This window comes from Micrasema longulum, unplaced genomic scaffold (genome assembly GCF_059751315.1).
Source record: "Micrasema longulum isolate JH-2025_06_02 unplaced genomic scaffold, ASM5975131v1 h1tg001064l, whole genome shotgun sequence".
NCBI lineage: Eukaryota > Metazoa > Arthropoda > Insecta > Trichoptera > Brachycentridae > Micrasema > Micrasema longulum.
In genome coordinates this window covers 1-228357 of record NW_028278252.1, presented here as the reverse complement: position 1 = coordinate 228357, position 228357 = coordinate 1, and the positions used below count along the sequence as shown (strand labels likewise).

General features: G+C 31.9%; 7 protein-coding genes and 1 long non-coding RNA gene across 12 annotated transcripts; 4 read left to right on the top strand and 4 right to left on the bottom strand.

Annotated features, from left to right (window-relative positions):
• Positions 1–92516: 92516 nt before the first annotated feature.
• On the bottom strand, positions 92517–106497 carry Sou (required for meiotic nuclear division 5 protein souji). 2 transcript variants are annotated; one of them, XM_088233143.1, is made up of 9 exons: positions 106220–106497; positions 102258–102350; positions 101844–102037; positions 101221–101381; positions 99371–99468; positions 98985–99132; positions 97841–97958; positions 96213–96370; positions 92517–94132 (listed from the first exon to the last, which is right to left on the bottom strand). In XM_088233143.1, exons 1-9 carry the CDS (start codon positions 106353–106355, stop codon positions 94069–94071), a joined length of 1170 nt encoding a protein of 389 aa, XP_088089269.1. In that variant the 5' UTR covers positions 106356–106497; the 3' UTR covers positions 92517–94068. The 2 variants fall into 2 exon arrangements, with proteins under 2 accessions (XP_088089269.1, XP_088089270.1); XM_088233144.1 differs by having other exon boundaries at positions 96213–96358.
• On the top strand, positions 106486–114048 carry LOC148277249 (uncharacterized). Of its 4 annotated transcripts, XM_088233145.1 has the most exons (6): positions 106486–106950; positions 107424–107486; positions 107929–108018; positions 108570–108644; positions 109776–109942; positions 112204–113483. In XM_088233145.1, the coding sequence occupies exons 1-6, from the start codon at positions 106707–106709 to the stop codon at positions 112216–112218; spliced, it is 654 nt and encodes a 217-aa protein (XP_088089271.1). In that variant the 5' UTR covers positions 106486–106706; the 3' UTR covers positions 112219–113483. The 4 variants fall into 4 exon arrangements, 1 of the variants encoding a protein (XP_088089271.1); XR_015823547.1 differs by lacking the exon at positions 107424–107486 and having other exon boundaries at positions 112204–114048; XR_015823546.1 differs by lacking the exons at positions 107424–107486; positions 112204–113483 and having other exon boundaries at positions 109776–111747.
• A 1700-nt stretch (positions 114049–115748) lies between these two features.
• LOC148277248 (uncharacterized) lies at positions 115749–126721 on the top strand. Its single transcript, XR_015823545.1, has 2 exons — positions 115749–115864; positions 126108–126721. It is a non-coding gene; the product is annotated as an uncharacterized LOC148277248 (long non-coding RNA).
• LOC148277246 (uncharacterized) lies at positions 122451–161498 on the bottom strand. The gene is made up of 24 exons (XM_088233141.1): positions 160716–161498; positions 157781–157957; positions 156389–156514; positions 154507–154629; positions 153179–153554; positions 151427–151603; positions 149985–150097; positions 143219–143385; positions 142054–142189; positions 140710–140876; positions 139546–139692; positions 137596–137777; positions 136338–136741; positions 135146–135217; positions 133808–133925; positions 133212–133274; positions 130356–130471; positions 128715–129440; positions 128068–128226; positions 126354–126456; positions 126112–126212; positions 124974–125051; positions 123979–124087; positions 122451–122833 (listed from the first exon to the last, which is right to left on the bottom strand). Exons 1-24 carry the CDS (start codon positions 161136–161138, stop codon positions 122682–122684), a joined length of 4515 nt encoding a protein of 1504 aa, XP_088089267.1. The 5' UTR covers positions 161139–161498; the 3' UTR covers positions 122451–122681.
• Positions 144701–147636, top strand: LOC148277247 (uncharacterized). The gene is made up of 4 exons (XM_088233142.1): positions 144701–144922; positions 145049–145093; positions 145511–145564; positions 145668–147636. The coding sequence occupies exons 1-4, from the start codon at positions 144848–144850 to the stop codon at positions 146418–146420; spliced, it is 927 nt and encodes a 308-aa protein (XP_088089268.1). The 5' UTR covers positions 144701–144847; the 3' UTR covers positions 146421–147636.
• A 1970-nt stretch (positions 161499–163468) lies between the features above and the next one.
• LOC148277245 (uncharacterized) lies at positions 163469–174525 on the top strand. The gene is made up of 8 exons (XM_088233147.1): positions 163469–163675; positions 166857–166931; positions 167850–167927; positions 168488–168598; positions 168676–172165; positions 172506–172652; positions 172797–172946; positions 173211–174525. The coding sequence occupies exons 1-8, from the start codon at positions 163604–163606 to the stop codon at positions 173438–173440; spliced, it is 4353 nt and encodes a 1450-aa protein (XP_088089273.1). The 5' UTR covers positions 163469–163603; the 3' UTR covers positions 173441–174525.
• A 6355-nt stretch (positions 174526–180880) lies between these two features.
• Gmd (GDP-mannose 4,6 dehydratase) lies at positions 180881–193359 on the bottom strand. The gene is made up of 6 exons (XM_088233148.1): positions 193256–193359; positions 191148–191342; positions 189108–189339; positions 187460–187692; positions 183397–183612; positions 180881–181200 (listed from the first exon to the last, which is right to left on the bottom strand). Exons 1-6 carry the CDS (start codon positions 193316–193318, stop codon positions 181069–181071), a joined length of 1071 nt encoding a protein of 356 aa, XP_088089274.1. The 5' UTR covers positions 193319–193359; the 3' UTR covers positions 180881–181068.
• Positions 193360–194721: 1362 nt separating this feature from the next.
• Positions 194722–211576, bottom strand: LOC148277243 (uncharacterized). Its single transcript, XM_088233146.1, has 2 exons — positions 211536–211576; positions 194722–196726 (listed from the first exon to the last, which is right to left on the bottom strand). The coding sequence occupies exon 2, from the start codon at positions 196724–196726 to the stop codon at positions 194984–194986; it is 1743 nt and encodes a 580-aa protein (XP_088089272.1). The 5' UTR covers positions 211536–211576; the 3' UTR covers positions 194722–194983.
• Between the last annotated feature and the right edge of the window lie 16781 nt (positions 211577–228357).

Here is a 228357-nt window from a genome sequence, read left to right as displayed (position 1 = left end):
TGGTCAAACATTTTACTTAATGTAAATAATATGGAAATATTTCACATTAGGAAAGCTTTAGAAAATAATTTTCCTTTGATCAATAATCAAACCAGCTTCCAATATAGTCCACTGTAATGGTCACCCTAAACCTATTAAACTTATCCCCTTCCTCCAACCCCTCTTCTTTTTTTCATTAATTCTCAAACAAGATAATATTTTCATAATTTAATCAGTGCATCTTTGTCCTAATCAGTGCATGTGCTTATTAAAATGCATATCGTGTTGGTTTTATATTTTTGTGCAACAACTATGGTGAAGGTGTAAAGTGGGTTTTGCATGTTGGTTTGCATGTTGGTTTAATTGGTTTTCTGACAAAGAGACGGGTACGTCTTGAAACCGGTAGACGTAGAAAAGTCGGTAAGTGGTTATGTACAAATATTTAATAACATTTAGTAAATAAAATAAGTTTTATCTGTTTTTTTTCCAAATGAAGAGAAAAAAGGACATTACAAATTAGTAAATAATGTATTCTCCTTAATTATTTTGCTATAAATTAGTCAGCAATGTTTTTTCTTTAATTGTTTTGCTATAAATTAGTCAGCAACGTATTCTCTGTAATTATTTTGCTATAAATTAGTCAGCAACGTATTTTCTTTAACTTTTTTGTTTTAAATTAGTCAGCAGCGTATTCCCTTAATTATTTTATAAAAAAAAAAACAATAACAATTTATGGCATCTTTTTAGACCTTTTATGAGCAGATTTCTAGAGATATTTTAATTTTGTATTTGGCCTACTCGAGTATTCTGATTTGGTCTTTCTCATAAACTTGGCATAAATTGAACGTAGTTATGCAGAAAGCAGCCAGTCCACAATTTCGTAAACATGATATATTTATGTTATCGGATACTGTAAGGTCAATTCTATGTTCTGCTGAAAAAAGACAGTCCGCTTTCATACAAAAAACTGTATTAATCACATTCTGAAAATGGTATCGATCCCAAAACTGGCATTTTTTAATTTGCAGAAAACACCCACAGTACTTAAAAATCTTATGGTACTTTTAAAAATCATTTAAACTGGTCAAATACATAATTAGATTCTTGTTTGTAATATTAAAAAAAACTAATGTATTCAATGTTTATCATTTGTAAAAGTCGAAAACAATCGAACTGTTGTGTAAATTTGATAATTTACTATTTTCACAAAAGTGCGATTATCTCAGTTTCACTTTTCTATGGCTGGCTGCTTTCTGCAAAGCTACGTTCAATTTACGCCTAGGCATAGTGGTAAAATACGTCTGGGAATACCATCCTTATTATAGTAGTAGAATGACGATGGTATTTCAGTCCTTATTATTCTACTACGTTTCAATCCGGGATGAAAATAAGTATCCTATTTTACTTCTCCCCTCTTCGGCTATCCTTATCCCTGACATTATGTCAATCGGTCGCTCCGTTGAGACGTGAAGGAAACACGAACAAACAAACAAACAAACACACTTTCGCATTTACAATATTAGTCTAGATATACTCGTATATAAGAGACATAATTATGATGATACATAAAACGAGTAAACGCGAAAATCCCACCAAACCACTTTTTGTGTGTCGGTGTAGATTTACCTACTCGTATATAAAATTAACGCTACATAAAAATAAATATATATATATCCACACAATAGCAATCAAAGTAGAAATCTGAATAATTTTCCCTAAAATTTGTCATCATCATCAAGCATACTCAATATGTAACAAAAAAAAATCAAAAAAAATTTCATTTAGGGGAAGATTTCGAAATGTAATAGATTTTAAAAGTAGTATAAGAATACGAATTATAAGAATACGAAAAAAATAAGAATTTATAAAACAATAATATGTCCACACATAAATTACTGTTCTTCCATTTTTTTTATGTAATGAAGGAGAAATTCAAAAAATACAAATTCTTCAAAATAAGGCAATGAGGATTATACTCAAAAGAAATGTCTATTCTAATGTGGAAATAATGCACAAAGAAATTGGCTTGCTCATAGTAAAGCAAGAAATTAAATATAATGTAGCAATTTTTATGAATAAAATAATTAAGGGGATGAATAAAATAAAAACAATAATAAAATTTAACCAACAATGGCATACATATGAAACAAGGGGTAAAAAAAAGATAAGATTACCAATGATGAAAAAAACAGAATCTCAAAACTCATTGTACAAGGGATTGAAGCTGTACAATGAGTTACCTGAAGAAATAAAGGAAAAAAAAATATATATTTAAAATTAATTTTTTTAAATATTTTATTGAGAAATTTTGGTAAAAAAATTGTAATATTATTAAAAGTTTATATTAGATCTTAAGATGTTATAAACTAACTTAATAAAGCATAAATAAATATGGTGTTCACAAAGAGCCTCCATGCATATCTGTCGGCTGCCAGCTCCTGTGTGTCCTCGGAAGTCAGGTTTGCGTCGACGAACAGCCGGTAACGAACTTCCAGGACGTCAAGGACCTGATGCCTTGTAAAAGAGGGCAAGCGTGGTTGAGACTCTCGGGAGGCATCCGCAGTATATGGTCCAGCCAACAGTATCGCCTCCGCTTGAATACTGAGTTTAGTGAGAAAAATACTAAGTTTTGAGAATATGTGTCTCAGAAGAATCTTGGGAGTGCGGTGGCTTGACTTTGTAAGGAATTAAGTAATAAAAAAATGCAGCATACTCCGGTGACAACTGTCATCAAGCGGAGGCGATACGGTTGGCTTGGCCATGTTCTGCGGATGCCTCCTGAGAGCTTTAACCACGCTTGCCTACTTTACACGGCATCAGGTTCTCGACGCCCGGGACGTCTACTGCTGACTCTTTGTCGGCAGTTCATGTCAGAACTACGGAACGCGAACCTGACTTGGGAGGTTGCACAGGAGCTGGCAGCTAACAGAGATGCCTGGAGACATCTTCGTGGACACCATATGCTCCAACTAGCGAGCGGACATGGAATGATTATGTTTCTATTAGATTGAGTTTTTCTACTGACATTTCTTAGTGGAACTGCATTTTTTTTATTTTTTTATTTATTTCACTTTTTACATACATAATACTCTCTTAATACCCACAATCCACAATTTCCTTCTCCATTTTTCCTTTTTCCTATTGAGTACTAGTATTGATTTAAGGTTATTTATAAACAAATACGTTTATTACGATTTTTATATATTTATCTTTAGCTTTTTAATCTTTATTTTCCATTAACTATGTTCTGTAACTTGAATTATAAAAATAAAACTATTATTTTATCGGTTGGTTGGTTGGAAGAAATTTGGCAGTTAGCCGGTAATGTACAAATAACATTATGTACAAAAAGTAAAATAAATATTTAAAAAAATAATGACATTGCTTTAGTTAGCTCAAGAAGACTTTGATTTCTTTTTTATCCTTATTTAGTAAATATTTCATATATATTAACAATCTACCTAATAAAACTGTAATTAAACGATCTAGAAACGTAATTAGCAACTCGCTAGGCAGACACATTGTTAAATAAACATTTGATTAAGTTTTTCTAGTTCATTTAAATATTCACGCTGCTACAAATTATTTGGTTATATTTATTTTACTGACAAAACAATCATCCTCTGAACAGGATATCCTAGTGAAGATAGCTCATCCCATAATATAAACTTTACACGGCATCAGGGCAATAATTAATATAGTTGGAACTCAGTACTTTAAATTTGTATTAATGTAGTTGATCTTTACAGTTGACCTTGATCTGATCGGTCAGCACGTTCGCCTACCATGCAAGAGGTCTCGAGTTCGATTCCCGATATGGTCGACATGAAATGTTTATCAAAATGAGTGTTTCCAACTATATAAACCATTTTTTACGGCAATGCATATGAGTTCATACAAATGTATATTCCGTGCAAAAAAATCACTGTTGTCAAACAAAAAACAAACAAACCATCACGCCGTTTCCCCGTAAGGGTGGGCAGAGAGAATAAAACACCACATCACTCTATTTTTGTATACAGATCTCGCTTCCTCTACATTCATACATCGTAGCATGCACGCGCGCCGATTATTCCTACTTTTGACATGTCCATCTTCAAGTATTTGTTGGATTTGGTCATGCCATGTCTTTCTCGGTCTTCTTCTATTTCTGCATCCATCAACATTTGCATTGTAAATAATTTTAGCCGTTCTTTCGCTGTCCATTTGCTCTACATGTCCAAACCAGCGCTGAGTTCCTTTCTTGAATTTGTCGATAATGCCTATCTCAGCCTTAAAAAATGTACGGATTTGCACATTTGTGCATCTATCGTACATAGTTTTACCACACATTAGCCTGAGAGATTGCATTCTGACATCATTCAGCCTACTTTCATCCCTGTTTTTCCAAGTCCATACTTCGCTCCCATACATCAGAGTCGGAACCAGGACTCTATTGTGAACTGCAAATTTTTCCTCCGGCGACAAAAATTTATTTTTCAAGGTTGATTTCAGTGCACCGTTCACTCTATTCCTGGCACTCACCCTCCTTTCAATATCTCACTGTTGTGCAAAAACCACTGTTGTAGTGCCGTGCTATAAATTAAGCTTTCCGTGTGAAAAATAGAATGTGCAAACAATTTCTTTATTCTGAACATATTCAATTACAGGTTACCGACGAAAATATTTTACGAATATACACATTTTCGTACATATATTTCGATTTACTTGATCGGTGATTTTGCCACAGTAAAGAAGAACCTAACCTAACCTAAACCCAAGTTGCCTTTCCTTTAAACCTGCGGGCTCACGCCGTCTTGAAAGGCCGTCGATAACGATCTTTAGACTTTATTCGGCGGAATTAAGGGGCGCTGGATTGACGTGGGAAGAGGCAAAAATGCTGGCTGGCGATAGGGTCTCCTGGAGACAACTAGTGATGTCCACATGCTCCACTTAGGAGCGGATGTGGAAAAGAAGGAGAAGAAAGGGAGAACGCTTGAAAATGCTACAGTAGTTCGTCACCTCGGATGGCGACAAACCGATGTGGCTTTTCGATATACAAGTACGCTACCAGAGCCTTGATTACAATGGTAATTTTGCAAAGCTATCTTCGACTGTCTATAAAGAAAAACCGATATTTTGGTACAAAAATGAGCATATTTGCATGAACATTTAAAATGTCTTAGTCAGTAACAAATAACTAAACATGTTTAGAAGAAAAAAAAATATTTATATTCTGATTTTCATGCGGAAAACGTAATTTTACTTTGGAGATAAAATTGAAGATAAATGTTAACTACCCATCGGGGCCCTGGGTACGTATTCTGATGGGAAGCTAAAATTTACCTTCAATTTTATCTACAGATTAAAATTAAGTTTTCTGTATGAAAAATAGAATATGTTTACAATTTTTTTTTTCTAAACATGTTCAATTACCGGTTACCGACGAAGGTACTTTGAATTTTTATACAAATTACACACTTTCGTACATAAATATCGATATTAGTTTATACCGTCTTAGTATATAACGACGAATATAGCCGTTCATAATCGTGGCCCAGGGCCCCGATTACAATGGGAAGTAACAGAGTTAACTTTGACTGTATATAAAGAAAAACCGATATTTGTTTACGAAAATAAGTATGTTTGCATCAACATTTATAGTATCTTCGTTGATAACCTATAAATGAACATGCTATCAGATAAAAATGTATTCATATTCTGCTTTTCATCCAGAAAACTTAATTTTACTTTGTAGGGAAATTGAAGATAAATGTTTGCTTCCCATTGTAATCGGGGCCCAGGGGTGCAAATATGTATTTTCTCTATCCCCTAGAGAGTGGTTAATTTGGGGATATTTATTTTTTCCATGCGACTAATTTTTGCTTCATATATGGTCACACTGATGATTAAACGTTAAAAAATATGAACACCTGAAATCAAACATGATGATTTTCATTTAGAACATTATTGCGTTCTTAAACATTACCCTAAACACTTAATTAGGTTGAATTTACCTAACCGTATTAGTTTTATTTTCGTTTTGGAAGCAGTTTTATTCACGATTTGACGTTTAATCACCAGTGTGGACATTATATAAAGCATAATGTCATCGCATTAAAAAAATAAAAATCTTCAGAAAAATCACTTTCTAGGGGGTATAGAAGATTTAGAATACTACTACTGGGCCATTGCAGGTCATTACGGGGCAATTTTAGGTTACCGACGAAAATACTATGAATTATCATCCAAATGTACACATTTTCGTACATAAATATTGATATTACTTTATACCGTTTCGATTACCAATGAAGATAGCGTTTGTAATCGTGACCCGGGAAAGATCTATGCCCTATGCGCCCATGCCCGTGAACAGCGAACATATATTAAGCACAAATCCTCGTTTATTACAAGCAAATTAATCAATCTTGCATAAACTTATCTTCAACTAAAAGTTCGAGGTAAAAATGGTTAGATGTGTCAATTACACTTTTTAAAAACACTAAATAAAATAACAAAATAACAATGTTCAAGGATTTTGAGCTTTAAAGTTCACAAAATTACTGAATTCGTGACCTCATTTCCAAAATCAATAAACCATAAAAATAATAACATTTCTATTCGACTGTGTAATATAAATTACTTATTTTCATGACTGGTGCCTAATATCGTGCTTTGTTAATAAAAACAGGTTAACTAAATGTTATTAAATATTTGTATACAACTACTTACCGACTTTTCTATGTCTCAGTTTTGATACGTGGCCGTCTCTTCGTCAGAACACTAAGTTACTGCTTTAGATATTAATAATTAAAATAGGTTTATTCAATAACATTTAGAATTTGTCTAATTATTTTTAGATGCGAATTGGATTTCACCCCCTAGGGAGATATTATGAGTAAAATATCACAACAGAGTTGAAGAAAATCTTAAAGAAGGAAATTTTGGCCATTTATACTGTTTCAGCTCTTTACCTTCACAAGTAGCATACGGCACTGTATTGGTATATCAATGGTAACGTATTTTAGTTTTTTTTTTTGTTATACTGAATTTCAATGGTCCGTCTTCCGCTTCAGGGCTGGTATTCCAAACGCTATCGTGGCCGTAGTTTTGTATGTAAACACACGAGAAAAACTGTTTTCTCGTGCCACGAGAGTGGTTCAGGATACCACTCCAGGTCTCCGTTCAGGGACTATGCAATATTGCAGTTAAAAAACACATTTACAAATACATCATCGTCATACCCCTTACAAGAACCCACATCATACTTAAATAATTATTCCTCATATTTATGCTCTCGAGTGCTATTTTTAGCCAATAAAGTAAATTTAAATAAATTAAAAGTACTTCAAAATAGAGAAAGGTAGATCACATAAGGTAGAACTCAATTGGATACTAATAAAGAAAAACTGATAGTTTATAACATGCTGGTTTTTATGTATAATTTTTTTAACAATCGAATGCCCAAATGCTTTAAAAGGACAGTGTTAAATAAAACATTTGATTAGAATTTGACTAGAAATAAAAATAGGGTAAGGCTGCCTCCTGAATTCGAAAATCGCATTATGTACAATGTTTCAAGGTTTAAAAATGTATGATGAGATGCCTGATTGTATGAAAAATGAAAAGAGTTTGAATTTATCTTTAAAAAAATATTATATTATAAGTAAAATCATATAAATCTGTAATAAAAGTAAGTGTAAATATATGTTTGTAAATTGGCATATAAGCTAATGTCGAATTTATAGGTCGTTGTTATGGACTTTACCTTTAATAAAAATGACAAATATTCTGTGTCTACATATCAATTAATGTATCAATTGTATGCCTACCTTTACATAAATAAGGCACGCATGCGCAATAACTTACAATTACACTGATTAAAGGTGTTTGATTTAAGTTCGGGTAATGTTTGCTCACCAGTAAAACAATTACTTGTAATTACAGTTATTTGGCATTCCTAGAGCTTGAGTAAAGGGTAGAGCCGACCGCGGCATTACAATGTTTCGGATCGCACACGCGAAACAATAGTGACTAAAGTTTAAATATTAATTTAGTTATTTAGTTAGTGAAAATGTGTATCTGGGTATTACTATTAATCATTTTTTTAAATGGGGTAAACATGTTATTATTAGTATTATTATTATTTTAAATTTTAAGGGAGCAGCCTTAAGCTGATATGCTTAAATCTATTTAAACTAAAGTTAGTTGTTGGCGCACTTTAACTTTTCCGAAAACAAATCTAGTCCATTTTTGAAACTATTGCGACTACACATTAAGATCAGCTCTTGTGGCAGCTTATTCCAACCATCAACAACCCTATTGCTCAGGAAATACTTCCGTGGATTTAGATTGAATCTCGTTTTCCCCAGCCTGAGACTGTGGCCTTGAAGACGAGCATCTTGTTCTTAAACATGGGATCCAAATTTGGGTAGCTATAGTGACTGTTGAGTATCTTGTATGTCTCTATCTGGTCACCCCTTTCTTGCCGTTTCTGCAGCATTGTGAGACCGAGAGTTTCCAGTCTCTCCACATATGGAAGCCGCTTTAGAGTCGGCGACAACTTTGTAGCTCGTCTTTAGACTCTTTCCAAGTTGATATCCTTAACAAAATAGGGATCCCATATCTGAAACCCGTATTCGAGAGTAGGTCTGATATATGTTTTGTATATTTTAAGTAGCATATTCGGTGTTATATATAAGAAGGTTTTTTTTATCAAGTAGATAATTGAATTGGATTTTTTGCTATGTTTAACATGTGACATTCCCATTTTAAATCATCTGTTATTGTTATTCCCAGGTCTTTTTGTAGTTTCACACATTTTAAATCTACACCACTTAGACTATATTTAAGTTTGAGGTTTTTCGAGTCGATGTGAAGAACTGTAGATTAATTAACATTGAGTGTTAGAAGCCATTTTTTGGTCCATTCATGAATAGTGTCTAGGTCTTGCTGTAGTTGAGTTGAGTGAGTGAGAGGGTTTGCATACAGCATTGTATCATTTGCAAAAATTTTGGACTTTGATTGTATGATTGCTGGTAAATCTATAATAAAGAGTACGAAAAGAACCGGACCAAGTACGGATCCCTGAGGAACGCCGCTTAATACTGGTTCTTCACGCGTCCTTAGCTTCGCTTCACACGTCCACACGCTTCATAGTTCATCACCAACACTTGATGGGTTCGTCCTGTAAGGGAGTATTCAATCCAGTCGTAAAACTTTCCGCGGATTCCTATGACGTACAGTTTGACTAACAATCTTTGTTTATTTATTTATTATTATGTAAAAAAAATAAGAACAGTTATACACAGCATGTTTAGAATAAAATATTTTGTTCTAATAAAATTATTAAGACTTATTTACCAATCATTAACGGAATCAATTATTAGGTATGGTATTACTAGTTGGGGTTTTTCTTGTAAAACCAACATTAAAAAAATTCAATCTTTTCATAACTCTGCTCTAAAATTAATCAACAGATCAGCTAGAATTGATGAGGAAGAGGTACCCGAACTTTTTAAAAAGCAAGGGAGCCTGTCCGTAAATGCTATTCTATGGGTCAAATTTGTTACTAGATATCGATTTGATAGTAACTACCAGAAAAGGTATATACATACACCTAATACAAGGCTAGCACAACGTGAAGGCTCGTCAGTACCGAGGTTTGTAAACAAGTATGGCCAAACACACAAACACTTCATTATACAATTACTAAAATTTTCAATAAGATTCCTAAGCACATCTTAAAAGAAAATGTTGACATAATTTTTAAGAAAAATATAATTAAATGGCTAATATTATTTTTTATTAGTTAGTTATCTATTAAAATTTTTGTCAAAAAAAAATCTGTAAAAAATACGTATGTTTTTAGTTCTTAATAATGTTTATATTACTTTTAAATTTATATAATCTCTCTAACGCTTTTCTTTGTAAAGGAAAAAAAATGAAACCCACTAAACCGCGAAACCGGCTTGTCAGCTGCTTTTTTATTTTTCCATTTATATTTTCTGTTTATGTTTACCTTCTTAAATAAAAATAAATACAAAAAAACATTTAGTATTGAAATTTAATGCAACAGAGAGGGAATTTTTTTTTAGTATGGAATATGCTTGTCTAGACATTTACAGGGCTTTACAGGGCGTGTCATTTATTTTTATTCATTTTGTTCGTTTTTTTTCAAAAACATATTTTAAAGTAATGCCTAGTAGGAGAAGACCCGTGCTAAGGACTAACATATATATTTATTTATATGTCTCCATATACATACATACACACGTATGCACCTTTATAAACATTCGTACACATACATACACACGATGACATATACAATGACGACTACATGCATATATCCATAAATATATATATGTATATCCACACACACATATACATAGATAGTGGAAGTAGGTTATAGATTTTAATTGAATAATACTCAAAATCCCTTCGTCCGAAAGTGGTATTAGTTTGTATTTGTTAAGGTTGTCTTTGTGTTGAGGATCTAGTGATTATTTTATTTGTATGTGATATATTGAAGGGGTTATTTCTTTCATTTGAGTAAGAAAATAACACGTTTAATGTTATTGGTTGGTAGGAAAAAAAAGCCATATGGTAATAAGTCCGCCAATGTACAATTAAATATTTACAAAAATTTGAATAAATAAAACGCTTTAACTTTAATTTTATATTCCGATAAATTAATCAACAAAAAGTGTCCATCAGGTGCTGAGACTTTTTACCACAACAAAATTTACAAATTTACTTCGTAATACAAAATTAGTATAGAGTATAGGCTAATATGCATTTTAATATTATTAACAAATAGCAAATGATAAATAGATAATTAATAATTTTAGATTTTTTTTTCGAAAACATATACAAGAAATAAATTAAAAGGGGAATAACAAAAAAAGAAAATGAAGATATGTATAACAGAGAAATTTTTGAAGTAAAAAATGCATTTATTTATTTTTTATTTTATAAATTTATTGCATAAAATAAGCATCCATATTTAGTAACAGGGAATCCATATAAAACTAGTGAATAGAAAATTAAAACGGAGTGTTCTCTGTTTAGGATAGTCTCCATCTAACATGGCTCAGCCTGTTCTTAGATGGAGATTTTTTATCTTTTAAAGCATAGATAGTTCTATACTAATATAACAATTCCAAAAAAAACTAAACCTACTTAATCATAAATGCCTAGCTTATCAAATGTAAGAAAATAAAAATCGTTATTATACGAATATAAATTATATATGTGTCCCAAGAATACATATTACTTAAACATAAATAATAAAGTATATAATAAAAAACAAATATAAAATAATGAAATACATAAAAATATAAATAATATGTGTAGCAATTATATAAAGTACCTACTACATTTATTGATCTACATATATTTTTCAAAAAAAATTCTCGCCGCATTAAAAATTATGTATTAAAAATTACGATTGTAATTTGTAATTCAGTATAAAAAGGTTTGAGTTTTTTTGACATGTTTATTCAATTGTCTTTAAGTTATGTCTCTATCGTTGTGGGAGAAGCACATTAATATTTCAGTACTCCAAGATAATATAAGGTGTTTGTATATTAACAGCGGTAAAGTTGTTTGAAGTGATCTTTGCAGTTGACAATTTCACATCTGTAAAATGTGGCAACAATTTTATTAAAATTAATATGCATTAACAGGGAGTTAATAAAAAATATTACGTTTCTTTTAAACATTATTTAGTCAATCGAAGCTAAACTGGCAGTGCCCAACGGAGTTTTAGTCCCAACACATAAACATGGAAGCGAAACATGGAACCGGCAGAGGAAGAATGAAAGCCGAGTAAACGCGGTTGAAATTCGATCTCTTTGACGAATGTGTGGGAAATCAATGTACGACAGGGTTACGAATGATGAAACAGGCAAAAGTGTAAATCTGAAACAGGTTTAATTGATAAGATTAAGAAAGGGTCTTCGAGGTGGTTTGGTCATGTAGAACGAATGGATGATGAAATAATGGTAGAACAGGTATATATGGCGAGAATAAACGGTAACGTGGGACGAGGATGACCAAGGAAGACGTGGCATGATCAGATAAACCAAAATCTTAAGTCTGGTCATGTCAAAAGCAGGCAGAACCGAGAGGCATGTATGACAAGACGTATGAATGTGTGAGAAGCTAGAAATGTATGCCAGTATAGACATGTATAGCGGTCCATTCTCTCTGCCTACCTTTACGGGAAAATGGCGTGAGTGTAGTAGTTTATTTTAATTAATTAAGCACCCTGCTAAAAAAGACTGTGCTAAAAAAGCTCTTTGGAACGGCGCTGTAACGTCGGGTTATATTGTTCTTTGGTTCCCCGAACATTTAGTAGACTTTTTGAACATTTTCTTTTATAATAAAAATTTTATATTTGAAGCACTAACTTTGGGGTTAGTCATTATTATAAAATAAATAAAACAACTTTGTTTTTAACAAATGTTTATTTCTTTCCACTGACCGGTTTCAAAGCAAACCAAATAAACAATATTTCTTTTAGTCCTCCTGTCCTGCTTCGAAAATATTGATATCAAATTACCACCTTTGTATGGAAAAAAGACTTGATTTATTGAGTCCACGTGTAGTATTTAGTTGACATGATAAAAATAAAATATGAATTAATTCTTTAGTTACGTAAACCTTGACGAAGAAGCTGGTTTTCTTTTTTAATTATATTATTTATAGCTTTAAAACGACTATGTATTTTTCTCGTCTTTTTAAAATTCTTTATATATTAAAAAAAAACAGTGGTACAAATTTGTACCGTCAGGGAATTGCAACATAAAAGGTTGTTATTTTTCCAATACAACATATTTACGAAATAATTTTATTTATTTATGCTTTATTAAGTTATTTCATAACATCTTATGAACTCATATAAACTTTTAATAATATTGCAGTTTTTTTATCAAAATTTCTCTATAACTAATTTTTTTAATTAAAATATTTCGATTTTTTCTATTTCCTTTTTTCTTCAGGTAACTTATTGTACAGCATCAATCCCTTGTACAATGGGTTTTGAGATTCTGTTTTTTTCCTCATTGGTAATCTTATCTTTTTTTACCCCTTGTTTCATATGTATGACATTGTTGGTTAAATTTTATTATTGTTTTTATTTTATTCATCCCCTTAATTATTTTACGTATAAAAATTGCTACATTATATTCAATTTGTTGCTTTACTGTAAGCAAGCCAATTTCTCTGTGTATTATTTCCACATTAGAATATATGTTTCTTTTGAGTATAATTCTATTCGCCTTATGTTGAAGAATTTGTATTTTTTTTTATTTCTTTTTTATTGCATAAAAAAAGAATGAAAGAACAGTAATTTATGCGTGGAAATATTATTTTTTTATTTATAAGAATACTTCTTTTTATATTTATTGCATTTCGTAATCTTCCCATAAATGAATTTTTTTGTTACATATTGAGAATGTGTTTTGAAATTCAAATATCTATCCAAGTAGACCCCTAGATACTTTATTTCGTCCACAGAATTTTTATTCAAATCATTAATATTAATATTAACCCTGGGGTATTATTTTTTTCCCATTATTCATATATTTTGTTTTTGATATATTTAATTTTAATTTTGATATATTTCCTAAATCGGAACTAATCTTATTTATCACTGTATCGTAATTATATCCTGATATGTAAACTAGTGCATCATCTGCAAAAAGTTAGATTTTACAATATTTAAGAGATTTACCGATGTCATTTATGTATATGATAAAAAATATGGGTCCTAGCACTGAGCCTTGGGGTACTCCTAAATTATTTTCTATCGGATCCGAAATAATATTTTTAACTTTCGTTAGTTGATATCTGTTATTTAAGTAGCTTTGAAACCAATTAAAAGCATTTCCTCTCATTCCAATTAATTTTTATTTTTTAATGAAAAACCCGCTTAACGAGGAGACCACAAAAATATTTTAAATAAGAATAACTTACTTGCTATCATAATTATAATATTGAGGTTTGTAAATGAGTAATAATTTTACAACCAAACGGGTGAGAGTTCTACGCAAGTCCAAGAGTCAGTTTTTGGAACTAATTACTTCGAAATGGCCAAAACTACTCAAAAATGTCCGAATATGTACCGTACCGACAGTAATCAGTATAACGTTATAAATGTTTTGTGCATACAAATATAGTTTGTGATATACTCATGTGTCTGTGTCAACTAATCGCTCGTCCCATCTCCACACATGACTTTTAGTCACATGGAGTCGGGACTTATGTCTTAAATAATGTGCAATAAACTGTTGTAAGTTAATAAATAAATAAACAGTTTATTATTACGGTTTTTACCTCTCTAATAAAGTGAAAACTCGTGATTAGAAAGGAAGTTCGTTTTATTATTAATATTTAAAGAATTAACTTTGTGGTCAAACATTTTTAAAAATGTTATTAAATATTTGTATATAACCACTTACCGACATTTCTATGTCTACCGGTTTTGAGACGTACCCCTCTCCTTGTCAGGACACCAATCAAACCAACATGCAAAACCCACTATACACCTTCATCAAAGTTGTTGCACAAAAATATAAAACCAACACGACATGCTTTTTAATAAGCACATGCGCTGATTTAGACAAACATGCATTGATGAAATTATGAAAATATTTATTTTTTTGAGAATTAATGAAAAAAGTAGAGGGGATGGAGGGACGGGGTAAGCTAAATACGTTTAATAGGGCGACTATTACAGTAGAACATCGTATAAATGACTATATTGGAAGTTTGTTTGATTGTTGATCAAAGGAACATTATTTTTTAAAGCTTTTAGCAAGAGTTCGTTTTACATTAATTTTTATTTTTATACATATTATGGATACATAAATATACATGTATTATATTTAATTCACATTTTATTTTTACTATATGGAACAGATTCCTTAAAAATAGTTATTACATTCTAAAATATACATAATTTTCCACCGTACGGAGTCTCATGAGTTTTTTTTATTATTGACTTAATATTACTTTTACGTACTTTTCTCATTTGTATCAGTTTTTTACAGCTTTTTTAATTAAATTTTGTACTAATGTTTGAGTTCTCAATGACAAACTGCTTGAAAAACGGTTTGTCGAAAATTACTTGTATATTTTTATGTTTAAAAAAAAAAACGCTGTAAACATATATTTTTTTGTTGAATAAAGACTAGTATGAAAAAAATAATATTTATTTATTATAACAATAATTGTTATTATGAACAACTTTAAAAATCCACTAATAACCATAGTTAGAAGAATTTTTACTATAAGGATAACGTTTTGGTGAAATTTGATTAAAAATAAACGCCACTATGTAGCAGTAGGTATATATTTATGGAATTGACTGGAAGTGTATGTTGAAGAATTTCATTAATAGTATGTATTACGATTTCAATTGAGTCATTATTGATTTTAATTCAAGGACCACGTTGGAATAATAATTAGCATTAGATATATGCCAGGCATTGAGCACAAATTGTATTATTTAACCCGGCCTTTCTCCAACTGAGGGTCGCGCCCCCAGGGACAACTTAACCGGGTTAAGTAAGGGTAGGTAAAAGTGTTTAGGTATTATTTAAATTATTAAATTAACTTTAAAAACATAAATGAAAATGTATTTTTGCCAGTGTTCGGGTGGGTGGTGTATTCTGCTCTGCTAAACGGCTTATTTCTGGTAAAAAAAAACTTGAAAAAATGTATCTGTATACTGGCTCAGAAAATAGTTGGTCTGTAATCGATCACACATTGTTTTGAAAATAATGAACATATTGTATACCATATATTAACCGCTGTATTTTTTTTTTGCTTCCTCTTTCACAGCGATTATGGAATAATAATCTATTCACGAATGTCAGAGACGGCCCCACCCTTTCTTTATTTAAAATGAAATGTCACTTCCTGAATATTTCAGTTTTTCCTTTCCCCTCCCTCTTTCCTTCCCTCTTTACCACCTCCTCTCTTCATAGTATAGTGTAGATATTTAGTCAATTTTTATTTCTTCAAAAATATTTAAATGTTTTTTTCCCTTTTGTCCATTTCTGTCTAGTTTTAAGCGTACTCATCTCAAATTACGCTTCCCATCCTCAAAATACAAAAATACTTGATTTATTAGTTCTATGTGTGTAGCATAATACTGATATAATAAAATAGGATAGAATCCATTAGTTAAGTAAACCTTAATAAAAAAAGCTCGTATAGCTTTGAAACCGGTCGGTATGAAAAATAAAAAATAAATGATTAATATGTTTATTTTTTGGGTGATACCGTGTGTGTTGGAATTGTTCCGACGTTTCAGCTACCGGAATCACCCAAAAATAAACATATTGATAACAGGGAAAAACCTTCGCACCTAAAAAATAAGTGGTTAAAAACAAAGTTGTTTAATTTACATTTAATTTAACCTACAATATATTCATTTACCACTGAAATTTTCACATTGAGCGGATTGGGTAGATAGGAAGAAATTGCCTTAGAGCAATACGCCCGCTTTTTTGCGTTTGTATGTAAACTGTATATATATATAAATAAATGCTTAAATAAATAAATAAATATATCAAGACACATCAAAACGACTCTTCCATCTGTTGACGTTTGTGAAGTTAAAAAGCTGAAACCTTTATTACTGCGGGTGATGTTTATCTGGTTGAATTATTTCACCTGCATACTGGGCAACGCCCAAAAATTTTTTTACTTCTTCTTAGACCAGGTAGATTCATCGACAATGTTGTGAGTTTGTCCAAATTTTTGTAGACAAGAAAGAATCTGTTCTTCATGTCTGTTGGAATATATTAGAATTAACAGCTCCCTAGAAGGTTGCATCCAGTCGTTGTATTTTTTACTTGTTGTTTTATTTCTTAATTCATGTTTTTTTTATCATTACTTCAAATCAAAACCAATAGTAGAGTTATTTCAATACTTTGTAATATTATTTTCAGTATTCTATTACGTTATTTTTTTTACTACGTTATTATTTTAATTTGTTTTTAAAATTTTTACTTTTTTTCCATTATTTATAATTATTTTGCATTGTTATTATTTTTTATTTATTTATATGTAATTTTTTAAAGTCTCTTAATTAACACAATGCAACTTTTATTAATATTTATTTTATTTTATTAATTTGTGTAAAAAAAGACACTGTTTTCAATTTATGTTTCTATTTTTTTTTATTATGTATGCATTTTATGACAAATTGGTCGTTATTTTCCCAAAATAAATTTATTTACTCAATGAAAGGATTGAGAAACGGCGATTTAAGCTTAGATTAATAAAGGTGCAGCTTATTACACCCACAAACCATTTAATTAAATATAAATATCAAAGTTGACAAATGCCATAATGTCAATGTTACTAATTTATTTGTGGCGGAACACACAAATGATATTTACTTAAGATAGATAACTAAATAATAAAAATAATAATAATCACGGTTTATAAACAAAAAATATAATTTCTTTATCTACAATATGTTTTAGGTAATCGATTTCTCTGATTTCTCTGTAGTCTGCCTAACTACGTACAACCTGTTTTCTGGCAAAAAAATATATGCGAAATATATAAAAATATTACTTCCTACTAGTTAATTTATTATACCGTTATACAATATTTAACCATACTATTTATTATTTACCTTAATAAAGCCAGTAACATTTTTTTTACAAATTTATTTAATTGAATCCGGTTCATGATTTTGCAATGTTCGGTTAACAAATTGAATATTTTGGGGGCCAAAAACCTGAAATTTATTTGCCCGAATGCAGTGTTTGTGGTAGAACCCATGATCCATTCTCTAGTTTGACTCCTGGTGGTGTGCTAGTTTTAGCAGTTTGTGATTTAGCAGAATACGTTGCCTCTACAAACATTATTATTTTTAGAAAATATAATTGCCTTATATCTATAATCTCGAATTTTTCAACTAAATTCCTCAAGGAAATAGAAACAGAGAACCCTTTATGAGATGAACGTATTTATGCAATTAGGCATTATAAGGCTTTTATGATTATTGCCCATTTTACACGTATCGTTCAAATTCACAAGACACTGTAAAATAATAGTCCTCAGAAACGAAGTGCGGTATGTAATGGGAAAGCTGTAAACTAATGGTGGGTTGATATTTGCTGTTATATTCTGATTTCATTTATTCAGTGCCTACTATCAGCTAAAAATATTATTCATATTTTTCGAGATATGGATATTTTTGGTTTCTGGTAACTAACTTCATTTGAGGGCTATCAACATCATCAATATCTTCAACACATCATCACACCATAATTTTTATCACACCATCTTCATCACATCATCTTCATCACATCATTTTCATCTTCATCACAGCATTATAATTATCATCATCTTCACCACATCAACATCATATTCGTCACACCATCGTCATCATCTTCATTACAGCATCATCTTTATCACATCAGAATCATCTTCATCACATCATAATCATCTTCATCATATCATAATTTTCATCAAATCATCTTCAAAAAATTATCTTCATATCATTATCATCATCATCATCATCATCACATAATCATCATCATCATCATCATAACACCGGGTTGTGATCAAAATTTTTACATAAGCATTTTTTTGAACAATTATTTCATTCTCGTCAAACTGCAAAAACTGTTTTTTGCAGGAATTTTTCTCTAAAGAAATAGAATGGATTTCCCAAGAAAGTGATTGGTGCTAGTTCAGTTAATGTGTTTGAAAACCGCCTGGATGCACACATCAATTGATAATGTACACTTGATATACACGCATCAGCTTAATAGCTGCTGGTGTTTTTTTAATAATAATAATAATAATTAAACCCTCTTGGGGCCTCAAAAAAGAAATTTCTCTGCGCAAAAGTTCTGATCTTTTTATAGTTAAAGAAAGGGGTTGAATCCAGTTCGCATCTACAGGAATTTGGACAAACTCAAAATATTGTTAGCTAATATCTTACCTTTACCACGCGGTCAAAGCCGCGGGTAAAAGCTGGTACATAAATAAATAATAAATATACAGAGTATTTAGTAAATTTTCCGCTTTCTCGCAAGATGACTAGGAGCGTTGAGTGTGCGGTATGCGGACTGCGGACTGCAGACCTGCATACAAAATTATTGCAGTTACCGCATTAGTGATGCAGAAATCTAGAGGGCGTGTGAAACTAATCTAGAATCCACCATGGAGTCATGTTTTAACAATGATAAATTTTTACGAGGACTCGTCTTCTTTTTTACTTCAAAAAATATCTAAATAAAACAATAGACATGTTTTATAAACTGGATTTCTGATGCGTTTCGTCTTATATACGCGCCACAAACTATGCTTTCATAAAATAAAAACTGAAATTATTATTTATTTAAATTTATTGCAACAGAGAGAGAAAACATTTTTGAGAAGAGAATATGAAAGTCTAGGCATTTACAGGGCTTATGACCTGTCATTGGCTGGTTTAAGTGGCCACTTTACACACTGTGTAACATTCCCCATTATGTCTATATTCGAACATCCCTATTTCCTTACATGGAAGTACTTCACTGAAGTCAACAAATGGAAGAGTTGATGAAATAAAGATGTTCAAACACAGACAGAATTACAAATGTTACACAGTGCGTAAAATGGCCACTTAAACCAGCCAATGACCGGTCATAAACCCTGTAAATGCTTTCCGCATACCCTTTTCTAAAATGTTTTCCCTCTCTGTTGCAACAAAAAGTCTAGACATTTACAGGGCTTATGACCTGTCATTGGCTGGTTTAAGTGGCTACTTTGCACACTGTGTAACATTCCCCATTCTGCCTGTTTAAACTTCCACATTTCCTCAACTTTTCCATCTGTTGACTTTTGTGAAGTAAAAAAGCTAAAACTTTCATCATGTGGGTGAGATTCATCCAACTGAACCAATTCACCTACTAGGCAACGCCTGAAAATAACTTTCAAATTTTTATTCTTCTTCTTATACAAGTTAGTTGTTAATGATTACATGAATAAGAACTGCATCACATTTTATTGTTTCTTGAAATTGAAAACCTTATTGAAATTATGGTTGAATCATTTATTAATTTCAATATTCAAGAATAAATACTTTGGTGGACTTATTACTAAAAGCAATATCTTCCAGCCAATTAAACGGGCTGGTCAAAAGAAGAGTTGGTCAAAAATTAGTACTAAATAACAAAATAAATATGTACATTAGAAATGATACATACACAAAAAAAAAGTTTTTGAAAATAACAAAGATAAGGAAATAAGAGACATATTTACTTAAATAAAATAACATTATTTTATACATATTAAAGGATTTGAAATCTATTCACCTGATTCATCTAACGGAATTATTTCAGCATTTTTTAATATTTATACTTCTTCTTGAACCAGTTGGTCAATATATTAAGTTAATCCAGATCCTGTCTACAAACGTTTGGACAAACGCAAAATAGTTTTGTTAACTTTTTGTAGCATAAATGGTTCTGAGTCAGCACAAGTCCTCTATTTTCTCAGTTTACAAGTCATCTTTTACGCTCCAAGACAAACTGTCATGCTGAATGCACTCCTAGAACTTAATTACTGAGGAATAAATGAACGAGACGAAACATTTACGTAAAGTGTTTTATTAATTTTATGAGACGAGATTGAGTTAAAGCCAAAATCTCATCAGATATTTTCTTCGGACTGTAGGGGGTATTCATTCATACAAATATAATTACATTAGCAGGAATAAGTGTGACTCAATTAATTATGCAATTTTATAACATTATTCATTATCATCATTTCTATAGAGATGCGGATAGCCGGGCTTAGTGGTGCATAGGGCACTTCTTTAGTACTTTATTTGCTGCGTAATTTGATATTATATTAATTATTTTTTTAAAATAGATTTATAAATACAAGCTCTATCTACGCCCTCAAATTTGGAAATAAATATACATTTGTGTATTACTTAGATGAAAAAATTTTGAAGTAGGTACACATATTGACCAATTTTTTTTTGGACCTGTCAGTTTTTTGGTTGGCTGAAAGATATTGCTTTTAGCAATAAGCCCAAGCAAAAAGCCATATTTTTTTGTACTTGGCGTTTTAATTAATAAATATAATAGATAAACATTTTGTTTCGATCAGTCTTACGCTTCGGGTGCCTTTCCCTTTAAAATTAAAAAAAAAACTCTTTGTACTTTTAAAACTCTTTAAAATCAATGTTTCACGCCCACCCTATCAAGAATCGAACCTAAGACCACAAGCATTGAAGGTGAATATTCCAACCACTAAAGTACGAGGCGAACTCATCTTTACTCGATTTTCTTTTTCAGATCTGTATTCGTCATCCGCACGGACATGGAGAAGACGTAGACAAATATAGGTATGTAAAAGATTATTATATTTACATTGCTTATCCAATAAATTAGTTTAACTTTAGCGGTAAACATTTCAAACTTGCCTAAAATATCATTTAAGGACGACAAGAATTTACTCCAATTCAAGCAAATTAACCTTGCCAACTATCAATCTTAAAACATTTTTTTCTGTGTAATGCCTTTATCTACTTAGGCCGAAAAAATATAGACGTATTTAGGGATGCAGTAGAATTCCGTTCATCTAAACTTCAGTCATCCGGATCGACAAATATCTGAATCGTTATCAGGAAATAAAGGTGCATATAATATGCGAGACCTCGCTGCTGGTAAACGAGTTTCTTCGTCACTGCAATTAACTTTGCTGCGTGATTCCAATTCGCTGTATTATTTTAAAAGCAACAATGATTTTGCATTTTCTTTCAAAACATTACCTTATTTTAATAGTTAATACAACTATCCGGATTTCTGAAAATCCGGATAACATCTGGCTCTTATTAACCCAGATAATTGAAGTTTTACTGTAACAGAAAATAAAAGATAAACTCTCCGCTTTTTATTTCGGAAAGTTCGGAAGTAAAAAAAGAAAAAAAAAAGTGAATATTTGAACGAACACCCGGGCTGAAAAAAATAATGGAAACCACTAGTGATGGCCATATGCTCCATATCTTATTCTTCTTCTTTTTTTTTTTTTTTAAAGGTCCATCTCATTTATACGTTTTTACAATGAAGAGAGATTGATTGGGTCTTATATATAGGTGTTTTGATTTTATTTTATTTATTTATTTATTCACACTCTTTATCAAAATACAATTCCATATTCACTTTGCCCAGCTAACAAGGGTACATACCCCGTTCCAAGCTAGGCAATTACATTTTAATATATTATAATACTTAACAAATTAATATAGAGCACAGACAAACAAAATATAAACTTATTCGGATACACATTTTGATTCATATACATACAGACATACACATATATACACACATGTATATATAAATATACACATATATACACATGTACATACACACACACGTACATACACCCATGCGCATACACATACATACATTCATAAAAACATAGACAATTTATTTATGCGAAACTTCATGGTTGTCATCTATAAATATATATTTTTTAAATTATTCTTTATTTTTTATATTTTATTTTTGACATCCAGTAAGGTTCTCCAATCCGTGGCATGCATCAACTTTTCTGACTCCCTACGACCAATGTCATGAAAGAGCGAGGTCAACACCTTCCGTAACTTGACAACATTCCCGTCTTTCCACGATTCTGGCAAAAGGTTATGGACCTTTTTGCCTACGTTATAGTGTTGTCTCGATGCCAGAACAGTGTTGACCCCTTCACTTAGTATCAGATCCCTATTAGAGTATTCTTCCTCTCCCTCATTCCATTTTATTTTGGGTGGGCTCTTCTTGTCCTAGCTTCCCACAACCCCTTACCCTAGGCTGTTGTTTCGTCCAACTAAGCCCTCTTTATCTCCCTTTTAGCACTCCACCTTGTGGCACGGGTCAACCTCTACCTCTTCAGCATTCGTGAAGTTAAAGCGCCGTATACACCGCGTTTTCCTCGTGCCTCACAAAAAGGCCCTACCATCTCACTCGGCATTCCCTCGTCTTCTCTGCTACCGGAGCCACCCCGAAATTGCCACTAATATGCGAATTACTTTCCTATCCAGCCTGAACACACCCCGACCACATGAGCACCTTCATTTTATTCGTGTAGAGTTCTTATACATGCTTTCGGAGCATTCGGAACTTTAAATCATCGCTGCGTTTTAGTATATGTTTGTCTTTTTTTCCTTTTTGGCTAAATGCCATTAATTCACCTATTCCAAGATTGCATAGTCTAGGGATCACCAGATCAGCTGTATTGACATCTTTCACACTAGCCAAATCAAGTTCAAACATGCTATTAAAGAAATGGTATAGGAATATTAATGTAAATTTGTAAAATGTGGAAAAGAAATGTATAAATAAATACATGTTATATATACTCGTATATACGTGTGACTAGATTTTCGCAAATTGATTAAAAGTAATAAACCTTGAAATAGGTGTAATATTTTAAAGTATACACATTTTTATAATTGTTTTAACTCTTGTGCTTTTAGCCCAAGATAATTTGCATTATACCTAAGGCATTAAATATCAAGACATTGCAACAATACCAACTAATAATAAAATATCACATACTATTCATACCGATAAAAATCTATGATATGGATTTAGAATAATTAATTGTATTTTCAAAATCAATATACATATTATGGAGAAATGTTTTCATATATACATGTAAAAAAATAATTAATAAAAAAACGTTGCAAGAAAAACGCTATGTTTTTGCCTTGGTTGTTGTAACGTCAAGATTCGTGATAATGTTCCAAACATATTTTAATGGCCAGGAACAAATAAACATGAATCCTGTCGTCCTCATAGAACTCTCTCGCTTTCTCTTTCGTCCACTTCAAGACCTCTTGTTTCACCTCCTCATCGGTTAGATTTTTTTCCACGCACGTGAGTCTTCAAGGAGGTAAAAATACGAAAAACTGAAGGCGCTAAGTCTGATTCGAAATGTCCCAACCAAACGAGTTCAAACGCGCCCTAGTGGCGTTAGCCATGTGCGGGCGGGCGTTGTCGTGCAACAAACACACTCCCTTCGTCAACATTCTCATCCGTTTGTTTTGAATTGCTCTTTTGAGCTTTTGTAGGGTGTTACAGTATCGTGCTGCAGTAATCGTCTCCCTTTGAGGCAATAAATCAATAAAAGTAAACAGTTTAAATCCGTGCAAAAATTTCAGTCGGAGTTTTTCCTTCCACGAGAAGGAACCTTATGACAGTGCGCACCTCGCACGTGACGGGATTTCTTATTTACATTTTTCATAGAAACGAACACTACGAGGCAAGTTTTGATATAAATCAGGGTCACCGGGGCTCGTTGTGTTCAGGAAACTCCCCACTACCAATCTGTGTTACCCATTTTTGGAAAAAAAAACTCACAGCACGAGAGTTAACCATTACTCTTACTTTCCGGATATAGTTCTTATATTATATGTTTATAATAGGTAGTTGTGCCGTGTACACTAATTAAAAATATAATAAAATAATAATTATCCGATAAAATATGCTTCACATAGGGGGAAAAAAATACGAATTCTTACTTCTATCCTATTGGTCATAATTATTCCATTACTGCTACAAAGATATACCAAAATATTGTTATCATGTTTGCCTTATGATCTCATTTGAACTTTCACGGCCTTTATAAAGAAGTTACTATTAAACCACAGTTTCATGACCATAAACGCAATTTCTTAAAAATGCCCACAGTGGACTATATTTAATATAATTAAACCTTTAACTTTTTATTCATTCCTAATAGCATATTTCTGCACTCAACCTGTACTTAATTTACTGATAAAAGTTTTCATTTTTTGTTTTTAAGTTATGCAAACTGTCGAGTTAATGATCTCAAAAATATGGCATTATATGTCCATAATATATCAGTTTAGTAACCATTGCGTCGCATTGACTCCAAGTTATAATGACGTATCTTATGATTTTGAAATTGTGAAGTTACGGCTATTATCCCTATTTATTTCTAGTCATTGTTTAGACATTATTTTAAGGGTGCAAAACATACATTTATGTATATGCGAGAGGTAAACTACAGTAACTTCAAAAACTTAACTTTTCAGGAGGGAAAAATTAGTGATTTTTTATACTTTAAACATCTTGTATGTTTCAATGAATGGCTTTATAGTAAATTTATAATAATTTCTAAAAATATTAATACACATTACAAAAACCCACTTTTCATTTTTTTACGATAACTGTACGTTTTCTTACTGTCCTTAACCACAAACGTGGTGTGGAGTTAAAATATTCAAAAAAATATATTTTTTAATAATTATTGAACACTTTATATACATATGAAATTGCTATTAAGATATGGATGGGTGGGTTGCACACGGATCGATGAGTGGATCAAGCGAAATAGGTAAAATGTGTGTACTGTTTATGAAATTTGTTCTATTGGTCTATATAAATTGGTTATGTTTTTATGATTGTTTTAGTTTTTTATTGTTTATTATTCTAATGATAATTAGGTTGATTGGATTAATTACGTTTTTTTATTGTTATTATTGTGTTAACTTTGTTAAAAAGCTCATATTAGGCATGTTTCACATTTTGTAAAATGTTTCCCTCGGCACGGGACACCCCAGTGAGGGAACATTATTCTGTATAAAAAAAAAGAATTCAAACAATGTGAAAGTATAAATAAATAAATATAAGAGTGGGCATATTGCCTCAAGGCAATTTCTTCCTACCTACCCAAACCGTTTAGTATGAGAAAATTACTAGCACATAGACATATTGAATTTTATGATTTTATGCAAAATTAAAAACAAAGATTAACTAAACAAATAAAAAATATTTTAAAATTAACACTATACTATGAAAAGAGGATAGGGATGAGGAGAAAAGAAGAAGGACAAAGGAACAACTTAAATATTTAGATAGTGACATTTCAATCTTGACTTAAATGTAAATAAAGAAAGGGCGTCTTACATTAGTGGGTCGATTATTCCACAATCGAGCAGCTACTACTGTGAAAGAGGAGGCAAGAAAATACTCATGTGTTTTTTTCAATTGAGATAAAAATGTTTTTATTTTAGGTATCGATTTTAAGATTTCTGGAAGATTATTACAGTTTTATTTACCAACATATGAATAATGATTTTAAACTGCAGTTGTATTGCATCTGTGTAAAGTTAAATTTTTTGAATATCTAGAGTTTCGAGAGTGTTGTAACTTAGTAATTTTTTTTTCTTTTAAAGTTTGTATAATAGGTGTTTTTTTAAGAAGTCACTAATTGAGTGTATATCTAGTTCTTTATAAAATAAATTAGAAAGTTTATCGGTTTTTTAATAAAATTTTTGCGATGGTTTGAATGATGTAAATATATATAATTCAACCCTAAAGGACTTTCATAGAACAGGAAATTATAAATACAGACCCCTTTTTTAATTATCTTAAAGCAGATAATGGATAAGTTATTTTAATTTAAACAAAGTTTTGTTTTAAAATATCAAATTCCAGTTTTTTTCAATTTAATTCAATTATAAAAACTTTGCATACTTGCCAATGATAATGTTATAAAGTGGACGAGGTGTTAAGAATACCTCGTCTTAGGAGAAGGAAAATTTAGTAAGTGGACTGTGAACTGTAGACTGTTAGGGAAGGAAGGTTGCGCAACTCCACTAACCTGCTGATGGATGAGGCGTGACGAGTGCTGGAACCCTGGTGAAGCTGGCGGTCGGAAGACGCTGGCACAGCTTGTCTGGATGGATCTGGCGGTCTAAAATGACGCAGGCACAGCTCGCTTGTGGACATATTAGTAAAGCACTTCACTCAATAATGTTAGATTTTGTACTGATTATTTATTTATTTATTTATGAAATCATACCGTCTTTATATAAAACAAGGTACAAAAGAACAATTACAGATTTAACACTAATTTATTATAAATGCAGGAGGAGAAGGGAAAAATAATTGAATTCTAAAAAAGTAAAAATAAAAATATTAAATAAAAAGTACATAAAAAGGAGAAGACATCGTAAAGCTACTCTACTTTCCTCCCTCTCTCTCTGCTTCCATGAACATTTAAATTTATTTGTAAAAATTCACAATCAACAATAAATTATTAGATGCAGGTAGTAGATGTAAGTAAGTATAAATTAAGAGTTGAAATCAAAAGTTAAAATTAAAATCAAAAGTAAAAGTTAAAATTAAAATGAAAAGTTTAAATTAAAATTAAGTTAAAAGTTTAATTTGAAAGATAACATTTAAAATCAAATTAAAAGTTAAAAGTCAAGCAGGAGATAAATTTAAAATTTAAATTTGTAATATAATGTTTATTCCGGCATTCACACGTAGAATTATTGTTACATGGAGTGCGCTAGGAAATGAGAAGGACGGGTAGGTATGCACAGATTAGGTTAATAATTGGTCTAACAGATAAAATTCTTGATTACTTTGATAGCGAAATGGCATTTCCAAGGATTTTTAAAATGAAGATGCCCCATTATGCTTTGTAACCACATTAAAAGGAACATAAGAACATGTGAGTCATGTCCTAAAAATGGAGTTAAAAGATATGTTCAAATCAAATTTGTAAAAATCAATAATGTAAGCGGTGATACTGGGAGGCTGGTGAGGGGTTATTCTTAAATCTTGCAACTTTTTCTGGTAAAAAGTACAGAATTAGAGAAAAAAAGTTTAGTGTATTCATTTAGCAGGGATTAAAAGAAACTCTCAATGATTAACCTATTTTGAAATCGTCTAGATAGTAAAGTCTACATGAACAAAAAAAAAATTATTAGAAATACTATTTTTTGAGAAACATTGATTTTTTATTTGTTCTTTAAAGTTTATTTTATTAAAATATTTATAATGAATTGTGAATGTGAATTTTTACTGTGTAAGGTAAAACTCATAAAATAATATATACCCACGCTCAGGCGCCTATGTGGGATTTTTTTCTTATTATTTTATTACGTTATGTTTGTATGCCATATGTAATTAAAGAAAAGAAACACATTTTTTAATTTATTTTTTTTAAAAGATAAAATATCAAACTACACTACTTAATCTCTATTCAGATATCTACCACCATAATTTCCCTATCCGACCCTATCAGTGTACAGAGCACTGCATTAGTCCTCCAATCGCAGCTTTTCTAAATCATGTTAATAACATGGAAGGCAAGGTGAGCAGTCTTACGCTTCAGGTAACCAGTCCAGGAACAATGAAATATTGCAGTAAAAAATATTTTTAAAACCAATATTTTATGTCAACCCTACCAGGAATCGAACCCGGGACCTAAAGAATGGTAGGCGTATGTGCCAAACGCTAACCACGAGGCGGACTTATCTAAAATCGTTTTTTTTTTAGTTATTTATTTTTACCAGAGAGTGCCCACTAAATTTAAAACACCCGTTCAAAGACCTTGTTCTATTTCACACATAGAGCTGAACTCTTCATACGCCTGGACATATAAAATACATACACGGTGTTTCAGGGCTAGACCTCGAAACTTCAGAAAATCATTCCTCGTGGTATTTTTTTTAAAAATACTAATATTTTTTTCTTAAAAACTCTGTTTTTTATAAAAAAAATATATACTTATAATTTAAAAAAAGAGAAAATTCTCCGGACCAACGTCCCTTTCATAAACCCCCTACCCTTCCCCACATCCCTAGTCCGCGTCCGGTGCGTCATTTTGTTAGTCAATACTTTTTAATTAAAATGTTTTCACATTTTAAAATTAAAAAATGTTTTTATCCAAATAAAATCATCGGAATATTATTAAAAGTACATCATAAAAAACATTTTGCTCTGATGTTTCACGGTATGGCCCTGAGAAACAGATTATATAAATTATTCTTGAAAATATCTATTCCTTCTCTAAAACGTTCTCCATCTCTGTTTTAATACGTAAATAATTATATCGTTTTTTTTTAAGTTTAAATTAATAACAACAAATATTTTGAGTTGAAAATTGTTTTCAGATGTTGCCTAGTAGATGAATTGGTTCAGCTGGATTAATCTAACCACACGATAAAGGTTTCAACTCTTTTTTTTATTTATTTTTTTTATTTGAATGTTTTGGTTTTTTACTTTAAAAAAATAAAGCATAATTATATAGCAATGAAATACATATTAATAGTAAACAAAAAATCCCACAAAAGCATGGCCATACCGTGAGTATACAAGAAAATGTTAATGAATTTTTGCTCCTATAATAAATGATGGACAGTTATAATATTTCTGTGGAACATAAGAAAGAAAAAATAAAGTATTCTGTAAAAAAAATATTTTAAAAAAACACAAAAATATTCCTTACTATTAAAGGGCAACAAAATAAATCATAGAAAAAAAGAGTTCATATATTTAGTTTTACTTCACAAAAGTCAATAGATGGAAAAGTTGAGGAAATGTGGATGTTTAAACATTGGTAGAATGACAAATGTTACACAGTGGGTAAAGTGACCACTTAAACCAGCCAATGACTGGTCATAAGCCCTGTTAATGCCTAGACATCCATTTTCCGTTCTCAAAATATTTTACCTCTCTGTCGTAACATATTTAGTTGAAAATTTATAATGTTAGATAGTTGTGGCATAGGCCTCCGGATCATTCTACTCCTAGTTCCGGAATGTCGGGTGTGTGAAAAAGTGCAAATTTTAGTCATAGTATGACTTCACCTACGAGAACATGTTATGACGTAGCACAGCGTCACAAATTATTGTTGACTACTCGAAAATATGTTTATCTATTGACTTTCGTGTATTCTGGAACGTTGATATGTTGATAGTATGTATCTTTGAACATTTTTCACCGACGTGTTATCGAATTAATGTTTGTTTGAATGCCTTTTGATGATATAATTCTTAGGAAAATAAAACAAATGTTAAATAGTTTAAGCTTTTAAATATATTTTTTTCATTTATTGATCAGAATCGATTTACAAGATAAACAATAAAATTATATCTGGTATGTAGTTACATAAATTATAACGTTTAGAGCGGGAGTTTGTTTTACATTCATTTTTATTTTCTGAACGAGTTCCTAAATATTAGATATTATACGAGTATTTTAAAAGAAACATAATTTTCTGCTGTATCTCCATACATTCAGGACAGTATGAATCTCATATGTTTTTTAAAGTTAGATTTAAAAGTCATGATATTTGGTATTTATTTTTAAATTTCTGGAAGATTATCAAAGCTTTTTTCCCCACATATGTAAGCGATTTCAATCTGCAATCGCATCTATACAAAATTAAATTATTTGGAAATCTGGTTTTCCGAGAACTTTCATACGTGTTTTTTTTTCCTTTCAAAGTTTGTATAAAATATGAAAATCACCTACTAGGCAAAGCTTGAAAACGATTTCCCAATTTGTATGCTTCTTCTTAGACCAGTCAGTAACTTCATCAATATTTTAAGTATGTCATAGGCACTTAGAAGTTGATGTATACTTCATTGGTGAGAAATCAGTTGAATTATAACTCTACAATATGGACTCCTTGCTACAGTTGTCACCAAAATTCTCTGGAAAGAGTAAAAAAAAAATTCCAAAAGTACATTAATTTTAAACTTATAATTAGTCATGAATTTTTAAATTACGATTATTTATTAAACAAATTAATTTAGTTAAATCTTAGCGATGGAAGAAAAACTATAGACTTATTCAAAATTATAAATTCAATATGGGATTGCCCATAACTGTTATCTCTCATCAACTTCAGGGTGCCTGGACGAATTACTAGACAGGTGCCACCATTTTATAGCACAATTAACGGACAGTGTATACTTGTAATGTCGTTTTAAATAGATTCCAGGAACTCGGCAATAGTTATTGTCGCCTACCTATCGGATATATTTAGTGTAGGATATTGTTCTTATTAATCAAACCTATTTAACTGTTTAAAGATGGTGAATGGTAATAAAATCTCTAGTATAATTATTATATTTATGAAACAGTGCTTTATGATTTTCTTGTTATTTTATTTTATTTTATTTGGGAAATCGACAGTTCTACATACATATTTTTAGTAAACAAACAGATATAGTGTATAAACTCAGAACTAATAACAGATTTCCACATAGTATACAAAGTTAGTAAAGAAAATATATTACATATCAAATAAATACATACAATTTATACATACAAAAATGTTATTTTCATGTACTCTATAATCAAAGATTTTTTAAATATTTATTTTAAGAACATTAAGTTACTGTAAATTGGGCGGGATAAGGACAAAAATGCTTGAAGAGAGGATAAGGAGGGGAGGGGAGATGTACATATTTATTATTATAATGTCTACTAAGTTACATAATACATTTTTAGTGTAAATTTTAAATCTGACAGAGTGATGTTTGTGTAATCTATATTTTTAAATCTTGTATTGTACATTGAAAAAGTCCTACGAAAAAAAGCATTTTTAACATACGATGTTTTACTTATTGGTACATAAAACAGGTGGTACCGTCTACAAATCCTGGCTGGCACATGTATTGTTATTAAACCAAGCAGCTTTGTACAGTCAACCATTCCTGTCATAATTTTGTAAAGCAGTAGTTGGTCCGCACACACTCTGCGGTATTGTAGAGAAATGATTCCATGGAAGGTGGAGGCAGTGAGAGTAGATACATAAGAAATACCGGTTTTGTATTTAAGGTACTTTATAAATTTGTTTTGAATATTTTCTATTCAACTTATATATATGGCATACTGGGGATTCCATATCTGAGAGGCGTATTCCAAATGGCTTCTGACAAATGTATAATATAATGAAATAAGGGCCTTTGGATTATCAAAGTGTTTACTCATTCGAATTATGAAACCTAACATGCTCAATGCTTTGGAGGTAATTTTATTGATATGTGATTCAAAAAGTAGTTTTGAGTCTAAAACAATCCCAAGATCTTTAATTTTATGTTAATCTTTTAAAAAAATTCAATTATACATTTATTATTTTATTGTTTTAAACTATGTATAACCTGTATGTTTTAAACTTCTTTTTAATGTGTTGTATAATTTTTAGGTTTTCTGTGTGTTTCTAAATCTTGGGTAAAAAGTATTGTATGCGTTAATCAAACCAAATATGTTTATACTATAATTTTTGTAAAAGGCATTTTTGCCGTATGTGTTAATAAAATAAAATAAAAAAAAATGTTTAAATATTTACAGACAGGCTGGATTTCCTCCCTATGGAGTTATTTTGATCTTAATTTGTCAGCTTCTTTACTTCACAAAAGTCAATAGATGGAAGAGTTGAGGAAACATGGAAAGAATTGTGAATGTTACACAGTGAGTAAAGTGACCACTAAAACCAGCCAATGACAGGTCATAAGTCCTGTAAATGCCTAGACTTCCATTCTCTTCTCAAAGTTTTTTTTCCTCTCTGTTGCAATAAATTAAAATCTAAATAAAATAATATTTAGTAGACGCTGTTAAAATTATAAAATAGGATTTTATCGAATTACACCTTGATTAGGAAGCTTGTCTCGTTTTGAATCCAACAGGTAATAAAATGAAGAATTATTGGTTAAAACAAAGTTGTTTTATTTTTATTTAATTTTTTATCGTAATATTTTAATAAAATAAAATGGATAAGACTGTAAAAATAATCATAGAAGTGACAATCCTTGGAAATCATTGTAGAAACCGCCGAAGGGAGGCGTACCCGTCCTGATGACGATCGTTACCTAACGTCACCACATTATGTCACCAGTCATCATCACTCGAGTCCTGATGACGGACTTACTATTTATAGTAAAATGTGCCGTATGCATTATGCATGCTTTAATGATGTGAACTACACTTTTACTGTAATAAATTTACTATTATTTACTCTCTGGAGTCGACGTGTGAGCACAATTATTACAGACCTACTGATAAACATAAATAAATCACAAGTAATGCTTCTGTGGTCCAGTGGTAGTGTTAAGGATGGCGAATCCCAAATCCGAGGCTCAAACTCTCTCAAGGAAAATTGTTGGAATCGAGATTTTCTTACAAACTCTTATAAATACGGCGCCTCATAAATTACGATGACTGCTCTCCGGTAAAACCGAATGAAGAAATCGAGTGCAGATGAATCCACTTTATTGTGAATTAGTTGGTGCGTTCGCCTACCATTTTTAAGGTTCTGTAGCTCAATCACAAATAACTATCGACGTGCTAATAAGCGACGTGATAACAATTTCTCACCATGGTTGTTTATCGTATACGCGATCACAATGCAATATTCGTGAACGCCTAGTATTAAATGTCAAAATATTTACGTTTCGCGACGTATAATCCTGCTACGCAATCACATATTTGAATTTCACCTGTGTAAATATGGAAAATAATCAAAAACTGCTATTTTTTAATTTATTTATTATTTATCATCCTATTTATTGCATTTAGCCAGCGGTTGGTAAGCCAAATATCAAGAAAAGCAGTCGCCATAGTAATTGTAGTTTAATTTTCCCTTTTTTGTATTAGATACTATTTTGCAAATGCAATATATTGTATTATGTTTTAAAGTAAACGCCGATTTTTTGCAAAACACTTTACACATTATGTAACATTCACCATTTTGCCTATGTTTAAATTTCCACATTTCCTCAACTCTTCCATCTGTTGACTTTTGTGAAGTAAAAGAGTTGAAACCTTTATCATGTGGGTGAGATTCATCCGGCTGAACCAATTCACCTACTAGACAACACCTTTTTCCAATATTTATAATTCTTCTTAAACCGGTTAATTTAATCAACAATGTATTGAGTATGTCCAAACGTTTGTGTCAGTCTGCCTAGACTTCTTCGTTCTCTTTTCTAAAATGTTGTAATTAGTTCATCTTAATAACTCTCTGAGGGGTGAAATCCAGTCTTTTGTCTACGAACATTGGGACAAACCTTAGAGTAATAACCTAAAAGAGTCGCCATTTGCCATATAGTCGAGAAAAACTTTTCTATGATAATTGACCACAAAATTAGCTACAGATTACAGCAACACAACTAGGTACTTGCGTTGAGAATTACAAGCGCTAACCGAAACCGTCCATTACACGTTTGTTGTTAATCTAAAAACCAAACTAAAACTAAACGCTTTTGTTATATGCAATAGAGCTTGAGAGTTTCTCTAGAGAATTATTACTCCGAGCGGCAAACTCAAAATATTGTAAATATAATTATGTACAAAAGCTAAGGTTTTTGCGGACAAACGCATGGGATATTCCATTCCATCACTTCCGTCTCCTGCGGAGAAATACGTAATGGTATTGAACTGTAAGAGTATTCTTCTATAAGCTTCCCTTTTAAGAAATGAATAACAGTGGTTGCCGAGTACGCAGGAAATGCTGACCACAGTCATCACTATGAGTGAAACAATTAGAGAAACGAGGAGTCAGTGGTCGTTAAGGAAAATTTAATATAACCACAGGATATCTTTACTTATCTAAAACAACGCGTCATATTGACCGTTTGTCTCGGTGTTAGATTCATGGAAAATATTTATATTTTCTTGAAGAAAGAAATAAACAAACTCAAGAAGGTTAACTTTTTTTTAAAAACTGCACATTCCAAATAAGATATCTTACGCTTCAATCAGCTACACCTACGTAAATATGTTGTCATTATACCTGTTTAAGAATTGTCATTCTCTGCAGCGGGGAAAGGTTGTTTTGACGAAACTGGCCGCACCGTTTAGTATTTTGTCAGGATTTAGATATTAGAAACATCACTTTGCCTTATTCCAACAGAAGCAATAAAACTGATGATTGAACTGTTAATTATATACCCATATTTCCTTCCCGTCCCCTCTCCTCTCTTCATAATAGTGTTTATTTTTGTCATATTTTTATTTTGTTAATCTTTGTTTTTAATTTTGTAAAAAATTGTAAGATTCAATCTGTTCATGTACTTGTAATTTTCTGACACTAAACGGTTTGGGTAGGTAGGAAGAAATTGCCTTAAGGCAATATGCCCATTTTTATATGTATATAAATTGTATATGTATAGAAAGTGTTAAATAAATAAAATAAATACGAATAGTATGGTAAATAAATATCTTAGATTAATTATTTTTTTTCAATATTACTATATTTTACTATTATACTATTGTTTTGTTTATTTGATTATGTATGAATATAAATTTGTATAATTTATATTTTAATATTTATATCTGATTATCTTTTTTACAAACATACTTTCGCATTTATAATATTAGTATGGATATGTCAGTTCAGGGAAATACTTTGAGTTGGACGCACGTCGGTTTATATAGTTTTTTTTTTTCAAAAATATTGTGAGATGTGAGACTAAGTAAGTACACAAAATACCTAGCGCCGACGACTGACTAGTTTGTGCATTCAGCGTTGACATATTAATACACAAAGACATGCTCTGAGCCCTCAAAAATGATGACACTTAACTTATGCCTAACGCGTATTAAGTCGTTCTTCGACCGCCAGCCAGGCGTGACGTTTAGAATCGAAACCAAAATGCCTGTTTGTGTCATAAAAGCATGTAAAAACCTCACGGATGAACATTGTTAAAAGGATTGAGTAACTTTTCATTGGTAAATATTTGTTCATGAGTGATATACAAAGCTCAAAACAATTCATATTAAAATATAAATGTATTTTTTGTAAACGTCAAACTGCGCCTGGCGGCGCAATTACAGGAGTGCACTGATACAAATACGTTTTTAAATATAATAAAGTAAATTAATATTCTTTTTGCATTTCCCAAAATCCAGTGAAAAAAAATGGATCAAATTTATAAGCGATTTAAGGAAAGAATCTGATCGGGATCCACCAAAATCGAATGTTAATTGATAACGTTAAAATATAAACTTTTTTACATGATTTTTACCAAAAATGAGCGTGATCCTTAAATGCAGCCCCGGTACTAAATAAACAAATTTAAAAACTATGGTTACGTTTTCGTGTCATTACTTTTTTTAAATATTTAACTCCACGGGGCGCGTCTAAGTATTAATATTTCAATGGTGTTGGACGTTAAATACGTTATTTTATATGTTTCTAAACCGAAGAGGCGTTTTAGGTGCAGGTTTTATGGCATGGAACGATTTCCATGCTATAGAACGTAAATTTGATTTTTTTAAATAAAAATCAAATTCATAAATTTCACATTTTAACCATTAAAATAAAATAATAATAAGAATGTTAGAAATGTACTTTTTAAAATTCTATACTTCAAAAAAAATATTAAAACTAAATGATTACTTTTCCAATTAACGTAGTATCTGTAAACGTGATGATCAATCTTCTCCGTAAGGCCATATTTGTATTTTGCGGTTTTACATAGAAATTGCTCTTATCGTCCTCCGATAATTCTACTCATGTCAGAACTTGCACAAAATAACATGTATTTTTATACACTTGCGTTTTAAACATGTATATTTCGTTCTTATTGTTATTCTACGTGTTTTTATTTTGAATAATGTTCCCTGGGGTGTAATTACAAACGTTATCTTCATCGGAACATTAAATCGATATTTATTTACGAAAATGTGCATCTTCTTAATATATATAATTCTTTTGTACGTGCGATGTGACTGAACTTCTCCTAAACAGCTTAACCGATTTACGTGCCTTTTTTAGCGAAATGTAGATCTTTGCGCTGGACGTGTTCGTAGATATTAAATTTTTTAATCGAATCTATAAAAAAAGTTAGAAGCACAAATCTTTTTTTCATCGACCTACCAGGGTTGCATTCGACGAGAATGCATTTACAAAAAAAATGGAAGAATGTTGTTTTTATGTGTTTAAAAAGGTTTGTTTTTGAATGTTTTTTTTTATTTTATTTAAATCTTAAAGTAGGGCACACATATCATACATATTGTTATGTGTGTTCTAATAATAACATTGCAAATATATTTAATTTATAAATTGTTTATCACATATGTCTTGACCATTATTTTAAATTTTGATATGTTTTTTTCTTCATAAATATTTTTTTCCATTTCGTAATACTTTTTAATTGCTTTAAATAAAATTGGATTTTGTGACTTTGCCTTTTTCCTAAATGGAAGTCTAATTTTGCTATTTTCTCTAGTATTGTGATCGTGTTCATGCTGGTTCCAAACATTTTTTTTCCAAAATTCTGTTTTTTTTATTAGAGTTTATAATTTTATGAACAAATATCATTGTATTGTGAAATATTATTTGTTTATATGTTAATAATTTCATTTCATTTACCATCGACTTTACCCTCGTGTATCTGTTTTTTTTTCAAAATGATTCTTAAGGCTTTATTTTGTAATACAGTTAGTTTATCTATGTTTTCTTTGTTTGATAAAAATAAAATGCTACTACAGTAGTTAACGTGTGGTTCAATAATTGCTTTGTAAATAGTTTTGCAAGAGTCCTTATCAATAAATCTTCTGATCTTTCCCAAAATTGATATTTTTTTTGCAATCTTATTTATTACCATCTTAGCGTTTTGGTGAAATGTAAGTTTTGAATCCAACATTACACTTAAATATTTAATTTCAGTGACTTCATTAAGTTTTTCATTTTCTATTACAATTGATGGTGTAATTTCTATTCTTTTGTTTCCTATATTCATATATTTAGTTTTGTTAACATTTAATTTTAATTTATTAATTTTTAGCCACAGTGATACATTATTGAGATAATGATTTAGTCTGTCCATAATTGTTTTATAATTTTCTCCCGATATATATATTAAGGCATCGTCTGCAAAGAGTCTTATTTTTGAATATTTTAATGTTTCGACAATGTCATTTATGTATATAATAAACAAAACCGGTCCGAGAACCGATCCTTGTGGTACTCCCAATGAAATTTTGAGGGGCTCGGAAATTTCATCATTCACCTTCGTTATTTGGTATCTATCGCCAAAGTACTCTTCAAACCATTTTATAGTTTTTCCTTTTATTCCTATTTTTTTCAATTTTTTAATAATTATTTCTCGGTCTATTGTTTCGAAGGCTCTTTTAAAATCCAAAAAAACTGCAATTACGAACATGTTCTTATCGGTTTCCTCTTTCCAATCTTCCAAAACCAAGTTAATAGCCATTTCACAAGATTGATTGGTTCGAAATCCACATTGTTCTTTGCATAATACTTCCCATTGTTCCAAAAAATTAACTAACTCATTCTTTACAATATATTCCAATAATTGTTCATATTTTGGAAGGGTGTTTATGGGCCTGTATTCTTCACACTTCATTGAATTTTTTATTTTTGCTATTGGAATGACACATGATGTTGTTTAGAAACAAAACTCGCTTTTTATGGATCCCAATCAGATTTTTCCATACATTCCTTTTAATTTCTTCCCAATTATTTATTTTTACTGGATTTTTGGTAATGTTAAAATAACTGACATTAAATACATTTTTGAAAATGGCATTCATTAACAAAGTGCACCCCTGGTGGTGAGAAAAGCCGAGTTTAACATTTGTAAAAAGAATTCTATATTTGAAAATGAACTATTTTATGTTTTGGAATTCAACCATAAATAAGTACCCGGGTACCTACTTATCAATGAAAAGTCTTTTTCCAAGGTAATAGCAGGCAAGGCAACGTTTGGGCAGGACAACGTCTGTCGGGTCCACTAGTACTTTTATGAAAATTAAAAATATTTTCGCTTCGTCGGTAACCTGTAATTAAACATGTCTAGAAAATATACACATTCCATTTTTCATAGAAAACTTAATTTTACTTTGTAGAGAAAACTGAAAATAAACGTTAACATTGTAATAAAGGCTCTAGGATGCCTTAAATTGGTGGCCAGATGCTTTATAAAACAGAATAGATATTTATTTATTTTAAATTATTGATTTAAAAATCTGCACTTCATTAACACTCCAATCGCAAGGTATCTAGATTATTTTAGTTACATGGAAGATAAGGCAATCAGCCTTACGCTTTAGGAACGAGTCCAGGGAATGTAAAATATTACTAAAGCGTTAAAACATCATTAAAATAAATATTTTCTGTCGATCCTATACTTTTTAAGAAATAATAATTTACTAAATATCTACACTATACCATGAAGAGAGGAGGGGGTTAAAAGAAAGGAAAGAGAGAGGAGAAGGAAAACCGTAAATATTCAAGAAGTGACATTTTATACGTGATTTGAAAGTAAATAAAGAAGGGGCGGGGGGCGTATCTGACATTAGTGGGTAGATTATTCTAAAATCGAGGAGCTACTACTGTAAAAGAGGAGGAAAAGAAATTAGAGCGGTTAGTGGGTATTGAAAGGGTACTCTCGCTACTAAAAAAATAAGAAAAACATAGGATGTTTAAAAAAAAACGGAAATCATTATACATTCGTACTAATTAAAATTTAATGCAGTTTCTACACTTGTTCAAAAAAATTATTTTGATTTACTTTGAATTTATTTATAGATATATTCGTTTTAATAGTTTTTAGTTCATTGGGGAGATTATTGTAATTTTTGACACCTTTGAAGACAACGCTATTTTGACCATGACTTGTGTGGAATTTAGGGATTTTAATATTATTTTGGTATCTGAGTGACTTATTCATCTCAAATTCTTTAATTTTTTCTTCTTTATAAATTTGTATAATGGAATTTGTTTTATAAATTGTGTCTTCTCTATGAACTTTTAATAATTAATATAGACTTCAAATATTCATTAATACTTTTGGAAACTAAAAAACGGAAACAATTGACAAGATGGTCCCTTTTGCCATGAGACTACCGATGTAACAAAAAAAGATCAAGATATGCTACGATTAGTGTACGAATGCAGTGCCCCATGCGCCATTAGGTGTAGAAAGGGAATGATGATGATGATGATGTAGTTGCGTGCGATATTCGGTTATGTAATTGAATTTGCGAAGATTAAAGATATACAATAATTATAACGCATACAACATTCTGCTATCGTTCCAATTTCTATCCACCCAACCTCCCCCATAGAACGTTCTCATGAAGAACGACGTCATGGTTTATTTGTTTGTTTTTCCTGATACTATAAAATACTAAGTTATACCCAAACTACCTAATAGGCAAGGTGTCAAATTGTACAAAACTCAGCATCGATAATAAAATTTTATCAAAGTTATTAATTATGTTACTCATTCCCCATTATGTCATCATTCATATTTGATACATTGTTGTATATCTTGTAGCAATCACTCAACAAATTTTATTTCGTCATGTATCGTGTTATTGTTTATCGAAAACTCAAATATAATATTTCTACGCATCAGCAAGAAAAATATGGTTAATTTGTAATTCGAGGGTTGTCCAAGAATTAAGGACATTTATTATTTTAAAATCTGAAAAAAAATATTTTTACATGAAAGCGTATTGGTCGGCCTCGTGGTGTAGCGGTTAGCGCGTTTGCCAGTGATGCAAGTTGACATGAAATATTTACAAAAAAATTGTAGACAAGGACTGGATTAAACTAGGGAGCTGTTAACGCCAACATATTACAACAGACATAAAGGACATTTTTCAGAAGGGAATATAGAAGTCTAGGCTTCTACAATCTCTTCTTCTTCTTTTCCTTGTCCGCTTCTAAGTGGAGCATGTGGACATCACCAGTTGCCTCCAGAACCCTTTCGCCAGCCAGCATTTTCGCCTCTTCCCACGTCAATCCAGCGCCCCTTAATTCCGCCGAATAAAGTCTAAAGATCGTCATCGACGGCCTTCCAGGACGGTGAGAGCCCGCGGGTTAAAAGAAGGAGCAACTTAGGTTTAGGTTCTCTTGAGGCATGCGCAGTTCGTGTCCAAGTCAGGTCCACCACCGCATCTTCAAGACGCTCGTTTAGAGAAAGATGGAAATCAATCGGCGTCAGATCAGGATCCGATATGAGCGTTGGTTTGTATGTTCCTGATAATTAGCTAAGACAGCGTCAGCATAAATTGTTTCATATTCCAATATACAGGACCAGCTTGTTGGAAAGGCTACCGCTATGCTGAACAACTTCGCTCTAGATGTTTATCTGTTCCATGTATCCGAAGGTATTTTCCGGAGCAGGATTCTCCTACTATTTTGACAAAAGTCTCGTTATGTATTTTTTGGCTTTTTATAATACGTTAGTATTTAATTTTAGTTTGTGATGTATGTATTATTTCAAATAAATAAATTGAATTGAATTGAATTGTTTAGTATTTTTAGTAATATGTTATAATTAATTACCTACAAAGTCTGAAGACTTTTCGGTGAGACACAATATTTTAGGAGAGGGTTATTTTAGACACCTTTATATTATTTATTTATTTTGTTTATTTACGGACTTATTTAGTCCATTTAACAATGGTAAATACATTTTATTTTAAAATATACAGGTACAATTGAATTGAAATAAAATATAACTAAAGAAAATTAAAACTATGACAAAAAATTAAAAAATAATTAATACCTTAAGACAAGATCTGGTCTATCATAGTGATTGTTTAAATCTAGAAAGACTTACACCAAAAAAGTCCAGATCATGTCTCGAGTTTACAATGCTACAGAATCTGGACTTTGGTGCATTTACATTTATTCATTACTTTTTAACCGTCACTATAAAGCACGTATTTTTTTTTTATTATTGAAGATCATCCATGTTAATGATGGTTTGCGAAAGAGCATTGAACAACCTTGGAATAACGTAATTTAATGTTTGTTCTTCTAAGTAATTGTAATTCGGGAATTCAGTTTTACACTGCAATATTTCATCGTCCCTGAACTGAAACTGGAAACGTAAGACTGATCACGTAAGTCTCATGTAACAGATGACCGAGATACGCTGCATGCAGTAACTTATGCACCATCAGGTCCAAATTAGGGTTTGATGATGATGGTTATGATAACTTTCTAGGGGAGAAATCAACTCCTTGTCTACAGACATTAAGACAGACTTAAAATATTGTTAAAGTTTTTTGTTATAGAATTTTTTATAGATCATTGAATTGAGTATTATTAACACGAGCCGATCAGACTTTCATTTCTTTTAAAATAAGAAAAGAAACTTCAGACTAGTCAATACGGCATTTTTATAGAAAGTAAAAGCTTTGATTGGTCAAATAAACAAGTGAAAGTGGTTCTAGAAGTTTTTTGAAAATTTTTGAATACCTCATTACGATGAAGTTCCATCAAAAGTTGTTGTCAGATTGCTATTGATATACCAATGCATATTTTTAATTTACACACAATGACGTAGTGTTTGTAGTGCTTACACATCTATTTATGTTTTTTAAATTATTATTTCAGTTTAGTTCAGTGCCTCGTAGTTTTATTTATTTACTAAACAAATTTGACGAAATCATATTTAATTCTTTTCGTGTTAATGTATCCTATGGGATACACACATACGATCACATTTTTTTTTATGCTTTACCACATTTTTTATTATTTACTGCAATATCGCAATTCATAAGAAGCTTTGATTAAAACAAACAGAAATATGATTCTTTGGGATTTAGAAGCCTTTTCAAACATCTAATGTGTAAAACAAATGTTTCATTCTGCCAAGATAGGGGTTAAAACAGCTTTAACCGCTGTCTGACAACAGCTGTCTGATAAAAGTATGGAAATCATACGATTTTACGAATAAACATTATATTAAATCAATTATTTCTTTTGTATTTCTGTTAAAAAATTAATGGTAAAAAATTATCACTTTTCTTGAAAATCTGACTATTCTTAGGTTCATTGGTAGTCATATAACGACAAAGTATAAAAGTTAAATTTGTTCATATAATTAGAAAATAATGAATTGAACAGGAATATAATTAAAGTAAAATCCAATTCATGCTTTTAAAGAGAAAAAAAATCATTTTAAATTTATTAACTAGCAATTATTTGAACAAAAATCAACAGTTAAAATCCTTTATATTATAGATTTATTTTTTTTTGTTTAAAATCGATTAAGTACCTACTAATAAATATACCAGTGTCCCATTTCAGACGGAGCGTACAAATCCGCACAGTATTGTAAAAAAATACATTAGGTAAATTAATATTTTATTGTTTTTTTTATTTTTATCATTTTTTATTTATTATAGAAATAAAAGACGAGTGTTACTTTAATCCATAAATTTAGTAAAACCGGTGACCGGTTTTATCGCATTCGCTTGTACTTTATATATTTCTATAGTTCATTGTAATTTATATATTTCTATAATAAATTACAATGAACTTCCGTCAAGAATCTTCACTTATAATCTTGAGTGTTTTAGATAATGCAAACATAGCAACACTGAAACGACTGTATGAAAAAATACTTATATCGGTCTCGAAGATGTCGCAAAAGTGACGAAACCAGTTACTAGTTTTTCAAAATTTGATGTTGTGAGTATCACTCGTCTTTTATTTGTAAAGGGCTTTTCAATTGGTGCGGGTAGATTTTGACGGCCCGTGGCGGCCATTTTGTTTTGTTGACGTCTGTCAAATATATTTTTTATTATTTAGTTACTTTTGCCAAATTCTTATGGCAAGTTACACAATTGAACAGCACGTTCAAATTATACAAATTTATTATCAAAATGAGTGTTCGTCAGTGCAAACGTTGCGCGCATTGCGCCCATTTTACGGTAGACGTGGTGGCCCTTCACAGTCAACTCTTCAACGTTTGGTGGCCAAATTTAAGACGACCGGTTTAGTAATCAATAAACTAACACCCGTATTTTCAAGGAACGCCAGATCGTCAGAGAACATCGCCGCTGTCCGTGAAAGTGTACAGCAGAACCCGAGGCAGTCGATTCCTCGCCGTTTACAAGAACTCGGTCTTTCGCAGACTTCAACTTGGCGAATATTGCGTCAGAACTTAAACCTACACCCGTACAAGATCTAACTGACCCAGGAGCTTAAAGTTCATGAACCATAGACAACGCCGTTTGTTCGCTGACTGGGCTTCGAATCGTTTGGAAGACGACCCCAATTTTTGCCGAAAAATCATTTTTAGCGACCAGGCGCATTTTTGGATGAATGGCTATGTTAACAAGCAAAATAGCCGTATATGGAACAACACTAACCCACGTGAGGTTATCCAGGTGATAATGCATCCTCAAAATCCACACCGTTTGGTGTGGATTTTGGGCCGGCGGCGTCATTGGTCCGTACTTTTTCGGAAACGACGTTGGTGAGGCGGTCACCGTCAACGGCGAGCGCAACTGATCAATGATAACCATTTTTTTATGACCCAAATTGAACCACATGGACCTAGACAACATGTAGTTTCAGCAAGACGGCGCTACGCGCCACACAGCAAACGCCACGACTGACATTCTGCATGAACGATTTGAGGGTCAAGTTATTTTTCGCAGGGGTGATCTGAATTGGCCACCAAGGTCATGCAATTTGACCCCACTAGACTTTTTCTTGTAGAGTTTCTTGAAATCATAGGTCTATGTAAATAAACCACAATCGATTAATGCCCTAAAGGTGAACATAACACTGGCCATCGCTCAAATTCAGCCAGATCTACGCGGAAGTCATTGAAAATTGGACCACTCGAATCCGTGCCACCGTAAGAAGCCGAGGCGGGCATTTAAACGATATCGTATTTAACACTTAACGTCACATATCGGCCTTTCAAATAAAAAAGAATTTTTTTTACACCTCACACCCAACTTGTTTTATTTCATTTCAACATCTACCCGCCCTTATTAAAAAACCCTTTATAATAAACTACAGCGTATTTCCATCGAGAATTTTCACTTGCAAACATGAATTGCTCCATTTAATATTTTTGCTCGATTGTAACCTGAGAATACTGCCACTAAAGAAATAAATTTTTAAAAAAACTACCCTCATTTTAAGGAGTCGGTCGTGTGGATTTGTGCGCCCGCAATTAGTGTGAAATCGCATAATGCGGTGCGCTCCGAAAAACGAGTGCACCAAAAACACTTTTCGTGACTTTGTTGTTGCAGTGGGTGATATTATTAATTGTGTACTTAGAACTTAGAAATAGTCGATTGTGCAATTGCAGAGTAAATCGTAAGTACGGGCCGATGATCCATTATCAGAAGAAGTCGGTCAAAACTAAAACCGCACCGCGACCCGCTTTATAATCGCGCAATACCATCATCAGAAATGTAATTCCGCGAAAAGTACTCCATCGACCGCCTCCGCCAGGACCGGCACGTAATCTACGAGTATTTATTTGGGACATTAAATTATCTGTTATTTGTTTCGGCGTTTACTTGGAAAAAACATAATAGTCAATGAAATCACATTGTTTTTAAAGACTCACATTTATTTACTTTAGTAATCTAAGTAGTAAAAAATGATGTACTTACATCAAAACTTAATGGTGAGGGTATCGATACTATATATTTGAAGTCGGTCGGGAGACTTTTATCTTCAACCACGAAGCTATGTCATTTTAAGCGTACCGTGACGTACGCTTCCCCTTGATTCATATCGATGTACCTACCCAAAACTTAAAGGTGGGGGGTTGGTAGTATATCTTTATAATCGCTAGAGGGAATTTATCTTCAACTATGCCGTCAAGGTGAAGGTATGACGTCTTTATCTTCCCATCATAACCGAGGCCTTGAAGAGGGCAACGTGTAGTTGCCTAAACTAGTCTGTTGTGACAATAAAAAAAGTGGTTCAAAAACAAAGTATTGTTTTTATACAGTAGAGTCTGTATTATCCGACCTAAACCGGCCGCGGCAAAGTCGGATAAGCGAAAAGGTCGGATAACACGGAAAATTATAAAAACTATATCGAAAATGTGTCTTGGGCAATCCACTCATTCGCGTCCTCTTCTGTTGCGTCTGCGCAACCCAGCACTTGTTGTAACAATGGAAGTAGGCTGGTGTAGTCCGGTTCGGTCTTCTTCTGTACATTTTCACCACCCGGAGGTTCTTCATTTTTTTGGAGCAAAGCTTTCCAAGATTTAGAAATGGTGTTCGCTCCAACACTCTCTCATGATTGGGCCACGCAGTAAGCCACGTCTTTCAAGTTAAGATGACGCAATTTGTTCACCATGTCTTCTCCCTGGTCTATAGTGTCAATTAAAGAAGAAAGCAGGTTTCTTCAATAATTCCTCTTCATTATCTCTAAGGTCCTCTGATCCAGAGGTTGACATAAGGAAGTCACATTTGGAGGCAAAAACATGGCCTTTATTTCCTTATCTTTAACTAAGTCCTTATCAGGATGGCACGTAGCATTATCAAGAAACAATATTGCTTTCCGTGGCAAGTTTTTGGATTTTAAAAACTATTCCGGTAGGTCGGATAACTCGGAAGGTCGGATAACCGAAGGTCGGATAACCGAGACTTTAAAATATAACTTATATGATTTCATTCGCCAATATTCAATATGTATTATGTATCATGCTATTGTTTGTACCAATCGGGCGGTACAAGCCGCATCAAGACACGACAGCGACCAAAAAATTGAAAAAAAAATAGCTTTATATTTGTAATGATATTTCTGAATGCTGGCCTGGTACGCCAGAAGCCAAATACTCGTGATATTGGCTCCACTACACAAAAGTTCTAGGAAGCGCTTCTCAATTCCTTAACATAATGGATAGGTGCCAATGGTCACACAGACTGAACGAATACAGGTTACCTTAATTTGAAAAGGTTCTATACCTGAATTTTGACAAAAATCCGAAGAATCCTAAAAAATATATTTAAAATAATACATATAGGTACGTGTAAGGGTTATGATATTGGGTTAAGATATTGCCTTCAGGCAACCTCTCTCTACTTACCTAAAGTGTTCAGCTTTAGAAAATATATATAAGTTATATTGACATATTCAAAGTACATTAATAAAGAATCTTATAATTATTTTATAAAATAGAATTGCAATTTTTTTTCAGAAACAAAAATTGACTTAAAATCTACGCTATACTATGAAAAGAGAAGGGGGAATGGGAAGGAAAGAAAGAGGAGAAAGGAAAAACTAAAATATTCAGATGTGACATTTTAATCTTAATTTGAAAGTAAACAAAAACGGAGCTTATCTGAAGTTAGGGGATAGATTATTCCAACTACTATTGTGAAAAAGGAGGCAAATAAATTAGAGCGGTGAATTGGTATTAAAAGGATTCTTTCGTTACTAGAAATAAGAGATAGCCCATGTTCTGATAAAGGTTGAAAGAGCTCTCTCAGATAAACATGCGAAGTAAGATTATTTTTAATATTGTGAAGAGGTGATAGAATGTAAATGTTTCTTTTATGCCTGAAACTGAGCCAGTGTAGTTGCACGCGGTATTCAGTTATGTGTTAGTTGCTGAGGTTGAAATCGGTTTTTTGTTAGTTTGTATACTTTTTTAAATGTTTTATATGTAAAAATAGCTGTTCTGCAGGTGTCCTGTATAGGAAATATAGCTAGCCATTAAAAGGTTAAGTTTTTTTTTTAAAGGTTAGCTTCTACGTTAAGCACCATTATTTGGTTATTTTTCGAGGAATTTTAAGTACATCGTAAAATGTAAATATAACCTTTTCGTAGTAAGGTATCGATGTCTCTTGTTTCATACTTCATTTCTACAATCTACAACATTCAACAAATTGCAAACTACATTCATAACACATACCTATCTAATTTCCAGGGGTCTATAACCCGAATCAATCAAAGCTTTTAATCCCAAAATATATTTTTCCGCACGCTATGATGCAAATGGGAGTTTGATGTTGTTTGTAATATTTTTATTTTTTTAAATAAAAACCTTTATTAGCATAAATAAACAATACATTCAGTAAAAAAATGGAACACTTAAGGTTGAACTTGCCAAAAAAGAGTCTAGCTCTTGTGCTTGGCAAGTTTACAAAACAACATAAAAACGAAACAAAAAATGCAAAACAAAATAATAAAATAAATAAAAAATTAAACAATTTTAAAAATTGAGAAAATATAACACTAAAAAATATTAAATACAAACACAAAATTTATAAACACAGGCACATATTAATCAAACATCTCTTTTTTCAAAATACAGTTAATGTTAATTATGTCAAGAAACTTTTCTTTATTTATCCTTAAATTTTCCGTAATTTATTTCTTGGCATAGATTTTGTGGTAAATTATTGAAAAGCTTCCGTCCTATGTAAGTACTCGTATAATGATGTGATATAATATGTGATATAATAATGAATATAAATAAGGGAAGATAATTAGGCTTACACTTTTGCATGTATGTATTTCGGTGAATATTGCAGTGAAAAACCTCCAAATCAAATCAACAATTGTCTTTTTATATAAAACCCTAATTAAGGTTTCAAGGATCGACTCAAATTATTATTAATGAAGTGATTAAATGTAAATTCTTATTTTTCCACATCCGCTCCTAAGTGGAGCGTGTGGACATCACCAGATACTTTCATAGTCCCGATTACAGTGAGAAGTTAACATTTATCTTCAAAAAATCGCATTGATAAAAATGTACACAGTAAAATTAAGTTTTCTGTATGAAAAGCAAAATATGCATACAATCTTCTCTTCTAAACATGTTCAATTATAGGTTACCGATGAAGGTACTTTAAATGTTCATGCAAATATACTCATTTTCGTAAACATATTTTGGATTTTCTTTATAGACAGTCGAAGATAACTCTGTTAACTTCCCATTGTAATCGGGGCCCAGGAGATCTTATCGCTAGCCAGCAATCTCGCTTTCTCCCACATCATTCCCGCGTTCCTTAGTTTCGTTAAATAAAGCCGAAGGATAGTCATCGATTATATTTCAAATTAAAAATAATAGTGTTAGTAAATAATTGTGAATCCTACTATAAAATGCCGATGTGCACTTCGTGTTATCTTCTTTTATCATGCGCCCTATCAGCCCTTCCTTTTCATATTTATGTGCAAATACTTTAAGGTGCATAGTGGGATTAGCGTGTTAGTGTAATTAGTGTCCTAACGAAGAGACAGTTTGGTACATCTAAAAACCCGTAGACATATAAAAGTCGGTAAGTGGTTTTGTACAAATATTTACCAAAAATTTCATTGAAATGTTTTTAAAATTAAATAACCCCCTTAAGCCTCTAATTTAGCGGCTTCTTCTTGAATTGATGCAATGTCTCACAAGTCTCCCAAAATTGTTTCATTCCGTAAACCAAATACAATCATAAATATTCCTCCTGGCTTTAATTTTAGAGAACTAAATATCCCCACCGAGGATATCAAACAATCTTGGAGCCATAATTACTAATCCTAAAAAAAATATTTTATAAAAGATTCACGATCCCTGTAATACGTCTAGATGGCAATCACAGAATCATCCGCGGCGGATCTTTCAGTACGCAAGTAATAATTTATATACAAAGCTTTATTTAGATCATGAAGTCACCTTTAACAATTTTATTAATGAATTAGACCTAAATGAAATTTAATAGGAAAGTATCCGGCGAATATGTCTCACCCGAAATTTATATTGCTGAAGATAGAACCTAACAGTTTTAGCTTTGTTTTCATCTGTAGTTCAAAGGCGGACTCCTTGGTGTAGTGGGTAAGACGCTTGACTCGAATGGAAGGTTTCGAATCCCGATGAGAACACAAAAATTAAATGTGATTTTTCTCATGCTTGAGTGTTCTATGCTGATTTCACCATTGTAATTGGGCTTTCGGGCCTGTTTTTTTTATAGTGGTAAAAATAAAGATCCGTACTAGTAAAATATTTAAATATTAAATTATAATTAAATTAATTCTGTATAATAGAACCAAAACCCCGGAACTGCAATAACAATAGGAAGTAAACAGAGTTATCATTAAGTGTGTAAAGTCTATATAGAAAAAAAACTGCACGAAAATTTGTGTGTTTGTACTAAAATTTGAAGTATCTTCGTCGACAACCTGTATTTTGATATGTTTCAAAAATTATTTTATTTGAATCTTAAATTTTTTATGCAGAAAATTGAAGATAACTTTGTTTTTCTCCCATTGTATTTTCCAGGATTTTTTTTACGCAAAACGCTGAATTTTTTTTATGTATCATATTTTGCCATCTAAAACAGACGCCAAAATAAAATATATTTGACAAACCATATTTTGCCATTCAACAGACATGACATACCATCTTTAGAAATAGAGTAGTACTTGGCAAAACAAGAAATGTTTGACATGTCATATTTTGCCATCTAAGACGGCTAACCAAGACATATCATAAATTGTACACCATTACTCCATTTCTAAAGTGTCATGTGTGTTGCCAAGTCATTTTTGTTGTTAAGTGACATGTATATCTCAATTTGCCGTCTTTGAAAATAGAAAAATAGACCAATTTTAAAGCGACCTAACTAATATTCTCTAACCCTATTAAATGAAGACATACCATATTTTGACAGATTGTATATAACATAATATGCCTAAAAAGTTACATATCACACAAAGCCATATTTTCATTAGAGTAATATGTGTGCTTCACTTTCCATTATGCTGTACCCAAACTCAACACATGACTTTCGGTCTCATGGATTTTGCGATATGCTATTATTTTAAAATGAATAAATATTTATAAATATGTACTTTTGTAATGAATTAATAATTGGCTTAGCAGAAAATCGAATGGAAATTAGTCCGTCGTTTGCACGGGCTTTTTAACTGAAAGTTACCATAAGGTCTAAAACCAAAAACACTCATCCAGGTGTCTGGTTCTATTTAACACACATAACAAACTGTTTTCTTATTTCCAACGAACACAGAAAAGATAACTTACTTAGATTTGATTAGACTTAGTGCATTAGAGTTAAGTCTAACTGTGTAAAATATAAAACTATGTAACTGTACTGTATGTTTCCTAAATAAAAAAAAATAAAAATATATATTTTTGAAAAATGGCTCTAATACTGTAAACCGCAAGAATGTCGCAGTATAGAAAATAGTAACAAGTCGTTATTTTATATTCAGGTAGATTATAGTAATAAATTCGTAAGATCGCTTTTCTTCCTGACATGCAATTAATTTTGAACTTTACAAAATTAAAGCAAACCATAATCTAATTAACATAAAGCCTTCAAGTTCGGCGTGAGTAGTCCATAATTAGAAAAAAAAACAAATATTTCATTATGTTATTGGGTAATGTAACGTGAACGTAATTTTATATTCAACATCACGATGTTCCAAGTCCACGTGTACATAATTTCATCTATGGGTTGTTCACACGTGTTGACGTGTGAAATGATTACTAACACCCACGTAGTATCGCACACACAATCAAAAGGTTAAGGCGAGCTTTTTTGTGAGTTTCTTGTAATATTTGTTGAAATGTGTTTTTTATTATTTACGAGCTGAACCCGGCAATAATTTTATATTGCTAAATTTGAGCACATGTTGATGTGTAGATTAAATGAACACAATCGAAAGTTTGATATCAATCAAGTATTTACTCCAATTTAGATATGAACGAATACATTATTATTTTTGTATTTCGGTTTACGTAAATAATGAGAACAGAGAATTTTGATAAATAGAAATGAACACATTGTTTTCCTGTCACCGTCTTGCAGATGCCTCCCCGATACTGTGAGAAAAAGACAACTGAATTTCAGACCTTTTGTTAGAATAGACAAAATCGACGTTTCGCTGTCCCGTTTTCCGCATCTCAAAACTGAACCGATTTTGTTATTTTTTTAGATAGCGTATCAAAATTAAATTTTCTGTGTTGGTACGTTTTAATTTTTCAAAAATTGGTATTATATTTGTAGACCGTGCACCTGAAGACAGCAGATAAAACTGTGTTTTTTTTTCGGGTTTGGATGATTCTAGTTCCCATAATGAAAAATATTTATAAAAACGAAGCACAATAGTAGTAAATATCAATAGTGTGTAAAAAAAATCACTGATCTACAAAATAGGGGAATACGTTTGTGTGAAGAAAAGTCGGACCGCGTTTTCTCTTTAAGTATGCTTACAAAACTTTACGAATTTTTTTTAGGAAAAAACGGTTCAGAAAAACGTAAAAAACATGTTGTAACTCTTCATTGGTAAGTAGGTACCTAAGTGCCTGTTTATGATTAAATTCCAGAACTTTGTTTTAAAATATTGAATTTCAGTAGGAACTCCGCCTAGGTACTTGTTCATGGTTGAATTCAAAAACTTTAAATAAATCATTTTCAAATAAAGAATTCTTTTTGTAAATGTCAAACTCTGCTCTTCTCACCAACAGGGGAGCACATTATTTAGGAAAGCGATTTTGAAAAATGCATTGAATGTCAGTTAATATTATTTTAGTATTATCAACAATTCAGTAAAAATAAATAAATGGGAAGAGATTATACGGAATTCAAGGAAATAGTATGATTGGAATCTATAAAAAACGAAAGTTGTTGGTACACATTCAGAAAAAAACTTTTTTATACACCCAAAATTAACATCCTTCCAGTTTTTGTATTTGCATTCTCATCAAATGCAACCCTGGTGGACGACGAAAAAAATATTTACGGTCTTAATTTTTTTCTACTATATTTAGTAACTTATTAGTTTAGAATATTATGAGCTATAAATATGATCATGGCAAAGATCTTCATTTTCCTGAAAACCGCACGTAAATCGGTCCAGTAGTTATTCGGTCCATCGAGGACACACAAACGAATATTGCCTTATATACTCGTATATATATATATATATAGATAGAAGATAGATTATGAATTTATTTATTCATTATAAACCATAATGCAAATTTGAAACTTAAAATAAATGCGTCATCACTGGAATGTCCTGCGCCGAGGACACCGTTTACATTTTTTATAGAGCACAAAAACAATCGTATTTAACATGAATTGATATTCACGATTTCATTTAATGAAAACGGTTTAGCAAATGGATGGGTCATGTAAAAATGTGTCAAGACACAAAATCGAAAAAATGCGTCAATGTCAAAATAATCCAGAGTGATATTCTTAATCTAAAAAAATTGTTTGAAGAGTTGAAACTTACAAATTTTCTGTAATACCTCGATAATGTAACCAAAAACCAAACTAACAAAAATAATGTAACACTGTCTTAAGATGCTCAACGTATTGTTGCAAATTAAGATCAATATGTGGCTAACATGATAACAATTTTCCTAAAATGTGTTCACCCGCAAAAGACACATTCTTTAACAAAATTGCCGACACGTTTTGTTTATTACAAACGGCAACCAACTTTTTGTAATTCGGGGATTCGTAATGGAAGTAAATCCCAAGGTATTTTTACCGTCTGGTTTATTTATTTTTTTTACACGAAATTTTATTTCAATTTAATTTATTTTGTACTTAAATTTTTTTATCACAATAAAATGTATACTGTTGATGATTTTACTTTTAAAAAAGGTAAAAATAACAGATTCATGTTTTTCTTATTTTTTTACGAAGAAACATTGTTTAAATCAATTTTTGCGGTATTGTTATTGTTAAGTAAATAACAGCATTTATCGATACTATTCCTGGCCGATTACCTTTCGTTCCCATCCTTCCTTTGACCCATCCTTATGGTACCTACCTAACATCAAGATAGAAGATATTCAAAATTAGAAGATTCGGATTTAGAACAAAAACAAAACAACATTTTTGACACCACATAAAATCGGATAAAAAGTGGTTGGAATCGTCGCGCGTCGTGGAAAACATTTCTTAATTTTTTAGTTCATTTTGTCATCTAGTGCCAGAAATTGAAGAACATTCAGATTATATTAAAGGTAGGTATTCATTCCATATTCCTATCATTTCTCAACTACTTCCCAATTCTCAAAACTGGATGAAATTCGATTTTCATTTACAGTCCGCCTTTTCGTTAACAGTTATTACAAAGGTAAAAGTTTTTAAAGTGTTCTGTAAAAATGTGTTATCCCACATTTTCGATTGATTTTTATACGAAAAAATAATGAATATAATACTTCATTTATTAAGTATCATCATTATTATCTATTAAGTACATTTTATCAAACTTAATACCCAAGCTAAATAAATAATCATATTTGTGAAAAATGCACCTAATTTTAAACATCAATTATCTCAGTTTGAGGTTGGTGTGGCTTAATACATTTTGCACAACACCATTCAAATATTCAATTCCAAATAGAGCCAAAGGCTAGGAAATATGAAACGTCCCACCTCTTCCATCTTAAATATCATTTTTCTTCTTAGATACGAAGCAGAATTACAGTATTGATTTTGTTCTAATATTATTTTCTTACTTACAATTTATGAGTTTGTTTTTTTTTAATTTAAAATTTTGTAATTTTTGATATAATCTCAAATTTATCGAAAAATTGTTCCAAATACAGTACCTACTGAATCGTCGCTAGGCATTGAGGTTAACCTAACGCATTATCCCCGAAGCAAATAAATTTTAATAACCGTTTTTTAAATTTAAAATATTGATAAAAACTTCGCATAAATATTAAATTACACCGTAAAAATAATTAGCACAAACAAAATAAAACAGTTGTTAAAGTATTTTGGTCGTTTGAAACTGGTTTTAAATAATAAATATTCAGACTTTATTACAATAATAAAAATGTATAAATTATATTTGACCAATTTAGAAGAAAAATGCTTACTTACCGAATTTTAATTGCTACTTAAGTTAATCGGTCATTACATAATTTGTTTTTATCTTTTAACTTAAATATATCTGTAATATTTATTTATAATACTACTGCATAGAAGTAAGAAGTGTCTGCTTTCCAAAACGGTTGCTTTTGTCTTTGGAAAAATCTCCCAAAAATAGCTCTAGAAAAAGACAAATATATTGTTTTCAATGTTTAAAATATATATTTAAGTACCAAAATTTATTTACAAGTAATTCAAATAGATCAAGTCAAAGAAGGAATCGTGTGTTAGAAATACCTCATTGCAAAACGAGGCTCGCACAGAGACATGCATATTTTATAGGCCCAAAAATTTTTAATTATTTTTTTACTGATAATATTTCATTGATTCCAGACTTTCAAAATTTTCCTTCTTTTAAAAAACATGCACTATTCTGGATTCAAACTAAAGATATGAACTCTTTTTTTCTATGATTTATTTTGTTGCTCTTTAATAATAAGGAATATTTTTGTGTTTATTTTTAAATATTTTTTATTTCCTTTTTTAATTATAATTTAAAAAAACATATTATCTTTTACAGAATATTTTATTTTTTCTTTCTTATGTCATACAAAATTATTATAACTATCCATTATTTACTTTAGGAGCAAAAATTCTTTAAGATTTTCTTGTATACCCACGAACAGGCCATGCCTTAGTGGGATTTTCTTGTTTACTATTTTTCCATTAATATGTACTTCGTTGATATGTAATTATGCTTTATTTTTTTAATATTCTGTTTTATTATCATGTTTATTGTAAAAAAACAAAAAAAAAAAATATTTTTTTAAAAAAAAAAAACGCGGTCTCGCTTGTCTTCATACAAACGTATCCGTATTTTCTCCCTAGATAATGGCACTAGAGCAATGATGTTTTTACACACTATAAATATTTACCGTTAGCGTTTCCCCGTAGTTTTGTTTTTTTTTACAATGGGAACGAGAAGCATCCAAAAACTCTTAATAGCGTCCAATAATTTTTCTCCTTCTTTTATATTTTTAGAATTTTTGCAAACTTAAATGTTTGTCGGAGGGTCCTGGTTCTGTTTCAAAAATAGAACTGTATTCTTCATTCCGATAAATAATACCAATTAAAAATTAATTATGTTACGCAATGTGTAAAGTGATCAATTAAACCAGCTATTGACCGGTTACAGGCCTTATAAATCAACAATATTTTGAGTTTGTCCAAATTTTTGTAGACAACGACTGAAGTCAACTCCCTGGGGAGCTGTTAATATTAACATATTACAACAGAGATGAATAATATTTTACAGATGGGAATATAGAAGTCTAGGCATCCACAGAGCTTATGACCTGTAATTGGTTGGTTTAAGTGGCCAATTTAAACACTGTGTAACATTCACCATTCTACCCATACTCGAACATATATATTCATTAAATTCTTTCATCTGTTGATGTTTTTGAAGTAAAAAGGCTGAAACCTTTATTTATGCGGGTGAGATTCACCTGATTGTAAAGTGGTCACTTAAACCAGACAATGACAGGTCATAAGCACTGTGGATGCCTAGACTTCTATATTCCCTTGTGTAAAATATTTTTCATCTCTGTTGTAATATGTTAGCTTTATAAATGCCTAGATATCAATTTTCCTTTTGAAAAATATCTTCAATCTTAATAAACGGCCTTGAGGGATAAATCCTGCATTATTTTTGTCTTCAAATATTTGGCCACACACAAAATACGTTTCAGAAACTCTGATCAATGAGCCTAGTGCAAAATTTCAAGAGCCTACAATGTTAGGCTATCAATCTTGTGTCCGTAAACAGGGCGACCATACGATAACTAATCTCGGCGTCAAGTGGGACTAGAAATATAATGTGTAAAAGACACGCGATCGGGTGACTTAAAGGTCAGTTTTTATGGCATAACTTGAAATTTTAACATGAAGAGCGTGATATCCAACAATGAGTTTACCTATTTTTTGTATAAATCACGTTGAAATCAATTAAAATGGCATTATTTTACACGTGGGAGGTTGCCTTGTTTTTACGACGCTCTTTACAATTCTTTCTTGGAATTTCACTGAATTTTCTTTGAAGTACATATTTTTATCAGATTACTGACATCCTGTTTCTCTGAATACATTTACTTTGTAAGCCTGCATGCATATCAATTGTATTATATTAATACTTCTCTTTCAATGGTTTCGTCAATAGAGGATTTAAGCATTACTTTCGATAGTAAACTCTCCTATCGTGAACACATTGATAATATTGTAAACAAATCTCACAAACTTCTTGGTTTTATCAATAGAGTGACGACGGACTTCAAAAAACTCTTTATTGCTCACTAGTTCGACCCCATCTAGAATACGCTTCTCCTATTTGGTCTCCATTCTACAGGACTCATATTGACCATATAAAGTCTGTCCGACACCGTTTTCTAAGAAAAGTGGCATGGTTGCTCGAATTACAAAGAGGTAATTATTCCTATTTTGAAATAGAGCAATCTCTTTATCTGTCTTCATTGGAGAGACGTAGAACTGAGATGGACCTTATATGCATTTTCAAAATACTTAATGTTATAAGTGATGTCCCATCTCTGTTGCAATCAATTTCTTTTCATGTTCCCAACCATGTCACCAGAAGTCAAAATCTGCTATATATAAAATCTTCTAAAAGCAACTTTTGTTTTTATGCCCCAATGTCCATAATGTGTAGATTAGTCAATTCATCACACGACTTGGAATTCTTTGGGATAGACCTTCCGGCTTTTCGTAGATCTCTTTGCGACTAAACAGTGTGGAATGAAGTTGGATTGGCATGGTTTAGTTCAAAGTCTTATGTCTTTCGTTTTTATGAATTTATTGTATACCATTATTGTTTTCCCCTTGTTTGTCTTTGCCACATAGTTTTATGTTCTTTTTGTTCAGTTTCTTGCATTCATATTTCTTCATGTAACTGTTGTAATTGGCTTAGGCCGTATATTTAATACATAAATAAATAATTTATTAAAAATAACGAACCATTATGACATACGGTATAGAAACTAGGGCTGACCTATTTAAGACCAAAAGCCTTCTTCGGACGTCTGAGATTAGATACCGTGCACTGTAGTAGGGATGACTCTCAGGGACAAGGTTAGAAATTCTGAAATAAGAGGGATCTTTCACACAGAAGACATCGTGGTGGGGCAGGATGAGATGGCGGTACAGGAGAAACCACTTGGATAGGATATAAAGTGCAAGAATCTACATGTGGTTGCCCCGTGTACGTCGTCTGCCAGAGGAAAGATGGAAAAATAGCTGATGCTCCACTTCCTCAGAGGACGGCTCCCGTTCAAGAACAGATTGATGATCTAGAACAAGTAAAAGAAGATGAAGAAGAAATAATAGAAATATTTTTACGAGTTAAATGTACACGCAAAATAACGTGTTTATTAATATTTTCTTTACATTATTTTTATATTAAATTTCAACTTTATCGGCGTTTTTGGTCCTGTGTCAAGTTTTCGCACTTCATCCACTTGTAATAATCATAATATATATTTCAACAATACTAAAGGAATAACCCGCTTAGCCTTTATCTAGAGGCTTGCCATCAGATGGCAAAAATATGATTTGGAAGGAAGTTATCGAAAATACACCGCAACCTGCAGACTAATAATTGAGAATCTTGAAATATTTCTTGCAACTGGCGGGAATCGAACCGGCACCCCAGTTTCACAGTTGGTCATCTGATCGACTACGTGACAGATTTATTATTATTTTTATCCGACTGAAATAGACTATATAAAATTGCTTGCCCAACACAAGAACCTGATTCTTTTACGATAAGTTACATCTGCATTGCATGTTTTTAATTATATTACTGTGTGTTATAAATTCAATACATGTTTCCTTTTTAAATAAATATTCAATTTTTTATTTACCCCAACGTTTCAATTTTTAAGTCGTAAATAAAGTGTCCTAGAAAAAAGAGAATCAAGTTAAAGTAAGTGGAATTCGAACCTCGAACCCGTGAGTCTACAACACTTCCACGAGACCTCAAACCGGTTATGTATTTTTTTAACATTGTTTTTATTTCTCTTTTATATTTATATTAAATAATCAATCTTACTTTTTTTTTACACCACAACAGGCCAGGAGGCCCAATTACAGTGGTGAATTACATCACAGAACACCTAGGCTTGAGAAAAATCACATTTTAATTTTTGTGTTCTCACCAGGAATCGAACCCGGAACCTTCCGTGTGAGTCAAGCGTCTTGACCGCTACACCACGATATTAGGAAGAGAAAGATGATTTTATCAGAAATCACTAACACAATAAAAAGTTTACCTGTGTGTTGCGTGTCGCGGCGTATGACAAAAAAGAGAACCAAATGTACATTTTTTTTTAGTAAAATAAATATTTGCGTTCTTATGATTTACCCAAATATTTCATTTTGGGGGCCATTTTCAAAGAGTTCTAAATAACTCACTATTCGAAAATGAGATCAAGTTGGTAGAGTGGGATCCGAACTACGGACCCTTGAGCCGTGAGTCCGAGACACTAGCCACGGGACCACAACCCGATCAACAATAGTTTTATATGATAATATAATAGAGAATAGTCTCACGCACTCTTTACGTCTCACTCTTGATACTGGAGATATATTATAAAGACAATTTCACGCGTCACACTCGAACAGCAAAGTTCGCAGTATTTTTGCCCGACACCAATTAGTAGCTCTCCGAATTTTATCAGGGATAGTTCTGTCGTTCGCGTTGCGAGCAGGAGCTAACGGTTTTTTCGTGTTTTTAACAATTAAAGTTAAAATATTATTACTTTTGACTTCAACTATAAATAATTAGAGTAATTGCCTCTGAATATTTCATTTTTTCCATTTAAATCACACCGTAACGCGCATATTTTTTGACTCATTAAGGGAAGGGTAATTCATTACGTGTTCATTTATTTTTGTGTATGTCATCAATTCGTATCTAAACCCCTTTATATATTTCCATTGGACGACCAACGAAATAAAATAGCCTAATTTATTTATTGGACAAATTATGAGGAAAAGAATAAAGAAAAGCACCTACTCGTAAAACGCATTTATCCTAATAACATCAGTGAGTTTTTATTTTTCTAATTGCATAGGTACCTGAACAACGAATACATAAAACTAATAAGTAATTATAACTAAAACCATTCAAAGAATTTTATTAAGATATTAGGTGTCGATAAAATATTTGTGGGCACACTGGTCATATCTATTATACAACAAATATACCGTCTAAATATTGTGAAAAGTACGTCCACTTAAGTCCTGAAGGTATGTAACTTATCGATCAATGACAAGGGTCTTTAATTATTAGACTTTAACCCAAATCAAAGATTTACCAATTTACGTTCCGATGATGCCTTATGGAGCAAATACAAAACTAATTAGTTATTCGCTTAAGTGTTTTCGACTCGATTGCTAAGGTAAAAGTCTTTAATAAGAAAATCAAGTGGATATCAGTCCGCCTCGTTGTGTAGTGGTCGACATGTTCACCTACCATTATTTAGGTCCTGGGTTCGATTCTTTGCCGGGTAGACGTGAAATATTTATTTTGAAGGTTTTTCAAACTATAATAGTTCATAATTCCTCGACTGACACCTGAAGCGAAAGACCGATCACCTCACCATCATATAAGAGTTCATCATTATGTAAGATTGGTTTGCCAATGCAGTGCCCTATGTGCCACTAGGTGCGGAATGGGATGATGATTCTCGTTACACCAAAAAAAATTTTAAAAAATTTAGAAAAAGGAAGAGACAACAAAGCGTTTTGCTCATTATGACGAAAGCGCTACATTATTTTAAACTTGGAAATATTATTAACGTTTTGCAGTGCAACGGGCGTTAAATAAAAATTACGGTCACCCTGTTAGTGTTGTTTTTTTCCGCAAATATTTTACGTTTAATTGCCGCATTACAAACTCAAATACCATTAATTACACTCTGGTCACGTTCATCTCCGTTCCTGTTTCTAGAACTACAATTAATATCTTCTATTATCAATTCACATCTGAACAGAGACGGAGAAATCTTACCTACCTGTATTTAAATATTACCAATTAACATCATTGCATAGCAGTGCAGTATCTGATTTTTTGCGCATTTTTTCTATATATTTTGCTTTTATAAGGAAACACCATAATTAACCATTTTTCTGCTGTAGAAGTGAAAGCCTTTAATTACTAGTATAATAACGGATTAAGTTTTTTTTATCCTTAATCGTGTCTTAAACCAAGGATATTTTTTACTTTAATTGCATTATATCAGTTATATTATAATATTATAAATTAAAAAATACGTGCTAATATGTTTATTACCACTTTGCTAATATTTTGCGGAATATCAGTTATAGTATAATATTATCGATTAAAAAATACGTGCTATTATATTGATTACCACCTTCACTAATATTTCTGATTTACTTTATTCGATTATTATTGTTAATGTTTAATAATAAACGAAAGCATATTTTAAAAGGGGAGGAATATTTGAGTCCGTATGGAGTACTTGAATATTTCAATGTTGGGGCCGATTGCAACCAGATTGTACTACAGTAATGTTTTAAGTAAATCCACTCTCTAATACTACAGGAATTTCTAGAACTTTTAACACGATCTTGCTATTTGAAACTCTAGTATATTCTTTAAAACTATTCTTATAAAACAACCATAAAACTATTCTTACTCAAACGAAAGACCCATCAATATAACACCATCAATATAACACATACAAATAATATAATCTTCTTTTCAAATAATATAATTTTTTATTCTCTAATGTAATTTTTTAAAAATATATTGTTAAGTGTCCTCGACACGGGGAACCCCAGTGAGGTCACATTATTTTTATTATTAATAATAGTTTGTAAGCGAAAAATATGAATAAATAAACAAAATAAAATAAAATCACTTGATCAAAGGCATCTTAAAGAAATACAAACTAATACCACTTTCGGAATAAAGAATTTTGAGTATTATGCCATTCAAATCTTTAACTTTTACTGTCTTAAAACAATCAGTAAGGAGAAAATGTTTAAAATGGCTATAAACAAACGGGTAATTGAGCTGGGTAGAAGTAAAATGGGTTGTCTCATTCTCCCAAACCAATATTGAATCACCTGCTCCACAAACATACAGTGTTTGTTATGTTTTTGTTCTTTTTTTGTGCGTTTTATAATATAAATAACATAGGTATACAGAAATTGAATATAAACATACGTAGTGTTTAAGCTGTCTTAAGATTTAGTTATTTTTCTCTGGATATTTAATCTTCTTTGTATATTCTCACATGAAAAAAAATAGAAAGTATATTATTATATGTCCTCGGAACGGGTAATCCCAGTAAGGTCACATTATTTTTATTAATGATTATTGTTTACAATGTGAAAAAAAAAATACTTCGTCAAGACGAAATCCCAGCTTAACTAAACTAAAAATTGTTCTTGTATTGTTCTTAATTGTAAATGTTCTTTATTTCTGTTGTAATATGTTCAAAATTGTTGTTTATTTTTATATAACATTGAATTTCATGTTATACAGCATACATTTCAATCGGTGATTGTTTATCCAATATAATAATGATTGTATTATAATTTTTCAGCTATGCGTTTTAACTTCTGTAGCTTTGCAATAGGTACGAGTATATTGCAATAAATAATAGAACAGATATTAAAAAATATTTTTACTACCAACTATACTTTTTTTTTACTCGTGATTATTTAACAGGGGGTTAAAGTACGAGTCTTCTTCGTTTTCATTGTTGTCAATTTCTTCATCTATGAAATCCGAATTTTCGTATTGTCCTAGCGTTCTGTCCTGCGCAGTCGAGGCTATCCACGGAGCTGGGACAAGATAATATTGTTATATCTATTGTATTGTCCACATGTAAACGATACTTTAACCTATTTTCGAAACTCAATAGTTTGCTGTTTTGGGCCCTAGTGAGGTGTCACGGGTAGGGCAAAGAGTCTTAGATGGACATCAAGGAGACAGAGAAAGGTCGGTAGACCGAGATTAAGATGGGAAGATGGCAAAAAAAGGATGCATCCCAACCACTGGAAGGTTGCAAGAATTGGAAGCAAAGGTTGATGGAGGTCACGGCTCGATATGAGCTGTAGTGTTGTTGAATAAAAAGAAGAAGAATAGTCACGATTTGCATCCGTAGAGAAGAATTAATAGTTGCTATGTAGGGATTATATAGCCGTCATCAAATTTTACCGATCTGATCTCCACACAGCTTTCATACTGTGGCGCGTGCTAATATTCGATTTCATGTTATCTTTATCCATTAACATTTATTTGTTAATTAAGGAAATCATTACACATTAATTTAATTAGCCATAAATTTGGAGGAAAAAAATAATCTGAACTGTTGTGTTTAATAACAATTATAATTAATGGGATATTCTCTTTGGCGCATCAATCAACATAAATCCACCCGTATCCTTGGCACAATAAATTATAAAAGGTTTTATTTATTGTGCACTTAACGATATTTATAATATAACTTTGTACATAATGTAGGCACAATAACGCTTTTTATTAGCTAATTAAATGCATTGATGTGAATCATTTCAATAGACCCATTTGCATCTTAAGCATTTTCAATGAGTATATTTACTATTTGAGGGATTTTTTCAAAATTAAAGATTTGTTGAAGGTTATTCCCTTCTTTATGAACACAGTCAAAATGCAAAAATATGCACTAAATAATAATTAGTATTGCACATACACGGTGGCCAGACACTAGGGGTGGACCGTCCATACAAGCGATTATGCCCAGCTTAACATGATTTCATGTCAATCATGTCGGGAATCGAACCCGAGACCTCTGTGTTACAATAATAATAAAAACGTTTTTTTTTTTTAATTTTTTAAATCCAGTCTTTTGTCTACAAACACTTGGGCTAACTCAAAATACTGTAAATAAACATCTGACTTTTAAAAACCACTACGGTAAATTTTATCATTATCATATTCTTTTCTCACATAATGGTGCATAGGGCCCTGCATTGGTACACCGGCCGCAGCGTATCTTGATCATTTTGTTACAGACTGATAAGATGATTTGTCTTACGGTATTTATCATTAGTATTACTATTTTAGTGTACATCATATTTTTTATTAAATAAATATTTCATGTCAACCGTATCGGGAATCAAATCAAAGACTTCTTATATGATAAACACAGCGCTCTTGAGATGATTTTCACAATAATGGTGCTATATAAATTTTCCAACTATAATAATAATAATAGACAAACGCACTGACCATTTTTATGTATATTTTTTTAATTTATTTTGTTTATTTATAAACTTATTACAAAAAATAATATATATACTTAAAAACAGGGAATCTATATAAAACCAATTAATGCAAAATGAAATCGGAGTGTTCTCTGTTTATGATAGTCTCCATCTAACATGGCACAGCCTGTTCTAAGATGGAGATTTTCTATCTTTAGAGCATAAGTAGTCCTATACTAATAAAACAATAACATAAAAAAGAAAAACTAAAACTACTGAATTATCAATGCCTAGCTAAATAAATGTAAGAAATTAAAAACCGTTATTATACAAATATAAAGTATATATATGTGCCAAGAATACATGTTACTTAAAGTATAGTATAATATAGTATAATATAGTATAATATAGTATAATATAGTATAATATAGTATAATATAGTATAATATATAATAAAACAAATATAAAGCAATGAAATACATAAAAATATAAATAATATGTGTACCAATTATATAAAGTAGTACGTTTTTTGATTTACATTTATTTTTCAAAAAAATCTCTCGCTACACTATTTATATGTGCAGTTATTTTTGTTTAAAAATTTGTTTTAAATTTTGAGTCTTTTATATTTGGCAATAATTCATTAAATATCCATTATCCACGAAGATGGTGTAATTTATATTGTTTAAATCAATAAACGAATAAAATATATTTTTCATGGTACGGAGACACTTTTTATGTCATTTTTTATTCATAGATTGTTGGCATTTCTATGTTTAATTTATGGACCTTTTCTTGTCTCTGAAGAATGTGTCGCACAGAGCATAGACAATAGACTAGGATTTAGCTGTTACATCATCGTCTTGCTATGCCTTCTTGTGTTGTCTTCTCACAACATATCCTTACATCATCGTTAATCTTAATCCTTAATTTCTAATTCTTTTGTCTTACAGCCGAGTATTCGTACTGCCACATAAATCTTGAACGAACCCGCTATGTCTGTCTAAAATGTCATTACTAAAGACAGCTTACTATTCTATTTAAAAGTGATAATATAAATCCCACCTTGGACTTTCGTTGCTATGCAACACTACAATTTTATTTCAAAACGCACAAATAATAAAATTTAAAACGTTGCAAATTGAGTTTGACTGTGATCTGATTAGATGGGGTGTTGCGTTAGTTTATACATGTATAGCGAATGTACGGAGAAAAATATTTACGAATGATAGATGTAGAAAACGAGGAAGACCGAAAAGACATGGCATGGCAATAAATACTTAAAGATGGTCATGTCAACATCTACTAATATGTTTGTAATGTATATGTTATATTTAAATAAATTAATTGAATTGAATTGAATTGAATACTTATACTACCATCAAGCAATTTCCCCATAGGGGTAGGCATAGAGGATGGATCGCCACGCATGTCCATCCTGACACATTCATAGCTTCTTAAACATTCACACATCTTGCTTTACATGCCCTTCGGCTATGACACATTTTCCTCGGCACATGATCTTCTATACGTACAGTGTGACAGAAAAAAAAATGTCGGATTTTGATAAGATCAGACTTATAATTTTGTCTTGTCCTACATTACCATTTATTCTCGCCGTATATATATGTTTTACCATTCTTTCATCATCTACTCGTTCTACACGACCAAACCATCACAGAGACCCTTTCTTAATCTAATGTGTCAAAAGTCGTAATAATTGGCGTGCGTGCATGAGAAGATGTATAAATGTACAGGAAACAAAGTTTGTATATATTTATTTTTTTAAATAATTTTTTTAGTTTTTTTTTTACAATATACATAAGAGGTAAAACAAAGTAATCAAAAAATAAAGTATAATTACATAACAATGAAATACGTATTAATAGTGAAAATAGTAAACAAAAAAATCTTCACAAAGGCACGGCCTGTTCGTAGGTATACAAGAAAATGTTAATGAATTTTTGCTCCTATAATATAGACAGTTATAATATTATCGTGTAACGTAAGAAAGAGAAAATATTCTGTAAAAGATTATATGATATATATGGGTAATAGGTAATAGGTGCCTTATGTGTAATTTCTATGAATTAATAATGGCTATTTTTACACTTCTATAAAAACAAAATAAATACCTTCTTGTCTAAGATTGCATACCTACAGTATCTAGTATCTACCTGTCTCAGGTAATGAGTTCCCCACTGACCTCTCAGCAGAAGCGTGACCGACTAAGGTACTAGACTCGCCATTATAATACGTGTATGTTAATATAGATACAGTATAAAATAATATTTATTTTTATCGAGTACTTCCCTCACCTGTCGATAAAAAAATATCACGATTTCTTCACGGACAATCCGCCGATGTCTAGTTTTTCAATTTATTCATTATTTTATTCATTTTGAAGTGAAACACTGATAATTTTGATAATATCTACGTCGCGGTCTAGTAATTAGCGCGTTAACGTACCATGTAAGAGATTACGGGTTCGGTCTTTTTTTTTTCGGAGTTTTTTTTTATTATTGACTATTCAAAAGGTAAACAAACCCTTAAAAATATTTAATAATCTCTGTAGCAGAATCACAAATAACTATCGCCGTGCTAATAAGCGACGTGATAACAAAGCTTTGTAGTTTGTTTTCGCTCGATGTTTTGATTCCGAAAGTTTAAAATGAGAACTCAATTCAAATGCGTTTAGTTTTTTTTTTAACCTCATCGTTTATACTCTGATTAATAAAATCGTTCCACATTTCCTAATACTTTGACATAACAATTATGACATAAGTTTAAAACAAAAAAATCTGATTCCCTTAATACATTTACGTAATCTTTGATATTTTTATCTCTTTACTTGTGAAATAATAGGTACTACGTTCTTATTAAATTTTATTTTACGCAAAAAACAAACAATGAAGAAAGCAAATTATTCACTGCATGTATAATTACAACTTTTCAGTAGCTCAATCACAATAAACTATCGACGTGCTAACAAGCGACGCGATAACAATTTCTCACCATGGTTGTTTATCGTATTCGCGATCATAATGGAACATCTGTGAATACATAATATTAAATGTCAAAATATTTACTTTTCGTGACGTACAATCCTGCTGCGCAATCACATACTTGATTTTCACGGGTGTAAATAAGGAAAATATTCCAAAACTGCTATTTTAATGGGCTACGGTTGGCAAGACAAATGTCAAAAAACGCAATCGCCATAGTAAATGTAATTTAATGTTCACGCTCTTGTATTACATACTCCTTACTATTTTGCAAACGCAATTCATATATTGTATTATTTTTTATAGTGAACGCTGATTTTTCGCCAATGAACTGTATTTATTTACGAGGAAAACAAAAAAAACAAACCTACACGAGCGTAGAGATTACACACGCGTTGACTTATGACTGCGATAACTTAAGCATGTTCATTATTGTTCATTGTGATCGCTCAAATGCTTCATGTTTTTAAGCGCGTCGATAGTTATTTGTGATTGAGCTACTGGACCGATGATCATGCCCGTAGTACGAGACCGATCCTCTTACCTACGACGCGACGATAATGTCAATAAAAATGACGACGACGATGTATATCACGATGGATGACAATGATCACGATAATAAGGAAGTCCAGTTATATTTTTATTTGCATTTTTTAGACTATCGAACCAAGCCAAATTACTTTTTTTTATGACGTATGATTTTAAAAGTGGTGTAATTTTGAAATTACACCCCCGCGATGTCATGCGTTTAAGTCGGTGAATTTTTCTGATATTGCTTGGCCATAGTAGTGAGCGTTTTGCGGCGCGGAACGGCAGGTGGCCGCGCGCTGGCGCCGCGCGCGTTTCAAGGTCTGACCACTTGGTTTGCGGGGAAATTAGAGTCAAAGTATTCCCTGCATTGAACTACCTCATAATGTTGATGATAAAAGTATGATAAATAATATTCCATTTTTTAAATGTACTAAATACAGTGAAGAAACGTTGACATCTTTAGCACGTTGACCAATTTTATTATTTTTTTGTTATAGCCTTAAGTAATTATTTTGATACCAACATTTTCGTGCGGTTTCAAATATTTTTTTCACCTTTTTTTTTAATTTTCATGATTCTGTGTTTATATTTTTGAACTTCCTCCTTTATACATTTGTAAAAAAATATTGACTCGGTAATATTTTATTTTATTTATTTATTATTTATCTATTTATTTGTTTATCAACGGACATTGTCCATTTATACCATTTATAAGGTTTAAATATTACAATAAATGAATAGTTAAAAACATTTTTTTTAAAAGAAAAGAAGCATTGACAAAAATAAAGCACATCAAGACAAGATCTGGACTATTTATTTAGTGCTCGTTTAAATCGCGGTATACTTAAACCAAAAAAGTCCAGATCTATGCTGATCGATGAACGGTACTTCATTGTTTCTCATTTTACTTGTATTGGTTTTTATTTAGCGTGTTTAAAGTGTGGTTGTTGATATTGTTTCTTTCTTTTAAATCACTTGGTAGGTTCATGCCCTGTCACGTAAAGCTATGTGTCATTGCAATAGGGGAAAACTCAGACTCAACAATTACAAACTACACTATAGTGACCGATATAAGTTTCGGACAAAAATTGGCCGAAACCTGCGGTCGGGATGTGTCGGATTACGTTAGGCTGTATTCGCGTGATAAATTAGCACTTTTGAAGATATTGGATTGTGGTCCTTTCAAGTAATTAGTTGTTGTATGGCCATTATCTAATATTTAAAAACACTAGATTGATTTTGTGATTAGTTGACTAAAGTAGTAGATTTGTTGACAATAATTAGTAGTTCTAAGATCTTTCATATTTGTATTTTTGTAATTCCTTTATAGTTAATAATTTAAAGCTCCTATAGCGTACATTGTAGAAATGTTACATTTATAAGTTAAATGTATGTAGTTTATTTCATTGTGTATTTTATTTAACATTTATTTCAATGAACTCGTAAGGTTTAACGATAAATCCACCTAATTTTGGGCGTTTAAAACCGACTGTTAACTTATATAAAATATTAACAAATTACAACAGAGATGCAGAACGTTTTAGAGAAATGAATATGGAAGTCTAGGCATTTACAGGGCTTTTGACCTGTCGTCTACAAACATTTTGACAATCTCAAAATATTATATAAAAGAGTTTCTGTTTCGGCTGAAAATCAGAAGTTGACAGATATTTCGGTTTACTTCTACAATAATTTCAATATATGTACTTAAATGTTAAACGTGCAGTGAAAAATGATCCCGAGAATTTTTTAAAAATATCAATTCTATAATGCAGTTTGACATTGCCAACATAACGGAGCGAATCAAATGTTTCACAGCAGGAGGCTGAAAAAACATTGCTTCGTATTTTTAATTGACTGAATTATACATTCATAACACGAAATTCGTGAAAAGTAACCAGACTTCAGCAATTTATGTGTTTTTACACACAAAGCACCTTCTCTTGAAATTGTGTTGACACTGGGGTCATGTACTAAGATAATGGACTCCACAAAGTTATCCGAAACGCCAGTTGAAGACTTCGCAATAAATTATAAAAACCAAGAAGAGAACTTTCATAGCGTCGGTGATACTGCAATCCCCCGTAACCATCGATAAACTTTTTTGGCAGGGAATCCTAAAAAGCGTTGTGTTAATATATATTATTACTTACTCTTTTAATCAACCAAAAGTACCACCGGAGTATCAGAAAAACTATCATTATTTAGTTTAAAAATAGCAATAATTAAAAACTAACGGCTCTTAGTCCTTAAACAAATTAATTAATGTAAAACATTTTCGTAAAAAAACAGGTTACGCGGCATTGCAGTATCACCGACGATAGTACTTATCTCTTCTTGGACTAATATTAAAGCTTGTGTGAATAAGAAAACAAAAGAAAAAAAATGAGGATAATTCGTTACATTATATTTAGGAAACTACTTTTTTTTATTTTTGTACGGTATCGAAAACTGGATTTTCGACCAAGTTTCCACTAAAGAGGTTGAAGTATGTGAAATGGGATGCTATAGAACAGTGTTTTGCAACCTGTGGGTCGTAAAACTTTGCCTGGGGGGTCGCGACTGCAAGCAAGATAAAAGAAGAAACCAAAGGTTTTCAGTCATGCGCTACAAAAAAAATACATAAATTTCCGTGAGAAGGCTATTTAAAATAACGAAGGTTTAAAATCGTTGGATGGATTTTTTATTCAGAATCATTAAGAACTTATTTTATTATTTTTTTTTTTTTGTGTAGGTAACATCAAACTCGCTACTATGTTCTAAATGAATTCAAATGTCATAAAAAGGAGCGCAAAGCGACTTTATAGTTCTACATTATTTCTGCGTTTACGTTTACGCTCTTTCGAATTAGCAAAAAATAAGATCATTTTTATCAGTCTAAAGTTCCTTGACTTTAAACTATTGGCTATGACAAAGTTAGCCACTATATTTAATTGTGTTAATTAAACTAGCAGTTTAAAGAAAATATATATACATGGGAATTGCATTATTATTTACCTTGCTTATAATATACAAGTTACTATTTCAGAAGTGGATTTTTCTGCAATTAAATTTCTTTAAATTTATCTAAACTGTTGGGATCAGGAAGAAAATACTAATGTGGGCCAATCAGGAACTTTTCAGCATTTGCTCATGTGGAGAGGAAACCACTTAAAACTCTTCGGGAGAAGCCGGCCTGTTGGCAGAAGTCAACAGGCCTTCCGTTCCACTAGAGGAGTGTTCGGCATTTTGTTCCCTACTTTGGTTTGTTTTACCGATAGGCTGCGCTATATTGACCATGTATGATACTACCTCTCGTGTGAGTTCTTTATGACCTATCGCCGATGGGGTGTCGCATAGATCTTCACCCAAGCTTCTGCATCGCGCCTCCAGCTGTTGTCTTTGAAAGCTGAAAAGGGGGCAATGCATCAACAGGTGAGGGACATCTTGAGGAGTTTTTTTTAAACTAGTAGTAAAAGTAAAGTAAATAAGCAAATCATTGTAATGTCAGTCATAAAATAAAACTTCAAGAATTCGAAATAAAGCGATCGGCGTATTTATTTCAGAAAAATCATACGGACCACTTTTCAATTTTTGAGACGCAAATAACCAATTTATTTTCTCGTTTTAGTCGTATATTTTTCTCTAAATTTTAATGCCTACCTTTAAAAGGGAAATTAGCTCACTCTGGTCAAATGACATTGATCATCTCAAATCTTCAGTTGCCAGTTCTGGGCCCCGATTACAATGGGAAGTTTACAGAGTTATCTTCGACTGTCTATAAAGAAAAATCGATACCTGTGTACGAAAATGAGTATATTTGCAAGAACATTTAAAGTATCTTCATCAAAAACGTATAATTGAACATGTTTAAAAGAAAAAAATGTATGCATATTCTGCTTTTCGTAGAGAAAACGTAAGTTTTCTTTGTAGATAAAATTGAAGGTAAATGTTAACTTCCCATTGAAATCGGGGCCCTGGATATTCTTATTTTATTGTCGTCTAGAAGATATCATGTCATGGGAATTAAATTTTATTTTAAGCATGCCATCAGCAGCAAGATCTATTAGATTTATTCACCTTGCCGATGGCCCGCTGCGCCCGCTCCTACTGTGTACTTAAAATACTTCGATTAATAATAATATAATATGGTCTCAATAAAAAGAAAATTAAAAACGCTATCATTAAAATCACTGACATAAGAGTAGTATGCTAAAATGAAGGGTGGCCAGATTTTTTTTTTTACTCGTAACGTCATCGCGTATTCAAAAAGGTTGAAAAACACTGCTTTTAAAGAATGGCTAAAATATCATAAGTAAATTAAGTTTTCTGTATCAGGGCGTATAAAGAATGCAATTACGAGTATGTATATAAAATGGAACCAGAACCCGGTTACTCAATTACAGATGTTTATCGACGTGGTAATAACCGACGCGATAAAACATTTCTCACCGCGATTGTTTATCGTTTTAGCGATTCTGATGAAACATTAATTAAAATTTATCGATCGGGATTTTTGTATTTTTTAATATTCCCACACTTTAGCCTGTTGCGTGGCAACACCTATATCAAATATCATTCAAAATATTTACGTTTTGCGACGTGTATATTCGCTGGTTTAGTGTATTTAAATATTATTTGGCGTTGTTGAATTATTATATTAATTAAATATGGAAAATACTCCAAAACTGTGAGAAGAGCAAAATAAAGTTGTAATATTTTATTTTTTTAATAAAAACCTTTATTTGGATAAATAAACGATACATTCAGTAAAAAAAATGGAACACTTAAGGTTGAACTTACCAAAAAAGAGTCTGGCTCTTGTGTTTGGCAAGTTTACAAAATAACATAAAAAAGAAACAAAAAATGCAAAACAAAATAATGAAATAAAAAAAATATCAAACAACTTTTAAAATTGTGAAAATTTAACACTAAAAAAAAATAAATAAAAAATTTATAAATTTGTAAACACAGGCACATATTAAACATACATCTTTATTTTCAAAATACAGTTTATCACACAATTTATCATGCGCGGTTCGGGATACCTCGATAAATCATGTTCATCGTGAACGGTCAAGTTGCTTAAGAACTTTTTAACTACGTCGTTAAACATCTGTCATTGGGCAACTGGATGAGTGCTTTCGACGCGATGGCGACTCTGAGGTAAAACTCAAGAAGGGGGAAATCAAGCAGAGATAGTCTGCCGATAGAGGTTGTGGTGGCGTGTTCACCTACCATCCTTGAGGTCCTAGGTTCGATTCCTGGCAGGGTAGAAGTGACATATTGGTTTTAAATATGGTTCTACATTTCAATGTGTAATTGTTCCTGGACTAACACCTAAACCATAAGACTGAGCATTCTACATTTCATGTAACAATAATCCAGATACGCTGCAATGTAAGTATGTTACGTATAATTTGGATTTTGTTTTGTTTAAAACACTTGAACTATATATTATTTAGAGTATCTTATTACAGGGTGTGGTATTGCTACCTCCCCGGGGTGCTATTCTGAACCACTCGCGGCACGAGAAAACAGTATTTTTCGTGTATGTTATTTGTAAATACACGAGATAATACGGCCGCGAGAGCGTTTGGAATACAAGCCCTGGTTTTGTAACTGGATAAATAAAAAGCTATTCGAGGTACAGCAAATTTATTTTTCAACAATGTTTTGAGTAGGTATGTCCAAATGTTTGCAGACTGGTTTTTGTGTACGAAAATGAGTATATTTGCACAAACATTTCAAGTATCTTCGTCGGTAACCTATAATTGAACATGTTTTGAAGAAAAAAATTGTATGCATATTCTGCTTTTCATACAGAAAACTTAATTTTATTTTGTAGATAAAATTGAAGATAAATGTTGACATGCCATTGTAATCGGGGCCCTGGTATCTTATGTAGGTGCATATAATATGTATTTGTATGTTAATTTTGAATTCACGTACGCGTATTGTCATACCTACCTTGTTTATTGTTGATATGACATCGTATTCACTGCATTTTGTGGTTACCTACCGTATTATATGAGACTCGTTGCACATTATTCAATCAATATGTATCAATATTGTTTTATTTTTTTTTATTTCAAAGGTTTTGAAATTTACCGGACTTTTTAAAAATATAATTATAACATTACTTAACTAAAATATTTTTAAAGGGGTGTCGAAAGTAGGTATAAACTTATTTTTTAAATCATCAAAGCTCTTCCCAAGCTCTCTCTTATACCCTTTTCAATATAAATACACGTTTTAATATTTTTTTTATACTTACGCACCCACACACATGCACATGAATATAAACGTCGCACACATACAAATATGTTAAAAAATCTTACATATTATGTATTATATGTATTATGTATTATATATTTCCAGTGAATTTTTAATTGGCTCTAGTATTGTTACTAAATTTCTAGTTATTTTTATGTAATAGCTTAAAAATCCCAAATAAAATAAAATAAATTATAAATACCATTGATAATATATATCAGCATCAATTGTCGTGGTATATATCGTGATATCATCATCAGCACTCTCTCGTCCAATGGTGAACATAGACCTCCCCCTTGAATTTCAACATCTCCTTATCTTGAGCCAACCGTTTCCAACCACTACCTGCAACTAGTCTTATGTCATCAGACCACCTTGCCTGAGACCTGCCGACACTTCTATCTGTTCTGGGTTGCCATTCAATGACTTTTTAAGCCCATCTAGAGACTGTGGTTCTGGCCCTATGACCAGCCCAGCTCCATTTCTGGTTGGCAACCCCGCGGACCATATCGGTGACCTTTGATCTCTCTCTAATCCACGTGATCATATCAAGATATAAATCAGTAATATATTATATTCTTCAAATCCCGATGGAAACATTAAGAATTTAAATACAGTGTTACTGAAGAATGTGAACATTTACCTACATTTAATAGACAGGTAATAGATATTTAATGGTGGTAATATTGTATTGCCTGGAGCTTAAAATCTCATCAGGTAGGTAACAGTCACCCACCTGCCATTAATATTCGTTATGCAGATCTAATCGAATATTTATGTTAATAAATTTTCATAATAATTGATATATTAATCGTAAAAATACGCGTTTTATCTGGACACCTTGAGCGTATTCATTTTTTCAATACCTGCATACTCTTTCTTAGATACATAGGTATTAGGAAAAAATATCGATGTTTCTACGAAAAAAAATATTTATGTTAAATCTAAAACTCTACAGGACTCATATTGACCGTATTGAGTCTGTCCAGCACCGTTTTCTAAGAAAAGTGGCATGGTTGTTCGGATTACAAAGGGGTAATTATTCCTATTTTGAAATAGAGCAATCTCTTAATCTGTCTTCATTGGAGAGACGTAGAACTGAGATGGACCTTATATGCATTTTCAAAATACTTAATGCTATACGTGATGTCCCATCTCTGTTGAAATCAATTTCTTTTCATGTTCCCAACCATGTTACCAGAAGTCAAAAACTGCTATTTATAAAATCTTCTAAGAGCAACTTTTGTTTTTATGCCCCAATGTCCAGAATGTGTAGATTAATCGTTTTTATGAATACATTGTATACCATTATTGTTTTGCCCTTGTTTGCCTTTGCTACATAGTTTTATGTTCTTTTTGTTTAGTTTCTTGCATTTATGTTTCTTCATGTAACTGTTGTAATTGGCTTAGGCCGTATATATAATAAATAAATAAAAATAAAATATCCATGTTACGTGATGCATTGCTCCCTTTTCAAATAATTTCGATATTATGTTTTTTTAGAGATTTTAAGCTACCTACACGAGGTATAATTAAATAGAGATGACGCTCCACTCCAAGAAGTTAGGAGCATAAAGGTTTTATTCATCGATCTACCAGGGTTGCATTCGCGGAGAATGCATTTACAAAAAATGGAAATATCTTGTTTTTTTGTGTATAAAAAAGTGTGTTTTTGAATGTTTACAAACAGCATTTGTTTTTTGTGGATCTCAATCAGATTCTTTCCTTAAATTCCCTATAATTTCTATCCATTTATTTCATTTTACTGGATTTTTGGTAATACTTAAATAATATAAAATTCAATACATTTTTAAAAATCGTATTCCCACATAAGTACACCCCTCTGTTGGTGAAAAGACCGGAGTTTGACGTTGGCAAAAAGAATGCCATATATGAAAAAATATTTATTTTATGTTTTGGAATTCAACCATAAACAAGTACCTACTTAAATTTAAAATTTGAATATAAACAATTTTTAGTTTTGGAATTCAATCACAAACAAGTATCTAGGTACCTACTTATCAATAAAATGTCTTTTCCCAAAGAAAGCCAACGTTAGGGCAGGACAACGTCTGTCGGGTCAGCTAGTAACATATAAAAACTCTTATTACTATGGCAAAAAAGAAAATACCTATGTATTCCATATGCATTGAAAATGTTTTACACGTGGAAAACTAAAAATTTGTCCAAATAACAAAGAAAAACACTTAAAAAAATCAATATAAAATACCACGTTCTAAAAGCCAGATTTTCAGTATACGTCTTTTTCTTGAGCCTGATGAGTTTTTTTGTTTTTTTTTTAAAAATATTTAATGGAAACATATTATACATTTTTGGTATATTGTATTTATTATTGATTTAGGGAGAGCTAGTCCATCTACACCAGTGAACCGAGATATGGCCAAAGAAAGGTAGACATAAAGTCGATAATCTTGTGTTTATTTGAAGTTCTTGGAGTATGGACAAATTAAATTCCTCTTTCCGTCCACTTAACTAACATTATGTAAAATCTATTTTTTTTATTGATATTAATTCAAACTCTTGATGACACTTTATTTGCCAAAATGGATATTTATTTAACGAAATCCGTCGCCATCCCGTCGTCAGCATCCCCATTCACCTGAGTGTTAAATATAAACAAAATCCAGGGCCGCGATAACAAACGCTATCTCTATCGGTACATATCGAAACGGTATAAAGTTAAATCAATATGTGTTTACGAAAATGTGTATATTTGTTTGAAAATCAAAAATATCGCCGGTAACCTGTAATTGAACATGTTTAGAAATTAAACAAACATATAAAAAAATTGCAAATTAAGGATTTTTGAGCTGAAAAATGGTAAATTCAAAAATTTCATTAATTCTTGTTCATCACATGAGGGAACATCTTTTTTTAAATTATGAACGCAGTGTTTTTTAAAGATATGATGATAAAAATATTCATTTTAATTAGTTAGAATTCTTATTATCTATTAGACGCCCTTTTAATTTATTTTTTGTTATATATTTAATGTACAAAATACACAAATTTACATGGACACAATTATATGTTTTTTATGTCCCGACTTGTTAGAAAATTCCGTGTTAAGTCGGGACTCTTCGATATATAAATCAAAAATATTTTTTTACATATTAAAACAATATACAGGTAATCAAAACAATATGCAAAATAATCCAAAAAATAAACAAAATAATAATAGAAAAATATAAATAATAAAAATTTATACACGTCGAAAAATGGAATGTAGAAACGTTATATAAATTATTACGTATTAACGTATGACAGTGATGATATACACATATACGTATATGGATAGTAATGAAAACATTAATTATAGTGTTAATGTTAATTTTACCTATATACACAATACATATAGGTACCTACCATGATTCACTTGTAGGTACCTAAGTTATAAATTATTATAATATTGTGTTGGAACATTTAGATTTTGAAGATCACTAGCTAAGTGTGTATGTTTCAACCTTGTCAATATTTATATCCTTCAATTCAATGCTTTTTATAGCTCACTAACTTTTTTATAAATTTTCTTTATCTACGATAAAAATACGGTAATGACACAGCCAATCAGCTATGTTAAAACCACTTATCTCCTAATTAATAGTGAATTATCAACTAGCAAATTGCGGCAGCACAGAACTGCAATTAATTAGAATAAACGCAAAAAGCACATAATTCAAACGCTGTTGACATTAACAATTGTACATTGATAATAATGTGACAGTCAAATTGTTTTGGGTGAGCGATCAAAAAACATTTTTTTAACACAATGTTTGCAATTACCAACTTGATGCCTTGGGAACTGGAATGGTCTGTGAAGACCTCTTTTTAAAGACTTAAGGAGCTCTAATTGATGATGTCTTAAAGCTAGAGATGGCTGCAAGTGACATAGATCTTAAAATAAATACATCCAAGACTAAATATATGAGAGCGAGAAAGCCACAAATAAACTATGCACAGCGGGCAATTGACGTTAGGTCATACCACATAGACAATGTCAACTTCTTTAAATATTTATAGTACCGAGATTAGAGCATGGCTATCGGCAGCAAACATATGTTATTAAGACTCGTTTAAACATCTGGGATCCAAATTGCTCTCGAGAAAAACAAAGACCATTATGAACAAAACTCTCCTCAGACCGGTCATTGCATATGGTGCCGAACGCTGGGTTATGGCCAAAAGAGATGAAAACATGGTATTAGTACTTGAAAAAAAAATATTAAGGAAGATATTTGGTGCTGTCAACCAAAACGGAGTGTGGAGGAGACGGTTTAATCACGAATTAGAGGCACTGTATGGCGAACCCAACATTGCACAATTCATCAAAATAAGAAGATTACAATGGTTGGGCCATGTGCACAGAATGAATGATAACCACACCCCAAAAAAGCATTGCTTAAGCACATCTTATGTACGTCTGGATTACCTTATTTCAGTACAAATATACCGAGACTGCCATAAAACAGAGAGCTTCTTCTGGTAGCTTTTCTCGTTTAACAAAGATGTTTTTTTCCTTGTATATGGGAACCGCCTAAGAGATTTAAGTCTCGGATGTTGTGTGCGGTATTTATTTATTTTCGTTTATTTGCATTGTACCTACATAAAAGAAGAAGTTTAGAGTTTTTTTATATTTTTTATTTGTTAATAAACTATTAAACTAAGACAAAAAAAAAATGTTTTATTTTTATTTACCGTATTATCAGCGCTATGATTTTTTAACGTTTTGTATTTCTGAAATAACTCCGCGTGTAACGTTCTGACGTTGAACCTCTGGGTTCTTCTCTGTCAGTTCTTCCGAGTGGTTCGATTACGATAAGAAAACTGGATATCCTCCACATCTCTCATATCATTGGTTGGTTCATATGAACCAGTGACGTCGTTCAAAGTAGGGCGTTTTTATTAAAATATATATTTTTTTTTTTTTCGTACTTACATTTTTAAGAAGCTTTTTTTGTATCAAATTTCCTGTATGGCTGAAGTTCCTCATTATAATATTAGGTAATTACAAAAACATGTATTAAAAAAAAGCATTATCGATTATTAAGTTCCAACATATAGTCCATGAAAATAGTAGTAAACAAAGACGAATAAGTCACTAATACACATAATGATGCATAGTTAAAAAGGAAGAGTCCAAAGCTGGTAATCCTAGCATGGAAAAGATCCATCTCTCTCGGTAGCCTATTCAACAGACCATCATTCTCGCCACAGGTATTATCAACGGAAAATTTGTCCTACATTCAGGAAGAACAAATGTTCTGTGTTGCCTAGCTCTTAAATAGTTGCACGGTACATGTAACTTTATGCGCTCCAAAATGTCGGGATTCTAAATTAACGCGTTCCGAAATTTAAAGGCCATCATAAGCAAGGCAATTCTCCTTCTGGCCGCAAACTTGTGATACCAAGCATACCTAAAGGGAACAATGCTGGGTATTGCAATAGGTAGTATCCATACTTTCTCATGTACAGGTAACGAAGAAACTTCTTCTGTTTTCTCTCAACCATTAGTGAGTAATTGGCTTTTTCAGGTATGTGGTGAGCATGCTTTTACCTTTACATAACAAAAATAATTTAGATACGAAGCAGTTAGAGTGCCAATGCCCTACGCACCACTGGGTGCGGATAGGAAATGATGATGGTAAGCAAACGCGGTAAGCAAACGCGCTAAGCAGTAGGCCTCGATCACTCGATTTAATTTTTTTAGAATATTTACTTAAGTGGCCAATGAAGTCGATAACACTTCATAATTATTTTTCTATTCCGCTCGGACACTGGGAGAAATTATTTAAAGCTATGTATTATGCTTACAAAAGTTAGTAAATGATGTCATTAACATTAATTAAAATATCAGATAATTCTATATTATGTACAAGGGCACAATCTATTTGCAAGTTTTTGTATCGGAATAATTCAAAGTTGAAATATTAGCTATTAGTTGCCAGCAAACCTCTATTGGAACCTTGAAAGTTGTTTAGTACCAACTTTCATGCTGAGCATAAGTTTGTGTCTAGTCCGCGGGTTAAAGGTCCCAGTAAGGTATTTTATCTAAACTTGTTATTGAAAATATTTTACAACCATGGATTTATATACAATACGTCCCAGGCTCAAGTAACCGGCAGTTGTCATATGAAAATACATTTAAAAGGAAGGTTCGGTCTCATAAAAGTAAAAAGTTATTAAAATAACATTTCTAAAAAACATTTTATTCATAGCTTCAACACTCTTTTGATAAATCTTTGTATTTTAGTCAATCGTGGTAATAAAAAAATCTCATTAGATTGATAGTGCATTTTTTTAACTATTAAAAACAAATACAACCAAAAATAACATAGATTTTGGAGATAAAAAAATAATAAAGTTTAAAAAAAATTTTTTTTTTTACTATTTTGTAAATCCCGATTTAATTGGAAAAATGCCCAGTATAGTCTCCCACCAGTCTGACAATGTCGATCGCATCGAAACTCGGTCACATGTGAAAATTATAATTAAACTATTTACGTATTTTATATGCATATAGTAATAAGTGAAAATGTAAATGAACTGGAAACTTTTATAAAATAATTATACGAAGCCTCTAGAAAGATCGGTCTCGAAATGAATATAGATAAAACCAAGATTTTGAGTCCAATACTTAGTAACATATGTACTGGAAGTAAAACTTATAGTACTGTTGACGAGTACAAAATGGGCACAAAATCTAAATGAGAAAATTTAATCAAACTGCGGAACTGCCTAGACGAATCGGGTTAAATTAGGCTGCGTTTGGAAAGCTGAAACACGTTTTCAGAAATAAGGAAATCTCAAATAATCTGAAGGCCAAAGTCTACAACTCTCGTGTTCTGCAGGTGGCAACATACAGTCTTAAAACCATGTCACTCACGGCTAGAAGTGTTCGCAAAATAAAGTGCACTCAGCGGTCTATGGAAAGACAAATGTTGGGCGTCTCCTTAAGAGACTGAATAAGGAATGAGGAGATAAGACGCCGTACAAAGGTGGCCGAAATCGCAGAAAGAGTGGGAAGACAAAAATGACAGTGGGCGGGTCATGTAGCGAGACAAGAAGTCGATAGGTGGACCCCCAGAATACTAAACTGGAAACCCTAAAAAAGTAAAAGGAAAGTAGATAGACCACAGAGGAGATGGACTGACGACGTCGTCGAACTAGTGGGCCATGTATGGAAACAGAGTGCCCAGGACAGAAAAACATGGAAAGTTTTGGAAGATGCCTATATCCAAATGTGGAGAGAAACAAGCTGAAAAGAAGAAGACGGACTTTTATTATTTTTATTTGTTTATTTTTCCATACACATATTATTTACAAAGAGATATAATTACAAAAATACATCTTAAAATTAAGTTGTAACATGAATTGGAAAAAAATGCCCACAAAGACTTCAGCATCTGAGCGTGGGCCATTCCTTTTTTAAAGTTAGTAGCATATATATGGTATGACATGAACATGAAAAAAAAGAAAAAAAAATAAGAAAAGAAAAACCAAATTAACATATGCTGATATTACGAATAAATTATTTATTTGCAGAATGCTTTTTTTATTTTAATTATTTTTTTTAAGAATGTGTCTATCTGTTCCTTCCATGCTCATCCAAGACCTCAAACCTACTTTAAAATGTACCAGTGATTTGATGTTTTGTAGTTCCTTGGTTAGAAAATTGAAGGATCTTGGACTAACACGTGAGGAGTGCTTCTGTGCGAGCTTAGTTCTGCATCCTGGAACTGACAGTACACTATCGGATCTATTACTAATACGATTTAAATTATTACTAAACAATTCTCTATTCAAGTAAACATATTTTATGCACTAAAATATATATAATTTTCTAAAACTACGGGATTATTATGATTCTAATGATTTTTGTAAATAATACTTTGGAAACGTTCCAATCTTTGAAAAATTTTGGATTTTTACCTGCCGGAATATCATTCAATTAACAATACTAAATATTTTCATTATTTTCAGTGATTTTTTCTTTCTTGTGGCCTTTTACCAAAATATGAAACGCAAAAAAATCAAGTGAAAAGGGTTTAAAGTTAAAAAATGGTTGCGTTGTCGTAAAATCGCCTTTTTAATAGATATTTCGACAAAAGGGCTGTTTTATTGAACTTTTTTAGCGCTATTGGCCCAAATATAGTTCTATGTTGGGATTTTAAGGAGTAAAATTATTACTATTCCATGCTGATTTCGTTCGTTTTTTCAACATTTTCCTGCAAAGATTCTTCATTTATTGTGGAGTTAGATTCTTTATTATAATAATTTCAATTTCATCATCGGCATGTGTAAGAACATAAGAGCACTTTTAGTTGAATACGAGTAAATACAAGTCAATAATATAATATTGGCCGAAATACAAGCGAATAGATTACATATATACAGATTCTTCACCTTTACTTACACTTTACCATTTCATAGTCTTATGACATAGCAATAAACAAAAACACGATATATGCAAATTAATGTTGCCAGGGGTGCAATCTTCTCTATCCCTTAGAGGTGGTTAATTTGGGGATATTTATTTTTCCTTGCAACTAATTTTTGCTTCATATATGGCAACACTAATGATTAAACGTCAAAAAATATGAGCACGTAAATTCAAACATAATGATTTTCATTTAGAACATTATTGCGACCTTAATCATTGACCAAACCGTATTAGTTTTATTTCCGTTTTTGAAGCAGTTTTATACACCATTTGACGTTTAATCATCAGTGTGGCCATTATATGAAACAAAAATTTGCCGCGTTTAAAAAATGAATATCTCTAAATTAACCACTCCCCTAGAGTGAGGAGATTCATAATTGAACGTAGTTATGCAGAAAGCAGCCAGTCCACAAATTAAAAAAATATATATATTTAGGGTGATGCTTAAAAATGAAAGTTAAAAAAATCAACGGTTCACCCTCCCATTTTGATCTCTCATATGTAAAATGGAGTTAACTAAAATTTTGTTGGATTTCATTAAGTTTTAGGGGTCGCTACCAGGCTTTAAATTTAGTAAAAAATGATAAAATTCAATTTAATTTTCTGTGGTAATTTTTTATATTACAAAAAATTATTATCCCACTAAACACTTTCACATTTCACAGGCCATGAAGTTGTTGACCGACTTCCAGTTTTAGTTTCTGGTAAAGGGGTGGATCAGCTTCTCTGCATTCCGAAACTTGAGTCTGCTGAAGGTGAAAAAATTGCATCAGCAGTTTATGAATCCCTCCTTTCATGGGGTTTACTCAATAAAGTAATGAGTATGAGTTTTGACACAACCGCATCTAATACCGGGTCTCGAAAAGGGGCTTGTATTCTACTTGAGCAGAAAATGGATAAGGAAATGCTCTGGCTAGCATGTAGGCATCACATTATGGAAATTATGCTGGAATCAGTTGTTCAAAACGAAATTGGGCCTTCGTCTGGACCAGATAATTCATTATTCAAAAGATTTCAGAAAAACTGGCAATTAATTAATAAAAAAGAATATGCGACGTTAGAAACTGATGAAGAATCTATTGAAAAGCTCCAAGATGTGAAAGATGAAATAATTAATTTTGCTAAGAAACAATTGACAGAATATCAGCCCAGAGATGATTACAAGGAACTCTTGCAACTAAGCATTGTATTTTTGGGAGGAGAACTAAAAAATGGCGTGTCATTCAAAAATCCTGCAGGTCTGCACCGAGCACGTTGGATGGCAAAGTCTATCTACTCTCTGAAAATGTTCTTGTTTCGAGAACAATTCAGACTAACAAAACAAGAGGAAAAAGGTTTGCGAGAAATCTGTATTTTTACAGTCTTAATCTATATAAAGTATTGGTTCCAAGCTCCATCCGCTTGTTCAGCCCCAAGAAATGACTTAGAACTCCTCAAAGATTTAAAGAAGTATGAGGATGTAAACCCTGTCATAGCTAGAAAAGCAATAAATAAAGTATGTGGCCATTTATGGTATGTCTCAGAGGAACTTATCGCCTTATCATTTTTTGACGACAAAGTGAGAAATGAAACTAAGAAGAAAATGGTGGAAGCTCTAAAGAAAGAAGGAGCTGATTTTTGCCCGAAAAAAATTAATGTAGACATTGATAACATTGGTAATAAAAATCTAGAAGATTTTGTCACTAGTAACACCAAACGATTCTTTTCTATTACCGGATTAAGCCCCGATTTCCTCAAGAAAAAAGTTGAAGACTGGATCAAAGACAAGGAATATATTCAAAGTAAGGAGATAGTATCCAAATTTAAGGTAGTCAATGATACAGCAGAGAGAGGGGTGTCCTTAATCCAAGAGTACAACAAAATACTGACCCTAGATGAAGACCAGAAGCAGTATATTTTGCTTCTTGTGAAGTCCTTCAGACAAAAGCTCCCGAACTACAAAAAAGCAACTTTGCTGTCTGCATAATGAGTTTTTTACGTGTTAATTGTGCATCAAAATCTTTTTAAGGACTCTAAACAACTAATATAAGCTTATATTAATTCTGTAATAAGTTTTTTTTTAAATTGTGACAGTTAAAGACATTTTATGAAAATCTGTGTTTTTTGTCTAATTTTCCTCTTGTTTGTTCACATCCCGAAAGTAAATTGTAACACATATATGATACAAAATTAGCTTTAAGTAACATATATGGACCTTATAACCTCATTTTAGCTTTTATTATGTAAAAAAAAATAAAAAATATAATAAATACAATTTTTTTTAAATAATCACTTTTTGGGAAAATTTTAGATTTTTTAATCTTCGGTAGCGACCTTTAAATTTTTCTCAAAAAATCTCAAAAAATTAATTTAAGTTTCTCTTATTAGGTAGAACAAAACGGGAGGATGAATCAAGAGAAAAGAAACAAAAAAAAATTTTGGGTCTTTTAAGCATCACCCTAATATATATTGATGTTATCGGATGCAGTAAGATCAATTCTATGTTCTGCTAAAAACAGCCAGACCGCTTTCATACAAAAAGTGGTTTTAATCACCTTCTGAAAATGGTATCAATCACAAAAGCGGTATTTCTCAATTTGCAGAAAACACCCACAGCACTAGAAAATCTTAACGAATCTATAAATCATTAAAACTGGTCAAATACATAATTAAATTCTTGCTTGTAATGTAAAAAAAAGCTCATATATTCCTTGTTTATCATTTGTTAAAGTCAAAAACATTCCGACTGTTGTGGAGATTTGTTTATTCACTCTTTTCACAAAGATGCTATTAGCTCAGTATCACTTTTCTATGGCTGGCTGCTTTCTGCATAATTACGTTCAATTGCCCCCCAGGAGCTAAACAATACTCATCCTACTTCAGTGGTACTTCAATGTTTTTTTTTTTTTTTTTTTTATTTTGTTCATTTAAGTTAAATCAAACTAAACAAAAACAATGTAAATGTATCGCATCATTAACGAAGTAATTTATCAAAGTATGATCATTTTTAAAATCCCCACCGAAACTTGGAAATTACATCTCCCGTGGCGTCACGAGTTCAAGTAGGTCAATTTTTCTATCATTTAACAGAAAAACCGCAAAAATTTTAAAATCAAATTATTTGTACTCGATTACATTTTTAGGTTTATGTAAAATATTTAAACTTCATTATTACTATTAACAAATTACAACAGGGATAGAGAATACCTTAAATAAGGGAATATGGAAGTCTAGGCATTTACAGGGCTTATGACTTGTCATTGGCTGGTTTAAGTGGTCACTTGGACATGTACAGGCGTAATTGCTCTAATGTTTATCACGTTTAAAAAAATATTTTTTATATCTAATTCCCCGTAGCACTGAAATTCCTCATTACAGCGTATATGGATAAATTTTGCTATGTGGAAGTTAAGGTGATCGGTCTTACACATCAGGGCTGGTATTCTGAACGGAATTCTGCGTTATGAATTCTGCAATTCATCCCCAAAGCTAAGGGAATGACCAGCGGAGGGAGCAAGTGTCGTCACGTCATATTACGTCGACTTTGGCAAGCAAAACACGTAATACAGTAAAAAGCACGGACTGTTTACATCGGTCTACTGTAAGTTCTATGCAGTATGTTGCTCCCTTCCGCATACGCGTCACCTTTGTTTGTCGTTTCACTATACGCCCGACTAACTGAGCAGGACAGAGACAGGAGATAACTCATGAATTGGTAACATATAAATCAGATGTTTTTAGACATTAAAATATCTATTTTAAACAAGTATTGATTAAGATAAGAATATTACTTACCGGTGAAAGGTTATACCATCGCTTTTCCAGATCGATTTGTGCAGTATCTTAGCGTACATATAGGAATTTTAGTAATTACGAGGAGAAAAGTAGCCGGTGAACGCTCGCAATAGACTAAAGCTCGTTCTATCAAACATGTGCCATTTGGCCGCAGGTTGAGGCAACATATTTCGAACGCTCGTGCTTACTCTAGTTATATACCTCAATGTTAAACATGCCTTTTCTACGCGCGCTTTTGCCTTCACAATACCACCCCAGGAGCAATAAAATATTGCAGTATATGCACCTTTAAATTCAATATTTCACGTTAACAGAAATCCAACTGCGAGTGCGCCAAGCACTAAATTACGAAGCGAATTTATCTTCAGTGAATTTCCATTTTCAGGATTTTTACCTGGGAGTAGCTGACAGGTTTCGTCAGCCGACATTTTACCATACCATAATTCTTACAAAAATACAACCTCTTTGTATCTAAAAATGTGTGTAATTATATTATACATTGATGTTTTATCGAAAAACATAAAATTTTATTACAAAAACCACATTTGTACTGATTTATTGGCTTGCGGGATCACCTATATAGGCAATAAATCAATTCTCAAATTATATTTTAAATTTCCTAATAGCTTTAATAATTGTTTTTAATTATCGGTCACAGAAATAAAAATATGCATTAGTGTGTTGTTCGTAATTGATTAAGTACGATAAGTACGTAAGTAAGTATTAACCGTGAATCTTTTAAAAACACACCCACCAAACAAAAACTTAATTTAACCAAAAAATGCATTTTTTAATCAATTAATTATATTTACTTTATAATAATATTTGGCTGATTTATATAGCGCCATTTTTGTAAAAAATCACCTCAAGGGCGCTTTACAATTGTATACCTAAACTTACATTCTAACTAAACTTAAGTGAAACATTATATTTCCAGATTTAAAATTGAGGGTATGATAGTCTAAAGAAGTGGGATTTTAGTTGGGATCTGAACTGACTGGGACTGTCGATGATTCGTAAGTTTGAAGGTAATTGGTTCCAGGCAGAGGGGCCGGCAGCGGCAAAAGCACGATCTCCAAATCTAGTGTTTGGGGAGCGCCGGATTTCGACAAGTTTTCCTCTTCCTGAAACAAATGCTGACCTAAGAGTAGATTTTCTTTGACATGTATTTTCCCTAATACAAAGGTCCGATAGGTATTTTGGAGTCATTTCATGAAGGGATTTAAATACTGTCCAGCAAAGCTTGTATTTTATTCTCTCTGGGCTTTTTAACCAGTGCAAATCTCGAAGATGTTATGAGATGTGAGAATATTTTTTTACTCCCGTAATAAGCCTTGCTGCTGCATTGAAAACAGATTGAAGTTTATTAGTTTGATATTTTGGGAGATTTGCGTATATTCCATTACAGTAATCTAGACGCGAAACGACATAAGCATTTACAAGATCTTTAGGAATATTTCTCCGCACGGATTTGATCTGTCGGAGATGGAAGAAACAATTAAATATCAATAATTTGCAAAGCGGGTTTATCAATGAAAAATATTTGTTTTAATTGAAACAAAAAAATATATATTTTGTCCTTAATACGATAATCAGTTCAAAAAATAAAATTACAATAATTTCAGTAATTATTTTTGATTTTATACACATTCGAGAATTGTCCGTTTATCGTGTAGGTACAATATTGTAAACATAGAAAAAGGTAAAAATAAAATTTTCTGTATGAAAAATGAAATACGCATACAATGAAATTTTTAAATTTTTATTATTTTTTTTTTCTATTACTATAAATAAATAAATAATACAAATAAATTTTTATTAATTTTATTTTTCTATCACTATTTGGTATATTTTGTAAATTGTTTTTATTATTTTGCATATTTTTTTTGATTACCTGTATATTGTTTTAATATTTAAATAAATATTTTTGATTTATATATCGAAGAGTCCCGACTTAACACGGAATTTTCTAACAAGTCGGGACATAAAAAAACATATAATTGTGTCTATGTAAAATTGTGTATTTTGTGCATTAAATAAAAAAATAAATAAAAAAAATATTTTTTTAAACACGTTCAATTACTGGTTACCGACGAAGATAATGTATACTTTCATATTTAAGGGCATTTGAAGCAAACGTATAAATCTCCATCGAAGGAGTTACTGGGATATTTGGGAAAAACTTTGAAAAAAGAATTGCGAGATTTCTAATTATGCTTCACTCTAACTCAGTGGAAAATGCTAAGTTTGCGATGTCAAATTGTATAATTTATTTATTTATTTATACATTTTATCATAAATACAATTTTATGTTCACTTTGCCCAGCTAACAAGGATACATACCCCATTCCAAACTAGGCAATGAGGAAGTTCAGTGGTTTAAAAAAAAAAAAATTGTTCATGGACTATTAAACTAAGTCAAAAAATATTTTTTCCAATTTTTATATATCGTATGATCAGCGCTACGATTTTTTAAAGTTTTGTATTTCTGAAATAACTCCGCGTGTAACGTCAGAGGTTCATTTCCGCTTATTCTCATTCAGTTCTTCCCATTGGTCCAGAAGCAACAAGCAGACCGGAAATCTTCCATAGCTCTCAGAGTATAGGTTGATTCACATGAACCAGTGACGCCATTTAAAGTAGTGCGTTTTTATCAAAATATTTTTTTATTATTTTTTCCGTACATTTTCAAGAAACGTTGATTTACAATTAAATGCTCTAATTTTTACCCCGCGCAAGAAAACATTGTTTGTATTCATTTCCCGTAGGGCTGAAGTTCATCATTACATTTTAAAACATGATAATAGTTTACAAGTTAATAGAAAAAAAATGGTTTTTACTGGACAGTATTTTATAGACATTTATTACTTAAAAAATGTTTTAAAAAAATATATATTTCCCTATTCAATGTCCCTCAATGCGGAAGTTCAATGTTTTTTATGTTTTTTTTATTTGTTAATAGACTATCAAACTAAGCCAAATTTAAGCATCGTATTACGAGCGCTATAATTTTTTTTAAGTTTTGTATTTCTGAAATTACACCGCGTGTGACGTCTCAAATTCTCTTTCGCTTCTTCTCGGTCAGTTCTGCCGATTAGTCCGTTGACGTACCGTAAAGCGGAAATCTTTCACAACTCTCTTATCATTGGTTGATTCGTATGAACTAGTGACGTCGTTTAAAGTAGTTATTTTTTATGAAAATATATTTATAAATATTTGTTCTTACATTTATTAAAAACTTTGCCGTAAAATTTAATGCCCTAATTTTTACCGCGTGTAAGAAAACATTTTTATATCTAATTTCCCGAAGGGCTGAACTTCCTCATTTGATTCAAAATAATACCGGACCCACGAAGTATTACGAAAGTATTCTAGCAATTAAGTCCACCGGGTCCAGCATCTTCCTTGAAGTAAATTAACATACGCGCTAAATTAATGTAAAATATCTTAAAAGGTTACGACGTCACCTATTGGCTGACACTATCGATATTAAAGTTTAAACGCAAGACATGCTAATTTTAATATACTAATTGTCAGTTTTTAAGGCTTTTGCATCACGATAATTAATTTATTAATTAGTAGCCATAAATTAGATATAGTTTGTCTTAGAAAATGATAAACATAAAGAACTTTTGCGAAGACACTCGACGCCGATACTAAATGAGGAAATTCTGTAGGTACCTACATAAGTAAGGTTATTAGGTACTACCCAAAATTGGATTTAAAAAATGATTTCTCATACATCATCACCAATGCATAAGGCACTGGATTGATACACTAACTGCAGCTAATCTTGATTATTTTTGTAACATATACCTAAAAGAAAACTCCAAAATTAATGTAGCTAAGTCCATCAGAGATTTAGGAGTTGTTTTGAACTATAAACTGACATACAACGAGCATGTAGATAATTTTCTTCTTCTTCTTTTGCCGCTCCTATTGGAGGTTGGCAACCATCTTCCTGAATTCATCACGATCCTGGGCCAGTCTAATAATCAGCGCTGCTGCGTCCGGCACACCGAACCACTGTCTGAGATTTCGGAGTTATGATGCTCTTTCCTGTCCCATACCCCGCCTGCCCTCTATCTTTCCTACCAGAATAAGTTGAAGAAGGGCACACTTCTCACTGCGGAATATGTGACCAAAGTATGAGGCTTTTCTTCTTTTAACTGTGGTCAGTAACTCCCTCTCTTTGTTCATAATGCTTAAAACCGCTTCATTGGAGACAATATGCTTTGAATCTCATGGCTCCAATATAGAAAATAAATCACTGAAATTAACAGAATATCCTCTAACTTTACTAATGTCCGTACTATCAAAACTCTTTATTGCTCAACTGTTCGCCCGCTTCTAGAATATGCCTTCGTGGTCTGGTCTCCATTCTATGTGAATCGCATAAATCACATTAAATTAGTCCAACATCGCTTGCTTCAAAAAGTAGCGTGGATGCTTGGACTACAGAGAGGTAATTATTCTTATACTGATATAGAGTTGATGTTAAATATTTCTAGTCTACAAAAACGTAGAACTAATATTGACTCCATATATACTCGTATGTTCGGCCATACTACATGGTATAATCAATGTGCCATCATTTCTGGGACAAGTAAAATTCCATATTCCAACTCATAGGTTGAGAAACAATGAAGAACTATTCATCGATCAGCATAGAACATACTATGCCCTTAATTCTCCAATGACCCGTCTTTGTAGTATTGTTAACTCAAGACAAGATCTGTAGTTTTTTGGTTTAAGTTTATAACGATTTAAACAAGCACTAAAGAAATAGTCCAGATCTTGTCTCGCTGCCCCTTATGTTTGTCAATGCTTCTTTTTTTTTTTTTTAATGTTTTTAACTATTCTTATATTGTAGTATTTAATACCCTATAAATTGTATAAATGGGCAATGTCGATTAATAAATAAATAAATGAAAGTAAGATGATCAGTCTTACGCTTCTAAGCCTCGATTAAAATGGGAAGCTAGCAGTTATCTTAAATTTTCTGTATATAAAATATTCATAATACAGTAAAACTAAAATTTTCAGGATCTACGAGTGCCAAACTCACGCCCCTCCCTTCATTCCCTCTCTTTTTCCAACTATTTCTCCCACAATATATAACATTTTCATAACCTAATCAATGCATGTAAGGGCTGCCTACTAAAAGCGTTTGGTTTAAAATCGAAATATTAGTTTTATATAGTGGAGGTGTATAGTGGGTTTTGCATGTTAGTTCGATTGGTGTCCTGACGATGAGACGGGTACGTCTCGAAACCGGTAGACACAAAAAAGTCGGTAAGTGGTTATATACAAATATTTAATAACATGGAGTAAAGTGTTTGACCACAAAGTAGATGCTTTAAATATTAATAATATTTACATCATATTTATTATATAAATAAAAGACGAGTGATACTTTAATCCACAAATTTGGAAAATCCAGTGACCGGTTTCATCGCTTTCGCGACACCTTCGGATCAGCGATGAAACCCGTCACTGGATTTTCCAAATCGCTTTCGCGACACCTTCAGATCAGCGATGAAACCCGTCACTGGATTTTCCAAATTTGTGGATTAAAGTATCACTCGTCTATTATTTATATAATAAATTAAAATGAATGTCCATCAAGAATTTTCACTTACAAACTTAAATGTTTTACATAATATTTTTAATAAAACTAACAGTGATATGCAGCTATATTTTATTCATCAAAATGTGCTACAAATAATTTTATAACAAGTCAATGAAGTGTAAAATTAACTAAACATCTAAAAAATATACATTTTATTAGTGCTAAAACATTTGAATAGTACATAAGTACACATATGTATTCAAATACAACTAAAAAGGATGATCGTTAAAGGAAACATATCAATACATGTGTATTATATACTCACGTTTTAATATCAAACATCAAAAATAAAGTTTGAATAACTACACAATATATATATATATTTATATATATTATATTTTAGTTTTCCATCGGAGATGAAAGAAAACCTGATAAAAAAATCACAACACATCAAATATGAAATTTAATTTTTAGTGTAAAAAATTACATAAATCTAGATTTTTTTCAACAAGCAATTCAAAGACTGCATGAATCATTTTTACAGTTTTTCGCATCTAGTTCTAGTTTTTTTTAACGAGGAAAAGATTTTTTAATCAATCATTTTTGTTCTTTGATTAAAAATGAGAAGTTCTAACAGTTAAAAAGTTGGAGAAATAGTAAAAGGGAAATATCACATACTACGAATACCGATAAAATTGATTTACAAAAAATAATTGTGTTTTCTAAATCAATATTGACATTGTGGAGAAATGTTTTCATACATAACTTTTAAGTTTTTTAAAACTAAATTATTAAAAAATATGTCCCTACAAAAACACAACATGTTCGCCTTGATAATTGTGACGTCAAGATTCGTGACAATGCTCTTTTTAAATTTAAACAGTCACAAGCAAGTTTCAAATTTACCCGAATCGTAATTTATTAGGGGGCGTGGCAATGGGCTGTTTTTGCAGTTTTTTTTTTTTTTTCAAAATTATAATTTTTTTTTTTTTTTATGCTACTAATAAACAGTAAAGAAATATTTTTTTACTAGACCGTATTTCATAGACCCTTATTAATTAAAAATTATTATAAAAGAAGTGATATTTCCCTATTGTGATTTTTTTAATGTCACTATGACTTAGTAAAAGGCCTATTGTCTTGTTATTTTTATTGAAATTCTGATGGAATCTTGCAATAGTATTTTAAAATTTCCAAAACCTTAAAAAAAAGTATTTAAAAAAAAATATATCAAATAAATACACAAAATATTTTTTAAATAATTTGTTTTTATTTTTTTGTGAACAAAATATTGTAATCCAGTTATTTACTGACCCGTCATTGAGTGGCTTGAATGATCTATTTTCACACTGTGTAACATTGAATAAACACCCATGAATCAATCAGATCTGATGATTATTGGCATATTCACATGCGAGTTTTTTCAAATATATGTCTCAATCTGTTAATTTTTAGAAAATACGTCCTATTTTTTTATCCATAAGTGAGATTCTTCTAAACACTTAAAGGTCTGAAAAACGTTTTATTTTTATTTTTCATACTTCATCTTGGACCAGTTTTTAAAATCATTAAATAAATATGTCGTAAATTCAATACCGAACTTGGTGTTATATGAATATGCAATGAAATATGATTTTCATGAATTTTTCTGTAGCCAGTTCTCAAAAGGCATATAAAGCAATTAATAATACAAAAATATTGTAACTGATTTGTTACGTCACAGAATAAAAATGTATGTATTTCATTTAAAACAAAAAAAAACATATCAATGATTTTATTATGATTATTCTTAAGTTTGTTTGCAACAACATTTTTTTACATATTTCGTATCAACATAAAATCAAACAAAATAAACTAAAGGAACCCATTTTACGATGATAATTTTTCCCGATATCTCATCAATATCGGTCATTCCAAAACAGTACCAAATAAAACTCTTCGACTAAATAAATTACAAGGCGGTATTCCATACGTTGTCAGTTTTTAAAAATCTCTATCGCTGTACTTGAAATTATGGAGCAGAAAGATGTTTGATTGAATGAACTAATTTTGGCTCTACACTATAAAATTTGTTAGCTAACCCAATTTCTTATGCACCTACCAGAATTATAACTTAACATCTAAATAATTTTGTTTTCAATGTAGTTATTGTTTTAAGATGTTTTTCTTTGTTATTGAAAGAGCAACTATATAAATGATTCTTGTGAATGCATTAATTCACCATATAGAAAAAAAAAATACTTGTGTATTAAAATAGAATTTACATTTTCATAAATATATCGAAAATCGGGGTAACAATATTAAACTGCAGAATATTTTGGTAGAATAAGTACTTTTTAAAATTACTTTTTCATACTTCTAAATGAGACCTCTTTATCTATATTAGGACGTTGTTTAAAATGGTCATCTACACAGATTAAATTTGAAAAACAATTTATTAGTAAAGAAAATTACTGAATATAGCTACCATTAAACATAGACCTAATTCTAAATGAATATTGAAAGATCAGTCAGATTGTCTGCAATATGCGTAATAAACTTTTCGCTAGTGTAGCGACTAGCGAACTGAGTGTAAAATGAATTGAAAACCCAAAGATTTTTTTTCCAGAAAAACAATGATTTTAATCTTTGGGACACTAATCATGTTCACACATGATGGTAAATCATCAGGGGGGAAATCGCACATCAAGACCACTAGTAACTATTTTTGAAAATATATCCGAACAATTGTAAGAGCTGTTAGTATATCTGCGATTTCTTGTTTAGAGAAATTTTCAAATATAATTTTCAATAAAGATATTTTTGGTGTTGTCTTCAGAAAAATATGAGTCTCGCCTCGTTTTGTCCTTGCTCCAATGGACAATAGGGGCATTTTAACCTGAGAACAGAAAATAGTATAAATCTCATTTATTGAACGAACATAATACAGTAAAACATCATTTTTACAATCCCCAATTTTACATTTTCCCGCTTTTTACGCCGAAATGTTCAGTTTTTCGTTGAAAATTTTTCGATGTGTCAAATAACGCCGAGCTGCACGCCTTCGCATTTTCCCAATATGGAGAATAAAAGCCAAGGTAAATAAAAAAAAAGGTAAATTATTCTTTCAAACTAAATTCAAAGTAGGTGCAGTGTAATTGTCATTTTCTTAAATGCTATTTTGATACAGTTTTCAAGCAAATACAATCTTCGTGACCCGGTGTTCTTTGGGGTTAGTTTTTTATTATATCCATGATGAACAAAAATGCCATATTATTATTATTATTAACGGCCGTGGCCAATTTGTACAAATTGTATAACATAGTTAAAAAGTAATAAAATATAAGGTACATATTACGTTTATAAATCTATAATATTTATTATGATGTACACATAGGCACATTATGTATGTTGTATACATTAGTATAAATTATGTAGAAAGTATTTGTAAACAGATTAATTTTTGGTTCCTTGGTTATTGTTGTAATGTCAGTAGTACCTATTTCCTATGTACAACTAAATGAGTATGTTGAACCAATATAGATAAGAAGTATGAATGTTCGTAAATAATGTTTCAGGAGTCTCAAACTAATTATATTCATGCTCTTTTTAAAAAAATAAAAATAATCATTTATATTTATCTAATAATATTAAATTTATTTATATTTAATAAATTATCTAATAAGTTTAAAACAAGGTTTTATGCATTAGCCAGAAATATTGCGATTATTATCTCTTTATACTTAGGAAGTGACTTATGTAATATTCCGGGTATCAATATGGTCTGCAAATTCATTGCCAAGGTTTCGCATGTGATGTATAGGAGTATAAAATCCAGACACTGTCCGGCTGTTATTGCAATAAAATAGTTGATGGTTTCTTGAGTTTCTGGTCGGAGCATAAAGATTTATCATTCGCAACTACAAGGGACAGTCTAAAATATTATTTAAGATTTTATACAAATTGATCGGATCAAACTGTTTTCTCCTATCACTCAGCTACAATAAATTTATTAAACAAAGCAATTGATAATAATGTAAATGATCCCTTGATGAATTTATTTAGAATTTAACATACTTCATAAATGTATTTTGTAACCTTTCTATTAATATTTTACTAAATTGTGACATGCAGTTGACGCACGTTTAGCAAGATAAACTCTTTACATCAATAAATTACGATGCAGAAAGTTTAAAAATTTGGCAACAGAAATATTATTTGAAGTTATAGACATAATGTGAAAAAAAGATGGTATAAACAGTTATCATAAATGTGTGAAACAGTTCTGCCGCGATGTAAACGACAGTTAAAATTCTGTGTTGCCATAGTAAAAAAAGTGATACCATATAAGAAAAATTTCTCAACATTTAGGAGAAAAATCATATTTATGCATATATTTACGCAAATTTAATTTTTTATTTTCGTTTTTTTTTTTATTTAAGTACCTTCATTAAATTGTTTAAAGATGTTTTTTATTTAATTCAATAAAAAAAAGATTATAATATTTATTGAAAAAATACAAAATATTTTTAATGAAATCATTGAAAATGGGTAAAAATATTCATAATCCCCAATATGTCGATTTTTCCATTTTTCTGGCAGTATATTTACACTATTATAGTCGAGTACTAGTACATAGTAATTCCATTTTTTTCCATACATTTTTCGATTTTCGCATTTTCCTCAGTTTTACACTTTTTTTGTTGCTCCCTTAAAAAATGTGAAAAGGGGGTCTTACTGTATTATATAATGTCAAACACATCATCACCATTTTCACTGCTTAACCTACAGTGGTTACCCCATACTGACTGCATCACCGCGTAACTCATTCTGCCAATGGATGGAGATTGATAAATACTACGACATTTTTATAGCAATAACAGTATCAACGCATATTTCAAACAGAATTTCCCATAGCACTGAACTTACTTATCGAACACTCAATCCTTCGATACTTCCAATGTATAAAATGTACATACCTGGTTCCTTGGGTGAGTTTTGTGAGAGCATCCTTAGAAATGACGTGCCCACAAAGAAGTTTCATGGGAGGATTCTGTTCAGAACCTTGCTGTCGCAGAATAGGGCAAGCAAACACTGAGTGGTGACCGCCACCTTCGACTTCCACCTGTAGTAAGTCCAACAATTACAGAAAAGATTAATATAACAAAAATACAATTAGATGATAATATATCAGCCCACAAATTAAAAATATATTGAATCTAAACCATCGAATGCATTAAATTTATTTACATCCAATTGGAACAAACAGCCACAAGAACTGCGCCCATATTACAATGGGGGGTTAACATTTATCTTCTATTTTATCTACAAAGTAAAATTAAGTTTTTTGTATGATAAATAGAATAAGTACACATTTTTTTTTCTTAACATATCCAATTACAGGTTACCGATGAAGATTTTCATACAAATATACACATTTTCGTACACAAATATCAATTTTACTTTATACCGTCTTATAGCTTTTGAAACCGCAACCCTGGTCTCAAAAAATATCTTTAAAAAATTAACTGGATGTTAGATAGAAAATTAATGTTTTAAGCTGCTTGCTTAAAATGTACTACAAGATAATACTGATAAGAACAGGGCGTATAGAGGATTTCGTTGTAATGTTGTTGTATTGTAATGTTTTCAAAGTTTTATAGGTTATGTAGACACAATATTCTATAACATTCAAGTTTGTAAGTGAAAATTCTTGATGGAATTTCATTGTAATTTATTATATAAATAAAAGACGAGTGATACTTTGATCCACAAATTTGGAATATCCAGTGACCGGTTTCATGGCTTTCGCGACATCTTCGAGACTGGTATCTTTATTAAGGAGTTCGATGTATTTATACAAAACATAGGTAAGGATAGAGAATTCAAAATTATATGAAAGTAAATTAAATATTTTTTTAGTTATTTTTATCTTAAGGATCATTATCAAAATTTTTTCAGGTTAACTAATGAGTTGATATGATGCTATTTTAATAAGTTTAAGTATTATATTATTAGTGTCCCATTCTTCGTGAGTGTAATCACACTGATGATTAAAGTATCACTTGTCTTTTATTTTTATAATAAATTACAATATTCTATATTTATTTTCTTTACTCTCTTAACACAGTTTATGTTATCTCCTTCTTCTTCTACAAAAAAACTTAAAATATCATATTTGAAGGGTACGTGGCTAAAACGGGCTCATTGCATTTTTTTGTTTTTTTGAGATATTAATGCTATTTTTTCCCCTGAATCAGTTCAAGTAAACGAAGTACCAAAAACTAACAAAATGAGGCTTCCTGTCTTATAAACGATTGGCAAAAGCTGCAACGATCTCGTTTATGTCCGTTCAAAAAATAAGTTTAAAAAATATATAAAGTAGACGTTTTTGTTTGTTCTTTTCTGTGATTGCATGTATAAATATATATTACATCAATTGAAAACCTATTTTATTAAATACATAGATAGAGTCACACGAATAAAGTTTTTTGCTCTCCCGCAAAATACTTTTAATGAGCCCATTCTTGCCGTGTACTCTTCATTTTTGGATGGAATTTTCTAGAAATTTAAGCAATATTTTTTTCAATAAATAATAGAGGCTCACAGGTAATTCATCTTTGGCTGCCCAGGCATGATGTTGGTGTGTATGAGCCATCTTCATACGAATATCTAGGAGAGCTGGCAACACTCGGCTGCCCACGCTGACTGCAGACTGAAGGGGACTGAAAATAAACAAAAAAATAATTTTAATTAATGTTAATTAAAATTTTAATTAAATGATAGACTGGTACTTTAACCCTTGAACAGTAACTCTGCGATTTTATTTTTCCATAATAATGTCAGGTTTTTGTTTTCTAATTGCTGGTAATCTTCTCTATGCCCCCTATTTTTGTCTGCTAGGTTGCGATCCGTAATCTTGCCTAAAATTCACATTTTGACAGTTCAACTCTCATTAAAGCACCTTCCGTTATTATTTGCATAATTTAACGTCAAATTTCAATTGGCCTGTGACTTAATATGTTTAAATTTATGTATGTTACATAAATCTTTTCATTATAATTATTATTTTTTATTTAATAAAATGAATTTTACTGCAAATGGTATTTATTTCCCATACTAATAAAAAACATCTTTATGAACTTAACGTATGTCCAAACTAACAAAGCAATAACTTCTTAACTATTAGGGAAAAAAAAACAATGAAAATTTTCAAATAATTAGCAATATCAAATATTTTGTAGCATAAATAACTGCCAGATTTACTTCAGGTTTCAGACGGAAAACCTTTAAAAATCAACAAATTTAATTTAATTCACTTAGTTTTGTAAACCAATAGCCAGTTACATTGCTTTCGCGACAGACTGATACTATGGTTTTATGGTTTTAATAGTTTGAGATTCTCCACTAACATTAATTTCTTGGTGGAACTACAATTTAATTGTAATAAGAAAAATGTTATTTTTATAAAAATGGTCAAAACTAGATGATTTTTGTTATTTTAATGGTATCGTTTTCTGCAAACGATATTATGAAAAATCTTGCATACCATTTTCGGACCAATGAAATACGCGATTAACACCTTGAGAAAATCTCACAGTAATTATAAACATTATAAAAATGAAAAAGTTTAAAAAAACCTACTAAATATGGTAGGTTGTTGGTAGGTTAGTTTTTGTATAATTTTGTATAATAATAATATTAGATTAAAAAACCAAAAATGCGTTAATTACTATCAAAAAAAAAATTACCTTAGAGGGGGAAGGCGTAGAAGAGCGCAAGCGTCACGCAAAAATACTTCTATGGCGTCAGGCCACAGGGCTTCATCCCTTAAGGAAGTATAGCTGGATGGAAGAGCACCACCTTCGTATGCCAGGAGACACATTGTCTTTTGTATTTCTACATCAAGTATAAAAATACATTTCATTAATTAATTATTTTGGATTATTTTTATTTCGTAAGAAGGCCAACATGGAGGTCAAAACTTTGGAATAATCTTAAGAGATGGCGTCAGTATGCACTAATGCTTTTAATGTATCAGGTTCATATATCAGAAGATTTTGTTAGTAAGAGTTCATAGAAACTTCTCTAATTTAAGTAGATAATATATAAGGTCACATGCTAAATGTTTACAAACCTTTTTCGTGTTTATTGATAAACTGAGGGAAATGTTGCTGAGCGTAAAGCACGGCTGACAATGGTCCATCTCTCCTGGCTGCTAGCAGAAACGCTAACCTGTTTATACAATATCATTATTACTATCAGTTTCAAGAGGCACACTCAAAAATAAAAAATACAGCATAGTTTTTATAAACTGAACAATTAAAAACCGAGCCAGTTCGGTTTAACAAACTTTCGGATTAATAAAACTAACTTTTTGAATTTTGTTCATCAATAAGATTGTTTTATTTAACAGTGATATTATACACATATTATAAGGCATAGTAGGTATATTATGTGTTAATTATGTATTTGATTTTTTTAAATCTGGATTTTTTTCTGATGAGCACCTTCTGCATGATTCTGTTATGCTTTATCACGCAATTAGGGCAAAACCCGGGTTTCCAAAGCAGAAATATTTAATAGCAGATTATGATCACGCTGCTGTGTTGCAGACTCGCGGATCGGAGGTTCGAAACCTGCTCTATTACAGCTTTATTTACATTTTCTAATAGTGAGTTATTTACAACTCGTTGAAAATGCTCCCAAAAATATGGGTGATTTTTATATTCGCGGAATGAGGCAGAAAGAGACAGACAATTTTTTTACCTGTCATCTCTCTTATATTTTTAAATGTAAGTCAAAAATTTCACTCAATTGTGTTCAGTCATTTGATAATGACAGCGGATACAAGTAACCAAATACACAGGATTTTTTTTTAATGTTGAGAATATTGAGTTCCGTACAATAATTAATCTCAAAAAATGTTAAAAACATTATAAGTAAAATAGGAGAGGTTTATGATGACACTTGTCTTGGTAAAACAATGGTGTATAAGTGGAACCGGTTATTTAAGCAAGGTAGCGAGTCACTCGAAGGCGATGAGCGACCAGGAAGGCCAAACGACGTTGCAGCACACAAAATGATCATGAATGTGGAAGATACTGTCAGGGAAAATGGTCAGATAAAACTAAGAGAAATTACAAAAATGTTTAAAATATGGGAAACAACAGCTTACGAGATTATGCACGATCATCTGGGTATGTCGAAGGTTGGTGCAAAATGGGTACCAAGAATGCTCTCACCTCATCGTAAACAACACCATATTGAGTGTTCCAGAGAGTTTTTGACACCGTGTGGTACTGATCCAACTGATATAATCAACGGAATTGTAACTGGAGATGAAACTTGGGTTCATTTTTATGATACTGAATCAAAGCAAGAGTCTATGCGGTGACGCGAAAAGGGTTGCCCAGCACCAAAGAAATACAGGGTCATTCCATCTGCTAGAAAGGTGATCTTTTGGGATTCAGAGGGAGTTCTTTTGATCGATTCAAATAGTAGACACCACGATAACAGGTGCATACTAAGCTGTTTTTTTACACTGTTTAAAGGAACAAATTAAATGTTAAAGAAGAGGTAAATTCAGGGACATTGCATGGGTTCACAAGGTCAAAATTGCGCGTTAATGTCATAATATCACGTCGTTTCGAGGAAATTATCCAAGCTCCATATAACTCAGATTGAGCACCTAGCAATTACTACATGTTCCCAAATTTGAAGAAAGAACTTCGTGGAAGGCATTTTGATACTGATGAGTCTCACCAGGCAGCGGTAAATGACCATTTTTCAAGTAAAGATAGAAAATATTTTTAAGGGTTAAAAAAATTCATGCAATAAAAGATTACTGTCTTTTAGTGGCTCATTTCGCGAGTATAAAAATCACCTCTCGTAAATCATAAGAATACCAAAATTTATTATTTTTAAGAAAAAATTGTATATTTGAAAAGAAAAAATTGTAAATTTGAAAAGAAAAAAAAAGTTGACCTGTGCAGTTTGAAAGGTAGTTGTGAGTGTTGGAGGCTCTCGGCGTGTTCCTCCACCCAAGATAAGGCTGGTCCTGGATCACGAGCAGATAGGGCTTCCACGATACGGTGCAGTCCGGCAAATGGCTCCCCGCGACCTGTTTCCTCCTGCAACCCTGCCTCCTGTAAAAAGTCAATTATTATCTCCATTATTTGTTTTATTTGAAACAAATATTCGAAACTATGATCCAACATTACGAGAATGTGTCCTGTGGTAAGTTGGGACATTCACAATTCACATGAACATGATGTCTATAATATCATAAATTTTGCAAGTACAAATTATGTGTTTCATAATACTTTAAGGAGTATCGAAAGGAACAGCAAGTTAGTTTGCAACGATGTATATTTATTTAAAACAAATGTTTGTCCGGCAAAACCTTTTAACCCTTTGAAGTATATTTAATTAAAAAAATTTATTGAAGCTTACTCAGAATTATTTTTTGCCAAAAGAATACAATAGGAAATAGATTTACAAAAAAAACACAAAATATTCATTTGCCAACATCATAGAATTAAGAATAGTCCAGAAACCGCATACATAGATTTTTTTATTATTTAATAGTATTACTGTCTTCAACCAACCTGACAAAGGGTGTCAGCTACGGTGTCCAACCCCTGCCGGTAAAGGTGCTGGGCTACAGCGCGGTCCAGGAGGGGTCGCTGCTCAGGAGCGGAAAACACGGCGTCGCGCGGCACGGCTCCGGCCAGTTCGGCCACAAAGCTACGGTCGATCGCTTTCCCAACGCGGGAAACGCAAGCATGGCTCTCGCGGTGCTCTGGTTGGTAAAATAAAAGATATTTATTAAGAGGAGTTGAAAGCAAAAATGCCACTGTTTATGATCACTGTTTGGGAAAACCAGCAAAGGAAAGACTATTTTTAAGTTTAAGTTAAGTTCAATGTGCAACTCATGCATGGTAACCAGTAAGGCCTTTGATGGCCGCCATGAGCTATAAAAATCATATTGGTAAACACTGTACATAAAATGGTTGCCATACCTGAAGCTAATTCGTGAAGTCTGTCCTTGCACCTCAGCACGGTGCTTTTTAGTTTCTCTATCTGCTTGGGTGATAGAGGAATATTCTCAGGAACTGGAAGATAAAATAAAATACATATTAACTTTGTTTCCAACTTATCTCTCAACACAAATTAGTTCCAATAACCAAAGGCAAATTACACAACGACTTATCACAAGAGGTAGTATCTTTCATGGTTAGGATAGTACAAGTAATAAAGACTATAAATGATAACAGGACACAAAATGCCGTGATCTCTTCAAGTGAAACGGAAGGCCTACTGATGTCTATAAATAGTCCGACTTCTCTTGAATGAGTTTTCTGTGAATTTCTCTTCATTAAGCAAATGCGGAGAAGTTCCTATAAAGGTCCACAGCCGAAATTCCCTCCCTTTCCTAACACTCCTTAGAAACTATAACTTCTTAGATTTTAAACAGCATAAACTTAGTAGTCAGATTTAGCAAATACTGTGTCAACAATCGAAAATAAAGAGATGGCTTTTGATTTTATTTTATTTATGTTTCTAAGTTTCCTATAAGGTACTAAGTAATTTCTTTATTAATGTTTTTTTTTTTCTTTTCTTTTCTTGATTTTATTTAAAAGTACAAAATATTTTCCTTGTCAATTTTTTTTGACAGTATGTAATTATGTGTATATTTATATTAGTTACCTAAGTAGTAGATTTAAATAATAATACATGCAATTTAAAAAAGAAAAATCTTCGTTTAGTGTTATTCAAAATTGTTTTAATTTTTTTTATTTTTTTATTATTAATATGTGTTGCTTTCTTAATTTTTTTTTTTTTTCTCTTTTTTTACAGGTTCAAAATATTTCTATCACCAAATATTTAATTTTTTAAGTATTTTTATAACTAGTAATATTATTTTTAAACCGTGTATCTTTTTTTTCTTTTTTGACTCCTTAATTTGCAAAGAACTGTTTAGTAATAATTTCTTTTAAATACTATATTTTACTTATTTCACTTACATGTATGTATTTTACTATATGCAACTTATTTGTAAAAGGCACTAAGTGCCGTTTATTTCAATAAAATAAAATAAAGTAGGTATTTTTTCATCTGAAGATCTTCCGTGTGAATGGTTTTTGGGAGATCATTGAACAAACTTGGAACAACGAAATTTGATGTTCGTTCTTCGAAGGAATTTATAATTCGGAGAACAATCATCTAATGTTTTGCTTTTTTTTCTTATGATTCTTGTAACTTGCATCGCATGCTGTGGACTGTTAAAAATTCTTCATATAATGTGTATAAGTATTTTTATTAATAAAGTTGTACAGGGTGTTCCTTAAACCCTGTCACATCCGAAACCACGATGATCAGTACGGGCAAGAAGACATATTAGCATATTAAAAAAAATTATTTAGAACAAAGAAAATTTTTAAAATATATTTTAAAAAAACATATGGTAGCTTACTTCTGCAGGGGAGAAGCGAGGGAGGCGCGGGCATGCGGTTGACAGTGTATCAGACTTTTCCCTCCCCCCTCCTCGTTTCTCCTCTGCAGAAGTAAGCAACCATTTGTTTTTTTTCTAGTTTATTTTTTAAGATTTTGATCGTTCTAAAAATTTATTTTAATGTGCCAACATGTCTTCTTGCTCATACTGATCATCGTGGTTTTGGATGTGACAGGGTTTAAAGAACACCCTGTATATGCAAGCTCTATCTACTCACTAAAAAACAGTTATACATTGAAAATAAATACGTGTATTATAAAAATAATTTAAAAAATTAAACCGCTCTCATGAAGAAAATCACATGTGTCGTTGTTCTACGATCATGACAATATGTGTCCGTGTGAGTGGACCCTATGAGAAACAAACTTTACTATTTATTATTAAAGGCAAGATCTGCATAAGGGAGAATAACCTATCAATATATCCAATATCAGTATAGGAAAACTATTGCGAGACGGTAAAATATCAATAATAATATTTCAACTATAGTAGGGCCAATTTAATAGGTCACATTTGACACTTCATCAAAATTCAACAACATAACCTTGTAAGGGCGGTAATAAAATATATATTTTTTTTTATTTATTGACAATTTTAAAAAACCCGTTAGGGTTACATTAGAAATTTAATATTGTCAAGTCATTTTATGTCTCGTCTAGTCTAGTTAGTTCAGTCATCATGTGCTTTTTCAGATTGATTTTAAATTTGTCTCCAGTAAAAGTTTTCAAGTAGTAAGGTAGTTCGTTGTAGTGTTTAAGTCCATTATGTAGTATTTTTGACTGTCCTGTGTTTGTCTTTGCTTTTTCAATATGATAGTGTTGTTGTTGTCTGGTGTTATATTTGTGTATGTCAGCATTTGAATTAAGAACTGCACAATTGCTTAACTTTTTTCAATTACGATTACATATTTATCGTAATAATGACAAAATAAGGTAATTTTACGATTTACTTTCACTAATAAACCATTCTAAACATAATAAACTTTTTCTGTTCTAAACGTCGTTACAATGTTGCATCAGTGAACCCTTTTTCTTTTTAACACTAGGGATATTACCCAGAAAAATCGAATGTTGATAATTTTGTTAAATTATGTACTTATCTTATTTTGTTCCTTAAATTTACGATAGAAAATAATAATGGGACAGGGATTCGACTTATGATTTTTTAAATAAAATTACAGTACATATAAGTACTTTTTCATAGTAACTGAATTCAATTCACATATATTATGTTTGAAGTCCGAATCGATTCATTCACTTTAATCAATGTTTTTAAGCAGATCCTCACTATGAAACTAAAACCGACAAATGTCAAATGTGACCTATTAAATTGCCCCTACTATAAGTATTCTACAAAGTATGTATCGGTTAATCTCCTGGTTTTTTTTTTTTTCAGCATACTTGAATATCAATATTTACATGTTGTGCCTTTCTTTTAATCGTTTAAGTATTGTATGAAAAAGGTGGTAAACAGTTTACAAGGAGTCAATGAACAGACGTTAAACTAAAGCGAGGAATTTGATTAAAAAATTGTATCCATTAAAATTACTTACTCACTGAGAAATACCTACATAAAACATTTATGTTAAATACATGATAGCTGGGCATTGGATCCAGGCATTGCGCATGACAGCCCCATGAACTAACTGCTACATTACAGGGCGAACAAAGAAAAATAACTAATCCTATTTTAATATGGCGGCCTCCATGGTGTGGTGGTCAAGACGCTTGACTCACGTACGGAAGGTTCCGGGTTCGATTCCCGGTGAGAACACAAAAATTAAAATGTCACTTTTCTCAAGCCTGGGTGTTCTGTGATGTAATTCACCACTGTAATTGGGCTTCCTTGCCTGTTGTGGTGCAAAAATTAAATTAAAATAATATTTGTAACCAAAACAGCAATATACGATCTTAATTGGGGCGGTCAAATGCCTGGCAATTGTCCTCATATAATTATTATCTGCTAATTAACTTAGATAAATGCTTTTTCAAGTTTTCTTTGTGTTAAATTCACTTACAAATCAGATATTACATAATTAAATATTTCATAAAATTACTGTATAATTAAGTGGATACCTATATTATTTCGTTTATATGGCAATGATCATCTATACAGTACATTAATAATACTATATTCGTCAAAATGTTAATATTAGAGATAGGTCATTCAATGTTGTAACAAATCTTCGATTGGAAAATCAGTCATTTAATAACAAAAAATACGTGTTTTATTGATGTACAACATTTTTCAAAATGGTTTTATTCAATAACGTAAACATGCAGTGTAAATAAAATTATAATACAGGCTATTTTGACAGATTGGTACTGATACTAAGATATTAGTAAGAATTAACAAAGAAAGTTCATTGCACCTTGTCATTCTTACAACTTTGTCTACGAGTATACACATTTAAAACGAATAACTTACTAGCGAAATTTCATTTGAATTACGTGTCGAAGTAAAAGTTACCTTCGGATATATCCTGTCCGAGATTTTGAATCTGATTAAGAGCTTCATTTAAAACTAAATCAGCATGCTCCCCGAGACTATTAAACTTGGTCAACGCATTGTCAATATCTTTTTCCACTGCCAGGCACGACTCCATGTTGTTTTTGGAATTAGCGTGTTCCTTGCAATCTGTTGAATTACGATTTTAACCTTTTCGAAATAACAATACGAAAAGCTTTAAAAACAGACGAATTCTGACATTACAAATATTTACTAATATGGTGGGTCCAGGCAGTTTTCAGCCAATACAAGACTTTCTAGTCATTCTTCCGATGTCGCACAAGCCACTTGCTAGTAAATCAATACAGTTTGTGGCGCAACTGTCGGCGGCGTGTGCCCAGCCACGCCGTGCCGGCCGGCGTCCTTCTAGACGAACCGCCAATTTATCCGTTTCCATTCGAAATCGCTGTCACACTGCTCTCTGTGTTTTTACACTTTTTTCTTCGAAATGCCGAGTTGTTGCGTACCGAATTGTAATTCTACGAAAAAACTACATCGTTTTCCGAAACGATATCCACATTTATTTAAAGAATGGATCAATCGTGTTCAAAGTCCCAAATTTATGAATTTATCAGATGACGAAATTAATCGACTTTGTTTTGTGTGCATTAAACACTTCAACGCATTCAACTTTAGCCAATACAATGACATCCAGCTTTTATTGTGCTCTGTGCCTACCATTGGATTGCCAGGTAAATTGCATGATATTTCATACATAATTATTTCAAGAATTTGTCTCATGTTGCACGTTTATTTGTCCTGTTTGTCTGCCCTGCAAATTTTTATTGACAATCTTTACAACTCATAGGGAAAGCATACTTTTATTAATCTGGACCCATTTTACAATGAAAGTTATTAGTATTTCTGCAAGAAAAATATATGTACGACTCAGGTTGGCTTTCCACTGTAATTGCACCTTGTTTATCTGTCTTGTGTCTATACAATTGCAAGTCTGCTTTTGGAATGTGGTGTTTGTGATTTGTCTTACAGTTGGTTAATCGGGTTATTATGTATCTACAAAGTTGGCGTAGTGCCTTTTCCTGCAACTTCCGACATTTTTATTTGGTCATTATTTACAAACAATTACCAGGGTGGCATGGTGTGTATACAATTTTAGGGATGTGCCTTTGCAATGTGGTGTTGGTAATTTGTATTATTTTTACAGGGTTTAACAAGTCACCATCCAAAGAAAATAGTTTTCATTATTTACTTGGTGAACAGAGTTCGGGTATGTATTTCTATAATTTTCACATTTCCTTACACCCCTTCTTTCAGACATGTACAATCTCATTTATTATATTGTCGTTATGGTCGTGGCATGGTGTGTTTTCAATTGTAAGGATGTGCTTTCGCAATGTGGTGTTGGTAATTTGTATTTATTTTATAGGATTTAACAAGTCACCATCCAACGAAAATAGTTCTCATTATTTACTCGGTGAACCGAGTTGGATAAGTATTTTCTATAATTTTCACATTTCCTTACACCCCTTCTTTCAGACTTATGTACTATCTCAGTTATTATATTGTCGTTAATGCTTTCTACACGTAACCATCTCAGCTTATTCTTTTCTATTCATTCAAGCCTTACTCGATCTTTCAAGGTTTTTCCTGAAGTTCTTGCATTATGTTATCTGGTATGATGTTCATTTTATTTTTATTGTGAATTACAGTAGGCATAGCTGTTACTGAAGAACACCCCTGTGCACTCCCGGAAGGCGTTGCCAGTTGCAGTGGTACGACTTTCATCCAACCTATTTCTGGTTTGTAGTAATATTTTTTTTATTTTTGTAATAAAAATTTACAAACACACATATTTATATATAAGAGAAAGAGAAACATCTTTGTTTCTTTGTTAAAAAGAAAAAAATAATAAACAATACATATAAATTCAGGAGAGTTCAGCGTGTGTAAGAGTTAATGGGAGATTTACATCTTGGTTTGCGATCTCAAAAGGCGTGAAACAGGGATGTGTAATGTCACTATGGTTGTTTAATCTATACATTTTTCTATTAATTTCATACATTTTCTGCAAATTGAGAAATGCCGTTTTTGTGATCGACCAAGACTACATCGTCTGAGCGTGGGCCGTTCCTTTTTTAATTATTAAAAAGTTTATAGCACATATATATCGTATGACATGACCATGAAAGTGACCCTCTCAGTTGAAACAAATTTCTGACCCATAATTTTCTCCAGCAAATCGGCATATTAAAGCTGTTTGTGTTTTCAAAGAACTTAAAATGTATACATACAGTTACTTGTCCGACTCATTGACACATTGTCACATATTACTAATTAATAATGTTTTTAGATATCAACGCTGATGACATATCAGGCCCACTGCATATTTCTGGTCCGAGTGCACCTCAGCAGAGTACACCAAAAAGTTAGTATCAAATGACATGTATTCAATAATGCATTTTCTCTTGGTTCTTGGACAGAGAGATTTCGTTCTACATAATATCCACAGATACTTTGTTTCTATCATGTTCATGCAGTTTATGAATAATGCTAACGGATGTTTCCATGAAAATGCGACATAAATTTTTCGTCATTAAAACTTCATGAGGTGTTAAAAAACATTAAGTGGTTAAGACGCTTGAATTACGCACGGAAGGTTCCGGGTTCGATTCCCGGAGAGAACACAAAATTATAATATGATTTTTCTGTAATTGATCACTGTAATGGGCCCTCTTGTCCTGCTGTGGTGCAATTTTTATATTATTTATTATCGGGAATCAAAAAAATTACCTAATTGAATTATTGTTTTTATGAAATTTTTCCTTAATCGTTGTTCAATGTACAGTGATATACAGAATACAGATGCATTAGTGTGCAATTTGTACAATCTTTGGGAGTCGTCGTCTTCACAATATATATAATGTTATCCTGAGTTCCTATCTGACCTCTCCAAAATCAGCGTCCCATTCCCTACTACTATTTAAACTCTTTTGTTCCCACCCAATAATAATATATTAAAAAATTTATGTAAATATGTAGCTATAAATGGTATTAAGTTGTAAATAAGTTTTATATTATGTAAAATGTATGTAATATTAAATACTAACATGCTAACTTGTATGTATAGTACTAACACATGTGTAAATATTTAAATAAGTTAATCTCAAACTTGACACTGGCTAGAACACCTCAGTTAGGAGTGAAAAAAGCCAATAAAAAACTAAAGAAGATATACAGAATAAATATTTTTTTACATTATATAGATAAAACACATTGAAAAAGACTCAATTATGACGTTAGTATCCGTTGAATTACCCTAATACTACTCAAATTTATTAAATATATAAAATACAATGAACTTCAACCAAGAACTTTCATTAACAAACTTGGAAGTGAAATTTTATATTGTAAATAGAACCAACTGCTAGTATTTCTTTTTGCTTATTTCCAAACAGCATCCCTTTACATTTTATCATTCTTTGCAATAATAGTTAGGCATTCATTATATTATGATGTTGGGACCCTTAATGCATCATTGTGAAATATTATATTACAGGACGAAAATATGACCACATCTTGAAGGATGTAAATGAAACCCAATCTCAAAATTTAACACCCAGGAAAAGGAAGCTTTACAAGAAATGTTTGCAGTTTAAAAAGGCTAGAAGAAACATGGAGATGAAGATTAGAAAGATGGAACTCAAATTAAACAAAGAGCGCCATGTATCCTTTAAAAATAAATTAAATAAAATCACATACCGTTTTTTTAAGTCTCAATTGAGGCTTCAGAAACGGACAAAACAGGGCCGTAGATATACAACTAACGATAAGGTTTTTGCATTGTCATTAATGAAGCAGGGCTATAAAAGTTATAAATATATTTCAAGCATATTTTCCTTACCATCCAGAAAAACATTGATGACAATGCTAAATAAAATCCCATTTAATCCTGGTACCAATTTGCATATATTTAAACATTTGGAAGAGGTCGCCCAAAATCTTTCTGCTAAAGCTCGAATATGCTCTTTGATGTTTGACGAGATGTCAATTAGTCAGAATTTAATGTACAAAAAACATAAAGATTTTATTGAGGGATTCCAAGACTTGGGTGAAGGAAAACGTACTCCAGCTTTTGCTGATCACGTTTGTGTTTTTATGCTACAGGGTTTATATAATAAATGGAAACAACCATTAGCATTTGTTTTTACAGGAGGACCCATTAAATCTTCAGATTTGGTTGTTATCTTAAAATCAATAATCTCAAATATCTTTCGTAGCAATTTGGAATTAGTTTCAATAATTTGTGACCAAGGTAGCTCAAATGTTGGTGCAATAAATATCCTGAAACAGGAAACCCGTGAATTGTACCTTCGGGGTGGTACTGAATGTAGAGTTCACGGGTTTGAAATTGAAGGCCATGAAATTGTACAAATGTTTGATGTGCCACATCTTTTGAAGGGATTTAGAAATAATATGCTAGTAAAAGATGTACATTTTGTTCAAAATTCTGTATCAAAAATAGCAAAGTGGTCCCATATTGTACAATCATACACATACGATCAAGCAAGAGGGGAAGACTTTTTCCAAATGCACAAATTAACCGATAGTCATATTTTCCCCGACAAACTAAGAAAAATGAAGGTCAAGGTTGCTGCTCAGGTATTCAGCAGGACAGTAGGAACTACCATGAAATCTTTGGCAGATACTGTGGATGATATTGACAATGGGGCATCACAGACTGCTGATCTTATATTATTTATAAATAAACTTTTCGACAGTTTAAATGGCAGTTCTCTCAATGCTAATAGTATTATTTGTAAATACCGTTGTGGAGTCAGATTAACATCTCCCCACTGGAAATTTTGGCAGGAAGCTATTTCCATCTTAAAATCAGTAAAATTTGTAGATTGCAAAAACCAAAAAATATCAGTACCACCTACAGTGCGTAACTGGATTACAACTTTGGAAGCAATATCATATTTGAGTAATAAATTACTTACATGTTATAAATTTACTTTTGTGCTTCCACGTAACCTTAACCAAGACCCCATTGAAAACTTTTTTGGCATGGTAAGAAGTCAGGGTGCACGTAACATAAACCCCTCTAGTTCAAATTTTATAGATGCTTTTAAGTCGCTTCTCATATCAAACTTATCTCATACTCACTCCATTGGAGCAAATTGTGAAAATGATGACGGTGAAATTTTAGATTCATTAAAACTTTTTTTAACATCGGACATCGAAGTACAGGAACAATTTCATGTTGATGATCACTCCTTACCAACAAGTTCTTCAAGACAGAAAAGTAGTCAATATGTTGCGGTTTGTAAATATATAGCTGGTTATGTGGCAAAACGGGCTTTATCTAAATTTGGATCTTGTTGTGAATGTAGACTGGATCTTAAATCTGAAACACAGTTACCGGGGCATAGTTTAATAACTTCTAGGGCATGTGGTCCAAATACTTTAATCCACCCAACAATCAAAATCTATAAAGTTTTTAATACCATTGTCAATCACTGCAAAAATAATTTACCGACTATTTGCCATAAGTTTCATGTTATGTCGAGTTTGAAGGAAATAGTACTATCTAAATTAAATTCAGCATGTTTATCTTGTCCAGCACATAGAGGCCACCTTTTTGATTTTATTGTTAACTTAGTATTGCAATTATATATTTTTTCTTGGTGTAAACAAATTAACTTTCTATTAACTGGGCGAAAAAAATTAGAGTCTTGCATTGTTGATCCTCTCAAATTACAAGCTAGAAAGTGTTATAATAAAAGACTTAAGAATAAGAAGCGCAGACAATAGAGTAGATACATGCATACCCTTTTCTTCTTACCTACCATATTAGCACTTCATTTCATTACTTAATAAGCTTATAAGTGCTTCCTTCCTGCTTTATTCCTAAGCAGCAGCCTAGAAATGTCAATGTGAAATAAAATAAATTATCCACCATTAATAATGTTCTTTTGTTTCAGAATGGTGATTGTTGATGCCATGGATCTTAATGTGCAGGAAGAAAATATTTTTCATCCAGGAATAGAAGGGATCCAATACTGATCACAATGCTGCACAATTTTTAAATAATACTCAATTGTTATTTTTGATAATCCAATATTAGCATATATATATAGTTGGATAATTTATAAAGCGCCATTTTTGTGAAAATCACCTCAAGGGCGCTGTACAATTAATAAATATCCCAGTACGTCTTGCAGCTACAGAGCGCATGGACGGTTGGGATTCTAGTTCCTCGTTTTCAATTAAGATCAATCAAAAATTATAATAGATAGGAGCTAGATTACAGGACGTCTTGCAGCTACAGAGCGCATAGACAGTTAGAAATTTAGCCCCCATTTACACATTTTAAAAATTGACAAATAAATTTAGTGTATTACAAAATAATAATAATATGAATAGTAAAAAGGAGTAAGATTACAACACGCCTTGCTGCTACTAAGCGCATAGACGATTGGAATTCTAGACCCCGTTTACAAAATTAAGGTATTTTAAAGTTGAAATATGAAAGCTAGATAACCAATCATCGTGCAGCTACAAAGCGCATGGATGAGAGGAATTCCAGCAAAGTTAAAACAATATCAATAAATCTATAAAAAATAGAGTATAGTAGTAAATTGGTCAAGTGTTCATACCAAGAAGTAAGCAATAAAAAACTAAATAAATAAAGCACTGTATCAACTCCATGGTTAACAAAGGGAGATAGATGTCCGAAGAGAATCTTTTGTAGACAGTAGGTAGATATCGTCACCATGTGGTCCACTAGGCTGCTGGAGAATTTCTGGAAACGCACGTGTGTAGACCCCAGGATTACGCCTATTGTTCCAACGACTTGGTGTCCATTTTGGTCCGTATTATTTCGTTTTATGAGACGCAACATTCCTGTTCAAATTCACTTCTTTACATGAATATTACACAAACGCGTGTATAAGCGGTTTGATTTATAATTTTGTATATTATTAGAAGGCAGATATTTGAAATATTATGTATTTATCAATAAATGTCAGTTCACTTTTAGTAGCACTGTTGTAATTTTTTAATTATGGGTGTAGTGTTCTAAATAGCAAAATTTAGGTACTTTCGCGTCAAAAACTGATGCATTCTTAAACGGTTTTAAAGGATTCATATAAAATTTTATGATTTTAAGGTTACAGACGCACTATTTTTGTAAGTTTCCATTGTTCACTATTTGTCACATATTTTGTTAAGAATAAAGTATAAAACAATGCTATTAAATAAATAGTCTTCTTTTTTCCACTGTTTGTTGAAACATGACTACACTACTACACACTAATGATTTATAAACATAAACTCATTGTTTTCTAACATATAACAACTTATTTTCAGATTTATTATAAGATTATAAGCTACGGTTGGGGAGGAACTATATTTCACGCCCAGCCCGTACGGTGGCTGAGCGTGAAATATTAGCACTTCATTTTATTCTTTAGTAACCTTATAAATGCTTCCTTCCTGTTTTATTCCTAAGCAGCAGCCTAGAAATGTCAATGTGAAATAAAATAAATTATCCACCATTAATAATATTCTTTTGTTTCAGAATGGTGATTGTTGATGCCATGTCTCTTAATCTTCACGAAGAAAATATTTTTCATCCAGGAATAGCAGGGATCCAATGCTGATCACAATGCTGCACAATTTTGTTATTTTTGATAATCCAATATACTAACCACACATGTATATAATATTATTTTACGAGTGTCAGTTTTCTTTCTCGATTCTTTCTGACGCATCTAATAGAATCGAGGGATTTATTTTAACAGTAAAATAAAACTATTAAAAATGTTTTTTTAAATTTTTATTTATGTATTCCTATTCCATAATAAATTTAATGTGCAATATCAATATAAAATTGTTTTTTTAAATACAGGACAGAAAAATTAAATTGCGTGCTAATACTTGTATTTAATTAAGCAATTTTGTATTGATATTGTACAATAAATATCAATATACGATGCAACGCAGTGATTTGAATTTTCGCGCCATCGTCAAAGCTTCTTGTATGCCACACTAGACAGCGCTGCGATCGACGCCCAAAGTGCTTAGATATAGTACTATAGTTTCCTATCTAAAGATATCTGTAATCTGTGGGTGGGTCAACATTTTTTTTTCATCGAATATGACAACACTAAATACTAAATGCTTGATTCAAATACTTACTACCAATAAAGAACGGGGATAGTTGTTTAATAAAAAACGTTTTTTTACCCAAAGGGATATACTATTTTTATTTTGTATTATTTTCCTTGTTTACTTACTTATTTAGACTTACGCAGCTTATATACTTATAATAATATGTGTGTAGCGGAACAGAAAAATAGACAATTGCAAAATATTGACAAATAAAAGTTGAAAAATTAACAATATGACAGAAGATAAAGTAGTCAGAAATAATGTACAACTATAACAAGTTATTGTAGTGAGTAACCTATAGATGCAGTAATTTAATGTTCCCATTAGTACAATTTAATAGATGCACATAAAATAAGTTATAACCTGCTGTAAAAATAAACAGCTTATTATTTTTTTAAATAATAATTGGAACTTGGACTTTAATGAATAGGTTGTTTTTTTATGTATTATTCATACCAAATATGTTATTATTGATAGTTTTGCGTGGTTATTTTTTTTACGTTTCAAATTATTTACAGATGAAAAATTTGAAAATTAAAAAAAAATCTCCTCTAAAACTCCTCACACATCTAATTCATCTTTTCCACAATATTAGAATTCAGTACTTAAAAAAAACATACATTGACACTCCAACCTACTGTTAAGCATTCAAAATTTAATTTATATGTTTCACGCATCTCTTAAATATGTTATTTGCTTCAGACAGGTTTATATATTTTGTGGGCGATTTCAAAATTTGGCAGAAAAATAATTCTTGCACCTTTGACCAAATGTGTTGAAGAATATTCACAATGATATTATTTCTTGCCCTTGTTATATATTCATTTATTATAAGCAGGGGAATGACAATATCCACCTCCAAATCTGTCTAGAATAATAATTGGAGAGTATGTTAGGCGAATCTTATGCACATTGATGGCTTTAAACATTTCTATCGATGGGGTTCTTATTGGTACCTTTAGAAAGTTTTTTTCCGTTTCTCAATTTTTTCAAAATAAGAAACTAAAAATTACTAATATTCTAAAACATTTTTAAAATTATTATTTCATGTACTTTATGGAAACCTTATTTTATGGAATAATTTTTACATTTTTTTGGCTTAAAACTTTTATTAAATGCAAACTGAGACCTTTAAATTCACAAAATGTCATTTATTTATACCTATAATTATGTTTTCATTCGGATTATTTGCGCATTATGGGTACATCAATATCAATTTAACATTTATAATAAATTACCCTGCTAAATTATCAATAATATATAAGAAATTGCCAGGGTAAACATGCAAATATTTTGTATGGAGTGGATGAACGCGTAAATTGGGCAGGCTTCTTTACTTACATTATTTATCGGAGCTTACACGAAAATTTAGCAACTTAGTAAGCTTGGCATTCCTTTTATATTACTTCGTCAACGTGTTATCATATAAAATATAAAACTCTTTTCAAAATATGATATTCATTATTCAAGGTATACATGTTTATGAGGTGCTAATTATGAATTATTATCAAAAAGGATCGAACGGCAGGGTCGGCATTTTAGAGAAATTGTCAGCTGATTAAGCGCCTCATTACAGTATGTAAATTCTGATAATATTGTATTGAGTCTGGATGGATAGGTCAAAAACTTAAAAAACAACACCCAGAAAAACTTAAACAGGGTTTCTTTGAAATGCGGTTGTTTTTAAACGGCGTAGGCTCACATTTTTTTTAAAACGGTGAAGTTTTCACTTTTTTTTAAATGTCTTAAAGGTTACAACTGGTTATGACACAGTTTCAGTTTAATTTGCTACTCCGTTGTGGAATTACTTTCAGTTTTTAGTGTTCTTTTATAACGGTAATGACTTTGTACAGTTAAAATCTTGTTCTAAAGATACGGATGGACAGGGGCACATGGCTGCGCGGGTGGAGTGGAGACAGGCCGGGGAGATTTCACGCATATATGTGTATGCACTTCTTCCTTAAGATATTATAATACGAGTGGGTATTATTATTATGGATAACTTATAAAGCGCCATTTTCGTAATATAATACCTCAAAGGCGCTTTGCAAAGTGATTATTTAATAAATAAATTTAATTATAACTTTTTGAATTTGTAATTTAAGCAAAACAATTTATTTTGTTATCACATGCTACTGATTTAGAGAACAAAATCTGTTAAATTACAAATGATTTAGAGAACAAGTGTTTTTAACTGTTAAAACAGCAGCTACATTTTTTTTACCACCTCTAGTAGCTACATTGCTACACCGGATCCCCAGCCTATTAGTCCATATTCCACATGATATACTTTTCTCGTGCATTTTTGCAGTGATGTTTCTAATGGTCTTGAAGGTTTATGAGGAGTTTATTAGCTGTGTTATTAATATGAGTGACCCATATTAAGTTCTCATCTATTTCAAGCTCAAGATATTTTATAGTTTTGAATGTGTTATGGTACATTTCTTCTTCTTTTGGCGCCCCTACCGGGGGTCGGCGACCATCATTCTGAATTCATCATGATCTTAGGCCATTCTAATCAGCGCTGCTGCATCCGGCACACCGAACCATTGTCTGAGATTTCCGAGCCATGATGCTCTTTTCCGTCCCATACCCCGCCTGCCCTTTATCTTTCCTTCCATAATAAGTTGGAGAAGAGCATACTTCGCATTGCGGAATATGTGATCAATGCATGAGGCTTTTCTTCTTTTGATATGGTACATTTAAAGGGTAAAAAGGGAAAGTTTCATAAAAAATATATTAATAAAATACTTTTATAGAATGGATTTTAATTTATTGGTAGGTATTTTACAAAAAAATTTATAATATACTAAAATCTTTACATTCAAGCGAAAAATTCACCAACAGATACAAAAAACATTTCATAATTTTCTTAATGTAGATACATACATTAAGTAATGTATATATATTTTTTTGCATATTACAAATCATGTTCATAAATAAATTCAGTCAAATTGTCTATAATGTTTGATAGTGTTTTTAATAAAGATAATAATTTTACAAAGTTCATTGATTGTACATTTTCTTTATTGCAATAATGTTGATATGCATATCGAATGGTAAATTTTACGTTTAATGGTCTTTCACAACGTTTAACAAAACAAAATATACACAAAAGTTGTATTCAATTCTGATAATCAGCTAGCATTGCTAAAATTCACAAAGAAATAAATTATAATCTGATTTTTTCATAAAAAACAGTTACCTATTTTCTAGTCACATATTTACACTACATTTTTTGGGGAGTACTTAAAAGTATCTTAATCACTATATTTATTTACATTATTTTTCTCACTATTTGCGACTGATTGAAATTTTATAGTAATTATTAGAATGTAAGAAGACATTTTGATTAACAGGATTAAATAAACACCATTTAATTAAGGGTATTTTTCCCTTCAGTGGAAAACAAATGAATTATAAACAAAATATCTCAAATTCTTAATCGAACTGAAACCACGGGGACACACCTTTGTAATTCAAATGGACAAACTAATATTTGACATGTTATTTTTCTGATTAATTTGGATGTAGGTACTTACATTTTATTTAAATAGCATACTGTTTACCTACATTCAAGCTTATAATTGTGATACAAAGTATCAATATTTTTTTGGTTTAACTACGCTTATTTAGTTCAATTAATTGTATCAAGATTATTAACTTTAAAGTTTTTCAAGAAATATCCAGAAAAAACATTAATACATTTGAGCTAATTCTGCAAATGCCCAAATGAATTAAATTATTGTTATATTAATGTATAACTTATAACACGTAATTTAACATTAAAAAAATGTATTGTGATTATCACAGCCATCAAAAATGACTTTTCGTGTATTGTGCCAGAGTTTAAGAAATACTTCACCTGGCTAATTATTTAATTTAAAAAATATTTTAATGCGTTTGAGGTTATTTCTCACATCCTACATTTAAAACGGCAATATTCGACACCAAAATATGAAACTGAAATTAGCCACATCCAAAAGAACATTTTTAGTTACGTTCTGTATACGGTCTGGTCTATTCACGGCGGCTTGTATAAGTAAAGTCTAGAAGACAAACCTGCTAAACACAATAAATGGTTTGGACATTTTAATGCCAAATGTATTAAATGAACATGTCGTGCCATTTGCACTCACTAGAATACTAATTTTTCATCTGTCCCCAAATCGTAGTTGCATATTCATAATAAGTGACCAAAACAAAGACAAAAAAGCAACTTGTCAAACTTTCAACTTCTCTCCTGAAAAATTACAAATGTTGTAATTAGCACTATTGTCTTCTAGACCATCGATATTAGGGTATACAAAATTACGTCTATGGCATATACAAAATTGTAAATATTTTTAAACAAAATAAAACAGACAAGACAAAACTTCATTAATGTTGCAACAAAAATATAAGGTATTGTAATTTTTTCTGAATTGGAATAACGCTAGGCATAGTTAATAATAAAGACTAACATTATATTTCTGATACTAAATTCTGTATTTAAGGGAAATTATTGAGCGTCGCTCGATTGTTTTTCTTTATTTTTTAACATGGCGAAAGCTGGTTTAAAATCACTCAACAAATATTACCAAAGCAACAAGAATAAGCTTACTTTATGGGATTGATCTGATTGATTTTTCCATGTCTGAGTAAAATAATGCATACAGTTCTGTGTGTGAAATAGACCCAGAGCCTTGGAAGAGTGTTTTTGACTCAATAGAAAACTCTCAAGTAAAAAAAGGAAATCGAGTGGAGATTAGTCCGCCTCATCGTTGGTAAGAGTTTCGCTACCATGCCTGAGGTTCCAGGTTAGATTCCTGACAAGGTCGGAATAAAATATGTATTTAAAAGGGCGATTTCCACTGCAATATTTCAGTCCCTAAACTGACACCTAAAGCGGAAGACTGGTGATTACCTTACCTTCATGTAACAGATGATTGAGCACTGCATTTACTAATGTAGTGCCCCATGCACCACTGGGTGTGGATAGAGAAATGATGATGATGAACAATAATTAAAAATGTTGTCGTTCAATATATCAGTGACATTTTTTTTCCTTTACAATATGATTTACGAACTCATTTATATGTATAGATATAAACTGATGAAACTCAGTGAAACATTAAACTGTTTGAAGTATGTATGTGCATTTACAGGGCTTATGAATTGTCAGTGGCTGGTTTAGGTGATCACTTTACTGTGTAGCAGTCACCATTTTTCCTATGTTTGATAACCTATATTTCTTCGACTACTCCATAGAGGAAACTCCATTTGTTGTTTTCAAACATTTGGACATACTCAAATTAAGTTCTTCACACTCAAATTACATAAAAGAGTAATTAAGAACTTTTAAAAAAATCTAATTAATTAGCTACAATTTTATAGTTAAGAACTTTTAATAAAGAGATCTACGTAGATAATTTGCCTCAGTGTGCATAGATCAATTTTAGCTACTTATCGATATTCTTATTATTTCAGATGACAACCCTGATTATGGTACTTGCATAAACCGTATGCTGCCCTGCCTAAGTCTAAAAGTCGTAAATTAAAAAATCATTTTGCATTCTTCTTTTAGTAAAAGATATTTGATAGCCTCACATATTTACCAAACCAACAAGTCATTTCTGCTTCTCAAATATGAGATATTCTCTTGTAAAACAATTTTGAACCTTGTTTGTGACAATTTAAATTTAAATAAAACATTGTCACCAATCTGACATCACAATTATCAAGGCCAAACATGTCGCGTTCTTCTAGGGACATATTTTTAAATGATTTATTTTTTAGTTATGTATGAAAACCTTTCTCCACAATATTCACAGTGATTTTGAAAATGCAATTACAGTAAAACCTCGTTTTTACGTTCCTCGATTTTACGTTTTCCCGCTTTTTACACCGAAATGTTCAGGACCCATGTTTCTTCATACAAATATTCCCCCCAATTAACGTTTTTTACATTTTTCATCACCCCGGTTTTACGCTTAAAATTTTTCGTTTAAAAAATTTTTTTTTTTTTTTTTTAAAGCCGAAATTATATCATAATAAAACAGGTAAACAACTTATAAAGGATAAATTATTGTCTTAACCTAAATTCAAAGTAGGTGCAGTGTAATTGACCTTTTTGTTCGAGTGTTCCTAGTTTCGATTAACCTTTAGGGTTAGTCTTAGTTTTTATTTGAACAAAAACGTCATATTGACTTGTACAAATCATGATACGCAGTTGACAAACGTTTAGTTAAACAATAAAGTTTTGATATCAATAAATTGCAATGTTTAAAACAACAATGGAAATATTTAAAGTTATAAAAAAGATGGTTTAAAAAGTTGTCATAAAAGTGGAAACAATTTTGACAGTTGTTTTTAGCGATGCCATAGAAAAAAAGGTGATACCGTATAAATAAAATTTCCCGACATTTAGGGGAAAAATATTATATGTTATTTTATGCAAATTCAAAATTCTATTTTTGTTTTTTTTTTATTTACACATAATAATTTAAACACTCTGCTTTTAAATCTAATAAAAAAACAGATTTCATAATATTGTTTGAAAAAATATAAAAATATTTTTATTGAAATCATTGAAAATATGTAAAAAAAAAAATTGACAATTTGCACTTATCACCGTTTTAACAATTTTTCTGGAAGTATATGTACACTATAGTGTAGCAAATCAATTTTATTTTGATGTAATTCCTATTTTTTCCATACATTTTTCATTTCCTCACTTTAGCGTTTTACTCAGTTTTACCCTTTTTTTTTCTTACTTCCTTGAAAAAGGTAAAAGGGGGTTTTACTGTAATTATTCTAAATCCATTTCATATATTTTTATCGGTATTTGTAGTATGTGATATTTTGCTATTCAGCAGATACGACTTTTAGCCTTAGCAGGGCGGGGGGAGTGAGTGATCCTATATGTATGTATATAATCAAACAGTTTCTAAAATTCATAACATCAAAAATACTATCAACGGTTAAATAATGTCGATTTTCCTCTAACGGGGTGATAAAAATTGTTTCGTCTATAACTGCATAGCAAACAGCCTTTACGGGTTTAGAATGTATAACATACAGCCTTTATGGGTTTAGAATAATTCGTAACAACTATTTATATGATTAATAATTTACAACACATTGTATGATGAGATTAAATTTGTACATCGGCATACTTAAAGTGAATATAAAAATCACATTCACAATATTTTAGTCTGCCTTCGACTAAAAGGAGTATTTATAATATTTTTTAAAAATGGTGTTGATAAATTACATCGGTATTTTTACATGTCGTTTATGTCACATTTCTCTATGTCTAGGCGGATAAAGAATACAGTTCTATATGTGAAACAGAACAATAGGACGAGTGTTTTGGACTCGACGGCTCCTCTGCCCCTGAAAAATCCTGAATAAGGAAATCGGATAAAGATAAATCCGCCCAGTTGTGTAGTGATTGACACCTTCGCCTACCGTTCTTAAGGTCCCGGATTTTAAAGGTGGTTCTACACTGCAATCTTTCATCGTCCTTGGACTGGCACCTGAAGCGTTAGATTGATCACCTTACCTTCTTATAGCAGATGATCCAGATACGCTGCATTTGTAGTATCAATGCGGTGCCCTATGCAAAACTGGGTGCGGAAAGGGAGAAGATAATGACTACATCACAATACCTTTTTTAAATTAAAATATCACAACAGAGATGAAGAACATTTTAGAGAAGGTAATATAGAAGTCTTGGCATTTACAGGGCTCAAGAACTGTCATTGGCTGTTTTGAGTGGTCACTTAACACACTGTGTAACATTCACCATTCTTCCCATTTTTGAACATCTATATTCCTTCAATTCTTTCATCTGTTGATGTTGTGTACCTTCTCTAAAATGTTCTTCATCTCTGTTGTGATATGTTAGTGTTAACAGCTCCCCGGGGAGTTGAATCCAGTCTTTGTGTACAAAAATTTGGACAAACTCAAAATATTGTTGACCTTTTTGAAAGTTCTTTAAAAGAAATTGGTCAAACAAATAGATTTGTTGCATTACGTTATCCATATTGAATATATTGTATTGCTTATATTATTTTTTTCTGCCCCGTGGTCTAATGGTCAGCACGTTTGTCTACCATGCAAGTCTCGGGTTCGATTCCAGACATGGTTGACATTTAAAAATGTATTTTCATACTGCAATATTTCGTAGTCTCTGGATTGGTCTCTGTCTCGCAGGAGTAAATCCGATCATCTTAGAACAAATGATCGAGACACTCAGCGACCAGAGTACCAATGCAGCGCCCTCACGGTGGTGATGTTAATGCTAGTGATTTCTTGTAGTAGGAGGGTTCGGGTTGGGTGTGGAGGGGGCGTTGGGAGTCCCGGCCCTAACTACCGCGGAGGTAGGACTGGCTGTAGATACCGATGGACTGACGATGCGTGCGTAAACTTGTCGCCCGCCAACCGCCCCACCTCCTGAAACAGGACAAAATTAAATTAGGCGAGTCATATTGTGGCGAAATGCGATCTAGGCCCTTACACACACACATATTACACATAATATGAATTTATCTTATTATATTTGTTATATACTGACACGTCCTAGTGAAAGAGTTCGCGCCCGTTACAAGTTGCGTAATTGGACAGCGGACCACCCGGTTAACAGGTTAACTTTCTGCATCGTAACTTATTGATGTAAAAACTGTATTCTTCCTAAACATGCGTCAACTGCATATTACAATTTAGTAAAATGTCAAAATTAGACACTTTAACAAAATCAATTACCTACTTTGAATTAAGTTTGAGACAACAATTTACACAATTTACACATTTTTTTATTTATTTTGATTTTATTCACCATTTTGGGCAAACGCGGCGGCGCGCGGCTCGGCGTCTTTTGACAGATCGAATGAGTTAATTGGGGGAATATTTGAATGAGAATGTATGGGAAAAAATGGGACCTAAACATTGGGCGAAAAAAGCGGGAAAATGTAAAAAGTTTTACTGTATATACAGTACATATTATATGTATGAAAAACAATGAAAACGATACTATTAGAAAACAAGTGGTTGCATAATAAAAATGAATAAGAACATTAAAAACCGATCAACAAAAAAATAACAATTTAAACAAGAACATGTGTTGGCCATCTATCGGCTATCAACTTCTCAATATCTCCGTGACCAATTTCACAAAAGAAAGCAGTCAACAACCACTTTAGCTGGAGTTTCATACTTTTTTTTTACAGTTAATAACATTTTTTTTTAAACTAGTGTGAAATGTTTTTCTTGGCACGGGGCATCCCAGTAAGGGAAGTAAATAAAAATACTGTCCTCGGAAGAAAAAAATTTGGATGGAAATTATTTTTTAGAACCAGTTAATCACGAGCCCAATAAGATATAATTTGGTAAATTTTATGCCTTATCATATTTTGACACTTTCAGTGTGTCGGTTGAGTATTTTGATTACCATTAGTTGAGTTATGTTGATGTTTATGAAAATCCAAAACTGTGTGCGCAGTATTAACATAAATTTAAAAAATATATTTTTAAAAAATAACGGGAAAATGTAAAATTGAGGAACATTAAACCGAGGTTTTTCTGTATGGAGGAAGAATTACCTCTAGATAATGTCTGATGAACAGGCAAGAGTTTGAGACCGTGTAATCTGGCACCGCTAGCCAATATGACCCTTCCTGATCCGGGATTATTGCCTCCAGCTACTCCTCCCTGAAACAAATTTAATAGATTAATATGTAAACTCAATTTATTTCAAGTGATCTGACTACTGATTACTAATTCTTCAAATCTAATAATGTATTCATATTTGAATAAAAATAAAAGGTCTTTATATTTCATTTATCTTAGTTAATACATCTAGTTTTTTAATTGAGCTTAATTAACATGTTTACAAATAACATTGAATATAACAATGATTATTACAATAAAATAAACCTATGAAAGCCGTTGCACCAAAAAAAGGTTTATAAATCTGTTTTATCGAGCATTTTTTTCTTTGTTTGTGAAAAAGGTTTATTTTTTTTCCAATAGATGGTAGTAATAATATCATTTTATGTCAAAAAACAAGAAAGTCTTCGGATTTTTTCACGTGGCAATTAAATTTTATTTAACGCAGTAAAAAAAATATTATGAAATAGGAAAAAAAAATTATGAAGAAAAAAAAAATTCAAACTTAAACAAACATGTGTTAAACAGTTTATAAATAATTTATATACACATATACAATGTAATTATTACATCAAACATAAGAATATGTTTATGCGTGCCCTACTTCAAGATTTAAAATAAAACTAAAAAAAAGTAAAAATTTACTAGGTAACCCGAAAGTGAAAGTTGAATAATTGTTACGTTTTTGTCAAAAAAAACAAAATAGGTTGATAATCCATTTTGACAAAAATGCAACGATATTTTTTTAACTTAACTTCTCTCGGTACAACTGGTCCAGTTACATATTTTTTCCATACTTTGTAATTTAAAATTATCACATTATTGTCACCTTGTTAAATTACCAGAATAAATTTACAGGATTGAAATATTTTTATTGTTGAAACATTTTGAGAACTTCTTTATTTGTGTTTAATAAAAAAAATATTACCTGATGCAACCTGATGGGAGACGCTTGTAACTTGAGGGCCTGCCCTCCCAACATGACACTAGTACTGGCCATACGCCCCTAAAACAATCACTAAATTTGTAACAAATGTTCGTAAATTTAAATTTTAAAAAAAATTTCCCTCACAGCAGCGACCTGTGCAAAGGGAACAAGATACATGTACAACCCATCTCTAATATCCATTTTTTGAAATTATGTAATTAAATTGAAGAAGAGGCGGAATTATATAATATGTCCACTCGATTTCCTTCTCAGTAGCTCAATCACAAATAACTATCAACAAGCTAATAAGCGACGAAATAACAATCTCTCACCATGGTTGTTTATCGTATTCGCGATCACAATGCAACATCCGTAAACACCTAATCTTCTTCCAAGTCGGTCCCTCAATGCTGAGGATCGTGACCACCATAAACACTTCTGATTAGTCTGTTCCACTTCATTCTGTCCTCAGCCCGACGAACCAACTCATCAAATTTTAGCCCCGTAGCCACCTTTTTCACCGGTGTAAATATGTAAAATATTCTAAAACTGCTATTTTGATTTATTTATATATTATTTATCATGCTATTTACTGCATTTAGCTGGCGGTTGGCTAGCCAAATGTCAAGAAAAGCAGTTGTCATAGTAATTGTAATTTAATTTTCACTTTTTTGTATTAGATACATCTTACTATTTTGCAAATGCAATACATATATTGTATTATTTTTTATAGTAAACAACGATTTTTCGCCAATGAATTGTATTGATTTACAAGGAAAACAAACCGACAAGAGCGTTGACTTAGAGATTACACACGCGTTGACTTATGACTGCGATAACTTAAGTATGTTCATTATTGTTCATTGTGATCGCTTAAATGCTTAGCATGTTTTTAAGCATGTCGATAGTTATTCGTGATTGAGCTACTGGATTTTTACACGAGTAGTAGCCATTGAGTCAAAAACACTCTTTGAGGATTCTGCTTCTATTTCATCGGCTTAGATATGGGCATTAACATTACACCAGGTTTATATTACATAAGTCAAATCGTAAGAGAAAGCATAATTGGATAAAAATAGTATGGGAAAACAATTACACAAATTTAAAACAAATAATTGATTTTTTTATTTGCAGTTACCTGGACAGGCGTAGAAGGAGAAGCCGCTTGAAGCCTCAGTGCCGGCCCTAAAAGATGTCCCCCCCCACTTGCTACACGTACCACTTGACCACTTGAAGATACTGAAATATTCACATTAAGTTATCACAATTTTTTCGCAAATAAACAAATCCTAATCTACATATACTATCTATGTGTTGGGTTGTTGAGGGGGCTGTAATAAAAGAGCAATTTGGCCAAGAAGAAAAAGTGAAGACACTGACCAATGTTACTAAGCAGCAGCGTGTGTTGGGTTGTTGTGGGGGTGGTACGCTGGTTTCCGGCCATCTCAGAATTAGACTGACTTGTTATGGTGTTACCGCTAGCCTGGAAAAAAAACAACCGATTTATGGACATACATACAGTAAAATTCCTGTTTTACGCTTTTCTAGGGAGCAACAAAAAAAAGGGTGTAAAACTGAGGAAAACGCTAAAGTGAGGAAATGAAAAATGCATGAAAAAAAATTAAATTACATAAAATTATAATTATTGTACTAGACTAAATATACTGCAGAAAAATAGTAGAAAGTGCCATAATTGGGGATTATTAATACTTACCTATGATTTCATTAAAAATATTTTTCAATCAATACTATTTTATTTTTATTTATTAAGGAAAAACAACAGTTGTTATATAAGAATACAAAATATAAAAAATAGTACATACATCCAGTTAAAGTTTTTCACAAATATAATGAGAGAACATGTTACAAAGTAAAGAGAAAAATAATATATTATAAAAGACATGAGAAAAAAAAGAGCTCTTAAGAAGGTTAAGGGGTGAGGAAATAGAGTGGAGGAGAGGGATTTTCATAATATAGTCGACCAATTCAAAATTTTGATATTTTAATAAAATAAACATAATTTAAGGAACATAAACTTATTACACACTGACAAATGTTTTATTTTAGTGTTTCAAATTTTTTTTTGCGGAAGTCACATAATTTTGTATTAAAAATATCTAAATGCGGACAAATGAAATTAAATTTGGAGCAGCTACGATAAATAAACGAGTTTTGAACATAATTTTTTTTTGGCAAAAAATTATTTAAAAAAATAACTTGTCGTGTTGACTTTACGGGACAATTGATTGAAATACACTCCAAGAGATATGGACTATCGATAAAATACTATGCATAATGAGTTTTTTTTTAATTGAATTAATTTAAAAAAAAAATATGTTTAAATAATTTTACGTAGTTACTTAACCTTAAAAATACAAAAATAACAATTTGAATTTGTATAAAATACATACAATGGTTTTTCCTCTAAATATTGGGAAATTTTATTTATATGGTATCACTTTTTTTAGTATGGTACCACAGAATTTCAACTGTCATTTACATTGCGGCAAAAATGTTTCACACTTTTATGATAACTGTTTAAATATCTTCATTTCACATTATTTCAAATAATATTTTGATTGCCAAATTTTTAAACTTTCTGCATATTAATTTATTGGTGTAAAGATTTTATTCTTCCCAAACATGTGTCAACTGCATGTCACAATTGAGTAAAATGTCAAAATTAGACTCTTAAACAAAATGGTCAATTACACTGCACCTACTTTGAATTTAGTTTGAGACTATAATTTATACATTTTTTTATTTGCCTTGATTTTATTCTCCATTCACGCGGCGGTGCGCGGCTTGGAGTCTTTCGACATATTGAATGAGTTTTGAAAAAATTTCAACGTAAAACCGGGGTTATGAAAAACACAACAACGTTGATTGAGGGGGATATTTGAATGAGAATGTATGGAAAAAAATGGGACCTTAACATTTCGGCGTAAAAAGCTAGAAAACGTAAAATTGAGTTGAAATTGATTTTTATTGCAATTATATACGAGTTATTCAACAAATATATAATGTACGTTGTACATGATCTTCTGGTAAACAATAAAAACGGGTAACATAACTTTTGTTTGCACTGACTAACCTGTATTAATATGTTGGAGTTGGTTGCGTTTGAGGAGGAGGTGTGTAGCAAAACTGGTTTCCCTTGTAGCTGGGCCAAACTCAGACCGGACACCCTTAACCCTCCGGAACTACTCGGTGTGGTCATCTTATTTCCAGTCACAATGTTTCCACTGCGGACCTAATAAATCATTTATTCCATAAGACCTTTTGATTGACTTCACATCTTTATTAAAATGCTTTTGGTAAAGAAGGCTCTTGTGTAACATTTCACGTGAAAGCTTAAGGCAGATATGCTTAACCTTTTTAACACATTTATACAAAACCGCCTGTTTTAAAAAATATTTTTAATAAAACAATTTATCTACTGTTTTAATCATATTTATACACAAACTAAGTTTGAGTAAAATGACATTTAATTATTGTGGTCTAAGCAAAATTCTGTGAGTCAGGCAAGTGTCACACCACCGGGCAGCTGTTAATTGTATGTGAAATACATACATTAAAACGAGCAGAAACACCTATTTATAAATGCTATTAAAATTAGAATATTACAAACTCTGATATGATTCAAACATGTAAATAGACTCTTTAACGGCTTGTAATTTATGATTTACGAAAAAAAAATTTGGAAAATGTACAAACTAAAATAATAATAAATTAATATACCTGCGCATTAGTTAATATCTTCGCTACCAACGGAGTGGTTTGTCTTTGGTTGATTCCTCTCATAGCCCCCTCTACCGATGGTCTTGTCACTGCCTGTCCAGAAGCAATCTGAACGGTCTGTCCGTTACCCAATTGAACAGTCTGTCCACTCCCCAATTGAACGGTCTGCCCACTTCCCAATTGAACGGTCTGTCCACTGCCCAATTGAACGGTCTGTCCACTACCCAATTGAACAGTCTGTCCACTACCTAATTGAACTGTCTGTCCACTACCTAACTGAACGGTCTGTCCACCGCCCAATTGTACAGTTTGTCCACTGCCCAATTGTACAGTCTGTCCACCGCCCAATTGTACGGTCTGTCCGCCCCCTAATTGGACAGTCTGTCCGCTTCCTAGTTGGACAGTCTGCCCGCCTCCTAACTGTACAGTCTGTCCGCTTCCCAGTTGCACGGTTTGGCCACTACCCAGTTGCACGGTCTGTCCTGTGAGCTGTACAGTCTGTCCGCTGCTCAGTTGGACAGTCTGCCCGGCCAGCTGGACCGTCTGCCCCCCGAGTTGGACCGTCTGACCGGTGAGTTGTACAGTTTGACCCCCTAGCTGGACGGTCTGACCGGATGCCAGTTGTACGGTTTGTCCGGCCAACTGGATTGTTTGCCCCATTGTGGTGGGTTGGGATTTCGGAGCTGGAGAAGTACCGGGAGTCACAGGCGGAGAGGAAGACAATTTCTGAAATGATTATTTTTATAATTTATAATATTATTATAAATAGATACAAATATTAGAATTATATTATTCATTTACACAAACTATTATTTCAGTTTTAGTGCTGCAGAACAGCTTTTATTTTCCATATCAAATGTAGTAACCTACTAAGTCTAGAGACTTTTCGGTGGGATATGACCTTTAAACTAGGTTTTTTATACACTAATACATATTATTTATGTTACATTCAATGCGCAACGAAATTAGATTAGTTTGCAATAAAATATGAAGGGAATAATTTTTAATTTCATATTTTTATAATAAGATCTTCTATGCGACTTATGATCCACGGTATAATATGCATAATGGTAAAATATTTTTATTTATTTTAAATGGATGTTAAATTATTTGTGGAATTTTATTGTATTTACAGGCGATTAACTTTTTTTCCATATTATGAAGAACATATATTTCCATACATACATATAAAAATAAAATTTAAAAAAAACTCTATGCACTTGTTTTTAATTTTAAGACACTTTTTTCTCGTAGGATTCACTCATATGGACACATAATAACTTTTTTTTTTTAGTACCGATTGTACCGTATTGTTGGTTCAAAGTAAATCTTATTTGACTAATATAATGGGACAATTTCGTTGCAAACTGTTTTTTTATAGGGATACAATATCTCCTCCAACCATATAAATTTTGTTTTAAAAAAATAAATATTTGTATTCTTATGATTGACCAAAATATTTCCATTTTGGGGCTATTTAAAACGAGTTGTAAATAACTCGCTATAAGAACATGGAAATCAAGTTGGGGTAGAGTGGGGTTCAAACCTCAGACCTCTGATCCGTGAGTCCGCAGCATTAATTCATAGAGGACTTTTAACTGTCACCAGACTGCATACCTCATTCTAAAGGCAGTTTCTTACTTGCGTGGAGTGAATGGTGTGGAGAAGTTGGTCATGGGACATGGGCTGGCCGTGTGTACGCTGATGCTGCATAAGAGACTCCAGTAGGATTCTCTGGTGAGCTGGGGACAGGGCACCTACACATCAATACCATTATAATCAATACCTCTCATTCTCGCATTTCTCATCGCAACTGGTAAACAGTTAGCTAGGAGATAAGGAAAAAAAATTGAGGGGTGTGCGCTCCATTTAGGTATACACACTGCCTACCTTCATAATTTTTTTCCTTATTGTACTGGTACACTGTGTTCTTACCCAAAGTTGAGCATATTTTGATAATTTGTAATGAGAAAGCAAAACAAAAAGTCTTACACTTCAGATCCATTCCAGGGACTATGAAATATTATAGTGAAAATCACTCTTAAACCCTTCCCTTACTGTGCTAAAAAAATCTGTGCGTTCCGGTGCTGTGAAGTCAATACACATACAAAAAAGAAGGATTTAACATTTGAAAAATGGAACATTCATAGGCAATACTTGCTTCAATCAACTATATTTGAAGTTGAAATCACTAAAAACATGAAAAAACTATTTGCTAATGCTCACAGCGCGAGCAAACGGTCAACCCTTAGCAGAGTACAGAGAACAACTGAGCATTTTGCGGTAGTGGTACAGGCTGGCCTACACCACGTATAAATTTTTCTCTCTTTCTCTCTCTCTTCCTGCGAGTATATATACATCATCGAGAGAGAGATGTAAAGAGTGTTTGAAATAATCGTATATTCCGTATTTTTTTATTTCATCCGCGCGACAATGTGACACATCGGTAGGCCTTTGATTGTATAGGTGATTTATCTCTTATTTCTGATAAAATGCTTTACTGGTACCCAATAGGTATTTATTAGTTAATAATAAATTATTCCAATCGATATGTAAATGTAACAAAGGAATACCGAAAATCTAAAACCAGTATTTATTATATTTACAGAGATATAAAAGTTATTAGATGCAATGTGTACTAGCTACACATCACCGGAAAGGAGAGTTAAACTTAATATTTCACGTCGAATTTCACCTTCCCAGGTCAAAACCAAGACCTCGAACATGATAGGTAAAGGCACCAACCTTTACACTATGAGACGGACTTAACTTTACTAGATTTCTTTTTACAAGATTCTTAGGGACCATATTCTTCATTACATTTGGACACAGGAAACTGCCTACCTTATTTGATATGAAAATATTTGAGGGCATTGGAAGCAAAGATAGCAACCGCCAAAAAAAATATTTTTTTTGGTTATGATGTCATTATGTAGTTAATCAACTTTATTTTTATAAAAATCATGAGTTGAGTTGCGAATGTAGTTTAAAATCATACTTCTGATGGTTTGAAAATAGTGTTTGGAAGCAAACATAGCAATATCCATCAGCCATTTTATTCGACCAATGACAGTCTTAAGATTTAAATTTTCAAAATGGCCGTGCCATACAAATATTAAGAAAGTTTATTGAATTTGTGTTTCTTTTAAAGCTAATTTATTAGTATCTTAAAGTTTAAGTTCAGTGCAAATAACATTTCTAACATGAATACTCTTTGGTATTAGTGTAGCAGTTTTTTGTTATTTTTATCGAAAACAATAAAACAGGAGTTTGCTATCTTTGCTTTTTACCAATGCCCTCACTTTATCTAATTTTTGAAAATTAAATAATTAATATTAAATACAAATACAATGGATTATTCCAGGATTGAGAATAAAAACATATTTATAATTTGAGAATAAATACACATTTACAGGATAGGAAAGAATAATATTGAGCCTCTCAAAATAATGAATTTTTATTTTACTAAAGATAATAAACTGTACATGTTAGGGTTTTAGTAGATTTAATAAATACAGTAAAACCCCTAAATTACGTTTTTTAAGGGACCGACAAAAAAAATGTACATGGGAGTAAAAAAAGTAAATTTGGCAAATTATTTTTTATGAAAAAATTTATGCAACAATGTTTGACCCATATTTTTATTGCAACTTTTTTAATATCATGTTCGAAAATAATAAATGTCTGTAAAACACAATAAACCATCTTTAAAATTACAACTAAAACACGAAAATGGCGGCAAAAATTTAGATTATCGACTTAACTTACGAACAAGTTGGTATAATGATAAAGACTAACTTCAGACTCTTGCGCTGTCAGTTTTCGGTGGGGACAGCAATTTATCCAACCAACAAGTTTGTATAACGATTAGAAACTAACTTAGACTCTTGAGTTGTCCAAAACACGAAAATAGCAGCGATAAATGTTTGCAAAACACATTAAATTGGCTTTAAAATTACAATTTTTTATAAAAAAGTTGGTCTAATGATAGAAACTAACTTCAGACTCTCGAGTTGTCAGTTCTTGGTGTGGATTGCAAATTTCTCTGATGTTAATTGCGGAAAAAAATGTAAAACTGGGATTTTAATGTACTAAAAAATTCAAAATTCAACTACAGAAATTAAGCTCTTTTTTTTTTCTCATGTCTTATATAATATATTATTTTTCTCTTCACCGTGTAACATGTTCTCTCATTATATTTGTAAAAAACTTTAACTGGATGTATGTACTATTTTTTATAAGTTGTATTCTTATATAACAACTGTTGTTTTTCCTTAATAAATAAAAATAAAATAAAAATATGTAAATAAGGGTAAAACGCAAATCGAGGGAACGTAATTTCAGGGTTTCACTGTAGTTTAATAATAACTTTATATGGCAAAATGGCTATCAAAAAAGTAGCACGAGTAAATTAAATTAAAAACAATGTGGTTTTCATTTATTAGGTTTTAGGAGGGAGACTATGAAGTTATAATATTAGTAAAAAAATAACCCGACCTGTAGATTGAACCTGCGGTCGCTGCACTACCACTTTAGCCTGAGACTGCATCGGTCGTGGAGCTGTAAAAAAACATAAAATATTATATTATTTCTGTAGACATTGTAGAACAAATTTTATGATTTGACTGGTGGTGTTTATAGGTTATTATTTTTAACACAGCGTAACATTCACAATTCTGCCCATCAGTGAACATTCAAAATGCACTTTAAATCATTTATGTTGAAATAAAAATCTTGACAAAAAAAACCCTTGTCTAGTATATATTTATTTGTAATTTTACAAATGAAAATGCAAGTTAATACATAATGTTAGTTGAATACTAATATCTTATAGATCTAAATATGTATTTTTTTATTTATTTGATGATAAAAATATAGAAGAAAAAAAACAGATTGAAGTAAATTGAGTACAGTTGTGGCTTCGTAGAAGTGATGCAAACTCTAGATCAGAGATCTGAGGTTCCCTCCGTATTCTACCAGAACTTTTCAATTTAACAATGCCATACTAAAAATTGCCGCCAAATAAAAATATTTGAGTAAATCCAAAAAATGTAAATATTTTGTTTATTTGAAAAAATCATAAAACTAGATACCTGAAGGTGGCGGCGTAGAAGGCCTCAAGGCTTGCGGACTAATAAGACTTTTTCCTGACGCAGATGAGTTAAGAACTCTCACAACACTCCGACCGCCTACAGCACCTTGTCGAACAACCTAAAAAACATTTTGATTGAAAACGAGAAAAAAAAATCAGCATCATCCCCCTTTTTGGATCCTCCGCATAGGACACTGCATTGGTAAACCAAACATCAGCATGAAGCATCTCCACTTTTCAAGCGTAGTGCTATTTGCATATTAGGGATAGAAATAATTAGTTAGTAGTTTTTAGATATATTTAATTTAGGTGTATTTAGTTTCATTATTGATTAATGATATTGTTATACTGGTAAGTAAATTTAAGTGAATCTTTTAGTTTACCATCTAAACAAATAAAATAAATAAACGCAGCATAGTTCAATCATCTGTTACATGAAGTTAAGATGATCAGTCTTTTGCTTCAGGTGCCTGTCTAGGAACAATGAAATATTGCAGTTCAAAAAACCTTTCAAATTAATATTTCTCATTCATCCCGCCAGGAATCGAACCCAGGACCTCAAGAATGGTAGGCAAACCACTAAACAACAAGGCAGACTTAACTCCACTCAATTCCCTTATTCAGGACGTTTATCCGAGAGCAGCTATAGAGTTGAAAACACTTGTCCGGGATCGCCTGAGCACAGGCAAAAAAAAAATAACAGCAAAAAAGTTCTTAAGATCAAACATCACATGAATTATTATTCACTAAATATTTTACGATAAAAATTAGGCTAAATGTATGATTCCGCTATTTCAATGATCACAGTAAAAAATTGGAAAGGAAATGAAAAATCCGGATAGTTGGATTAACCATTGAATAATTAAGACAATGTTTTGAAAGAAAATGCAAAATTTACTCTAAAATCACTTTTTTATGGCTTTTGAAATAATATAGCAAATTAGAATCACATTACAAACTGACTTAATCATGTCTAGCATAGTTAATTGTTTTTGCACCGCCTGCCAGCGTCTTATTTCTGATAACGATCCTGATGCATATTTGGATATCCCGATGACTGGAGTTCGGATAAACAGAATTCTACTGCTACATAATAATGTTGATATTTTTGTATCGAGTGTGTGATGTGTACATTTATGTATTTATATAATATTATACGTTTTGGTGTCTGCATGTACTTAAATGTACATGGAATAAAATAGTATTTTTTTCTAAACATCTATAATCAAACGCAAATGTTGAGTCTTGTTTTGTGATGTTTCTTTCGTTGTTTAAAATGGTTCTAGTTGGAAGCTAACATTATTAGGTGTGTACATAATATTATGTTATATGAACTTACCGACGAAGACATAACAGAGGAGCGAGGCTGTAAGAGTGATGTACCAGATATGCTGGAAACTGCTAAATTTATCTGAAAACAAAGTCATGCAACAAACGTTACAAAAAATATTTATATTATTCACATTCTTTTTTGTTCTAGTAAATGGGGGTCAGCGCCAAACAAGCTCCTGACGTCACTGCGACCTGTGTAGATCTATTGTGACGGGTTCTCGTAAATTTGGAGTCGAATGCTTTCATACCTATTGCTAAATCTCCTCCAAGCCTAAGTCCTTAAAGTAACGGGTTATTAGGTAGGAGGAAAGTATTCTCACATCCACAGGTTTGACCAATGGTCCACCGAAGATGCGGCTTCTTTTGTGATATAAAGCATCACATTCATATAGCATGTCTAAAGATATTTCATCATCTGCACGGCAGAACATACATCTAAAAATTTCAGAGAGGTTAATTCTAGCAGGGCGATATTATACACATATATGTAAAAAAATGAAAAATGAAGAATCTTTTTACTATAAAATTTAACATCTGTTAAAGAGGCTTGACCTATTTTCCTGAATTAAAATGTACAATCTACATCTAGTAGTAATAATGAAGGCAGGCATTTAGGAGTAGATCGAGATGAGTAGGCAAATGATATGTAATTTGAGAAATAGGAAAAGTATAAAAGAAAACTATCAATGTGAATAATGTAAAAAAACAAAAAAATGTATGTATTCTAGAGGTGGTAAAAAAATAAATTAAAAATGGTTATTCTCCCAAAACAGCTGAAACAGTTTGTTAGTTAGGATTAAGCTATTTCTAAAAATAACACTTTAATGCAGTTGCTTGTACCAGATTTTCTGCCTACGCTGCTCTCAACTACAAACTAGAAACTGTTCCACAAAACAGCTTAATTTGTGAAATGGTATATGTTACCCGCTAATCCTTTTAAATAACCGAAAGGCCCATACATTCTCACTTACTACGCATTTATTGATTTAAAATGTATTAATTTAAGGCACGTGTAGTTAGTAAAATGAACTTGGTTGTGGACGCTTGGACCAGAGGTCTGAGGTCCAAACCCCACTCTATCACAACGAGATTCCCATTTTCTTACAGCTAATTATTTACAACTTGTGAAAATGGCCCAAAAGCATGAAATGTTTTAGAAAAACATAAGAATGCAAATATTAATTAATAAATAAACATACCTTATCGGTCTGGAGAAGCGAAGTGGGGGCAGTTGGAGTGGGCGCAACTTGTTGAATTTGCTTCAATGGTTCTGCTTTAACTGGGTCGTGTTTGATTTCTAGCTTCACCGGCTCTTGCCTCACCGGCTCTTGCTTGACGGGCTCTTGCTTGGCAGGCTCCTGCCTGACAGGCTCTTGCCTGGTGAATTCCTGCTTGGCGAGCTCTTGCCTAGCCAACTCGTGCCGGGCTATCTCCTGCCTAGCGGGTTCCTGCCTCACCGCCTCCTGCTTCACCACAATGTCCTGGCGCGGTTCCGGGCGGAAAAGTTCGGGGATGCATGGCTCCGGTCCCTCCACGTCCACATTAGCATCTTCCCCGTCTCCGTCACTCTCCATACTGCTGTTGATAGTAGGAGGCGCGTTTACTGTTAAATAAATAATAAAAAGGTGTTGTGACAAAACAGTACTTTTAGCACCCTTGACAGGGGGGAGGGGGTGTTAATACAGTAAAACCCCCTGTTTTACGTTTTTCAAAATTAGACACTAACACAAAATGGTCACAATGAAAGCATCCACCCCTTTCCCGAAACAGTTCATAAAGACTTGAGTCTTTCTTCAGTTTCGCATATCAATATAATTTTTTTTTTTTAAAACTAATTAAGCGAAAATTAAATATTTCTTTACAATCAAACCGCGAAAATAACAAAACAAATAAACTTTAAAAACTTTCATTGTACCCCTCACTGCAGTTTTGTCAGTTTGTGATCAATCAAATACACATGGTCAGCACAATCACCTTTTTCTAATTTCCCAGTATTACAGTGGAGGAATACAGACAAAAGAACGTAGTAATACAAACAAATACAAAATGGTCAATTACACTGCACCTTCTTTGAATTTAGTTTGAGACAATAATTTACACATTTTTTATTTACCTCGATTTTATTCTCCATTCACGCGGCGGCGCGCGGCTCGTCTTTTGACAGATCGAATGAGTTATGAAAAAAATTCGACGTAAAACCAGGGTTATGAAAAACGTTCATTGGGGGGAAAATCGAATGAGAATGCATGGAAAAAAATGGGAACTAAATATTTTGGTGTAAAAAGCGGAAAACGTAAAAACGAGGTTTTACTGTAATATAATTTATATCTGTCACAGCCAGATTGCCATTTTAGTCGAAATACATATTGACTGGCAAAATTACAAAACGGCTCCGTATCGTAATAGGGCCAATCAAAGATTATCCATATCGTCAACACTCGGCAATTATCAAGTCACCTGGTGCGGGTATAGCAGTGCTGGCGGGGGCCTCCGCGGCGGTCTTCTTACTGGGGCGGGCGCGGGGACGAGAGCTGGAGGGGCGCTTACTGGAGCCCCCCGTTCCCCCTGCGCCCCCCGCCTTGCCACCCTTGGTCTGGCCCTGCACCTCAGCATGGAGACGCTCAAACTCTTCTTCACTCCTAAATAAAGGTAGGTATGTATATTGTTACAATCGCAAAAATAAGTCTATAATAAATAAATAAAAAACATTTTCATTCTTTTGAATCACCCAAATATTTCAATTAAAATTTTGGGAACTTTTTTAGACAGTTGCAAATTACTCAGTGATATAGATTGTGGTAGAGAAGTGTTTGAACATCGGACCTCTGATCCTATCATTTGATCTGATCTCTGATCATGTCAGTTTTCCAACAGCTTCTTCTTCCTAACTTCTTCTAATCTTAGCAGTCTAGTTTTCTCCACCTAGTCGGATATATGTCCTAGGTATATGTATTGCTGTCAGCTTTGTTTTCATACTAATAAGCATAATATCATCAACAAAACGTAGATGGTTTAGGAGTTTTCCCTTACTGGGGATTCCTTTATTTTCCCAATCAAGCTTTTTGAAAATATGTTCTAGTCCCAATGGAAAAAAGTTTTGGAGACATTGCATCTCGCTGTCTGATTCCTCTTTTGACCTATGTCTTTGTAGTTTTGTGAATATTGTATTTCAAATGCAGTAATTTTCAATAAACAAAAAAAATAGTCATAAATTTAGAGCTGCATGCAGAAAAACGATGGCATATTTAACTCATTCACTGCGGTGCTTACATACGTCTGTGAGAACCTATGACAGCACCAGTAAGCGGTGCTCACAGCATATATGAGTAATTTATTATCAAAAAGGTTCGTAGCTAATGTATTCATCGAGTATAGTCTATATAGCCATGGTCACTAACAAAATAAGTGTTTAAAATAATAAATAAAATAAGTATAGGGTGGGTCTTAAATGTATACCTATTTTCAATTACCAATAATTTAATAATTGTAGAACTTCTAAATGTTTTATTTATTTTTTCAGAAACTACAATAAATGGAAATTTTAATAATATCTAAGTTTTAAAAATTATATTGACCAAGTGAGTTCCACCAACTTGTTTACATTGTTTAAGGCGGATTCGCAAATTCATTGTCACATGTCATTGCCCGTGGGATGGCGTTAATTTCCCGTACAATGTTTTGTTTTAACTGATTTATTGTTATTGGATTGTCTTCATAGACTCTTGATTTTAAGTACCCCACAAAAAATAATCACACGGGCTGAGATCCGGGTTCCGTAGAGGCCACTCAATGTCTCCTCCTCGTGAAATGAGTTTCCCGGGGAACATCTCCTTAAAACGGTTGAAGATAGGAATCATTCGGCTTCAACTTCATCAGTTAAATTTTATAGGCTTTTAGATGTAAACCGTGGTGTAAAATTCTTCATAAAGCGGTCCTCCTGCTGTTTACGGTTTGACTTCTCTTGCGAGTTGATTGTTGCGGATTTTCCCTTACTGATTCACTAACACGCTGAATAACTTCTGGTATTCTCAGCGACTTCGGGTGGCCTTCATTCATTATTCTTACTGTTGAGCCGGTTGTCTTAAACATTTTGATCAATTCCCGAATAGACTTTGCTCCAGGTGCTTGACTAATGTCTTGTAAACCAAAGAGAGCCCGGTACATTCGTCTCGAAATCTTCACGGAATAATTGTTTACGTAATATGCGCGAACGCAAAACGCGTGATGCCTTTCCGTGAATGGCTCTATGGCGACTAAAAATTCCACGAAATAGCCAATCTAACACTACCCTTCGCACCGCGTCCGCCCTACGTATTAATAAAAAAATAACAAAACAAACCGCGAATATAGTTGAGGCCCAACCTGTATATATTAATGTTCATATATATGGATAGTAAATCGGTATACCTATCTCTGTGCAAGTAGTGCCACAGTTTCCTTGCGGGCAGGTATCGGACACACGGATCGGGGGCACAGTGCATTCTGTCGAGAGCCCCACTCACTGCTGCCTGTAGGGCTTGCTCGGGAGCCTCGGGCACCAGGTACTGAGACCGCCTGCAATATAACACATATTTATTTATTACTAACTTTAGTTAACCGTACTTGGTGGTTTATCGCAAGATGGGAATTTTTCCCAACCAACCAAAATAACCATAATGAGGAACTTCAGCACCAGAGGAAATTGGATACAAAACATGTTTTCTTACACGTGGTAAAAATTAGAGCATTCAATTATACGGCCAAGTTTCACGAAGATGTATGAATTTTTTTTTTAATGAAAACTAACTACTTTGAACGACGTCACTAGTTCATATGAATCAACCAATGATAAGAGAGTTGTGGAAGATTCCCAGTTTACTTACTGCCAACGGATTGATTGGCAGAGCTGACCGAGTAGAAGCGGAAGAGAACTTGGGACATCGCTCGCAGAATAATTTCAGAAATTCAAAACTTAAAAAAATTATAGCAGTGATACGATACATAAAAATAAAATAAAATAAAATAATATTTGGCTTAGTTTAATAGTCTATAAAACAAATATAAAAAACCACTGAACTTCTTCATTAATTAGCACCTAGCTAAATGCCATAGAATGTTTGAACATGTTTGATAACCTTCAAAATGGTGTCTCCTATTTAGGAAATGACAGCTATAGCTGCCAAAATAGTGTCTCTCATTTAGGAAATGACAGCTATAGCTGCCAAAATGGTGTCTCTCATTTAGGAAACGACAGCTATAGCCGTCAGTCCAAATGATATTGATAGTGCAAAAACGGCTTAGCCTACGTGAAACTGAAGTAATTATATGGTAGGAGGAGATATTGTGTCCAAATAAAAAACAGTCACTAACAAAAGTGTCCCAGTATATTAGTCAAATAAGATTTACTTCAAACCATCAACTATGGTCCGATTGAAAGTGAAATATTCCAAAAAATAAGAAAATTATGATTTGTGTCTATATAAGTAGATTCTGTGGGCAAAAAAGTGTCCATTAACGTAATAATTTATTTTGCAGCCATCTGTAATCACATCCCCTTTAGCTTTACAGGTATAAACACCCTAAATAAGTTACCTAAGCAGAGCGGTGATGTGTGCTCTGGTTCCTTCTCCACTGGGCAGACAAGCTACAGCGTCCCGCACCAGGGCCAGGAGAGTGACATGCCTAGGGCGACCTGGCGCTAACAAGCTATGCCCGCGTGCTCCCCTCTTGCCTTCACTCTCTTCACTGGCGTAAACACCCTGAAGAAAGAAAAAAATACAAACATTAAAATCACAAGAAAAAACTATATAAAAATAGTTTATAGACATCTCCAAATCGCAAATTTAAATATAACAAGAAAATAAATATTTAAATGGTCACCTAAGATCAATAATAGCACAAACCGACAGCTCACGAATAATAAATAAATTATATATTTTCTTACGTATAAAATTTTAAGTCGATGAAATTAAGCCCGTTTTATATTGGTCAATAAATGGTACAAGATCTTGTGCAGAATTTGGTCCAATAAATTTTGTGTTGTAAATACACAAATTGGATGAAATATGTGGTCAAATTCCAAAAACATAAAACACGTCCTATTTTTCAAACAATATTTGGGCCAATATCTGCGCGCGCATCCCACTATAATATTGTTAACTGTCATCTGTCAACTTCAATTTTCAAGGCGTATTAAATTATTTGTGGTTGCTTGTGTAATTTTATTTATTTAATTTGAATGGAAACTAAGAAAGATTATTATAAAATCAACAATTTATTTATCGAAAAAACAAAATAAGTATGTAAATCTATTTATTGGCATTGAGTTTTTTGTCATTTTTTAAAAAGAACTTTTTGGGTAGACTGCAGACTGTAGACACTGCAAGAGCTGCTAAGAGCAAATGTTCACAATCCATGTTGATTTAGAAGCCTTATGTTGGTTGTTGATCGCAAAAATAATAATATATTGTTAGTTGTCTCTAATGGCGTCGAACACTACGTACTACGCATTCTTACGCGCAAGAAACTGCCCAATGTAAAACAGCTAATAAAATGGCCCAAGATCTGGCCCAATAATTATTGTTCAAAAAACTGCGCAAGAAGTTGCACAAGATCTTGTACTATTTTATGCCTAATGTAAAACGGCCTTTAGAGAAGCCTAAAAAATATCAATAGCAGATCTGTAGATGCGTGGAATGGTCAGCCTCGAGAAATAGTTATGGCACCATCTGTTAATATATTTAAAAACAAATTGGACATATGTAGCAAGTGAAATAAACTTACCAGAGACAAGATAGGGACATATCAGCTGATAGCTGCCTGCCCTAAATTTAATAATAATAATAAAATAAAACAATTGCAAACATTGGGCAACATATTAAACATATTGGGACCTAGAAAATCGAATTAAATTAACTTTATGTTATTATTTATAACCTTCAAGGGTCCAACTACAGCATTCCCACGGGATAAGCGATAGGTGAAGGCACGATGTGGTCTCTGGAACCTGGATCTCTCTTGCACTCTGAATGATTCCAATTCCGTTGGAGAGACATGGCATCTATTGGTCCATCTATAAATCAACAATGACACAAACTTTAAAATGCAATTGATGGGCCAACACAGCGTTAAGTGACTTTTAAAATTAAATATTGAGGAAGAACATTTATGCATATTTTTCTATTTGATTATTTCACTAGACAAGCCTCTACATGGAGACAAATTTAAATATCAAATCATTTGTAAATTTTTAAATTATTATTATTCGTTATAGGCAGGCAGCCATTGCTGATGCGCCTATATCTCGTGTACTGCTTTTTGTCTGTGTTCTTCATTAAATTCGGAGGAATGTGAAAAACTAGAATAGCCTCTACGAAAAATACCCCAGTCTCACATCAAACAATCCAATTTTACAATAAAATATGTGTATTTTAGTCCATTAAAAGAAACCTTGTACCACAAAAATAAGGAAAGGCAGCGGGCTGGCGAACACGCGTGAGTTATACGATGCACAAAAACATGTTTTTCATAGGTCATCAACAATACCTCGAGCGACGCAATGTCCATCCGTCTCCAATTTTTATGGCAGACTAAATTTTTAAAGACAAGTTTGCGTTTGATAGAATATTAAATTAATTGAAAATACATATATTTTTATTTTTTTAATTTTTCATATTTTTAAAAAAAATATATATTTAAAGCACTAACTTTGTGGTTATTAATTATAATAAAATGAATATAAAACAACCTTGTTATAATTAACTTATTCCGTGATAAAGAAGCTTGTGTAGCTTTGAAACTGGTTGGTCGAAAAAAAAAAGTGGTTAAAAACAAAGTTGTTTTATATTTATTTTTTTATAAAATTATTCACCTGGTTTACTCTATACAATTTTATATGAAAATTGCAAACGGCAAAATCAATTAAAATTAAGTATGTTTAAGTAAATGACAGTTTGTTTATAGTAAACTTTACGTCTGTTTCTTAGCGCACATATTTTTTTAACATTTTAATAAGTTACCTCCACAGCAGACCTTAATTGCCTATTTCGCACCTACCACTTTTTTTTGCCTCTAATTTCACATAAATTGGGTTGTATCTTACTTTGCATTATTGAGAGGAGATTGAGCTCTCTCTGTTGAGATGGAGGGGGCTATGGTAGGTGGGGCAGGTGTCGGAGTCGGGGGAGCCTGACGGTGCAGCAGCCACTGGGAGCACAATTGGTTCAGGTGAGAGTCTGTATCGCGGCCGGCACCAATCCACTGATACACCTGAAAGAATATACATACATACATTACAGTTGTCAATGAAAATGTTTAAGGCTGTAGTCTGGTAAAACGAACGCAAAATTAGGAAATCATACGATTTTGCCATTTTAAAACGAATGTTTGTTAAAAATCGCGCAATAAAAAAAATTAAAAATTATGTATGAGATAAAAACAATACTTTTTATAGGTATTTCTATCAAAAAATGTACTTCGAAGTTTCATATAACTAAAATATAATTACTTTTAGACCGGCAGATTACGCCATTTCAAATTTAGACTAAGCTTATTAATCTGGGATCTCAATAAAGACTAAGTATTGAACTGATTTTTCTTAAAATGATTTAAAGATAATAAATTTAAAAAGGAGATGGCCGCGGCAGAATTTTATTTTTTTGTTTTTGAAAAGAAATATAAGCATTTTAAAGCACATAAATTTTTGTAAAATTTTCCTTTATTTCTACGTAAATTATGCAATCAGTAATACCATAAAAAATTTAAAAATATTGAAATAGTTTAGTTAAATCCTTTTTTTATAGAACTGTATTTTTTTTTAATTTATTTTTTTATTTATATATAATTACTTTCAGACCGGCAGATTACGCAATTTCAAAATTTAGACTAAGCTTATTAATCTGGGATCTCAATAAAGACTAAGTATTGAACTTAAATTTTTAATAATGATTTGAAGATAATAAATTTAAAAAGGAGATGGCCGCGGCAGAATCTTATTTTTTTGTTTTTGAAAAGAAATATAAGCATTTTAAATCACATAAATTTTTCCTTTATTTCTACGTAAAATTATGCAATCAGTAATACCATAAAAAATTTTAAAATATTGAAATAGTTTAGTTAAAACCTTTTTTTATAGAACTGTATTTTTTTTTTTTTTTCAATACGATAATTCTAGTTGTAATATTCAATTTTAAACAATGTCTTATTTGGGTTTTTATTACATTCAGATCGGCCCTCAGAGCGGCCGCAGACGGACGTGTTTTCTGTGCTCAAAATTTTAATGCCTTTTTCAAAACAAAATTTAGTTCGAAACATATATTTTTTGTGTTCCTTCTAACACAATTTAAACCAGGATCAAAACCAAGTTATTTTTTGAATGAATAGTTCGTTCGAATTTGATAAATCATTCAAAAATGTAATTTCACGTCATATTCAAATAACAATTGACGGCGTCATTTTACTCGTACACAAAAACAGTCAAATTGCACATTTATCTAGGACATACCAGCACTCGGTAGGTACTATGTACAAAGTGTACACTAAACAGCCATATAATTATTACAATGTCGCGAACGCAGCCAACTTCATTGTGATGGTTTGACGTTTTGCTTAGCCGGCCGCTCAGACTAATAATATTTTCTATCAATCAGAATTACTTTATTATAGAAATCAAAGACGAGTGATACTTTAATCCATAAATTTGGAATATTTAGTGACCGATTTTATCATAACAATGCCGAAAAAACCATATGCTTTAGTCCCAAAACGAAAACTAAATCAATCCCAATTTCCAAAGGAGAAATGCAATGTAAGTTGGATTTGATTAATTTATTAGTATTAAAATTTAGAATACAAAGGACAGACATTTGATTTACATAAATCATTGTATCACCACTACAAATAAATGTAACAGTTTATTATTTGCTTATTTTAGGATTCAAAAAAGCTCAAATTAACTAAGGCCTGTGGAGAATACACTGTAAGTTATTGTCTTATTTACTTAGATAAATAAAATTCCTACAACATTTTACAAAACAATACTAAATGTACAAATAAGTTTGAATTTGGTAATGTATCCCTAAATAAAACACGTTTATTGGATTTTTATTTTACTTTATTTGTTTAAAAAGACCAGAGTTTATATTGTGACGCATTCCGTCGTTTGAAAATGTCCTAACAAGACGAAACGCGTCACAGTATACGCTCTTATATATTTAAAAAAATAAAGTACAATAATTAATTAAGTAATAAAGTACAAAGAATTCTACCAATTGTCTGCATTCACAATAAAAAAGTACAAATAATAATTATTATAACCCTTATTTTCTAAATATTGACTATCAATAAGTAGGGTTATATTTGCCTTTTGGGTAATATGCAAATTGAAATGTTTTAGGGTGTTCCAGCGAAATGTCTTTCAACTGATATTCTAGAAGATGACGGTTGTCAGGTTAGTATTCATATCGAAGTAGGAATATTTTAAGTATTTACATTAAAATAGCTAATGAGATCTAAATTGGATTATGATTATTAATTAATCTGTATTATTTCAGGCGCAACAGCTAGTTCCAGAACTGCTAGCACAGCCATTACACCCCTTTAAGTTGGAAGGCAGGAGAGTTGTGGACATCCAGGAATTTTTCACTAAAATCCAGGAAATATTTTCTCATTCTTCCATGTTTGATTGCAAAGGAACGAATATGGTGATTGTGGATGAAAAGTTGCATGGCTTTAATTCTATATTAAATTTAAAATGTAATATGTGTGGATTATGTTTTTCTGTAAATTGTTGCAAGGACAGATCGAATGAAATGAGTTTAAATGAATCGTTTGTGTCTGGAATATCGAGTATCGGTTCTGGATATAGTGGTTTGCAAGAGTTGACTGCTGCTGTTGGAATTCCTTGCATGAGTAAATGGAAGTATTTGAAGATCAATAAGAAAGTGTGTGAATGGTGGGATACTGCGAAACTAAAAGTTATGGAGGAGGCAACGAAAGAAGAGGGACAACTGGCTACTGCGAATGGTGAAATTGATGAAAATGGTATACCAATGATAACTGTTGTGGCTGACGGGTGTTGGTCTAAGAGATCATACAAAACCAACTACTCGTCTAACTCGGGCGCAGCTTCTATAGTAGGGTTTCGTACGGGGAAAGTTCTATATATGGGTGTTTATAATAAATACTGTGTGATTTGTGCCAGAGCAACTAATAAGAATATTGAGGCACCAAAACATGAATGTTTTAAAAATTACTCAGGATCTTCAAGTGGTATGGAATCGGCGATCATTCTGAAAGAAATTTGATAGAAAGAAGAACGGTTTTACAATCAGATAGCGGGGAATGGTTAGAAAAGTGTAGAAATTTACTCACTGCGTCATGGTTTGGTAAAGTTTGTAAAAGAAGAATAGGAATTAGTTGTTCAGGGTTAGTTAAAAGTATGCCATATAGTAAATCGCTAAGTAATATTTTTTCTATTAAATATGGTCAGGATTATGAACTGACCGCATTAAACCAATTAAGCCTTCAAGAAAATATCAAATTTCAGAAGTGTGGGCTGTTTATTGATAGTGAATATTGTTTTCTAGGCGCCACACCAGATAACATTAGTACGGATCATGGCGGTATCATTATAGAAATAAAATGTCCATCGTCTGCTTCTAATATGACTATGACTGTTGAAACCGCCATCGACAGTGGTAAAATTAAGTTTTGGAAAAGAAATAGAAACCATACCGAGTATTATGTAAATCAGAATCACGATTGGTATTACCAAGTTCAAGGACAGTTGCATATTACTAAAAAAAATATATGTCTTTTTGGAGTGTGGACCGGAGCCCAACATAAAATTAAAATCTTTTTATTTAAACTGTTTGCTTCCAGAGCTTGTTGACCCCCGAGTTACACGATCCATGCCTATCAGAGATCCACCAAATGTTCTCGAGGCTATCGAAAACAAAAAAGTTGCCCCCAATAAAGTCATAAATTGTTAAAAAAAGCTGTTTAACGAAAACATCCCATCAACCAGTAAAAGTTAAATTATACTCACCAGTTTCAGAAAAATATTTACCTAAATCAGCTTAGAAATTCCGCCCTCTTTCAACTATGATGGTTTTTTTTTTTTAAATTTATGTAGAAGTTGCTTTTATTATTTTTTTAATTTCTGTTTCCAGATACACAACTTTGATTGAACCTGTCCCCCCTAAATCAAGACCATTGTAACATGAAATATATTCTTAGTTCTTTTTCACAATGTATTTTTCATAAAATAACTAGCGATCTATTGTTATCAAAAATATTGGGATTCTTTACTGGTTCTTCCCAATAATATATATTTTTGAACCATTTGCACTTTAGTATTTTTTCAATAAAAATGAAATTTTCCTCCACAATTTGTTTATTTTTACTTACAAGCGGTCCCACGATCAATTCCTGGCAGGGTTAAGTGAAATATTTTTTTTATGTGTTTTTACGTTGCAATATTTAATTCTCCTTGGACTGGCACGGGACTGCAGGATTGATCATCTTACCTTCATGTTATATATTATTAAATACGCTGTATTTTGTTTTCAAATGCAATGCCTTATGCACCAATAGGTGATAGGGATGATGATCTATCCAAAATTCTATTTACTTCGAAAAGGTTTAAAACACTTGTATATATTTTTAAAATATTTTACGTCACTCTCACATAGGTGTAAAAATAGAAATAAAACGATTATGTAAGTAATTTAGCATATTTATATTTTTTCAATGCATATTAAAATAATCGCTTACAGTATTTTGTCAATACAAGGTTTCCACTCTATGCACAAAACTCTTAAAATGCTTGAATTACCGTTTTAGTTTTTTTCATGTAAGATTATGTAGACATCCTTTTAGTATTTTCTGAGTGGAATACATGCTTTACTATATAGAACTTGATACACAACTCTTAGATAGGTGATTAAATGTGCTTTTATAGGTTTTTAGTGTAAAAGTTGGTAGGCACCCTTTTGACTTTATTCTTTTGCATTATTCTTTTGTCTGTTGCACCTGGAATGAAATGTATTTATAAATTTTACGTAGATTAAATGCAATGCTTACCTTAATTGATAGTTATCATGGTTTTGAACTTAAATAGTAACTAAGAAAATAAAATCAATTAAAATAATATACACAATACATTCTTAACCTATAAAAATATTTTTAGGTATTTGGCCGAGTCTTTTATCATTATATGTTGTTAATTTTTTAGAATTTATCTACCATATTTTTCCAATTTTATTACGAAATACATGATCAAGTGCAAATTCAAAAAAACTTATCAGTTTAAAGGAAAAATATTATAAAATGTCATACTGTCAAAAAATGTTTTTACTTACGTAATTTGATGAGATCAAATAATTTTTCTCTTGAAAACAATATTATGAAGTGCATTATTTTTTTGGCATTCACTTTAGTGACATGGTGCACTTTCATTAAAACATAACAGTGTTATCTGTCAACTTCGAAAATACAAATATCCATAATGACCCAGAAGCCAGAAATCAACATATGTCACAGATTATCTGATAGTTGTACAATTCTACATTATCTCTGCAGTACGCTAGTCAGGAGTGCTATTTATAGATTTTACCTATTAAATAATCACGCAAAAACTCTATCTATCTCTGTCTTTCTCATTTTGTCAAACAAAGTATGAAGAGTACGTAAAAATTGACGAACATACAATGTAACAGGATATTTTTTTTGATTGCTTTGTCTTGAAGCGGTATATTTTACGCATTCGGCGGCAAACCGTACGATTCAACTTACCGACTGCAGCCTTAATATTCATTAATTTATTTTTATTATCTTCTGTACTATTTAATTACAGCACATTATTCGGTGTTATCTTGAAGCCTTTTGGTTGCGTACGTTTTATGAATCGCTAATTTAATTTTTGCGTATGAAGCACATTGAACTCATCACATTGTCCACCCAAATTTCTACAAAATCGGAGGATTAAAAAAAAACATTTCTAAATTTTCTTTTTCTTTTTTTTCCCCAACCGTTCCTAGGTGAAGCGTGTGGACATCACCCGATGCCTCCGGGAGACTATTGCCAGCCAGCACTCTCACCTCCTCCCACATCAATCTCAGGTGCCTTAGTTCCACTGAATAAAGCCGAAAGCACATTTATGATGATGTGTGTAATAAAAAGTAAACTAAAAGTACATAACAACTATATTTTCTGTGTCCAGGCGGATGAAGAATACAGTTCTGTGTGTGAAATAGAACTAAAACCCTGGATGAGTGTTTTCGGCTCGATAGCTGCTCTCGGTTAAAAATCTTGAATAAGAAAATCGAGTGGTGATAAGTCCACCTCGTTATGTAGTGGTTGACGTGTTCGCCTACCATTCTTTAGATCTTGGGTTCGATTGAAATATTGATTTTAAAGGTTTTTTGAACTGCAATATTTTATTGTTCCTGGACTGGCCTGACTTTACATTCATGTAACAAATTATTGAATTACGCTGCATTGATTTAACAATGCATTGCCCTATGCACCACTGGGTGCGAAAAGGAGTAGGATGATGATGATGATGATCTTACAACCAAACATTTGTATCGTAATAATGTAGCAGAAAACATTTTTAAAATACAATTTCAATTAACACTAAACTTTCTCATTATGTAAACTGAGTACCTACATAGATAAATAGTAGGTGTGGTTTGATAGCTATCTCTTATTTTCAAAAGAAGAATAAGTAGTCTATGATAGATAATATTGAATAACCAAAATTTTCTTATTAATTATAATCAATATAATATGTAGCACTGAAAATTCAATGTTGTGCATAAAAAACGAAATATGGTACAATGAAGTAAAGAAAATAAATTACCTACCTGAGAAGCTGGCTTATATTGAAGATAAGGAACAAAATCATCGGGTAATGATGGACTTTCTCCTGCCAAGTACGCAACAGCTGAAGGCAATGACTTTACCCAGTCTTCAACAGCTAAAACAAATTATACATTCAATTAGAAATTATTATGTGGGTACATATAAATACCGAGTATTCTAAGAAACGTATTCTAAAAACTTGGTAGAAATTAATTTTCTAAAGGGCCCCGATTACGCCTATCATGTAATCGTACCTACCATGTAATCATACACATCGTAACAGTGACGAATTTTCTGTGTGAAAATGTGTATTTGTATGAAAATTTGCATCAGTAATATGTAATTACACATGATTATTTATTTTTTAATATGAATATTCTACACAGAAAATTCGTTTTTACTTTATAAAAAATATGGATATAATCACGTTTTTTTTTTAAATTTTAAATTAATAAGGGTCTATGAAATACTGTCGAGTAAGAAAAAATGTTTTTAATACTTATTAGTAGCATAAAAAATACTTTTAAATTTATAATTTTGAATTCCTGTGAAAACGGTCCATTCATTGGCCATGCCCCTAATAGGTCAGGATTCATGTTAATTTTGAACTTTATTTGTAACTGTATAAATTTTTATAGAACATTGTCACGAATATTGACATCACAATTATAAAGGCCAAACATGTTGCGTTTTTCTAGGGACATATTTAAAAAAAAAAACTTTTTTGTTTTGTATGAAAACATTTCTCCACAATATCCATATTTATTTTGAAAAAAATAATATTGGTGTTATTGGGTAAGGACGTTCAATTTTATGTTCTGCTAAAAACAGCCAGGTCACTTTCATACAAAAAACTGTAATAATCACCATCTGAAAATAGTGTCGATCATAAAAATGGCATTTCTCAATATGCAGAAAAACACCCACACCACTAGAAAAACCTTGCGGTACTTTAAAAATCCTAACTGGTCAATACGTAATTAGATTCTTGTTTGTAATATAAAAAAACCAATGTGTATTCATTGTCAAAAACATTCTAACTATTATGTAGATTTGATTATTCACTCTTTTCACAAAGGAGCTGCTTTCTGCATAACTACGTTAAACTGCAGGTTACTGACGAAGATATTTCAAATTTTTATATAAACATTCACATTTTCGTACGGAAAATTTGATTTTATTTTATAGACAGCTAAAGATAACTCTGGTTTCTTCCCATTGTAACCGAGGCCTAGATCTAATTATTAAACCAAATAAAAATTAGCCTAGTTGGTGAAAAGTTTCAGCCAGATGAATTTCACTCGCATCGAAATAAAGGTTTCGGCTCTTTTACTTCACAAAAGTCAACAGATGGAAGAATTTAAGAAACATGTATGTTCGAACAGGCAAAATGGTAAATGTCATCCTCTCTGTTGTAATAAATTCAAATAAATAAATAACTCACCGGAGTACCAGTGGTTGAGGGGTGCTATAGGGTTCTGTCTCCAGTGGCGCAAGCCTGCCGTTAGGGCAGCCAGGGGCAGGCAGTGCCGTGGAGTTCCACACACCAGGTCTCGTAGTACAGAGAAGAAACACGAGTGCGTCTCCTGCACCAGCTCTATACCTGCTTCCTCTGGAATCACTGGAGAAACAATAACATTTGTTTAATATTTTTATTATGAAGAGAGGTCGTTCATTGAAATTGAACACTACCCCGTTCATATACTACCTAAGGGTTTTTTGTGATGAAACAGATATTTTATTTATTTGACATTTTATATACATATACAATAAATATACATATAAGGGCGGGCATATTGCCTTAAGGCAATTTCTTCCTACCTACCCAAACCGTTCAGTTTGAGAAAATTATAAATACATGGACATATTGAATCTTACAATTTTATACAAAAATTAAAAGCAAAGATTAACAAAAATAAATATATATATAAAAAAAAACACTATACTATGAAGAGGGGAGAGGGGATGGGAAGGAAAGAAGAAGGATAAAGGAACAATTTAAATATTTAGATAGTGACATTTCAATCTTGACTTAAATGTAAATAAAGAAGGGGCGTCTCTAACATTAGTGGGAAGATTATTCCACAATCGAGCGGCTACTACTGTGAAAGAGGAGGCAAAAAAATTAAAGCGATGACAGGGTATTAAAAGGGTTCTCTCGTTACTAGAACGTAGAGATAGTTTGGCCGGATACCGGATATTCAGAGAGCCCCTAAACCGGAAATCGAATTTCTCTCATAGTTAAAAACAAAACTTTTAATGAGTATAAAATAAAAAGGGGTTAAAATATTTTCTTGATATTTTTAATGATCACTAATATTTTTAACAAGTTGATTACGGTGTGCACATTTTTATGCATTTATTAAACTTCTAATTTCTTCCGTCGTGTTTGCTTTGCTGTGGAACGGATAGGTGTCACTATAGTACAAAAATATTATCGATTCTTTTCTGTTTCAAAACATGACTAAAAGTTATCATAACAAAGATCGCCGCAAACAATGGGTTAGTATCAATATGATTTATAAGTTTATTAATTAATTAATATAATGGTTTTGGGTAGTTTCACCTCCTGCGCTTTTATTTTTTCATACGATTTTTTTTATTTGCGGATCGAATTCTTTTTCTAGAGTGTATACTGAACACTGACATGTTTTGATGCAAAAAAAGACAATTTTTCAAATAATGAGGGTCACTTCCTTTTTCTCGAACATGGTTGATATCAATAAAACGATATAGTGGTGTTGATTTCATGAAATTTTCGCAGTTTAATGAATAGTAGGTATCCGCCAGATATTGAACGGATAATAAAATTAGGCCAGATACCAGGTAGTTAAGTAATGCATTGATGAACATTGGCCATTATCATGGTGTTGTTAATTTCGTCTGCAGCAGCTCTAAATGAAGATGTGAGCATTTAAATTCATGCTTGAGATCCCAGATTTGATTCTAGGCAAGGTCAGCATGAAATATTAGTTGAAAATGTGGTTTTACACTGAAATATTTGTCCCTGAAATGACATCTGAAGTGAAAAACTGACCATCTTGCCTTCACATAACAACAGATGATGCCCTATACATCATCAGGCAGGTATGAGGGTGATGATTTAAATATATACTTTCTCGTCATCTCTAAACTTGTAATATGGCGATTTCTAACTGTTAAGTTGGGACGGTCGATATATTAACAATTGACTAACATGTCTCCTGAACTGGCACAGGCTCGGTCTTCACCGTGACGGGGCTGACCACCGCGGGAGCTGCTACCGGTAGAGGGGGATGCGCCAGCAGCGGCTGAACTGGGCTCGCGGGCCTCTCCAGCTTGATGCCACCGCTGGCTGGGATCTGGAGCGGAGGCAGGTCCGCATCAGAGTTGGAGTCTGAGAGCGGGGTCTTGGGCCGGCGCGGGGGCGCTGGAGGGCGGCGCGGAGGGCGCCGAGGGGCTCGGGAGAGGGGTGTGTTGCTCGCGCTGTGATTGGTAGCGTTCGATTCGTTGTGGTGAGAAGAGTTGATCGAACCGCAGCGTGCTCTAATCGATCCGAGGGTGATCCCTGATGTGACAAACTCGGGTAAATCCTACACAAAAAAAATAGTACATCAACAAAGCGGCAACTAAATGTTCACAGAGTGAATACAGATATTCAGTTTTTTTTGTTAGATGTTAAATTATTTTTCTGTCATAACACGGCACGAGCTTTTGCATTTCCTTCATAAAAGGTTGCTGCCATCGTAATAAAAGGGGACGTCCACTAGGTTCGTTGTCATGCACATTATCACGTCCATCGTTGAACTGTCTCACCCATCTCCTTGAAATTGAATCACTAATCTCACGTTCTCCAAACATCTTGCAGATCTTTTGATGAATGTGAACCGATTTAATGTTCTTTGCATTTAGGAAACGAATTACAGACCTTATTTCACAAGCACGGCGGGATTTTGAATTTTATTCAGCATTTCAAACAAGCACCACGAAGCATACACAACTATCAGCTAACTCATAATAGTATCAAATCTTTCTCTATTGGTCAGGGTAAATACTGCGCAAGAAATACAAACAGAACTTGCTTTCTAGATATACCTTGTATATTTACATATCATAAGAGAGATGGTAAGCATTTTAGAGAATGGAAGTCTAAACATATTATTTGAATGGCTACTTTACAGACTGGGTAACATTCACCATTCTGCCTATATTTGAACATTGGTATTTCTTAAATTTTTCCATTTGTTGATTTTAATGAAGTTAAGAAGCTAAAAATCGGGTTGTGGTCCCGTGGCTAGTGTTGCGGACTCACGGATCAGAGGTCCTGGGTTCGAACCCCACTCTATCCCAACTTGATTTCCATTTTCTAATAGTGAGTTATTTACAACTCCTTGAAAATGGCCACAAAAATTTTTAATATTTGGGTAAATAATAAGAATGCTAATATTTCTTTATTAAAAAAAAAAACTTTTTTAATAGTGGGTAAAGTCCAGTCCCTGCCTACAAACTCATATGGTTTATCATATATACACATTTATTTCTTACTGGTTGCTGTTGCTTTTTTCGTCGGTGAGATGCAAGGGCTCGTCTTCTCCATTCTTCCGATAAGTTGGGTCCCCCTACTCTGGAAGGTCCCAAAGTCGAGACAATGCCATTTGCTTCATTACCCTGGTTCAGAAATGTCAAAAATTCATAATTTTATTTTTTGCATAATCTGAAAGCAGTCAAGTGTTTGAAACACAAGAGTTAACAATAGTTAACATAACAAGAAAACAAAAACCTAATTAATCTAATTAACCTAATTATCATCGTAAATATAATAAAAGCGGGGAATGACATCTTAATTAAAGGAAATACCAACTACACACTTGATTATAGCTAGTTAAAAAGAACCACTGAGGCCTTAAATAAACGCACAAGAAAATGCAGATTTTTGCTCCACAATCTCGGGAAAGAAACGGAAGAAAAAGAGACATTTTTAAACCATTTATTTATTGTATGTTCACATATGCATATTTCCAGAGAATTTATATACAGTGGAGCATTTTCACATGAATATAACCGGCCTAAAACTTGCCCAACTTGCTAGAAAATCCGTGTTGAGTCGGGGCACTAGAGTAAGGATTGAGTTGATAAATTTTTATATAAACCGTTATAAAATCTAAATACCCGAGTAATTCGAAAAACAAATCTTCAAGTTCGGAATTGATCTTAAGAGTTGAGTCCCTTCCACTCAATTCAAATGATCCGTATATTATTGAAAAGTTTAAATAACTTCCTTATAAAGTGACTGCTTTAGTTTATGCAATTTAGAATATTATTTTGAGGTGTTTTTATAATTTGGTCTTTTTGTATTTTAGTTAACGCATATACAGGAACAAATTTACCTGATACATGATACTCGAAGAGAAACTGTTCGATTTATAACAGGAACGATCAAGCAGGCTTAGTTATTTAATGGTGGTATTTAGCTCCTTTTGTTTTTTTGTGTCCAACCTTTACGACTGTTTTTTATTATTTGTTAATGTAATATTTCTAGTCTTATTTTGTTTATTCTGATTCCGCTTTTATTTTTATTATTGTTTTCTAAGTCATCATCATTCCATGTCCGCTCCTTAGTTGGAGCATATGGTGTTTAAGAAGATCTCTGTCAGCTGCCAGCTCCTGTGCATCCTCCCAAGTCAGGTTTGCGTCCCGTAGTTCTGACATGAACTGCCGACGAACAGTCAGCAGTGGACGTCCAGGACGTCGAGAACCTGATGCCTTATAAAGTAGGCAAGCGTGGTTAAGGCTGTCAGGAGGCATCCGCAGTACATGGCTAAGCCAACAGTATTGCCTCCGCTTGATGACAGTTGTCACCGGAGTTTGCTGCGTCCGTTCTCTTATTACTTCATTCCGCACAAAGTCAAACCACTGCACACCCAAGATTCCTCTGAGACACCTATTCTCAGAACTCAGTAATTTGCTGTTTTGGGCCCTGGTGAGGTGCCACGATTCGCAACCTCTATGGATGCGAATCGTGGCACCTCACTAGGGCCCAAAAGTTAAAGTCAACTGAATATAACCTCAAGATAAATATATTAGATAAAACCTTGCATATAACAAAAGCAAGGTACAAAAAATTTGCTCTACTATAAAAAAATCATTAAAAAATAATAATAAAATACCCATATTAAAAAAAAATATATATCCATATGATGTTTATGTTCAAAACTGTTATTGCAAAACTGCATCATATAATTTTGATATGTACAAAAAATGGAGTTGTATTTAACTAAAAAATTTCAAATTAAAATGAATTGCACATTAAATTTTCAATGTAAATGAATTACTTTACTTTGAAGTTTTAATTTGATCTTTCTAGAAACACTTTCCAGCAATTCTACTATGTTTATTAACGCATATTTTCCTTAAAATGAATAATTACCTGTAAATGCATGATATGTCTTCTGTGGTGTTTTGGGGGAGGAGCGGGAGGACCTTCCGGAAAGTTCTCATCTTCCGATGCTCCTCCTCCTTCCCCACAAACTTCACTTCTTATAGCTGCGAGTTCCTGTTACATAAATTAATTATTTTTAAAAAGTACACTAGTTATGCATATAGTTAGTCATATATTGTAGTCAGCAAAAGAGTGGTTTTAATCGTATGATTTGGCATTAAATTTTAAATAAAAAAACTTTTCAAGGTCTTGGGCATCGATGTGATGTTCTTTCATAACATCACTATCATTTCTTTCATCACATCATTGGTAAACCAAATGCAGCATAATTTAGCAATATGCTACATGAAGGTAAGGTGATTAGTCCTACGCTTCAGGTGCCAGTACAGGAACAATGAAATATTAGCATAACTCCAATTGCTGGCACAAAAATGTATTAATCACTATAAAAATTACTAAATCTAAATTTCTAAACCTTTAAAATCAATATTTTACATCCACCCTGCCGGGAAATGAACCCAGGACCTCAAGAATGGTAGGCAAAGGCGCCAACCACTACACTACGGGGCGGACTTATCTCCACCTTTCCTTTTGCAGGATTTTAGAGTCAAAAACACTCATCCAGGGTTCTGGTTCTATTTCACACACGGAACTGTATTAAATACCTATATATCTGCATAAATACACATACATTTATTTTCTTTCTTATCCGTACCAAGCCGAGAACACTAAATTTAAATAAAAATTGCAGCATTTCTTGATCATTTATTGTGCAAAAGGATGATTGATCTTAAGCCTAGGAAGATAGTGATTTTTACCACTGATAAATATTTCATTTTTGAATAAGTCGGTAATCAAATTGGAGATCACATTTATAAACAGTACCATAAAGTGGATAGTATTAAATTAAATATACCTTATTAAAGGATTTTTTTAAACCTTATATCTGCTGTGAATACAAATGACCCCCAGCTATTCATTTTTTAAATTTTCACCTTACAAAATTTCCCGGGCATAAAAGTGTTGAAGATAACGGCATACTGTGCATGCCCACACACAATTTTCAATAAAAGAGATTGTACTAGAAATGATACAACTTAGGTACCTACTACTTTTTGGATCATCTAAAACAGACATTTTCCTACAGTGGAGCATGTGGGCATCACCAGACGCCTCCAGAATACTATATCTATCGCCAGCCAGCACTCTTGCCTCCTTCCACGTCAATCCCGCATCCCTTGGTTCGGACGAATAAACCGAAAGATCGACATCGACAGCCTTCCAGAATGACGGGAGCCCGGAGTACATAATATATCAATCTTATTTTATATACAACATAAAACATTGTATTCCCATGAGTCACACTAACTCATTACTTACCTGGAAATAGCGGCGCTTGGTTCTTATGTGTATAGTGGGCGGGGCGGGGGCAAGCAGGGATGGTGGGGGTGCCACCACCCGAGGGGGGGCCCCAGGGGGCAGTCCCCCAGCCAGAGTTAACAACCGTTCCCGGGAAACCAACACTTCTTGCATCGTCCTGTACCATTCCTGCCGCCACTATAACATATTTGAAATATTTTTATCTAAAAAAACATTCAAAAATTTATTAAAAAAAATATTTACAAAATGATCTTAAAATTAAAAGTCCTGCTGAATTGGTGTGCAATTTGTAAGCAATTTATTTTTCTTTTTTTAAAATAATACTTATAGGTGAGAACATTAGATACACCATATTATTTTATTTAAAATTATCATTCATACAAAAATAATTTTTCCACCAGTTATAATTTGAGCATACATCTCACTCCTGTATACGATTCATTAATTTATTTTATTTGGGAAATCAACAGTTCTACATACATATTTATAGTAAACAAACAGATATAGTGTATAAACTCTGAACTAATAACACATTTCCACAAAGTATACAAAGTTACTAAAGAAAATATATTACATATTAAATAAATACATATAAGTATATACATATAAAAATTTTATTTTCATGTACTCGTAAATATTTTTCAATTATTACAGAATTTTATTTTATTTTTAAGAACAGTAAGTTATTATAATTAATTTTGTTTGGTAACATGTTACATATTTTACATACAGTGTCCTTTTGCCATATTTATTACAATATTTAGGAACAGCTAGCCTTTTCGCACAAGTAAACCTGGTATTGTAATCATGTACTAATTTGTGTTTATACTCGGAGTGCGACGCATGCTGACAAATAAGTTGTACCAAAGTAGAGCCAAAACTGATAATTTATTTATAGATTTATACATTATTGATACTGAAATATTGCAGTCAATGATGGGTCATAAGCCCTATAATATTATAGGGCTTATGACCTATTATTGACTGATTTAAGTGATCACTTCGTACATTGTGAAACATTCGCGTCTTGTCCTATGTTTAAATTATCATATTTATTTAATTTCGGTACTTAATACCAATTACTTATAATGTATACAGCCCCGGATCTGACAGGATCTAGTGCCCTGTCACTTGCTAAAGGGACGGGAATATACAAATTTGTAAATTAATACTAGCATAGATGAAAGTATATTAAATTTGCTTAAATTATGTAGATATATAAAGGATTAAAGTATAGCGGTAGATTAAAAGCACTAGGACTTACATAATTGGAAGAACGACGGAAGAGGGGGGACTTGATAGAAACTTATAAGATACACAATAATTACTATGACTGCCCTCTGTACGAGATGTATGAATTAAATCCCAACACAAATTTACGGGGTCATTGGAAGCTCTTTCGTCCCCAATTCCACCTCAATCTCAAGAAAACCTTCCTTTCCAGCAGGGTACTTTCAGACTGGAATAAATTCCCAAGTCTAGTTGTCCATTTCATTTCGGTCAATCAGCTCAAAAACCATTTGGATGCTTTTTTGAAGGAAGAAGAACGTAGACAAAAAGCAGTACACGAGATATAGGCGCATCACCAAAGACTGCCCTGCCTATAACGAATAATAATAATATTATTCTCCCCTCCCTTGTAAGCAAGTGTCTGGTTTTTTGTACCAACTGAACCTACAGTTAGGGCTGCCACCTCTCCGGCTTTGACCCGGAGTCTGCGAGTTCAAATAGTGCATATCCGGGCTACGGGTTAGCATCATATATCTCCGGGTTAGACAGGGAGGTGAGAACGAGAGCGAGAGCCATCCACCGGTCCATCTGCCTATGGTTATGCCTGTTGGAAGGGCTACCGCTATGCTGAACAACATCGCTCTGGATATTGATCTGTTCCATGTATCCGAAGGGGTTTTCCGGAGCAGGATTCTTCTACTACTTTGACATGAGTCTCTTTCGTGTATTTTTATTTCTTTTTTATAATATGTACGTATTGAATATATTTTTGTAATGTATATGTTATATTTAAAATTAATTAATTGAATAATTGAATCTGGGCATACCTAACTTGCACTCTTAATTTGCCTTCATATTCCACATTGGCGCACTTGTCGCCGGAGTTTTCGGATCCGGACTGTCACAGCGTTAATATTATGATTTTGAGAATTCTGAATCAAAATATTATTAAAATTTGATCTGAAGAACGCTGTAGAGGCTGTAACTCACTTGGTTTAAAAAATGTAGACGTGGATCGGTTTTATGACAAGATCAATAAATTCACGCAAATGTTTTCTCAATAAGAACATGGTTGGTTGATTTACTATGAATACCGAAAGTCACAAATTTCAGACAACTACCGAAAATGATAAGAATTTTTTTCTCAATCCCATTAGCTAAGCTTTTAAGGAACGCGCTTTTCTTTAATATGGAATTTGTGGACAAACGTTCCTAAAAAAACCACATACAAATAAAGAATATGAATTTAATAGTCAAGTTGGTTCTAGCGGCACTGTTAAAGCCGTATTTTTATTTATAATACTTACTCAATTTAAGTCTACTAAAAAATTTATTACTCTCAAAATTAATGTTTTATTTGATAAAAATAGCAAATTTTCCAAAATGTCCGGGCCTGCCCTTTTTGGAAGACGGCAGCCCTACCTATGGTAGATTCGGTTCTAACGAATGGCATGAAAATGATATAAACTCCTATATTGAGAAATTATTTAAATATAATAATTTTGTAAATATAGTAGACAAATAGAAGCTTGCGTATTATTTATGGACAGTTCTAAATAAGACATACTTGTAATCCAACAGAAAAGTGATTCATATTCATAACAAACTCGCTATAAAATATGCATTTGTGCAAATGTGTAGCCTTTTAATTGTCACTGAATATTATGAATTTTAAATATACACAATAGAAAATTGTTTGACTCACTTGATGCTTTATGTGCTGCTTTTTAGCCAACTGCATGACCCTTTGCATCCTCGCAATGTCCGGACGGAAGGCGCCATCTCTGAGCTTCCGGTGAAACTCTACCAGCGGAGAAGTGAACTTGAATGTCTCCCTTCCGAACAATCTCTGCACAGTAATCTCTTTCTCTTCTTCATCGTTAGTAGGAAAAGCGGGAAGAAATTTCTTCAAATGTCGCACATTAGCTTCACTTAAGGATTTCCAAGTTTCCAGTGACAGAAACTCTTTAAAAATTTCTGGGTTTTCACAGAGATCTTGGGGTAGTTCGAAGGTTGTTCCTAATATTCTGGCGGACTCTAGGCGCTCTTCGTCTTGAGATGACGAGTCCCCGGAACTATCGGATGAAGAAATAGAATCATCACTTCCTGAATCATCTTCACTATCCATGTTGAGCGAATACGACAAACTATTCTGAAATATTATATAAGGCCCTTCGACCCCTCTTGGCAAATTCACATTTCGTATTCATTCTCAAATTTGGTACACAAACGAGATTCTATTTTCAACTGTTTATGTCAAGAATTCAAATTACGAGAGCGCAAAATATCACAGCGAAGATCCAAATTTATCCATAGCATTCGGATCAAAGACCGGGGCAAAATTTATATTAGGTCGCCTTAAAAAAATTGTACAATCTTATGTATTTTTTGCTTTGTAGATAATAAACCGGGACATTGGAAAGCGACGCGCCTGGCCGGGAAAAGACAGAGATGACGATCGCGCGGAGCGACATTTTTATTCAGGGTTGTCAGCAACAGTAAGATGTCAGAAATAAACAAAATAATTGATAACAATATTCGCATAGAGAAAAAAACTTCGACTTTTTTATGGCAAGAATTCTTTCAATAATTTTATTATTTTTGCCCGTTTTTTTACGTTAATATTATCAAAAAATCGGCTGTCTTTTAGTGAATATACAAATTACGCTTTATTTTTATTTTGTTAAAAAAGCATAAAATTCTAAATAAAAAGTGAAATTAAAACCGGAATAAAATATTCCTCTACCTATTTTACTAGTTCTTGTGATTTTAATTTCATTCTTGATTCAATAGCCTGTTAAAAAATGCCACAACATGGACGTAGATGTGTACGCATGTTTCATAGACTATTATAAAGCATTTGATAAAATACGGCGCCAAGAACTTTTAGAAATTTTAAAAAGAAACAACCTCTACTGGCATCAAAAAGCTGCAGTGAAAGTGAATGATGAATTGATATCAGATAGACATGTGTCGTGGAGTTTGGCAAGAATGCAGTCTGTCTCCTCTCCTCTTTAATATATGTTCTCGAAGGCTATTTTTAGAGATGCACTAAGTGAATTAACCAAAGGCATAAAGATAAATGAACAAATTATAAACAATATCCGATACGCGGATGATACTGTCCTTCTAGTAAATACTTTTGAAGGCCTGTAGCTATTATTGGACAAAGTAAACACGTCTTGTTTGAGTAAAAGGCTAGAAATCAATATTTCTAATACCTACTAAATGTGTGAATATTCGGAAAAAGCCACAAACTCTCTTTTTGACTTTAAATATTGAAGCGCAGGTTATTGAGTACGTCCGTCAATATTAGTATTTAAAATGCTAGCTGAATAATAAATGAAAACACTCACAAGAGATCAAAGTCAGAATAGAGATGGCTCAAGACAACTTTTTCGGGATGCATGACCTCCTTTGCAGTAGATACTTTAATTAAGACTTCTGAATGCGTATTGTACGATGTTACGTCTTCTCGGTGCTTTTTTACTGCGTCGAAACGTCGACACTCACTCAAAACACTTCAAAAAAGATTAGAGCCTTTAAATCTGGTGCAACAAGAGAATATTTCAAATCTCCTGGGTGGACAGAGTCCGAAACGATGACGTTCTCCGATGGATGAAAAAAGGTAAAGAAGTACTGAAGACCAAAAGGAAAAGAAAACTGAAGTACTTTGGCCATGTGATGAGAGGCAACAAAATATAACATTTTACAAATCATTCTACAGGGAAGGATTGAAGAAAGACGCAGGGCAGGTAGAAGACACATCTCTTGGCTAAAGAACTTGCGAAACTGGATCCAATGCAGCACTCAATCCTTGTTCAGGACAGCTGCCAACAAAGGGAAAATTGATTTGATGATTTTCAACCTCCACCAGAGAAAGAACATTTTATAAAAATCACACATGAAATTTAAAGAAAATTTATCCAAAAAAGTTAAGTCTCATTTAATTGGATGATAAAGATGACGATATATAACGATATATATAACACTTGAGTATTTGCATATTCGTGTAGTGAGTGTCATGACGAAGTAACGGATACATCTGAAACCAGTAGACAATATTATTAATGGTTTTATACAATGCAATGAAAAAACATGAAATGAAAAAAAAGTGTCATTTATAAGGAAAGAAAATTTTTGATATTCACTAAACGAGAAAGTTAGGGCATGATTGATTTAATTGTGTATAAATAGGTACCCCACGTTTTTATTAGAAGAAAATGCATTTTGCTTTTTTGTTAATGTACTTTTTAAATATTTTTAAATAATATTGATTGAAATGTTCTAAAGCCATAGAAAACCTATATTAGTCCGAATTATAATTTTAAAAAAATTAATAAATAAATAAATTTGTCCCTACCAGCCCCACTAGCCCCTGCTGTGTTTGTGTACTAAAAAAACGTCTTCATTGTCTGTGCTTTTTGTTTTAGTTTGTCTGTTGATGTGTTGATATCTGTAGTATTCTGTAGTCTGTGGTCTGTTGTCCATGTTTGCCCGGTTTTAGTGACACTTCGAAATCCACGAATTTAGAATTTTGGTTGAATTCGCAGTTCGCCGGTGTACTATATTATTATTTAATTTAATGATAAAATGGAGTTGAATGACATAATAAATTCTCTGCAAGTATATAATTCAAAAGAACCCAACGATACAAAGGAGCAGGTACGTATTATTTGTAGTTTCAACACGGTAACTTTTCATATTTTTTGTTTTACCCGTCAAAAACATATACAAAACTTAAGTCCCTCTCCATAAAGATTTATATAAATAACTTATATTTTATTTGTATATCTAGTTTTTATTTAATATCATAAGAAAAATAAGTTTAAATGGTTATTTTTGTTTTGAAAATAATTGTTCTCAAAACATTGAGGCTTGCAACGGGATACCTTTGACTGAAAATTCGACGTAATATTTTTACACTTATCTCACTCGTTATAACAGTAGTATATGAGTTACACCAACATGTTTATAAGTAAATATATTTTAAGTTTGTCCAAATCTTTATTGACAAATTCTAGATTGAACTAATATGTCCTTGAGTTTCGATCCGACCCTCTAGGGATAGAGTATTGTCAAAAATAAGTATGTAAGAACCATATACAGGCATTATGATATCTGTCTCAATTCTGCCTTTATCTACATTGCTTACATACAACCTACTATTGCCTGGTTTAAGTGACTTTACACTCTGTATAACATTAATATGTTGTAAATAAAGCGTCTTTATGTATTTATTCTGATTGTGTTATATTTAGTCATATAGGTGCTACACTTGCTTTGTTTCTTTGTTGTTCTCAATATGTGTTTTTATTTTAACTGCTTCAGTAATCATAAAAAAATCGAAAAGCGGAAAAAAAAAGTTTTTTTTATGAATGAATATATATCCTTCATGAAAACCATTTTAGGCTCAAAATGGGACTGAATATAGATTATATTTGATGCATAGTGTGAGTCAATAAATGAAAGAAATTTATAAAAAAATATTCATTTTTTTTTTTCATAATTAAACAATAATGCCTTATAAATGCAAAGAACTAGAAATAAGGCCTCGTGGCCGATAAATAATAAATCGTATGTCACGTATCGTCACGTATAATAATTCATACAGGCAATTATTCGGACTGCCTAGGTATTGCAGTGCCTCCGAAATGTTTACAGCTGGACGGGTAAACACCTTCGCTGCTCTACTTCGAAGAGCCTGGAGCCTATGGGAACGCCTAAGAAGCTTTAATAACGCGCTTCTCCAAGCCACTGCAGGGTGGATCCATTCACCGTTGTTCGAGCAATGGCGGGATATGCTAAGACCACCATTAGTGCTTCACATATAAAATTTTGTTTTATGTTTATGTTTATATGGTAGAATTGGCTCTGCACTATGTAGCCATTTTACTGGAATAAAAAAAAAAAAAATGTAAATTCTATAAACATTTCTGAGAACAGAATATAGAAGTCGTTTCCAGGGTTTATGCCATGTCATTAGCTGGTTTAAGTGGCCACTTTGCACCGTAACATTCACCATTCTGTCTCTTCTCAAAAATGTTTTCCCTGTCTTGCAATGAATTTAGATCTATCTGGAAACATTTGGACATACTAAAAACATTGTGTAAAAAAAAGTATAATATTTTCAAAGGGTTTTCAGGTCTTGTCTAGTAGGTAAAATAATTCAGATAAATCTCACCCACATCAGTAAAGGTTTCTGCTCTTTTACTTCACAAAAATCAACAGTTTGAAGAGTTGAGGAAGAGGAAATGTGGGTGTTTAAACATAAAATAAATTTAATGTAGTTATACATAGATTAATATGTAGCACTATTAAGCGTGTTGTCCAGACGTTTATTAAATTTTTGTTTGTATAATAAAAAAAAAATCTGCATGTATTGGTTTAAAAATCAATATTGCAAAAACCCATGTACTGTGTAATACTTCGTGCCTTGATGCTCAAAATCCCCTGACTCTGTCAAACCAAATCATCGAAAGGGTCGAGAGTATGTGTTACAGAAAATGGCTGCTTTCAAAAAGAACTGGGAGTGGGGTTAGGAGTAGCAAGCGCCACATTCAACAGCATGAAGGCTGTCTGAAGATCGGATATTTACTCAGTGAAAACTAAATGCCGCCTATATAACGCCTGCATGTCACCTATTCTCCTCTACGGATGCGAATCGTCGCACCCCGCTAGGGCCCAAAACAGCAAAATTCTGAGTTTTGAGAATGGGTGTCTCAGAAGAATCCTGGGTGAGCGGTGGTTTGACGAGGAATGAAGTAATAAGAGAACGGACGCAGCAAACTCCGGTGACAACTTTCGTCAAGCGGAGGCGATACGGTTGGCTATGCCATATACTGCGGATGCCTCCTGAAAGCCTTAACCACGCCTGCCTACTTTACAGGCATCCGGTTCTCGACGTCCTGGACGTCCACTGCTGACTATTCGTCAGCAGTTTATGTCAGAAGTTCAGGACGAGAACCTGACTTGGGAGGACCCAAAGAAAATGGCAGCCGATAGATGCATGGAGGCTCTTTGTGGATACCATAAGCTCCAACTAGAGAGCAGACATGGAATGATGATGATGATGTAATCATTTTATTTGTAGTATTCTGTAATAATACGCATGCTTCCACTTTCTATTTTGTTGTATCCCAACTCAACACAGGGCTCTTGGCCTCATAGATTTAGGGAATAATGTTATTATTATTTTTTTATAAGTATCTTTATATGAATAAATAAATAAATATTGGAAAGCGCCCCTGAGTTAGTAAAATGTCACTATAGTATTATATTTTTAAGATTTATGCCATTAACTCTTTATAGGACACTCATTTTGTGTTGATTTTGCCCTGTAAACCTAATAAAATATATTAATTTTTAAGATAATAAATCCATTGCATTTGAAAAATCTGAGTGGAAGACTGGAAGCTTATTTTGTTTTGTAAGTTCGTTCACAATGTATGTAGCGGGAACGAGAGCAAAATAGCATTTTGATTGCGTTAGAGTGAGAGGGATATATGGAAATGGAACGAACTTACGAAACGAAAAAGTGCCAGAATACGGGCTCTGATCTACCAGTGTACGCTTTTACGATACTCTTGCGACATAAGCCTTACATATTGTTTACGTTATAAGGCTTATGTCGCAAGAGTCTCGTAATGGCGTACACTAGTAGATCGGAGCCCGTATTCTGTCACTTCTTTATTTAGTAAGTTCGTTACCGTTGTATCTGAAACCAGTTGACGTATTAAATTTATTTAAATGATTTTATACAAAATAAATACCTAGTTTAATTATTTATAATAAAGTGTATTTGTATTTTCATTTTGTTATATTAAGAGCCAGTTTTCTTACACAGGTGGGCTGGGTCACATGGAACAGTAATCAACTGAAGACCCCCTTTTCTGAAGGAGTCACCTGCATAAAGAACTCGGTAACACTAATATAATTTATTGAATGTGAAAGTTTACTCTGGCCTAAATTTCATTGCGTAATGTTTTCTAAGACATAATAGCAAACACTTAATCACTTATAGCTTATAGTCTCCCAAATGCACAAAAATCGAAGTTGGATTATCAAAAGCTAGCTGCAGTTTGCAGGAAAACTATGTTGTGGGGTTTGTATTCACGAATCTATATGGGGGACCTAGCAAAATGTGATTAAAGCATGCCGCTTTGTACAGTTGTTCCTTGGGTCAAACTGAGTCAATTAACCCCGGTAGACAATGTCCTAACCCCTGCTGGTGGAAGTGTGTCAAAAACCCATTTGCTGCGCCTCAGTCTAAGTTTAAAACTTAGTCAGCTCAGCTACTAGGTAAAGTTTGGTATTGTTTTCGTATAAACCAAGAATGAGACATTCATTTCTAAAAGAATTTTTTCAATCTTTCATAGTAAAAAATAATATATATAAAAAAAAAATACTTATCCAATTATAACTTTTCAAATATTGCGATAAAATAAATAATAGCACTTGATAGTCCTATTATTTATGTTTATGAAAATATAAACTTTTATACCATGTTTTGAAATAAAACTAGGCTAAAAAACAAATAAAGCCGCGCGGCGGAGTGACATTCTTAGGATGACAGGGGGCTGCGGCTGTAGGTTATTGACATGGACCTTCAAAATCATTATATGTAAAAACATGCCCCTTGTTAGTTAGCCCCCACAGTAGTTCCTTGGATCAAACTGAGCTGATTTAGCCCGGTAAGCGGTAAGCTGACAAACATCGACATCGTGTGTAACAATGAAAGCGGGGATTTAAAAAAAAAAAAGATTTTCTCAGTATTTATAGCCATGTTTATGTTTCTTTTTTTAAGTTGTTGACTAATTGTTTTGTTTTATACTTCTAGCTAACTCACCGATACAAAGCCTTCATAATTTGTGTCCAGGACTCTGATAATGATGACGATGATGAAACGGACCTTGAAGTAAGTTACTCATATTTTTAATCACAATAAGAATTGTTGAAGTAAGAATATATTTTTATTGAATTGAAGTAGGTATCATACATAGTCCGTCATTACATAATGGCCTAAATAACCTATAAGGTGGTGCTGATTACAATTGGGACATAAATAAATCAATATATAATATTCGTAATATTATATTGGTTGGTTTGAAAAAACTGCTATTTGACAATAAACCAATCTACAAATATATTTTTTAAAATATGTAATTAACATTAGTTCATCAATTTAAAAGAGAGCTTTTAGTGTAGTTGACATAGATAATCTTGACATTTAAAAAAATTTCTATTTCATGATAATAATTTAGTATTAGAAGATAATAACACAGACAATAGTGGATAGAAATCTACTATTCTCTGTCTTTCCATTGAAAGGGATGTCATCAAATCATTTTCAGTCAAAATATTAAATATGTCAACCTAAAAGTTGAACACCAAATCAAAGTTTAATGTTGGTTTTACCGCAAAAAAATATTACACATTACAGCTGGTTATTATTATTGTAACTATTTTCTTTTTAAGAATAACTCGGAAGATGATATCCCGATGACTCCGATGTACGCTGGTAAAAATGACCATTTTAACCAACACAAATCTATTCCCGAATCGCCTGAAATCATAGGGGACAGTGATGTATGTTTAAATTTTTGTTTGTTTCTAGCTTTAAATATTTCTAATCCCGGTATAACTAAATTACTTTTAAATTTTAGGATGAATCTATCATTTTATCATCCCAGAATCCGTATGAAAACAAGAGTAAACTTATCAAGAAACCTGGATCCTCAACAGCTAATGCTGATGCTTTATTCTGGAATTCCAGTGTAAGATCTCCGTCACTTAAACTTTGTCTCGAAGATTCTGCTGCTACCGCAGAAGATATACACGAAGCCCTGACACAGCCTAGTATTGCCGGAGATTCTGACCATGTCGAAATAAAATGTTCCACTGGTGATAAAACCGATCAAACTAACAAAAATAAATCTCATGACCTTCCACATTCCAAATTTCATGCTAAGAAAACACCCAATACTAGTATTAATAGTCAAGATACCCAATACATTGATCCCTCTACGAGTATAAACAATATAGACACCCAAATTAATTTTAAAACCAAGGGGATTATAAATGATCAAGATACTGAACTAATAACAGCTCGTAATATTAATGATCAGAATACGCAATTTATTGAACCATCTATCAATGACCAAAATACTGAACCTTTTCACATAAAAGATCTTAGACAAATTTGTTCAAATATGACCAAAAAAATACACAAATCTATTAATGACATGGACACGCAGGTAGCAATTAAAACAGAAATTGGTTCAAATATGACAAAAAATGTACTCAATTCTATTCATGACATGGACACTCGGGGAGCAATTAATACAGATAAAGATATAATGATAACAGATTCTGAAATATGTGATTTCGGGATAAAAGATGACGTCGATGCCCCAAATTCACCAGATTCAACAAGTTTGCTGGCAGAATGTCCAGATGCTCCCGATAAGGCACTTCAAAATCAAGATCAAAATGAAGTTTCTTCCAATCTAGAAGATCCCTTCATCCAAGACACACAGGTTTTGAGTTCAGCTATTCAAAGTATTCCAGTGCACTGTGCCGAGGAAAATTTTTCTACAGAAGATGATGAACTTACTCAAATCATAGATGAGGAATCGATTGTTCCAAGTATCGGTAACACCTTAAGAAAAATTAGTTTTCCTAATCAGGAATGTAGTCCTTCCGATGAATTATCATTCACTAAGCAGGTTAGACTGAGTAAAAATTTGCCAAGCATTTTAGATCTACCAACTCAGCAAGGTGATTATTTTGATGATTTAACTCAAAAAGTTGAAAACAATTCTACTATCGAGAGAGTTAGTAATATCAAAACGGTTTCGGACGATGTTGTCAAAAAACTTTGTATTAATGTAACACAAAATGATTCGGAAGATATATTAGATCTTCCCACACAAAAAGTGTCGGATGATTTACCACAAAAAGTCCATGTATCTAGTAAAGGTAGTAATGTAAAGGTTATACCTGATGCCGCAGTGAAAGCATTGGGTATTTCTTTACCACAGGAAAAACAAACGAAAAGGATCAAAAGATTATCTTCTACAGATTTTAGAGAAGGTTCATTGCTAAATAAAAATTTACCGTCACTTACCAACACGCAAGATCTAATTAGCCATTTAGAAAATACTAAAAGCTTTGTCACACCAAACAGAAACGTATTGCGAGATTCAAACAAAACCAACAGTGAGTTTTCATTTAGCACTCCGGCTAAAATCGATAGAAAGAGAAAACATCACTTAAATCGAATTGATGAGTCTTTTAATGAGTCAACTATTGCTAGTGCTGTCAACCAACTTAATTTGTCTATTTGTTCACCTAAGATTGTAAGTGATAAAAACCACTACAATGATACCAGAGAATTGGAGGATGATTTACGTACGCCGAGTTCGGTTGTAAATGTACCAATTTCACCAAAGCTCGATGTTGCCGCTAAAAAGAATGACATGTATTATGCGTGTACGCAAGATATTTTATTGGATTTACAGTCACAAAATATAGATAATACTGATAAAGACATCACCAAGCAATCGCCGAAAGTAATATCGACAGCCATTACATTTCCCAGTCCTCTAAAAAATATCCCTAGTTCCCCTAATAAAGGAGTGTCAAACATTAAAAACCTCGGTAAATCAGTGGCTTCAACATTTGAAAATGTTAATGATAACTTCTATGCCTCGACGCAAGATGTAGAAAATGACCTATTGACACAACAACCCTGTATTAAAGAACCGAGCTTTGAGGAATGTTCCCGAGAGCTACTTTTAACTGAACTTCCCAGCATCAAAACCTCTTCTCAAACTTCGGACTCCAGTGAAATTTTTGAAATTTCTAAAACACCACTGAAAAGGGGTCGCAAACACATAATTTCTGATAGTGAGTTAGATTCACCCCAGATTCATAATTTTACTCGGCAACATGTGGAACAATCATTATCAAATTCTGATATAGAAGATGAGCTTACAAATAATACGGAAGAAGACAGTGAAAGACCTATCGTTTACAGAAAAAATGTCCCAAAAAAAAAAGGAGCCAATCAACCTTCTTTGCCCCAGCAACAACGAATAAGTACTAGAACAAGAAAACATGTTGATAGGCTTAGTACGACAATCGATTCTGATAGAGATAGTGAAGATCTTAAACACTTACATGTATGTAAACAGGCTCTAGTTATTGTATCTGATATTTGTTCTGACATAGTAATTGAACAAAAAAATCAAAGCAAGCCGGCAAAGTCATCCATAAAAAATCAACCTGTTTCCAGTTCTTCTAAAAAAACACGCTCACAAACAAATTCAGTAAATTCTGAGGAAAATATAAAGACAGTCACTGAAAAATGTAGAGGTAAATTATCAAAAAAAGAAGAAAAGCTGTGTTCAGTAACTGCCGTAAAGAGTATTAGAACAAGAAGACCTTCTATGTATGTTCCCACACAGAGTAGAGGTGAATCTGAATCAGAGAGAAAACTGGATACCAGGAACACTAAAACAGAGAATAACAAAGCTAACGTCAGTACTTCCAAGAGTGCATGTGATAATGAAGCTTCTACAAGTACAAGTTTTAACAAAGAAAGAAACCCTAATAGAATGTCTGCAAAAGAAGATAATATTGTTGAAAAAAAAGGAGAAAAATCTAAGAAAGCAAACTCAGATCATGCCAAGGCAGATAAACCATCTCCTGCTCACAAAGAAAAACCAGACAAAAGGAAAAACCAAGAAGATGTTGCTCAAACTAAAACTGCAAAAAGATTGCGATCGAATTCTATATATACAGAGAATACTCCCTCAACTTGCTCCTATTCTCCTAGCAATATTGTTGAAAGAAGGGGTCGACCACGGTCGAAATCAATATATGTAGAAAACATTAATAAATCTGTTAAATGTAATAATAAAGCCATCTCACCTCTACCAAATCACAACCCACAATTTAGCTCCGCTCATAAGCAAAAAGGTCACTCCAGGGCAGACGCTACAAATATAACAGAAATAAGGACAGAAACTGTAGCTGCTTCAACACTCACTTTAAAAAGTCAACCAAGCTCTCGCGTTAAAAAAGTACAAAAAGTTATGTGCACTCAAATTGAACAAGCCCCAGAGTTCAACAAATCCATCACTAAACTAGGTGAGTTTGTTTTTACAGCACTAACTGACAATTAGATATGTACGTAAGTTATTTATTGGTTTATGATTGATCAAACAATTTACAAAAAAAATTGTATCATAATTAATCAGTTAGCTGCTACATAATCTGGTATTTTTTTTAGTGTTTCTATTCAGATTTTACCTTATTTTCTCGCAATCAATAATATCAACTAGTTGGTAACAGTCAGCTGTTGCATGCTAAAACATTCAACCCTTTGTCAGACTCATCTGACGGTCCACTTATAATTGTTTTTGGTACAGATGCAACAATTTTAAGACATTAGACATTTTGTATATGATAATTATTTTGTAATTTACAGGGGGAACTGTTGTGACACAGGGTGGAGATGTTTTGGTGTCAGGGAATAGCAAAAGAACTGTAAAACTAATGATAGCTGTAGCCCTTGGAATCCCCGTTGTTACACCAAATTGGGTCCAAGAAAGTTTATGTTCCGGAATGTTTTTAGGTAGGTGTTTTCAAGAATATACAATTTATTAAAATTCTAACATCTAGCACTGCATTATCTTTCTTTAAAGACTTTTTTTACATGAAATCTACCAGTCTATGAAACAGGGTTTATGTAATAATTTCATTCTTCATTTTTTTTCAGATCCCTGGAATTTTATTTTAAAAGACCCAGTTTTAGAGAGTCGTCACAATTTTAATATGATGGAATCACTTAGAACAGCTAATCCATACCTTGCGGGCTGGGTTATTTACCTTACTCCAAAAATTAGTCCCCAACAAATGGAATTAAAAGGTGTGTATTTATTTTATTAAATTGTTACCGAAATACACCTGTAAAATGATAAAGAAAAAACAAGTATTCCAATGCACGTAATTATACTCTTTCGTACAAGACACGTTATATAGCTTTCTTTCTAGACCTTTTAGAGCTATCCATTTATGGACTAGAGTTTTGAAAGCATTTTGATTTAAATTTAGCATGTTTTACCTGCTCAAATACTCGAGGTCCATACTGTATTAAATTTTAGTTTTACAAAATAGTGTTTTTTTTTCACAGATGTAATCACCGCATCTGGAGGAGCAGTAGAATTCATAAACGGGATCGTGGGGAGGAGGGGTGGAAATAGGGGCATGCGAGGTGCTAAGGGAACCTTCTCCATTACCTGTCCCGAAGACCAACATCTTTGGCCAATTCTTCCACGACCTCTGGTTAAACCGGAGGTGGTTATGTACGGTTCATTACACCATAAGCTATACCTTAATGGATACAAAATTCAAGAAACATAATGTCTGGAAAAACAGCGACTAATCTTTTATATATGCAACGCCCCACAAGTATTTGGTAAAACTGAAATAAGTTATAGACTAACTCGTGAGATAATAAAAGAATAAAAATCAGCTTGACTGTGAATGTCGCATCATTTTGGAGATGTTTAATTAAACTACCAATTTGTTAGCGAGAGATAGTTTGGTGTGCTAAGAGGTCGAGATGAATAAAAACATTATCGTTTTTTAACCCTTTAGGACAATTTTCAAAAAAGTTAAAATACCTAAATAACTTACTAATTTTACTGAGGTTCATTTTTGTTATTCTAGTTCTCGGGGGTTTGTCTTTGAGTATCCATTCGGCAAGCAGTTTTTTTTAATTTATATTGTTCTTTTTTCGTATTCTTAGTACGTTCGCGGATAGTCGCATAGGCATAGGCCGGCTATATACATCAAAATCATGTCTTTTAGTTAGGAAATGACGGCATAACTGAAAGACATGGTATATAAGACACCTGTAGCCTGCGTGAAACTAAGGTATTTATGTGGTGAAATGAGATATTGTGTCCCTATAAAAAACAATCGGCAACAAAAGTGTGCCAGTTTGTTAGTCAAATAAAACTTACTTCGAACCATCGATACGGTCCAATCTTCCAAAATATGAAAAATGAAGTTATGATATGTATCTATATGTGTGGATCCTATGAGAAAAAACTGTCTGCGAATGTATTAATCGTTGGATGATTTATTTTACACATTTTTTCCATTTGTAAAAGAGATGAGATGATTTTGCATTGGCCTTGATAACAAAGCAGAGTTTCACGGTTAAGATTGGACAATTTAATTTAATTTTAAATTTGTACTCCTGCTACTGCAAAGGATTATCGCTTTAATACAATATATATACCAGATGCAACATATTTCGGATCGTTTATTTTACGCTTTCCACGAAAGTGTTTCCTTCAATACATTCCATTACTCTCGCAAGTGTTTTACATGTACAATGTTTTTTATTTTTTATTTGACAAATATAGAGAAAGTTCAATGCTAAAAATGAAAGCATTTAATTGTACGGCGAAGCTTCTCAAAAATGTGTGAAAAAAAAACCAACTATTTTGAACTAAATCACAGGTTCTTGTATTGTTATGCGTTGTAAAAATTTTTCGATTTCCGGGTAGCCCTTTTTTCAGCTTTTTGAAAAAAACTTTGAAATAAAATTTTTAGGCTACAAACCTGTGAATTCACTTATGCGAGCCAACATACTAACCACTACACGACGGAGGCAGACTTTTTAAATATTATGAGTTGAAGTTATTAACTATAGTCAATTTGTTACCAATTTAGGAGTCTTAATACATTGTTTTGTGTTGTTTTGAATTTGTACCTAATTATTAATAGTTTTTTTTTAATTGTTAATATTAATTTGAATTCACTGCATTATGGGTAATGTGAATGTTTATTAGTTACGACAAACTATTGTTACATGCAGTTTTGTAGCTTTACACTTTTGTAGATCGGTACTGTGATGGCAAATTATTGCCATTGCATTATTGTCAATTATGTTATTAGATGCTGTTTTTGTCATTTTTCAAGTTTGTTCCAAAAAATGTCCCAAATAGTATGTTCTTCGATGTGGCAAAAGGATAAAGCTATAATAATATAAGGATAAAGACATGAGATACATGCAATTATCTTTTATAATACCCTGCCCAACCGATTTTGAAACTTTGTTTTTGCTCTCCTGTAAAATAGTGTCTGTGACAGATATGTATAACCTTTTGCCATCACAGTACTGAGATATTGGTTAATGTTTTGTGACACGAACAGAATCACCAAATTACCCACTGTCATTGCATAATGTATCATCCTCAACTCAAGCATTCCATTACAAGATTCATCTTGTCACACCAAATTCATTATGAGGGGCATTTTTTATATTTGCGCAACGAGACCATATATTTTTTTCTGGTTTTTCTACCACTCAATCCTTTTTATTATTAGATATCATCCGGATCTGTTTTAAAGATCTTGTGGCCTCTTTTCAGATCCGCTCATTGCAAAAACATTTTTTTTTAGCTGTGGTCAATGGTCAATTTGCAAAAAAAAACTTTGTTTACAAAAGATTCATTTTTTTTTTATTTTTAGATTTTACATTCACTGCTTTCAATGCCCCTATCGCCGTCAGCAGCAACCTAAGTATAGTCAATTTGTCTGTCACCCTCAATCTAATTTTCACAGTTTTGACGGCGATAGGGTATGTTGGTTCATTAGCTAGTTAGTAAACCGGAAGAAACAAGTCCGATTGGGAGAACCAAAACCGTTACCAACCCTCTAGCGGCCAAATAATTCAAGCCTTATTTAGCCCAAAAGAAAATTATTATTCAATTTATTAGATATCAACAATGTTTTGAGTGTGTCCAAATACTTGCAGACTGGCTGGATTTTCTCCCTAGGGAGTTGTTCATATTTAAATTTGTCAAATTTGTTAAATTTGTCAAACATAGGCAAAATGGTGAATGTTACACAGTGTACAAAGTAGCCACTTAAACCAGCCAATGACAGGTCATAAGCCCTGTAAATGCCTAGACTTCCATATTCCTTCTCAAAAATGTTTTTCCTCTCTGTTGCAACAAATTTAAATTGTTATATATCAGTCGAAAATTTTATTATATTGTTTTGTCAATTGAATTTTCAGTCGCTTTATAAAAATTCATTCGATTGTGTTCTGTCGGTCGACGCTGATATCTAAAAATAAAATAGGATTAAGTGGTAAAAAAAACATTCATGTCGTTCTCCCTCATTTTGGGAATATGTATAAAAAATTACCTTCGTATGCATTATTATGTTTTCAAGCTTTATTTTTGTTCCATTTGTTCCTATATTTTAATTTAACATATCGCGGGGTGATTACTACACATTTTTTTATCCTCCTCCGTGAATGCTACAAATAGATATTATTTTAATGAATCCACAACTTGCCGATTTGTAGCATTTGTGTGCTAATTTTGAAGTTACCTAGTTGCAGTAATTACAGCACAATATCTATGGGCGGGGGAATAATCACAAAAGTCAAAATGCCTTACTTTTCAGGAGACAGTTTTTTGTGTCTCAAACATTGCAAGAATCAAACCTAACATTGAAAGAATATCCTTTTTTTCTCAATACAGAATTGGAATTTCGCTAATAATCAGGAATACATAGTCATGTGATAACTCTTCAATGTAACATCCTTAAAGGCATAAAGTTAGAAACGGTTCTTCTTCAAAAAAACTTTTTTTAACCGATAACTAATAAATTTGTTTTGTTTGATAAATTACATTGATAATACTGTCCTTAATAACGTTATTTAACTTCCGTGTTTTGGAACACGTGTGAACATAGGTGTATATGGATGTAGTATGCTACAAGATGAGCAAATATTATTTTTTATTAATAAGTTGACTTATTTGATTGTTACCCCTGCCCATAGATATATTCTAGGGCAATTCTATGAAGTGTGTTAAGTTTTTTAAAAATAGAATTTGAGTATTCTATTTTATTGAGATTCTTTTTCCCTCTTTTACGGTTATTCAATCTATTTTTCAATACACTATGCTGGAGTATTATTTTATCATATTAGACGCTTTATAGTTGGTTCAAAATAAATTGTGTGTAATTTAATTTTAAATAAAATAACTACGTTCTATTATTATGTTAATAATTATTTAGATATTTTTCACAGAGAGAGCTGTTGAGAATATGGAAGTCTAGACATTTACATCAGCTGGGTTTAGTGATCATAATAAATTATAATGATAACGATTGGTCCGTTTGATTATTGTCATTTGCTGGGTTTATGATGGCCAATTAATATATATATATATATATATATATATATATATATATATATATTTGATCTATATATATATATATATATATATATATATAGATCAAAGAAAACGACTCTCTAAAAAACATTTTTAATCTCCAAACTGTGATTCGTGTTTTCAGCAAGACTTCAGATAAAATTAATACAAATACGGTTTAATTTCATTACCAATTTAAATACAAGTTGCCTTCAGTTACAATTTATTTTTTCACACTGACTAGTAAAAAAAAGTGTTTTAAATAATTATTGAGTGTTTTTCCAGTGATATATATTATCGTCAGGTTTCTGGAACAATAGGTAACTCAAATTTTCGAAAAATGAGATGTCTTCAAAAATGTCATTGAATAATGTCAAAAGTAATCTTTGTTTAAAAGGTAGAGAAAGAGCTTTTAACTTTAAAAGTGCAATATCTTACAACCAGTAAAATGTTAATTGCCAACTTGTGACAGAAACCCAATGTTCCATCCTCTTTTAAATAATGCGTTAAATATTGCACACATTTTTCAAGATTTAAAAAGCAGTCAATTTTATATTATTTTTGTAATTTTAAATATAAAATGTGTATGTAGATTTCCTTTATTTTTCAATACTAATTTTGTTAATCGTAAAAATTATTTAAAAAAAAATTCCTACTAAATAAGAGTCCATCCAATATATTGTGCAGTGTAATATTGATCATTTATCATTTGTAACCATGTCCAAAATTATGCTACAAAAAATATGTTAGATTCTACATACATGTTTTAATTTTCTTAACTGTATTTATATCCTGTTTTTATTTGGGTCAAGATAGCTTTAAATGTTGTACTAAACATTGTGTTTTCATATTTTGTAAATAATTTGAATACTCATCTATTGTATTATTGTCTTACAATAAAGTAAAAAGAATTTATGCTATTTGTTTGTTTACTTGTTTTATTTCTGAACTTGTAAAAATATACATTACCATTTGCCATACGTGTGTTATTTTATTAAAAATATATTCTGCAAAGCGCAAACTAATCCAATAATCTTTTTAAACCTTAAAAAAAAAAGTTTGGATTATCTTCTTGTAAGAAACTAGCATACTTGCAGATCACAGGTGTGCACTTCGGACTTATCCAAAGCTCTTAAGCTTGGGCCATTAGCTTGGGCAATAGCTCTCTGTGTGAAAGGGCTAAAATAAATAGACCAAAAAAAGACGGGTCTAACAATTACCATGCTATCAGAATAGGGAATATGGGTATGGGCAAAACTCTCCATTCCAGCGCAGCCGTATATTGTAAAAATAATTTTGAATAGACAGATTATTACATATATCCACATCCTATCCCTTTGATTCATCTCACAAGTCATTCTTTGATAAAATAAAATAAAGAACTATTTTGTATAGCAATTTATTCAAAATATAGTCGTGTATAAATAAAAATAGCATTTTCAACTTTCACAGAATTATATAAAAAAACGTTTTGTCTGAATTTTCTTTAAAATAATTATTTGCCCAAATGTTTCAATACCTGGATCATTTTTAACTATGTGGTCATTTTTAAAAATGACAGCTGTTAAAAAAATTGAGAATCGAGTTGCAGTAGACAGGAATGAACCTCAGATTAGGGGTTTGAAACACTACTGCGCCACCACAACCAATTTACATTGCTTAAGTGAATTTCGTTTATGTATTTACAAAACTTAAAGAGAAATTACATATCGATGGTGATCTGACAATACATACTATCTTCTTTTTAAAAGTTTTTTTAAAACTGCATCGAGTGCCGCCCTATAGTACAAAACGTTTCCAAGTATAATTTAGTACCTAATATTGGTAAAAAAACAATTTGTACTATGAATGTACTATTTTTAGTGTGGCAACACATCTTATCTCTCACTTTTAGTACTGGTTCCGATATGTCAGCTGCGGGCGGTGAAGTACTCTCTAAAAATAATGTTTATATTTTCACTCAAGTCTTTGATTTTTCATATTCAAATGAATAAAATATTAGTAGTATTACTAACAACTAACAGGCAAGAATACTGAAATTGTAACTGTAGATAGACAATATATAAGAGTGAAGGTAAATATAGAGATAAATGATAAAGATATAATACAGTAAATAAATAAATAATTTAATTTAAAAAAAAAGTACATTGTTAAGTGTCCTCGGCACAGGTTACCCCTGGTGCGGAGACATCATTATTATTTTATGATTTATATTTTTTTTAAATATGAAAAGTGATGTTTTTATTTTAAGAAAATTCTCAGCAAAATAAAATTTCTAATAAAATTAAACGGAATATGGATATGTAGTAAAACAAAATGGCTGTAAATATCTCCAATAGTTAAAAGGGATGTAAGTAATATAAATCAAATAAAAAAATACACTGATTTTCAAATTACAAACTATGTTTTCTTCTCAGACTTGATCAAATAATACACACATATCACAAAACATAACAAAATTATGATCTAATTTAAAGGAATGCTTATATAACACTTACTCAAGAAACCCATTTGAACTTAGGACTTAACAATTATACATGAGTTATCATGTAATTGTTTGGTTTACAAAAAAAATAGTACTTGATATAATTATTAAAAATATACTTCTGCAAACAAAGGAAACAATTGCAAGCATAATCTGGACAAAAATAATTGTGGATAAATCAAATGTTTTTTTTTTAATGAATTTCATTTCATCAACATAAGAATAAAATTAAATGACAAGTGAGAATAATTATTATTCTCTAAATATATATTTTTTAACATACACAAAAACTGGAATACGAACAGCATTATCCAGTTCAGAACCCATGGACATTTAAAATGCTCAATATTGTGACATGAAGATAAGTCATAATTTATTTTTTGCCAGTAGAATTTTACCAAAACAGTAATTTGATTGGATTTTATTGAATATTGTCATACTTTTACACAATAAAAAAATATTAGCTAATATTTAACTAAATGCAATACTACGCACTGAAGTATCAAAAGGAACATTAACCACCATAATACCACGAGGTGTTCTCAGGTATTGGAAAAATTATACTGAATTGAACCATTGTGATCAATTTTATATTATTTATTTATTATTGGCAAAAATATCATTTTTCTGTAATTTTCCAATAATTAGGTCCTCAAGCATAAAAAACATTTTTTTAACCCGCACTACATCAAAAAATAACTGTATAAATTATGAATTTTTAAAAAAAGGTTTTAATAAATAACACGAACGATTATCTCTAAGTTAAAATTTTGTGTCTGCGGAGCTCTTTTTAATTCATCATTCTTGGCACTGTATTTTAAAACCGTAATTTGAAATGACTGTAATGAGGAAGTTCAGTGGTTTTTTATCTATTAATAGACGATCAAATTAACCCATATTAAAAAAAAAATTATGTATTGCTATGATTTTGTAATTACTGCGCCCATGACATCGCGAGTTCAAGTAGGTGAGTTTTCCTGACATTTAGAAGAACTCCGTACCTGTTAAAACACGCTAAATGTTGAAAAACATGGCTACCTGAAAACCAGAAATCTATCGCAACACATAATTTATTGTTTATTGTTCACTTGAACCTGTGGCATTTCAATGTAGTTCATTTTTTTTAAACCATTTTTATTTTTTTAAATGTATTTTTGAGAAACTTCACCCTACAAATAAATGCCTTCATTTTTACCACATCTAAGAAAACATTTTTATGTCGTAGCACTGAACTTCTTCATTACGACGACAACACATCAGACTGGCCAGTTATAATGTTTATTGCACACATGTGTTGTCTATTAATTGCGCTTGCATAGTTACGCTTGGGGATTTTTTTTCATTAGTTCTATATCAGAGTCCATCATGTCCTTAACAAGTTCAGCAAACGTCACTTTTGGTTTCCATCCGAACACCCTCTCGGCCTTTGATGCGTCCCCCAACAGAAGATCCTTAAAAAAATATGTTACCCGACTGAAGAATCCAATTATTTTTTAAAAATGAATACCATTACATATATGATTTTGATAAAAATTATGAGTTTTCACAATGAAAATAATGTCAAAAATACTAAACTAGAAAATGCATAATATATAAACAAATAAAACAGTAAACAAATATAAGTTGGCCCATATGCTAGATTGCATTACATTCAACATTTTCAGCAACAAATTACGCACTTGGTGTTGTGTCTGACTCATTTTGGCAGTAGTTGGCATGTTTATACCTCATGTATGAGATCTCAGGTTCCATTTCTGACAAAGTCAATGTGAATTATAAATGATTAATCCTCGAGTAAGAATAAAATTTTGAGATGTGGTACAACTCAAGTCAGTTTTCTTTTAATATAACGTATAAACCACCTAACCATGGGACGAACAAACACTTAAATATATGTATATAAAACATTTAAGTTTGTAAGTGAAAATTCTTGATGGAAGTTCATTGTAATTTATTATATAAATAAAACACGAGTGATACTTTAATCCACAAATTTGGAATATCCAGTGACCGGTTTCATCGCTTTCGCGACATCTTCGAGACTGGTATATTTATTAAAAAGTTAAATGTATTTATACAGAACAGAGGTAAGGATACATAATTCAAAGTTATATGTAAGTAAATTAAATAAAGTTATTTTTATCTTAAGGATCATTAATAATTCCTTAGCTAATTTGTTGGTAAATACTAAAGACAAAAAAGATAAGTTTTCCAACTCAGGAACTTACCTTCTTAATTGTAACGATTGTAAAAATACATGCTACGTAGGCCAAACGGGTAGAGCCTTTAAAACACGCATAAAAGAGCACATACAATCATGGTCTAATAATAAAGATAATTCAAATTTTGCCAATCATTTAATAGAAAACAAACATTCCTTCGAATTAAAAAATAATGTAAAAATAATTCATATTGCACCCAAAGGCCATAAACTTGACAAATTAGAAATTCTCGAAATTAATAGATTAAAAAATAAACCCGACGTAGAATTACTTAATGAACAGATAACACATGTGCATTCTCCATTACTTTACCCATTGTAATATAATCATAGACTGTTATTCGTACCGCTTAACAAACATAATTATAACAATGAGTTAAACATAATTAAATCTATCGCGATAAATAACGGATATAACAATACACTAGTTGATAACCTAATAAGAAAGAAACAAAAGCGTCTCGTAAACAATACATTAACCCAAAGTTTGACACCAAAAAACAATAATAATAAAGACCGAAAGCGGTGGGCAAAACTTTCGTATATTGGAAAAACTAGTGATAAAATTGGACAAATAATAAATAAAAATAAATGCACTGCAGCCTTTTAAAATAATAATTCCTTAGCTAATTTGTTGGTAAATACTAAAGACAAAAAAGATAAGTTTTCCAACTCAGGAACTTACCTTCTTAATTGTAACGATTGTAAAAATACATGCTACGTAGGCCAAACGGGTAGAGCCTTTAAAACACGCATAAAAGAGCACATACAATCATGGTCTAATAATAAAGATAATTCAAATTTTGCCAATCATTTAATAGAAAACAAACATTCCTTCGAATTAAAAAATAATGTAAAAATAATTCATATTGCACCCAAAGGCCATAAACTTGACAAATTAGAAATTCTCGAAATTAATAGATTAAAAAATAAACCCGACGTAGAATTACTTAATGAACAGATAACACATGTGCATTCTCCATTACTTTACCCATTGTAATATAATTTTACTAATGACTTTTTACCCCTTGTTTTTCAGAAATCATTACAAAACCACACTCACGAAGGATGGGACACCAACAATAAAATAAAATACTTAAACTCATTAAAATAACATTATATCCATTCATTTGTTAACCCATAGAAAATTTGTCGATAATGATCCTTAAGATAAAAATAACTTTATTTAATTTACTTACATATAACTTTGAATTATGTATCCTTACCTCTGTTCTGTATAAATACATTTAACTTTTTAATAAATATACCAGTCTCGAAGATGTCGCGAAAGCGATGAAACCGGTCACTGGATATTCCAAATTTGTGGATTAAAGTATCACTCGTGTTTTATTTATATAATAAATATGTATATAAATAAATTAATACTGTCAACATAAAACTCTGTTTAGAAAATACTTTGACTCACCACTTCTGTTGGCCGGAAGTATTTAGGGTTAACCTTAATGAGGACATTCCCAGTTTTTGCGTCTAGTCCTAATTCGTCCACTCCAGCCCCTTCCCAGCGGATCTTGATCCCAACATGGTTGAATGCAGCCTCTACAAACTCACGCACCGATCTCGTTTCACCCGTGGCTATAACGAAATCCCCCGGGTTTTCTTGCTGAAGCATTATCCACATTGCCTGGAAACAGCAAACTTTATACTGAATATTTAAAAAAGAACACTAAACAAAGTCAATTCTATATGTCCACAATCTCATACACAAAAACAATCAGTCAAAAATAGTTGTTGGGTACTTTTCATGCAAAAATAACTTTTTAATAACATTTCTTTTATCTGATAGTTTTACTTCCAGAGGTTGTTATTTATTGAAAAATGTCAAGTAAATTTGTATTTGCATAATTGATTTTACAAGCCTTATAAAATTTACTAAAGCGAAAGGAAAACAAAATCATATAACCTAAGATCTAAAATACTGAACATAATTATGTACCAATGCAAAATAACATAATACAAATAGAAATTTATTAACTTTACAGAAATCAAAAAAATAAGAATCTTAATAAATCTTTAAACATGATTTGATAAAATATTGCAATTTTCAGATTGATAAAGAATAAGTTCATTCTTCTGCTTCAACTTTTTGTAGACTCGAGAGTCTGTTACAGGATTATCCTCTTGCGATGCTGAACTCCAGCTACCTCTTTAACGTTTTGAGGGTCTCCCTGATGGACGCTGTCCATCTGGTATTCCATGCAGAGCTGTGTATAGGATTCTTATTGAATTTGTTCTCTGTATTAGTTGGTACCAGTATTGCCGATGCTGTCGCCCTCATCTGACCACATCTTGAACCTCACAGATCTTTCGGATTGTGGGGTTCCTTACACGATCACGCAAAGTCTTATTAGCATACTTCTAGTCTTGACAGTGTCCGCCCTCGCTTCAATGCCGTATGTGAGGATAGGTCGCACACTGGTCTTATAAATGTGTTTGCTATCTGTTCTCATATCTTTTTTCCTCCGTAAGATATATCTCTGGCAGCCTGCCACAGCTGCAGCTTTATCTACCTGAGACCTTACTTACAAGTACTAACATGTGAAGAGAAAAAGTAAGTTCAGATCAATCCAATGTATTTTATTTGTACATTAGCGGGTTTGTTGCCAAATGGCAAATTTAGGTTAGTAAAAAATTTCTGCTTTACAAAAAATTACAAGCTATCGGAACTTATTTTGTTTTCTTCAAAATCTTGAGCACTATTATGAGCTGTTTATATTTATTTTGTTTAACCGCTTGAATGCCAGAATAAATGGATTTTTCAAGCTACTTTTTGAATAAACTAATTAATACCACTCATCTAATAACATCGTTGGCAACAGTGACGAAAACCGCATTTAACGGATTGCGATTTTAATGTTTAATGTTTCATGTTTTTTGATTTCGTGAAATAAAGTTTTTTTCAGAAAGATTACGATAAATGTAAGTATTTGTTAATTATTGATTGTATTTAGGGATAGATTCAAGTAATAAAATCGCCACCATCGTCGGAATTTCAATAGTTTTATTTAAAATAAAACACAGTTTACGGAATAAATTCAACGTGGGCTTTTTCGTAAAAAGTATTTTACAGTTAATAGATTGTTTTTGCTAGTTTATAGCAAATATTAGAAATACATAATACAGATATGATAGAACTAAATGAAAAATTTTACAAACAAATTAGCACAGCGAGCAGGTAAGATTGGTTTAAAAATTAACGCCATAGAAGGTGCTCATTTTATCAGGTATAAATACCGTGCTGTTTTACTTCGTTTTTGAATAATTTTTATTTTTAAAAAAGCACAGTTTTGTAATGCAGTCTTTATTTTATTCATTTTTTTTAAGACAAAGTACAACATTTTAGTTATCACTCTCAGAATGTCATGTCATTTTATGTAGATGTTATTGCAGAGTTAAAAGCACGTAAATATACAGTTTATATAGAGGCCAACTAATAATTGCAATTCATCGGCGATTATGTTCTGTTTCCACATAAACATTATGATTGCTAAAAAATTAGTACTCGCAGGAAAAATGCTCAGCAGTTGGGGTACATTTTACGTACCGCTAGTTTGGTATTTGAGCGGTTAAATCATTTCATAGTAAATATAGTAAGGTACATACATGAAAAACATAATACAAAGTTTACATTTTAAATTCTATAGGTAATAAATCTACAGATATAATGAGAGTGTAATAATAAAAACATGTGTTTTTTGTTTAATTTACATATTATGGATCTGGTAATCAGAAAACAGTGGTGATCACAAATTGTAATTATTTGAATATTAAAATTGTTGACTCGGAAAGAGATTGTGAAATATGTATTATATTACACATTTTAATGTGTAATATACAATACATAATAATGTATAATTTTATTTATATGTGTAAATATTACCCTAAATTAAATTAACACTGACATGAAGTAATATGAATTTTTAATGCAACAATTCTTAAACTGATCTTTAAAATTAAAAGTATATTTTTCCAATACATCTTATATATATAATAACATAAATTTCCAAACTTTTGCAAACAACAATACTGTTATCAAAAATTTACACATAAAAAATACAGCCAGAAAGTGTAATTTGTTTACATAAGTGTGACAATTATTTTGTCGCCTATGACACCTTTAAAAGATGACTTATCAAACATAGAAAAAATTCTGGAAGGTTGAAGATTCTTTTTTCAAAAATAGCAGAATAAGATTGGAATCTAATTTGATTGAGTGTTACTAAATAGTTGTACAGGACCACTTATGGACTTTCCTATGTCTACCGATTTCTAAACATACCCATCTCTACGTCAGGACACAAATTAAACTAACATGCAAATCCCACTATACAACTTCACCATAGTTGTTGCACAAACATATAAGACCAACGTGCTAATTTGAAACCACATGCTTTTAGTAGCTAAAACTAACATGCATTGATTATAATTTATGAAAATGTTTGATGTTGTGAGAGAAATTGTTGAAAAAAAAGAAGAGGGGAGGGAGATGGAGCATTAATTTTACTGGGTATAGGGTGACCATTACACTGGAACATCGGATAATGGGCTACTTTGAAAGGTTATTTTATTATTGATTAGAACATTATTTTTCAAAGCCTTCCTAATGTAAATATTTCTAAATTATTTACTTTTAATCCTTTAATATTTGTATGTAAGATTTTAAATCCTGCATCTTTATTAAAGTCATGATTAAAATTGATTAGATGATTTGCAAATTCAGAGAAGTTGTTATTGTGGAGACACCTCATGTGTGAATATCAACATTTCTTGATGTTCTTCCAACATAAACTTAAATTGCATTTTAATTAATAAACACTTTTATTTATTTAATAAACTATTTTTATTTTTATTCTTTTAAGGAACAATTTAACCATAGTTAAACAATTTATTGATATTAAACATTATTTTGTAAAATTTGGATACATTCGAGGATATAAAAAGTGTTTGATTGATTTTTGAATTATTTTTTTATTTAAAAGAGAATTTGTTTTATCTATTGTGTACCCATTATTTAACACAATTTGTTTGATAAAATCGAATTAATTTTCAAAGTTGTGTTTAACAGGAACATTTATTAAACGATGAAATATTAAATGGAATGTGAAATGTTTTTGGAAAGTAGAGTGGTTGGATGAGTGATAACTTATCAATGGCGATATCTGTAAAAATTGGTTTTTGGATAACGTTGAATTCGATTTGATTATTATTAATCGTTAATGTCAAATTTAGAAAATGTAATTCATATTCTTTTTGGAGTGACACTAATAAAACTAATTAAATTTTGTCATCGAAGGTCTTTATGCTCCTATCCATATACAAAAAACATCATCGACGTATAATTTACATGGGAAGATGTTTTAAATTAAAATATTGTTAGAGCTGAATATTTCTCTCTCAATTGAGAAACATAAAAAAATTATCGTGTTTTACTACAAAAATGAAATTAAGGTTTCATTAAAGTAGGTAATTACCTCTACATAGTCCTTAGCATGTCCCCAATCCCGTTGACTGTCTAGATTTCCAAGTTCTAAGTGTGTCATTAACCCGAGACTAATTTTGGCAACGCCTCGAGTTATTTTTCTAGTAACAAAACTCTCCCCTCTTCTAGGCGATTCATGGTTAAAGAGAATTCCATTTGATGCGTGCATTCCATAAGCCTCTCTGTAGTTTATTACTATCCAGTAGCCAAACATCTTAGCACAAGCTGTAAACACATAATTGGAGATAAAAACAAACTTCTGAATCCCAAAGAATTGTCCAAAAACAGTTTTAAACATGAATAAGCAGATGGGTTCTTAATTCGTGGGTAATTTATTTATATTTTATATAAAATAAAAATGTTGAATTTTGAAATAGGGCACACATAAACACATTCTAATGGGAGCTCTAATAATAACAATGAACATATATTTAATTTATAAGTTGTTTAACACATATTTCTTAACCTTCTGTTTGAATTTTGATATTTTTTTTCTTCATAAATGTTTTTTCACATATCATAATATTATTTTACTGCCTTATATAAAATTGAATTTTATGACTAAATTGCCTTCATTCTTTATCAGATTTTTATCATGATCAGATATGATGCTAAGAATAAAAATAACATTGCGTTTTATGAGAAAATGGATTAATGAAATACACATTCTATGTGAATGTGATACTTTATATCACAAAAGAAGCCGCATCCTCCGGGGACTACTGGTTAAACCTGAGGATGTGAGAGCGCTTGCCCCTTACCAAATAGTCCAATACTTAAAGAACATGGGCTTGGAGGAAGAGATTTAGCAATATGAGAACACTTGCCCTCCACTCAATAGCCAGACTCTATAAAGACCAGGCCTGAAGAGCAAGAACTAATTTAAAGGGACATGTCACAAAAGATCTACACAGGTCGAGGTGACATCAGGAGCTTTTATAGCACTAACCCCCCATTTAGTTATATTTTTTAAGTACATTTGTAACATTTTTAAAGTACAAAACACTGACAGCCAATGTCAAAGCTATGGTAATGAGTTACACAGAAATATTGTTCTAAGGAAATATGTATACCTCTTTCTTACACGAATGCTTATGCTTAATGCTTGTGTGTATCAATTATTTACTATACAAATAAGTAAATCAGTAAAAGTGAAGTCCACAATAACATAGAAATCCACAACATAGAAAAATAAAAATATGGCCATTAAGAGAACGATGAGAATTCACAAAACATGCATAAGACCAATAATGACATAATATGGCGTTGAAGCAAGGGCAGACACAGACAGGACTAAACAAGTATTGAGGACTTTCGAAATGAAGACACTGAGGATGATAGCAGGCAAAACTTCAAGAGATCGCATGAGGAACACAAGAATAATAGAGATATGTGAGGCTAAGGATATTATATGGAATAGGCAACGAAGAAGGGACTGGTATGGTCACGTCCAAATAATGGACACCACCAGACTCCCTTATATTGTACTATATAATCAGTCTCACGAGATTTGGCCTTGTGTAAGACCCCCAAAAGATGGAAGGACAGTTGGGAATCCACCTCACAGGAGGAACAACCCTCTGGAAAAAAGACCACATAGGTCTATAGAAAGGAAGGAGACTAAAAATTAGTAGACTTACCATATGGTGACCTAGGGTAAAATGGTGTTGTCTCCGACTGAGGTGCCGGGGCACTGCCATAGAGTTCCGAGGTAGATGCCTGGTAGAACCTCGCCCCCACTCCGGTAGCTTTCAAGGCGTCCAGCAGGCGGAGTGTACCGAGCCCGTCCACCTGAGCCGTGTACTCCCCCAGCTCAAAGGACACCTTCACGTGACTCTGGGCGGCCAAGTTGTACACTTCAGTTGGACGGACCTGGTAGGATAGATAATTGACATATAAAAACTTTCATTCAGAGACATTCAAATTAGTTGATGGAAGTTCATTGTAATTTATAAATAAAATTTTCAATGAGTGAAACTCTAATACACTCAATTTGAAAAACGAATAACCAGTTTCATCACTCTCGCAACCTCGCCAGACTAAAAGGTCTAAAGAAGTTTAAACTATAATAATACAGATATAGGCTGTGATACTTATGTATGTGTGTGGAGGGGATATTTTGTAAAAGTAGATGTAGGTGTTTTAACATTGTTTTTCTGTCACTCTCTTGCAAATGCTTCCCCAATACTGAACAAAAAAGACAACCGCACTTCGGACTGATTATGCCTAACTAAAATCAAAGTTTCGTTGTCCCATTTTTCATACCCTTGAACCGATTTGGTTGTTTTTTTTTTAAGAAAGAGTATCAAAATTAAATTTTCTGTGTCAGTTCCTTTTGCATTTTGTACAGAAAAGGCAATTTAGAAGTCTGGTTTAAGTGATCACTTTGCTCACTGTGTGACACTTACCATTCTGCTTGTGTTTTCCTCCAACTCATTTGTCTGTTCCAGCACATTTACCGCAGGTATAGTTGCCCAACAACGATCCAATTGGATAGGCTATAACATCAGACACCCAGGCCTGATTTTTTCCATTCTCGAGGAAATGATTGAAGGCAATAATCATAGAGGCCGCCCTATATATAGCTACATAGACCAGGATCGGGGATGTGCACTGTAGCAGCTATCAGGAAATGAAGAGGCTGGCAGGTGACAGAGATGCGTGGGGGGATCGAGTGCCTGATTCCTAGGATTAAAACCCAGAAGAAGAATATAAAACACAAGGCATTTACTGGGCTTATGACCTATCATTGGCCGGTTTGAATGTTTTTTTTTTAAATGCCTAAATATATTTGGCTTTGATATGGTATAGTATTTGTATGCCGATTTGAAAGGTTTGTTAACAAACACAAATAGACAGGCAGCTGTGAAAAGTGTAAAATTAATCAAACAAATTACATTCGTGTCACTCACAACGATTTATTGGAAATATTTTGAAATGTTTACTGTACAGCCTTTAAATGCCAGCTTGGGTTAAGTGTCTCAATTTTAAAGCAAATCAAGTGATAAAAATATAGCAACAACACTCATGTTATCGATGCTAGTCTTAAAAAAAAAAGGAAAATAAGATTTTTTTGGAAAAAGGGAATAAAAAGAAAGGAAAAGAAGAGGAAAATAATAAATGCCTGATTTGATTGGTGAACCTACCTGCAGATCAAATAAGAATTATTGGTACAGTATAAGCCTACAATATAATCCATTATTATGGCAATTATTGTAGACAAAACCTTCATGCAACAGGAAGATAGTGGAGATACACTGTATTGGAGTACAAATGCATTGGCGTATGCGCCATTCGGTGAGGATAAGGATGAGGTGAGGTTAGTGAACTTCTTCTTTTTCAAAATGTGCTCTTAAGTGGAGCATGTGGACATCGCCAGACCCAACAGGAAACCCTTTCGCTGGCTAGCACTCACCTCCTACCATGTCAATCCTGAGTAAATAAAGCCAAAAGATCGTCATTGACAGCATTCAAAGACGCGGGAGCCCACAGGTGTGAATAGGAGGCAACATAAGTTAAGGCTCTTCTGAGGCATCCGCAGCATGTGTCCAAGCCAGGACCACCGCCGTACCCTCAAAACGTTAATTCCAGGAGGATGCCGCGTCTGTTCTCGGACAATGTTATGAAACCTTATGCCTAATATTCTCCTCAACTACTTACTCTGATGATGATGAACTCACCTGTGATATGATAGAAACTAGGCAGCTACCATCGGTCATGTCTCCATAGTGCAGCTTCATCCGCCCTTGTCGGTGGCACGCTGGATCCTCGTACAGGTGTTGGATGCGACCCGTGTTGAAGGTACTAGCGCGCCGTATAACTCCGTGGACTTCATACCCTTTGTCTAGCAACAATTCAGCTAAATATGACCCGTCCTGTATAAATACATTTAAAATCAGCATCCGATAAAATAGTCATAATTCAAAAAAACTATATTTTCAGGTGAGCCTAAAAACTAAATTAACATGTTCTTTTACTTCACAATAGTCAACAGATGGAAGAGTTGAGGAAATGTGGATGTTCAAACATGGGCAGAATGGTGAATGTTACACAGTGTGTAAAGTGGCCACTTAAACCAGCCAATGACATGTCATAAGCCCTGTAAATGCCTAGACTTCCATATTCCCTTCTCAAAAATGTTTTCCCTCTCTGTTGATATAAATTTAAATATGAACAACTCCTTAGGGAGGAAATCCAGCCAGTCTGCAAGCATTTGGACATAATCAAACATTGATGACAAAAGTTCATTGGAGAATGAAGGTAATTACCCAATAATTGAAAAGAAATCAACTCGCACTTATAATGTGTGTATTTAAGTCATTACTAAAGTTACACAGTGCCTATTCCAGTCTGGCAACAAGGGTGGATTTTGATATAGAAAGAGCTCTAAGCAGTAACCATATAATAAGAATTTAAATTTATCAAAATTACTACCTGGTGGTCTTATATACACCTCTGTACTTATTTTAATTCAGCTGAAGAGTTGATAAAATGTTTAAACAAAAAAAATAACAGTTCATATCTTTTATCTATGGAAAAGGACATTTAAAATAGTACTATTTTTAAAATTAATATATATTTAAGAATTACTTCTCTACCACACGAAACAGTACCTATCTTGATGGGAACTTTTGTAGTTTAAATGGTATAGTAACTTTGCACATTTTACTACATTGAAAAGCTTCATATATGAGAGTATTATTTCCAAACACGGCTCGTTTTTTATTTTATTTTTTTTACAATATTACAACTAAATACATTTTTTTTACATTTATCAAATATATATATTTACATTAACATTTCCCATTACGTAAAAGAAATAAACAATTCTTGTGTACATAATGGGGAGTGACGTCTTACAATAGTTTATTTTATTTTAATTAATATTTTTAGGATAATATAAATAAATTACAAAAAAGATATAAACGATGTTTTCAATCAGTGTTACATAAAGAAAAATTATAGATGTAATTTTCACTTCTTTCTTAAATATATTGTATTCCTGACTATACTTTTTATTATCTTTGTTCATTTCATTAAAGAACAATATTCCTCTGTAAGTATAATGATGTTGTGCAGTAGTTGTTTTTAATTTAGGAATTAAGATATTACCACCTGTTCTAGGTCGCGTTCAATGCAAGTATATTGGAACAAGCTGTGTTTGAATAATACCCTCATTATGGAATTATAATACGCGCAATAATCTAGCAAAGTGCCTTAAAAATCATTGGGTGTGGATGATTGTCAGAATGAACTATGTATTACTATAAATATTTTATATATTTTTAGCATAACATATTACATTATTTTTACCCTAGAGCCCGGGTTCAAAGTTATGTGACATATATTATACAGTAATAAAATAATGCAATAAAAAAGAAGAAACATTTTTTTTAAACGAATAAAGCATAATTATTATCGTCAAAAAATTAAATTGTAAGTATGCACTTAAGCATATTAAAATATACTATTTTTCATATATTGTTTTATTTTTAAAAAATCTTTGCATTCTTATTTATCCAAATATTTCAATTTTGGAGACCATTTTCAACGAGTTGTAAATAACTCACTATTGGAAAATAGTTGTGAATAAAATTCAGTTGTGGTAGAGTGGGGTGAGAACCTCGGACTTTTGATCCATGGGTCCACAACACTAGCCTCCGGACCACAACCCGATTCTTATATCTTATTTATAAATATGTCTTCAATATCTAATCTTGGTTGAATTATCTTATATGAAAAAAATGCACAAATAATGAATACAATTATTATTAAATAAGCACATTACCTGGCCGGTTATACCGGTGATGAGAGCCACTTTCCTTCCAGACTCAGCATTTTGTTCGAACATGACTGAATACTTCAGTCAGTTAGCGCTATAGGACACCGACTGAAGAATTAACAATAGCGGCCCACTAAAATTATCACACGTCGACTGAAAGTATATCAAGTACAGACTGCCGCTTATCAATAAAAAGCGCTTGTTTCACTCGTTCCACTGATTAAACATAAACACAATACGTATAAAGCAAACACCTGCCTATTGAGACAGATGCGACTTAATAACTCATGACTTTATGCACTTTTTGAATATCCGATTCTTAAAATACGAGTGACAGTGACTATCAAATATGAACTGCGTTTTCACTTTTTATAAATACATTTTGAGAATAATTTACCGGCATATCAAACGTCATTTGTCATTTTTCTTATTCCATAGGTTTTTAAAATGTTGCAAAGATATTTTAGTTTCTTTTTGTGGCTGCTAAATGACGATTCACTACGTCTGCTGGAAAGTACTTACATAAGTGTATATTGTTTATTGAAAAAATAAAAATAATAAAATTTATAAAACACATATATTTACAAAAAAGTACAACAAAAATTGTAAAAACAGTATAAAATATTAAGAATTTCTCAAGTACAAAAAATAATATTTTCGAAAGTGCATTACTTAATAAATTTATCATACTGTACCGTTTGTGTATGAAAATATTATTTCTAGAAAACAGTCATTGTATATTTAATAATATATATCACTAAAATCATATATTAAAATAATTACTATAAATATGGCCGAAGATCATAATAATATTATGTAGGTATCAATAACAAATTATACCTTGTACCACACACCATACGGAATATAGTAAATACCTTATTGAATATACATACACCTTGTGCCAGCAGCGATTCCCAGAAACAATATCAAAATATTTGAATGTAATTAAATTTACGTATCTAAATTAGACCACTAAGAATTATATAGTTTTTTAATAATTATTTGTAAAATCGTTTTTATGATATACATCTATACATAACAACTTTGTGAATGACTGATTCACTATATTCAAATTCGATCGTCAAAAATTAATATGTGAAGATTGACTTTATGTTTACATTTAAAACAAAATAAATATTTGTAATCATTTATGTATCGGCCTCGTGGTGTAATGGTCAGCCCATTAGCCTGCCAAGCAAGAAGTCTCGGGTTCGATTCCCGACATGGTTGATGTGAAATATTTATTTAAATAGGTGTTTTCACACTAGAATATTTCATAGTCCCTGGATTGGTACCTGAAGCGTAAGACTGATCATCTTACCTTTATGTAACAAAAATGACCAAGATATGCTGCGATTGGTGTACCAAATGCAGTGCCCTATGCACCATTAGGTGCGGAAAGGGATGATGAATAATTTATGTACCTAACGATATTAAGTCGCGTAAGCGGAAACGAGATGGAAAAATCTAAATTTTTCTATTTGTTCAATAATAAGCATTTGCATCTGATTCCTACTAAACTTAGTCTATCGAAACAAAACTTGAAAAAATATTCGATTATTGCAACTCTTCCTTCAATACTGAGAATACAAAAAAGTCGTAATAATATAATGCATGATGATAAAAATATCACGGCTATATTTTTAAAAGGCTGTGTTTATTAATAACTGATTCTTCCTTTTTACAAAAATCTATTCCTACAAAACAATACCTAAGTTTTTGGCTATTAAAATTTTAAGGAACCGATACTGCCAAAAATCTTTGTGGATCTCCTAACTTGGGATTAAATCTAATGTTAACTTTCGTATCACCATCTCCTACTTCAAGGAATGAGTTCCAGTCTAACATGTAATAGAAGCCATTTCTCCTTGGCGGTGGTAATTCTGCTTCTGATGGATCCCCATCAGCCGGACTGGCTCCAAAGGATTCTTCTAATTCAGCTAAATTTGGTGCTTCACTACTAGAGCTCTCCTCCTTGCTGCCGACCACTTTTCCATCATCATCGGTCCTAGATGTTGTCGAATTGATGAGTAAAAGGTCCACGGGTACAATTTCAGCATCGGGTTCTACAGTTGTTGTTATATTTGATTGTTGTCTTTTTGTCATTTGACCTTCAGTTTTGATGTCAATATCATTAATCTCTTCGATGGACATCGGATCGGGGCCTGACCCTAGAACGGAGCTTTCTGAATCTTTTTTACCAGGTTCTTTTTTGTTAGTTTCGGATGTCGTTTCTATTGAAGGAAGATATGTAAGCTGGCGAATGCCACCTTTTCTCGCTAACCCCATTTCCGTAAGCATACTAGCCATATCAGCAGGATATATGTCTGTTTCAACGAATTCTGTATTTTTCAAATAATCATAGTTTTTAGTTATCTCGGGATCTCGTATTTGTGGTAAAGGGAGATATTCTTCATCGACTGAACCTAAAAGACCATATTTATTCAATATTTCATCTAAATCAATAGGTTGTTTTTTTTCGTTATCAGTATATTCGTTGCCAAGAGGTAATGGTTTAAAAGCCGCATAAGCAGAAGTATCGGGCGAAGTTGATATTGATTCCTGTGGTATTTGATCCAATAATCCAGATGATTGTGAGACAAAAACGTTTTCGGCAGTTTTTGTGTCATCTAAATATTTAAAAGGTAATTTTTCAACCACTCTGTTATCTCTATAAATGTCCACGGAAGACAGCATATCTTCAATATCTGAAGGACCCAAAGGTTTAGAGGAGAGGTTTACTTTATCTTCCGGTTGTAATTTTACAAGATTTTCGTATTGTTTAGTCGATTCACCATTGATATCTTCGAAAAAGTGTATGTTTTCTGGCATTTTTTTAAAGGGCATACCTTTAAGCATATTCAAATTGCTTTTATCGTTTTGTTTTTTTAAAGCATTCATAACCTTTTGTGCCTGATCATGCCAAAAGTTGTTTTCCACCGGATTTTTTGTTTTGTCTGCAGTTTCCTCATCTTTGTATTTATGATTTAAAAAATTGATTCTTGCATCATCGGTGTCTCCCTTTGCTTTGTGGGATTTTGTATTAATGTATCGAACTATTGGAGGTTTTGTGAATAAGTCCTTCACATCTTTATTTGGATTATTTCCAGCTTTGAATGGTAAAACAATCATTAGGGGACGTTCATCGGATAACGTAGCGTCTTTTCCAATACCAGATTTGGTTTGGTCTTTAATTTTATCTTCTGTCGTTATATTATTCAATAGGGTCAAAATATCTTTTTTTGATAATCGAGGAAGACTCGGATTAGCTTTCAATATGTTTTCCACCTGTTCAATAGTCTTTTTTACGTCTATGTCCGAGCTGGCCTGTGAGAAATCAGGAAGGGAATATTGATTCAAGAAGTTATCATTGTCAGATTGAATACTTTCGTCAGATCTTGAAATAATCGCCGGAGAAGCTTTTGATAATACAACCCATCTACTTATCATCAGCAAGAGAAGAAAATGTACCGACATCTGAAAAGAAAAAAGATATATATTTAACGTTTCCATGGGGTCTAACGTATGGTTGATGGGTATTCGGTATAGATGGATAGGTAATTCCAATTGAAATACATATTATTAACATAAACATGGGAAGATTTCAAACAAAAAAACCACACATTTACTCACAAAAACAATAAATCATTGTTAATTGCACAAATTTTATGTTATGAGTTATGGCACAATATATGCACCTTCAAGAAACACCTAAAACATTGTTATTTTTCCTCGGAATCCTGAAGTCCGTGAATTTTACTGTTTTTATATATTTATTCCTCTCTTTCCTCGGTTCCTTTTTTTCTCCTTCCAAACTTATTATCTGATTCCACATTCCTCATCATTTAATATGTATAACATAATGTACTTTAAAAAAAAGTAAATATATGCTAACCTTATCTCCCATTAAAAAAACAGTTGTTATTTTGAATAAATTAGGTTTTTTTTATGTATGTATCTATTGATTTATATTTTTGGATTTTTAGTACAAATTTTTGACTAACTCTTCTTTTGACCGGTCAGTATTTTGGTTGGCTGGAAGATATTGCTTTTAGCAATAAGTCCACCAAAGTACTAGACTTATTCTTTGTACTTAAAGTTTTGAATAAATAAATATCGTCGACCTAACTTGTAATACTCGTAAGTCCCAAACTTACCTTTGTTCAGGGGGAAGTAACGTGAACTTACGAACTTTACAAGTTAGGGTGGCGATATTACTATTTTAATTTCAGAAAAACGTAATTTTGTGTGCATAGAATAGATAATTGTTTTGCCATACAAATTTCAAGGGGGTATTTTCATTGTATCACTCAAATTACGAGCGATACATTAGGTTAAATAGGTATTAGGTAGGTATCTACATGTTAAAACTCTTGGCCTCTGGGCTCTATCTATTGCTTATAAGAAAAATATTATTTAAATTTTACATTTGTATGTTGCACTGTAGGCATTATACTAATTTATATAATGTAAAAACTCCGCTTAGAGGGCGTATATTAATAAATTATTTACCTAAAGTAGGCAGTAGGTAGTGTTTGTGGCGTTTTTATTTGGAATATATTCAATAAAGAAAGAAGCCTAACAAGCGTGAAATTACAGATATAAAATAACAATTTGATTGCGACAGTGGTATGCGACACAAGTATGGGACGATTATTAGTGATGGCGCGTTCGCAAAACTCACACAGCATGTTGATTTAAAAAAGGTAATATTTAATTTGAATGAAATGTGCTATTTTCCTTTATGCTATTTTTATTTGTCTTTGATTAGAGGATTATGTATTTGAAAAAAAAATGGGTTAAGAAAATGAACATATTTATTTATTTTTACACGATTGTTTTATTTAATATTTTGTGTTCATCGTGATAAAAATTAACCAAGTGTAATTAAAATGCATAATACAAGTTATATTGGAGAAAATATGTAGACACACTTATAGATAAACAGTATCTACCACTACACTATTTTTATATTTTGTTCTACGTTAATTTATCTATTTAAATACGCATTTGGTAAACCTATAATATGAGTATTATATGTACGAGTATGTAAGGATTACAACAAATAAGTTACCAAATATATCTTCGATGTGCCTTGGAAATCGGTTACCTATATATGCATTCATTTGACTAAATACGTTTTTTATGCCCAAAAATGGCAAAAATAATCTTTTTAACCACAATAAAAATGATAACACACAAATTTTTAAAAGGGTAGGTACTAGAATTAAGTATTTAGTAAAAAAATCAATCTGCGATGTTTTTTGTTTCTCCTGTACATTTTTGTGAAAAACACATGGCCGATTTCCAAGACGTAAAAACAATATGCAATAAGAAAAAAAAGCTAAAGTAATAATATTTATGTAATGAAAAGGTAATAGTATATTTATGGATGAAGAAAAAAATCAGTGCCTACGTCTACATGCGCCATAACCAGTGTTTTAAGTCCATAACATAATACCAATCGGTATATTGAATATATATATAATTAAAATTTTACTATTAATAATCGCAGCGAAATTCGGACGAACGCAGGAGCAACCTGTAAATATTTTATAATTATTTCATTAGCAACGAACAAAACAATCGTTGTCTTTGTCACGTTCATGAGCCTGTCTGAGCGCGAGAGAGACGAAGTATATAAAGTAATAAAATATGGTATAATATGTAATGTTTTTCAAGTAAAATTATTATTAATGTAGGTTAAGCATGAATAATCGAAGAAATTTATAAGAACCTGCTCACGAGTTGTGTGTATACAACTCAGCGGGACTTTAATTTAAGACTTTTTTTGAAAAAAAGAAAGAAAAAATTCATAAGAATAATTCAATTCAAATAAATAAAAAAAAAATAAAAAAGTGTGGTTTGTGGTCCTGTGGCTTGTATCGTGGACTCACGGATCAAAGGTCCAAGGTTCGCACCCCACTCTATCATAACTTGATTCCCATTTTCTAATAGTGAGTTATTTACAACTTTTTGAAATTGGCCAACAAAATTGAAATATTTGGGTAAATCGTAAGAACCCAAATGTTTATTTTTTACACAAAAAAAATGATAATGCCTAAGCCGTGCGCGTCATACCTCATACCATCAGTGGCGCCTTTGATACCAAATTTCTAGTGAAGCTCTATAATATGCGTAAATGCACTCGGATTGCTGCGACTAATAACCTAGCTGAGCTCCTGAACTGTAATGATACACGAAGAGAGACTGTTCGATTCATTACAGGGACGATCAAGCGGGCTAAGTTATTCAATGGTGGTATCTAGCTCCTTTTGTTTTTTGTGTCCAACTTTTACGATTTTTTATATTTTATTATTTGTTAATGTAATATTTCTAGAATTATTTTGTTTATTCTGATTCTGTTTTATTTTTATTATTGTTAGTCTACGGTGAAAAATGTTGAAGTCAACGGAATATAATTTAAAGATAAATATATTCGATAAAACCTTGCACATAACAAAAGCAAGGTACAAATAATTTGCAACTACAAAAAAAATTAAAAAATATGCGTAAATGTTAAGTAGGTACCTACAGTAAATAACACAGTAAGGAACATGTTTGAAGGCATCTTTGAGCATTTTTATATTGGTTGCTAGTTTTTTATCTTCATCATGTGTTGATATAATGCAAAATACATATTAGGTACTGGTGAATAGTAATGATTTCTTAGTGAGGCTCAGCTTCACTTACTTCATATGCTCCTTCGTCCCTGCATACCATGCGTTTATTTACAGATACTACACAAACGCAATGTATACATATTGTGTTGTTCGCGCCAGCTCCCCTAACAGACCTGTACCTTCGTATAACAAAATACCAAATGGTAACCCGAGTCAGCGTTGCTAGATCTACCGATTTTTCGGTAGATCTACCGATTTTGGGAGCAATCTACCGAATTCGATTGAAATTCTACCGATTTTTATACATTTCCTTGTTTTTTCCGTAGAACAAAATTTCAATGCAAATAAAACGAATTCATATTTTAATAACATATCGCTTGTTTGCTCACTTCGATTGCCATCAGTTGCTTATTTAAAAAACTGCTTATCTATCTAACAAAATACATTATAAAAAAAATACAGCTTATCTATCTAAGTACATAAGTATACAATGAATGATATATTAATTATGGAATTGGCTAGTATTGTTGAATATAATATGGTAAAATAAATCATGGCATAGAATTTCATGACATTATTGAAAAATGTGTATATGTCTATTTTATGAAGTGAAATGTAGAGGGATCACTTTTCATATTGAAAATAATATAAATGGTTTTATCTTCAGTTAAATATTTATTTAAATTTAGTTGATCATTGTTTTAATAATTAGTTCAGTACTTCAGCAGTTAGCAGTTTTTATTAAGTTTTAAGTTGCACTGAAAGAACTTTAAAACGTTAATTATTTCTTTGTTTGACAATAAAAATACTATATTTTTTGATAAAATTGTGTCATTTATTCAATAAAATAATATATTGAATTTTAATATATGTATTATATTAATATTTTTAATAAGAACCAACTCAAATATTCCTTTTCAAATGAATATTTGAGTATTGAAATGAAATATTGTTATTTACATTTTTTTGTACGAAAAAGAAGACATTATAAATCACTATATTTTGGTGATTCACTTATTTCAGTCCTTTTGGTTTTCAATTGTTCATTTACTAAGCGTTTTCAACTATTTAAAGCAACGGCCTTAGGCAAAACGGCGCTTTAATTTCGAACAACTGTCAAATTTATTTTTGCCCCCCTCCTCCCCTCCTACCCCCTCTCCAGAATCTACCGAAATCTACCGATTTATTTTTCTGAATCTACCTTTTTTCGCTAGATCGGGTCTGGCAACGCTGACCCGAGTACATACATAGTACATAGTGTACAGGTAAACACGTAATGCGCAATTACTTCAGATTTTCGTCCTATGTATATTTCGTTGGTTCCGTAAATAACCGTATTTTGTATTTACACAAACTAGCAAGCAGTCGGCGCTAGGTATTTTATGTACCTACACAGTATTTATGTTCTTACACAGTTCCACATCCAAAACCGACAAACCGACGTGCGTCTAGCTCAAACTTTGTCTCTGAAATGACAAATAATTGATGTAGGTATTCTTAAAACTATTTTAAAACGCCACGGTGCGCTGCGAGTCAAAACTTGCAATATAAATTTGTATTTGTAAAGTAGAAGAATTTGTGTATCTGGGAAGTATGTTTTCTAGAGATGGAAAGACTGAGAAAAATATTGAAAGGAGGGTTAGTGCCGGAAGAAACAGGGTGAACGGTGCACTGAAATCTATTTACCAAACATTTGTTTGCCGCAGGAGGCAAAACTAGCAGTTCACAATGAGTTCTAGTGCCAACCCTAATGTATAGGACCGAAGTATGTTATTGTAAAAAAAATGGTGAAAGTAGGTTAAATGCTGTCGGAATGCGATCTCTCAGGTGAATGTGTGGTATAACGATGTATGATAGATGCGCCAGTATCGAGATCCGTGAACTGTGTAAGGCTGAGACATGCATTATCGACATAATCAAGAAACGGGTGCTGCGTCGGTTTGGCCATGTAGAGCGAATGGACAGCGAAAGAACGGCTGAAAGGATCTACGATGCGAATGTTGATGGATGGACATTGCACGATCAAGTCCATCAAATACTTGAAGATGGACATGTCAAGAGTAGGAATAATCGGCGTGCGTGCATGAGAAAAGGTATGAATGTAGAGGAAGCGAGGTTTATACCTAGCTTAATTTTACGTTATTAAAATAAATATTATCACAAATATTCCAAATCTCCAAAGCTTATAATGCGAATACCGTTGAAATTCAAGATAGGTCATTATTTTTTTACATGAATATTCAATACTAATACATTTCATATGTAGGTACAATGTAAAACGAAGAATTTGTGTTTTCTTTTATTGCGTGTTCTACAACTCGGTAAAATCGATTACTACAATAACGGTATTAGGTACCTAATTCAATTTTGTAAAGAAAAATCGTTTACTATGCTTATGTGTCTATGCTAACTAATTGCTCGTCCCATCTCAACACAGGACTTTTAGTCCCATAAAGTTGGGACTTTTGTCTCAAATAATGTGTAATAAACTACATGTATGTAAATAAATAAATAAATGTATACTATGTTATATAAAACACAAAAAATACAGTATTGAAAATCCAATGTCTGCAGGATACTCTATCTATCTGTCATTTATTTATTTTACATAAACGGCATAAATTGTCATTTGACTTTAAAAAAACACGCCCATTATTATTTTAATCATTTGTTTAATTTACTTAAAATTGAGAATGATGTCGGGAGGCTTAACGATTTTAGAAGTAGGGGGAGGCGCGCATGGTAAAAGGTTGCTGCTTGGGGGTAGAGAAAATTCAGAGTAGCACCCTTCAATTTTATCTACAAAGAAAAATTTAGTTTTCTTTTTGAAAAGCAGAATATTGCAAAGGTTTTTTCTTCTAAACATGTTCAATTATAGGTTACCGACGAAAGAGTAGATTCAATTAAATATTTGGGAATTTGTATAGATGGGAATTTAAGATGGACTCATCAAATTAATCATATTAAAAATAAATTGAAAAAGCAAATTTACTTTTTTAAAACTATAAGAAATATAATTAGCCTAAAAGAACTTTTTTTTTAAAATGTATTACGCAATTACTCAATCAGTTTTGGAATATGGGATTATTGGATGGGGATGTGCAAATGACACACTGATCAAGCAAATAATAATTGGACAAAAAGCTTTAATAAAAATTATCCTAAGAGTCCCAATCAGAACTAGCTCCCTTGGTATATTTGAAAATCTCAATGTAAATTCTATAAAACAACTTTATGCAAAAGCTTTGTTACTATACGCACGTACAAATTATTCTCTACCTTCCGATACAAATACAATCGTTACTAGATACTCCACCCTGATGCTGCCAAAAAAAAATAAATAAATACAGCCTTCGGTCAAAGAGGATTGACCTACTACTCGGTTAAAGTGTACAATCTACTTCCATTATCCATAAGGACAATAAGTAAGTTCTCAAAATATAAAATGGCTATTAAGAAATGGATAGTGGAGGTGGGTTGCGCGCGGATCGATGAGTGGATTAAGCCAAATATGTAAAATGTATGCACTGTTTATGAATTTTATTAATTAGTTTATATAAATTGGTTTTGTTTTTTATGAACGTTTTTGTTTTTTATTTGTTTATCATGTTAATTATAATTAGGTTAATTGGTTTAATTACGTTTTTTTTATTGTTCTTATTTTGTTAATTTTTTTAACTTGGTTAAATATATTTCGTAACTTTGTTAAATATTATTATCTTAGGCATATTTAACATTTTTGTAAAACGTTTCCCTCGGCACGGGACACCCCAGTGAGGGAACATTATTCTGTATAATAAAAAAGAATACAAACAATGTAAAAGTATAAATGAATAAAATAAATAAATAAATAATAATGTTCATGCAAATATAATCATTTTCGTCCACAAATACAGGTTTTTCTTTATAGACAGTCGAATATAACTCGGGGGCCTGGAATAGTATAGATTAAATGCTGTTTTGTTCTAAGCAACGTACTGTAAATATGTATTTGATCAGTGATTTTTCAGAGCAGTATTTTATAGTCCCTGCAGCGTCAGTCTAATCATCTTGCCAATGTAACAGACGGTCGAGTTCCACTATAGTTGGTGTGCCAATGCAGTAATTTACTCGTATGTTCTATTTGGTGCGGATAAAGAATTATGATGATGATAATAACATAACTGACATGATTTGTGTAGATACTTGAGATAATTTTATGTTTAAGTATAAGTCTATAGCCTACAGTTCTAGTCGGCATCTTGTGGCTATTGGTGGCGATGGCCATGTAATCCATAATTATGGCGGTTATCGTAGGCAATATAGTCTATGAACCAGTCCCAAGTAACTAGTCGGTTATAAAGCCAACGACGTGATCAGGGTCAATGCTTTCTACTTGCAGACGAATTACGAATAACACTGGAATCAGCTTCGGAGAAATAAAGGCTTTGTTTTTTTTACTTAAAAAAATTATTCATATTTCACCGAGTGGATTTCCTCCTTAGGGAGTTATCGAGATCTAAATTTGTTGCAACAGGCGTTGCCTAATAGGTGAAATGGTTCAGCAGGATGAATCTCACCCGCATGATAAAGGTTTCAGCTCCATTACTTCGCATTAGTCAATAGATGGAAGAGTTGAGGAAATGTGGATGTTTGAACATAGGCAGAATGGTGAATGTTACACAGTGTGTATTGTAGTGTGTAGCAACTTAATCCGGCCACTTTATTTACGAATATTTGCTTTAAAAACAATGAAAATAATATGTGATATACAGAAATATTCAAATAAAAAAAATACCAGTCTCATGACAAATTGATCTAATTGTTTTTTCCTCGTGAAAGTACTTCATTATCAGCGCGGTATAGTTACTTCACCGGAAGTACATACCCCAGAATGCTTAAATAAGATTATATTTACGTCGCACAAATCAAAACATTAAAAAAATGGATACATGTAGAATGTTGAACATAACTCAGTGTATAAAGTGATTATTTACACCAGCAAAAGACTGGCATTAAAATGCCTACACCACCATATTCCTTTCTCAATGTTGTTTTCTATCTCTGACAATATGTAGGTACATCTCTCAATCTTGAAATAAAAAAATCACTTGTCTGTTAACCAATGATGAAAGTTTAACAGTCTATTAACAAATGAAAAATATAAAAACCACTGAACTTCCTTATTAACTGTCTGTGCTGTGGATCCCTGAATGCGAATGTCAATATTAGTGTCTAACATTATTAATTAATTTCAGTAAAATGGCTAAATGGTGCAGAAACAATTTCACCATTTGCACAAAAACTCGTGCTTAGAACAATGAAAAAAGTATATTTTCGCTATCATTCAAAAGAACTATTTGAAAATTGCAAAGTTCTAGATGTGCGGCAGCTATTTATTAAAGAGGCACTTGTGAAGTTCTGGAAATCTGTAGATAGTCAGGACACAGCAAAATATACAGACGCGATCAGCGGAAAGGATTAATTACCTTGGCCCAACCACTCACTTGAAGCTAGCTCAAAGAAACTTTACCTTCCTGGTTCCGAATTTTTTTAATCAACTTTCGGCAGCCATAAAGAACTCCACAAGTGCCAATGTATTTAAGAAAAAAAATTGCAATTGGTTGCTGCACATCGATAGGGACGAGGTTGTTTTTTAAAGTTCGAGATTAGCAATTAGCAAAAATTTACAAATCTGCTTTCCTTCCATACTTTTACTTTTATTTACTTTTTATATATCTTGATATTTTTATGTTTTTTCATTATGTATTTTCGTATTACTTAATTTAATTTGGCATATTATTTATTAATCCTATTTCTTCTTATTCTTTATTCTTTTTCTGTTGATTTCAATGAAACTCTTATTTTGTTTTTTTAATACTACTATATTTTACTATTATTTTGTAGATTTTAATGATACCATTATTTTGTATATTTGATTGGGGGTAAATAATTCCATCTCAAACAGCATCAATGTATCTTCGGGTGTACCACAGGGTGCTCACCTTGCTCCTTTGCTATTCAATATGTTCATCAATAATATAAAAAATGCTTTTCTTACTTCATCGATTTGGCTGTTTGCTGATGACACTAAAATTCTCTAACAGATTGACAGCCCTTCCGATTGTTTACTATTACAATCTGACTTATTGTCTTTTAGCACCTGGTGCTCATTCAATAATCTACATCTCAACTTAAGTAAGTGCAAGGTTATGAGATTTTTTCGTCTGGAAAATCCAATCATATACGACTACTCACTGAACGATGAAATATTATCATCTGTGTCTAGTATACGAGATTTGGGTATTATACTTGACACTAAATTTTCTTTTACAATTCATATTGAACATGTTATCAATAAATTCTTAAAACTTCTTGGGTTTATTAACAGAAGCACAGCTGGCTTCAAAAATATCAAAACCCTTAAAAATCTCTTCTGTTCCCTTGTTAGCCCGCACTTAGAGTATTCCTCTGTTAACTGGTCTACATATTATGATGTTCACATCAAGAATATTAAATCAGTTCAACATCGATTTTTAAGATAGATATGCTGGAGGTTGGGCTTATCCAGAGACCTATATACGTATAATGAGTTAAAAACTACCTTGAATATATTTTCTCTTCAAGGTCGTCGAAATAAATCCGACCTTATAGTCCTATTTAAAATTCTCAACTCACTCTTTGATGCGCCTGAACTACTGAGCTTAATAAAATTAAATATCCCAACTAGAAACCTCAGACAAAACTTACTCTTTCATACCGATAACCATAGAACTAACTATGGTTTTCATTCCCCCATGCCCAGAATTCTTAGGTCTGCCAACAAACACACCAGTCTTGATTTCTTTAATAACAAGTTGTCTTCTTTCAAACGATCACTGAATCAAATTCAATTATAAACACCTCTCCCCCGCTTCCACTCCCACAAAGTCTACTATAAACCATTGAGTCTTTCTAATTTTGTTATAATAATTTTCTATGTATAAATGTGTCCATAAAAATGCCCATTGGGCGTATATATAAATAAATAAATTATGTGTAAATCTTAATTAACAATATTTTGAGTTTGTCCAAATTTTTGTAGACAAGGACTGGATTCAACTCCCTGGGGAGCTGTTTATATTAACATATTACAACAGAGATGAAGAACATTTAAGAGAAGGTAATATAGACGTCTAGGCATCTACAGGGCTTATGACCTGTCAATGGCTGGTTTAAGTGGTCACTTTACACACTGTGTAACATTCACCATTCTGCCTATATTTGAACATCTATATTCCTTCAATTCTTTCATCTGTTGATGTTTGTGAAGTTAAAGAGCTGGAACCTTTATTTATGCGGGTGAGAATTATCTAATTGAATTATTTCTCCTACATACTAGGCAACGCCTGAAAATATTATTTTTTCAATTTCTATACTTCTTCATGGACCAGGTAATTTATCAACAATATTTTGAGTTTGTCCAAATTTTTGTAGACAAGGACTGGATTCAACATTGACAGGTCATAAGCCCTGTAGATGCCTAGACTTCTATATTACCTTATCTCAAATGTTCTTCATCTCTGTTGTAATATGTTAATATAAACAGCTCCCCAGGGAGTTGTGATACGTTTTTGTACCCTTGTAGAGTTTGTAATTGGAATATTCACATACATATACACAAATACATTTTTTTATACGTCAAAAAATATTTGTGTGTGCAATAAAAGTAAACAATGATGTCATGACGGTGTCAACATTAGTAGCCTTAAATGACCCAAAGATGAGAGTTATGTGTCAAAACTTTCAGAACTTAAGATTCATACAAGCGTTTGACTTTGAGACCGACTTGAGTACCTACAAATATACTAAGTACAATATTTTATGTAAAACTAATCAAGAAAAATGTCATTGAAATTTAGAAAGGATAATTTTTATTGAAACTGTCAAGTACAAAATAAATAGCAAAGGCTTTATCGATATTTTGCGTATCAAATATTCTATTCATATTTACTTATTTATGTTATCAATTTCAAGTTGACCAACCCAAAAATTGACTCGAGTAAAATGGTGCAAAACATGAGAAATATTTTTTTATCAGCTAGTAAATTTAATAAAATTTAACAAAAAATCATGAATATTTTGAGTTTATCTAAAGTAGACAGGCTGGGATTTACTTCCTGGGGAGGAAATCCAACCTGTCTTTAAACATTGTTGATTAAACTAACTGGTATAAGATGTATAAAAAATGAGGAATTGTTTTTAGGCGTTGCCTAGTAGGTGAAAAGGTTCAGCCGGATGAATATCAACTATATGCTAAAGGTTTCAGCTATTTTACTTCACAAAAGTCAACAGATGGAAGTGCTGAGTCCTCCCAGGGAGTCCTTCTTTATCCAAAGTCGTTCTCGTAATGTAAATATCCGTGTTTTTACTTATGTTTTGTGTAAGTTATGTTTGTTATGTTACTATAGTTTTAAGAAAAGGTTTTTGTATATTTGGATACGTTGTAAATTGTTTGTTAACATATTTTTTTTAAATAAAAAAAACAGAGGCATTGAGGGGATCCTGAGGGACGTGTTGGCCTCTGTCCAAACGTCCTCCTCCCCCCTCCTTAATCTTGAATAGAGTTTGTATTCCTTAGGAATATTTATAATAACTTTCCTCTATGCGCAGCTGACAGAGTGTCCCTCAGGACTCTATAACAGCTGCGGGTGGATAGTGGGCTTAAGGGTCTACCCTCAAAGATGGAAGTGCTGAGGAAATGTGAATGTTGAAACATAGGCATAATGGTGAATGTTACACGTGTGTAAAGGCCACTTAAACCAGCCAATGACAGACAAAAGCCGTGTAAATGCCTAGACTTTAATATTCCTTTCTCGAAAATGTTTTCCCTTTCTGTTGCAATAAATTTAGTTGAATGGTAATTTTAGCCCGACTAAAGTAAGTGTAATTCCATGGACTCTGACAAAAATGGCCTTCTTTATCTTAATCCACAAAGCGGTGACATGCAAATTGTGGTTTGCAATAATGACTCGGTTAATATCTGATGAGCCAATTTAAGGTTAAAGCCCTTGCTATTGCTATTGCTAATGGTATTTATTACGTTCTCAGTGAGAATACCATTCGATTATTATTCGTATTGTTACATCACTTCAGACGAAGTTATTCATAATAATAGAATCACAATGAAAATAACTTGATAACCAGCACGAAACTGAATAGCTAATAAACTCGAGGATAGAATGCCACGTCTCTCTATCTTTAGACACTTCGCTCATCTTCCTTGATGCTACTTTAAATCTTGACAATTCTAACTTTAATGAATTTGGTGGGCAATCGAGCCAAAACCAAACCGCTTTATATCGATGTTAATATTAATAAACACATAAAAAAAACTAACTGGATGCAGAACTATTTTAATGCCTACGCATTTTTAACAAAACTAAATTTTGATGTACAGTAAAACTCCAATTATCCGTATTAATGAGCTATTCATTGCTAATCTAAAATTAAAATCGTCTTCTTTATTTTTTATTTCAGTGTAAGCCCTGTAAATGCATTGATCTCCGTGTTTATTTTACAAAAATACTTTTTTTATTACTTATTAAATATTTGTGAAAATTAAGCGTGTTGTCCAGATGTTATTTAAAATTTCTGTTTATTTAATAATTTATATTTTTGGTATTCTTTAATAATTTGCATTTCACTTTCCATTATTTTGTATCCTAACTCAACACAGGGCTCTTGGCCTCATAGAGTGAGGGATAAGTTTTTATTTTATTTTTGTAATATGTTATATGGATATTTTTTTTATTTTTGTTAATGGTAATTTTTTTACAGTTTGTCGTCAAATTGCATAATTTCAAGATAATTCGAACACCATAAGACAAACGAACTATTTTCTGAGATACTTTTAAATAAATGTATGTGTAAATGGAAATAATTGAATTTATTTTAAATATATTATGTGAACGCGTTAAAACTCGAGTCCCATCAAAACTCCTTTAGACTTAAGGCCAGTCGTCAAAAAAAAAGTTAAATAAAGGTTGAATGATAATCACTATTTTATTTTACACTATCACCAACAAGCTACAAAAAGTGGCTTGGTGGGATTTTAGTTTTAGTAAAAATATAACAAGTGAATTTTTTTTAAATTGTAAAAATGTATAATTATGCTATTAAATCAAATAAAAAAAAATAAAAAATTTCAATTCTAATAATTTTAAATGTAAAAAGAATTTATAATCGTTGAATTTTTGTCAAAATCTTTCTTTTTTCATGCAAATAAAATTAGGTCAATTTTGATAAAAACCCAATTTTACGTATTCTTACATTTTAACTTAAGTTTTTTTGTACAACTGGCAATTAGTAACCATGGACACAAAATATAATAATATTTTTTATTATTTTTTTAAAATATTCAATAAACGCTGTTCTACTCTTAGAGTATTCTAAGGTTCTACTGTACTGGAAATTATTTTTAAGATGTATTTCAACAGAGATAAAGGACGTATTTTAAAAAATCTTTATGTTACTTTTGGCTCAGCTGTTATTATTTACAATGTATTGATTTAAAGTAATGTCTAATGACTTGTGATAAATATTACATAAAATTAAGAAAAACGAAGGTGATTTAGTCGTAATACATGACCTTCCTGTTTCAAGAAAGTGATTGCATCATTTCTCAACACTCAACGCTGAAAACTTTCTCTACTCTCGAACTGGAACTCAATCCACACACTCGCACCTTGCCTCGCTTCGTTATGTTATCATAATCACCAAATGAAATACATTCAATAACGATTTCATTGGAATTTCAAATATTTAGATAATGTTAATTTGGGATATATTATCACTTGTTCAATTTTTATCAACGCCCATACGCCTTCTCAATATGCGTCTATTTCTATTTATTTCAGGAAAATAAAAACAAATTTTACATGAAACGCATACAGAATATAAAAAGAATTGTAAAAAAGAGTCCATATTCATTTTCAAATAGATTATTGTGTATGTACATTAAATATATTGTATACCATTATTATACGGCCCTTATTTGTCTTTGCTACATGGTTTTATTTGTTCAGTTTCTTCTACACGTGTTTCTTCATATAATTTTGTAGCTAAAGCCATTGGTAAATATATAAATAATAATATACATAAATAAACAACAATTTTTTTAGTACGCGACCTAGAACAGGTGGTAATATCTTAATTCCCAAATTAAAAACAACTACAGCACAACATCATTATACTTACAGAGGAATATTTTAATTTTATGAAAAGAACAAAGAAAATAAAAAGTACAGTCAGGAATATAATATATTTAATAAAGAAATGAAAAGTTACATTTGTAATTCTTCTTTGTGTAGCACTGATTAAAAACACCGTTTAATTTTTTTGTTGTAATTTGTATATGCTATCCTAAAAATATTGATAATTAAAAATACATTAAACAAACTATTGTAAGACGTCACTCCCCATTATGTACACAAGAATTGTTTTTTTTCTTTTACGTAATGGGAAACGTTAATGTAAATATACGTATTTAATTTATGTAAAAATTGTATTTAGTAGTAATGTTAGAATAAAAATATAAAAATAACAATAAACATTATGTTTTAAAAAAAAGTATTTTCGTTGTTATGACTTGCCTAAATATTTCAATTTTAGGGCCATTTTTAACGAGTTGTAAATAGACTTACCGTTAAAAATGCGAATCTTGTTGACCTAGGTGAACCTCGGATATCTTTAAAAAAAAAAACAATTCTTCCGTTACATGAAGTATATAAAGTTATATTTACATTTACTTTAATTGCTTATCTATTTGCATCATCTTACAGTAAACATAACATTTATTTTTAAATTCATTTAAACACTTTTCATTCTTCATACATTCAGGCAATCTCTTGATTCATTTTTAAACCTTTATACATAATGCAATTTTGGGATAATGTTTTTTTTTAATGGAAGCTTTATTCTTTCCTTATTTCTAGTAATATACTTACGAAAATTTGTATTTAACACTATCTTATTGATTCATTCGATTTTTTTAAAAATTAAGCATAAAAACAATTTTATTCAATTAAAAAAAAAAAAAAAATTGTTTAGGTCGAGAAAAATCGGAAAATTAACTCAAAATACATTCTTTGAGTACCGGCCAAATACACATAGTATATTTCGTGCCCGGCCCATTTTTGTGAAATTTCACTCTTTGTGAAGGGTTTTTTAAAAGTGTCATAACTATGAAAATACTGGGTTAAATCAATTGAAATTTATCAGATTTATTTGATATAATTAAATAAGTTATTTTGTATGATTGTTTTGCCAACATTGGCCTTTTTGAAGAGAGCTACATTGCGCATTGGAATGTTCGCACATATACAGGGCCTCACTCCTTTTTTTGTGCTTTGTATCCCGGATCCGTGTAAACACGTGATTACAATAACCATCCGTTGTGTCCCGGTCCCGTGTTTTCACGTGTAAAATAATTTAACAATTTATTCAGGTATATTATATAGTTCAATGGCGGATTCATAAAACTTATAATACTATATAATTTTGTTTTGTCATCCAACAGAACAACTATCTTCTATAATGTTCTAATTTACTTTCCTTTTTATATAGTTATACGTAAAAAAAATACCACATTTCCTTTTATCGGACAGTTTGAAGAGATGAGGTTTTTTTTATTTTTATATTTCTTGTTATCATCAACTATGATTTTTTAAAGTGTTGTAATTTTAAAATTACACCACTCGTGACGTCACGAGTTCAAGACGGCGAGTGTTCCTGAAATTAAAAAGGAGAACCCCGTTCCCTTCAAAACACGCTAAACATGGCTACCCAGAATCCGGAAATCTAGCCCAACACATAATTGATTGGCTATTCTAAGACCTAGTATTGACCAATTAGCGCTTTCACCCACGAATAGGCATCTTCAGACTGGTGAATATTACACAGTTTAAGGATAATTTATATAAAACTAAATAATTAAATAACGATATATCAAACTATGCATCACATTTAAATTAATTAAAACATAATTTTGACGAATCAAAAAACAAAAAAAAATTACATGTAGGACATAAAGGTCAACAGTTAGATAAATTATTAATTTTAGAAATTAAAAGGATAAAACATAATGGCGATAGAATTTTAATAAATCAGCAAATATAATTTAAAAACTCACCCTTATTTAGCCCTCTTAGTTGGACCCTGTACATTGTAATAAAACAACAAATGTTTTTCATAGAATAGAATCCTCTTTTAAAGTACACCGCCAACACATGTTTCAATAATTTGTCTCACTATGTTCCATTGAAATATTGCGTATTGTATATTTTTCAATTAATTTTTTAATATACCTACACTTAAGATAATATTTAGTTTTATATACATTATCCTTACACAGTATAATATTCACCAGTCTGAAGTGTACCAAGAATTTTTAAATTAATAACTTATATGTTATATTTACATTAACTTAACTTATTTACATTAACTTATATTTACATATAAGTTATTACATCATTGATTTATTTACATTAAAACACATTTTTAATATTTTTTTTATACGTTTTCGAGAAACTTCGCAGCAGAATTAAATGCTCTAATTCTTTTCGCGTGTAAAAAAACAGTTTTTTTGTATCCAGTTGCCCGTAGATGGAGGAAGTTTAGTACTTCCTCAACTTGCTAATGTGACGTAGATATTATTGATTAAAAAACTAATTTTAATTTTCTATTTAAGTTTTTATTCATAAGTCTTAGACGTGAGCTATCGTACCATGTTTGAAAATCGATTACAGCGTTGAAAAAGACAAATAAACAATAGTTATTAATGATGTTTCTTTAGAATGCAAATACATAGGTACTTCTTCATCGTAGAAAAACGCATTCACAAGACAAATCCATGCAGCACAAGTAATGGTCATGTTGGAAAGTTTACAAAAAGGGGACATTTTCACAAATCGTAAAACATACATTTTATGATCGATTTGTGGCGAATTATGAATAATGACATACGTTTTACATACTCCTGACAAGATAACATAATATTTACCATGACAGGTGACTAGGGTTACCACAAAAAAGTATTTTTCGATATTCATACATGTTTTTCGATTTTGTCTGCTTTTGACATGACCTGTTAAAATTTGGGTTTTCCTGCAGGAAATACCTGCTCTCATTTGTACTGGTCTGTTAGGAAGAGCTGGCGCTCACGATACATTTACATATTGCGCTTGAGTAATATCTGTGGATATCGCACGGCATATGCATTATTTTATTTTATTTTATTAATTATTTTATTAACTGTGGAATTTAAATTTGTTTGTGTGAGTTTTGTGAACGCGCTAGCACTTGTTAATCGATCTGAATATAACATAAAATTTTGTTTTGACTCCAGTCTGACTGCCATTCACAGCGAAGCCCGGTCATTGGTGAAAATTCCAAATCGAAGGTGTCATAAAAAAATAAGTATTTTACTTATTTGTTTGCTTATGGTCAGTGCATTTGTCTACCACGTTAGGAGTCTCGGGTTCGATTCCCAGCATGGATAACATGCGATGTGTTTTTACACAAGTACAGTACTCATCATTTTACCAAGAACAATTACGAGAAAATCTTTTTTGGTTATTAATATTTTTACTGGCTGAACCCGATACACAGCTCACAGTTTGTCGTCAAACCAAACACATCTATGGAAAAAAAACAATTATATTTTAATTAGATGTACGTACGAGAGCAAAGGGAACTTAAGCGGCATTTAAACAGTTTTTGGCAAAATGGCTTCCAAACATTTATTACTTGTTTTTTTAAATATAGAATGACTAAGCCTATGCTGAATTTATTTAAAATAGTGTTTTTACACTAGACAATATCATAGTTCCTGGGCTGGCACCTGAAGCGTAAGACTGATAATTTTATCTACATGTAACAAAAGTGATCAAGATGCGCTGCGGTCGGTGTATCAATGCAGTGCTCTATGCACCATTAGGTGCAGAAAGAGGAATGATGATGATGATGATCGTGAATGTAACGATTTGTTTCCTAACATAAATTTTAATATTCATCATCATACCCTTTCCACACCTTATGGTATTTTATTTATTTAACACTTTATATACATATACAATATATATACATATACGGGCGGTAATATTGCCTTAAGGCAATTTTTTCCTCCCTACCCAAACCGTTCAGTTTGAGAAAATTACAAATACATGGACATATTGAGTCTTACAATTTTATACAAAAATTAAAAACAAAGATTACTACATTGAAAAGTAACGTGTAATTAAATGGTACATAGGGCACTACATTGGTACACCAATCGCAGCGAACCTTGAACATTTTTGTTACGTGAATTTAAGATGGTCAGTCTTACCCTTCAGGTACCAGTCCAGGGACTGTGAAATATTGTAGTGTGAAAACGCCCTTTTAAGTAAATATTTAAATCAACCATGTCGGGAATCGAACCCGAGACCTCTTGCATGGCAGGCAAACGCGCTGACCATTACACCACGAGGCCGACTTCAATTTTATTTATTATTATTTTTTATTAATGAGATAGGTTTAAATTGTTACATGAAATGCCTAGTAGAAGACCCGTGCTAAGGCAGACTAACATATATTTAATTATTTATTTAATCCAATATATAATACAAATACATAGTTTACAAAAGAAAATGTGTATGCTTTAGTATTATTTATTTTATACATAATTGTACATATTTTTACATCGATTGTTGAGTAAAAATTCAAAAGAAATATGAAAAAAGATTCTAAAACATACCTATATTCATAAAATGAGAAAGGATTTTCAAGAAATTATAATTATATTCTGATGTATGAAATATATATGTTTATTTATATATCCATACACATACACACGTGTGCACAGATTTTTTTATTTTTTATTTTATTTTATTTAGAAAACATACAGTCATACAAAATCAGTATTAAAAACAACAATTTTTTAACATAAAAAGACCAATTAAGTTTTCATAAAATAAAAAGATATAAACATTAAATGTGACAAAAAATAAAAAATAAATAAGAATTTTAAGTGAAAAAAAGATAATTGTTGACATTTGCGTTTTCCATGGAGGTAATAAATTAAAATAAATAAAAATACCGAATGTACACTCCGAGCCATCCACGCACACACATGAACGCACATATAAAACATACACAAACATATACATTACATGCGGCACATATGCATAGCATAAACCACTCAAGATGTACATTCAGCAACTATCCCAAATAATCGACCCCATGAAGAAATTTTCTGTACAAATGCAACGTGCAGTTAAAAATGTCTACATCAATACTGAGTCCGTTATAATTTCTACAGGTGCGTCTAATGAATGAATTCGAGGTATAATTGTTTTTACAAGTTGGTACATAAAAAAGGGAATTTAATCTAGTATAGCGAAGAGGACAACGGAAACCAATATTTTGTAAAAGATACGGCGAATCAACTATGTTATTGAGAATTTTGAAAAGAAAAATTAAATCATATCTAAGGCGCCTTTTTTGTAGTGATTCTATATTAAAATTGATCAAAGATGCGCCGTAATCATTTTCAATGTTACCAAAACGATATTCCAGGCTCCTTATAAATTTCTTTTGAATGTTTTCAATTTGATTAATATATACATTATATTGAGGGGACCATACTAATGAAGCGAATTCGAGTTGACTTCGCACATAAGTATAGTAAAGAAGTTTTAATGTATTTGGTGATGAGAATGGCTTGGAGATTCGTAAGATAAACCCTAGAAGTCTGTACGCCTTATCTACTATTGTATTTATGTGATCTCTAAATAAAAGCTTATCATCCATCAGTACACCCAAATCTCTCGCTTTCATTGAACGATTGACAATTTTCCCAGATAGTTTGTAGTCAAATAGTATACTTTTTTTCTTTCGAGTAAATGACATGACAAGACATTTATCAGAATTCAATAATAACTGATTGTCCTTGCAATAGCAACAGATTCTATCTAAGTCAGCTTGAAGAACTTCGCAATCATTTATTGAAGACACGATTTTAAATACTTTATTGTCATCAGCGTATAGCAAAAAATTTGAGTTTTGAATGCATAAACTTATATCATTGATATAAATAATAAAAAATAAGGGTCCAAGATGCGAACCTTGAGGGACACCTGATGGGATTGGTTTAAATGATGAATTAAATCCCTTGAGTGAGACCGATTGACTGCGGTTACTAATGTAGGAACATATCCAACGATACAGATTCCCCCGTATACCAATGTTCCAAAGCTTGCGAAGTAAGACCGAATGACTTATTTTATCGAAAGCCTTTGAATAATCCGTATATAAAACGTCTACCTGAAAACCTGCATCCATTGCATTCAAAACAATATCGGTAAATTCACAAAGATTTGATTCAACTGACCGTTTCTTATAGAATCCATGTTGATTGGGATTAATATGTGGTTTTATAACATCGAAGAGCTGATCGGTTACTATATTTTCAAGGATTTTACTAAAAATGGGAAGAAGAGAAATGGGTCGATAATTTACTACAAGACTCTTATTTCCTTTTTTATGCACAGGTGTAATATTTGCCTTTTTCCATATTTCAGGAAACGTGCCTTCCTTTATTGATAATTGAAAAAGATAAGTAAGAGGACGCGCAAGCTGTTTAATACATTTAGAAATAAAAAAAAGGGTGTATGCCATCAAAGCCAGCACCCTTGCTGACTTTAAGTTTTTTGAGATATTTTGTTACCAATGACTCATTTATTTCTATAGCATTAAGATCAATTACACTATTTTCTTCGGCAGGAACACTACAACTAGATGCATTAGTTTCCAAAAATTCAGAATGGAAATATTCCGCAAAAGCATTACAAATATTCTGACCGCCAATTACCAAATTATCTTTGTAGGACATTTGAAGAGGCACATCACACCCAGCTCGCTTGGACTTGACAAAAGACCAGAAAAGTTTAGGTTCTCGGTTAATGTTATATTCAGCAGTTGTGATAAAATGTAGGTAATATTCCTTATTCGTGCGTTTTTGTCTTTCCCTCAGCAAAGAAAAAGTATGATAATCAGACGCTTGAGAGTACTTTTTCCATTTTTTGTGAATTTTTTTTTTTTCTGAAATTAACTTAATTAGCGGTCGAGTGTACCATGAAGGATATCGGCAATTATTATTTGTGAGACGCTTGGGAACAAAATTGTTTATAACTCCATTTAGAACAACGTAAAATTGCTGGGTTGCGTCTTCCATGTTCAGATTAGACAAAGTATCGAACCAATTAATATCATCTAAATGGGCACAAACATCATCGTAGTTTGCCTTATGAAATAAACGAACAAATCTTTGATTATCGGGAAGAATTTTGAATTGTAAATTGAGCAAAACTACAAGAGTCTTATGATGGGCGTCTTCCAGTGTTAATGGGGATACACATTCGGTGACTACGCAGTCAAAGTTGGAGATAACTAGATCTAGAATACGGCCACGAGTATTGGCATGCGAATTGAACTGGTAGAAGTTATTAAATGACATAAAATTACATAGAGACTTGCTAAGTGGATCATCCTTAGGATCGAGGGTGCAGTGAGTAAAACTGGGATTCGAAAGCCAGGCAGCATTAGATATATTGAAATCACCAATAATCAGGAAAATTTCATTAGGGGACGTTAAGAGTGTATCGGAAACTTTGTCAAAAAACTCGGATATCACTCGCAAATGTGAATTTCCATGAGGAAAGTAGGAACAGAACATATTTAAGGTTTTGTGATGTGTGATTGTGTTTACTTTAATCCAAATAACTTCCGCCGTTAGGTCCCAAGAATCTACTACAGAACTACAAAACATTTTTTTGACAGCTATAAGCACGCCTCCACCGAGAGTCTGCTGTGTTTTCTCATAATCACGGTCTACGTATACATACACATACACACATACATACACACCCATACATGCATACATACACATATTTATTTATTTATTTTCAGTTCACAAACAGTAAAAGATATCACAATAATAGTCACAAAAGAAAAATTAAAAATTGTACCAAAATTTAGTTTTCATTATATGTTATCAAAGCAGTTTATTAGAATTTTTATTAATTTTAATAAAATTTAATTTAAGATAGATGCAATTTATACAATCGAATATAATTTTACTAGATTATTAATAAAGTCCCGAAGTAGTAATAAGTTTTTAAAAATGTATTTCAAAAATTATGGTAATAATAGTCACAATAAAATAAAATAAGTAACAAACAATGCGTACTCTTATTTTTGGTGTATCCGTTTTATTATTGTACATGTTAGTTAGGGTGTGTGAGGGTGTGTGTATATGTGTATGGGTGTGTGAGTATTGTGTGTATGCGAGAGTGTGTAGTGAATATAAGTGGACTTATTGATCAATGATTATATATATATATATATATATTTTTTAAACCTTAATGAGGAAACCTATCAACCACCTTATCGATCGATGTAAAATTGTTAAGATTGTTAAGAACGCTCCGGCCTAAACCCCAATACATATATTCATTTTATCCTTATGGAAATGAAATAAATTATGTTAACTCACAGTTCATACAAATTTGGCATAATTTTTTGTGTAATTCAGCCATTCCATTTTTTTGTTTATTTATTTTTCAGCTTTAATATTGTTTGAGTTAGTGAGGCTAAACACTTTTGTTTTATCTAACTTCATGTTCCGATGAAATTGATATTAAATGTCCCTTAAGGTCCTATGACTCTCAGCGCCTCAAATATACGCATAGTTAAATTGCGTATTATATTGTTTACAGCCCTGATTTTATTGAATGGGTAATAATTTGGCCGTCGGAACAATAACATAAAGTAGAGAAATTGCGCCCATCATCGCGAAATGTCCTCGATTCGGTCAAAATGGTGTCACTGTGCGCTGCGGGTCTGCAGTCTGCACTCGCTGCACGGCACTGGACAGACAACGATGCGTGATTTGCACAGTAGGGCCAATTTGATATTGTACCGAGACAATTAAATTGCAGAAAAGATAATTACTTCGCGTGAGAAGTGTCAATATATTATTCAATAATTTGGTTATATAAAACCCTGGGAATTCGAAAAAGTCACATCTTTAGAATGATCTTGTATATTTTATTTTTATGTAACTCAATTATAACTTATGGCATAATATGATGGGGAGGCACTTATAAATAAATATTAAAACCTCTCAAATCTGCTCAAAAATCGATTATTAAAATAATTTTTAAAAAGCCCTCCAGGTACCCCAGCTATAAGTTGTTCGAGGAATTCAATATATTAGAAATAAGGCAATTATATATATGCGGATACTATTTGCGAACAAATCGCAATAAACTGATACAATACTTAACTTCAACGTTTTTTAAACTTAATTTTTTTTATTACAATCAGTAAATATTTTACACGTAAGCAGTGGCGACATAAGCATGATTATGTCAAGAAACAGTAGTGAAATAATAAATTTAAATTATACATTCCAACTACACAATACTCAAGTAGAGGTTGCCATGTTTGCAACAAACCCAACAATTTAAAAGTCAATTTATTATTAATAAAGCCGTATTTTTAACTGACAATGTTACAATTATTGTATTCTAAATAAGTTTCAAATAATATCTCACTTTTTTTAGATTTGGGATTTTGCCGGGTTTGCAAGTAGTACCCTCATATCTAGAATAATTATGTTTGTGAAAGAAAATTATTCTACCAAACTCAAAAGGGTCACTCCCATACTACCAGAAGTCAAACTAAAGGATGAGCCATGGGGTCTACCACAAACTCTGAATTCGGGCAAAGAAATTTCAGGTTTCTGGGCCTCAAAATATTAAAAATGTTGCCCGAACATTACAAACCCATGACCCGAATTCAATTAAATAAATTTGTAATGAAATGGTTTCTGGATTTAGGTAGAGAAAAATCGGAAAACTTTCTAAAAAACATTCTAAAGTAATAAATGGTATATATTATATATATATAACTTTTATAATAAATTTACTAGTAGGTAGTCATGTTATTGTTTATTTTTGATATAAAAATGTCTAACTTAAAACAGGTTGTACCTAGTTAGGCAGACTTGACATAATCTAGAGAAATCTATTACCTACGTATGTATGTAGTAGATAAAGAAATTGTAATTTTTGTTAATAAACCATGATTATTATTATTATTATCTATTCGCAATGAAACTCTATTAAATGTATAATACGTTTATATTATTTTGTAACCTAATAAGGTTCTTCAATATTTTTCATCTCAAATATCATCTTAAGTATTTGTTTTTGGAATTAAATTTATTTTAAGTTCGATTAACGATATTAATTGATAAGTCTTGGAATTCCATTGTAATAATAAAATAATTTATATTTAAATATTAAACGTTTTAGATATTGTAGCAACCGAAATGTTTCGGGAAGGTAAGGTTCCTTCTTTCGATTCCTTCCTGAAATGCAGGATCCGTTGGTTTCAGGCGGAAGTCTGAAAAACAAGGACCTCCTCAATTTCAATTTTTTTTTCACTTAGGATTAATTATAGAATCTCCTTCAAACGTCAATCAATTATGAATACTTATACAATTCAACACCGAAAAACATAAATCCATTGTCAAGCTGTTTTGTCTTCTTAACATTCAATAATTTCATAATAGTTTCCTTGAAAAGAATTACAATTATTTTTTTGGATCCTTTACTCGGATACACGAAATCTGGCGACTGACAACCCTTTACTTATTACTGTCCTTCCTAGAACTCGGTTGAAATTGAATCTGTCATTTTAAAAACAGTCAGGTTTTTGGCGAATGCGTATTTGACTTCAACGCACTTCATTCCGTTGAGAAACCAATGTTATATAAAAAAGGTTAATAATAATATTTAAAAAAACCTTATTACTGTTTTTTTATTTAAGTTAAATATGAAAATTTAATTTTAAAAAATCATTAAAAAAAGGTTTTCTCAAATGACGGATTAAGTTATGTAGTTTGACTATATCTTCTAGGCTTAAAAGACAATACACCATTTGTAATTCTCAGAACCAGACGACTCTGGTCGTGGTTTCTACTAGTATTGGGCACTGCTAGTATTTCAATTTCTTGAACAAGCCTCATGGCCAAACTTACCAGTAAAATAAATGTAGTTGGACTTACTAAAGGACCTCCCTTAAAGACTTCTGTTGCACATCACTGACACAATATTTGTTTACACGTTTGTGATTTTATTAGAGGATTTTACTAGTGGCATAAAAAATAATATATCTGATTTATTTTTATTCATAGGATAACACATTTGGCCCAAAAAATATTTTTTCTTTGTTTACATGTAGCATATTTTTTTAACACACAATAAACATATTTGAAAACACGGCAAGTTAGACCAGTCTAAATTAGCGAGTCCGGAGCATCGGTTAACGTCATTATTTATAACTGTACCTTAGAGGATAAAACACGAAGTTTCACTTTTTGCAAATGCAAAAATTATCGCATTAAGCTATTTTATACGTGAAAAAACCACCTATATCACTTTCGTCATAAAAATGCTTTTTTAAGTTGAAATAAAAATCTGAAGTCCACTGTATTTTTATGCAAAAAACATCGATAGTCCCAGATAAACTATTTAAATATTTACTATTTTTCTCTACAATACCGCAAAGTGTGTGCGGACCAACAAAATTATGACAGGAATAGAGAACTACTTAGTTTAATAACAATACATGTGCCATGTACCAATAAGTAAAACATCGTATGTTAAAAATGCTTTTTTTCGTAGGACTTTTTCAGTGTATAATACAAAATTTAAAAATAAAGATTTCACAAACATCGCTCTGTCAGATTTAAAATTTACACTAAAAATGCATTATGTAACTTAGTAGACATTATAATAATAAATATGTACATTTCCCTTCCCCTCCTTATCCTCTCTTCAAGCATTCTTGTCCTAATCCCGCCCAATTTACAGTAACTTAATGTTCTTAAAATAAATATTTAAAAAATTCTTTGATTATCGAAAAATATTTACGAGTACATGAAAATAACATTTTTATATGTATAAATTATATGTATTTATTTAATATGTAATATATTTTCTTTGCTCACTTTGTATACTATGTGGAAATGTGTTATTAGTTCTGAGTTTATACACTATATATGTTTGTTTACTATAAATATGTATGTTGAACTGTTGATTTCCCAAATAAAATAAAATACTATCAAAATATTTCATCATCATCATCATATCATTCCATGTCCGCTCCCTAGTTGGAGCATATGGTGTCCACAAAGAGCCTTCGTGTATCTCTATCGCCTGCCGGCTCCTGTGCGTCCACCCAAGTCAGGTTCGCGTTCCGTAGTTCTGACATAAACTGCCGACGAACAGTCAGCAGTGGACGTCCAGAACCTCGAGAACCTGATGCCTTGTAAAGAAGGCAACCGTGGTAAGGGTCTTTGCTTGGTGACAGTTGTCATCGGAGTTTGCTGCGTCTTTTCTCTTATTACTTAATTCCTCACAAAGAAGTCCGTAGGGCTGAAGTTCCTCATTAAAATTTATTATCATTATTGAATATTCTTGTCTTTTTTTGCTTCCATTAAATAGTCTTGCCAGTAATTCAATCCTGATAAAACAACAGGAGTCATAAGCAAAAGGGCAGTTTTTTATTAAAAAAAACGAGTTAATTTGAGGTAATGTTCATCAAGAAATTTCAAACCATTTGTAATATACCAATGTAGGGTAAAAAAATATTTCGGTACGAAAAACGATGGATTTTATATATATACACATCATAATAACACAATATCTATAAATCCATAAACAAAAACTCAGTGTAGTGCTTTATGCTTTATAAACTATTCACATACTGTGTTTTTACATATGATAATTTTAGTTGGTAAATACCAAAATGTGTCGTATCTCAAATGATGACTTTTGCAAATAACTCTGCGTTTTTGCTTATGCGGTAGTATAAATAATACATGTTTTTTTTTTATTTATCTCAACACGAAATTGCTTTGATGAGACTTTTTTTCATATTCTGAAAATACTTGTTATTGGGTATTCTTCTGTATTTCCATTAAACAAACAAATAATACTAGTTTATTACAAATTATGATAAGGTATGCAATAAAAGTCTCTGCAATAAATACCTGTAACCGATTTTCGATTAGTCAATATTTTCACAAAAAGTTGTCTGCATAATATATTTATGCAAATTTTCTAAAAATGATTAAAAAAATAGCATGAATATTCGTGCGGATTCAGCATGTTTTTAAAAAATTTGATTTTACATCATTCAAGCAAAATATATAATAGTATATGTTTATTTTAATGAATAAAATAATTATTATATTGTTCATATGTTGAAGGTTTTGGAATTTGGGTGAAATTTTACGATGGAGACCTTGGGAGAATAGGAGGTACGTCGAAAGATCTTAAAAAATATGGTCCGACGACAAAGTCGCTGTGGGGAGTGAAAATTGGCTGAAAGCAACAACCGACCGAAAGAAATGGAAGGATATGGAAAAGGCCTATATCCAGCAGTAGAAGGACAGAAGGCTGAAGAAAAAGAAGAAAAAGAAGAAAAAGAAGAAGACGATGGTTTTCTCTCTAAGCTTCATAAATAAAAAAATGTCTTTAGTAAATATTATATTTTTTATAATTTTTAATTTATGCAATCTTATGACAAATGTTTGGAATAATCACGCGTGCATGAAAACATGTATGGATGAATAATATTAGGCAGAATGCTGAATGTTACACAGTGAGTAAACTGATAACATAAACCAGTCAATCCCCCTATTTACGGCATTTGCATAGATTTCCGAATTCGCCAATAATATATCCATCTCGGTTGAGATACATAGAGTTATTGGTTTCTTTAGATGACATCGTAAGAGGGTTAACTTCCAATATCAGTCTGGAAACATTTGGATATACTAAAAATAGTGTTATTAACTAGTTTTGAGTGATCACTTTAAACACTCTAGCTCACCTTTGTGTAACTTTCAAAGTTACCTTAGAAGTCTTATATTATGACATTTGGGTGACCCAATGACAACTTTACTCAAGGTTTATGCAATTATTGCAAACGTTGCGTTGTGTAAACAACATACTTCATTTGAAACACTATTTTTCATCTCACCCAAACTATATTGTTTGTAAAACGCGTGAAATACTCTAATTTTGGTCGATTTCATTAAAAATAAATTGGTTACTAATCAGCGATCTTTTAAATTAAAAACTATTCTTAGGGTACTTTTATGTAAGTCTATCTATTTACATTTTTAAAGGCTTTAATGAGCCCGAGATACGTCCAATATGGGCTGAAATTATTCTGCTAGACAGATTTGGAGATGGACATCGTCACCCCCCACCCAAGAAGATAATAAAAATATACAAGGGCGAGAAAAAATAGCATAGTCAATATTCTTCTTTGGGGATTATTTATCTGCCGAATTGTTCAATATGCTTCCCCAAAAAAATAAGTAGATGGATAGCAAAATAAATTTAAAAAATTAAAACAATATATGGTAGCATTCAAGAAATATAAAAAAAATGAGTAATAAAACACGTAAGTTAAATTTTGAACACTGTAGAGAGTGTACAGTCTTCTTTAGAACAGGTTATCCTACTGAAAACGATTCTGAAATCAATGTTTTATATATTTTTTCTCATAAAGAAGAATAAAAAAATGGTGTCATCTCAGGTTTGCGTCATTTACAGAGTTTAGTAATCAAATCACTTTTACATCGAACTACAAATTTAATCAAGATACGGTGGTCGGAATTTTGCGTACTAATCATGCATTAAAACAAAACATAGACTTATTTCGTGTACATAAAGCCCTAAAAATAAAATGAAATTTAAATATAGCCCACTTTTTAAACCATAAAATCAACTAGAAACTTTTCAATCCCTCCACTTTCTTACCCTTACGAATCTTTCAACTCCACTGAGTAATAATTAAGTGCAATCATCAGTGCTTTTTTAGAACCGGTGGTGGTTGTCATATCCCTTTAACTGTGTCTATTTTTAATTATTTTCTTTAGTAAATAAATTTGAAATTTATTTATTTATTTATTTATAAGCCCTTACGGATTACATTAATTTAACAAAATCATTTTTCTTTTCTAAAGTCACATTCTATTGTTAGTGTGATAATATTTTTAACATCTTTTGTAAAGGTTGTCTGAGACTTTTGTTAAGTTTTGTCTGGTAGTTTATTGTAGAAATTCGATCTCTGGTATATTAATATCGACTGTCTTCGATTATTTTGATTTTAAAGTTAAAATGTATTTTGGTATTTACATGTTTATGTAGTGAGTATACTTATGTCCTGATGAAAAGGCAGGCAAGTCTCGAAGCCTGTAGACATTGAATAATCAGTAAGTGGTTTTGTATTAATATATATACTACTTTAAGTTAAAATGTTTGACCACTAAACTAACAAACTGGCAATTTTTTCCACCGTATTTTTGTAATCTGAGAATCTGTCTGGGTGCATGAAGAATATACTTGTACCTGCGTATTAGAACCAGACGCGTGTTTTCGACTTGATGGCTATTATCAGGTAAAAACCCTGAAAAGGGGAAGTATGATCTCGGGGTACATTCTCTAAACAAAATGTAGAGTCAACATATCTATTAATTATATTTTAAAGACACATCAAGTCTAAAATCTGTCTCCTAAATTCCAACTTATCTGGGCCAAAATGTTGTAGGTGCTGATCATAAGGCTGAAGGGTTCTGCCCAGGGGTGACATTCCAAACGCTCTCGCGGCCGTAGAAAACACTTTTATCTCGTGTATATTGTATGTAAATACACGAAATAAAGTGGTGTCTACGGCCACGAGAGCGGTTCAGAATAGCACAGCTGGTTGCATTTAAATGTTAAGTTACGAAGACTTTTTTTGCATAGATTAAATAAAATAATGTGAGATATGTAATGAAGCGACTAGACTACACATCCAATGTCTAATGTGTAATCGTACGCAAAAAATAAAAATCCCCAAATTTCTTTCTCCTCTACCCCTGCGATAATATCACCCCTGGAAGGTCGCCGAAAAGATGGAAGAACAGCTAGACGTCATCATAGACAGCCCACCGTCACAAACAGGTCATACGACCTAGACCAAGAGGAAGAAGAAAAATGAAGAATCCTATCCTCCGAAAGCATTTCATGCAAGTTGCTAAGCTCACAGTGAAAGGGGCAATGAAAGCTGTAGAGGTAAATTCAATTTAAATCGTGGTTTTTCAAAGAGACATTTGAAAAAGCATATTGAACAAAAAAATGGTTTTAGTGTGAGCGAAGCCTCGGTCTTTTAAACAGTTTTCGGGTATGTGGAGGGAGTGCTGTCACTGCATTTAAGAAGTAACAATGATCCAGATGCGTTGCAATTTGAGTACGACTGCACTGAGTGCGGATATGATGATGACATATTATTATCATTCAAGGTTGATTTCACCACTGTTCTACAGAAACTACGCAACAACAGAACAGAGAATTGATGCAACTAACAGGAAGAATAAAGACGATATTGGAAAGCTAAAGATAATATTATAATAATATGTATATGTAGTCAGACACCTGCAATAGGTACTAATATTATGTAATCTGTCAACACAAGAACAACATGCAGCCAGGTATAACCGGTAACAAAACCTATCCAGATAAAACGAATAGTATGTTATATTTATTAGATTTTATGTACAGTTTATAATATACACGTGTGCTTGTTGTTGTTCTTTTATATTTACTTATAAATACATGTGTGCTTTGACGAACTTATTTCCAAGTGGTAATTTCTTCTCGCAATAATTATGTTTAGATACGTGAATCTGTATTTTAAATTTTTGGATCGGCCGAAAGTTATTATCAATTTGTCCCGGAGATGGGTCAGTAGACCGGGCAGTGCAAGAAATGTGTATAATATAGATAAGAGTGTAATGAGTATAATATAGATAAGAGGTGGTATCTTGATTTTGATTTTCTCTACGCCCGCGCCCGCGCCCTAGAAAATAATTTATTTGAAGATTCTTGTTTTTTATTTGCTTCATATAATGGCTACACTGATGATTAAATGTCAAACAAATACGAACACGTGCAACTAAATATGAAAATTTTCGCTTAGACGATTATTGCGACCTTAAGCATTACCCAAAACACTTAATTGGGTTGAATTGACCAAACCGTATTCGTTTTTTTTTTCGTTTTTGAAGCAGTTTCATACACTGTTTGACGTCATTATATGAAGGAAAGAAAAAAATACAAATCTTTAAATTAATCACTCTCTAGAGGGTAGAGAAGATCCGGAATACCACCCCAGAAGGTCTGTCGACGAACGACGACAGTCCGCCTTCTCCCGGAGAGCGCTGGGACGCGATTATGATGATAAGCTAAGCACGTCATACCTTCACCATGACGGTATAGTTGAAGATAAATTCTCTCGAGTGATTACGAAGATACACTACCGATCCCGACTTTTGAGTGCGTACATCGATATGTAACAAGA

Coding starts and splice junctions, on each gene's coding strand:
- LOC148277246 (XM_088233141.1), bottom strand. CDS start 161,138: ATGGATAGTGAAGATGATTCAGGAAGTGATGATTCTATTTCTTCATCC. Junction 140,877..142,053: donor CTGTAGTTGGACCCTTGAAG/GTTATAAATAAT, acceptor TTCTTTCTTCAG/GGTGTTTACGCCAGTGAAGA. Junction 126,213..126,353: donor GCTGCTGCTTAGTAACATTG/GTCAGTGTCTTC, acceptor TGAATATTTCAG/TATCTTCAAGTGGTCAAGTG.
- LOC148277247 (XM_088233142.1), top strand. CDS start 144,848: ATGCCGAAAAAACCATATGCTTTAGTCCCAAAACGAAAACTAAATCAA. Junction 144,923..145,048: donor TTCCAAAGGAGAAATGCAAT/GTAAGTTGGATT, acceptor TGCTTATTTTAG/GATTCAAAAAAGCTCAAATT. Junction 145,094..145,510: donor AGGCCTGTGGAGAATACACT/GTAAGTTATTGT, acceptor GAAATGTTTTAG/GGTGTTCCAGCGAAATGTCT.
- Gmd (XM_088233148.1), bottom strand. CDS start 193,318: ATGTTCGAACAAAATGCTGAGTCTGGAAGGAAAGTGGCTCTCATCACC. Junction 187,693..189,107: donor TTACCCTAGGTCACCATATG/GTAAGTCTACTA, acceptor ATGTGTTTACAG/CTTGTGCTAAGATGTTTGGC. Junction 181,201..183,396: donor ACTTCCGGCCAACAGAAGTG/GTGAGTCAAAGT, acceptor TATTTTTTTAAG/GATCTTCTGTTGGGGGACGC.
- LOC148277249 (XM_088233145.1), top strand. CDS start 106,707: ATGCCGAGTTGTTGCGTACCGAATTGTAATTCTACGAAAAAACTACAT. Junction 107,487..107,928: donor ACTTGGTGAACAGAGTTCGG/GTATGTATTTCT, acceptor TGTGAATTACAG/TAGGCATAGCTGTTACTGAA. Junction 108,645..109,775: donor TCAGCAGAGTACACCAAAAA/GTTAGTATCAAA, acceptor ATTATATTACAG/GACGAAAATATGACCACATC.
- LOC148277243 (XM_088233146.1), bottom strand. CDS start 196,726: ATGTCGGTACATTTTCTTCTCTTGCTGATGATAAGTAGATGGGTTGTA.
- Sou (XM_088233143.1), bottom strand. CDS start 106,355: ATGGAGTCGTGCCTGGCAGTGGAAAAAGATATTGACAATGCGTTGACC. Junction 99,133..99,370: donor TATCAATAAACACGAAAAAG/GTTTGTAAACAT, acceptor TACTTGATGTAG/AAATACAAAAGACAATGTGT. Junction 94,133..96,212: donor AAACTCACCCAAGGAACCAG/GTATGTACATTT, acceptor TTCTGTTCTCAG/GTTAAAATGCCCCTATTGTC.
- LOC148277245 (XM_088233147.1), top strand. CDS start 163,604: ATGGAGTTGAATGACATAATAAATTCTCTGCAAGTATATAATTCAAAA. Junction 168,599..168,675: donor AAATCATAGGGGACAGTGAT/GTATGTTTAAAT, acceptor TTTAAATTTTAG/GATGAATCTATCATTTTATC. Junction 172,166..172,505: donor CAAATCCATCACTAAACTAG/GTGAGTTTGTTT, acceptor TGTAATTTACAG/GGGGAACTGTTGTGACACAG.